This window comes from Cryptomeria japonica, chromosome 9 (assembly GCF_030272615.1).
Source record: "Cryptomeria japonica chromosome 9, Sugi_1.0, whole genome shotgun sequence".
Lineage (NCBI taxonomy): Eukaryota > Viridiplantae > Streptophyta > Pinopsida > Cupressales > Cupressaceae > Cryptomeria > Cryptomeria japonica.
Genome location: NC_081413.1, coordinates 434,386,919 through 434,675,276, shown reverse-complemented (window position 1 = coordinate 434,675,276; position 288,358 = coordinate 434,386,919). Strand labels below are relative to the sequence as shown.

The 288,358-nt window shown below is 37.6% G+C and overlaps 2 protein-coding genes across 5 annotated transcripts; one reads left to right on the top strand and one right to left on the bottom strand.

Moving 5' to 3' along the window:
• Positions 1 to 87,117: 87,117 nt before the first annotated feature.
• Positions 87,118 to 228,439, top strand: LOC131037955 (uncharacterized). Of its 4 annotated transcripts, XM_057970219.2 has the most exons (10): positions 87,118 to 87,284; positions 131,856 to 131,972; positions 132,068 to 132,134; positions 191,648 to 191,709; positions 192,013 to 192,194; positions 192,313 to 192,483; positions 192,693 to 192,742; positions 192,948 to 193,080; positions 213,212 to 213,249; positions 228,024 to 228,439. In XM_057970219.2, exons 1-10 carry the CDS (start codon positions 87,257 to 87,259, stop codon positions 228,118 to 228,120), a joined length of 945 nt encoding a protein of 314 aa, XP_057826202.1. In that variant the 5' UTR covers positions 87,118 to 87,256; the 3' UTR covers positions 228,121 to 228,439. The 4 variants fall into 4 exon arrangements, with proteins under 4 accessions (XP_057826202.1, XP_057826204.1, XP_057826203.1 ...); XM_057970220.2 differs by lacking the exon at positions 132,068 to 132,134 and having other exon boundaries at positions 87,126 to 87,284; positions 191,958 to 192,194; XM_057970221.2 differs by lacking the exons at positions 132,068 to 132,134; positions 191,648 to 191,709 and having other exon boundaries at positions 87,124 to 87,284.
• A 17,254-nt stretch (positions 228,440 to 245,693) lies between these two features.
• On the bottom strand, positions 245,694 to 246,305 carry LOC131037953 (uncharacterized). Its single transcript, XM_057970216.2, has one exon. The coding sequence runs from the start codon at positions 246,303 to 246,305 to the stop codon at positions 245,694 to 245,696; it is 612 nt and encodes a 203-aa protein (XP_057826199.2).
• Positions 246,306 to 288,358: the final 42,053 nt, after the last annotated feature.

Below are 288,358 nucleotides of genomic sequence, written 5' to 3'. Positions count from 1 at the left end.
TATTGTGGTTGTGTTCCCATCAAGGTTTTCTCCTAACAAGGTTTCCACATTAAAAATGTTGGTGTCATGTGTGTTTAAGATGTGTTGTTGATTTATGCTTTGATGTTTATTTATCAGATCTGAGAATAAGTTCAAGTTGTGTAGGTTTTAGGTGACAACTGATTCACCTCCCTTCTCAGTTGTCTATCCTATTTCATCAATTAGTATCAGAGCTATTTCAACAATTGGTATTAGAGAAGGTTCCTCCAAATAATATTGACCACTTGAGGTGATCCAGGATGGCAACCTACAATAAGGATAGTTCAAGATTTGATGGTACTAACTACTCTCTTTGGAAGAATCGCATGAAGTATCACTTGAGATGCATTGGTGAATCTTACTAGACAATTACCAAGGACAAGTATACCATTCCTCAAAATGGTCCTTCAACTCTAGATGAAATAAAGGAAGCAAAATATAGGGCTAAGGAAGCATTGTTGAGTGCTCTGAGTGATTTTGAGATGATAAATGTGTTAGGATAACCAGTGAACAACTGAGGGGGGGGTTGAATCAGTTGTTAATAGATTGTACTTTTAATCCACAATAAAACCTTAAGCAAATTAAGTACCGATACAGACAGATGTCGGTAGGAACAGATACCGGTAAGCAATACAACTTAACAATTAACTAGATAATCAATGTAAAGAAACTATAACACATAACATCATGATTTATACGTGGAAAACCAGGAAAGGGAAAAATCATGTCGGGAAGCCTACCCACAGTCAGATGATACTTCAGCAGAAAGTATGTGTTACAATGAGGAGCCTGCACTTGTAGGAAGGCACATTGCCTAGAGCGTACTGCTCATTACAAAAGGAGTCTCGTTGACTACAAAGAGGCTACAACCTTCTCAAGATAAATGGACAATAATCTAATAGAGTGAGCAGTTGGAAATATCATCAACTATGCCTGATTACAGTCTCAGTTAAGCTCAATGCTAGAGGACTAAATCCTCTTCTCAAACCAATCTAATCACCAATGATGTATCAACTCCTCTGCCTAATGATATTACAATATTCACACATTACATTCCTTTATCATGACCTTTCCAATAGCCATGATACTTTACAAAGAGTTTCTACCTCTTATTTATTCAAACCCTAAGGCCTAAACCAATTAGGTCAGCCACCTAAAGATATTACAATAATATCATTATATAATTCCTTATTACAATGATATGCCATGTCGGCTTAAGATCAAAACAATAATAACAAATCCATAAAACATCTCGAATCATCTAGGTAACGTGTAGAGTACATGCTAGCATGATATCAGTTCATAACCTAGATAGGTACCAGACCTATTTTGGGTCCACCATGCCAAAGCAATGTCTTCAAGCAATTGAATCACGATCAATGAACATCTTCAGCATCATGAAATCCTCAAAGAAGCTACACCAACACCAATTGTGCATCCTATCATGATTCCTCAATGAAAGCTCTATCAGTAAAGCCTTAAACCAGTGCTAGTAAGGGTTTACCAGTGTGTATGATAACATCCAATTATCAAGCCAATACCAACTGACCAAAACATGCTTATGGAGCATATAACACATGAAATCCAATATACTTTTCTGATCCAAACATGTCGGAAGAGCCAACAGATAATACTTTTTACCGGTAACACTAGATCTTATACCAATAACCTGTCTGTCGGTAACATATAGTGTTGACATCAATGACAAAACATCAATACCACACATAATCAATTCACCCATAATGCTAACAATCTCACCATTTGGCATTAATGGCAACATGAGATGTGAAAAACATCTAAGTACCAAGAAATACCAAACAAGTCTCCCCTTGTGGAAGACAACCAACAATCAATAACTTTCCCCTAGTGAATGATATCTCTATAAGGCTCTGAATAAATCTCTCACCCTAATTTATAAATTTTCTTTTATTTTCACATAAACATCTCTCCCCCTTTGACATCAATGCTAGAAACCTGACAAAAATATCAAAGCAATGATATAAACCTCTGAATCTCAAAGCTGACTACTCCCCCTGAGTATTAGCACCATTCATCGGTGCTGAAAAGAATAATGTTTCTGATAATTACATGTTAGACTGATGACAAAATTCATCACTCAAGTCTCCATCGGAGGGGTTGAAACCCCTAACCTATCTCTCAAGTATTCAAATGATTCTTTAGACAACGGTTTAGTGAATATGTCTGCAATATGTTCTTTAGTGTTTACATAAACCAATTTGACTTCCTTTTCCTCTACCATGTCCTTCATAAAGTTTATACTTTATTGAAATATGCTTAGTCTTAGAGTGAAATACTAGATTATTAGACATGTTAATAGCTGCAGAGTTATCAAAGTAGATAACTACTTACTGCTTCACTATAATTTACCCTGATATCCTTCAACATTTTCTTCATCCACAAAAATTCAGTGCAATTAGTTGCTGCTGCAACATACTCAGCTTCTGCAGTAGATAAAGAAATGCATGACTATTTTTTCTTATCCATTACACCAGTTTCTTTCCAAGAAATAAAGCTCCATTAGAAGTGCTCTTCCTATCATTAGTATCACTTGCCCAATCTGAGTCAGTATATGTACATAAAGTGAAATCATCATTTCTAGAATACCATAAGTCATATTCTGTGTTTCCTTGCAAATACCAGAATATCCTCTTTACTACACATTCATGATTTTCTTTAGGATTACTTTGATATCTTGAAACAATACTTACTACATTCATAATATCAGGTCTAGTCTGAGTTAGATATAACATACCACCAATCATAGATTTATACCTTGTTGGATTTACTAGTGAAGAAGTATCCTTGATAGATAATTTCACTTGTAGCCATAGGAGTACTTACTGGTTTGGAATTCTCCATACCAAAAATTTTCAACAATTCCCTCAGATACTTAGTTTGACAAAAAAAAATGCCTTTGTCAATTTGAGTAATCTGCAAACCTAAGAAAATGTCATATCACCAATCATGGACATTTCAAATTTATTTTTCATGTTGTTGGCAAATTCCATTCACAGTTTATCTTCTCCTCCAAAAATGATATCATCAACAAAGACTTCAATAATTAGAATATCATTATTAGTGATCTTATAATATAGATTACTATCAGCATTGCCTTTAGTAAAACCAAGCTTCAAAAGATATTTATCCAACCTTGCATACCAAGCTCTAGGAGCCTGTTTCAAACCATATAAAGATTTCTTCAATCTACAAAACATATCTTTGTCATCTGTCAGTGTAAATCCATCATGTTTCTCAATGTAAACTTCTTCCTCAAGCTCACCATTCAAAAATGCACATTTGACATCCATTTGATAAACCTTATAGTTCTTATAAGCTGCATAGGCAAGAAATAGTCTAACAGCTTCAATTCTAGCTATAGGTGCAAATGTCTCACCATAACCAATTCCTTCCATTTGAGAAAATCCTTTACAAACCAATCTAGCCTTGTTCCTTATAAGTTGACCATCCTCATTCAGTTTATTTCTAAAAACCCATTTAGTTCTAATAACATTCTTATTTTTAGGCCAAGAAACTTAGGACCAAGTTTAATTCTTCTCTATTTGATCTAATTCATCTTCCATAGCCTTTAACCAATGTTTATCCTTACAAGCTTCAATAATAGTTGCCGGTTCAACTTGAGAAATAAGACATACCTCTTGATTTTCCAGTTTTCTTCTTGTCATTACTCCCTTGTTCCTATTTCCTATAATTTGATGTTCAGAATGATTTAATCTTACATACCTTGGAGTCTTTTGAACTTTAGGTTCACCACTCTGATCATCAGTCACAGATGAATTTTTTGATTATGTCGGTGTAACTGCTTTAGCTTCCTATACTGGTTGAGGCATTGCTGGTTCAGTTTGTTGGTGCCCAAAACCACAGATTGGAAAACCAAAAGACTTTCCAAATCCTCAAGTAGTCCAATCAACCTTGGCCAACGAACACGGATGGTCGAAGACCAAATCCTTCTGCACTTTAGGCTCCACTAAACCAAGGTGGGTGTGCCTCTTCCTCTCAAGCACAAAAGAGGCTATTTATAGTGGATTTAAACCTTTTAGAAAGTTTACACAACTGGCAAATTATTGTTCTGCAACTATGCTTTATTATGTGCTTTAACTGAATGCTTTGAAAAGAAATGATTGTGAATGTATATTGAAAATGAGATTGCTTTTAGGACTTAAATAAAATCTGCATAAACCAGTTCATATAGGATTTGGGAAGAACATTTCTCTATCAAGGACCTTAAATGCATACAGATCAAAACCTTAAAAGATCAATAACAGACCAGTGCCTCTATGCGGGGATATATATGACACTCTGTGGACAAAATATCTTATCAACTCAAGAGACAATTTCTCATCAACTATGAAGGTTCAGTATGCATTACACAAACAATAAAAACTCAATATTTTACTTAATGCAACGACATGTGATTCACATCATAGCAAATCTATAAACTGATTTATCAAGAAGACAAAGATAACTCATCAACACAAAAGTGTACACAATATTTAGAAAAAGAAACAGTGAACCTTGTATATTAATCTTCAGGAAATGATTGCATACATAAGCTGCACTTCTAAATACTTCATTACAAATTGCTTGCACAAAATGATACTTCTTCCTATAGACTTCTCTGATACAAAATAATATTCAATCCCTACAGCCTTATGTTGTTCTTCTGACCTCTTTTTTTTTTTACATTAAAAATGACTGCCTATAAGTATGTGAATCAAAAGACATATATGAAAGGACACACCCTCTCATACAAATGGGAGTTACAGATAGTTTCCCTCCAAAGGACACACCCTTTTGATGGGACCGCTGCTGATTTTTTTGATGAAACTGTGGCTTTCGGTGAGTCTGTTTTGAGATCCATCGCGACCTAAGTTTGTTCGATAATCTCAACACCGTCGGACTGTTTCACTTCAACCATTTGTCTTAACTGCCTCATTCTACTACCTTCCACTATGGTTAGTTGCCAAGTCGTGATGAATACACATCGAGCACCTTCTGATCACGGTATAGCGACCACCATTGGATTGATTTGTCTGATCATCCGATCTTCCTCATTTGCTCGGCCTTTAACCCTGCTTGAGAGGCTCTCTCTCTTTTCTTTGTCTATCTGTGTCGCATGTCGCTTTTTGGTTCACCCGTGGATCCACCTTGACTACCACGGGACACCATTTGTCTTGCCATTTCATTTGACACTAGACGTGGGTTCTTCTTCTGTGCTCCACCACGTGGCACATCCTAATTCGCTTGAAGATCAACTCCTCTACCTGATGATATTACAATATTCACACATTACATTGCTTGACAATGACCTTTCCAATAACCATGATACTTTACAAAGAGTTTCTACCTCTTATTTATAAAAACCCTAAGGCCTAAACTAATTAGGTCGACCACCTAAAGATATTACAATAATATCATTACATATTTCCTTATTATAATGATATGCCATGTCGGCTTAAGATCAAAACAATAATAACAAATCCATAAAACATCTCAAATCATCCAGGTAATGTGTAGAGTACATGCTAGCATGATACTAGTCCATAACCTATATAGGTAGCGGACCTATTCTGGGTCCACCATGCCAAAGCAATGTCTTCAAGCAATTTAAGTGTTATCAACGAACATCTTCAACATCTTGAAATCCTTGAAGAAGCTGCACCAACACCAATTGTGCATCCTATCATGATTCCTCAATGAAATCTCTGCTGGTAAAGCCTTAAACCAATGCTGATAAGGGTTTACTAGTGTGTATGATAACATCCAATTATCAAGCCAATACCAACTAAGCAAAACATTCTTATGGAGCATATAACACATGAAATCCAATATACTTTTTTGATCCAAACATGTCGGAAGTGCTAACAGATAATACCTTTTACCAGTAACACTACATCTTATACTAGTAACCTATCTGCCGATAACTATCTATATCAATCAGTGTAAGTTTGTCTGTCGGTAATAGCTAGTGTTGACATCAATGAAAAAACATCAATGCCACACATAATCAATTCACCCATAATGCTAACAAAATGTTATGGAGTTACAGATTGCTCATGAGATCTGGAAGAAGTTGGAAACCTTGTATAAAGGAGATAGATATGTGAAGATTGCTAAGTTGCAAAGCCTTAAGGGTAAATATGGGATGTTGAAGATGAGAGAAGATGATAACAACACTTCTTTCATGCATAAAGTGAATGAAATTGTCTGTAATATCAGATGTGTCGGTGGAACGTTGGAAGAATCAAAGATTGTTGCTAAAGTGCTTAGATCCCTACCTACATCATACAAACACAAAGTTGTTTCTATTGAGGATATCCAAACTATGTCTAGTGTGGCTATGGACATGTTGAATGGTAATATTTAAGTCTTTAAATTGAGTGAGTTTGATGTCTCTCTTCCCAAGACAAAATCTGCATTCAAGGCTACTATTTTTGAAAAGGTAAAGCAAAGATATGATCTGAGAGAAATTTCTTCAAGGAGGATATCCAGATATGAGAAGGATATTAAGAAAATTGAAGAAGAAGAGAAAGAGCTTGAGGAGCTTGAAGCCCTTATTGCCAAGATATTACCCAAAGGAGTTGGTAAGTACGAAGGAAAATTGTCTCTTAAATGTTTTTCTTGCCATAAGATAGGTCATTTTGCCTCAAGGTGTCCGGAAAGAGTTCCTAAGCCAAGACCTAACAAACCTAGATTTCAAAAGAGATGTTATTATGTTTCTGATGAAGGTGTGTCAGATGATGAATTTGATAAAGGAGGTTCAATTGATAATGAATGAGTGTTTATTTCTATCAAGGAAGATGATTTGAAGCCTACTAACTTTGCTAGTTGCATCAATATGGAAAGTGCCTTGGTTGCAAAAGTTGCAGAGAAAGATGAATGGGTGATTGATAGTAGATGCTCTCACCATATGATAGGTGGTAAGAATAAGTTTGTGAGTTTGGAAAAGTATGAAGGTGGTGTTGTAAGGTTTGGTGATGATAAAGCTATTATAATCTATGGTAGAGGATTCATTTCTCTTGATGGTAAGAACATTACTGACGATTTGTTGTATGTATAATGTCTAAAGCATAATCTTTTTAGTGTTAGATAGATGGTTGACAAGGGATATGATCTTTAATTCAAGAATGGCAAGTGTAGAATCTTGGGTAGTTCCAGAATTGAGATTGCATCAGGTACAAAGACAAAAGGTAATATCTTTCACTTAAATATTGTTGGTAAAAGTTGTTTGATTGATCGGGTTGATGAAAATTGGTTGTGGCATAGAAGGATGTGTCATATGAATTTTGATAACATTATCAAGATAATTTCTACTCGAGCAGTGAGAGGTCTTCCTAAGTTGATGAAACCTACTAACCTTATATGCAAGGAATGTTAGTTAGGGAAACAAACTAGAATTACTTTCAAAAGTAAGAAGCATTGTTCAAATGGATTATTGGATCTTGTGCATACCGATTTATGTTGTACTTCTAGAGTTAGAAGCTTGCAAGGAGATAGATATTTCATGTTGTTGATTGATGATTATTCTAGGATGATGTGGGTTACTTTCTTTAGGGAAAAGTCTGAAGCTCTAGATAAGTTCAATATTTTCAAAGCTATGGTTGAGACAAAAATAGGTTTGAAGCTGAAGTGTCCGAGATCTGACGGAGGTGGTAAATTCACTTCTGATGAGTTTAGTTCATTTTGTTAAGAGCATGGGGTAAAGAGACAGTTGTCTGCTCCTAGAACTCCTCAATAGAATGGAGTTGTGGAGAGGAAGAACAAAACCATTCAAGAAGCTGCTAGAACCATTGTGTTGAGGTAAATGTTCTATATATCTACTAGAGAGAAGTTGTGAGTACTATTGTTTCCACTCTTAACCGGGTGCATATCAAAGGTGATGCCAGTAAGACTTCTTATGAACTATGGTTTGGTCATGCTCCTACAGTTAAATATTTTAGAATTTTTGGAAGTAAATTATATATCAAGAGGGATGAAGATCTAGGGAAGTTTGATGCTATATGTGATGAAGGAATATTTATTGGTTATTCTACCAAAAGAAAGGCCTACCAGTGCTATAATAAGAGACTAAGAAAGATAGTTGAGAGTGAAAATGTTAGGGTTGATGAAGGCAAAGAAAAATAACCAAGATCCTCCTGATATTATTCACATGATGAGAATGACAACTCAAATAAGGGGAAGCTAGTTCAAACTCAGAACCAAGTGCAGATCATTCTAGAAGGAACAACTATAGTTGTTGAAGAAAGAACACAAGAAGCTAAAGTTCAAGAAAACCCTAAAACTCCTAGGTATGTAAGGTTGAATCATTCTAAAAATCAAATCATAGGAGATAGAAATAAAGTTGTTCAAACAAGAAGGAGAATTGTTGAAGATCAAGTTGATTATTGTTTGATTTCAAAGATTGAACCTAAAGATGTGAATGAAGCATGTAAAGATGATCATTGCGTAAGAGCAATAGAAGAAGAATTGAATCAGATTGAAAAGAATAATACATGGGATCTTATTCCCAGACCTAAGGACAAAAATATAATTAGAACCAATTGGGTCTTTCGAAACAAATTAAATGAGCAAGGTGAAGTTGTTAGAAACAAAGAAAGACTTGTTTGTAAAGGATATTCACAAATGGGAGGAATTGATTTTGAAAAGACTTTTTCTCCTATGGTAAGGATTGAAGTTGTAAGATTGTTTCTTTCTTATGCTGCTTACAAAAATTTCAAGTCTATCAAATGGATGCCAAGTTAGCATTCCTAAATGATGAATTGGAAGAAGAGATGTACATTGACCAACCAGATGGATTCAGTTGTCTGATCAAGGTGATATGGTTTACTGGCTAAGGAAAGCATTCTATGGACTGAAGCAAGCCCCAAGAGCATGGTATGCCAGATTGGATAAGTATCTGTTGAAGCTAGGATTTAACAAAGGTACCGTTGATAGTAATCTATACTTTAATATTAATAATGATAACATTTTGATTGTTGAAGTTTTTGTTGATGATATTATTTTTGGTGGAAATGAGAGCCTATGTAAAAAGTTTGCTGATGAGATGCAGAATGAATTTGAAATATCTATGATTGCAGACATGAAATTCTTTTTGGGATTGAAAATTACTCAGTTTGATAAAGGCGTCTTTGTATCTCAGTCCAAGTATGTGAAAGAATTGTTGAAAAAGTTTGGTTTGGAAGATTCGAATCCAGTTGGAACTCTTATGGTGACTGGATGTAAGTTGACTAAAAATGATGATTATCCTAAGGCAAATCAGACTAGATAAAGATCTATTGGGAAACAGAACAAAAGACAACATATAACAAGGTTTATACAAAAACCTTCTACACTTAAAGCTTTCACTTAGCTTAGGTGGGTTTACCCTTTGTGATTACTTTTCATAACTATGATTGGAGATTTACATAGAAGACATATACCAACCCCTGCAAACCCTATCACTTTGAACATAAATGAACATAAAAGAAAGGCTTGTAATCATTTTCATTGATCCCCATGAAGCTTATAGAACCTAGAAAACTATACCAATGCCTTATCTAGGGCTTCAGAGTCACCTAAGACTAAATGAGAATTCTAAATTGGAAATCTACATAAATTTCATCATTCTGACTTCACTAAACTTATATATGTCTGACATACATAAATTTTACCTTTATGCTAAACCCAGTTATCAGATTCAAGTAGAATTACTGATTACTATCAGAGAAATTCTAAGTGTATTTAATCCCCCTCCTTGAGAGAAAAACCTAAAACATCTCTATGAATTTGCCTTGCAAATCATTCAATTAAATAACCCTGGATTATCTAACCAAACTAGTAAATCAATCATACATACAAGAAGACAATGGGAATCTAGGATCAGAATGCTTTGATCTATGTATTGATGTCCATCATTAAATTCTACATCACTCAGAATGATCTTTCAAAACCAAAAAGAAAAAACCCCCAAATATATTTTGCCAGAGCTTTTTTACAAAAATCTTGTGATCCTCAAAATGAGAAGAAATTGGGACTAAGAAGAAGAGGGAAAAGATTAGGTTTGCAACCGAAATTGCTAAGTGTCTTCTTTTTTCCTCAACTACAAAAATATATCCTTCCTTCCCATCAAAAATACTCTCAAAATATCCCAAATTGGTTAAAATTAACTCCCTAATTGCATTCCTCATCTTGAGAGCTTTCCGACAATATATAATACTTGCCATTTTGACCAAAAATAGATCTTTGGGTGAATTAATCATTCACGTGGCTCTATCATTTAAATTTTTCAATTTTCTATATAGTTTTCAACTACATATTTAACTTGATTTTAACTTTGATTATTGGCCTGATTTTTCCCTGACGCCCTGCCACGTGGCAGCCTTTGATTGGCTGATGGGGTCCACTGGGCGCCACCTCGGATGACACCTCATCACTCTGCCACGTGTCTGCCTCATCACTGCCACTGGGTTGCTTGCTTATTGCCACATCATCGCCATGTGTCTATCACCTGTGCGCCACCTCAACACCACTCGACGGGACCCGCGAGCTGGACCGCCATGTCATCCTACCACCTTTCTTTCACCATTTCGCAGGGTTTAACTGGCATGCATCTTCGGGCTCTGAAGTCACACAGGTCATTGGATCCTCTACAAGATGCATGCACTTTGACTCTTCGCAATTTCGCAAACCTTAATCGGCGAGCATCTTCCTTTCGCGAAATCGCGTCGACCATTGATCTCCTTGGAACATGCTCAACCTTTACCTTTTTTCACTGTTTCGCAGGGTTTAACTGGCGAGCATCGTTTTCTTGCAAATCAACGCGCTTCGTCAGCTCTACAACTTGCTCACTGGTTAAGCCATCCATTCTCTGCAAAATTTGACTGCCTCAAGATCTGTGCCTATGTGGGGTCCACCTAGTCGCCACCTCTCAGTCAGCCTCCTCGGTCGCCTTGGGATCCATGCCCGCAAGCATGGGGTCCACTTGGGTGCCCATCAGCACCTTGCGTCAAAAGCCTCTAAGCTATGACACTATGTTATGGTGGAGCCTTGGTTTTAAATGTTAAAAATTCCCATTTCCCAGCGAATGTGGGATAAAGCATTTCGCCTAGGACTGCACTTTTGAAGGTTTTCAATGGTGCCAATGGTGTTCGCCTGAGTTTTTGAAAGATTGATCTTTGTATCCTTATACATTATCACTGTATTCTTGTTGAGCATTGTTATCCCATGTTGGCTCTCTAAATCATTGGAATCCATAATTTCTTTCATGAGCAAACAAAATGACTATCAACACCTTCTACATAGGAGGGAGGACTGATTTCATTTTGCATTTGTTTTAATCTCTCTACAACTTTAGACATGCCCACGTAGAGGAGAAAACCTGGCTTTACAACTGCAAATTGCATCGCTTGGAAGGAGAGATTAGCCTTTGATTTTCAACGCAGAGAGGAGAATAGGGAGCCATTTACCAATAGCACTTGCATCCTTGTCTGGCACGCAGGGGAAGGTTATGGCTTTTAGCCTGCCCACAGCATTTTCTGAAACTCTTTTTCAATCTCTCCTCATCCATGCAGGGAGGGGTTGGGCTCATAGCGTGGAGTTTGAAGACCCCCACGCAAGCTACCAATTTCCATTTGGTTTCAACGCTTTTTACACAACCACTTACATAGAATAGATTAAAATCTATCATATTAGAATTTAACTTGGACGATTACAATTTAAGGATAATATGATGACATCCACTCATAAACCAGGAAGGATTCTATCACATAGTTATTGAGGCATCATCCTTTCTCTTGTATTGACTACGGTTATTTATCCTATGTTCACTTAGTCTTCTTCTACAACTTTCTTGATAATACAATGACAAGATCATCCTTGTTTTCTTAATTTGTGTGTTGTAGTGCCCTTTGTGACAGTTTTGTGCATGTTGTCATGCAAGTGCGATAAGTAAGTTCTGTTTACTTATGACTCCAATGCTTTAAAGGTTTCCATGCTGCCCTTGTCACCATGGTGAATGCAATGCATTGTCTTAGTAAGGTGTAAATTGGGTATTTAGCGACACTGTCTTATGAGAGGGTTGCAAACAATGAACTTGCTATTAAGTTGACTCAAAACAAATTAAACCTCCTGCAGATGCTATTAGCTTTGACACATTTTACTAAGCCCACATGGAACTTTAATGTGGTGCCACTTATACACTTTTGTGTCATACACCATCCCTTGTTCAAACTTTGAATCTACCATGTAGATCCATGGAGCTCGGGATGGCACCTTTGAAAAAAAAAACATGCAGAAAACTTAGAGAATCTAATGCGTCTATACCCAACTTGGTTCTGGAAGATACATGTTTTTCTTTAAGACTATTTTGCCATAAAATTGATGCACATGCACGAGCCAGGTCGGGCCCCAAAGTGGGTCCGACTAAAAAAAAATTGTTTTCATGCAACTGACCTCTGAAATACCTTAGGAACCTTAAACTTATCTCTGGAATCGATCGGCACCATTTTCGGATCATCAGACTGAGTTTTGCAACTTTCAGGCGCTTGTGCCACATTTTCACATTTAATCACGAAGACGTAATTTTTAAACCTATCAAAACACTTTTTTGGACCTCACCATCTGACAGGCATGTACTCTGATATACAAGGATGAAATCTACCAAACGGTTTCTCAAAATTAATCCCGAGCGAAGAGATATTAATTGTCGAAAATGACCAACTGGCTTTGTCGACACTGCGGACCTGATGAAGTCAATGTTCTGGCAACACAAGATGCCTTTCTCAAAAATATCAAACGACCTCTGTAGACCCTCAAATTTGAGACATAGATACCTTGAAGTACATATTAAAACTTAGAATTATCAGTTTGACCAAAATTCTGACATGGTGCAAATGGTGCGCTCATGAAAATAGCTACATTAACTGATATAGCAATGAAAGTGCGGAAGACTGAAAACAATGGCTCAATGAACCCTTTTGAAAACCGACTAAACGGATTGGTAGGAGCTTGAAACTGGAAATATAGCTTTTTATTTATACCAATTATAACCTGGATCAAACATTCTGACATGACACTCACTGAGGCAACTTTTACACTATGCAAAACAGGGCTCTGACTAGCAGCTGAAACAAGGACTAGTCACCCCACACAAACTGCAAATGGATTGATCTTCAAAAACTGAGTAAATGGATTGCTAGAGGCTTGAAAATTTTCAAGCTAACTCACATTTATGCATAGAATTGAATCCAATTTGAAATTCTTCATGACGATCAACAGGGCGAAAGATATAAACACCCAAAGTAGGCTACTCAATAAAATCTGCATATGTGCCTAATATGCACTTTCAGCTCACCCCTTGAAATGGGTACCTGATACACTTATCCAAACTAAATTCTGAAAGTTACACATCACTGCATAGGCCAAATGAAAGGTGTAGGACACATTTCCGGATCCTTACCCTTTGAAAATCAACCGGCTCCATTTTGCCCTCTCTCTAACTAGGCCATTCAAACTGACTCATTTGGAAATGCAGAGCAAAATTTTGAAATGGGCCTCTAAACTTGACTCAGAATTAATGAGTACCAATAGTGGCTCTGACTGGGGATGGTTGATTGCAAGGTCAACACAAGAATCTAGAGTCTATGGTTAAGCAGACCAACCAAAAACGGATCATTCTCTCATCTCTTCTCTTCTCTTCTCTTCTAAAAAACTGAGGGCTCCTTATTCTACCCAAACAGCAGGGCACTTTATTGAAAACCACACAACTGAAAAAAAGAAACTATACGAAGATACAACTATTATTTATAAAATGACTCCCAGCCACAAAAGTCTAAACCAACTCTTTCCTTTATAAAAAATCTGATTCTCATCACTTAATAATGTAAACAATCTGAAGCAAACACTGATCATCAGAGAAATGTTTCTATTACGACACACATCTTTTAGCACACTTTTCCAATCAGCATTATATGCATACTCATCATGAACATAATTTTGAACCTTACTTTCATGATCAACTACTGAAACATATCCATTCTTTTCATCATCTACCAAGTGAAATAAATCAGCATCTTTAACATCCCACTCTTGAAAAAATGAACATACCTCTGGCTCAAGCATATACTCTAAAGTAAGATTTGCACATTCACTCATCTTTGGATGAAAAAATTCAAGATGGGGTTCAAACACACTAGCAAGCAAACCATTACAAAAATCTCCATCCTGGCACATGTCACTGTTGCATGGAATGGTATCAGCATCATGGACTGGTTCATCATTTACAACATTTGGCTGATCAATTATTTCTTCATACAAAGGGTTAGAAACCAAATGAAGAATCCCCTTATGAACATTATGACAATGAAGTGGTTGGTCCGTATCTATATCAACATTGAAGAAAACATTAGAAAAATTGCTAAAGATATCATCCACCCTGAGATGAATATCACTGCCATTTACTTCCTCTAATGAATATCCTGCATGTTCACTTAAATTTTATGTCATAAAACCATCTATTAGATCAGCATGTTGTTCATCAATTGTATAAGCATTCAATTCACAGTCTTTTTCTGAAGAATCCTCTTCACCATATTGCAGGTCTTCATTAACAACTCTAAGGCTCTCCAACATTTGAACTTTCTTATCCACAACTTCAAGAGCTTGCCTAAGTTCTGCAATCTTCTGGAATTGCATTGCACTTTGTTGTTCCATATGACATTGTTTAAAAATTTGTTCATCAATGTGTGCTACATTTTCATTGCAATCATACATACCATTACAATTTTCTAAATTAACTTTGTGCATAACTTTCAAATTAGAAAGATCATCAACATGATTAGAAGAAGTGAAATCTGAAAATACCTTTACTTCATCCTCAACACAATTGACATTATCAATATTTAAGTGAGGATCAACCATTGTTTCCACCAAACAACTCTGATTTTCAAAGGGAATTAAATTACCGTGGTTGCCGACACAAGTATGAACACCAAAACTCTGAACATTACTTCTCACTTCACACTTAGTTGCAGCATTACAAACATTATGACAGCAGAAACCAGCAGATACAAGTCTTTTAGGAATGCCATATTTTAATTTTTTCTCTATGTCCATGGCTATCACAAATGCCCGATGCAATGTCTTTGGCTCCTTATCCCTCAACCTGTAACTCATCTTACTTCCAAAGGCATCCAAATAAATCACTAAAGACATTTCGTCATTTAGTTTATACCCTTGTGGGATCTCAGCCAATGCTTTGAAAAATCTGACATTGAAGGTTAGCACTAACTCACCTTCCTCAATTTTGATCTCCATCAATTTCCTCAGTGCATCATTAAAGTTTATTCTCTCAGCAAATTGCCCAAGAAAAGATGCAACTAATTCTTCCCATGAGGGAATAGAAGCTTCCTGCAAAAAAGAGAACCAAATCCTGGCATCCCCTTTCAAGCTCTGCACAAACAACTTCATGCAAACATCCTCATGACAGATTTCATAGTCATTCAATAAGTCAACAAAGTTTTGCACATGCATTCTTGCTGATTGTAACTGGTCCTCATTAAACAATGGTAAATGCTCCCTAATGTCACTTGGAATCTGATTCGAGTAACCAGGTATGCCATCAAAAAAAATGGCACATAACCTTTAACAGATAAATTTCTACAACAATCCATTACTAGCTGCAATCTTGCCTGAATACATTCACTATTTTCAATCAATAAAATTTATTTGCAGCTAGAGTTTATCTTCTCTATTATTCAAAATACTTCACCCATGCTTTAACTAAAACTTTTCACTATAGGAAATATGTGAGGTATGGATTTATTTTCCTTTTTTATGGTGACTTTTCACCTAATAAGGAACAAATAACTACCTCAACAAGGAGGAATACCTGGAGTAAATTTGCTGCTACTGCTGCTCTGATATTTGGTAAGATCTTTCTGAGATCTTCTAACATTATACATTGATCTTCATACAGAGTCGCCACCTCCTTCACGGAGGAAAATATCTTCAATAAATTCTTTGGGATTTACAATCATAAAACCCAAAGCAGCTGCTAAATCTTTGATGCAAGTTCACCAAATCTTTTAAATTTTTTACAATAACGCACACTGGTGCAGAGATCTTTCAGAGTCACCACTCACTGCTGTGAGAATTTATAAAATTATTTGTAGAACATGAACAAATCTGGAGTCACACAAAGATAAACAGATAGCAAATTTTCAACACTTAGCACATAACACTACCGGGCAAATAACTACAGATCTGAAAATGGTTTCAGATTTACAACACTTTTATGACTCTTTCCTCAAATGGATGTGGCTAGACTAACTGGCTTTAATCTGACAAAAAATTTACTTCACTGAGTCCCCAGCAAAGTTGCCATTTTTGTTGTTCTCAAATTCTGATTGCTTTGTTTTCCCTACTCGAATCTTATATCTTTGTCGCTTATGGAGAGAAACAACAGGAAATAGAACAAAAGACAACATATAACAAGGTTTATACAAAAACCTTCTACACTTCAAGCTTTCACTTAGCTTAGGCGGGTTTACCCTTTGTGATTACTTTTCATAACTGTGACTGGAGATTTACAGAGAAGACATATACCAACCCCTGCAAACCCTATCACTTTGAACATAAATGAACATAAAAGAAAGGCTTGTAATCATTTTCATTGATCCCCAAGAAGCTTATAGAACCTAGCAAACTATACTAGTGCCTTATCCAAGGCTTCAGAGTCACCTAAGACTAAATGAGAATTCTAAATTGGAAATCTACATACATTTCATCATTCTGACTTCACTAAACTTATATATTCCAGACATACATAAATTTTACCTTTATGCTAAACCCAGTTATCAGATTCAAGCAGAATTACTGATTACTATCAAAGAAATTCTAAGTGTATTTAATCCCCCTCCTTGAGAGAAAAACCTAAAACATCTCTATGAATTTTTCTTGCAAATCATTCAATTAAATAACCCTGGATTATCTAACCAAACTAGTAAATCAATCATACATACAAGAAGACAACGAGAATCTAGGATCAGAATGCTTTGATCTATGTATTGATGTCCATCATTAAATTCTACATCACTCAGAATGATCTTTTAAAACCAGAAAGAAAGAAACCCCAAATATATTTTGCCAGAGCTTTTTTACAAAAATCTTGTGATCCTCAAAATGAGAAGAAATTGGGACTAAGAAGAAGAGGGAAAAGATTAGGTCTGCAACTGAAATTGCCAAGTGTCTTCTTTTTTCCTCAACTGCAAAAATATCTCCTTCATTCCCATGGAAACTTCTCTCAAAATATCCCAAATTGGTTAAAATTAACTCCATAAATGCATTCCTCATCTCAAGAGCTTTTCGACAATACATAATGCTTGCCATTTTGACCAAAAATAGATCTCTGGGCGAATTAACCATTCATGTGGCTCTGTCATTTAAATTTTTCAATTTTCTATATAGTTTTCAACTATATATTTAACTTGATTTTAACTTTGATTTTTGGCTTGATTTGCCCTGACGCCCTGCCATGTGGCAGCCTCTGATTGGGTGATGGGGTCCACTGGGCGCCACCTCGGATGACACCTCATCACTCTGCCATGTGTCTGCCTGGTCACTACCACTGGGTTGCTTGCCAATTGCCACATCATCGCCATGTGTTTGCCACCTGTGCGCCACCTTAGTGCCACTAGACAGGACCCGCGAGCTGGAGCACCATGTCATCCTGCCACCTGTCTTTCACCATTTTGCAGGGTTTAACCGGCATGCATCTTCGAGCTTCGAAGTCATGCATGTCGTTGGATCCTCTGCAAGATGCATGCACTTTAACTCTTCACGATTTCGTGAACCTTAACCGGCGAGCATCTTCCTTTCGCGAAATTGCGCCGACCGTTGATCTCCTTGGAACATGCTTGACCTTTACCTCTTTTTTTTGTTTTGCAGGGTTTAACTGGCGAGCATCTTTGGCTTGCAAATCAACGTGCTTCGTCGGATCCTCTGCAACCTTCTCACTGGTTAAGCCATCCATTCTCTGCAAAATTCGCCTGCCTCAGGATCCGTAACTGCGTGAGGTCCACCTGGTCGTCGCTGCTCAGTCAGCCTCCTCAGTCACCTTGGGATCCATGCTCGCGCACATGGGGTCCACTTGGGTGCCCATTAGCACCTTGCGTCAAAAACCTCCAAGCTTTGACACTATGTTATGGTGGAGCCTTAGTTTTAAATGTTAAAAATTCCCCTTTCCCTGCGAATGTGGGATAAAGCATTTCACCTGGGACTGCACTTTTGAAGGTTTTCAATGGTGCCAATGGTGTTCGCCTGAGTTTTTGAAAGATTGATCTTTGTATCCTTGTACATTATCACTGTATTCTTGCTAGGTATTGTTATCCCACGTTGGCTCTCTAAATCATTGGAATCCATAATTTCTTTCATGAGCAAACAAAATGACTATCAACACCTTCTACATAGGAGGGAGGACTGATTTCATTTTGCATTTGTTTTAATCTCTCTGCAGCTTTAGACATGCCCACGTAGAGGAGAAAACCTGGCTTTACAACTGCAAATTGCATCGCTTGGAAGGAGAGATTAGCCTTTGATTTTCAACGCAGAGAGGAGAATAGGGAGCCATTTACCAATAGCACTTGCATCCTTGTCTGGCACGCAGGGGAGGGTTATGGCTTTTAACCTGCCCACAGCATTTTCTGAAACTCTTTTTCAATCTCTCCTCATCCACGCAGGGAGGGGCTGGGCTCATAGCGTGGAGTTTGAAGACCCCCACGCAAGCTGCCAATTTCCATTTGGTTTCAATGCTTTCTACACAGCCACCTACATAGAATAGATTAAAATCTATCATATTAGAATTTAACTTGGACAATTACAATTTAAGGATAATATGATGACAACCACTCATAAACCAGGAAGGATTCTATCACATAATTATTGAGGCATCATCCTTTCTCTTATATCAACTACGGTGATCACTTAGTCTTCTTCTACAACTTTCTTGATAATACAATGACAAGATCATCCTTGTTTTCTTAATTTGTGTGTTGTAGTGCCCCTTGTGAGAGTTTTGTGCATGTTGTCATTCAAGTGCGATAAGTAAGTTCTATTTACTTGTGAAATCAGTGGATTTGGAGATATGTTTGGGAAATCAGTGTGTATCATCAATTCAAGTGGTTTGTGGTTTGGATCTCCGCAAGAATTTTTCAAGGTTGATAGTCATTATAGTTAGTGTTCTTGAGGTTCGGTATGAAGATGTTGTTGATTGTATTAATTTATGTTGGTGCAGATGTTGCTATAGTAATTCATGATGCTTGTGGATGTTTCTAGATTATGTGTCTTTTGTTTTGGTGGTCTGTATTTATCATTGAGCTCATAATTGATGAATTTTGGAGGTGTAGCATGTTCGAGGTGATTGATTTGGGTTTGTGCTATGTCTTGATCAACATTGCTTGTTCTGCATATTATGTTGTGTTGAGTGTGATTATATCTTTGTAATTAGGTGATGTGTATTAAGTCGACCTTGTTGATCTTTCCAAGGTTGATGTCATGTATAAATAAATTTAATAATCTTGTTTGAGATATGAAGAGTGGATGAATGTGAGTGAATAATGTATTGATATTTCAAAAGCAGGGAAGGAGTGTGATGAAGAAAATGAAAGTTGTTATGTGCTTATCCGGAACTATAACTAGGCATTAAGGAGATGTTATTTTCTAGTTCAACTTCTGGATGTGATTTGAATCTGTTTGTAAGGTAGTGAGCCTTCCCTTGGTTGTATCTCTTTTTATGTTCATTCCCCATTGTAATACTTCTATACTTCTAATAGAGTATACTCATATTGTGAGTATGTTCCCACCATGGTTTTTCCCCTAATAGGGTTTCCATGTCAAAAATCTTGGTGTTATGTGTGTTTATGATGTGTTGTTGATTTATGTTTCCATGTTTATTTATCAGATCTAAGAATAAGTTCAAGTTGTGTATTTTTTTGTGACAATTGATTCATCTCCGTTGTCTCAGTTGTTTGCCCTATTTCATCAATTGGTATTAGAGCTATTTCATTAGATACATGCCTTTGGTTCCACTTTAGCATGTAGAGTAGATTTGTCTTTTCAATTTCTAGACTATCCATCATTATTTTCTTCTAAATCCAAGAACACGTATTCTTCATTCATGTCCTCCTCTTCTCTAGATGACTAGACCCTTTTTGAATAGAAACTTCTCTTATGCTTGTCTCTATCATCTCTTATCATATCTATGTTAATCCATCTATAGTTTTCCTTTCCTTAGTTATCATCATTAGGTCTTCCAACATAATCTTCCGTACACATACATCTAGAAGTATAATGGCTCATTCTTCTATAATTGAAACATTTTAGGGGTAACTTATCTTTGTACTTTCCAAGTTCCTCTCCTTATTCTTCTTACAAAGTTTGCTTCAATCTCACCCTTGTCTTTTTTTCCTTCTAGTTAATCTTCAAGCTTTATTGTGGGTTTGAATGTTTCTTCCTTCCTTTCCTTCTTGATATCATCTAATTCTACAAACTCAAAGGTAGCAAGTGACCTGAGAAGTTGATGCATAATGCATTTATTCATGTCACGACTTTCCTCAATGGCATACTTCTTTGGTTTTTATATTTTGGGTAATGTTGTCATTATCTTACTTACAACTTCACTTTCTTCTACCAATCCACCAAAACTTATAAGAGAATCTACTATTTCATTCACTTGATGAATGTAGCCTTCAGTATTTTCATCATTAGGCATTCTCATATTCTCGAACTTGTGCTTTAGATTTGTATTCTTTGATTTCCTTTTCTTCTCATCTCCTTCAAATACATTTTTTAGCTTGTCCCAAATTTCTTTAGCCGACTTAGCCCCTATACTTTTGATGGACACTACATCATTCAAGCAAGTAACAATTGCAATAGTGACATTTGTATTAATCTCATATGTTTTGATTTCATTCAAAGTTGTAGAACCATTCTGTGGAGAAGTTTAACCTTTCTTACTATTTCCCAAATCTTAGTTGACATAATAGTCAGATGATAGTCCATCCTTCTCCAATAAACATAATTTGTGCCATAAAACTTTGAACACTTGAATGTATAGTCATGTACCATCCTAGATCTTCCTCAAGTGTTTAAGCTTCAAAAGAGGAACCTTGCTTTGATACCAATTGTTGAACACACCACATGATTGAGAGGGGGGATTAATCAAACCAGACCTCATCATTATTATATATTAATCTTTAAACTTTAAATCACAATCATATAATCTTAGCAATAACGACTTATGAAAATATAAAGCACAAAAACACATCAACACTAGATTTATGTGGATAACCCAATTAGGGAAAAACCATGGTGAGAAACAAACTCTGTGTGTGTGTGTGTGTGTGTGTGTGTGTGTGTGTATATATATTATAATGTTTCCTCCTACTCCTAAGAGGACATGTTGAATTGAGGCACACAAACTTAGAGAAAATTACAAGTGACTTACAAGACTAAAAATCACTATTTTAGGGCAAGATACAAAAAGCTACCAAGACACTCGCTATCTTCTGGTAGAGAAACAAATAACTGAATTGGAATGAGCAAGATATATTGATCATGAAATTTATCTTGAGCCACTGTATCAAGTGATAAATAGCATAACAAACTCTTTTGATTCAAGAACAAAATCTCTAGTCTTTGTCACACTAAGAATAACATCATCAAATCTCTGCACTATAGTATTTCACACATCTCCAATACCAAATATTCTTGTAGGTCTTTCACACCTTTGGAAAATCAATTCACACCCATTCCACACTCTCATTATTACATAAATTCGTCCATTCGGACCTAAAATATCAAATGTGGTCCACTCCAAGAAATAGAGAAGACCCAAAAATATTACAATACAACATTTCCAAATGATTCCAATGAACCACACACACTAGCATATCCTCCAAGGTTGACATGAAATGAAATGAGTAGATGAACAATGAAGCATGCCAACTAGTTGGCCTAAAACATTATCCAATGCATGAAACTCAATGTAGATGTACACAAACCATGGTGAGACCTAAAAAAATAGTCATACACATCCTCCAAAGAAAACCTAGACCAAAATAACATGATCCAAGTAGAATACTATATCACAGTCAACCAAAGACCATAATAGCTAACACCTAGAACTCAGAACATCAAAACTTCACTTGTGAATCAAGTTTCCACTTGATTATTGAATTAAAACACTATATATATCACATGAACAAGTCCTTCAAACTAGAGCACCTAAATCCACATATTTGAAAGCCACAAAAGCTCTTCTAGACTTGACGAACAACCTTAAAATCAGAAATAACAGTAATCAACTTAGCCAACTAAGCCATAGAGCATCTGAAAAATTGATAGTGCAATGTATATGTACATAGAATATAGACATCATGTATAGAGCCATAGGATATAATCTTCACAAACTGGAGGAATGCAAAACATTCTTCCTTTGAGATATTAAATATTATTTCCTACATATAGAGACTTCCACTATACCAATCTTTTGGAAACACCATGTTAGGACTGCCAAAATTTGCAAGTTATTTGGTTATGAAAATGCTTTGGGTCCCCTTGTGCATGTGTTAAGGTTTTGAAATTTTTCCAAAGTTTCAAAGAAGTATATATTATCTCTGGCCTATTTATTTTTTTGTTATAATCTCATTTTTACTAGTTGAACCAGTAGGCAAAGCCTCTAGTTATGACTTTAAGCTTTCTGTGTTATTTGTTAACCGGCCCCATTGCGTTAGGATATCGAGTATCTACTAGCTCTAAATATATTTACCTAAGTCTAACATCAAATGTTTTAATCTTTCCTAGCAGACGACCCCCATTCCCTCTAGAAATTTAAGTTGTTTTGGAACTTGCTAATTATAATCACTTAATTGATTAGCATTTTGTATATCCCACAATTGATTATTAGCTTACTTTTGTGCACCTATAGAGCTGCAGGGTGTAGGTTTTAATAGCTAATGATTTGCAACTCTGCAGATAGAAAATAAGGTTCAAATGTATACCTGAAGAGTTGCAGAGGGATCAAAATGAATCATGCAAGGTGAAACAAGTTACTTTGCAAATCCACAAGTGGTAATAAATGAAGAAAAATGGATTTGTGGAGCTACGGAGGAAAGGGAGTAAGATGACATGATACTCTGCAATTCTGTAGGTGAAAAAATGTAAAGAAAAACAAACATGTGGATCTACTAAGGGGCACAAAGCAATAAAGTCGGTCTGAGGTTATCAAGGTGGCATAGCCATGAAATGGTGTGGACGGACATGGTTGATAAAGACTTCTCAATCAGTAAAGGTCAAGGCAAGGAAGACCAAATCATAACCATCCAATTTGCACAAATGTCAAGATCAATGTCTTAGATTTAAATGTGAGCATAGCTACCAAATTCAAACTTCTCGCATCAAATGGATTAATGTGGACATGAATAAAGTTGGCTATGAATCAGGAGTAATAATTTCATTAATCAAAGCATCATTTTTACCTTGCATTTGAGAATTCAAAGGTGATGCAGCATACCAAAGTCAAAGTGATTTCAGTGTGAGTGCAAAGTTAGGGTTTCAAAATAGTTAATTAAAACAATAAGTAATATTGTACCTATTGTGCATGAATTGTGGTAATTATAGTTGCTTTGGTATCTATTCTTTAAATTTAGAGTATAACGAAATTGTAGTGAAACTTTAACTTGTTCTAGTTGTCAAAATGCCAAAAAAGGGTGAATCGTTGAGGAAAAAAGGGAAGAAGGTGCCAAAGGTGGTAGTAGTCCCATATGAGACAACTAACGAACTAAATTTAGAGTCATATGCTAAACCCATTATAGAACCAGGCATAGGGACAAGCGCAATTCCCACTGTCACTACAACTAAGCCAAAACCTCAAAAACCTAGGGCCTTGAGGAAAAGAAAGGATACAAATTCTGGTTCTAAAAAACCTAAACCCAAAAAGACAAGAGCCCCAAGAAAGAAGAAGGAAGTGGCCCCCACACAAACCAATACCCCTACACAAGACCAAACATAATCATATACTAACATAATCGGAGTGGATCATATGAGTACTACAAAGAAACCTACAGAACAAGAAGAAGAAGAGGGAAGGTTATATGCTCAAGACATTTTGGATATACTACTTGAGTCGAGCATGAATTGGAGAGAGAGTATTTTTATGGATGCATGTGCTCATTGTGGAAGTGCCTATCTCCTTGTCATATGATGGAGCTTGTTTTCATACTTTTATAAAGGAGAAATGATCATGTCCTCTTGTCCCATACCTGGTCTCTTAACATATCTACGTTAATTGCTCCAAATGTTTTTATTGAACCTAAACTAGTTATAATTATGGCTCTAAGATATGACTATGCAAAAAAGATAGTTAGGGGTGTTGAAGGAAGGATTCTTGTAGATGCGAAAAGAGCTGCAATTGTGGAATGTTTTGGATTAAGTGGGTAAGACCTCATTGAAGTATACTACAATAAATTCCTAGTGAAGTACAATTAAAATAAGATTCTACTTAGGACATGTTGCTCACCAAAAGTGATTAACCCAAGTACACTTGCAATCCTTCTTTGAAATGGCCAATTTCAGTCTATGAAACACATCAGGGCTTGGACAACATAACATAGGACCCTAATTGATCCTCCTGCACTTCAGGTTCTACTAAACCTAGTGGGGGACACCCTTTTGATGCATGAAATTAACTCATTTACTCACCATGAGAGCATCAATGAAGCAGATAAACCATTCCACAAGCTCAACAAATTAGATAATACGTATAGATTGGTTGTATCTTGTACAAATAATGGGTGAAATAGAGCTTTGGAAGGATAGAACACAAACCCCTAAACATAAAGGGAAATAGATTTGTCTTTAATTTGAATTAATCTGAAACTATCCCCAAATCTGCAAGACCAGTGCCTTGTTCATTGGGCAACAGAGTCACACACAGAACTACAAATGTGCATCCATAGTTACAAATTGGTTTTCCTTAAACAATATTACTACATTAACACCTTATACTAATGCATTACTTAATTCCATTCATAAAATTTATCAGATCTGGGACACATTCCATTGTTTATGACTGATTATAGAATTTAAACTCTTCACTGAAGAATGCCTACAAACAATCATACGATCTCCTTGAGATGACAAATTATAGCCTCCTTGAGGATTCAATTCATAACAATGAAATATATGCACAGAGACAATATTGTGGGAAATTTACTCATGCCTGACACAAGTAAGACCTACAACTAAGAAACCACATCTACAACATTGCACTGCCACCTCTATACCCTGAAAAGATCCGTATAATTTTACACATTTGGGTCAAGTAATTCAGAAAATGGAAGCCATGAAAACTGGAGCACTTCCTCACAGAATTATGGAACCCTTACAATGAGAAGAAAATTGGAATAAGAAGGAGAGGGAAAAGACTAGGTTTCATCAGAACAAGCCAAGTGTCCCCTCTCTCCAACTGAAATTCATTCTCTTCATCTTTCCCGTGGAACCTTCTCCCAAAATATCCAAAAAAATTTAAAACTAATTGCCTTATTGGATTCCTTATCCTGAGAGCTTTCCGATGATATATGATACTTGGTATTTTGGCCAAAAATGGACCTCTGGGCAAATTAATTCTAAATATGCCTCTATCATTTAAATTTTTCCAATTTTTATATAGTTTGCACTATATATTAAAATTGATTTTAACTTTGATTTTTGGCCTGATTTTACCCTGACGCCCTACCATGTGGCAACCTCTGATTGGCTGATGGGGTCCACTGGGTGCCACCTCGAATGACACCTCATCCATCCGCTACGTGTCTGCCATGTCATTGCCACTTGTGCGCCACTGGATGGCCAACTGTATGCCATGTCATCACCACTTCATCAACACCTCTGAGCTGTCTTTCCACCTAGACCCGCCACCTATCTTTTGCCATTTCGCAATGGCTAACTAGCGATCATCTTTCCTTCATGAAATCACGACAACCGTTGGATCATCTGAACTTGCTCACTCTTTAACCTTCGCCATTTGAGCACGTGCTTTTCGCCATTTCGCGAAGGGTATTCTGTGTGCATCTTTCTTTTGTGAATCCACACGCACCATCTGATCTCCTCAACTTGCTTGCTAGTTAATTTGCTCCTTCTCTGCAAACTTCGCCTACCTCGGGATCCGTGTCTACGTGGGGTCCACTTGTTTGTCGCTTAGTCAGCCTTCTTGGTCACCTCGAGAAGCATGCCCACGCGCGTGGGGTCCTCTTGGGCGCCCAACCGGCACCATTCGTCAAAATCCCAAAGCTTTGACACTATGTTATGGTGGAGCCTTATATTTAAATACTAAAATTTCCCTGTGCACAGCCAATGTGGGATAATTATCTTATGCCTAGTATTGCAAGTTTGAAGGTTTTCCAAAGAATTTTAATGGCTACCAATTTCATGTCAATCTGGAGTTTTCATTACCCATGTGACCTGGCAATTTGTGTTTGCATAAATCTGAAAACCCCCAAATATCTGCCAAAACCATGCTCCACGTGAAAGAGGGGTTTGTGGCTTTACCAGCCCATTGCATTTTCTTTATTTCTAGTAGCCTTCTCAAACACCACGTGAAGCTTGGAGATGGGGAGGCACGTGAGGGAGGAGACTGATGTTACCTTGTTTGCATTTGCTTAAAATCTTCTGTAGCCTTTGCCAAACACCACGTGAAGCTAGTTTCCATTTTCTTTGTTAATTTTCTGCTACATAACATTTGATGTTGGTGTTCAAATGACCCTTTTATCAGCTACGCAGAGGGAGTGAAGGAGGCAACACGTCATTTCCACCCTCCAGCTACATCTTCTTTTACCAGTAATAGTTCACGACAAGGAAAACTAGGGAAAATCATGGAACTCTGGGCTTTGATCTACCATATGAGTAGGACTTCCCTGGGAACATGGTTTCCTTCTTTGATATCATGTTGGTGCAAAGTTTCTGATAAAGTGCTCATCAGTGGGGCTATTCCACTTCCTCCACCAATAAGTATCAATGCATCATGCCTTAGAAATTCCATGGAAGGTGGACCATAAGGACCTTCAACAGATGCATCTACCGCTAGCAAGTGCAAAGGACTCTCCATAGAGCTTAGAGCGTCCATGAAGTTGTCAAGCTTTTTCGTCCAGCCCTGTTGACACTTTTCTTGAAGGTTATGCTTGCTCTGCCATATCACTAGATAGCCCATGCCATGAGCTGCAATGATGCCTAATTTTCTTTGCCACGGTTTGACTCCTGGTTTTAATGTCATATGGTTAACTTCAGCTAGGCCATTGACAATATAGAATGATAAGGTCCATATCACTAAGCCTAGAAAAATAAGAAGAATGAGGATTTCTCCAGCAGTAACAGTTCCAAGAGGCCCCCCTATGAAGATTGGATATGTCCATAGATTAACTATCCTTTTCCTAACTTTTGACTTGGTGATTTGCATCATTATTTGAAGACTCTGAAATTCCCCTAGTAAACAAAAATCGTCAATAAAAACAATGTATGGGCATGAGCCAGGTCAGGCCCCAAAGTGGGTCCCACTAAAAAAAAATTTGTTTTCATCCAAATGACCTTTGAAATACCTCAAGAACCTTAAACTTACCTCTGGAATTGATCGGCACCATTTTTAGATCATCAAACTGAGTTTTGCAACTTTCACGCGCTTGCACCACATTTTCACATTTAATCGCGAAGACATAATTTTCAAACCGGTCAAAACACCTTTTTGGACCTCGTCATCTGACAAGTGTGTACTCTGATATACAAGCATTAACTCTACCAAACAGTTTCTCAAGATGAATTCCGAGTGAAGAGATATTAGTTGTCAAAAATGACCAACTGGCTTTGTCGACACTAGGGACCTGATGAAGTCAATGTCCAGGCAACACATGATGCCTTTCTTAAAAATATCAAACGACCTCTGTAGACCCTCAAATCTAAGACATAGGTACCTTTAAGTACATATTAAAACTTATAATTCTCAGTTCGACCAAAATTCTGACTGGGTGCAAATGGTGCGCTCATGAAAATAGCTACATTAACTGATATAGCACTGAAAGTACGGATAACTGAAACAGAGGGCTCAAGAAACCCTTCTGAAAATCGATCAAACAGATTGGTAGGAGCTTGAAACTTGAAACATAGCTTTTCATTCCTACCAAAAATAGCCCGGAACAAACATTATGTCATGACACTTATTGAGGCAACTTTTACACTTATGCAAAACAGGGCTCCGACTAGCAGCTGAAACAGGAACTTGTCAAAACACACCAACTGCAAACGGATTGAGCTTTGAAAACTGAGCAAATGGATTCATAAGGACTTGAAATTTTTCATGTTGACTCACATTTATGCATACAATTAAATTCATTTTGAAATTATTCATTACGATCAATAGGGAAAAAGATATAAACACCCAAAGTAGGCTACTTAATAAAATCTGCATTTGTGCCTAAAATGCACTTTCAGCTCACCGCTCGAAATGGGTACCTGATAAACTTATCCAAACTGAATTCTGAAAGTTGCACATCACTGCATAGGCCAAATGAAAGGTGTAGGACATGTTTTCTGAGCCTTACCCTTCGAAAATCAACTAGCTCCATTTTGCCCTCTCTCTAACTAGGTCATTCAAACTGACTCATTTGGAAATGCAGAGCAAAATTTTGAAATGGGCCTCTAAACTTGACTCAAATTTAATGAGTCCCAATAGGGCAGAGGAGGTGCCACTCTTCAAGAAGAAGGGTTGGATAACAGGAAGGTCCCCATTACAAATGCAGAAAGAGATCCATTCTCAATGGATAAGTTTGAGAATTTTTTTGTTAACACTTAATCTGCCAAGTTTTGGGAAAGGATCCAAAAGGCTATACCAATTGGAATGATGTTAATGGCAATGAGAATTCAACCTAAGTTTGTGAACAAGTATTATGATTTTGTTGCATTCATTAAGGAGGAGATACATCAGGCACTCATCAAAGTCAAAGAAGGAGAAATAAGTATTGTTTTCAAATACAATGCCTTAGCATGTCATTTAGACCTGCACCAACATAGGTATGACTAGAGTAACAAGTTAGCATTAAGGTTTGTTGTGGAAGGGCACTACCAATTCAAAGGTGTTACTACTCATTAGATAGCTAGTGTCCCACTATTGATTATTTAACCTTTCATGAATTCTTTTTTGTTAAGGTAACATCATGGTGTGGTTACCTCCTCAATAGATTGCCAATAAAGATCAAGGAATTTTTAATGCCAAAGTCAGAAAGGGTGGATTAGGTTGGGGAATTCAACCATGGCGATTAGTTATTTTTCTTAGATTACACCCTTATAATAATTTATGGTTCCCTTGTTGGCATATGTGCAAGAGTATGATGACATGATGATATTGTATGTTGTCATTGATGTCTATATGCTGAGAAATGATCTGGTATATTGAAGTTAAGCAACTGGCAAAGAGAACTGGTATGGTGGTGTAAACCGGTATATGTGCAATAAGTGAAGTAGTATGCTTGTCCAAGTAAACCGGTATGATGTTTGTGAACCGGAACTGGTATGTCGGAACGAGAACCGGTACATGGAATGTGGTAGGACTACCGGTTGCTAGTCTTAGCTTCAGGGTTTTCGGTTGAAGTGTTCAAAGCCCAATGACATTGTGTGATGAGTTAGTATTGTAATGAAGATCAGATCATGTTGCCACATCAGTCTTGTAAACGTGAAGGATCTTGGATGAAGAAGATTGATCTTATCTACCTCAGGAATGTGTGAAGTCTTTGCAAGCGGTGGAAAATGCGTGATGGGTTATCGCCTCCATGAAGCGGTGAAGAATGAACGATGGAGAATGTCTTGAGATCTGTTCAAGACCATTGTATTCAAATGCAAAGTGCTCAATGGTCAGGATTGAACCGATCAATTTCTTAACCTAAGTGTTTAGGGTTTAGGGTTTATGTTTCCGACCTATCTATGTTCTATAAGGTCGATGTTGTGTTTCATGTTGAGGTTTTTGGAAAATGTTGTGTGTGTATCTAAGTGCAGAGATACGTGATTCTTGCCAGACTAGATAAGAGGATTGATACCTGCCTAGTGTGTGTGCATAACGAAGGAACTAAAGCGGATCTGCATTGGCATTGAGTGCTATTACCAGATCATTGTAATACCTATTGATCTTTAACTACTTCAATAGTTGGAAAATCCCTTAACCGGGTAGCTTTAACCAGCTTGTTGTAAATCCTTTAATAGGGTGACTCAAAGCCATTGAGTTCATAAAATACTCTAACAAGGTAACCTCTAACGGGGTTTAACCCTTAACCGGGTATTCTAGCCATCCCTTAACCGGGTGATCCCTAACAGGACCGGTTCCTAACAGAACTTGTTGTAACAGTCTTTAACTAGACTAGGCTTCTAATAGAGCGGACTTCTAAAGAGTTCAAAACATCTTGTGGGTATTCATCCCCACCATAGTTTTTCCCAGTTGGGTTTCCACGTGAAAAATATGTGTGTCATATGTGATGTCTTTTTCATGTGATGCTTTGTTGTTTTCTGTCAAGCGGTGAATCATGTTGATCTAGCAAGTTATTATATTTCTGATGATAGATTATTTGTTTATGCATAAGGACAAAGTGGAAATGAGGGAGTAGGTTGTGTGGAAAGATAAGAAGATTGACCGGTTCATGTATTTCACAGTTGCACTATGTTTAACCGGTAGTAGTCTGGTTTGTACCGGTGTTAGGGATTGCCAGTAGTTTACAGTCTACAATCAAACCGGTTCAGGAGAAGTTTTTGTTTTGTGCCTGTACTGATTCACCCCCCCCCCCTCTCAGTACCAATTTGGTACTCACTTTTCATCATTGAGTTTTCAATTGGTATCAAAGCATCCTCTAGGTCCTCTGTGTTGTAAGCTTAACCACTTGAGGGAAAGATCCTATTGTAATGGTGAAGAGGGAAGGTCCAAAGTTCAACAGAGATAACTTTAAAATATGGAAGGACAGAATGAAGATATACATCAGAAGCATGGGTGCTTGATATTGGAGCTATGTTGAGAACATTTATGTTATCCCTACCGGTACTCTCACCGATGACCAAAAGAGAGAGATTCAGGAGAATGGGCAAGTCATGGAAGTCCTAATCAGTAGCTTATCTGACATTGAGTTTATTGATGTCCAGGATAAAGACAATCCCAAAGAAGTATGGGATACTCTTGAAAATATCTATGGCATGATGAGCATGTAAAACAAGCTAAGGAAGAAAGCCTTAGAGGGAAGTTTGAAGACATGCGGATGGTTGAAGGTGAGACCATTCAACAATATGGAATACGAATCAAAACCGTTGTTGGAGATATCAAGAGTGCAGGTGGTAAAATGGAAGATTCCACTGTTGTTAGCAAAGTTTTGAGATCTCTATTACCGGTCTATGCAATAAGGGTTGCTACTATTCAGGAGTTGAGATCAATAGACAAGACTAAGGTATCCCTAGACTCCATCATTGAAAAGTTAACATCCTATGAGCTAAATAGTTTTGATGGCAGTGTTCAAAAGACTGAATCAGCTTTTAGAGCATCTGTTGCACCATCTAGAAAAGGAAAAGAAGCAAGCACCAGCGGTGAACCAAGACAGAGTAGAGAAATGGATGATGAGGAGATTCTGATGGAATTTGAAGATCTTCTTGCCAAGAGACTTCCTAAGGGAACCGGAAAATACATAGGTAAGCTTCCTTTGAAATGCTTTTCTTGTAACCGGATAGGACACATCACTATAAACTGTCCTAATGGTGATATCAAGGACAAACCGGAAAGGTTCAAGAAATTCAAAGGAGGAAACTGGAGAAACTGTTTTGTAGCAGTTGATGAAGGTGTCACAGATGAGGAATCAAAAGATGAATAAAATGAAGATATTGTGTTTGTTGCAGTCAAGGAGGATGTGTCAGACAAGAAGGCTCTTGTCTCCCACTTTGATAATTTCAATGAGTGGATTATTGACAGTGGTTTCTCTCACCATATGACTGGTGACCGGAGCAAGTTTATATCCCTGGAAGAGTATGATGGTGGTGTGGTTCATTTTGGTAATGATGCACCATGTATGGCCAAAGGCAAAGGGTCCATCTCTCTAAATGGAAAGAGCAGTGCTGACAATGTGTATTGGGTGGAAGGTCTCAGACACAATCTATTGAGTGTTGCCTAGCTGAATGACAGTGGAATCACTCTGGAATTCAAAAATGGAGTCTGCAAAATCAAAGGAAAGAATGGTGAACTGATGGCCACCGGTATGTAGACCAAAGGTTGCTTATTTCAGCTGAATGTAAATATAAGTACATGTCTTATGGCTAAGTTTGATGATAGCTGGATATGGCATAGGAGACTCTACCATGTAAACTTTGATAACATAGTAAAGGCCAGTAAGATCAAGGCAGTTAGAGGACTGCCGATGCTGAGAAAACTGGAAAATCCTTTGTGTAAAGAATGTCAAAAGGGGAAAATGTCTTCCTCAACCTTCAAAGGTAAATCTTTCACTGCTGACAATTTACTTGATCTTGTGCATATTGATTTGTGTGGTCCTATGAAGACTACGAGTGTGCAGGGAGATAGGTATTTTATGATTCTTACAGATGATTGCTCAAGAATGATGTGGGTCGCATTCTTGAAGGACAAATCTGAAGCTTTTGGAAAACTCAAAGCCTTCAGAGCACTGGTAGAAAAGGAAAGTGGTAGAAGAATCAAATGCCTTAGAACTGATCAAGGAGGGGAATTCACTTTCGATGAATTCAACGAATATTGTGAAGAGAATGGTATCAAGAGGCAACTATCTGCCCCCCAGACTCCATAGCAGAATGGCTTAGCAAAGAGGAAAAATTGGACTGTGGTTGAAGCGGCTAGAACTATGTTGATCCAAGGAAAAGTTGCTCACACCTTTTGGAGAGAAGCGGTGAGCACTGCAATCTACATAATGAACCGGGTACTCATCAAGAAAGGTAAGGATAAGACTCCTTATGAGTACTGGACTGGTAAGACACCTATGGTAAGCTACTTTAAAGTGTTTGGTAGTAAATGTTACATCAAGAGGAGTGAACATCAAAGCAAGTTTGATGCTAAATGTGATGAGGGAATATTCCTAGGGTATTCCACTAAGAGAAAAGCTCTCAAATGTTTCAACAATAGGACTCAGAGAATTGTTGAAACCATCAATGTCAGGGTTGATGAAAACTCTGAGAAATCTGAGGAAACCGACAAAGAGCATGTAGGAGATGAACCGGTAGTAACCTTCTGGGAACTGGTTACAAATTTGCCTAGTACTAGCAACTGTGCTCCTACACTAGTAGATGTTGATGAAGATGAGGATGATGAAGAAAAGAAAGAGGAAGTTGTTAAGAATATACCTAGGTATGTCAAACTCAATCATCATCCAAAGCAAATCATAGGAGACAAGGATGCAGGAGTCCTTACAAGAAGAAAAGTTAGAGAAAACTCATGTATGATCTCTGAATTTTAGCCTAAATCATTCAAAGAGGCACATAAAGATGAAGATTGGATAAAGGCAATAGAAGAGGAACTTGATCATATAGAAAAGAATGGTAGATGGTCTTTGGTACCCAGACCAGAGCATAAAATGGTCATTGGTACCAAATGGGTTTTCAGAAATAAGTTGAATGAAGATGGGATAGTGATAAGAAACAAAGCCAGACTAGTGTGTAAGGGGTGTGCTCAAGAAGAAGGAGAAGACTATGGAGAAACCTTTGCTCTAGTAGCCAGATTGGAAGGAGTTCGTATGCTTCTTGCATATGTAGCTTTTAAAGGATTCAAGGTATACCAAATGGATGTAAAATCTGCATTCCTAAATGGAATAATTGAAGAGGAGGTGTATATAGAGCAACCAGATGGGTTTGCCCTATCAGAAGATAGTGACATGGTGTGTAGGCTACATAAAGCCTTGTATGGACTAAAGTAGGCACCTAGAGCATGGTATGAACACTTGCACTCCCATCTTGTGAAGATTGGATTTGAAAGAACAAGTGAAGATAGCAATATCTACTTGAAATCAGAAGGAGATCAAACTATGATCTGTGAAGTATTTGTTGATGAAATCATCTTTAGAGGAGATGACAAGATGAGTCATGATTTTGTTGATGAGGTGAAGAAGGAATTTGAGATGTCACTCATAGGGGAGATTAGGTTCTTCATTGGACTACAGATTCAACAAATGAAAGATGGAATCTTTATTACTCAGTCCAAGTATGTCAAAGAGGTGTTGAAGGCCTTTGGCATGGAAGACAGTAAACCAGTTGGTACACCAATGGTGACTGGTTGTAAACTATCAAAAGAAGATGACTCAGCACTGGTAAATGAGAAGGAATATCAATCAATGATTGGTAAGTTGCATTATGTAGTGCATAGTAGACCGGACATTGCACATGTAGTGGGTATTACCGCTCGGTTTCAGCAAAGCCCAAGAGAATCCCACTTGGTAGCAGTCAAGCGGATTCTTAGATATCTGAAGGGAACTATTGACTATGGGTTATGGTATCCATACAATAATAATTTCAACCTGAAAGTGTTCACAGATGTTGATTGGGCTGGTAATGTAGATGACCGGAAGAGCACAACCGGTGGTGCATTCTTTCTCAGTGGTAGACTAGTCTCATGGATGAGTAAAAAGCAGAGTTGCATCTCTCAGTCTACATCAGAGGCGGAGTATGTTGCAACTTTTATGAACTGCACCCAAACTATTTGGATGAAGCATGTATTGAATGGCTTCAAAGTTCCTGTATCTGAACCGGTAAGTATATTTTGTGACAATACAAGTGCAATTAACATTTTCAAGAATCTGGTTTTACATGCTAGAACCAAGCACTTTGAACTCAAGTATCATTTCTTGAGGGAAAAGGTTCAAAACAAAGAGGTGGTATTGGAACATGTTTCCAGTAAGGAGTAGTTAGCAGACATATTCACCAAGCCTCTACCAAAGGCTACTTTTACCTATCTAAGAGGCGAGTTAGGGGTGTTGCCCCTTCAAGAGGTGAACTAAAAGTATGTGCTCCACATCAGTCAGGTATTGTAGTGTCCAATCTTTTTTAGGATTGATTTGTTGAAGGATGCTACTCCTCAGGGGGAGCAACATAGTGGAACAAAGAAGCTTGTGCCTCCACTTTGGCATTGTTGTCAAAGGGGGAGAAGATTTGAAGCGAGGAAGATATTTGTAGCAATAGGGAGAAGATGTGATGTTGAGTGATATCTTTGTATATTCCCATCAATGCCAAAGGGGGAGATTGTTGGCATATGTGCAAGAGTATGATAACATGATGATATTGTATGTTGTCATTGATGTCAATATGCTGAGAAATGAACCGGTATATTGAAGTTAAGCAACTGGCAAAGAGAACCGGTATGGTGGTGTAAACCGGTATATGTGCAATAAGTGAAGCGGTATGCTTGTCCAAGTGAACCATGATGATGTTGTGAGCCAGAACCTGTATGTCAGAACGAGAACCGATACATGGAATGTGGTAGGACTACCGGTTGGTAGTCTTAGCTTCAGGGTTTCTGGTTGAAGTGTTCCAAGCCCAATGACATTGTGTGATGAGTTAGCATTGTAATGGAGATCAGATCATGTTGCCACGTCAATCTCGTGCATGTGAAGGATCTTGCATGAAGAATATTGATCCTATCTACCTCAAGAATGTGCGAAGTCTTTGCAAATGGTGGAGAACGTGTGATGGGTTATCGCCTCCATGAAGCGGTGAAGAACGAACGATGGAGAATGTCTTGAGATCTGTTCAAGACCGTTGTATTCAAATGCAAAGTGCTCAATGGTTAGGATTGAACCAATCAACTGCTTAAACTAAGTGTTTAGGGTTTAGGGTTTATGTTGCTGACCTATCTGTGTTCTATAAAGTCAATTTTGTGTTTCATGTTGAGGTTGTTGGCAAATGTTGTGTGTGTATCTAAGTGCAGAGATACGCAATTCTTGCCAGACCGGATAAGAGGATTGATACCTGCCTAGTGTGTGTGAAGAAGGAAGGAACTAAAGCAGATCTGCATTGGCATTGAGTGCTATTACCAGATCATTGTAATACCTGTTGATCTTTAACTACTTCAATAGTTGGAAAATCCCTTAACCGGGTAGCTTTAACCAGCTTGTTGTAAATCCTTTAGCAGGGTGACTCAAAGCCATTGAGTTCATAAAATCCTCTGACAAGGTAACCTCTAATAGGGTTTAACCCTTAACCGGGTATTCTAGCCATCCCTTAACCGGGTGATCCCTAATAGGATCGGTTCCTAACAGAACCTGTTGTAATGGTCTTTAACCAGACTAGGCTTCTAATAGAGCAGACTTCTAAAGAGTTCAAAACAGCTTGTGGGTATTCATCCCCACCATGGTTTTTCCCAATTGGGTTTCCACGTGAAAAATATGTGTGTCATATGTGATGTCTTTTTCATGTGATGCTTTGTTGTTTTCTGTCAAGTGGTGAATCATGTTGATCTAGCAAGTTATTATATTTCTGATGATAGATTATCTATTTATGCATAAGGACAAAGTGGAAATGAGGGAGTAGGTTGTGTGGAAAGCTAAGAAGATTGACCGGTTCATGTCTTTCACAATTGCACTATGTTTAACCGGTAGTAGTCTGGTTTGGACCGGTGTTAGGGATTGCCAGTAGTTTACAATCTGCAATCAAACCAATTCAAGAGAAGTTTTTGTTTTGTGCCTGTACTGATTCACCCCCCCCCCTCTCAGTACCGGAAAGAATGAGGTGAGAAGAATAATTTTTGAGAGTATTTACATTGGGAGTGTTGTTCAGAAAGGGAAAAGACCAATAGTTACAGATAAGTCAGAAGTAACAAAAGAGACAATCATTAAAGAAGTGGTAGAGAATGTGCCTCAAGAGGTTGAGAAAGAACTGCCAAAAGTGCCTCCATAAGAGGTAGAGATGTCTAAATATATTCCTCCTAGGCTAGAGGAACTCCTGGAAAAAAGAAAAGTTGTGCTCCTTGATGAGCCAAATATGGGACCAGGGCCTACCCCTATTGTAGCCTGTTAGGATACATAAGATACAAATAAAGAAACGTAATCTTTGCATGACATAGTTGTAGGACAAGAAGTGTCGATCATTTGTATGCGAATGTTATATCATGCAATGATCTATAGATAGCTTGGAAAGAATTCTTGGAGGAGAAGAGATACCCGTAGTAGTGTTCAGGGTTTATGAACCGGTACAAAGCAGAGCTAGAACCAGAACTCTATTTGTCATAGCAGATGCATTTTTTAGTTCAATTTTATTGTTTTAATTCAGTAGAAGCTTGTAGTTAGTGAGACTCTTTAATGATGAGCTATATACTCTAGGCAGTGTGCCTTCATGCATGTGCAGGCCCCCATTATATGTGATATCCTTTCATATGGCCAGTGAACTGATATTGTGGGTCACAAATCCCATTGTGGTTTTTCCTCTTTGAGGTTTTCCACGTATAAATTATTTGTGTTATGGTGTTCATTTATGTGGTTGGTTTATTTGCTTCATCTTATATGTTTATTTGTTTATCGGTTTATATGTGTATGGTATAAAAGGATAAAATCTTGTGTTACCGGCAGAACACTGATTCACACTACCCCCCCCCCACCTCTCAGTGTTCTTGGATCCCAACATAATTAACATGGTGTGAATGCATAGACACAAGAGAAATACATCTAAAATTAAAGGCAAGATGAATTTGCACAAGATATCTAAACTAGAAAAGAGGTTAAAGGCTAGTTTACAGTTGCAAATCAAAGCTCTCTACAAAAGAAATGAGAGAACATTTTTAGATAATATTACAATTTTTTCCTTTATAGGTCAAACATAACTAAGATAAGCATTTTGACTTTAAATTTTGACTCCATTAGGATTATCCACATGGACTATTTGAAAGAAAATCAGATCTTTTAACGTGTGAATTTTATCCTTCTAAAGGGAATGATGGGCTAGATTTGATGAAATTGTTGTTGGGAAGAGATGCCTGCACAATCTGGCAACTCTAAAATCTAATATGACATCTTCTATCAGGGAAGGAGTTGTTTGAAAGTTGTAAGAAGCATAGCATTCTTGATCTTGCTTATGTAGGGTAAGGGGTAGATTAATGGTGTTGTTATGAACATAGGGCATGGGGACAAAGTCAGTATGGTGGTTGCAACATTGAAATCTACATTGAACTCCACTGTGTAGTTATTGTCATTTGAATGTTGGTTTTCAATCCCTAAAGATAGCATGTGATTGGATGAATGAGGTGTCCCAAAATCCTTTTAGAGATAAATTTTTAATTCTTATCAAGAAAGCACAAAAATTGCCACATGTCACAATATTGCATCCTCACAAGGCTTAATAGGCTCTACTAATTCTAGTGTAGTGGGGATGTGTGATAAGCCTTTCTTTATATTGGTGGTTAGTGCATCTAGTTATGTGTTCATCATCATGCAAAGGCATAAGGCTGACTCAACTCTAGCAACCCTAACACTGCACTGATGTGATCCAATAAAAGCAAGCCTAGTTCCTTGACGAGTTGAAGAATGAGTAGGGCCCAAACTTAATTGGACAAATCATGCGATCTTCTAAGGCTAACAACTTTGACATGATAGAGGTTTGTGAGCACATGATGATTGTTCATCTAGTGGATAAAAAACAATGCAGGTAAATATTGTGACACTAGATGGGAAAATAAAGAATGATTAGGGTAGTTGATTTCTAGGAAGGAAGGACCAATGAAACATGACTTTGATTCCCTCACGTTATGACTTAAGCAACTGGCAACCGGGAATACCAATTCATCATTAAAATATAATAGGTAGGGTTTAGGGCTTAAGGAATGAGTAAGGTTTATCACTAAGCAAAGGCCTATACATGGCTTCTCAGATCAAATGTCATCAATGGGCACCTATGGGGTCATGAATGACAACAATTTAGTTGTCTAATTTAAATTATCTCATATCAATTTTATTTATCTTATTATATAGTGAATTTTAAATTAAATCTTGGTTATTTTTTGGGAAAATTAATAAAAAATAAATATATGATTGAAAAAGGGCATTTGTTAAGAAACAATAAGTTGATTTGGTGCTAAGAGTTTGTTCTTAAGTTGTCTTGGTTGTAGTCCTATTTCATAATGTTGGTAATTAATTGTTGGTTTTTATACTTTTTGTTGTTGGTAATCCAATTATTGTATAATGTTATATGGTGAGAGTGAATTTTTTTACTCTCAACATGATGGAATAATTACACGTGCATATTTTTTGCATTTTTATATGTATGTTTAATTCTAATATTATAATTATTATTTATGTGAATAATATTTTGTGTAAATATAAATAATTTAAGAGATGCACATTTATAAATACATACACATACATCTATTAGTCTATATGGATGGAGTTATATAAGTATATGCATGCATATTTAGTAATAAATATAACAAAGTTATATGTCTTTATCTCAAACTATTGAGAAGATGTTGAAACTATAAGTATAGTCAAAATCTTATTATCGCCCCAAGGTATTTGATTTAATGGAAAAGTCCATGTTCTAGGCACCTAGATGGTTTTGAGTTTTAAAAAAAAACCTTATTATCAATCATTAGTTTCTATATTTCTTCTACACTGCATTGCATAAGAGAATATTGGCGGGTGACAGATCAATGACATTAGGTCCATGGTGGGTCCATTTCGAAGTGTGTTGCAATTTGAATGAATCAACTAACTACATTTTTCTAAATTGCTTGTATTCCTTTGCTTGTTGGGATAGGATCCTTGATGTGTTGGGATGGATGACTCTAAGGTATGAAGATCTAATGTTCTTTTTGTTAAGTTGGCCAAACATGGCTCATTATGCCGGAGTAGACATTTGGACTATTGCTCCATCAATGATTGCTTGGCATTTGTGGAAAGAAAGAAATCATCAAATCTTTTGTGAAAAAAATAGGGATGTAAGAGAATTAACTAAAAAATTGGAAGGTGCCATTTGTGAAATGGTTAATACAAAAATGGACAATCAGAAATACTGAAGGTTTACTTGTCACGACTTCAAAATTCAAAAAAGATAGAATAGTTTAAGGCTTATTAATGGAAATATCACTAACAAATCCAAACATAGGAAGTTTGTCAAATGGTGTGCCCAGCAAATAGTAGGCTCAAACCTAAATTCAATGAGGCTACAAAAGGCAACCCAAGGCTAGTTGGGGATAGTTACATCATTAGGAACCACAATGGGCATGTTGTTTGGGCCTTGGCTCAAAATATTGGTACTGCCATTAGCAATGACGCAAAATTTGTGGTCCTAACTAGAGGGATTTGGTTATGTATCAATAAGGGAATTGTTATCACTAAGGTTTGTACCCTACCTAAGCCTAAACTCAGCTAACCTATGACACATGGGACTACCACCAGGTTGTGGGTACCCTATTGTGGAAGAAGACCTCCAGAGAGGGTTGGTTCCCTTTGAAATTTCCTAAAACTAATGACTCTTGCAGACAAAGGGGATGGAGAAATGATTATAAATGAAATCCTACTAATAACCTATGGTGATGCACCAAGATGTTTTGATTTTTGATGTTTTGAAATGACTGATTAAAACTAGATTAACTCAAAAATAGCTATTGTTCACAGCTTATTCGTACTTAAGTGGACCATAAACATTTCATATGAAGGATGCCTTATTTCAGCTCCATATAGATGATGAATTTCATACAATATTGCCTACTGAAACTAAGTTTCTACACAGCATATAACCTGATCAACACTTAAGGCTAATTGCCAACAAACATTGCATAGATGAATGAAATGAAACCAAAGGACTAAAATATTCACAATAGATTTCATAAAATCATACAACACAATAAGATATGACAATAGAATGAGCAGGAATAGTAGTCTTTCTCGTTGATTTTCAGAAGAATCATATTACAATACACAACAAACTTGAAAGAACTCAAAAGATTTGAGTTACAAGGCCTATTTCACTGTTGTTCATACAGAAAAGAAGGCAAGAACTAGAGAAGAAAATGAGGAGAAAATTGACTTATATTCAAAAAGTCTCCAAGATATTTGAATTTTGAACTCTTGGTTGTCTTTAGCTCTTGACTATTGACTGCTCTTCAAAATCAGCTCCAAACTGACTATTAATTTCAAAAACTCAAATGTTGGGCGGATGAATTGAAAATCTCTCAAAAAAGGGCCTTGAACTGAAGGTTACTTGTTGTTTTTACTCAAAAGACTCCCTTTGACTGATAAACAACCCTCTTGGGCCTTCAAACCAGGCAAATAATTGTTGATTTGGGTGACCCCCCTTCACTTAATTTTGAATTTTAAATTAATTGCATTAAAAGAAAATTTGAATTTGAAATTCAAATCCTATTCCTCATGACAGACAACCTTAATGGCAGTCTTAAGATGACATACGGCATTTGACTATTCCTTTGTTATGATGCCTTTCACTGTGTGTTGTTTTGTGTATTGGAGATTATGATATAGAATACTGCATAATCTTTTTGGTTGCTCATTTACTATACCACTGTCACAGGTTTATGCTTGAAGTTTGAAGGTTGCCCATTATGTCCTGTGAATGGATTCTATGAACTTGCTTTAGGACTGCACTGTCTATTGATTGTGACTTCATGATTGCTAAAAGAAGCTATAGATCATAACTTCATCATATAATGCTCTTGGATGCCCTGCTATGACCTACCTTGAGTGACTGTTGTAGGTCTATGTCATGACTTTATTGTGACTGTTCTTTAATGACTGCAACAAAATGCCCTTTGAGATGTTGTATCTTAAAACATTATTTCAAGATCACTTTCATGGCTCTATCAAACATTTGCCAAAACCCTTTGTCCCTCATATGCTTTTGGACGAGTCCTTTGGTAGCAACCATTATCATTGTGATCATTGGATTGCATTTAGACATTAAAACCTTAATATTACATGCACTTTGTAGAGGGTTTGGATTGTGGTTTTCCACTATTTAGACCTCTTCCTTTTCACTACAAACTGCACTTTGCCATTATCCATCATTATAAGGATTGTCCTAATGATTCTTGAACCGGTTCACTTTGTTTTGAGCATTGATGATTGTAATTGCTATTTTGATGTTTGCCATGCATTGGTATCCTGTTCACTGATACATAATCACTGTCCTTCTCGGGCTATGACTATCACCTCTTATCGTTAGACTATTTGAACACTTAATGTGGCACTGTTATAACCTTGTTGTTAAACTTGCTCTCAATCTGAAACTTGGTCACAAATGAGTGTTCTAACCATGAAAAATCCTATATAGTGTTATGACTGCAAAATATTTTGGACTGTTCACTGTGCTTTTCTGAAGATTTATCATTTTGCACTGTTATTTAGGTTCTTTGGACAGTGAGTACACATCACTATAACCTTGCTCATTGATACATAAGGCTTTGTAGTTGATATGAATGTTTCTTTAGCTAGAATGCATACTTTTAATGGAAAACCCCTTGCCTTGGACTGTCAATGTCTTCATGGTCTCTATCTTCCTCATCATAGTCTCACACACTTGAATGTAGATATTATTTTGGTTACTTCATTCTTTGTCTTGACAATAAATTGTATATTGTCATTACTTTATGTTTGACTGTACTTTTCATAACTGACTCAATACTACTTCATAACTGCATTATTCTCTATCTAGCTTGACTAATCAGCTGCTCTGATTCATGCTTGTCAGTCATTAGACTTTTTTATTGCCTTTGTTGCTATAACTACTCATTTTGACTTTGCAATCTCTACAATGAGTGTGTCACTATCATATCAATCCCTTCAATCTCTAGACTATTGCTTTATGCTTCAAGAGTGACATTGTTATCATAATTTGTCACAATATATGTGGTTGATGGCTGATGATTGAAGTCTTGAATAAAAATTTACACACCCATGTCTGCATTAATGTTGTTGTCCATATGCCAAGTTCAATCTCTACAATGGTTGCTATTCAGTGTCACGAGATTATTTTTTCACTATATTCTCCTTTCATTCACTGTTTATGACTGAGAAAATACCCTAAGACTATATCTTGGGGTTCTAGCAGTGATGACTGTCTTAAAACTTCCCTATGGACTGCTATATGGACAATGAGACTGTTCTCGCCTTGACATGAATGAGCCATCTAGAGCTTCCCAAAATCCAATGAATATATGACTACTCTGTGATTGCTGCTACTTTACTAAGACTTTCACAGGGAGCTTGCCTTTATAGTTATGCCTCTTACTTGTTCAAGAGATGCTCTAAAACTTTCTCTAGATTTGGTCTCTTAGAACTGCTAATTTCATGGCTAATGGCAGTGCCTTTGTCTCCATTCATGTCATGGACTACTATGTCTGAGATGATTTAGTGACTGCATTTTGAATGGTCTTGCTCTTTGGCTGATAGTTCTTACTTTGGACTATCTCTTCTATTAAGATCTCTATCAAATTTGTCTTCAACATGACCTGGACTGTCAAACAATGATTGGCTACATCTATGGGTGTTTTGACTACAACCAAGATAGTCATATGCTACAATTTAGTTTCTCTTACTTTCCACTTTTATAAATCATTATCAATGTTCTTCAAAATTTCATACTTGTGTGGGATTATCATTATTTTGACCATTCCCATGACTTACTAAAGAGTTTCATACCATATACTCTCTTTTAACACTTGATCACCTTCAAATAGTCATAAGAAAGGCAACTAGGACTGCATTTTGGACTGTGAAAGGCTACTATATTCACCATATGTCTAAGACCTTTGGCTTCCACTATCTTGTATGTTGCTGCTATGAGGACTGAGACTAATTGAAACCCCTTTCACATCTTCCTATAATTATGTTCTTAAGCACTTCTCATACATTTTGTATATTATTGTCTCAATACTCTCTGCTTTGAGCTTCCTTATGCTGCTAAAACTGTACACTCTAGCTTTTGACTGGTATCTTCCTTTGTGAAAAATCAGAGGGGTTGTTTTATATGTTGATTTCCCTTGTTTTGCTGTAAAATCTTCAATTATTAGCTTCTTGTGCAGTCAAAAGAAAGTCCATATTGTCTATACTCTATCCCTTTTGGTAGGCATATTCTGATAGGAGATTGTCTTATCTCTGTCACTGTCAATCATTTGTCTCTTACACTATGAATACTGTTAATGTATAGATAGCTTCGGTAAGATAAATGATTGAATGAGAGATAAATGAAGTCTCTCATTCAATCATTTATCATATCGATTATTAAAATGAATCAACTCAAGCATTCAATTGATAAACATTCCTTTTATATTAACTGTTCATTATCATAGATTCCAAAATTGATAATCTATTCACATTCACTGATTGACAAGTCGAATTAACCTTTGCTAATTCGACTTAATGGTTATCGAATAGACTATCGATTGGTATCGATATTAGCCTATGTTTGCACTGATTAAATATTAGGTGATATATTAAACTCACACCAATTATTTCGGGTGTTAAGGATAGCAATAATATAACCATGCATCGTTTGACATACACCGATTATATTGGGTGTTAAGATAGTGTTAATATAACCTTGTACCATTTTGCATACACCGATAATTATCGGGTGTTTGAATATGCATTGGTTGGTAAAGTAAAACACCACTATAGTGAGGGGGCACGATCAAGTGATGTCTTGATCGGCCATGTCCAAAAGACATGGTCGGTCAAGGCATCGCTTGACCGTACCCAACCCACTATATATGTCAAATGAAATATGTGAGAATGGACATCAAAATTTATAAATGCTCCTCCTCTCCTGCCACATAAAAGAAGACAATCAGATTTATATAATAATTCAGTAATAGATAAAATAAATATTAAAGTAGAATATAACTTGCATATTGAATGTAAATTGAACATCATTTACATGGTATCAGAGCTATAGTTAAATCGAACTTGAGGCTGTTCAATTTTACGTAAAATTCAAATCAAGTATATATTCAAAATCACAATCCTATCATTGGCTGGTGCTATCAGATTTGAAGACAAGCTCACAGGGGGTGACAACTTCTCCACATGGAAATTCAAAATTCAAGTGATTCTAAAAGATAACAAAGTTGAATCATTTGTAAAGACTGAAACTAAAGAACCTGAGACTGAACCTGACCAAGCAATTTGGAGAGAAGGAAATGATAAGGCTATCAAAATAATAGTTGATGGGGTAAGGAACAATATTATGCCCATTATAAAGAAACACAAAACAGCCTTCAACATGTTCAAAGCACTTGAAGATGCTTTTGAGATATCTAATGCCAGTAGAACCTTGGCTCTAAAAAGAGAAATAAATCATATAACCATGATAAAAGGAGAAGCAGTCAATGCCTACTTCATACGGATATCTACCTTAAGGGATGAACTAGCAACCCTTGGATATGAGATCCAAAGCAAAGAATTAACCCTCATTGCTTTAGATGGGTTGCCTAGTATCTGGGAAATGTTCGTCCAAGGCATTAGTGCAAGGGATAACTTTCCAAAATTTGATAGGCTAAAGGTTGACTGTCTCCAAGAAGAATCAAGGCAAAATAAGAAAGGGATCAAACAAAAGAATATAGATGAAGATCTTCAAGTTCTAAATACAAACTCAGATAGAAAGGGCAAGAAGAAGCAATTTAGGAAGAGAAAAGGTCGTCGCAGCAAGAACTCCTTCAAGAAGGACCTCTCTCAAATTCAGTGTTACAGATGTGACAAATTTGGGCACTATGTTGCCAAATATCCAGAAAGAGCTAAACAAGCCACATTTGCCAAAACAGGAAAATTGAAAAGGGAAGAGGACTCTGAGAAGTATGTACTCTATTTAGCACTCACAAATCAAGCATCAAACAAAGTGAACTCTTGGGTGATCGACAGTGGCTCATCCAGACACATCACAGGATTCAGAGAAGTACTAGACTCCATGAAAGAGGAGAATGATGAAGAGGTAACCATCGAAGATGACTCTACACACCCTGTCAAAGGAGTTGGAAACTGCACCGTCAAACTAAAGTCAGGTGTATCATTACAACTTAGAGGAGTGATATATGTTCTAGGCATTAAGAGGAATCTTGTCTCAATATCAGCACTGGAGGACAATGGATATAGAGTGACCTTCATGGACAACAAAGTGTTAGCTTGGCCAAAGAACTCATCCATCAAGAAAGCTAAAACAATTGGTCAAAGACAAGGCTACTTATATGAGTTATGCACAAAGCCCAACTTAGCCCTAATTCAAGAAACTACATATGCCAATGAAATCTGGCATAGAAGACTAGGCCACCTAAATTTTAGAGCTTTATCATCAATGGGAGACCTTGTCACAGGTCTACCTAAGCTAAAGCAATATCATTCAGGGGCATGCACAGGATGTGCCCTAGGTAAAAATATTAAGGGTGCTTTTCAGAGTAGTACTAGGAAAACAAGTAAAATTTTAGAGTTAGTTCATTCTAATGTATGTGGACCTATGTCTGTAAATTCATTGGGGGGATTTCTGTATTATGTAATATTTGTTGATGACTACTCTAGGAAAACCTAGATCTACTTTCTGAAATGTAAAGAATCAAAAGAGATCCTTAATAGGTTTAAAGAATTCAAATCAATAACAAAGAACTACTCAGGAAACAAAATTAAAACCCTAAGAACTGATAATGGGGGGGAATACACATCAAAATTATTTAAAGAGTTTTGTAAAAATTCAGGGATTAAGAGGGAGTTAACAATACCTTACAACCCTCAACAAAATGGGATAGCAAAAAGGAAAAATAGGACAATCATTGAAGCTGCCAAAGCTATGATTCTTGATCAAAATCTAAATATCAATCTTTGGGCAGAAGCAACTAGCATTGCGGTATATATTCAAAACAGATTTCCTCACTCTCATCTTGAAGACAAGACCCCTGAGGAAGTCTTTACTAAATCAAAACCAGATATAAGCCACCTTAGGATTTTTGGATGCCCTGTCTATATTCATGTACCTAAGGAGAAAAGATTAAAATTAGAGCCTTCTCGGAAAAGGGGAATCTTTGTAGGATACAGTGAAACCTCCAAAGCCTATAGGATATATATACCTAGTCAAAAGAATATTGAACTAAGTAGGGATGTGATCTTTAAAGAAAACTTAGCCTTCAAAAGAGCCCAAAGCTCTCTAGATCTTGAAGTCTATATTCCCAACCCTAGCTTAGATAGAGATCCTACTCCTGAGCTTCAGAGGGAGAATCCTGAGAAAACTATGAGTGAAACTCAAAGTCCACCTAGAGAAAACCTCAAGAAAAGACCACTATGGGCCACCAAAATTGTAGAAGAAGCTCAGAAGTTTGTTGCTCCCTTAGGAACCTTCAGAGAAAGCAAAAGGCCTAATAAATTCACTAGCTATGTTGCTCTTATGAATGACCTCTCTAAAGTTGAACCAAACAATGTATCAGATGCACTTGAACATCAAGTATGGAAGGATGTCATGTCTGAAGAGTATTAGTCCATTATGAAAAATGATGTTTGGGAGATTGTTCCTAGGCCAACCAAGAAATCTGTGGTTTCATCTAAATGGTTGTTCAAAATCAAACTTACTGCAGATGGCAGTATTGAAAAACACAAGGCCAGATTTGTAGCCAGAGGCTCCTCGCAAAGGGAGGGAATAGATTATGAAGAAACCTTTGCACCTGTTGCCAGATATACATCAGTAAGAGTTGTATTAGCCATTACAGCAGCAAAAGGATGGAAGGTACACCAAATGGACGTTAAGACAACTTTTCTAAATGGTGAGATCTCAGAAGAAGTCTACCTAGAGAAACCTGAAGGTTTTGAAATTCATGATGCAGAGTCTCATGTGTGTAGACTCAAGAAAGCTCTCTATGGGCTCAAACAGGCTCCCAGGGCCTGGTATGAAAGAATTGACACCTATCTCTCAGGACTAGGCTTCTCCAAAAATGATGCAGATCCTAATCTCTACTACAAAAGAAATAAAGGTGATATGCTAATATTGATTTTATATGTTGATGACTTATTAATCACGGGAAATGATCACCTCATAGATCAATGCAAGAATGATCTATCCAAATAATTTAATATGAAGGACTTAGGACTCCTTCATTACTTCCTAGGATTGGAAGTATGGCAGAATTCTGACAACATTATACTAAACCAAGGAAAGTACACCTTGGATATTTTGAAGAGATTCGAAACGCTAAATTGTAGACCCATGACCTATCCTATGGAAACCAACTTACATAAACTTAAAGAAGTAGCAGTAGAGTCACAACCCACTGATCCTACTCAATACAGACAGATGATTGGGTCCCTGATGTACCTGGTAAATACAAGACCTGATATTTGTTATGCAGTTAATGCTCTAAGTCAATTTATGTGTGAACCGAAGGAGATACACCTAGTTGCAGTGAAACACATTATGAGGTACCTACAAGGTACTCTAAAACTTTGTCTCAAATACGAGAAGGTTGATATAGACCTACATGGATTTACATATTCAGATTGGGCTGGAAGTGTGACAAACAGGAAAAGCACTTCAGGGTGTTGCTTCAGTCTAGATTCAACCATGATATCTTGGATCAGCAAGAAATAGTCTTTGGTAGCTCAAAGCTCCACTGAGGCAGAATACATTGCAGCTTCTATGGCTGCCCGAGATGTAGTATGGCTAAGGAAGTTGCTTGTGGGGTTGTTTGGAGAACCTATGAAACCCACTGTTATACACTGTGACAACCAGAGCTGCATAAAACTTTCAGTAAACCCAGTGTTTCATGACAGATCCAAGCATATTGAGATTCCATACCACTATGTGCGAGATATGGTAGATAGGAATGCAATCCAACTAGAATATGTTTGTACAGGAGATCAAACTACAAATATTCTGACCAAACCTCTTTCCAGAGTGAAGGTTGATCACTTCAAAAAAGGTTTAGGTATGATAGAAAGGTAATTTGCTTTGTAATCTATGTTTGCATACCTATAAGATGTTTAATGTGTAAACCTCTTTGTCATGATAGGACAATTTTTGGATTCTATCCCCTGGGTTCATATCTAAGAGGTGATGATCTCTCAAGATAGTGAACACTTGTATGTGGATATTATAAGATGACGATTTTATAATGTCCAAACCAGTTATCATGTTGGATCTTTGGTGGATCATGGATGAAGCCATGATTGTGTTATGGTAAAACATTCATATGAAGTGTTAGTGCACTTACCATAACTTGGATAAAGGTGAGAATTGAATATTTTCTCATATGATTATCCTTAAGTATTACGTGCTTAGGTAATACTGGTATCACGTGCTGAGGTGATATTCTGTCATCACAAGACTAATGTGATAGACATTTTGTATCACATGATTAGGTGATACTTCATATCTTGTGAGTAGATGATATGATCCCCTAGAAAATTAAAATATGTAAAAGAATGCTAACTATCAGATGAATTATGATGCTTGATACACTACTCTTATTTATCTTACCTAGCTAAGAGGGAGTATTAATGTATAGATAGCTTCGGTAAGATAAATGATTGAATGAGAGATGAATGAAGTCTCTCATTCAATCATTTATCATATCTATTATTAAATTGAATCAACTCAAGCATTCAATTGATAAACATTCCTTTTATATTAATTGTTCATTATCATAGATTCCAAAATTGATAATCTATTCACATTCACCGATTGACAAGTCGAATTAACCTTTGCTAATTCGACTTAATGATTATCAATTAGACTATCAATTGGTATCAATATTAGCCTATGTTTGCACTGATTAAATATCGAGTGATATATTAAACTCACACCAATTATATCGGGTGTTAAGGATAGTGATAATATAATCATGCATCGTTTGACATACACCGATTATATCTGGTGTTAAGATAGTGTTAATATAACCTTGTACTGTTTGGCATACACCGATAATTATCGGGTGTTTGAATATGCACCGATTGGTAAAGTAAAATGCCATTATAGTGAGGGGGCACGATCAAATGATGTCTTGATCGGCCATGTCCAAAAGACATGGTCGGTCAAGGCATCGCTTGACCGTACCCAGCCCACTATATATGTCAAATGAAATATGTGATAATGGACATCGAAATTTATAAATGCTCCTCCTCTCCTGCCACATAAAAGAAGACAATCAGATTTATATAATAATTCAGTAATAGATAAAATAAATATTAAAGTAGAATATAACTTGCATATTGAATGTAAATTGAACATTATTTACAAATACATATGTGACAAAGTCTTCTAAATGGTGGATGAACAAATCTCATAAGTAATGAACAGCTACATAACTTTTGCAAACCCATGAAATAAATGAAACTTGACCAGTCATACAATGAAAATATGCTCTCTTAAGAAACGAAGGCTTTATATGAAAATGACTAAACTTGAGGATCACAATAGAGACATGGGTGCACTCGCATATGAAAAAGGATCCTACCTTTTCTCAAGAACATGCTATTATGATGGGCAAATAAAGGTTCATTCTTTAAAGCGCTACCATCATCTAATGGTATCACCTGTGACTTTCCTCCTTAAATGCCATCTGCTCTTCATTATACAGCAAACTGTTGTTATATGTTGTTACATATTTTTGGTGACCATATTATAAATTTGATGCTTCCATGATTTTCAAACTACTATTCTCACACCAAAACTTTGGAGTCTTTCAAGAATCTACCTTCCTTGAGCTATTGTTATCACAAAATCTCTGCATTACAGTTCATTTCTTTCCACCTCTATTATCTGTCGCTTGACTGAAAGTTCTCCATTTTGGTGGCCATAAGGGACACAAAGAAAAGTAGGGCTTCAAAATAATACACGGGTTAGGGCAACTTTTCAAGCATTTTATTTTGACACAAATAAATAAGTCAAATGCCTTCCAAATATAAGTGGACTTGGAAATATCTCATAAAAAAATAATATTTTGACAACCTTGGACAATATAAAGCTATAAGACGATATAAAATTTTAATGATCCTTCCAAAACCTAAGACTAAGATGAAAAATTTTAGTACAATTTATACCAAGGGGATTAAATTGGGTTAACATTTCTGGTGACTTCTAGGGAAGGTTTGCCTGCTAAAAACTAAAGACCAATAGCCTGAAGCAATCTATTGGGTACAGAGTCTCAAAAGCTCAGACATCGGACTTGACCAAACCAAGACAATTGCTGCTAGAAACATTAAACTACACTTCAAGATTCAGACCAGACTGAAACCAACTGAAACATGACTAAAAACTACTCAGAAAGAACTAAGAAGCTGCGATTAAAACTTGTGCCAAAGCACTTGGAGGAAAACAAACTAGACTAACCTAATTGAAGCAAGATGTTGCAACACTTTATTGGAAAGAAAAGATAACCTACTCCTAAACTAATAAACAAAAATATGACTCAAACAAAACCATTGACTGGTTTTGAAAAAAAACATGTTTTTTTCCTTAGCTTTGGATGAGTTACATACTTATAGGTAGTTGAGAAGAGATGGAAGCATGAGAGGTATTGAACCAACTATTGCAATATTTCATTGAGAACAAAGACAAGTTCACCTACCTCCTCTAGCTGATTGTACATATAAACTTGTTCTTGTGGGTAGGTGAGTGAAAGTTGCTCATTTTCAGCTGCAATTTTCTCTTCTTGAGTAACTTCTTCATGCTTTGCTTTTATCTTGTATGTTAGTTTCTACTTTGACAATTGTATCTTCAATCACCACCTTTTCTTGCATTACATCCTCAACAACTTGTTGCTCCTGATTCTCTTGATTTTCATTCATTTTAGCCATAATACCATATGTGATGCTAAAAATGTTGTTAGTATAAGAGGCATACACATATAATGAGACAATAAAATGTAATTGAAAAGCTTAATTTCAAAACTAGATTAGAAATGCAAACCACAAGCCTTCCTTGAAATGTCCCATTTTCCTCTATTCTTGAGGACCTTGAAGGTGTTGGATTGATGGGCTCTCAGTAGAGCAATGACCTCCAAAGTGACAACTCAAGAGTTGAGTAGCTATTTGATCATGATTGACTATGGAGATGATATGAAATGCATGATTTAAGAAACTAGATTAATATGCTATGATAAATTCAAAAGCTAATTACTAGGTAATTGAAATGCAAATTGCCTATAGTAATGATGCCTAAATTGATATGAGATGGGATCCATATTGCTCCAAAATGAGGGATATTTTTAGGAATTCCAAGGCCAAAGCTGAGGTGGCAGGAATAGACAGTCCAGATTTGATCTGAAGATATCAAGGGCCAAGATTGAGGAAGTTGGAGAAGAGGTTGGAGGAAGGGACACTTGTCATCTCTATGGTGACAAGTGTCAAGGAGCCTTGCTCATGAGAGGGCAAGTGTCCAAGGGAGGAGACATGTGGAAAAAGTGCCATGTGTCTCAAGGAGAGAAAATCCACACCATGGGAGGTTAGGATAAGGAGGTTAGAATGTGCAAGATAGGATAGGGTTAGTTAGACCCAAGATTAGATTGAATGGGTTAGTTAGGGGATGGTTAGGTTAGTTGGTTAAAAGTTAGGAGCCATGTGCTCATTTGAATTTAGAAATTCAAATAATTGGAAAATGGTAATTAATCTCAACAAACTTGAGTTTGTTAATCTTAATTAGGGATTAGAAGATTTGATTAATATGGGGAGACATTAATTAATTTAGAATTAATTAATCAAAGGGGGATGTGAGATGAACTATATAAATAAATCATTTAGATTTATTTACTAGTAGATGAATAGAGAAATTCATTAAATTGCTTGTGAATTCAATTAATTGGGAAGAGGAATTAATCAAATAATTGCATATTTAATTAACTATCTTCAGACCATTTTTAGGTGTATACACCATATATATTGAAGCAATCACCGATGAGGAGGAACCTCAAAGAGATTAATCCAGACCGATTAGATAGAGTAACACAACGGAAACACAAAGATATGATGGAGGCAATGCAGAACAAATTGTTTTATTTCATGAAAATTGATTACAACCAACTGGTAACAACCGGGTTACAACATAACCAACTCACAAGCCTGGTAAAACATACATAATAGGTCACAACCGGGACCTTGAATCTTAAAATCTATCTTCTATGCATAGTCTCACTACTTGATTCTTCAATTGATTACATTCTAATGTGCAATTACAATTATATTTATGATCCAAAGGATCCGGTTAGGCCAAAAAGGGATCAAAACCTGAAGAACAAGACCTAATGTGTAAAATTAACAAGGTCGGCCTCCACCAAGAGATTCCTTCGAAAAATCCAAAGGATGAAGTGCAAATCATGGGAAAAGGTCGACCACACACCAAGGAATATTGAAATCAACACCTAAGGCTCCGTAAGCTTCAAAAGGGGTTCCGGTAGATCACCAAAATAGGTCCAAGGAACCGGTAACAAGAACTGTCAGCCGGTAACAGGAAACTATCAAGGAAATCGATAGCAATAACTTGTCAGAAAATTATCCAAATGCGATGTGGTCTGGAAATAAGAAAGATGATCAATTCTTCAAGTAGTATCCAACTCCACAAGATCCGGTGAGCCAAAACCAGGACACAGAAAGAAAAGTTGAAACTGCAAACAGAAAGAAAATGTTTTTGGTTGAAGCAAGATGGCTATGAATCAAGGATGCTCCTACATCAGACATTCAGGGTTGTTAAAAAGTGAGCCTCTCACTTTGCTGGGGTTAGAGGAAAACCAAGGCGGTCTACCTCTTCCTGAGAAATCTAAGATGAATCTTTAACTGGTCTAGCCTTCCACTTCACAAGATACTCCTTATACTAACCGCTCCAGGTACTACACCCAATCCTACTGTCCAAAATTTCTACAATCTGAGTCAGTTCCTTCCGGGGTAACTGTTTCTCCAAGTCTGCAATATTGTCCTCACTGAATTCCGGTTCTTGATACTAAAGAAGATCTACAATGTTAAACACAGGTGAAATACTCAAACTATTCAGTAACTCCACTTCATATGCATTTCTAGAACTGAACTTCCTCAAAATCCTGCAAGGTCCAAACTTCTTCATCTGCAATTTGTTATAAGTTCCAACCGAGAATCTCTCTTTTCTCAGATATACCATCACTTCATCGCCAAATTCAAATTCCTTATGTCTCCTCTTCTCATTTGCCTTCTCCTTATACTTGTTGTTCATGTCCTCCAAATGTTGCTTAACCTGAATATGCAAGGCTACCATGTGATCTGCAAAATCTTCTGCTTCTAAACTTCTCTAGTCTTCACTGCTAATGTCTCTCAATTCTGATATACCTCTAGGATGCACTCTGGTAACAATCTCAAAAGGTGTTCTTCCGGTACTCCTATTTACTAAATTGTTGCAGGTAAACTCTGCTTGTGCAAGGATCAAATCCCAACTTTCGGTTTTATCTCCCACTAAATATCTCTACAAATTTCCCAAACTCTGATTAACTACTTCTGTCTGTCCATTAGTCTATGGATGAAAAGTAGAACTAAACTTCAAATTTGTCTTCATATTTTTCCAAAGTGCTCTCCAAAAATAGCCAACAATCTTAGTGTCTCTATCTAAAACTATGCTCTTAGGCAATCCATGCAATCTCACCACTTCCTTCAAAAATAGGTCTGCTACATGTAATGCATTTGATGTCTTCTTACAAGGTATGAAATGAGCCATTTTTGAGAATCTATCCACTACCACAAATATAGAATCATTCTCTCTCGGTGTTTTAGGCAATCCAAGTACAGAATCCATGCTTATATCCTCCCAAGGTATTATCGATACTGTCAAAGGTTTATAAAATCCCACATTCTGACTACTACCCTTTGCAACTTGACAAACTCTACAAATCTACACATATTTCTTAACATCCTTATGAATCTAGGGCCAAAAGTACTACTCACTCACCAATGCTACTATTTTGTCAATACCAAAATTTCCAGCTAATCATCCACTGTGTTTCTCCTTTATCAGATTCTCCCTCATATAACTCTTAGGTATGCACAACTGAACTCCTCTAAATAAAATCCCATCCTGAATGAAGTAATCCAACCACTTTCTTCTATCTACCATAATCGGTTCTCTACATGCTTTCCAAGGTTTTTCAAAATTTGGGTCATCATCATACAAGGTCTTCAAATCTTCATATCCTAATACTGTCACTCTCATCTCTATCAGCAAATTCCTTCTCCTACTCAATGCATCAGCAACTTTGTTAGATTTTTCACTTCTATGCTTCAACACAAAGGTGTAACTCTACAAGAATTCTACCCATCTCATATTTCTCTAATTGAACTTACTCTTACTGATAAAATACTGCAAATCTTGATGGTCTGTATACAACACAAACTCCTTAGGCAACAAGTATTGTCTCCACTTCTTCAAGGCTTGAACTATGGCATAAAACTCATGATCATATATTGAATATCTCCTTCGGGCATCATTCAATTTCTCACCGAAATAAGCTAGTGCTCTCCCTTCTTGACTCAAGACTGCTCCTATTGTTGTTCCACTTGCATCACAATCCACTTTAAATACTTTATTGAAATCCAATAAAGCTAACACAGGATACTCAATCACTTTCTACTTCAACAGTTCAAAACTTTTGTTTGCTCTGGTGGTCCAATTGAATTCCTTCTGATCTCCTCTCATGGTCTCAGTCATAGGGTTATAAACTGAACTGAAATTTCTGATAAACTTCCGGTAAAAACTAGCCAATCCATGAAATGATCTTACCTCTCCAATGCTTTTTGGTGTAGTCCATTCAACAATTGATTTCACTTTCTCAGGGTCCATCTTCAAACCATCCTCAGATATCACAAATCCCAAATAGACTAACTCATCCTTCATGAAACTACACTTCTTAATATTTATCAGCAACTTCTCTTCTCTCAGCCTCTGCAAAACTTGTCTCAACTGCAACAAATGTTCCTCCTTTGTCTTACTGAAAACCGGAATGTCGTCCAAATAAACAATAACAAACTTACCCAATAATTTCTTAAATACCTCATTCATTAGCCTCATGAAATTTCTCGGTGTATTAGTTAACCCAAAAGGCATCACCAACCATTCATATAGTCCTTCATTTGTCTTAAATACTATCTTCCACTCATCTCCTTCTTTGGTCTTGATCTAATGATATGCACTCTTCAAATCTATCTTAATAAGTATTTTTCTCCACTCAAACAGTCCATTATGTCATCCATCCTAGGCAAAGGAAACCGTTATTTCACTATGATCTTATTTATTGCTCTGGAATTAGTACACATTCTCCACTCTCCATTCTTCTTAGGTGCTATTACTTCCAGTACTGCACAAGGGCTCAGACTTTCCCTAATCAAACCTTTCTTCAATAGCTCCTGCACTTGTCTATCTAGCTCTTCATTTTGTGTCGGTGTCAACCGGTGTGTATCTTTGTTAGGCAAACTAGCTCTGGGAACCAAGTCCATGCAATGACTAATACTTCTCATATGTGGCAATCCATCAGGTACATTATCTGAAATGATGTCTTCATATTCTGTCAGCAAATCTTTTATCTCTTCCGGTTTCAGTTTCACATTCTTCTCAGGAATTAAGGTAAAACACACATTCTCATGTCTTAATCCATCCAGGAATTTCCTTCCATCTACCAAACAGATTCTAGCATTCATACAAACTTCATTCTTCGAGGGTTCCTCCAAAGGCAACAAGGTTTGCTTCATCCCATTGGCCACAATAGTGTATGTATTCTTCCTCCCATCATGTATCGTCTGTTTATCAAACCGCAAAGGTCTACCCAACAAAAGATGACAAATATCCATAGGCATAATATCACACAAGACTTCATCATGATAATTCCCAATTTTTAATCACCAAACATTGCTCACTTACTAACAACTTATGTTCATCCTGAATCCATGCTATCTAATAAGGCTTAGGGTGTTTTAGTCTCTCCAAATTCAACTTATTCACCATCTCTTATGAAACAAGATTATTTGAACTACCACTATCAATAACAACTTTACAACACTTACCGGATACCTTACATTTGGTCTTGAACAAATTCTTCCTTTGCAAGGGCACTTTATCTCCTTCGGTGTGACACAAAGCTCTCCTCATCATCAACAGCTCTCCATCTTCTAGTTTGTTGTCTGATCCAGTGGAGTTTTCTTCCACCACTACTGCTCTTCCGGCATTCTCTGTGTTCTTACACTTGAATGCATGATGTCCTTCTCCTCCACACTTATAGAAAGTTCCTCTAAATGCTCTCTTGTCTTGTCTTCCAAAATTCTCATTCTAGTAGCCATCTAGTTCTCTCCTCTAGTAGAAATTTCTATCATCCTTCTAGTATGAATTACCTTCTTTGTTCACTTTCTTGTCCTTGTTCTGATCTATATAGGTTCCTCTACCTCTGGTATATCCTCTTCCTCCTTGAAATCTTCCTCTGGTAAACCTTCCATCTCTGCCTCTCTGCCTCTACTCATGTCTTTTATTTAGCTTCTCTTCTACCTGTAGAGCATACTAGTAAGCCTTTTCAACACTCTCCAATTTGATCAAACTAAGTTCATCTTGTATAGACATCTGCAATCCATTTAAATATATTGCAAGTTGTTCAACTTCATCATCAACATGTTTGGATCTGATATTCAATTTGTAAATTGCTTCGGTGTATTCCTTCACACTAGATTCCTTTTGTCTCAAACTTTGCAACTTCCGGTACAGATTCACTTGATAATCAGCTAGCATAAACTTTGACTTCAACTTAGCAATCATCTGATCCCACATCTTAATCTTCTCTTTACCTCTTATCTATCTATCAACTTGCAAATGCTCCCACCAAAGAGATCCATGACCTTTCAACCGGGTACAGGAATATTTCACCTTCCTCTCTTCTGTAGTGTTTTCAAAATTGAAATACTTCTCCTTCTCTGAGATCCAATCCATCAATTCATCCGAATATAACTTCCCATCATATTCCAGTGGGGTAAAATGTCACCCTACTCAAAACCCTCAAACACCTTTCCTCATCCGAATCAATCGCCGGTGGGTTTTCTTGTTCTGTCAGGGCTTCTTCTCTTTCATCTTCACTTACATCTTCAATATGTCGGCCTCTTCTCTAGGCTGTCTCCACGACTTCCAACCGGGATGCTATACCTCTTAACATCTCCATCACAACAGGGTTTTCATTCCCACGTGCTCCACCATTCCTAGCTCCTCTTTGCACCATCGTTCATGCCGATTCTATACAACTATAGGTCGGATTCACAATCCACCACCCTCCAACAAAAAATTCAGGACACACAACCTTTGGAATGAAACTTTGCTCTGATACCACTTGAAACAGTCATCGGTGAGGAGGGACCTCAAAGAGATCAATTTGGACAGTTAGCAAGAGTAAACACATCAAAAACACAAAGATCTGATGGAGGCAAAGTAGAACAGATTGTTTTATTTCATGAAAATTGATTACAACCAACCGATAACAACCAAGTTACAACATAACTAGCTCACAAGCCTGGTAGAACATACAAAATAGGTCACAATTGAGACCTTGAATCTTAAGATCTATCTTCTACACACAGTCTCGCTACTTGATTCTTTGATTGATTACATTCTAATGAACAATTATAATTATATATATGTTCTAAAGGATCTAGTTGGCCCAAAAAGGGATCAAAACCTGAAGAACAAGACCTAACGGGTAAAATTAACAAGGTCGGCCTCCGCCAAGAGATTCCTCTAGAAAATCCAAAGGATGAAGTGTAGATCATAGGAAAAGGTCAACAACACACCAAGGAACATCAGAATCAACACCCAAGGCTCCACAAGCTTCAGAAGGGGTTCCGGTAGATCACCAAAATAGGTCCAGGCAACTGGTAACAAGAACTATCAACCAGTAACATGAAACTATCAAGAAAACCGATAGCGATAACTTGCCAAAAAATGATCCAAATGCGATGTGGTTTGGAAATAAGAAAGATGATCAAGTCTTCAAGTAGAATCCAACTCCATGGGATCCGGTGAGCCAAAACCGGGACACACAGAAAGAAAAGTCAAAACTGCAAACAAAAAGAAAAATAGAAAGAAAATGTTTTTTGTTGATGCAAGATTGTTATGAACCGGGGATGCTCCTACATCACATATCAAGCTCTCAGACTTTCTCACCCATGCTATTTGACTAATCTTCCTAATGGTTCAATAATTAGACCTTTAAGTCATACCTCAGGGATTGGACATCTGACTAAGTAATTATCTCTCACCATGAAGGTTCATCTCGTTGTCAACCCGGGGTGTATACTTGAAATGGGTCCGCAAAGTATATGCACTAGAAAGACTGAAACAACCACTTTTTCTATTGCTGAAATTGAAATGTTGCTCTAAGACAATGCTGGAAACAAATAATTGAAATGCTTGTAAGGAAAACTAACTATCTTATAAGAAACAACTAAGAAAAATAGAACTTATCCATGATCAGCAAACAAGATTCTACCTAGTTCATAGTGGTTGCAGGAATAGTCACAGGAAGTATTCCAATGACTGCAGGAACAATTCATGATCAAGATAATGCTAAGTACAAAATAAGAAATGACTGATAAAAGAAACTAAAGGAATAATCACTAAGTGGGCCCCCTTAGCAAGCATCCAAATAACTGAATCAAACATCTGGAGCTTAAAGTATCATCTTTATTGATTTAAAAGTACTTGACAACATAACAACAAATTACTGGAAGTCTGCTTCTTTTTACTCAGAACTGTATTACAATAACTGAAACTATCTTCTTCTCAACCACCATACAAGAGAAGGTGGGAGGTTATTTAAAGCATGAAATTCCTAACTAACTAGCATACCACTTCCAAAGTTCAAGGAGGATGCTTTTATTGAACAAGGAGAAAAAGAAGGTGTAATTACAAATGTTGAGAATCAGTCAAAGTCTGTTGGAACAGTAGAGAGAATCTAGCGTAACCTCAATCCTAAATCTACTCCTTCAACAAAGGAAATCTTTAAGTCTTTAGATAAGTCATAATGAACCACTTCCAACCGCCAGTTGACTCCTTCAACAACAATCCTTATTGTCCCTTTCCCGGCCAACAACTCCATAATCTTTATTGCTAAACATCCTAGACCGGTTCAACATTCTTCTCTATTCCTACATGAAATTATTAACATGCACAAATACAGGCCTAATTATTCCTACTAGAGTAACATTCAAAATCTACATGCAACATTACCGTGGATATTCCTCATAACACAATTACCTATTATATTGCATAAAAAGGAACACATATAAAATGAGTTTATGTCATATGACCATATCATCAAGACATATAAAATATTATCACTTAGAAAAGGTTCTAAACTCAAAAGAAATAACTAGACTCTTAATGTCTCAGTAATGACACATACATGGATAAAATAGAGCCATTCTTTTGGCTCATCATTGTCTTCATTTATTTCCTCGTGGATTAGCACCTTGTCAATCTCATTTCCATTATCTTGTTGATCACAACTTGCCAAATTTGTGAGCACACACACATTCTCTTCATCATTAGCAACAAACAAAGGAAGCTCAACAAATAAATCGGTTTGATTATGAGATTCAATAACCATTTCATATACAATACCCCGTTGTTCCTAATTTGCTTCTTCTAAAAATGAATAATTGGCATCTAAATTTGAAAGAAATATCTCAAGGTCATCCCAAAATGAGTCATCTTCATTAATGTTTTCATTTTGTTGAGGAGAAGGATTGTCTTTTACCTTGTAGCAGCTCTCTTAAGTGGTCAAAACATTAATGTTTTGAACTTCTTCTTGTTGTTCTAAAGCTTCATCTTTCTTTTCACCTTGTTGTTCCAACTGATTTATTAATATTGAACACAACAAAACTTCCTCTTCTTCAACAAAAAGTGGGATCTCATTAAATAAATCAAATAAAACTTCATGTTTCTCACCATTTTCTTTCTCTATACTTTGTTGCTCTAGCTTGTTATGCTCAATGTAAAAGCTTTCTTGAGATTCAAGAGGATCCACTAGATCAACTTGTGAAGCTTCTTGGGTTATTGGAAGGGAAATAGGTTCTTCAAGAGGCTTCTCTTCTATTTGAATTATAGGCTATACTTGTTCATGTACAGGGTCTTGGAATGAAGGATAACTCCTAAAACTTGGGATTTTACTTTTAGAAGGCTCAATAGGCTTATTTGGAATGAAGCATAATGTCAATGTCTTGAACATGGGAATACCCATTTCAAAATATGGATTTGGAAAGGTAATAGTTGGGTGAGTTTTTTGCTTAGTTACATGTTCTTGCAGTAAAGTTGACCCTCTAAAAATAGGAATAGTAACTTTAGAGGACTCAAGAGACTCACCTTGCATGAAGCTTGGAAATTTACGTGCATAAACCTCTTTCTCAATAGATTGATTTGGAATGCAATGTGTCGATTGAACTCCAATTTTCTGTATTTGAGAAAGTAAAATCTTTATATGACCATCTCTTGCAATAAGATCTTGTTCATGTATCTTTCTTTGCACCTTCAACTCCTGTTGCTCATGAAGATAGGATTGATAAGCCCACTCATCTTGTTGCATGTCAAGCTCTCTTTCCCTTTTGATTTTATCAAATTGGTTCTGAAAAATATGCAACCATGTCCTTTAGGCTCATTGAATCAGTACTTTGAAGCTGAGTACCCACATATTTAGGTTGTGAAGGAGCTTGAGCAGGGGTGGGTGGGTGATATGCATAATGGGCATGCCTACAGTTGGTTGCTAATGAGCTATTTAGACTTGGGGCAGTAGCTTAGTGAGCTTGACATGGCAAATAAGAAGGCACATGTGGAGCATTTTCATAGTATGGGGGGTGATAAGCATCATTTCCATGAAATGATGACATGTTAAAGCATTTATATATGCTACAAACTCATGGAAATCTCAAAACTAAGGACAAATCAAATTTGACCTTAGCACATACTAGCACAAATCTGCTTGAAACCAGAAAATATGAACTTAGAGTCGCCAGGTGTTCAATAAACCACTGAAGAAAACAACCAAGGTCAAACTAAGTTACACGGAGTTTGATCAAGGGAGGGGAACTACATATTTCCTTAACTTCCATAGGAATAAGTACAACACTAAGCACAATATTCTTAGGCACATGAGTCAGAAGGGGGTGAAGATTCTCCATTCAAAGAACTTACTACCAAGATTAAAGCAAGTTGATTTGTATTTCTATGAAAACTATGTTTATGGAAAAAATGAGAGTAAAATTTCTCGAAGTTGGGAAGGAAAAGAAGAGTAAAAAGTTAGGGGGACTGGAATAGGTATCATATCTTGGTGGCCCTTATTATTATGTTAATTTTATTGATGATGAAACTAGAAAAACTTGGGTTTATTTCATTGCCAAAAAATCTAATGTATTTGATAATTTTAATAAATTGAAAGCTTTGGTTGAGAATGAGACAAAAATTAGTTGAAGTGTCTCAGATTAGATAATATAGGTGAATAATGCAACAAAGAGTTTGATAGTTACTATTCATACCATGGGATTCCTAGACAAAATATGGTTCCAAGAATACCAAAAGAAATGGTGTGTTTGAAAGGATGAATAGAACTATGATGGAGTGTGCAAGGAGTATGAGATTGCATGTAGGATTTCCATTACAATTATGGGAAAGTATTGTGAATATTATTGTTTGATTAATAAATAGAGGGCCTTCAAGTTTCTTAGATGGGGGTATTCTAGAGGAGGAATGGATGGGTAAAGAGGTAAACTACTCATTTCTTAAAACTTTTGGTTGTGAAGCATTTGTCCATTTTGACATAGAAAACAAAACAAGGCTTGGGATAAAATCTAAGAAATGTGCCTTTATTGGATATGTAGTTAATGATTTTAGTTATCCTTTATAAAATTATGAGAATCACAAAATCATAGGACTAGAGATGTCGTATTCAATGAAAAGGTCATGTACAAAGTTAAATTGTAGGGAAAGAAACATGAAAGGGAAAACACATAATATATGATCCGCCTAATTCAATCCTAGAAAATAAAAATATTCAACCACCAAAACAACAATAGATACCTCGAGATGGCATTGGCATGCAGTGATGGTTAAGTTGTGCTGCTCTTGTTCTTTCCATCAAGGTTCAAATCCTATTGGGATGTTATTATTGAATGTTTAAATGGGGTTGAGCTCCCCCATTTGTGGCCTCACTAGTTCATAGCTCTAGATCAAAGTATTTACCCCTTTAAAAAAAATATATATGTGCCTCATACTCTTGCAAGATGATCTACCAAAATTAGTAGATCACTTGAATGATACAATGATTCATTGTATTATGTACCGATAACTGATTCTAGTTAACCAAAATTTATGAAGATGTAATGCATGTAGAAACCAAAAAGAAGTGGGAGAAAGGAATGAAAGAGGAGATGGACTCTTTGGTACAAAACCAAACTTGGGACATTTAAATTTCATAAAGGTAAAAGATAAAAATTCCAAACAAGTGGGTTTATAGGTTGAAGGAAGAACATGGAGGCAAGAAAAAGCATAGGGCTAGATTTGTGGTAAAAGGTTTTGCAGAGAAGAAAGGTATACATTTTAATGAAATATTTTTTAGTATGTTGTTAAAATAGCTTCATTTAGAACTATTTTAAGTCTTGTGGCTACAAAAGACTTGCATCTTGAATAATTAGATGTAAATACAACTTTTCTCCATGGAAATTTTGAGGAAGAAATCTCTATGCAACAACCATAGGGATATGAGGTCAAAGGAAAAAAAGACTTAGTGTGTAGGTTTAACAAGAGCTTATATAGCCTGAAGCAAGCACCCCAACAATGGTATTTAAAATTTGATAGTGTTATGGTTGAAAAAGGTTACAATAGATGTCACTCTGATCATCGTGTCTATTTTTAAGAGATTAGATAATGATGGTTGTTTGATCTTGTTATCATATGTCAATGACATGCTTGTTGTTGGTTATAATATCCAACATATTTATGAGATCAACCAAAAATTAGCAATCATTTTCTATGAAGGATTTGGGTGTAGTGAAACAAATCCTTGGTATGAGAATAATACAAGATAGAAAAAATCGCACATTAACATTGTCTCAAAGTGATAACATAGAGAAGGTGTTGAAAAGATTTCAAATGCAAGATTCAAAACTATTTAGTAAAAATTTGCCCAATCATTTTAAGTTGACTAAGGAGATGTGTCCCAATACACAAGAGGAGATAGACTACATTTCCAATGTTCCATACTCTTTAGTAGTTGGTAGCTTGATGTATGTCATGGTGTGTACAAGGCCAGATATTGTACATGCAGTGGGAGTTATGAGTACGTATATAAATAATATTAGAAAAGAGAATTGAAACGCAATAAAGTGGATTATCAAGTATTTGGAAGGTACTACTACTTAGGCATTATGTTTTGAATGTTCCAACTCTACTAAATAGGGGTATCTTGATTCAAATTTAGCAAGTGATATTGATAGCCAAATGAGCACCACAAAGTATGTGTTTACTATAGGTGGAACGATAATTTGTTGGATTTCATGATTGCAAAAGTTTGTTGCACTTTCCACAATATAAGTAGAGTATGTTATTGTTATAAAGGTTAGTAAAGAGATGATTTAGTTATAGAGGTTTATAGAGGAATTGGGTAGGCAGAAGGAGAATAGAAAGTTGTACAATGATAGTCCAAGTGTCATTCATCTTGGAAAGAACTTAGACTATCACTCTAAGACTAAACATATATAAAACTTTGGTACCATTTCATATGATTAGTTTTAGAGGATGGATAGTTGAATCTAGAAAAAATGTATACTAGCTAGAATCTTGTAGATATGTTAACCAAGACAGTAACTTGAGAGAAACTGATTTCTTGCTTATTTTTTCTTGGCCTTCAAGCATGATAAATGTGGAAATGAGAAACAAGCCAAGTCCACATGCATCAATTTAGTGGGAGATATAGGTCCAGTGGTGTTTCTACAAGACTAGTTTCCAAGTGGGCGATTGTTTGGTGTGGAGCTTGATTAGTCTCTAAGTGGGAGATTGTTGGTATGTGGAAATTGATCATGCTACTAGGCTTAAATTTTAGTGACTTTATTAGCCACTTTTCTCCCCTAGTCAATAATGAGGGAGTATAATGGGCAAATCCCCTCCTATAGGGCTTAGGGGTGGAGACCACAATAAGGATTTTGGGGGCAACACCCCCAACAAAGCTATTGAGGGCAGTGCCCTTGAAGCAAAAATTGAGCATTATTTAATGAAGGAGTCGATCATTATTTTGGTATGTAAATCAACCTTTGTAAACTATCAAAATGGATTGATAAATAAGTGATTGTGTAATGTGAAACATAATTAAATTATAATTTACTCTTCATTGGATAATAAAAAAATTGGACAATTGTTTTCTCTGTGGATATAGCCTACATTGGGTGAACCACGTTAAATCTCTGTGTTATTGTGGATTGTTATTTTTTCCTCTCTTATTTTACATTATATTTAATATTGTTTATTGCCTTGGTCTGCCAAACCTTAACAATTTGGATATTTTTTGGCTCATTCTGTTTCTCATGGATTTGTCTAGGGTATTGCCCAACTCGAGTCATCAAACTACTTGGTTAATGTTGATTTTGTAGGTGACTCTTTTTCTCACTCTCATTGAAGGGGAGGTAAATATCAAGAGTTACTCTAGTGTCTAGATACGTTTTGTTAAGCCTTTGGATTAGCCATTTAATGGAACAAAACTCAATATCATTAATAGTTCATTCTTCCTATGTCTAAGTGGCTTCATTCCCTTGGCCAGAAGTTGATTGATCATACACAGATCTTAAGGTTCTTAGGCATTCCTTTTTATTTTCAAGCTTTGCATGTGACCTTGTGAAATGTGGTCCTTTCTAGAATTGAGAAAAAGCTTGCCTATTGGATCGCAAAGCCTCTTTCTTTAGCAGAAAAGTTTCAAATTTGTTCTAAAATTCTTGTTGCTACTCATGTCTATTACTCTTCATGTTGGGATCCTTTTAAGGCTTCTTACTTGGAGTTAGAAAAGCTTCTTTGATATTTTTATGGGCCTATTATGAAGACCACAATGGTTTTCAATGAGTTTCATGGGACATTTGCTACCCCCCTCACGAATTTGGAGGATTATGGTTGTTATCCACTCAATATCAAAGGTTTTCCCTATGTGTGAATTGGATTATCTATGCTCTTTATGGGTATGAAGCTCAAAAGATTCTTCTTTGGAATTTTATTTCTTCAAGCCACCCATTCAATAGACCTTCCTAGAAGGGGATTGGGTTTCAAAACCTTCTCCTCATGAAGGATTTTATTCACATCAAGGGTACTTTTGTTGCCAAAAGTATTTGGTATGCTTAGGAATTTGTTAAGCCTTAGTTTCTATAGGATGGGTCTAGCTTTTGAGATGACCTCCCCCTTAATCAACAAAATCTCTAGTAGTCTCCTCTTTTGCAAAATCAATGTCTCCCTCTAGCTTGGTTTCTAGGACTTAATGCCTTACAATTTCATAAAAAAAGCATCTAATTTCCTTGAGATTTATTCTCTTGAACATATATGAGTCTCATGTCCTAGGATGAACTTAAGGCTAAGTTCTTCGTTTCTCTTTAGGATGGGGAGATGTTTGATATAGTTATGCGGGCCATGCCTATAATATAATACATATTGGTGTTTATTCTACTAGGCCTTGGTGGAAATATTGGAGATGGAGTCCCAATACGACTTTTTGCAATTACAAGCCATGTCTTATATGTCATTGGATTTCTCCTCATCTCTCTATGGTACTCAGTTTAAACCAAAAATGGCATGTGCAATTATCGATCTCGATCTGGGTACATCGATTCTTTAACAATTGGTTGATTATTGTGGAACCTAAGCTTTTCGATTTTGCTCGATGTATTATTTTCCACGGCTTACCAATGGGGTATGGGCTCTATCATATGGGTGTTTAGGACCCTTGTTGCCCTTTTTGTAGTTAGTTGGAGTCTTCTAGGATTCATGACTTCTTTTGACCTTTTTGGTGGAACCTTTCTCTTGTCATTGGCTCTTTTGGGAGATTGGCCTCACATTCTCAATAAATATATTAAGATTTGTCATGATTTTAGGGTGGAAAATCTCTTCAGCATTTGGGGAAGACAATTTTTTTTCTATTTTTGCTCATTGTACAATTGATCATAATGTTTCACTTTGTTCTTAATCTATTATTTGTTCTAATGTTTTGTTATAGATTGTTCACCCCAACAATAAGAATAATAACTCTAATTGAAGTATCAATCCAAAGTTTGGACATTCATTTGGTAAAGTCACTATTTCCATAGCTAGTGTTCATTTGATTGTCAACCCAAGGACGTAGTACTTGAAATGGGTTTGCACTATATATGCACTAAGTTCTGCAATAGCTATTCTGCATTACTACAGTAACTAACATTATGAGGAAAAAGATAAACAAGAATGGAAACTATGGAAAGGCTTCAAGAAAATTTCTGAATAAATTCATAAAAGCAGTGCTGGATAAATTCAATATGGATAAACAAAAATTACTCAGTTCTGGCTTGGCTGTAGGAACAATTAGTGGATCTGTTTCTAGTGGCTGCAGGAATAGTCAACCCAAGAACTTCTACTGCAACTAAGGAAAAAAAACTAATTTTAATGAACACACAGGATCACTCACCAAAGTGGGCCCCCTTGGATGAGTGATACCAGGCTTCCCGAAAACAACTCTTAACAGATCAGAATAACATAACTTTATTCATTGCTTTCTGAAAGTGATTACATAGTTTTAATATGAAAAGAAACTCAAGAATGATTATAAAAAATCCTCTGCTCTATTCTTCTCCCTTCTGGCTAACTAACCCTGAGAAGAAGAAGAGCTTCTTATTAAAAAGAAATTAACTACAATAGACAACACAAATCACATCCAGAAGAAGAGGTGGATAATTGATCGATAGAAGAGATAAGTGGAGTTATGCTACACGAAACGTGGATCTAAATCGAACCATAGTCATTGCATGTCGTGGCGGTATTTGCAAATTCAATGCCCACTGAAGTTAGACATTGGTAGTGTTGCTTGACTGCTCCACTTATGCTATCCCTTACGCTTGCTCAACTCTTCTACAATTTGATCTTCAGTTATCACTTACGTATCCTTCCCTTCAATAGGCGCGATAGGAGAATATCCACCGCAACATGATTTATTACCTACACTACAACAGAAATAACATACAAGGACATATACACACATTTTATTTAATTAACACATCTATTAATTCACATATAATATTGCCCTAAATAATCTGCATGGCAACAAGAATAAATCACATGGCTGCAGAAATAACTGACATGGCTACAGGAATAGACTGGAAAAGATAAAACATGATTTAATAAGTTCAGGTTTAACATATGGAATACATATAATCAACTTCCAATACATCACTACTACTATGCAAACCAAAAGATAACAAAAAACCAAGAGTTCTGAAGATAAAAATATGACAAAGTCTCAACTCATCATGCCCCCCAACTTTAAGAGCTTGGTGATCCTACAACAAAAGGAAATTTTTTGACTCTTGCACTAACTCTCAGATCACCAATGTTTCCTTGACCTGTTCCTCCTGAAGCTAAATTCTAGTAGAATCCTTTCATCTTTTCCAACCTGGACCATTTGGTTGATTCTTCTGTAACTGCATGATAAGGCTGATCTGTAGGCTGACATCCCAATAGTGGCCACATAAGAATAGGAGGTTGAAAGATCAATGGTAGCCAGTTTTTGATCTTCTCTCTGCCTAACTATATATATCTGGGGGCTCTTTGCATAGCTGTTTGAAAAATTTGCAGTGAACAAGGTTCCCTCTGCTTTAATTTATCTAGTAAGTTATTCCAGTGTTGAGTTAACCCATCTATTGCAGCTGCACTGTCAGTCTGAACTAAATGCTCATATGTCTGGTATATCTCTTCTCTCATTGGAAGCACTAGTTTCCTAACATCATCTCTTACCAGTAATTTCTGCCATTCATAATAAAGAACTCTTGGTTCTTTTGATTCTTTCCTTAATGGTCATGGACAATCAAACTCTAAATCTTTATATGCTCTGGGTTGTGCCCCCATGTCGATCTCATTTTGGATCCAATACATTAAAGCTTTGATATGGATATCACCAATATATAATAGAGGGTTCCACTCACTATCTGAGGGTACAACATAGTTATGTAAATAAAATTCACATAACAAATTCTTCATAGTTGCTGGAGAATTCTGGTAAGCATAATAAAATTCTTCAAGGGTTTCTAAAGAGGAGCTAAGGTCCCTAACAATGTGGTTCAATTTGAAATTCAAATACCGCTCCTTCAAATGCATAGAATAAATCCTTGGAGGTGCCCTACATTGCATCAATTCGGGGACCATACTAGCAATTGTTTCAACCTTAGCCTCTAATTCCTCAATTTTGTTATCCCTCTTTTCTATTTCTTTTTGTTATTTATCAATAATCCCTTGCAATCTAGCCCTCTCTATTTCCCATTGTCTATAAAATGTTAAAGCAATATATAAACTTCTTAGGGATGAAGGAGGTCTAATAGGTGTTACCTTAGGCCGTGGGATCTCTTCAATAAATTCCTCAATCTATGTTGGAATCTCTCCAACATTTTCCTCAAACTGATGTGAAGTGTCTCCAACAGTCTCTTCAAACTGCTCTGGAATCTCTCCAATTATTTCTTCAGACTATTGTGAAATATCTCCAACAGTTTCCTCAAGATGCTGTAGAATATCTCCAACAATTTCCTCAAGATGCTATGGAATATCTCCATCAGTTTCCTCAAGATGTTGTGGAATTTCTTCATTAACCTCCTCAAGCTGTTGTGCCACAAAAGCAAGATTTGACAATCTATCTTCATCAACTTCTACCTGGATTTCAGCATCCGCAAGGCTTCCTTCTTCTTGTATTTCAATATTTGCAAGGCTTCCTTCTTCTGATGTTTCCACTGCAATAACCTCTATCGGATCACCTGCTGGATGAGCCTTCTGGGTCCTACTTCATGTTCTTCTCACATAAACTTTTGGAGTGGCTGCAGGAATGGTTTCAGTTGCTGCAGGAGTTTTTCTTTTTGTCCTACGTCTCTTGGCTGCAGGAGAAATTTGAGTTGCATGCGGATGGGCCATGGGTTCTTTCCCTTTTCTCTTAGCAATTGGCGACTCTCTTTGAAGAGAAGTGGAGGGTTGCTCCACATTTGCTTCACTCATCTCTTCTTCTACAATAATCGCAGCTCCTTCAGCAATGAGAAAATCATCCTCTGCAACAACTACAGGTGAAGAGGATTCTGCCATATTTTCTTCTTCAACTAGCGGATTCTCTGCAACAGGAGCAACCTCATCCCCAAACTGCAATATATCCTCAAATACCCCCCATTCCATCTGTGAAACGTCTCTAAGAGAACGTTCTACAAGCAATTTCAGCAAACCATGATGGCTGACGGAACGATTTCCATTCTTCCATGTTTCTTAAGCACTTGTAGAAATGAGGTGGTATAGAAAATTAGGGACATTCACCCTCTGGCCATGCCGTAAATGAATAAGTAATTTAAAATGTGGTGAATGTAGATTTGAATATCTCCCTTCACAAGTAATGTATTTCATGACATACAAAGCTACCTGAGGCCATTCTGCTGGTAGGGAAACTCTTCTAGTTCCTTTCTTGTCCACAGTTAGAGGTCCATTTGTGGGAATTGTAAATTCTTCCCTGGTGCTCCTTGCATCTTTTGATTCTGGAAACAATTCTCCTTCCTACGACAACCTTGTTACTTCATCTATTCATTGCTCCATAGCAATAACCCTTAAGCCTTTAACCATAGCTTCTCCTTCATTAAAGGAATGCATAAATTTTGCAACTATTTCTTCATTAAAGTCTCTGATTTTCAAAAAGTAATCAATCCAGCCATGGTGTCTAAAATAATGCTCACAAAGAGCATCCCGCAACAACACTTCATGAACTGTTGACTCATGGCGGATTAGATCACCACCCATTTCTTACTCTATTAGTATTGAACACTCTGTAGCTGAGAAATGGAGGAGCAAAATATCCGACAGACTTGCTAAATTGAAAATTCCATACATATCTCAATTTTGGTGGCAGAATTTATTATTTCCTTGCGTGAAATAATAATTTGTTAAACAATGATGGCAAGCAATCAATTCTAAGTACCAAAAAGGACGGATAATCACTAACTTTGGAAACCGAACCATAAAGCACCCCCCCAACTTAACCTAGCACATGTCCACACAAGCTGACGAGATTTCGGGGAGTGTACACAGATTTAGAAAGTCTTAATCATAATGAAATAATAAATGCGTAATTAAAATAAAACACAACATGTACATACCTGCAGTCGTACGAAATTGATGGCAGAATGAAGTGAAATGACTGATAAGAAAGTGGGATGGAATGGTGTGGATGGAATTTTATTTATGGAGAAGAATATTCCCATAAGATATGGAAATATTTATTGTGAAATTATGCGAGAAAAATTATGAAGCGGCAAGCATGTTCACTGCAGTGGCTGCAGGAACCTTGCCTTTATTACTTTGCTCAATTGCAGCAGAAAGTTGAGCAGTTACTGCAGGATCCTTGTCAGTTGCTGTAGGAACCTTGTTAGTTGTTGCAGGAACCTTGTTAGTTGTTGTAGGAACCTTTGTTATATCCTTTTGGTCAAATTGCTGCAGGAACTCCTCTTTAGTGGTCGGCTTATGATACAGACGCAATCGGTGACCATTCACCAAAAGCTTAAACCGAACAGGATCAATTGTGGTCAAACAAACAACTCCATTATTGAAAACTTCTTCTATCTCATATGGACCTAACCACCTGGTTTGTAACTTCCCCATAGCATCTTTATATTTGGAATCATATAGTAGTGCCCAGTCACCTGCTTTTAACTTCTTCTCTTTGATATACTTATCATGCAACTTTACTCTCTGATTTTGAATCAGTTCTATCTGCTGGACAACTATTTTCCTCCATTCATCCAGAGCATTCAATTACTGAATACATTTTTTTTGTGCTTCAGATAATGTCATATTTAATTGCAAAGCTGTCCTCAGAGTTTTATGCTCAAATTCAATAGGCATCATTGCTGCTTTTCCATAAACCATCTCAAAAGGTGTAAAACCAATTGGTGTTTTCCAAGTTGTTCTGTATGCCCAAATTGCTTCTGAAAGCCTACGAGACCAGTCTTTTTTATGAACAGATATTGTTTTAGTAAGAATAGCCTCAAGCTCCCTATTTGTAACTTCTACCTGCCCATTAGCTTGTGGATGATATGGAGTAGACTTCATGTGTCTTATATTGTATTCATTTACCAAAGTTGCAATCAATGTTGAAGTAAATTGAGGTCTCTGGTCTGAGACAATCTCTCTTGGTACTCCATATCTTGTAAATATCTCTTCATAAAGAAACTCAACCACCTTATTATCTCTTGCATGTGTCATGGCATGAGCTTCCACCCATTTTGTTACATAGTTTGTACATACCAAAATGTAGGATTTGCCATTAGAAGGTGGATCAATTGGGCCAACAAAATCTAAACCCCATTTATCAAATGGTGCTACTGATATTTGTGGATATAATGACATCTCATTAGATTTTGTAGGTCTTCCCATACGCTGACATCTGTCACATTTCCTTGTATACTGTGTTGCATCGTTGTGTAATGTGGGCCAATAGTATCCTATATTTAGTACTTTGAGTGATGTTCTTTTGGCAGCAAAATGTCCTCCACATGGCTCATCATGACATGCATGCAAGATATCATATGTTTCATCTTCTCTCACACATTTTCTCATGACTTGGTTAGGCCCAGTATAAAACAAACAATCAGCAATCCATGAGAAGTTAAAACTTTTTTTAACTAACAATCTTCTTTCTTTAGGGGAGAAGTGAATTGGCATTTTAGCAACAACTAAAAAGTTTGCAATATCAGCATACCAGGGAGTGTGAGCTTGGATAAGAAATAAATGTTCGTCTGGAAAAACATCATCTATCATTGTAGAATCCTCTTGCAACTAGAGTCTTGAAAGATAGTTTGCAACCACATTAGACTTCCTTGGTTTATCAACAACTGTGATATCAAATTCCTGCATCAACAATAACCAACGAGCTAATCTACCAGTAATTGAAGGCTTATTCATGAGATATCTAATTGCAGTATGATCTGTATGCACAAATATGGGATATCCTGTGATATAGTGCCTGACTTTGTTGAGTGCATATATAACAGCTAACATTTCCTTTTCGGTGACTGTGTAATTTAACTCAGGTCCCTGTAAGTTCTTGCTAATATAATATATTGCATTTTCCAATTTGTCAATCTTCTATCCTAACACTGCCCCTATTGCATAATTAGATGCATCTATATGAATTTGAAATGGTAAAGACCAATTTGGACCTTTAAGAACTGGTGCTTGAGTCAAGGAATGCTTAAGCTTTAAGAAAGCTTCATTGCATGCAGAGGTCCATTTAAATTCCATATCCTTGGTAAGAAGTAAAATAAGAGACTTGCAATTTTGTTGAAATCTCTGATAAACCCTCTATAGTATCCAGCATGACCAAGGAAACTTCTTGCATCTTTTTGCTTCACAGGGGCATTGATATGCTGAATGACTTCAATCTTTGTTGGATCCACCTATATTCCTTTTACAGAGATATGATGACTGAGGACTATTCCTTCTTGCATCATGATGAAACATTTCTCACTATTTAATGACAAACTATAGTCCTCACATCGCTGTAAAACTTTTTTCAGATTCCCTAATGCTTGTTCAAATTCAGAACCATAAGTTGTAAAGTCATCCATATAGATTTCCATAATGTCTTGAGAAATATTAGAAAAGATGCCAATCACTACTGTTTGAAAAGTGGCTGAAGCATTACACATTCCAAAAGGAAGAACAAAATATGCATATGTGCCCCAAGGACAAGTAAATGTTGTCTTCTCTTGATCTTCTGAGGCTATCTGAATCTGATTGTAACCACTGAATCCATCAAAGAATGAAAAGTATCTTTTACTAGCCAAGGAATCCAATACTTGATCCACAAATGGTAATGGAAAATGATATTTTCTTGTTGCTAAATTCAGGGCTCTATAATCAACACATACCCTCCATTTTCCTCCTTTCTTAGGGAATATGACCAAAGGTGATACCCATTGGCTATCAGAGATAGGATAGATAAATCCGGCCTTTAACAACTTCTGCAATTCTTCTTTAACTATCTCTTTTAAGACAGGACTAATTCTTCTTTGAGGTTGTCTGAGTGGGCAACACTCTTCTTTTATATAGATATGGTGGGTGCAAACTATTGGATCTATCCCATGCATATCCTTGTAATCCCATGCAAAAACATTTTTATGATATTTCAACAAGTCCACAAGGGCCTCTTTTTGAGTATCTGAAAGATCTCTATTGATATTTAAACATTTATTCAAATCAACTTCTATCTTGATAGTAAGATCAATCTGGTTCATATCAGAAAAATGAGAAGAAGATACTTCCTACGGCAACAAAGTATGCAATATATCAGTGGCTGCAGGAAAGTCCAAACCTGCAATATTCGAAACCAACTCCTGCAATTTATGTTCTTCTATTAACTCATTTATCAGAATTTTATAAAGAATTGATTCTTCATCATGTAATTGCATGAATGACCCTTGATTAATCATCATAAGGTGATTAATAGAGTCAACTCCCTCAGATTCGTCTCCCAAAATAGGCCAAACAACTTATTGTTGATCAAGTTGGGGTTGTGCAGGAGAATACAAGGCTAATGTTTTTGTAGAGTTCCCATCTGAAATAGTCATATCCCCTGATCTACATCCAATATATGCATCAACTGTGGCAAGCCAAGGTCTTCCTAAAATCACTGGATATCCTCCCAATGTTGCCTTTGGAGATAGAATCATAAAGTCTGCAGGGTATTCCCAGGAATCCAAAATAACCACTACATCTTCAATCATACCATCAGGTCTCACTGTAGAGCTATCAACAAGTTGTAGAACTGTGGGTGTAGGCCTTAGACTATTGATTTCAAGTTGTTTCATTACTTCTCTTGTCATCACATTAATGGCTGCCCCTAAATCAATTAAAGCATTTCTTATCCGGTTGCCATTAATGACTATACTTACCACAGGACTACCTGGATCAGAATATTTTGGAATTGCAACCTTGCCTAACATAATATCTGCCAGTTGACCCATAACATGCAATGTTTGTGGATCCTTCTTCTTCTTGCCAGGTTTTTTTATACAAACTTCTCTCAGTGCCTTACCATATATGGGAACATCTTTTATCGCTTGCAACAATATAATTTTAACACAAATATGCTTCAGTTGATCTATAATATCAAAGCCTTGCTCTTGTTCTGTGAGAACTTTTTTTTTCTTGCAATCTCTGGGGAAATGGCGGTAATATCTGCTTCTGAGGTATTGTATCTGTTGGATCAGATATTTCTTGTTCTTCTTGTGCCTCAGTGATAACTAGAGGAGATGGATTAGGCAGTTTTATCCCAAATCAGAGGTGAATATCACTTAGAGATAGAGAATAGGTTGGGTATTGATTAAGATCAGCTGAATAAGCTTGTTGCTGTTGTTGAGATTTAATATTAGGATTTGGCAGTGGTTGAGTAGGCAATTGCGTTGGCTTAGGTGGAACTGCAGTGGCTGCAGGAGGAGGCATTATTGCAGGAGGCTGTGGCTACTGAATAGGCTGTTGATAACCAGAAGATTGGGCATTCCATGGCTGACTCCCCCTCCATTGAGAAGTAGGTTGCCAATTACCTTGAAACTGACTTCCTTGGCTTTGAGGTGGATACCAATTCCCTTGTGGTTGCTGCCACTGTGACATTTGATTACCAAAATGCTGCCCTTGGCCTTGAGAACCGTACCAGTTTTGATAATTACCAAGATTTTGAGCATAAGATGGTTGCCATTGATTATTTGGTGCATAAGAATTTCCACTATAACCAGAAAAAGAAAGTGGATCCAGAGGCATACCTTGTCTTTGGAAATTTGGCCTTCTTTGAGAAACATAGAAGACTTGCTCATCCTCACCTTGTATTGGCTTGAAGTCAGGAACTTCCACATTTGCAACCATTTTGCATCGGCAATCCTTCTTTCGTTGTCTATAATGAGGGCAAAATTCTGTAAGAAATGCATTAGATTCTTCATGTTTCTTCTTAGCTGCAAGTGTATCCAACTGGGTAGCCATATTATTTATAATGTCCTTAAAGTCCTTCAATAAATGGCTAAGTTTCAATCTAGAAACTCCAGTACCAGATGTTGATGATGGTGCTCCTGGCTTGAAATGCCTATTCTTCTTAGAAGCAGATCTGGAATACTTCTTACAAATTTGTCCTATTTCAGCCCAAGTGGACTGCCCAAGTGGACTATGTAATGTCACCTCCTCCCATAAGATCCAAAGAATTAGTGCATTCATCACTGATTCCCCTCAAAAATATCAACTTGAAGGAATCTTCATTGAGAGTACTATGTTTGGACTTTTTGACACTAAACAGAAACCTCTCTAGATAATCTTCAAGACTCTCATCTTCTTTCTGTGTCATTCTAAAGATATCATCCCCATGACGATCAGTGCCTCTACAATAATCTTTGTATTTTGCAAGAAACAACCGTTTCATCTCATCCCATGTATTGATTGTGCTACTACCCAAGCTCATAAACCATCTCAAGGATGACTCCTTCAAGGTGGTAGGAAAAAAATTGAGTCTATGAACATCTGTAGTATAGTCAAAACTCCTACAGAGAACATCAAACTCAAACAGAAATGTGTTTGGGTCCTCTGTCACCAATCCATAAAATTTAGGGAGGGAAGAAGCTGGAATGTTCTTGAGATTGACATTATCATGCTGATCAGATATAGGAAACTCAAACGCTGGGTCTAGTTGTGGTGGTGGATTATTTCCACCAGGAGGTGGGTTTTCTTGCATTTGACTTGTGGGGGTTGTTACTATATGGAATTCTTCTTCTTGAGGTCCAAAGAGGAAATGAAGACTACCTTTTGGGAATTCAGATTCAGGGTGATTCAAATTCTCTAGGGTTTGATAAAGTTCAGCAAAAGGATTTATATCTGAGAAATTATTTTCTGCATGATTAGGATGACTGGGCAGAAATCTACCTAGAACATCTCTTCTTCGTCTATGCATGCAGATTCATGAAATTTTTCGAACAATCAGGTATACCAAAAAAAAAACAATTAACTGAAAAACTGAAAAGATAATAACCATAACAGGTTCTTAGTTTGACACCATCCCCGACAACGGTGCCAAAAATGTTCACCCCAACAATACAAATAATAACTCTAATTGAAGTCTCAATCCAAAGTTTGGACATTCATTTTGTAAAGTCACTATTTCCATAGCTAGTGTTCATTTGATTGTCAACCTAGGGACATAGTACTTGAAATGGGTTTGCACTATATATGCACTAAGTTCCTGCAACAGCTATTCTGCATTACTGCAGTAACTAACATTATGCAGAAAAAAGGTAAATAAGAATGGAAACTGTGGAAAGGCTTCAGGAAAATTTCTAAATAAATTCATAAAAGCAATGCTAGATAAATTCAATATGGATAAACATAAATTACTCTGTTCTGGCTTGGCTGCAGGAACAATCACTGGATCTTTTTCCAGTGGCTACAGGAACAGTCAACGCAAGAACTTCTACTGCAGCTAAAGGAAAAAAAACTAATTTTAACGGACACACAAGATCACTCACCAAGTGGGCCCCCTTGGATGAGTGATACCAGGCTTCCCGAAAATAACTCTTAACAGATCAGAATAACATAACTTTATTCATTGCTTTCTGAAAGTGATTACATAGTTTTAATATGAAAAGAAACTCAAGAATGATTATAAAAAATCCTCTGCTCTATTCTTCTCCCTTCTGGCTAACTAACCCTGAGAAGAAGAAGAGCTTCTTATTAAAAAGAAATTAACTACAATAGACAACACAAATCACATCCAGAAGAAGAGGCGGATAATTGATCGATAGAAGATATAAGTGGAGTTATGCTACAGGAAACGTGGATCCTAATCGAACCATAGTCATTGCATGTCGTGGCGGTATTTGCAAATTCAATGCCCACTGAAGTTAGACATTGGTAGTGTCGCTTGACTGCTCCACTTATTCTATCCCTTACGCTTGCTCACCTCTTCTACAGTTTGATCTTCAGTTATCACTTACGTATCCTTCCCTTCAACGGGCGCGATAGGAGAATATCCACCGCAACATGATTTATTACCTGCACTACAACAGAAATAACATACAAGGACATACACACACATTTTATTTAATTAACACATCTATTAATTCACATATAATATTGCCCAAAATAATCCGCATGACAACAAGAATAAATCACATGGCTGCAAGAATAACTGGCATGGTTGCAGGAATAGACTGAAAAAGATAAAACATGATTTAATAAGTTCAGGCTTAACATATGGAATACATATAGTCAACTTCCAATACATCACTACTACTATGCAAACCAAAAGATAACAAAAACCCAAGAGTTCTGAAGATAAAAATATGACAAAGTCTCAACTCATCACAGAGTAATGTGGAAGCCCACAAGGTTGCTCTAGAAGTGACTCATCTTTAGGAGTTGCTCGAGCATTGGGGCAACAACCCTTGCACTGTTACTAGAGTGCCTTTGTTTTTGGTTTCTTCTTGTGACTATTGTCGTGCTAATGATCGCTACAAAGGGAGGAGCCACTTTGCTTCTTACATGTAGTCTCCTCATTCCTAGGCTTTTCTCTGTCAAATTAGCAGTCACAGAAGCACATCACGTTGCGACATGGCTAGCGATGCTCCACTTCTTCTTCCCCTCAAGGTGCCACTTTTGGGTGGCCTTCTAGGTATGTTGGGATGTCAATTGGTGCTACTCCTAGGTAGCCTCCTGTTGATTCCTCAAAATGGTCCCCTTGTCTTGTCCTAACGATTTCTTTGACTCACATTTATGCTCAAGATAAAGACAAAAACATAAATGAAGGTTGGGAAATCCCTAAAGTCACTTTGAACCTTGTTAATATATCGGGTAGGTCAACTGACTAAGAACCTCTACCTCCTCCTAGTGCTACCGCTCTTGCCGTTGAGTGAATTTATTTATTGGATGTCTTACTTCGGGTTTAATCTCATGTGACTTTTGAAATGAGATCTTATATTTACCCATATTTTTATTTGAATATATGTACTTTTATTTCGTAATTAATAGAATGGTAACATATATTCATTAAAAAATTGACAAATTTTTTTTTGTATAAAACGACCAATTTTCAAAATTTTTACAATTTAATCTGCACTACAAAATTTATGGTACCATATTCCAAAAGAATTTAATACCACCCACATAAATTTTTGAGGAAGCCCGTCCATGGGACCCCACCCTTAGCATCGTAATAACAAGGACGCAAAGCGTCAAGTTCCTGCCATTAGTGTGATGAGTTTAGATTAGATAAAAAAGAAATAGATAATGACCATTACAATATAAACTATCAAAATTTGAATTGTTTTTAAGATAATATTTAATTATTTTATTTTTAAAATTTGATTCAAATTTAACATTTATCTTTTTAAAAAACAAGTATATGTATTGTATAATTAAAAGTGTTGTAATTACCTTCTATTGTGAATAGAGGAGGAAAAGAATATGTTAAGAAAGGCTTTTATTTTTTACCTTCAATTTGACAATCATTTAGATATCAAAATGTTAATATTTAATATAAATATAATAATTTCAAGATAAATAAAGAATTTAAAAAATTAAATTTATAACTTAAACTATAATTTTTAGATAAATGTATAAATATAATTTTTTAATTAAACAATTAATCAAAAATTTAAAATAAATAAAGATTAAATTTTAAAAATGAATATGTTATTTCATAATTAAAATTTGTCAACAAACCTCTAAAAAACATATTAATTGACCTTAAAAAAATCCTTTTTTTACATTAAATATTTCTTTATATTTTATAAAATAATAATAAATTAAATTATTTGAAATAAAATAAAATAAATTTTAGTAAATAGAATAGCTCCAAATTGATATCTCTTTACATTTTGATATACATGTTTAAAATATTTATATCAATTTATGTAAAATATATTAACAATAATATAATTAGCAATATATTTTTCTATGTGATATATAATCTTTTATAAATTAAATGAAGAAAATAAAATAATTTTAAAGAGTGCTGCGTTTTCGACGTTTCTCTGCATCAATCGTTATTCGTTCTGTGCGTTACGTGGCGACAAGGTGGCAGGCGACGGTGGGAAGACGACGACGGTTTCCGGCGATGTCAGGCCAGGTGTGTTTACTCCAACTTCGCCTTTAATTAGAATGGCATTAAATAACTGTCCTCCCCTCGATGGCTCACCCGCTCCCGTACCCATTTCACCACTGGGCAACCATGAATGCCCATCGGATGGCATTAATGGCTCTCTGCCCAGCCCTCCAAAACCTGATAATACCTCCATTAACAGACCAAAAACATTCACAGAGGCAGTGTCGAAGGCTGGAGTGGCGGTTGACGCTAGTGCTAAGTTTATATCCTCGACACTTGATGGAGCGCCCAACTCCGGTAAGGGCCCTAGGGTTTCTAATAACCCATTCTCTGTTATGCCTAATCTAGAAATGTTAGTTGAAATATTGAACGAAAAGAATAGGCTTAGAAATTGTGCAATTTTCTTCTCTGCTGTGGAGTTAGATAAATGTCGTCCTCGCAAATTCCTCGATGACTAGCTTCACAATTACTGGAGTTTGAAACTAGGTTTTCACATATCGTTTTGCAGACAAATTCAGCGAGGTCTGTATGTAATCTTTTTTGTTTCACAGGAATCATAGGCCGAGGTTCTAAAAAAACAATATTGGAATGTTGGTTCCACCTCCTTCCGCGCTCTGGCGTGGTCACCCGAAGCCATTCATGAAGAAATCATCGCCTCTCCGCCCCTAGGTGGGTCTTGGTTAAACATATCCCCCCCTTCCTATGGAGATTTATTCCGCAGCTCTTGGAACCCCTGGGTAGAGTCATCCGAATGGATGATACTGTGAGGCTGGTTCCCCATCTTGATGCCCGCATCCTCATAGCTATTAAACCGGGAATTGATATACCAGAAGCCCTAAATGTGAATATAGCTGACGAAAGGATAACATGCCCTATTGAAATACGTGGTGGGTTGAATGCCTGCTTTCTATGCCGAAGAGAAGGTCATAGACGTAAAGACTGTCCAATTATTAAAAAGAAATCGGTTACTACCTCTGATAAAACCACTAGTGATAACACCCCACAAGCTCCTCCTGTCCATACTGCTTCCGATACTCAAACACCTCGGCCAGACACCCAAAATGCTCAAAATAACCTCCATTTCACACCCCTTTTCGCAGCCTCTGCCCCTCCACAGATCCCCAATTGTTCTGATACTCTGTCATTGCATAACACTGAAACAGCTGCGGGTAACTCGAATGGATTCCTAACCATTACCAAGAAAAGGAGAAGAAAAGTTAACAAAAACAAAGATGTTTCATCCCCGCAAGCTCCCCCCTGTTTAAACAGCCCCGTCTCTGTTTTCCCTCAAAAGTGCGATCCTACTGATAAAACTTGCACTAATTCTAAGACATCTGACTCACGTAAAGCTCTTAAAGAAATAGAAGATGGTTGTATTATTGAAGTTATACCTGCATGTAATCCCACTATGGTCTCTTGTAGCACCAAGCAGGCCATGGAAGAAGACAAGCAGACACTGTTTGAGTCGGATTATGAGTATGATGGTATGGATGATCTTCCCATCTTGAAAAGAAGGGGAAGACCTGTGGGGTCAAAAAATAAAAACTCTGGTAATAAAAAGAAAGAGGATTCCTCCCCAAATAATGTGACTCCCATCCAGGGAGCGGCTATATAGGACCTTCCCCTGAACATTGTTTCTCAATGAATTGCGTTTCATGGAATATAAGGGGCCTAGAGTCCCCGGATAGGAAATTTGTTATAAAAAAATACATTGACTCCCAAATTAGCCTGGACTTCTTGATGCTCCAAGAGATCAAAGCAGTGGATTTCACCCTTTATAATAATCTGGCCTATATTTGGAAGGATGTTGTTAAATTTCACACTCTTCACACTAGAGGAAAAGGAGGGGTTGCTCTTCTTGTTCATCCTAAATGGAGTTCTTGCATTATTGATCATGGAGTATCACCATGCAATCGTGCTGTCTGGGTTACTATTAAGTATAATAATAACAGTTTTGGTATATGCTCTGTTTATGCTTCAAATGACTGGAAAGAAAGGATAACCCTTTGGGACTGGATTGATAACCTTCCTGACTTACCTTGGATTGTGGGGGGGGATTTTAATATGATCAAATCACAGGCTGATAAGGAAGGAGGACTCCCTTTTACCTGGAAGGATGGAGAAAAACTTCATTGGGATAGAATGAAAATTAACAAACGTCTATATGATCCCCTTGCTGGAAATAAGGACCTCTCTCCTGGAATTTGGCACACATGGTGCAATTTCCAGCAAGGGGCTAACAGAATCTATTCGAGGTTAGATAGGTTTTATGCCAACAAGAATCTTTTCTCTGTCCTCCCAGATAAATGGGGTAACACTGTTCTTGCCACATCTACCATTCTTTCTGATCACCACCCCATAAAAACTAGATTTATTTTTAACAACTCCCCGGCTCACTGTAGGGCTTCTGATTCTAAATTCATATTAAATACTAGTCTACTGGAAGATGAGGATGTCTTAGCTGTTGTTCATATCATTAGTCTGATTAATAAAAGTCATTTTCCTCACCTTAATAATATTGAAAAATGGGACCTAAATGTTACTACTTGGCAAAATTTCCTTAAAACCATTGGCCAGAAAAGAGCCAAAGACTATAGACGCATTGAGAAGACCCTCTCTGCTAATCTTCAGGTTGCTGAATCTCACATTCAAGCCAACCCCTCTGACTATAATCTTACTGCCCAGGTCATTTATGCTAAGAATGCTCTTAGCCGACATCTTCAGGCCAAAGCCCGTGGTGCAAAAATTAGATCTCGAGCTAATTGGCTGCAGTTCGGTGACAGGGGTTCCAAATTCTTCTTCAATCTTTTGAAGCATAAACAGACTAATGAATCTATTGATAGAATTGTCATTGATAATCAGGACATCACCAACCCTGATTTGATAAAGGAAGCCTTTGCGAAATACTACCAGAATCTCTTTACTTCTGAGGATTCTGTGGAAGCTAATAACATTAGAAACCAATGTCTCTCCATTATTCCTAAAAAGATCACTGATCATGATGCTGTTATCCTTTCTGCCGAGATCACCTTGGGAGAAATCGAGAAGGCAATCCTCTCCCTCCAAAAAGACAAGGCCCCCGGGCCCGATGGCTTGCCTGCTGAATTCTATAAAACCAACATTGGATGGATCTGTCATGAACTTCTTAAAGTTTATTCTGATGCATTAGAAAGAGGTTCCTTAGGAAGAAACATCAATAGGGGTATCATCAAACTTATCCCCAAAGAGGGAGATAAAGCTCTTATTAAAAATTGGAGACCGATTACTCTTCTTAATGTGTCCTATAAAATCTTAGCCAAAATCCTTGCTCTTAGGCTTCAAGATATTCTCCCTAAGATTATTAGTTCAACGCAGACTGGATTCATTAAGGGAAGATACATTTTAGAAAATGTTATAACTAGTTGGGAGGCTATGAATTGGGCAAAGCTCTCCCAGCAAAATTGTGCCATGTTACTGTTAGACTTCGAGAAGGCCTACGATCGTGTAGAATGGAATTTCATCTCCATGACTCTCGAAGCTTTTGGTTTTCCCACCAGATTTTGTAATCTTGTTAAAATGATGATGAATGATGTCTTTGCCCAGATTGATATCAACGGATCCTTGTCTGATGCTTTCCCGCTTGGGAGATCCATCAGACAGGGCTGCCCTTTAGCCCCTGCCCTCTTCGTGATCTCCTCCAAAGCTTTCCACTATATTCTCAAAGATCACTCTATGTCCCCTGCTGTTAGAGGTATCCGGCTCCCTAATAATGAGGAGCTCATCACCAGTCAGTTTGCTGATGACACCACTGTTTTCTTTGAGGCCCGTGACAGTAATTTGGAAGCTCTCCAATGCAAACTTAAAACTTTCTGCAGTATATCCGGAGCAAAGATCTCCTACTCGAAATCTGTTTGCCTTGGGTGGGATGAGACCCCTCCTGACTGGAGCAATAGGTTCCATTATCAATGGGGAGGTCCCCATTTGGTTGTTCGGTATCTTGGTATTCCTTTTTCTGTTGACCCCTCTCTTAAGGCCATGTGGAATTGGATCAAGGACAAAATTAACATCAAACTCAATAAATGGCATAACCGGTCCCTTTCTCTTGCTGGCAGAGTACAGGTTTGCCAAAAGATTCTCTCATCTTATAACATATATTACTCTTCGGCCTGGATGTTTAACAACTACCAGATCTTAGAGATCCAAAAGGCTATTAGGAACTTCTTATGGTCCGATGGCAGAGGATCGAAAAAACTTCATGCTGTTAAGTGGCAATGGTGCCATACGAATAGCTTACTTGGGGGGTTGGGCTTGAAAGATCTTAGAACTTAGGGGGTTGCTCTTGCCGCCAAGTGGATCTTCCACTCTATGGAGGGTGATTCCCCATGGAAAATCCTCATTAGAAACAACATTGAATTGGGTTTCCCTAAACATGCTAAAACTTGGAAAGGCCTGCCCCTCTCTGATCTTATCATGGGGAACTTTCCCATTAAGGTCCATGGCTCTGCTGTCTTTTGCTCCATTTGGAAAGCTTGGGAACAAGTTAGAAAGTTTGTGTACAACAAGGACTTCCATGATAGTCAAACTCTGTATGGTGAAAGATCTATATGGTGGAATTTGGAACTCTCTGGTAAGCCCTTAGCCCTCTCACAAGGTTGCTCTGCTAAAATTTGGAATAAAAAAGGGATTTCCCAATTGGTTGACTTATTTGAGCATAATCAACTTATACCCTGGAATGATCTTAAAATTAAATTCAACATTCCTAACTCGCAAAAAAAAACCTACAATATGATTGTCAAAGCCACCAAAGATCTCCCTGTGACTTGCGATGTGGATTCCAATAGAGTCCTTCAGTGCAAGTGGCCTGGTGGTAGCATCTTTAGCAAACTTAAGGCAAAAAACATATATAATGTTATTAATCACAACGAATCCATTATTGATCATATTAATGCTCTCTGGTATACCTCCCTTGATAGCTGCTCCTGGAAGAAACTCCTCAATCACCTTTGGAAAGGACCCATTGAACCAAAAATCAAATATTTTAGATGGCTGCTGTTGCTGAACAGACTCCCTGTCAGAAACTTGGAAGCTAAAACTGATTACTGCAACATCTGTAAGATGCCTGAAACTAGTAGGCATATTTTTTTCGATTGTACTTTTGCAAGAAGGATCTGGCAAATGTTTGATATATCTTATCCACTTGATTACACTATTATGAATATTGTAACTGGTCATATTTATGGGATTAAAAAGGATACTAATCTTTTTTGGTATATTTTATCTTCTAACATCCTTTGGCAGCTCTGGAAGTGCAGGAACGAGGAAAGGTATCAGGACAACCCCCGGTCCCTTACTGAGTTTTTCTGTAAACTCACATATTTTAAAATCCTTTTGCAGGTCCGTATCATGATGCTGATTGATAAGGACAAGCTTAGGAGTTTCCTGAAGACCAGTCACGCCACTTTTTTCGTATATGAGATGCAGCATGGTTACGAGTGGAGGAGGAACATGGAGGACATTAAAGCTTTTGAGAAGACCCTAAACAAAATGAACCAAGAAGTCAGAAAGAACAAGAATACCAAAAAAGAGGTGATGGCTATGCTGAGACAGATACAGGAAAGGAAGAAGGTTGTCTGGATTGAAGGGGAAAAGGGGTGGACAACTTGGGTTGATGCCATTGATGGCATCCTACTATAAGCTGTATTAATTTTGTTGCTGGCCCCTTTTTTGTCATGTTTATTCTGGTTACTATCTCTTGATTTCTTGCCGGGAGGCCATGTCTCATACTCTCTTTTTGCTGCCTCTATGAGGCCCGGACTCGTTCTTGTATAATTGTGACTTTTTGAAATCCTTATTATTAATACAATTTTTTTTTTTTTAAAAATTAAACTAAAATAATATTATATTTTAGTCATATATTTAAACATTGTTAAAAAAAAAAAATGATTAATTTTAATAACCTACCTTCTCTAGATTTTTAATGAAATTGTTTTAATCTAGCATTAAAAAAATAAATAGTATTAAATATATAATTATCTACATTAATACTTAAACTTAAAATAAATCTCACATTAAACAATATATATAAAAAAATATATTAAAATCAATTCAAAAAATATTGACCATCCATGTGAACCCATGTATTAATTATTAATTTTTTTCACATTAATTATTAAATTAAATATAATACACGTTTAGTAATTATTAAAACATCCAATCATATAGTTTGAAAGTTAAAAGAATATAAATTGATGTGCATGTACCTTGTAGTATTTACCATATCGGATTGATCTAAATGCATTGCACGGTCTAGTGTTTTAATATATATGTGCAATTAAAACCGCCAGTATGAATGCCAACTAAATAGCAATACAGAGAGATTGCATTAAATCTCCACGGTTAGGTTTGAGTTTTCTTTTGGTACGAATGACTAGTTATTTAAATCGAATCAAATATATAGAGATGTAAAAAATAATATTATAATCAATTTCGTACAGTGGTCAGATTAGTATTATTAATGAAAGGATAAATATGTTATTTTTTGCAAAGAAAAATTATTTTTTTACCTACTATTTTTAAGATGAGCCAATAAGAATCAAAATAAATGATATTTAAATAATTCTGTAAAATATCAAATAAATATAAACTATAGAATTTTTGATTAAGTTTTTTAATTCTAGATATTGATTGGTTCAATTAATTGAAAAAGTACATTTAGATGAATGCAATAGTATTCCTGCTGTGGCAGGAACTAATAATTCATAACGGTTTTAATTTGTCATAAACGGATGTTTGTATCACGCTTGTCGCCGGTTCGACAAGTCCCGTCCCCAAGGGAAGCAGCGGGACAGAGATAATATACCTTAAAGTTTATTTACGATGGCGCCTTCTCCTTCTTCTTTAGCAGGTTTGCAGTCTTACTTTGAACAGTTAACAGTTGCATTTGTATATTTATTGTTAATGAAATGATATTTCTGTTACATTATTGCTCTTTTGCTGTTTCATTTAATTATGAAACAAATCATGGATTTCAAATGTTGCACGCTATTTTTGAAATCTGCACATGTTTATTAGATATTTCAGGTACACAGGAACTTCATTTCAAACTAAAGTTAGACTGCCTTAGGGTTTCAGGTCATGTTAATTTTTTAAAATAAACATTGCGTGCCTTTCTACATACTCTCAATATTCATTACTAGAATGCATTCTATTAATAATGCTCACCATAATAATGGAACCATGGTGGGCTCTACACAGGTCTAGCATACTCTCCAGTGAACAACAATCGCATTAGTATAACTTTCTTTGGTTTTTTGTCTTCAAATGGGCCTTTTATTGGTCACTGTTCAAATGAGTGACTTGTTCCAGCCATAATTCAAAAGCTTGGACTTCCAAAAAATTGGGAGGCATAGAATTTTGACTCAAATTTGGTCCTCCAAAAATTCGAGTATATCAAAAAATACATAAATTTGTAAAATAAACTTAAAAGAGTAAATTGCTCATTATAGTGTCTAATATGATATGATGATTGATCAGTTGTCATATCATAAAAAGTTACACATCCATATAAATTCTTTCGAAATGTTTTTTCATTAAAAGCTCCTTATTGCTGGTGGCCTTGAACGGTAAAGACTTATCTTTAAGAGTGATATCTCCTCAAACATATCATGATCATCATCTAACAGAGCCCCTCTTGATGCTTATTCTTTTGCTTGCACTTGTGATTCTATATCCACTGCCTATGCTGCTGCTGTGCTCTCAAAATATGCAATCTTCCTGCACATCCTTGGCAACCCAATCCGAATTTGAATCAATATAATTTAAGTCAATCATATTATGAGTCTCTTTTCCCTTTGCGTTTCTGAGGCAAAGGCAACGGTTTTACTGCACACAAATGAGGTCATTGATGTGTTTTTGGGTCAATTTGTTGTGCTTCTCCACATGAATGGCCCCAAACATGCTTTAAACGCTCGCACATTTAGAAGCACTACATGATTGGCCCAAAATGTGAATGGCAAGGCCTTGAAAATTTGGTTTTTTGCACCATAATTTTTCCACCACATATCTGCAAAGCCATTTATAACTTTGTAAGTAAACCACTTTTGCACTTATTAAATATGTGTACAATCTAGAAGACTATAATTTAATTTTTGAAGGATTTAGTTTTTTACCCTAGCTATTGGGTCATTCTCCTTCAAATACATATAGCTAAAATACTCCATACGCTTGTAAATCTCCGACTTCACAAGAATTGTGTCTCTATGGGCTTCATTTGGCATCATCTTCTCTATTCATGTTTTGAGGCCATCCATAATCTTCTCATTGGTCTTAAATAATTGGAAAAGTAAAACCTAGGATTCAAGTAATAGATAGTTGCATATACGTGTAGGTGGAGTTGCATGTTTCACCTTTGATCAAGTATGTGCGAAATGGGCTCATTTTTTCTTTTGTTGAACCTTCACAATAATGTTGTATGGCCTTCTTGGCCTTGCCCCTGACCTAATACAATAATTCACTGGGTTATTATCTTTATTCACCAACCTTGACCAACAGTTCTCACTTAAAACAAAATAGTATATTTTTTCAAATAAAAAATTTAAATAGTATGTTTTTGGAAAACTCGGACTCGCGAAAGGACTCTGCAAAAAAAAAAACCCGTAGTTTTACAAAAAAAACAAACAAACAAATTATTGCATTTAGAGAACATAATAGCCATAATTGAAACATTACACATGTCTCCAAACACTCAATATTTGAAATTTCATCATTCATATTTCAAACTTTAAAATGTATAACAGTAGCATAAGTTTATAAATGTTTACAAAATTACATATAATGATATGTCCAAATGTGAAAAACAACAATGATCAAACTAAAGAGAAGATTACATCTTCCTCTTCCCAGCTCTAGTGAAAACCAAGGGAGAGATAGAACTAGAGGGTCTTGTTCTAGGAGTCTGTGATGAACCCTTGCTGGTTCAACTCTTCAACCTGCTGTAATTTGTAGATCTTCTTTGTAATTTTTTATTATTAAGATGGTCTTTCAGAAATAGACAGAAGTTGCAGAAGAGGGTTTCTTTAATTTGCAACACATATTGAATAATACATGAATTTAATCAACTGAAGCAATGAATTGGAGAATTTAGAAGCATACCCGTAGGTCCTTAGCCAATTTATTGAAAAGAAAGAATAAATCAGCAGCTTACAAAGTTTTGATTTTTATTCTGGAACAATTCAGATCTGCTCTTATTTAAATACTAAGACACCCAAACAATGGAAGATGGTGCCAATAAATGAGCAAGCCGTGTGTTTGGGAAAAGAAGCCTCCAAACCACAGAAGAATCAACAAAAAACAGTAAATAGGAAAACCCTACAACAAATCTGCCTTGTAAGAAGCCAAATCTGCCCCAATTCAATTCGATTTGACTTCTGAATGAAGCCAACCTAGTTGCAACAATTTGATTGATCTTTCACAATCTCAAAGCTACTGAATTCTGAAGAATGCACATTCTCCAAAACAGGTCCAAACCCTAGCCGCGATAGCCAAGTGCTCAGAAGAAAATGTCAAATGCTCAATAACAAGAATGAGGTCTAATTTCCATCTTGGCTGCCTAAATACCCAAAAAGTACGATTTTTGGCAATTAGGGATTTAAAAATTATAACTTGCTTTTAGGGTTCCCAACTTAACCCTAAAAGCAATGCCTAGCTTAGGAGATATTAATTTTCCACTTAAATAAATTTAAGTGATGCACTTTGTGATTTTATATTAATATTTCATTAAAATATTAATTGCCTGTGGAACCACTTAAAAATTCATATCTCTCTCATTATTGCTCGGAAATTGAATCTGTCAGAAGCTGGGGCCACAATTCGCCACGCCAATGAAAATAGGACCATGTCTATTTTTAGCAGTTTTTCCCTAAAAATTAGGAAATCCTCATATAATGTCAGAAACTGATGAAACGAAGACCAGAACTGAACTCAACCTTGAATAGAACAAATAGACTGATCACTCCTCAAGATACTGCATCACTAACCCCCTTATACACACCCTGTTAGCCTACAAGGGTCCAAAAATAGGCTAACTCCTTGAACTCTGATGCTCCCGAAAACGGGGACATTATAGAGTCCGATGTGGCTTCTCCATCTCGCCAAAATTAGGTTGAGGGTAGCACCACTTGTTGGGGTTTGAGGGTGAGAGAGAGGGGTAGAGAGATAGGTCTAGATCTTGGGGGAGAAGGAGAGAGTGAGATAGAGAGTAGTAGAGAGAGGGGATAGAGGAAGAGTGATAGGGAGATAGATAGGTCTAAAATCTGGGGCAGATAAAATGAGTGAGATAGAGAGAGCGAGAGAATGCTAATAGGAGCTTATTGATTACTGAAATTTGACTTTCTGAAAATTTAAAAGATCTAAAACTTAGAATTTGCATTATAACTCCTAGAGATCTGAAACCACTCTCAAACATCCTGCCAATATATACATGAAATATAACTTAAAGTATAAGAATATTGAAATGTGACTTATACTTAAATGTTATTTTTCATGTATATATATTCTAATGAAGAGAATGAGATTGACTTGAAAAAAAATTTAGATGATTTTTTGATGTGTTCTTATCTCTTTTGTTGGGCGTGTTTTAGTGCATCGCTGTAATGTACCGTACGCTTATCCTGCCGTACGACAACACAACCTCCACCGTACGGCCAACACACCCTCCATCGTACGGCCCTCCACTCCGTACGCTTCTTGCCTTCTGTATGGTCAATTGACTCTCTTGCGTACGGAACTAATAATCTTGGCCTCGGAAAGATGGTTCCATTATATGCAATATGTTGGTGCTATGACTATGTGAGAGATGTAAAGACAAGCAATGATGTTACGAACAATTACTAGAATATTGGAATGCTCGGATTATGAATATTATTCAGACAGCAATATCAGATATTGCTGTCTAATACAAATTTCTCTTCGAATGAAGACTTCACAAATTTGTAGCATAATAAGAAATATCAGAATGATATTTCCAATGGCAGGCTAGGGTGGCTATGAACCACCGAAATTGCGAATGCCAATTAGGGAGGATCTTCCACCTTCGAAATGGCTGACAACTGAACTCCAATCGGAATTCGTACATATAGAGAAAACACCAAATTCGCATACCTACAACAATGACTAACTTGGCCATATATATGGCTTTAGGGAAACTTCCTGAAGGATTACAAAAAGTGCCGACACGGCCAAAATGTTACCGCCAAAAGTAAAAAGGGCCCGAGATATAATAAATTTAACTTTCGGGGCCATACACACACAATTATTAAATAAGGGCCCGAGATATAATAAATTTAACTTTCGGGGCCATACACAATTATTAAATTATTTAATAATATCGGGGACATTACAGTCGTGAGTCTCTAGGTTGGACTTGCGAGTCCTTGTAAAAAAAATTGCGAGTCTTTTGTTAAGACTCGCCAAGACTCAGCTCGCGAGTCCTTGGCGAGTCAACTTGGCTTGCCAATGGACTCGCGAGTCTGTGGCGAGTCCCACGAGTCTTCCATCTATGGAGGTAAGGACACAGGGGAGGCTTGAATTCACTTACATGTAGCCAAGAACCATTAAGGCACACAAACCCCGCACCATCTTGAGTCATTCTCAGGAAGCTATCAAAACCTCCACACCACTCTTCCCGAACACATCCTCGCACAATCCACTCGACTTGCTCCTTGCTTTCCAATTCGAAGCACCTAGCCGCAAACATGGAAGCAACTTTAACATTTGTTCTGTATTTGAATTGTCCTTGTAGATACACATCTCCATAGACAATCTTGACTCTCGTGAGGAATTCTTTCTCCTCAAACTGGAATATGTTTGCCAACCTCTCATCAGAGATTTGGCCCCAGAATGCCATCATCGGTCTTGTGGCCTGGAAGGAGAAGTTGGGCTCCATTCACACTCCCTGCAGTTCGGTTTGACAGAAGTAGAGTTGGGCAGCAAAAATGTGTTATTTTGAGTCGCTTCATCGTCATATATTGTAATGTCCCCTACCTGATCTATTTCAATATACTAAAATTGATTGATATTCTTCAATTAGTTATTAACAAGTTCTTATTTATTTTCCTCATTAGATTTTTAATTTCATTATTCATAGTTCTTAATATAGTTATCAGACCCTGCTACTACTTTAGTTTTAAGGGAGAAGGGTTTATGTATGTTACCAAAGCGCTTAGAGACCAAATACAATAAGTTCCCTCAAAGTTTATAGATCCAAGCCCTTACCTATCTTGGGTCTATACCCTCAAGGCTTATGGTTCGTTGATCCACCACCCTATCTTGGGACTTAACCCATTGCTTGGATTTAGACTGCCCCTCTTTGGAACATCTCATTCCCATCTTCTTAAATACTGACAGTAATAACATGATTTAGACTATAAGTATACTAATTTCTTATGTATTATGAATATATATGAAATTAAGTATGATTGTCATACATATTGCAGTCCATATTAATGTTACTATTAGTTCTGCATAAGAACATTATCAGACTTAATAAATTAAGCATACTTATTAAACACATCCCCATGCATACCACCAAGAACAAGGATGTTACTGCCTATAAATTAATAATAACAGTTCTGATCTGATCTGCTTGATGGTGCTCTTACTGGATGCTTTTATTCCTTTCTTTTATATCTCTCAATGTGAGGGAGAGGTCACACCTCTTCATCATGCATGCCCTTTGGCAAGAGACACACCCTTTCGCCATTAGCACCTTTTGAAATAGTGCAACTCATCATTATTTCTGCCCTTTGAAAGGGACACAACCTTTCATAATCAGATGTGCACTTCTTATTTAAATCAGATGTGCACTTCTGATTTCCAAATTATACCCCTCTCAAATGAGGTTCTCTTCCCCCTTTTATATCTCATTGTTGAGGGAGTCACAACTTTTCATTCCATGTCTTTTGACCATTCATTAACTTAATTAAATTTAATTAATTATCTTTGATTATATTTTTTTTTTATATTTTTATTCTTTTGTATTTTAATTTTTTTATTATTATTAAATTATATTTCAAAGTAGGGACATTACAGTCCGCCCCTCCCAAATTTGCTTGTCCTAAAGCAATATCGATTTTAATTCTCTCAAACTAAGTCATCTACCAATATGAATAAAAAACACAGAACATACACATGAAAAACACGAAGCATACACATGGATATTTGCAAACACAAAGCATACAAGTGAATACACGTATTGTCAGATTTCTTCTTATTGACTAGAATGATTCATTGATTCACCTTTACTCTGCAGGATGGCAGGATCATGGCTCTGATAACATTTGTAATGTCCCCTACCTGATCTATTTCAATATACTTAAATTGATTGATATTCTTCAATCAGTTCTTAACAAGTTCTTATTTATTTTCCTCATTAGATGATCAATTTCATTATTCATAGTTCTTAATATAGTTATCAGACCCTGCTACTACTTCAGTTTTAAGGGAGAAGGGTTTATGTATGTTACCAGAGCGCTCAAATACCAAATACAATAGGTTCCCTTAAAGTTTACAGATCCAAGCCCTTACCTATTTTGGGTCTATACCCTCAAGGCTTATGGGTCGCTGATCCCCACCCTATCTTGGGACTTAACCTATTGCTTGGATTTAGACTGCCCCTCTTTGGAACATCTCATTCCCATCTTCTTAAATATTGGCAGTAATAACATGATTTAGACTATAAGTATACTAATTTCTTATGTATTATGAATATATATGAAATTAAGTATGATTGTCATACATATTGCAGTCCATATTAATGTTACTATTAGTTCTGCATAAGAACATTATCAGGCTTCATATATTAAGCATACTTATTAAACACATCCCCATGCCAACCACCAAGAGCAAGGATGTTACTGCCTATAAATTAATAATAACAGTTCTGATCTGATCTGCTTGATGGTGCTCTTACTGGATGCTTTTATTCCTTTCTTTTATATTTGTCAATGTGAGGGAGAGATCACACCTCTTCATCATGCATTCCCTTTGGCAAGAGACACACCCTTTCGCCATTAGCACCTTTTGAAAGAGTGCAACTCTTCAATATTTCTGCCCTTTTAAAGGGACAGAACCTTTCATAATCAGATGTGCACTTCTGATTTCCAAATTATCCCCCTCTCAAATGAGGTTCTCTTCCCCCTTTTATATCTCATTGTTGAGGGAGTCACAACTTTTCCTTCCATGTCTTTTGACCATTCATTAACTTAATTAAATTTAATTAATTATCTTTAATTATTTTTTTTTTTTATATTTTAATTTATTTTTTTATTTTTATTCTTTTGTATTTTAATTTTTTTATTATTATTAAATTATATTTCAAAGTAAGGACATTACATATATCTAAGGCTTGTTGGTGAGGCCAAGTCAAAACCACTTTGACGTCCTTTACAATGGAGATTAAATGCTCTAATTATTTTAAGCTGGTAGTTTTAAGTGGAAAAGACACTGCATTCATTCGCATGCGTGAGGTACTCAACTTCGCCGCCACCTTTGTTCATTATGAATGCCTCGATTTGAAAATACTAATCCGCTAGAGATCTGGGGAGATTGCATAGCTTTGCATCCAAGATGGAAGATGGTCATACATGAAAGCTGGTTTGCATTAATTTCCTCTGAGTGGCATCCGTTCATCGATCAACTAACCATTCTTACCGTTTCTAACATGGTATTTGAAACATCTCTATGTTCTAGCCATTGGAGAGGAGTGTATCCAACCTAAGATCACCAACTTGCAAGTCAAACGCTTGGTTGGCGCACTCATCAGCATCCGTATTCCCTTCTCTTAAGACATGGGATATCTTGAAATCTTGAAAAACATTGAGGAGGTTTTTGATCCATTTAATTTCTTTGTCAATCTTCCAATTTTGAGTTTCTCTTTTAATTATAGCCTATGTTATTACTTGGGAGTCTCCTTCCAAATGGAGCTTTTCCACACCTAATTTCTTCGCTACTTGAACCGCCAAGAAGGCTGCTTTTGCCTCACCTTCGTTATTAGTGCCTAGGGTCAAACGCTGCTTTCACCTAGCAATGGTCACTCCATTACAATCCTTGGCTACACAACCTGAACTAGAAGGTCCCGGGTTATCGCGAGATGCACCATCGAAATTGATTTTTATCCATCCCGATTCCAGGGGGACCAATTAAAAGGACTCACTGCCTGAGAAGAAGGATTAACCCTTTGAGACCCATTAACTGGTCTATATTTAATAAGGGGCGAGTGAGATTGTATTCTGCTATCCCACATATCATATGGGTGTTTGCATTCATTGATTTTCTTGGATGTAGAGTTAACCAATTCTGATATAGATCTCTCTATCCGATTCCAAAGGCGAGTTTCATTCTCCTCCACGTTTTGAAAGATGCGACGATTGCATTCTTTCCACACTTCCCAAAGAAGAGCTGAAGGAGCAATGCACCATATATTAGAGTAGACTTATTTGTGCTCTTGAATTCCCCACCACGATCTTAAGTCTACATTCAAAGGGGCGAGCCATCCCAATCTTCCTATCAACTTCATCCAACATAGGTGTATGACTGGGCAATGCAGCAACAAGTGATCAATGGTTTCCTCCTCTTGCTTGCACATAACACATCTAAACGATCCCTTGAAGCCCAATTTATTCAAGCATTCCCTCGTCAAGATTATGTCCCTTATTGCTAACCAGGTAAAAGAACCCGCCTTTGGAAGGCAGTTTGCATTCCAACATAGATGAGTTGGCCAATTTTCATCTCTTAATTCTGCATCCACCAGATTATAACCAATTTTGACGGAGTTTTTTTCACTCTTTACTCCACACCAAATCACTTTATCCTCTTCATTTGTTAATTTAATGGATCTGCTCTCCAAACTTCCTTGAATCAATTTTCGATCACTAGATCCAAATTAAGATCGCTTATGTTATGCCAGATCCATTTAACAATGCTCTGATCCTCTCTTTCTATCACATAGTCCGCCACCCTATAACCCCACACTTGCTCCACCATATTCCTGATTGCCTGCAAGCTCTCATCATTTCCTAATGTAGGGAATCCCTCCCAAGAGTCTGTCCAAAAGTTTGCCCGTTGGCCATTTCCAACCTTCCATGAGAGATGATTAGTGATGATCGACCTACATTTAAGAGAAAGTTCCATATGGCCGATCCTTTGCATGGATTTCTAATTGTTAAAATCCTATCTGCATCCTGATTATCTAGATATTTGTGAGACAAAATTTTCACCCATTTGCGATTTGGATGAGTGTACATGCTCCATACCAATTTTGCACCCATGTCAAGATTCACCAAATTCCATTTTCTAATGCTTTCACCACTCGCTTGTTTTTATTTGCAGACTTTGTTCCAAGCTAGTAGAGGGATCTTATCTTTCTCTTGTGTTCCATTCCAGAAGAACCTTCGCATGCCTTTTTCTATAATTCTTAGAATTTTTGTTGGGATTTTCAAACATGACATCGAATATAGCGGAATGGCCAAGATCACAGATTTTAGCATAATTATTCTACCTGCCGATGATAACCACTTCCCTTTCTAGCTCTCCATGTTGCTTATGCAGCTATCCACCAATTTGTTCCAAAATGTAGATTTATATGCTCCCTCAAAAAGGGGAATGCCTAAAAATTTTCCCAGCAAGTTTCCCAATTTGATACCCAACACCTTGGAGATATCCCTTTGCACTTCTTTTGATGTATTGAAACAATATATATCAGATTTGTGCCATTTCATTGCTTGGCCTGATATTTGATAATACTTTTCTAGCACTAATCTGATGGTTCTAGCTTCTCTTATTGATGCCTCACCGATAAGAAGGGTGTCATCCGCCAACTGAGTATGCGTAATAGCCTCTGTCCCTCTTGCAATACTAATGCCCTTCCATCTACCTGCCAATCTGCTCTTGGTGATCATGCGCCCTAGGGCCTCCGCCATGATGATGAAGAGAAAGGGTGACAAGGGATCCCCCTGCCTAATGCCTTTGTCCCTCTTGCAATACTCTTGCAATACTAATGCCCTTCCATCTACCTGTCAATCTGCTCTTGGTGATCATGCGCCCTAGGGCCTCCGCCATGATGATGAAGAGAAAGGGTGACAAGGGATCCCCTTGCCTAATGCCTCTCGTGGATGAAAAAAAGCCTTGCAGAGACCAATTGACCAATATTGAGAAGCGGGGAGTTGAAATACAGCTACAGACACATTTAGTCCAAACCTTTCCGTCACGCTGACGAGAAAGGATCGATTGACATGATCATAGGCTTTTTTAACATCAATTTTGATCAACATTCTGCTAGTTTTGGCTTGCCTGACCGAGTGTATAGCCTCATGAGCTATAATGATTCCCTCAACAATGGATCTGTTGGGCATAAAGCCACTTTGTTCTTTAATAATAATCTTGAGAAGGATGGCCTTCATTATATTGGCCATTACTTTGGCAATGATCTTGTAAGTTGTATTGCATAATGAGATTGGCCTCATGTCATCAAAGGTTTGCACAACCTTTTTTCAGAATGAGTGCTATCATAGTGTTATTCAACTCCTTGGATAGGTATTTACCTTCTCTTGACTCCACCATCTCTCACAGGTCCATCTTCAAAATTTCCCAAAAGTGCTGGAAAAACAATGGAGGGAATCCGTCCGGGCCCGGTGCCTTGTCACCATTCATGGAAAATAAAGCCTTTTTTACCTCCTCTAAAGAAATCTTATTCATTAGGAATTCTTTCAGTTGATCACTAACCAGCTTAGGAATAAAATTCAGTTCTATCCCGCCATCAATTCGATCGTTGATCCTATCTCTTGTTAATAGTTCTGTAAAGAAAGAGACCGCTTCCCTATTAATCTCCTCATTTTCTGCAAGTAGGTGGCCCTCTTTATTCTTGATCTCTATAATTCGATTGATGCTCCTTTTAACCTTCACCGATTTATGGAAGAAACTTGTGTTTCGGTCTCCCTCCCTCAGCTAGCATTCTCTAGATTTCTATCTCTAGTGGATTTCTTCCCTAGCAAAGATCTCTATAAGCTTTTGATGTAGCTCCTTTTCTTGCCGAAAATCCTAAGTAGACATCCCTTGTTTCAAAACCATTTCATTTAGCACCTCAAGCTCATTCTCAATTTCTCGCTTTTTCGCAAATATATTCCCAAAGTGGATCCTATTCAATTCTTTGAATCTATCTTTGACAAACTTCAATTTTCAAACCATTTTGAGAGCTTTTGTCTCTCGGGATACCGGAGCATCTTGCCACCATCTCTCCATTAGATTGTATAAACTTTCATCTCTCAACCACATCTTCTCAAACTTGAAAGGGCACCTTATTGGTATAGAGTCATGCTGTAGGATGAGAGATATAGAGAAATGGTCCGATCTTGTAAAAGGGAGAATGGATGCTTCCCATGAGATTTGCAGGTTTTTCAAATTTTTGATAACAGGAAACGGTCAAGCTTTTGGGAGATACAATGAACTCTGCTTTGACAATTTGACCAAGTGAAGCACCCATTTCTGAAATTGGGGTCCAAAAGGTTGTTTCCTGTGATGAAGTTTTTGAAAGCCAAATGCATCTTGTTGAAACCACCTACTCCCCCAACCTTCTCTATAGGATTTCTAATGACGTTGAAATCCCCACCCAGAATAACCAAATCGTTATTTGATGCATTGAGAAAATTTGAGATTTGTGACCATACCTCTTCTTTTTCTTTACTTGCTATTGGTCCATACACATTAACCAAGAGAAAGGTCCTCTTTTCACTCACTGCATTGATTCTGGCTACCAACCAGTTTTTGCTTTGTGTGATCAACTCACTTTTTACCATTTGCACTCTCCATAGAATATTGAGTCTACCAGACGCACCTTCTGCCTCTGCAAACACTCCATCCCATCCTAGCCATGGCAAACACAAACCTTTGAGTTCACCATCTTTTAGTTTTATTTCTTGTATGATGACTACATCCAGCTTCGCCTAGTCAACACCCCTCTTGACCTTGTGTCTCTTGTCAAGGGCATTGAAGCCCTGACATTCTAGGAGAGTGATGCAAAGGTCTTCAGCAGTAGGGTGGCAAACCCCTCACACACTCACCTTTCACTTTCTCTTAACCTCAAGCCTTTGAAGGCTTCAACTCACACCAACAGCCAAATTTGAACTTTTAACCTTCACAAGGATTGGGATACACCTTTACAATGTCCTTAGGTCCTAACAAGACCTTTCACAACTTTTTTGTTTCACAGGGGTGTGTTGACGTGTATTTTGTACACCATCATACACAGAATAAAATACCTAAAGGCATCTTATCCTCTCTTGAATAAAGTCTCTAACTGCTGAAGATTCGCATGAAGGATCAGTTAGGATGACTCCAATGTTCTGGTTAGTAGGGTCTCTACGTGTGGATAAGCTCCAGCGGTATGATGTGATTTGCTGTGTTCTTAAGGGGCCTTACACTCCGAAAGTCTTACTAAACTAAAGAAGGTTTCAAAAAAATAACAAAAGGATAGGGTTTACAAGAGATCTAATCTATTCTAACCCTAAGAATGACTTCATGTAGACAAGACTTGGCAAGATTCTACCAACTTCAATTTCGCCATAAAATAACAACTTAATTGAAATTGGTGCGATCTTCTAAGGTAACGAAATGATTTTCAATGCATCAAAGATCAAAGACACTACCACGAAGGTACATATCCAAGATACAATAATGATTGAAGGTTAAGTGATTCAAATATCTCCAGTTGACCACGCAAGGCGTTCCTACAATCAGCAAGAAGCTAGTGGTATGGAAAGCGAATCCTACCAAAGATTAAGTCTCACACTATGTCCTTCGAATTAACACACTACTTTGATTGAGCATGATTCAAGTAAATTGAACAACCATGAAGATAACCAAGAAAGTTGCAACAAAACACCATAACTTCAATATTTCATTGATTTCAAAGTCATCATATACAACAATTGTTTGAATTCCTTTCCTCAAACTCAATCTTGCTACAAAAGTAAAATTGCTTCTAACTCTAATCTCTCTAATACATCAAACTTTCTTTCTAATCTCTTAACTATCTCTATTACAAATGAAATGAAAATGAGGGTATAAATAGCATCCTCAATTACAATGAATGGTCCAGATTGAAAGCAGATCAACGGTCAAGATCATGACACCTAAACCCTAATTAGGGTTTGTTACAAAAGTTCCCCTTTTATTGCACAACATTAAATGCATAGCCAATTATAAATTTGGCACAAAAATCTAGGAGACATAGACCAATGACAATTAAGGTGCCATGTCATCTATAACAACCTCTCATCTAGAATCTTATTCCCTTTCCAATGCTCCTTTTTAGCATATGCAATGAATCTTGATACGATTCCCTCGATCTCAGCAATTGGAATCTCGGGAAGATTCTTCATTCTTTCTTCCAAGTGGATGACCTGATCAAATGCATCTAGAAGAGCTGCGTCCCATGTAAGTTCAAGTTCCTTAGTCTTTTCAATCAGGAGCATGGTAGCAAACATCTGGTCCTGTTGCTCATCTGTGATATTGACGTCCTTGCAAAAGATGACCTTGATTCTATCTTCCAACTCTTGCAAATCCACATCTGTCTCAACTTCGATCCTCCTGCCAAGAATGGTACGTAGTACCTCAAATACTCTGTCCTGGATCGGGTTGATCACCTCCTCAACATGACTGCACCTAGTACTGATGTCCTCAAAGAGAACTTCTTTCATCTGGAGTAAGGTTGACCACTGAAGTAAACTGTGAGGTCCTCCATCCATAATCTTTTCCTGCGCTAAGACCTTCCTCGATGTTTGTCTAATTACTTTCAAGACAGGAATGATAACATCCTTGGTATGAGCAAAAGCGGCTACCGTTATCATCAAATTGTGGATGATCTCAAGAACCTGAATAGCCCTATGAATAGTCTTCATCATCCTTGTTGCAAATTCTACGCCAACTGTATGAGATTTATCCATCCAAGTACTCATACGCTGGACCATACTCCTGAATCTCTCTGCTTCACCAATTGATTGAAGGGGAAGTGCCTGTATAGGTGATCTTGCTGGATCCTGACGTCCCAAAGGCTGATTGAGATGGCTGAAATATGTTCTCCATGCACCGACCTCCCTCTCAAGCTTTCTACTCTTCTCCATTTCTTCTCTAAGCTTGTCCTTCAATGCCTCAAAGGAATCGGTGGCATCATCTAGTGTCTGCTCGGCTGTGGATGGACCTAGCTCAAATGTCTCTACATCATATTCCTCTGCTAGGATCTCACCTTCATACTTGTCTACTGCCGGTGTAGCTATCTGCAATTTTCTGGATCCAGTCTCATCTCTAATCATCTTGGACATCTTGGTGGCCTTTCTCTTCTCTGTCACTTCCTGGGAATGTCCAACAAGGCTCTCTAAATCAATCACATTGTCTTCGTCCTCGATCACAATCACCTTTGTTAATCTTTCCTTCAACCAATCTGGAATGGCTGATCTTGTCTCTCTAACCTGAATCTCCTTATGCAATATTTCTTCTTCTCTGTGAGGAGATGTTACTTCGTCATTATTCTTGTCTTCATGTAACTCATAATCTTGGAGAGATCCACTTGGCGACCCTTGAGGTACCTGTCCTTCTTTATCATTCTGAACCATCGACTCCATAGACTCTTCCACTTCAAGTGTCCTTTTCTCTTGTCGAGAAGATGTACCGAATGAACGATCTCGGCTGGCCTCTTGTTTCTTCTTGGAAGATTCTCTCTTTCCTCTTCGAGCCTCTTGGATGGAGATCGCCTTCACTTGCACTTCGAAAGTTGCCTTCATTTGCATTTCTGGGATTAGGATTACCTTCGCTCACACTAGCTCCACCTTCGGCTGGCCTCTCTTCCAAAGTAAAAGTCATAGCTATGCCTTGCTCTCTCAACTTCTGATGCTGCACATCAACCCATCTGCGAGTACAAGACAAGACTGGAGCCATCAAAGCATCTAGATCCACGACCTCGGGTTCATTCCAATCTAACCTTACTGATTTGCTTTCTCGATCATAGGATGACTGGAGATGTCTGCCACTGTCCTGTGCTTGGTCGGCCACTCTGTAAATCTTGCATTTCCTGATGAAATCCAAAGGCAATCTAGAATGCATCTTTCTTTTTACTTCAAGATCATCCAAGAGATTCATCATAAAATCTTCAATCTGAAACTCATGCTTAAACTTCCTACCGTCTCCTCTATATATCCATGTGGATCAAAGCTTTCTCTCAAGGCAAAGGATGAAAAAGAATACAAAGCCAACTCCTTCTCTGCGTCATCCATGGCTAAAGCATTAGGACATACCTCAACTGAATTGCCCAATATGATAGGTACCGGAACTCCATTTCCATGTCTGTGTCTGAATGCCTTCGCATAAGCTGCCAACTGTCTTGTTACCTCAAGTAACACAATTCTGTCTGTCGGATATCTTGGCAACATGTATGGAGGTGAAGGACATCCATGAACTCTGATATAAGTAAACTTCGGAAATTGGATAAACCAAGCACCGTACCTCTTTACTAGTTCCTGTGCATCCTGAGATAATCTGTTGTGAATCCCACCTTGCAACGTCCTTGTGATGTTCATCGTGAAGGTATCATTAACTAACTTGTAGTTGCTTCCTGGCGGATGATGCAAGTGGACATAGGAATCACAAACTCTGACCTCGCCGGGTCCTCTTCCAATCACTCCTCTGTGAGGTAGTCCTGCGTACTCGAAGCTCCTGATCAAGGCATAGATGACGTATGAACTCATGTGGAAGGACTTGGTAGCTTTGAGTCTCCTCAACTGTACGTCCAAGCAATGGCTAATCATCCTAGCCCAATGAATTGTTCCTTTACCCTGAACTATCACCTGGATGAAGTAGAACATCCACTTTTCAAAGTAAAAAGCTTGAGGGGCTCCTGTGACTCGGTTGAGCATTGTAATCAAATCTTTGTACTCCTCCTGGAAATCAATCCTGTGTGGTGTGTTCGGTACCTTGCTCAGGCGAGGACGACTCTTGAGTAACCAGTTCTTGTTAATGATGCTTAGGCAAGCATCTGGATCATCTTCATATATTGACCTGGCTCCTTCTATGCTCTTGTAGACCATATCTCTGTGCTCTGGAAGATGGAAAGCCTCACTTATAGCTTCCTCTGAAAGATAAGCTAAAGTGTTTCCTTCCTTGGACACGATCGTTCTGGATTGAGGATCATAATGACGAGCACACTCGATCATCAACTCATGACACTATACTGCTGGAGGGAAGCCGGCCGCCTTAATGATGCCACTTTCAATTATCCTCCAGGCGACAGGTGATGGCTTGCCAATGGAAGGGACATCTCGAAACTTCTTCGTGCTGAAGTTGCCCAAGTTAGTATCTCCAATGTTGCTCCACTTCGACACGATCTTGGTCTCCACTTCTTCGGTCTTTTGATCTTCCTTCATGAGAGCTGGACGACTGGTGGATGCTCCCGCCTTTGGGGTCGCCATACCTACACAACATTTCATAATAAGTACTAGATCTTGCAATATATATCATAAATTAGAGAGTAAATTTTAGGAAACATCATGATAAGTCTTTGAGTTATCATTTCCTAAAAAACGATTGAGCTAGAGGAATTCAAAATTTCAAAATTCAAAACTTGAAGCAATGACGATCAATAATTCAAAATTAAAACGATAAAAACCATATCGCCATACCTCACTTGAGAGCTAACTCTAGAATGTAAAATAGAGGAATTCGTCTAGGCAAAAATTAACGTTAGAAGCCTTCAACGTGATCTTCAAACAAACGTCCTTCTTATCAACTTCGCCACCCTTGGAGTCTTTGACGTGATCTTCAATGTCCTTGGCATTTTCGCTCAAATGGAAACTAAGGTTCGCACGTACTCTCCTTTGACAATGTTTCGCCCCACCTTGCTTGAAATGAAATTCGCACCACCTTGAATACAATTCGCACTTCTCTTTTGTCTTCCTCAAATCGCATGAAAAAATGATTAAACGATGATGTAAAAATGCAATCTTTCACCTCCCTTTATAGGCGCTCATACCATAATTACCTTGAGGCCGACTTGTATAAAATTAGGCAATTTAAGATGATTTTAAATAAATAACAAAGGCCGACCTTATAATCCAAGCGCTCCATTTGATTTTTTATCAATTAATAATTAATTAATTAATTAATTGCCATCGTTTTTTAATTTAACAAATTCGATTTTTTTACAAGGCAAAAATAATTAATTAATATCTTGCGCAAATTTTAAATGCTAATTTAATTGAATTTTTAAATTTATCGAATTTAGCATTTAAAATAAATTCAAAAAAAATGTTTGCTTTGGCGCCAAAATTTGAAGATGAAAAAATACAAACCTCATCGCCCTGGTCCCTGACTGAGGGACAGGAGCGATCTATCAACTTGGTCTTGATTCTTGCTTTTTGACGTTCAAAGTCTCCATCCTTACGTTGAAACTGGCGTTTTTGCTATGAATTTCGAACTTGGGTGACTTGACTTTGCAAATGAGTACCTCTTGAGGTGATATCGCTCTGGTCCCTTGGAGAGGGACAGGAGCGATCCCTATGTTCTTACTTGAAATTCTTCGTTCTTGATTTTAACTCCTCGTTCATTGCCTTCCAAACGACGTTTTAAACCCTTTGTAACTTTGCTTTGACATGATCTTCGAAGGATAACAAGTGTTTTAGCAAATATCGCCCTGGTCCCTTGGTGAGGGACAGGAGCGATCCTGGTGTTTCTCTCCTTGATCTCGCTTCTTTAATCACCCATCCTCTTTATATGGCAAGCAATGACATTGTTTCTCCATTCCACGCTTGTTTCACTTGTTTTATCAAGGCATTTAGATGTTTGGAGGATTATCGCCCTGGTCCCTTGGTGAGGGACAGGAGCGATCTCCATGTTCTACTCAAAACTCGCCATCTTTCAACCTTTGTTCTTCGTTCATTGCTTCCTAAATGATGTCCTTGATCTTGCCTATCCTTGCCTTGTCTTGATTTTGAAGGAAAATGAAGGATTTAATGAAAATCGCTCTGGTCCTTGCCTGAAGGACAGGAGCGATATAGCTTCCTTGGCTCAATTGATAGTCGTTTGACGTTTGAAACCTTCGTATATCATCTTCTTAAGACGCCTTAGACCCTTTACCACCTCGCATGATCTTGACTTAACGTGATTTTGGAAGGATTTGGCCAATATGATAAATATCGCTCTGGTCCCTGCCTGAGGGACAGGAGCGAACTTCAATGTCTTGGGCTCATGCTTGCTTTTAACAACTTGCCATTACTTTCATCGTGTAAAATGAAGTCCTTTGATCCTTCTTGGTCGCTTAATACTTGTTAAACTTTCAAAATCTAGGCCTTTATGAAAATTTCGCTCTGGTCCCTGCCTGAGGGACAGGAGCGAACTGGGTGTCTTGGTGTAATTCCTTCAACATTGGCGACTTTGGATACTTCGTTCTTCATTGAGATGCCTTAAAACGTCCTCACCACCTTGTACTTCGTCTTGGAGTGTCTTGAACTTGGAGGAAAGGCAATATAACCATCATATCGCCTTGGTCCCTGACTGAGGGACAGGAGCGATCTTGCTCTTGTAGGCTTCATCTCACTTTGCTAACTTCAAAAATTATCTTCAATGGTCTTGTAATGCTCCGTTTCACTCATCCATGCTTTGGAATTTGCTCTTACTTGGCAAGAAATTTGTCTAAGGTAAAAATCGCTCTGGTCCCTGACTGAGGGACAGGAGTGAACTTAGGCATTTGGGTCCCTTGTAGATGTTTTGTAATCTTCAATTTGTCTTCAACGGGTTCAATTCACCTCCTTTCTTGCCATCAAACTTAAAACTTGCTTGATCTTTGTTAAAAACATGCCTTATGAAGAATTTCGCTCTGGTCCCTGGGAGAGGGACGGGAGCTACAATGGATTTCGCCCTGGTCCCTGACTGAGGGACAGGAGCGATTTTTGCAATTTGGTCCACTTTCTTCATGTTTGTACCTTCAAATTATATTCATCTGGTAAAATGCACTCCCTTGGGTCTCTCCAAATCGTCAAGTTGTTAAAATCCTGCAAGGACGAGGTGATGTTTGATTTTAAGCTCCGGTTCTTCACTGAGGGACAGGAGCGATTTTGCTTCCTGAGGCATTTCTGTGTTCGTGAAATTCTTCAATTTATATTCAACGGAAAGATCACGCCTTTCTTTACTACTTCCATTCGAAAAATCATCTTGATCCTGCAGAGATAGTAAGATTTTTGAAAACGAGCTCCGGTCCTTCACTGAGGGACAGGAGCGATTTTGCTCCTACAGGCCAAAATATCATGATTTCACAAGTTTAATCACTTCACAAGGCAAAAACAAATCATTCCCCATGCCCAGGATCAAATATCAAAAAACTCAAAATTTAGGTCAAAATTACTCAATTGAATAAAATTCACATTTTCATCTTCAACACTTAGACAAATTAAGACTCTGCACTCAAAATTCCAATTGAAAATAGACCATTCTGGCGAATACATTCCATTCAAAATTGCATCCTACAAAAGGAAGCTTAAAAAGCTCTCAAGACTGACTGGACTCTGGCCTGAAAAGACAGTAACGGAAACCCTAAGGCTTGACCCTAAATCCAGACAACTGACGAACTACCAAAACCCTAAAAAGCAAAGCGAAAGGCGAGCAAAAACGAGCAAAAAGAGGGGGTCCCCATTTTAAATGGGGCGATGTGTGAAATGGTCACAACAGGGTGACAACTTGGTTCTTTACCCCTATTCACACCTACCCGGCTAGTAGCCCTATTTTCCTACTTTTTCAGTCTTTACTCCAAAAAGTGCCAAACAAGGCCCAAAACAAATTTTAGTTTCAAATACCCTTTTCGAACCTCTTTCAAACTCCAAAGAACCAGGTCTCCAACCTGCTCCAGCACTCCTAGACACCTACTTGGGTCACAGACCTAGTTGATCAAATTAGGCCTGGTTTGCAAAGAAAGTGTATGGGAATGGGATCACAAGGAAGATCCAATGCTTCAGAGGGCTTGTCCAATGTCTCAATGCACCAATTCAATCATCTAACTCATTTCCCCAATGTTATGCATCTTGCAATCAATCAATCTTTGACTGTTCTAATCTAAACCGTCACAAAGTTTAGACTAGGGCTTGGTGGCAAAATGCCAAACCAACTCCTCTGACCTCGCCCCTTTGGAATCTCATAATGCACCCTCCTAATTTGTATTCTACCAATGGCCGTTGAAAACCAATGAATAGATTGCAAGTTAGGGCATCATCTATATGACACCCTAGGAAAATGGAGGGTTTCAGAATTGTAGAGGGCAAATTGTCAATATCTTCCTCCAAACACCACTTCAAGGGGTCAGACCATGTTCATTTGAAAGGTAACTCAATGCTCTACCTTACCAAGCCAAAATCTTACAAAACCATTCAATGCTCTATACGGACAGTACGGAAAAGTAACACAATTCTGGCAAAATCAGATTTGTTTTATTCCACACTCTCCACCAAACTTCTCCAAATCACCAAAAACTATCAACCAACCTTGCACATCGGTTGTACAAGCATATATGGGCTCCTCTCAACGACCGCAACCAACTTTGAAATGGTTGTGACCGTTGGAGAGAAGTTACATTCCAACCGGCAACTTTTGAAAAGTTGCTTTGACAACAATGACAACATTTATGCAACTTTTGCAACTTTTAATCCCTAAACACCTAAACCTTATCAAACACATCTAAGATCATCATTAGCCTTTAAAACACCTAAGACAAACATTCTAGGATCATAAAACACAAACAATTCATAATTCAAGCCCACATGGCCTAATAGACCTCTAGGCTTATATGTGCACCTAAGAGGTTATTGACCACATAGAGGCATTTTATTACATCTAGGGTGATCCTTGAGATCCAACCCATTATTGCAACACAAGTAAGCACAAAACAAACACTAGACACCCCTAAGCCATGAAAACACTGTAAAAAGATACAGGTGTCTTGGATCATACTCCCCGGGCCAAAGAAACTCAAGTCCCTTGAGTGGGTATGTCTCCAATTTTGGTTCCTATCTTCTCAATGGCCTCTAAAGTCATCCATGTAGCATCTTCTAAAGGTTGATTTCTCCATTTGACCAAGTATTCCAAATAAGTTTTCTTCCTTGTTTGCTTGCTGACCCTTTGATCCAAAATAGACTCAATTTCAGGTTTGAGTTGTGTGGGAAGTCCTTCCATCATGTCTGCAGTAGATGAATCAGACTGACTTGCATCACAAACATCATTAACAGTACCCTTATATGCATATACATCAGAAACATTGAATATAGGTGACAACCCTACATCCGGGGGTAGATCTATTTTGTATGCGTTGTTTCCACATCTTTTGAGGACCTTGAAAGGACCTATCTTCTTCATGAGTAGCTTGGTGCATTTCTCCTTAGGGAGTCTTTCTTTGTTGAGATGAATCATCACCATATCTTCCACCTTAAACCGAACATCTCTCCTTTTTAGATCTGCTGCTTGCTTGTATTTTTCAGAGGTGTGAATCAACTTGTCTCTTACCTGCTGGTGTATATCCTTCATGACTTCAGCAAAGTCATCTGCCTGAGCACTTCTTCTATCAATATTCTTCACATCTCTAAGTTCAAGAATACCCTTGGGATGTGTGCCATACACAATTTGGAAAGGACTTAACCCTGTACTTCTGTTCACAGAGTCAGTATAGGAAAATTCTGCCTGTGGAAGAATGGTATCCCAAGTAGTTCCATGATCCTTGGTCAAGCACCTTAACAAGTTTCCAAGGGACTTATTTATTACCTCAGTTTGCCCATCAGATTGAGGATGATAAGCATAAGAGAAAGACAAGTTAGTCCCTAACTTATGCCACAAAGTTCTCCAAAAGTGTCCTAAAAACTTAGGATCCCTGTCCGAGATAATGCTCAAGGGTAACCCATGAAGTCTGACAATTTCCTTGAAGAATAAATCTGCAATATTAGAAGCATCATGTGTAACCTTGCATGGTAAGAAGTGTGCCATCTTTGAAAACCTGTCCACCACAACATATACACTGCCATACCCTGATTTAGTCCTAGGAAGGCCTAAGACAAAATCCATACTGACCGAATCCCAAGGTTTGGTAGGGATTGGTAAAGGAGTATAGAGACCTGCATTTGAACTGGTACCTTTAGCTCTTTGACACACCACACATTTTGAAACAAATTTCCTCACATTTGATTGCATTCTTGGCCAAAAATAGAACCTTATAACCAACTCAAGTGTCTTATCAAGTCCAAAATGTCCTGATAAACTCCCACAATGCTTTTCCTTGACAATATTCTCCCTCATCGAGCAATTAGGGATACAAAGCTGACTTCCCTTGAAAAGTAAACCTTCTTGAAGCATATACTCAGAAAAATCAGTATGATACCTTTCATTCATAGCTTGACAAACCTCATAAGCCTCCTTGAAATCTGCATCTTCTTTGTTGAGACATGGACCAGCTAGGACTCGAACCTAGGACCTTCCATACGCTGCTGGAGTGCTCTACCACTGAGCTACTGGCCCCTCTTGGACCAGTCCATCGTCGGTCCAAGTGTGGCTTATTTCCAACACCAACACCCCCCCTTAAGCCACACCTCTCGTGTGCTTGGGGCTCCTAGCCTGGACCTGGCTCTGATACCATGTTGAGACATGGACCAGCTAGGACTCGAACCTAGGACCTTCCATACGCTGCTGGAGTGCTCTACCACTGAGCTATTGGCTCCTCTTGGACCAGTCCATCGTCGGTCCGGGTGTGGCTTATTTCCAACACCAACATTCTTGGTACATGTCCTTCATAGCAGTGATCCCCATGCTTTCCAATTGAATCTCTTGGATTACCAAGTTCCTCCTACTAAGAGCATCTGCAACTTTATTTGCCACCCCTTTCTTATGCTTGATAGTGAATGTGAAAGCTTGAAGGTACTCCATCCACTTCATGTGCCTGTGATTGAATTTCTCCTGCTGGTTCAAGAAGCTTAAAGCATGGTTATCAGTATATACAACAAATTCCATAGGCAATAGATAATGCCTCCACTTCCTAAGAGATTGCACCAAAGCATACATCTCTAGATCATAGGTTGAATATTTTTGTTTTGCTTCATTTAACTTCTCACTGAAAAAGGCCACATGCCTACCCTCCTGACTCAAGACTCCTCCCATAGCCTTCTTAGATGCATCACATTCAACAGTGAAAACCTTATGAAAATTAGGAAGGATTAAGATGGGCTGCTCTGCAATCTTTGTTTTCAAGAACTCAAAAGACTTATTGGCTTCATCATTCCAAGCAAATTGACACTTTCTTCCACCCTTGATAGTATCTATCATAGGTGCACTAACCCCACTGAAATTTCTTATAAACTTTATATAAAAGCTTGCTAAGCCATGGAAACTTTTTACCTCACTTCCAGACCTAGGTGTTGGCCAATTGAGGATTGCCTCCACCTTAGATGGATCCATTCTCAGGTTACCTTTGGAAACAACAAATCCAAGAAACACTAGTTCTTCCTGCAAGAAAACACATTTGTCCAAGTTGATCTTCAACTGCTCCTCATGCAACCTTTTCAACACCAAATCCAAGTGCATTAGATGTTCATTTTTATCTTTACTGAAAATCAGTATATCATCCAAGTATACTACCACAAAATGATTGATAAAGGGCTTAAGAACCTCATTCATTAACCTCATAAGTGTACTAGGAGCATTGGAAAGCCCAAATGACATTACCATCCACTTAAATAAACCTTCATTGGTTTTAAATGCTGTCTTCCATTGGTCTCCATCTCTGATTCTAATTTGGTGATAACCACTCTTCAAGTCTATCTTGGAATAGTACTTGGCCCCTCCTAGAGAATCCATCAAGTCCTCTATTCTTGGCATTAGGAATCTATATCTTATTGTTATCCTGTTAATAGCTCTAGAATCTGTACACAACCTCCATGTTCCTTCTTTCTTAGGAGCTAGCACTGCCGGGACTGCACATGGACCTATACTCTTTCTAATGAACCCTTTCTCTAGCAATTCTTGGATTTGTCTTGCAACTTCTGCATTTTGTTCAGGGGTCAGTTTATAGGCCGCCTTGTTAGGCAATGTAGCACCTGGTATAAGGTCAATGCAATGACTGGTTTCTCTTTGAGGAGGTAAGGTATCTGCGGTATTGTCTGCAACTATTCCCTTATACTTACCTAGCAGATCTTGAACCTCCTTAGGACCTACTTTCCCTTTTGCCTCTTGGTTCTTAGGCTGCTTCTTAGGTTCATCCTTAGGCTTGACAACTATTGCAAAGCAAGGGGTATCCTTCTCCTTCAAATCTTTCATGAACTCCTTCTCATCTACTAGCATGACACTAGTCACAATGTGCTTATCCTTACTGTCATCCGGGAGAGGGGTCATGGTGAAGTTCTCTCCATCCTTGGTGATGGTATAGACATTCTTCCTACCTTCATGCCTAGCATCTACATCATATTGCCAAGGCCTACCAAGTAACAAATGACAAGCATCCATTTCTACCACATCACTCAACACTCTATCCCTATATCCACCAATTGAAAAGTCTACCCAAACTTGTTCACTAATCAACACTTGTCGTCCTTTGTTTAACCAAGATACTTTATAGGGATAGGGATGAGGTATTCTTTGCAGGTTAAGCTTGGTGACCATTTCAACAGAAGCTATATTATCTGTGGACCCGGAATCTACAATGACTCTACAAACCTTACCTCGCACCTTGCAGGTGGTTCTGAAAAGAGACTTCCTTTGAGGTGGTTCCTTGCTGATAGGCTCCTTCAAGAGTGTCCTCTTGATCATCAAGAGCTCTCCTTGCTCCGGGTTTGCAGGTCTTGAAGTTGATGTGTGGTAGGAGGTCATACTTTGACTATCTTCCTCTCGAATCAAATGTGCTCTTCTTTCACCCCCTTGGCTACCATTTCCTTGCTTCTCTGGACACCTAAAGGATTGATGTCCAACTTGGTTACAAGAGAAACACCTACCGGTGAAAACACTAGGTCCTCTTCCACCAAACCTTCCTCTACCACTTGCTCTTCTTCCTCTAAAACTACCTCTGTTCCCTGATTCTCCCTCATGTTCCTGACTGCTTGTTTCTCCTTGGGGTTTAGGATATGATCCTCTACCTTTGAATCTGCCCTTACCTCTGAAATTTGTACCCCTTCCTCTATTATGGTGTTCTCCTCTCCTCTTTTGCTTCTCCTCAATTCTAAGTGCCATTTGATAACACTTATGAACTGATTCGGGGTTAAACAAACTTAGTTCATCTTGAATGTTGAACTTAAGGCCATTCATGTACCTTGCTAGCTTTTGTGTCTCACTCTCCGGTATCTTTGCTTTAAGTGTCATTTTGTGGAACTCCTCGGTGTAAGCACTAACATCCAAATCCTTTTGCCTCAAGTTTTGTAGTTTCTTATGTAGGATTATCTCATAATCCTTAGGGACAAATTTCTTCTTAACTTCTGTTACCATCTTCTTCCATGAAGTGATGGGGTTCTTACATTCCACCATTCTTTCTCTTTGTAGGACATTCCACCAACTAAGGGCAGGACCCTTCAATTTTGACTTAGCCACCTTTACTCTTTGGTTATCTACCACCTCCTCATATTCAAAATAGTTTTCTAAGGCCTCAATCCAGTCCATGCACTCCTCTGGATTCATCTTCCCTTGAAACATGGGTAATTCTGCCTTAGTATCTTTTCCACCTACTCTTTTAAGGGCCTCAATAAATTGCCTTGATCTGTAGGTACAACTGGATTCTCTCCTTGTTGTGCTCCTCCTCCTTCTTCAGAGTTTGAGACAACTTCCTTCCCAGCCTGATCCTTCTTCAACTTTGCTATTTCCGCTTCCATCTTTCTGTTCTTGGCCATTTGCTCCCTCACTATCCTAGCCAATTCTACATTGGTGACTCTAGACGGTATCTCGTCTTCATTTTGCCCCTCTGTCCTATCTCCCATGGTTTAAACTCTTCCCAAGGTTCTTCTAGGGCTCTGATACCACCTGATGCAGAGGTCTTCAGTAGTAGGGTGGCAAACCCCTGACACACTCACCTTTCACTTTCTCTCAACCTCAAGCCTTTGAAGGCTTCAACTCACACCAACACCCAAATTTGAACTTTTAACCTTCACAAGGGTTGGTATACACCTTTACAATGTCCTTAGGTCCTAACAAGACCTTTCACAACTTTCTTGTTTCACAGGGGTGACAACTTGGTTCTTTACCCCTATTCATACCTACCCGGCTAGTAGCCCTATTTTCCTGCTTTTTCAGTCTTTACTCCAAAAAATGCCAAACAAGGCCCAAAACAAATTTTAGTTTCAAATACCCTTTTCGAACCTCTATCAGACTCCAAAGAACCAGGTCTCCAACCTGCTCCAACACTCCTAGATACCTACTTGGGTCACAGACCTAGTTGATCAAATTAGGCCTGGTTTGCAAAGGAAGTGTATGGGAATGGGATCACAAGGAAGATCCAATGCTTTAGAGGGCTTGTCCAATGTCTCAATGCACCAATTCAATCATCTATCTCATTTCCCCAATGTTATGCATCTTGCAATCAATCAATCTTTGACTATTCTAATCTAAACCCTCACAAAGTTTAGACTAGGGCTTGGTGGCAAAATGCCAAACCAACTCCTCTGACCTCGCCCCTTTGGAATCTCATAATACACCCTCCTAACTTGCATTCTACTAATGGCCGTTGAAAACCAATGAATAGATTGCAAGTTAGGGCATCATCTATACGATATCCTAGGAAAATGGAGGGTTTCAGAGCTGCAGAGGGCAAATTGTCAATATCTTCCTCCAAACACCACTTCAAGGGGTCAGACGAGGTTCATTTGAAAGGTAACTCAATGCTCTACCTTACCAAGCCAAAATCTTACAAAACCATTCAATGCTCTATACGGACAGTACGGAAAAGTAACACAATTCTGGCAAAATCAGATTTGTTTTATTCCACACTCTCCACCAAACTTCTCCAAATCACCAAAAACTATCAACCAACCTTGCACATCGGTTGTACAAGCATATATGGGCTCCTCTCAACGACCACAACCAACTTTGAAATGGTTGTGCCCGTTGGAGAGAAGTTACATTCCAACCGGCAACTTTTGAAAAGTTGCTTTGACAACAATGACAACATTTATGCAACTTTTAATCCCTAAACACCTAAACCTTATCAAACACATCTAAGATCATCATTAGCCTTTAAAACACCTAAGACAACATTCTAGGATCATAAAACACAAAATTCATAATTCAAGCCCTCATGGTCTAATAGACCTCTAGGCTTATATGTGCACCTAAGAGGTTATTGACCACACAAAGGCATTTTATTACATCCAGGGTGATCCCTGAGATCCAACCCATTATTGCAACAGAAGTAAGCACAAAACAAACACTAGACACCCCTAAGCCATGAAAACACTGTAAAAAGATATAGGTGCCCTGCACCAGAGAGGATCTTCATTGCTCTCCAGGAAGGGGGCCACTCTTCCGGGATCTCAATTTCCTTTGTCCTACCGCGTTGCCTGCAATGTTAATGATTTCTCTTTTATTTTTTTTCCCCCTTCTTTTATCTCTCCATTTAGGGGTTTTATTGTCAATGAATCTGTTTGTTCTATTGTTCTTTTTTCAACTATGTCTTCCTCCTTTGCATTGAAAGGGTCCTCTTCCTCTTGTTCGGAATGGCTAGGGCTTTCAAAAGTCTTTTGGGCGATTTACCTCTCAATGTCGTCTTCAATTTTTTCTCCCCAAGAGATATGGTACTTCTTGTGGGTGGTTTCCTTTTATCTTTCATCTCAGACCTACTTCGGTTCAAGGGAGACTTCCTTTGGTGTCACTGCCGGAAGATTATCAACAAATACAGTACTCTCTTTTGGACCCCCCACATGAGTTCGCCTTTCTTCCACGTTTGCAATGATAAGTCCCATATTATTTGTTGTTTCCAAACTTTCCAAAGCATTATCTGGGAGTGCGAAAGCCTTACCAACAGAATCATGATCATTCCCATAGAAAGGGTGTTCGTGTTTGTCCTCTCCTCATTAGCCTTCTTTGAATCTTGACCCTTTTGCCTTGGACTTTCATTTTCCTTCCCCTTTCCATTTTCCATATCTCCATCCCTGATTTGGCCTGTATCTTCCGTGTGCTTTTAGGACTCTAGATTATTTAGAGTTCTTTCGGCTGGTGCTACAGGAATCTCATCTACTGTACATCCCGCTTCGCCAATCTTTTGTTTGGCTTTCTCCCTTCTAGAGAATTCCTCAGTTCTATGCCCATCTCTCCTGCATATTCTACAATGCTCTAGGTTTGTCTTGATTTCAATCTTTTGGACCCAAATATCCTCATTTGTGATCAACTCCATCTCTTGGGGCAGAGGAGGGATAGGTCTCCATAGAATACAAATCCTCGTGTAGACACTTGAATCAAGTGAATCCATTGCTTCATCTGACTTGACATATCTCTCTAACTTGTTCCCTATTTGCTGCAGTGTTTCCTCCTCCCAATATTCTCTGGAAAGATTGTATAGTCGGATCCACGTTGGCACCTCCTCCAGTTTTGCTTTAAGAGGGTCGAAATTTGGCTCCCAGTTTTTTATGAAAGCCCCCATACCTCCCATCATATAGGGCCCTCCATTTAAGATTCCCTCTTTAGTTTTGTTGTCTCTGCAGATGATTAGATAAAAGTTGTTTGGTAGTGATTTAACAATGAATCCCTTACCCGACATCTCCTCACACCATTTGATTACTTTGGGCAACGCCGAACATTTTCCAATCCATTTGATGAAGAAAGCTCTTTCCCTGAAAGAACTAACTGCTAACTTCTAGTCTTTGTCCTCTATGTGCAAAGAGACCTGTTTCCCAGGCTCTATCTGAGCGCTCAGTGGTTTTTGTGTCTCTAATGCTTTGTCATCCTTTGGCCGCCAAAATTTCTTCATAACTCGGACCGCATTTGCTCCTCTTGTTTCTTTCCCCTCAAGGTCACCCCATTTCCACCCCTACTAGCGTCGTCGGCTGATAATTTCCGGGCTGTTCAATCTCTTGTCAGCGATGCTAGAGTGAGGAAACTGATCCTCCCAAACCTTTTGTGGAGGTCTTTATGGTAGATATCTCCCCTTTTGTAAACCCCTACCGCGTCCTTGAAACAATGATCGTTGCAATCTTCGGCCCTCCATTCTTAGACCAATCCTACCGGAAGCTAGATATTCTCTGTTACATAGTCTTGGTCATAACTTTTGAATACATAATCTAAATTTTATTGTTTTCATTGTCTATGTACATATACAATAAAATGCCAAAAGGCCACAAGTACAAAACAAAATATAAAAAATATTAAAAACTATATACCATATAGCAACTAGATCTACCATAGCTAGGTGTCATTTTTGGGTGCACCAAAATTGGAGTTTAAGATTGAGTCACTCCGATCTGAGGGATTGCCTCATTCAATGGAACTCCAAGCAATCCCTCCTATTCCTTTTCGTTATCAAAATATATGGTATCTTTGGGATCAGCATACCAATGTACGACATGAGTCTTTTTTGATTCTATAGTCACAAGACACTATGCCCAATCACCAACTTCTTTGCAATAGAGGAATTGGCAACCTATCCTTTTCCATGCCCACCATTTGACAGAGTTGTTTTGAGCTAATGTGGCTGTATTTGTTTTAGCCTTTGGTTTATTGAAGGTTGGACCTTGAGGATTGACAATAGCAATTCATTGGTATTGTTATTAAGCATTCTGTTAATATAGATGGAAGAATGACTAGAGAACTAAAAATGATTTAAATTATCACATATAAAATAGTGATAAACCACCCCCAAAGCTTTTCAATCATGCAAATAAAGTCTTCACAACATGCTTTTCCAATTATTAACCACATGTACAATTTTGGAAAGTGTTGCTCATAACTTTGTCCACACAAAATATTTTATGGTGAAATAAACACAAATGATACTAAAAAACCTAAAATGGCTGTGGAAAGCCATAATGTAGATGCTACCATGATAGGAAAATGACATTACAAAACTCCTGATGCTACCACAAACTCTAGATGTGACTACAATTTTGTGTTTTCTCAAGAATTAAACAAAATCTAGAAATGTAATTCACACAAGTTTTATGATTTATCTATCTAGACTTCCAAAGTGACAAATTACAATTATGATTACTATACACTACTAGATAAACTCACAAAGGATAAATTGAGATTCACATGGGTAGACAACATCCATGGATGTAATTTTTTATAAGAACTTCACAAAACTTGAACAAGATGCATACATTGATATATAAACATAATGGACCTGCACTATAGCCCAATCCATCACAACGAACTCAACAACACACTATCGTCACAACATTTTAGAAACAAGCATTTTGAGAACAAGTTTGAAACCCTCTTACCATAAATGACTAAAACATTAAAGTATAAAATTCTTCTATTAGATGTATAGATGGAGCTTCACAATCTACTTTCTCAACATCAAAGAGCAAAAATTAAAAGAATTAATTTCAACTACAAGACTTTATTCAACTTTAATAAATGAATGATCTTTAGAAAAACCATGGATGGATCCAAGTGAGAACCCATCGAAAAGGCCAATGGGAAAGAACTACCTCCCAATTGTATGACATCATCAAGATCAATGGATGCCCACACTACTCTAGTCAAACCCTCATGGTTAAGGAGAGGAGTCATAGATCTAAAGAAAACACCAAGTTTCAACTCAAGACACACACAAGGTTGTCACACAAGGCACACAAAGATGCTCGCTCACAACACACAACACGATGGCACACTTATGGTCTCTTTCAAGGCACCTATGGATTTACACAAGGTTTACTCGTTACTTAACCAACCACTCATGGTTCAACACAAAAGGAATAGTTGAGGAAGAAGGTTTTCTAAACTGTGGAGGCATAGCAATCTCCATTAGAGTCCTTTTCTGCCAACCAAGAACACTTATATTGACATAAAGTCATAGAGAAGCCACACAAGGGCTCACACAAAAGCCATAGGCTTCATTCACAAGGCCATCTCAAGTCAACATAATTTAAATCAAATAATCTACACAAGGCCATCTCAAGTCAACAGTATTTAAATCAAATAAATCTACGCAAGGCCATCTCAAGTCAAAAAGAGTCGAATCAAATAAATCGACTCAAGGCCATCTCAGGTCAACAATATTTAAATCAAATAAATCTACACAAAGCCATATTAAGGCAACCAAGAGTTTTAACCAAACCAAAGAGCTTAAAGGTCAAATACGCTACTTTTCTTCACACATAAGCAAGCAAGAATCTCTACAAATATCGATTTCATCTAAATACATAAAACTTAAAATACTCAAGCTTTTAATCATGGCAAAACAAAATTTTAGTCATTTCATAGTTTTCTATGAAGAAAGAATGCAATCAAAATTTTTTAAACAAAGGAAAATATGTTATTTTGCAAGCATTGGCCACAAGATGAAGGAAAGCCAAATTTTGTTTCTCCAAAGGTTTTGAAGAATGTCCATGGGAGTCTACGTGAGCTCCTTCAAGCTACCCAAGAAAAAATAATAAGAAAGGTCTTCTTTAGCACACAAAGCTACAACATGTCCAAAACCCACATCCCCAAGCATATGTGAAGCACCTCCACCATTGTTTTTGTGATTCCACAAGCTTCATGCAAAAATCCACATGGGAAATAAATTTTCAAGTTCTGATGAACTCTCAAACCCTCAAAAACTCTATTGGAGCTCTTTATCAAGCTTTTTTACTTAAAAAATCCATGCCTAAATGGAATATAATGGAATCGTAGAGGAAATAAGCCCTTCCTTAAACTTAAGTTTAGAGTTAAATGACCAAGCTGGAGTTAGATTTACTCCACCTCCAAAATATCTAAAATATATTAAAATTGTACAAATATCACAAATCCACTCAAGTGGATATGAAAGCCACTTGACCCACTAGAAGCTTCCTTGGATCTCTAAGATGCTTCAAGCACCTTTTAATTTAAAAGAATATAAAATTTATATTTAATAATTAATATAATAGGGAAAACCAATAGAATAAACAAAAGGAATTGAATTTCAAAACTCAACTAAATTGAATTTCCCTATGATTTAAAGCAGCTTTTAAAATGTTATGTAATTATTAATTTATTATTTTCCCTAGAAGCTTCTCTTAGAGAGCTTATAAATGAATGCCTTGGGCACATAAAATGTAATGAAAATTTGTGGTCAACCTGTGGTGCAAAAGTTTTCATTTAACCGAAAAATTTTGAATATTATGTTGTAGATGTGAGAGTTTGTCAAATTAGCAATAAAGAAGATCCGTGTGTAACTTTGAATAGCATCTATCTTCTATGCTTTGGAGTAATCTTTTCATGCTTCTGGGTTATTATTCCTTTCCAATATTGTGTTTCGTTCATTGTTGTCATTGATATTGTTCCTATTGGAGGTGTGACAACGGACATTGCTACTCCTATGGATTTACAGATTACTTCAGTTGCCCTTGGCCGTACTACAAGAGAGCAAGAGTTTTAGAAGGTTGGTGATAACCTCAAGGCGATCAACGCAAGGTTAGATAGAGAAATTGAAGAGAAGGAGAAATACAGAGAAGAGAATATTAGACTTAGAGAGTATATTGCAGGGATAAGGCGTGAGAATCCCACCCTTATTTCCCCTTATTGCGGCTGATCATGGACTACATTCACACTATGAGGCAGCGAGAGATACGCTCTCGAAGGTGGAGAGGTGGATTGAGAACGCAAGAAAACAGGCAGATGATTTCCTTACTCAGTTTGTCCAGGCATATGATAGGACAATAGGGCTCATGTTTAGAATCCAGTATTTGGAGGGATTTTGGGAAGAATTCCGGCCTATTCAGGAGAAGACTATTCCATGCCTCAGAGCTTTGAAGAAGATTCCTAAGTCCACGTTGATCAGCGAGAGCATTGTGCATAGTGGAGACGGATACGATTTCCATGGCAGGTATTGTTCATTGGCCGTGAAGAAATCAACTTATGAGAGCGCCCGATTGAGTTGTACAGAGATGGAAGGATTAATTCAAGACATTCAGTTGAAGATCCTTGCCTCAATTGAGGAATTATTGGGTGTTGATATTAGTAATGCTAGTGGTTTACAGTTAGCCGAATTAAGAGACAAGATGAAACTTATGTATTTTTGTCAGTTGGACTCTTTGAAGAAGAGTCAGATAGATGATTTGGTCTCTTTGTTGATTCATGTTCATAGTTCGCAGAAGCTTATGCCAGATTGGGAGAACACTTTGGACGCTTGCTCGGATTCATTGGATGTGATTGATTTGCAGCAGGATAACTTGCCTAGCATTTCCATGGAGGAGTTAGATTCTGTATTGGCTAGATTCTTGGAGTATGCTAGGAGAGAGAGAGATGTAGGGAGGAATCTTCTAGAAGATTCTCTATTTGATGGCTAGGTATCTTTTATTGGACCATATGTTGGTGGCGCCATTTTTGATGTAAACCCTAATTAGGGCAATTCTAGGGTTTTGTTGGCATGATCTTGGCCGTTGATCTTGAATCAATCTCGGCCATCCATTTTTGTAAGAGACTATATATACCTCCTTGTCTCTCATTTGTAAGGGAGAGTTTTTGTAGAATTGTTGGTATATGTTGTAGCTATTTGAATGTAAATCATTGTTCAATTGTTGGTGATTTTGCTCTTCAAATGTTGTCTTTGCATTCATGGTTCTCAATTCCTCCAAGTTAGATTAGAATTTATTTTCATGTTTATTAGATTGAGTGAAAGATTTGTTGAATATATTTGTGTGGAATCCTTATTCCATACCACTAGCCTCTTATTGTTGGTAAGTGCACCTTGTGTGGTCAACTGGAAATTTGAGTAAGCTTAACTTCAATTATTATGCGTCCCTTGACAAGCATCAACATGGATGGTGTCAATGGTTGATGGTAATAGTCTGAAAATCTTTGAGTATACCTTAGACAATTGCACTAAGCTTGTGTCAATACTTGTTTGTGAGACCTTGCCTAGTTTGATTCCATTAAACTTGTTCATCATTTCCTACATTCTTAGGCCTAGAATAGATTTCCTGAAACCTATTCCTTTTGCCCATTTTTTAGTAAGAATTAAGTCCGGAACTACATTGCTAAATCCTAAGTTGTCAGCATACCTATTCCACATATTTCATGATCGAAGAAGATAATCCTAACATTTGTGCAAGTCCCCAAGTGAACACAGCAATTTAGATCGACCATTGAGTTACCCACTCGTCAAGACCTGACATGTAGAAACCTTGGAATCATTTTAGTTGATCTTACCCTTAACATCTGAGGTGATTTTGTTCAAGAGAGGGTAAATTACTTTGGTATTTTATTCTGAAATGTTATGTGCATAAAACACATCAACATTCTTTTGGCGCTAGGAGGGCTAATCATTATCAAGTTGTTCACAGATGATCATATCAATTCATATTCGCAAGGAGTTATCCAAGACTTTTGTCCCTCCTTCGCGCTCAACAGTCTTTTGGCACTAGAAGGAGGGCTGATTTGCGATCATCTTCAAAGATTATGTTCCGGAATGGTGTTGCCTGAAGAAGAACTTATCCAAGGTGAAAAAAGAGATATCATTTCACAATTCAACACTCTTGGTTGGAGAAACCAAAGTAGTCACGTTGAATTCAGACGAGTGAGAGCAGTGATAAACAAAGAAGAACAGTCGGGAAACTTGCCTCCGATTATCATTGTTCTTGGAGCAGTTTGAAATATCCCAGACCAATTTTTTTCAATTTTTCAATTACAAAGAGTAATGCAACACACATCTGTTAGGGTTAGCACTTAAACCAAAACGATGCGAAAAACAACTCTAACCAAGAATGTACACCAGGATCTCGGGTTGGGCAAGGCGTGAGCATATGGTCAGAGGGTCTTAAAGCATTCTGAAAGCAACTCTAACCAAGAATGTGCCCAAGATGGACTAACATATGGTCAGAGGATCTTGGTGCATGCTGAAAGCAACTCTAACCAAGAATGTGCCCAAGATGGACTAACATATGGTCAGAGGATCTTTACAATTACAACTGCTGAAAGGAAAACTCGACACCAAGCATGTGCTTTCAAACCCAGGGTGGGAATGGAGCTACCATATGGCGGAGATGCTACGAACTTAGAAATGGAATTAAATGTAAATAACAAGCGTGAAATGAAAATGAGAAGAAATGCTGCCAGTATTACTGTTCAGCTTACAATATGATAGTAAATGCTTGCCAAGATCATAGGATTAAGACTATACAATGTTGTAACAATATAGAAGGCTCTCCCGGGCTTAACAAAAATGATAAGTCCAAGAAATTCTACTCAAGGATCAATCTTAATATTCTGATTTATGACAGACCTGCACGTGAAATGCTTAATCAGCAACACATGGAATCACTAAAATGCTCATTACTCTCTCAATACTAGTCCGAATGACCCAAAACCAAGAAATCAGACATTAACCCAACCAATACCATGGAGGCGACCCAACCAATACCAAGAAATCAGACATTAACCCAACAGATTATTTATCACGAACCCTAGGGCAATTCCCAGCAGTGACGCCAAGCAAGAATGGCGATTCTTCTCTATAAAATAAAACACTTCATATTAGAATCTGCAAATTTGCACAAAGGAGCGCCTAGCCAAAACAAGAGGAAATATGCAATACCCAGAATGAATATGTTTTTATTTTGAAATATATGAGTGAAACTACAAATCTGCCTTGGTAACCGCGACTCCCGAAAATGAAATGAATTGCAAATAACTGAACTTCAAGTACAAGTCAAGCTACAATGCAATCCCCACTACAAACTCTCACAACTACACTAAATCACCACTAGTTGCTATCTTTCAAGCAAGAAGCAATACCAAGGCTAGGAGGCATTCATTCTTCGAAGCAACCCCAATATCATTCTGGCAGAGTAACATTACAATAGACATAAGATGCCAAATGAAGGGAAGAGGCCTCCATTTATAAGCTTAACAAGGGATCTCTAGAGGCTTCTAGAAAGTGCGCCCTAATTTCACATTTGAATTTTCCTCCAAGAGATGGCGCCACTTTTAAAAGCTTAATTAACCTTTATTTTAATTCACTTCTCTTCATAAAGTTGGCACCCCTTTTCATAAGCAAGATTTTAGACCTTAGGAAATATTAAATCCCTTCCATGATGCGTCCACCCTTGAAGACCACCTTTTAAAACAACTTGAAGTGATGAAGCTAGGCCAAGGGATCAACTTTAAAATATAACATTAAAACATAACATTATTTAAATGAAATGAACTTATCTCTCCAAAAACATCCCAAGGCCAAAAGTGACGAAGCCAACTGAACCAACTGAAGAAGAGAACCAACTGTGTCGAAATAATCAGGACCACTGCCAGAAATAGAATTTACTAAAAATAGTAAATTCCAAAAAGTGCTCGGAATGCAAAGCCGGACATACCACAACGAAGCTCTTTGAAAACCCAGAAAGAATCCGCGATCCAAACTCTAATTCACGAGCAACAATAAACTCCAAAATTGGAAACCCTAATTTCACCCATTGAGTAGCCTACGGGTCTCCGAAATAGGCCATCGGTCAACTGAAACATTACGCCTGAGAAGGGGACATTACACAGTTTATCGTGAAATCCAGTCTACCAATCAGCCTAGAAGAAATCGAACCAGTTGAAGATTTTTAAGTTGATATGAGACACAATGGTGCTGCCTGATCCTGATAGAACAAACGAGCTTGAATTGGACGAACTCGAGTTTAAGCAACCAAACCTGGGAGACGAAAGAAAGATTATATCCAGTTTGAACAACCTTGCCTGGGAAGTTAAACCGAGTGCACCACAATGCATTGGAGTTTCTTTTGTGCTGGATGAAGAAGAAGAGATAGCTGAACGAATTGACGAACAAATTGAGGAGCAGATTGAAAGGGATCTACTTGCTCGAAGATTACAACAAGTCCGGATTGATCCCAGATAGATCACACTGGAGCGCATCAAGTCCTTTTCACCCGAGAGACTTCAGAGAATTTTAAGGTCAACTCCTGGAGAACGAAGACATTGTGAGTTGAGGACTCCTCGCAGATCCAGACTTGGAAGGCAAGAGGCTTCACCGAGTTCAGATATATCAGATAGAGATAGATTATTCAATCAAAGGGACGTGCTTAGAGAAGACAATATTTTTCAAGATCGTCCATTTCAGGATCAAGATCCAAATTAAGAGGAAGCTCAGCAATTTCAACAAGAAGACCGAGAGATGGCCCAGAATCAAGGACCACCTCCAAACGGTGCTACCTGGTTGGTTACCAATCCGTCACTGCTCGCTTTCAATGACATTCATGAGATGTCGAAAAATCCGGAAAATTTCTGTTCGAAATACAATACTAGTGACTCAAGCCGGACGATGGAAGATCATATTAAGATGTTTGAAGACCATTTGAGAAATAGAGCAATTGAGTATGGAGATGTGGCTTGTAGACTCTTTTCCTATTCCTTGGGAGAAGAAGCGTATCATTGGTTCATCCATTTACCTGCAGGATCCATCACCACATGGGAGGAATTGAAGGAAGCATTCATTGGAAAGTTTGGAATCTAGATTTCCCCATCGGAGTTGCATAGACAGTTTGTTAAATGTAAAAGACAAGAGAATGAACCTAGCAATTCATTCAACAACCGATTTTAGAAGGCTTATACAAGGTTGCAGACTCCTTATCTTATTTCAGATGCTCAAGAGATATACTATCATGCTATAGATCCACTTACAGCTATGTTTGTGCGAACTCATCCCTCTCCAACAAATTTGAACGAAGCATATGCAAAGGCAATAGAAGTTAGCAAAATATTGCGTCAGAATCTTAGTGGACCTTTGCTCAATTTGGGGTCGCCTGCGGCTGCAAATCAAATTCAGAATTTAAGTCAAACTTTGGTGCATCATACGCCAATAATGAATCAAGTTCCACAACTGATGTATCCAGTTGCTCAGTCGTTGAATCAGTTGGTACTCCATCCTGGAGCACCCATTTCTCAAGCTCCGTAGACGCATCCAGTGTACTTGCAAAATGCTGTGACATCCACGAGGACACAGGAGGAGAAGGAAGAAATGAAAGAGTTGATATACCAAGTAAAGAAAACATCTACAGAGGTTACCCATTTGAGGAATCAGAACAATTAGCTCTACGATATGCATAGAAATTACCAAGGTGGTAATCAAAATAACAATCAAGGTTACCAAAGTAACAATCAGAATTATCAGAGCAACAATCAAAATAACCAAGGATATCGTGGCAATAATCAGAACTATTAGAAGAGAACGTGGAATACTGCGCCCAACAATGGAAATGTGCCATCACCTCTTGACAATCCACTAGCTTTGGAAAGTCGATTGACTGACAGAGTATTCCTTGTGGAGGCTGCCTTATCAAATTGGTGTAGATTACACAACACTAGTCAGCATTCAAAATTGCATTGTCCCGAATTCAAGGTTGTTGCTTATATTTTCCAACAGGAAGTGCGAAATAATAAAGCATCAGAAAGCACTCCGACAACGGGATATGAAATTGTTCCCGCTACGAGATATGATCAAGCATTAATCATTGAGGATTTCAAGTTTCCTCTAGTTTATGAAGAAAGTTTAGTGTGTGAACAAAGTGGGAGATTTCCTCCAGAATTGGTGAATGGACCTATGGTTCCGCCTAGTTCTGAGTTTCCACCTGCTTCAGCTAATGGGCCTATTGAAGATCCAGAGCACTATTTTCCACCATTGACTAACAACGTTTTGGTTGAAGGAATTAAAGAAGCGTTTCACCAGTCGTCAGGAAACACTGGACCCAGAGTTTATCAGAGAAATCAGAGGAATCAAGAGCCTTTAACTACTTCCATTCCTCCGAATAATTTTGCTACGCCACCAAATCCAAATGCTAGCAATACACCAAGCTATCCACAAGATTCACCTGAGTATAGACAGAAGAACATTCCCCCTCCAAGAGAGGAGTTGAAGCGGCTGAGTTTGTGTGTGTTAGAAGAATTCAAGAAAGTCAAGGTAAGCCTACCATTGTTCGAACTAATGAAGGTACCTGAGATCAGAGATACATTAATGAATGGACTAAATGGGAATATTGTCGGGAGAGCTACAGCTCAAACCAGTTCCAACGTTCAGAGAGGTACAAATGTTCCTCAAGCAAGCATAAATGTGGTTAAGGATGAACCGAATATTCAACAATTATCAGAAGAGGCATGTGTAGTTCAAGATTCATCTAGTATGCCCAACAAAGAAGAGTTACTTAAGACGACAAATGTGCCAAAGAAAGAAGACATGTTAGAAGGCAAATCTTTTCTCACAAGAGATAATGTAAAGAGAGTTAAGGATTCACCAGTAATGACTGAAAATCCTACCAAAGGTGAAATCCTTCCTAAGAGTGAGATTGCTTCCATCGAAAGTGTGGTTAAAAATGATGAAGTTTCCAAAGAAAGTATGAAAAAAGAAGAGAACTTGCAAGTTCATAGGGATAAGCCAGCAGTGAATTATTAAGATGAGCCAACCCCATTCTTGCTTTCGGTAAGAATATTCGGCAAACTTTTGCATAATTGTCTGGTAGATTCCGGAGCTTCAAGTAATGTAATGCCAAAGGCTATATGCGAGAAATTGGGTCTCATTCCCATACAGACTAGTAAAAGAGTTACACAGTTGGATAAGACAGAGTTACCTGTGATTGGAGAGTTAAACAATATTCATATGCAGTTGGCTGCAGATCCGAGAGTCCAACACTTCATAGATATATCAGTTGTAGACATTCTAGATGGATATGGCATGCTCCTAAGTCGATATTGGTCAAGGAGATTGAATGGTTAATTTTCGACTGATTTCTCTCATATGTGGCTGCCATGGAGAGGTGTACCAAACCAGATCAAGATAGATAGTACCCCAAGATTAAGATTGATGATAACTGAATATGGGGAAAACATTGAAATTCTTTTCCTAGAAACCGATGTCGGGAATTACAAACCAAAAGTTGCAGAGGTTTTGATGCTTCAAAACCCAGTTGAAAAGATAGAAGAAAATCATGAGATTGTGAATTCCATAGAAGTTGTAGTAGAAAGTGATCATGATACAGATGAAGAAGTTGATATGTTTGAAAGTTTTAGAGGATTTATGTTCAAGAATATTCAGCAGGGATTTGAGTTAGGCAATCGTGCTCGCATTCAAGATTTATTGTTGCCTAATTGGTGCCGAATTCACAATGTTGCTCATTCTGAATTCTCTTGCGCAATGTGCAAGGTAGCTTTGAATCAAATACACAAGAGAATTCCTGAAATTTTGACACTTGAAGAAATTGAAGAGGCCTCTCCTAGGTCTCTCCTAGGTCAGATGAAGAAATTACAGATAAAATTAAAGAAGAAATACATGATGAAGATCAAGTTTGGAAATTGAGATTTGATGGTTCAAAGTCAAAGAAAGGATTAGGAGTCGGATTTGAATTGATTAGTCCCTCATGGGAAACTTATTTGGCCTCCCATAGATTACAGTTTCCATGTACGAACAATGTTGCTGAGTATGAATCCTTAGTTCATGGTTTGCTGTTAGCCATTTAGAAGAAAGTGAAGATTTTACATGTGTTTGGAGATTCAGAGATTGTAGTTAGACAAGTGCGGAAGCAGTATGTCTGCCACAACAAAAGATTGACAAAATACTACAATAGGATATGGGATCTCATCGAAAGCTTTGATGCTTTCAATATCAAGTCAATATACAGATCACAAAACCAAGTGGCAAATGCACTTGCATAGGTTGCTAATTCCTAGGCATCCATTGCCATGGAAGGATTGAAGAAATTTACAGTGGAACTCGCATCAGTTCCATCCGTACCAAATAATGTCACCAATTTCCAAGTTTTTGAAGACGATAAGCATATATTGGATTTTCTGACAAACACAGATATCTTTATTCGCACATGAAATTATTACAGAGAAGAAGATCAGAGTTGGTCGGCCAAAGATTACAATTTATCTGACTATATCGTACCCCTTTCCTTGGCAGTACACAACATATTTAAAGGACCCAATGGTTGTTGAGAGGAACACAACTGTCAACCAACAGACACATAACTACTTGAGCGACAACACACTTAATACAATTAATTAATACATTGGCAGATAACAAATAATATCAAACATAACAATAGGCATTTTATGTCGACTACATAATCCCCCCCAAAAGAAAAAATCGTCTTCTAGATGACAAGTAAACATCAAGTAATATTTGGAACGACTAATGATAGACAATGACTTGGACTGGATGACCCCAACTTGTAGTGTACCTTCCAAATCAAATGGGGGTTTGGGGGCAATGCCCCCAAAGAGGTCAAGGGGCAGCGCCCCTCACGGGGTCCTGGGGTAGCACCCAGGGCGTGCTCCTTGTTGTGATACAGGGTAGGGTCAAGGGGTAGTACCCTCGTCACCAAGCTCCAATTAAGACCTTCAAAACCACATGGAACTCCATGGCGCACATGATTTTCGTGATTTTTTATGATGCCAAAAATATTGTTGATGAAGCCAAAAATTGGAGATTTCGCTCCTACCACTTGCTTTTTCTGCCCTTCTCGTACGACCTGACCACGTAGGCTCCTCTCACCTCATGTACGACTTGATACACATCACGTACGACCTGAAACAAAACACGTACGGTCTGAAACAAAACATGTACGTTTTGAAACCTTATGTACGGGCTTGATTGCCTTGATTTGTTTTTCATCACGTAGGGTTTAGTGTTTTTGTACAGTGTCTTTGAATTCGAGTACGACTTTTCCTTTGCCCCGTACAAACTTGACTTCTCTACTATCACGTGCGGCCCCGTGTATGACCTCAACCCGTTCATCCTCTTCTCTTGTCCGTACGATGCGTGTAAGTATGTTCTTGCGGTTACATATGGTCTTTCATGTTCGTACTACTTACTATCTCCCCCTTTGTACAGTGTGCTATCGTTCCTTCCATATGGCATACATATTTGCTCTTCGTACGACCTCCTCCCTACTTGCCCATATAGTGTACTCCTCTCCTCTGTACGGTATCTTAGCAAACTTTCCTTCGTGCGTTTCACATATTCCCTTGTGCCTTGTACGGTTTATCTCCATCCTCGTATGGGTCTCTATGTGCATTGTATGGATTCTGGCGTACTTCCTTCAATTGTTATATAGATTTGTCGCCTATGCTTCCTTCGTACGGTGTGCTCAACTTCAACGCGTACGGTTCCTTCAAATTTACTTCCCACCTCCATACTGTTCTTGTACATAGCTCGTGTGCGGTCCTTTCCTCAACCTTGTAGGGCTCCCCAGTGCTGCTTTGGCCCACGTGCGGGCTCACATATGGATTTCCCTTCTCTTGTCCGTAGGGCTCACCTCCACTCCCATATGGATTCCTCCAACTTCTCTTCACCTTCTCATACGGCTTGACCCTCGAGCCTATCCCCGTACATAATGTTTGGACTTGGCTTGTGTACGGACTTTGCAATTCCTCAATTTCGTCGATCTGTAGTTTTTGTAGTCGGGGTGGAAGGCTTCGTAGTCCTCCATTTGCCAGTGAAATAATCCGTTCAGAGAACTTGTTTCATCCTCCCAACAATCTTCTAGTTCCATTACCCCTTCGTCATTTCATTTCATCCTCCCAACAACTTTACATGTTCCGGTGCTTTCCCTGCACTCTCAGCCACACGCATGTCCTCTACATGTCCACCTCCAGCGTCCCCAACACTCCAGGCACTTCCAAGCTTTGACTCGTCCTTGTGCTCCCTTCGGTCGAGGGTTGGCGGTTCGAATCCTCCAAATCTCGTCCATCTAGACTTTCCTCGAATGTTTCTTGGAATCATCTTCTTCATTCTTTTTGTTTTACAATCTTTAAAGCTCACCTAATTGCTTGTTCTTGACCCTATGTGGCCTCTTCTCACCTTTATTGGGGTCTAAGGACATGAATCACTCAAGGCTGACCCAATTTCTTTTAAGGCAATGACACCAAATGTTTACTGCTATATTTGATAAATTAAGTACAGGAAATAATAATACAAATGATAATACATACCATAAACAACAGTAAAATATATCTATTTGCACATGAAATTATTACAGAGAAGAAGACTAGAGATGGTCGGCCAAGGATTACAATTAATCCAACTATACCGTATCCCCTTCCTTGGCAGTACACAACATATTTAAAGGACTCGATGGTCAACTGTCAACCAATGGACACATAACAATCCAAGTGACAACCCACTTAATACATTTAATTAATACATTTGCAGATAACAAATATTATCAAACATAACAATAGGCATTTTATGCCGACTATAAAGAGATCTTGAAATTTTGTTATGAATATGGTATGATCTTAGATTATTCATCAAATTACTATTTGCATGGAAATGGAGAAGTGAAATCTAAGGTTTGAGCAGCATAATGTGTGTGTTGGGTTTCATGCCTAGGGGCCAACATGTAATTCTTTCATTTCTATGATTGAGTATATAGTTTTCTTGTTCAATCTTTATTGTTCTTCCTAGATCTATTTTCTTGTTGCATTGTGCGACCATTTATTGGTTGTTAATTTGAGCCACATTTGATTGCTGCACCAAAAGTTCACTTGCAGTTCAACTCTGTATATAAACATCAGCTCATTGCATTTTTTCATGCCCATGCCTTGTCTTTCTATAAGTAACTGTTTGAGACGCTGATTTACATGCTCCTTTTGCAACTAGAAGCAAGTTAAGGACTATTTAATAGGGACATAAATTCGGATTCACTTCCAATATAGCCTTGAGATAATTCCTTATTGTCTTTGTTTTGGTTTCATTCCTAGGATAGATTGTAACATGCTGTCTTGCTTGAGATTTTTCTTTAAGAGATTGTCTGAATAGATATTAGTTGCAGATTTTAACTCATATATCCCTTTATAGTTAATGGCAGCTAAAAGGACTACAATTTTAGCACAAGCTAATTAAAGTGTAATCAGCTAACTTTCCTCTTTCTATGATTCTATCTTATGAGATTCAATTTGTATCATTCCTAGGATCTTATGTAGGAGTTTCTGATTAACACATCTATAGCACCAATGGGAAGCTTTTCTTTTTCAATTTCTCTAGTGAATTATTTTGTTTAGTGTTTGGCAAACATGTTTTCTAGTCAGAACTTGTGTCTGCTCTCTGAATTTGGGAAATTCTTTCTTAGTATTCACTGTCAATGAAAATCATACCCATTAATAGGGTGTGCCTGTTTTTTTTAACAACAGTTGGGATGTTGTGGAACTTCTTGATATTAACAAAACTTAAATGGGGTTTCCACGCAAGAGTGCTATTAGGATATTTCTTTCTAGAAAATTGCTAGTGTAGGTGGTATTTGAATATTAGATGACTTGTTTATGTCTACAGGGTCTTGCAAGGATGATATTCAGCACATTTCCATTCCCTCTGTCAGCAAAATTATAAGGCAAATTTCTACCAGTGGAATAGCTGTTGCCGTAGCAACTGCAGTCACGCATCCCATAGGTTGGTTCTGAGCAGCAGGCATGTTTGAATGGTTTGTTTTTGATGTAGTTATCTTTCTTTATTGCAAAATAATATATTTTGTAATAAAATCACAGATGTTTACGGTTCATGCAAGGTTGATGGTGGGGGATCTAGCAACTACCTACACAATTCAATCATAGGGTATAACTCTTCAACGAGATACCAGCATTCACAAAACCCCTAGCAGACTGCAATCCTAAAATCAACATTTGACAGGCCTGAACTGAGCTCTAAGATTAATATGCATTCTATTTCACCACTACATCATACTTCCTCCATACTTATAACTAACTTGAGCTCCTATTTGGAAATTGAAAAAAATTGAATATTTTAAATACTGGTATCACTTTATTAACTGTGAATACAAATAAAATTTTGATGATGGACCATGAAGTGTGATCTGATATGTTTGTTGGTGTTGGAGATAAGCCACACCCGGACCGATGATGGACTGGTCCAAGAGGGGCCAGTAGCTCAGTGGTAGAGCACTTCAGCAGCGTATGGAAGGTCCTAGGTTCAAGTCCTAGCTGGTCCATGTCTCAACATGGTATCAGAGCCAGGTCCAGGCTAGGAGCCCCAAGCACACGAGAGGTGTGGCTGAAGGGGGGGTGTTGGTGTTGGAAATAAGCCGCACCCGGACCGATGATGGACTGGTCCAAGAGGGGCCAGTAGCTCAGTGGTAGAGCACTCCAGCAGCGTATGGAAGGTCCTAGGTTCGAGTCCTAGCTGGTCCATGTCTCAACAATGTTGATGTAAAACATAAGCATACACAATTTTAACCAGAAGCTTTGAAATTTATTCTTCCGGACTATGAAAACTTCATGTTTAGTACTAACAAAAATGCGTTTATAGTTATACTACCGTTTGTATGTTTCACAAGCTTTATTTGTACTGGTTGCAAATGTATCAACCTATTATATTATGCTTTGAAACTAACTCCTGGATTGTAGTAGATGTGTGGCATCCTTAACCCTCATGTAATGTCCCCAAATTGAATTGTTTACTGATTTTTCGCTTTCACAATGAACAAGAGTAAAATCTTCACCTTTTGATTGCCAGGATCTTCATGTGGGCAAGGTCAGAGCATATATTGAAAGTGTTAGAATGATATTATAATAAAATGCTTGTTGGTGGCAAGCCACACAACTTAATATTGCAATTGTTACAAAATTGGAAGTAAATATAAACTTAATTTGGCGGCAAGCCTTCTAGATGAATTACAACTGAAAATGAAAGTGAGTGAATTTGGTTATGGTGGCAAGTTTTCTAGAATAATTACAAAAAACAAATCCTAGCAGAGAACTACACATTATCTTTAGAAATAATAAATGCTAGAAAATGATAGCGATTGCTAAATGTTGTGGTGGCATAGCCATCCAGACTTACACTACCAAAATCAATTGCTAAACTTTTATATTATTTCTGGCTGTAAACTGTATAGAAAATTTAACGAGAAATTTCAACCTTTTGATATATTGAATATTAGCTGCAGAAATATCCTAGAAATGATCATTATAACAGTAGAAATATTATGATGAAGCCTGACATTAAAATCATACCCTAAATATTTGCATCGTTTCCTAAATTCGTATAACTGCTTTAGTAGATGTAAGGTTGTTTGAGCGAAATAGATTGGCAGCTTTTAAAGTTTGCGACCTCCCTTAGCATGGTATGACAACAACATTTACCTCCAAGCTTATCAATATTACCTCCCATTTGGATTGCCTCAAAAGGATACGGCAACCCAAAATAAAGTAAATACAAAGTATTCAATATTAATCAGCACCTTAAAATGATTATAATAGCAATAAGAGGTATGTTTGAATAATAAATGGTACAGCCAGCTAAGGAAATGGCCATAAACTAATATTAAAAGATTTTAACACTTAATCTTAATAAAAGAAATATTTTGAAATCATCTTAATTTGGTACTAAAAAAATTTCACAACTAAATCTAGAAACTCTACACACACACACACCTACAAACTTTGGAAAATAACACCAAACTTTTATATATCTGGAAAATTCCACACAACCAAAATAACTAAAACTCGAAACTTATGTAACTGTTAAGTTCAAATGTAATCCTTGGATGAAATTGTTCAAATGGAGTAGAAGGGCTTTTGTCTTCGAATCTGTTCCTTGCCAAAGAGTTTTCATCCTAGGGCAGAAAAGATGAACAATATTCAACCTCAAGAGTCTAAAGTTTGATATATGAATTGTTAACTCACTCTATTGCCCAACTCCTTTTTATATAGGGTTTTTGAGGAAAAATAATATTAATTTCTTCTTTTCCATCCAAAATTTTATTTTGGAAAAGTGTTTACAAAATATTTTTAATTAATACTACTTTTGGGCTCCATTCCTAGCAACACTTCTTGTTCCTCTTTTTACAACAATCTTTTAATAATAAAGCATAAGTTGCCATTTTATGAATAAATCATGAAGTTACTTTTTGGACAACTTAAATTGTTAAATTAATTCCTTTGCACCTGTTGTGACATTTTCACACATCGCCCCATTGCAAATGGGGACCCCTACTTTTTTGCCTTTTAGGGTAGGTGTTTTGCTTAGGTTGCCTTGGTTTAGTGGTAGTTTCCTAGTTTTAGCCTTTGCTTATGAGAGGATGTCGGTCAAAATGTTGAAAGGATGTTAAAATCGTTAATATGATCCTAAGTTTCAAGGTTGCAACAATTTTTAAATTTGAGCGTAAATGTGTCTAAGTGTTGCAAGTCGGTGATATTTTTGTGCTTGAGCGTCAAGAGGTCCTGTAGGGGTTATTTTCTTGCTCCTATGAGGTGATTCAAGTCAAAATTGCACGTTATCCCAATGAAATCCCTATTTGCTTGCTCAAATTTTGATAAATTTGGCCAAGTCTCGACGCGGAACGATGAAATTTGACATGTTTAGGTGTTTTTGAGTGTGGAAATCATCAAATTCCCGATGGAAAGCCATTAAATTGAAGTCTAAGGGTCAAAAATCTTGATGAGGGGCGTTTTTCCCCAAGTTTTGAGCAAATTTCCGATGACCCATGATTTCCCCCACTCAAAATCCTGATGGAGGGCGTTTTTCCCCCAACTCTCCTGACATTTGTCTCGATGGACCATATTTTTCCTCTAGGTGGCCCAAATTTTGTCTAAGTGTTGGAAATTGTTTTGACGGACTGTTGGTGTATGTTTTATCATCTACCAAACATTAGAATAAAATATCCAAAGACACTCTATCCTCTCTTGAAAAATCACCACCTATGCTAATATCATATGGCGATTCCAAGGTCTCTTTTGTTAGGCCTTGACATGTGGATAAGCTCAATGGGCGTTGTGATATGCTGGTAATACACAAAGGGACTTACGCTTGGCGTGTTCAATTCACAATGGAGGTTTAGACAATGAAGCTCTATCATCTGAGACTTGAAGCTCTATCATCTGGGACTTGGATCATGGACTTCAAGAAAACTGAAAAGGAGATAAGGGCTTAGAAATTCTAATCTATTCCTAAGAATTCAGGAGACGGTAAAGACTGGGTGAAGCTAATAACAACACTTTGTTTCGCCACACTTAGGACAACTATGCAAAGCATGTGCAATCTTCTAAGGTTGTGCTCAAGATTTTCACACTTATGAATAATACCAACAATTGAACAATATTACTCAAAGTAAAGTTAAGCATCCACATCAAAAGCTCAGGCTAAGTTTACACATTGAATGAAAATCATCCATCCAACAAAAGTATGAGCAAAAAGTTTCACCAATCTAAACTATCAAATCCTTTATTCATCTAACATACATGAAATAAAATCTAAACTATGATGAGGGATAAGAACCATGCAGACTCCAAAATAAGGGAAATAATCACGATCAATTCAAACTATGTATTACTTATTATTTTGGCAATCCTAAGCAACAATTGCTTATCTCAACATGTTTTGCAACATGCTCCCATGATTTACAAATGAGGGGTGAGCTCAATTTATAGGCTCCCCAATTACAATTCAGTGGCCAGGATTGATTTCCAATCAACGACTGAGATTAAAACAACCTAACCCTAATCAAAGTTTCCCAAAATAGGTCAAATATCCGTCGGATGAGAGACAAGGGGCACAAGATGCTACTTTTTAGGATTGCACCCCCTTATTCTGATGAGAGGTAGTGTGTTCAATGAGCCTGGACGTGTTGACTTGAATTCCCCAATTTGTGCTAAAAAATTGCCCAAGTATGGAAATTTGTCTGGAATACTCTTCTTGCCGCCAATTTATGTTGTGTGTGGGAGCTTGTCTTTGACTCTTCAGAAATGAAATCCTTCAAGAAATCTGGAATTTCTTTCCATACTTTCGCCAAGTCTGAAGACTTTTCTTTCTTGATGCCTGGAGACTCTTTCAGGTGCCTTGAATTTGGAGAAGATTTGATTCATGTGCTTGTCTTGTCAAATTTATTTCTTCCTGGCATGGCAGACTTGGATGAAGTCCAACCAACCTTTGTTTGTGCTTTAATATTTCTTCCATGCCTTGGCATGCTTGATGTCAATTTGTTTGCCCTTGGACTTGGAATGTTCTTGGACAATCATCCTTCAATTTGCCTTAATTTGTTTTATGCCTTGGAAAGAGGCGGGGTGAATCAGTGGTTTACAAACTTTTCCCTTTATCTATCCTATGTGTCTATACCGGTTATCAGATCTAACAGAAAGCAGACTTACCAATTAGATGGGAGACTGTCACAAATGCAATCACACATTAAAGGGACATCACATTATGTGCCACTGAGAGGGGGGGTGAATCAGTGGTTTACAAACTTTTCCCTTTATCTATCCTGTTGTGGCACCAGATGGAAGAGTGTTGGCCAATATCAGTGATGAGGCCGTAAGGGAAGCTTTCAGAATTCCGGAATATCATAATGCTGTATATGTGACCAAGGATGAGGCTGATCAAATGTATCAAGACCATTTGGAAGAGTACGGTGCCATCAATCATTCCTGGTTGGACAAGCCAAGAAAGGGTACCTCCAAACTATAGAGGAAGAGCTTGGTAAGGGCGTATTTTAAAGAGGGTATTGGAGATATGATTGTCCCGTTGAACAGAATAATGGGTAATGCCCAAGGCGCTCCATTTGAGCCTTGGATGTATTATTTCATAAGCGAGATAATGAGTGGTGTCAAGATAATTGACTGGGCTCAGATGATAAGCAATAAGTTGGACAGCCAATTGAGAAATCTGGAGGCAGATAGGACTTTTTACATGAGCTCATACTTGTTTTATTCCCTCGCTAGAACCTATAGATACAGAGGCCTCACCTGTAGAGGGGAAGTGGGAAATAAAGAGAATCAATTTCCTGTCTACGATTGTTACCCTTAGCTGCACATGGAAGAAAAGTTACTTTTCAAGAGGGTAAATGATACATTTTTGATGCATATCACACAAACACTGCAAGGTGGATTACATCAGAGACTCTCAAGAGTCAATGGACTTCATAAGCAGATTCGAGTATTGGTATATTCAATACCCGAAATTCACCGACATCAGAATTTAGGGATTTTCTGGATCTCCCTATAAGCTCCCAGTCTACCCTACCAACTGAGTTGTGCTATTGGAAGTTGTGAGGCAACTAGAGGGCTATATGACAACCCAGAGAGATAAGCAAAAGAAGGCAGAAACATCCTCTCTCACGATTGGAAATGGACTAGAGACATGCCCATCATCACAAGCCGCTGCCACTACAGAGAAAGAGCTGGCTTGGTACCCTTTCTACCACTACAAGCCAAGAGGGAACTTTGATCCATTCCATAAGATGAAGAAAGTAGAAGGACTGGTATTTGAGCATAGAACTGGTGTGGAAGATTATTGGGCTAATGCAGCCGATAGTTTCAAAATCAGGAGAAGATTTTGGTCAAGGATTCCCCTGAGTATGGTGAGAGCAACATAAGTATTCAGAGTTGCTTATCAAATAGAAGACAGTTCTGAGCTTCAACAACCAGACTTTGAGAAGATGAGAAATGAGCCACTGACCTTGGTTGATTGGTCAGAAGGAGAAAAGTCAGATTTGGCAGACCTTATGAGATCAGTGGTCAAATACTCCAAGTGGTGGACATCCGAGAAGACAAAGCAACTGAAGTCCAAAGGTGTTGCCCTGACTTATGATTTAATGGGAATGGATGACTCTATGTCTTCCAATCCTTGTATCTCTACAGGTCATGCTTGGAATCGAAAGAGTGTTGGGTCCCGGAAAAGAAAGGAACTGGTTGGAAGCTCTAGAAAGGCCAAGGGAAAGAAAGTTATTGGGGAAAGACGTGAATCCAACTAAGGTCATTCCATTTTGAGTGCCGCATCTGTTGTACCTGACCAGAATGTAGTTGAAGAACAGGAGATGGACACAGATATGGGGAATAATGAAGTAAGAGTGCCTTCTCCTTCGATTGAAGAAATAATGAGAGAAGCTGTGCAAAACCCGGACAAGGAACAAGTTCTTAACAAAGCCACAAAAGTTGAAGAGCCTGAGCCCCCAGTAGTTTTCCTTGATGGTATAGTCATTGGACCAGGAGCAACAGATGGTGGATTTGATCAAAATATTGTGGAGCAGTCAACCATTCCCGATTGGTTGAGAGAAAGGATAAGGGCTAAGGTTCCTAATGAAACCCACTCTGAAGAGAATACAACAACATTTTTGGCCAAGGTGAACGAACCAGTTGTAATTAAACCACAAAAGACAGCTAGAAAATTCTCTTTGATTCAGAGGGATAGTGCAGGGTTTAGAACAGTTCAGATAGCTGTGCCAAAAGAAGGTAAGACTCGGGACAATATTGGCCCAGAAGATTATAAGATTACTACTGTACAGCTGGGTAAGCCTACTCAGGACCAAGAAGTCCAATACTTTGACGACTCTTGCAACGCCCTCAAGGCAAGGCTAGCCAAGGAGAAGGAAAAAAGAAAGAAGGTTGAGGAAGAGAATCAACAGTGGAGGAAATATGTTCTCCATCTAACCAAGCCACTTAACCATGAGATACCGGTCACCCCTCCGCAGCCTCTTCAGCCAGAGTCGATGAAAGATTACAACGACATGAAGGGCAGGTTCATACAAGCTAAGGAATGGACCTCAGATGCTTCGGCACGTGCTGACATATTTGTGGAAAATTTGGTATCAGCACATGAGTCTACTTCTTCATTTCATTAGTCAGCAGAATTCAGGACTTAGCTACAAACTGGGAAGATATTGAAGAAATCCAAGATGAAATACTTCCACAATTGAGGGTTATCCGAGGTCTGTCAAAGCGAAGCTTGGTAGATGCAGGTGTCATCCAGGTTGGGGCTATGTATGATTTTAACACTTGGTATTATGCTTTGGTCACCAGGATTGAAGTCCTGAAGAAATCTGAAACTAAGTGTTTTGAGATGGAGGAAAGTGTATGAGAGATTTTAAGTAAGGTGTTTCGTGTGGCATCAAAAATTTGGAAGAAAGAGGGTATACGAGAAAAACACTTGCAGGCAGAGAACCTGAGAGCCAGAATTCAGTCGAGCTTTTTCAAAGACTCGAGGATGATTGATAAGAGTGATCTCTCAAGGATCGCAAGTTTTCTCCTCATTGACGAGAACTTTCTTGTCCAGGCAGTTGAGTGGGAAGGCATCCTCGCCACGTGTACTGATGATGTGGACATCGTCGACTTTCAGATTAGTAACTTGCCAATGTCACTATGGAAGAGGTTCGGCTCATCATGTCCAGATACATGGAATCTGCAAAAAGGGAAACTGGACACTCACCTCAGTGACAATAGCAGCTATGCCACATGTCACTCTTTTGTCTGTTTTGACTGATAGAGTTTTGAGAAACCCTAATTAGGGTTTATACTTTCAATCCGGGCCCTTGATCATTGTTTGATCTCGGCCATTCATTATTTTCTGAAAACTATATAAGGCTACCTCCTCTCATTTGGAGAGTGTGAGGTTTTTGATATATTGTTGCGTGAAGGTCATTTTTTCAAATAATATATTGCATGTGCACTTTCTCTTAAGGCTTTGTAATCTTTGTTGTTTGAGTGATTAGCATGGTTTCAATTTCCTCAACACATTATTTAAAGTTAATTTAGATTTGCTTTCATGTTGTTAGAATTGAATGAAGGATTTGATAAGTACTAATTAACGGTGCATCTCTACTCATACTTTTGGTGAATTGATGTTTCCATTTTACTGTGCAAAGTTAGTCTGAGCCTATCCTCTGTGTATGCCGACATTTTGATCATAAGCACAACCAGTTGAAGATTGCACCCGTTTTGTGTAGTTGTCCTCAGTGTGGCAAAGCTAAGTGTGGTTTTTCGAGAGCACCTAATTAATACTGTCTCTAGAATTCGTAGGTTTAGATCAGCTTTCTTTACCCTTTTCCCTTTTTCCCTTTTTTGAAAGTCTAAATCCCGGAAAATCCAAAAAAAAAAAGAGAGAGAGCCTAGAATTGACAAATCCATCTAAGTCCATAAGCTTAAAAGACATTCATAAACGTAAGTCCCCCTTGAGATTTTCAGCATACACTACTGTTGTAACCATTTCACACATCGCCCCATCAGAATGGGGACCCCCTCTCTTTTTTTGGTCTTGCTTTCTCTTAGCTTAGTTTTTTCTCTGCTTGCTAGGTGTTTTGAGTGAGTTAGTGGTCGCCTAGGCTGGGTAAGTTAGGGTTTCTTTCACAGAGCTTGCCTATGGTTCCTTTCAAAACCAAATTTGACCTAAGCTTTGGAAAGTCATTTGTTTTGTGCCTAGAGCCCTGATGTAATTTTAGAGGGATCTTACCTTTGAAAGATGGAAAATGTATATTTTGCAAAGAAGTCGAGAAGTTTGAGGCAAGATGAGTCAAGGTTGTAAGTTTTAGGGCCAGAGTCTTGTCTTCTGTCGAGTCAGAGTCAATTGAATGAAGCCAGTGATCAGAGTATAGGCTCGAAAGGCGAATGCTAGCATGAACAAGCTTGGAGGGATGTAATTATAAGGAGTTGGCTTGAAAATTTGAAGAAAAAGTTAAGGATGTAAGCTAAAGCATGAATTTCGCTCCTGACCCTTCCAAAGGGTCCAAAGCGAAATCCTTGAAAGACCTAATTTGTCATCAAGAAACATTGAATTGATATCACCTTGAAGGCGAATGGACCTGATTAAGATGAAGGAACGATCTAACAACCAAGTCAGAGGGCAAAGTTGAGGGGAAAATGAGAAAATTTAGCCCAATTCATGAATTTTGATCCTGACCCTTCCAAAGGGTCTAGAGCGAAATTCTAGGATAGGTCCTGTCCTTCCGGGGGTACTTGGGCGAAATGGTTAAAATGTCCTTGTAATCCAAGTTTTTGAGCCAGGAACTCCTCAAGGTGGTTTGTTAGAGGTAAGAGCAATGTGATTGAGGCAGAAGCTTGGATGTTTGAGTGGTGTCCAAGGCAAAATCTCAAATTTCGCTCCTGACCCTTCCAAAGGGTCCAGAGCGAAATTTCCCAAAGGACCTAAGATTTCACCTAAGTCATTGGATAGTTGGGTAAATTTGCATGACTATGGAAGGAAATGCATCAAGGATTAAGTCTAAGGCGAAGCCAAGTGGAAAGGAAGATGATTTGAGCCTAGAGGAGAAATTTCGCTCCTGACCCTTCCAAAGGGTCTAGAGCGAAATTTCGCAAAAACCCTTTTTGTTCCTTGTTATGACCAACACTTTGACTTCTAAGGCATGGTTGGGAAATTTTTGATGCGTAATTGCCTTTGAAGGGTAGTTTGAGGCAAAGAAGTGGTGAAAATCAACCTAAAAGAAGAATTTTGCTCCTGACCCTTTGTTGATGTCTATTTTGTACACGACCAAACACAGAATAAAATACCGAAGTATCTTATCCTCTCTTGAACAAAGTTCCCGACTGCTGAAGATCTCGCTGAAGGATCAATCGGAGTAACTCCAAGGTTCTGTTATGTAGGATCTCTACGTGTGGATAAGCTCTTCGCGGTATGATGTGATTTGCTGGAATCACAAGGGGACTTACACTCAATGACCTAAACGTCTGATTTGTTGGAATCACAAGTCCTATTAACTAACTGGAAGACAAACAAATGACAAAAGATGCAGGGTTCAGGAAGTCTACTCTACTACCTAGAATGCGAGAAGATGGATGAACGACTAGGTGGAGTCCTACTGGGCTGGGTCTCACCATCAAGTTGAACAATTCAACACCAACTCAGTGCGATCTTCTGGGGGATGCTTCAAATATATTCAAATCGGACACCATCAGATATTGATCATCATTCAAGTTAATGCATGAACAATAGACGTGTAACGACTTGAGATTAAGCTCATTTTATGCCAGTTGACCACGCAGGGCGCACTTACAATCAGTAAGAGGCTAGTGGTATGGATTAGACGGATTCCACACAGGTGCATTCAACAACTTCTTTCATTCAATTTAATTATCTATCATCTAAAATGAAGATTCAACAAGAGACCATGCATATTGCAACGAAACGACATATTTCACCATATCTTCAATGAAAAAGAAGTCTTTACAATTGAGGCAACAATGTCTTGTCTTCTCTTCCTAGTCTATTCTAATTTCTATTCTATCAGCTGACTATTCACTATTAGCTAACTACTCACCCACTATCAACTATTGACTAACTATCAGCCTTTACAAATGAGGAGCCAGGGCTTATATAGTGCCCTCAATACAATTCGATGGCTCAGATCAACTTGAGATCAATGGCTGAGATTTTACAATGAAAACCCTAATTAGGGTTTGTTACAACAAACTCAATTCTGGCCAATGAAATAATTGCATTATTTGGACACATGTCTTTTCTGGAATATTCAACCAATGGATAACCGGGGTAGGTACATCGAAGTTAGTGTCATCTTTGATGAGTCAGGTACATTGAATCTGGACACGCTGAGGTGGATCAATCCAATTGGAGGAGTGATGATTGGGACGCCACCTTGTTTGACACTTGGTTGATGCTCAATTTGGTGATGCTGAGAAGCTAACTTTAATTAATTCTTCTGAAACTATCTGCTTCTCCAATAGACCCTTGCTTTGACCTCCTTTGTCTTTGATGTGCAGGATGGATGATGTACCTTTTCTTCAAATGCTGGACTGGAAGAGGTCGTCCTTGATGATGCTGGACTGGAGGAGGTCGTCCTTGTCTTGGCTTGGTCTTCTTTTAACTGCAAGACAAACCAAAAGATGATTAAGGACACATAATAAATTCATTTCAACATAGCATTTTCTACCTTAAATCATCAACAAGAAGATGTTAAAATGAAGTTTGTTCAAGATTCATTCCAAGGACAGGCTCTATAAGAATTTCGCCCTGGACCCTCTGGAAGGGTCAGGAGCGAAATTTGCATTCCTGGCTCAAATTGTTCTCACTTTGCAATCGTACTTGCTTAGATACATGCCCAAGGACGCCTTCATTCTCAACCAACACCAATCTTGATGCAAATTTGGGGCAAAAGAGAGGTTTTTAAGAATTTCGCTTTGGACCCTTTGGAAGGGTCAGGAGCGAAATTCACTTTTTAGGACAAAATCTATCATTTTTCCTCTCCAAAATACCTTCAAAGGCGAGCACACACTAGTTTTCCTTCCTCCAGAGCCTAGGGATCCACACCTTGACCTCTATCCGCAATTTGAGTGAAATTGGCAATTCCGCTCTGGACCCTCTGGAAGGGTCAGGAGCGAAATTCACCTTTTAGGTCACAACTCTTCATTTTCTTCACTTCAATTCATCTTGCAGGGCAAAGTAACATCATTTCAACCTCAACTACGCCTTAGGACTCCTAGTCTTGACTTGACACAAGGAGGAAATAGGTAGATGAAGAATTTCGCTCTGGACCCTTTGGAAGGGTCAGGAGCGAAATTCACCTTTTAGCTCAAAATTCACACTTTTGAAGGTCAAACATCTTTCCAAGGCATTCCAAATAGTTTTTCTCACCCTAGTCTAGGCCTGACTTAGCACAAAATCTGGAGGATAAGATGGTTTTTAGGATTTTCGCTCTGGACCCTTTGGAAGGGTCAAGAGCGAAAATCTTATTTTAGGCTTATTTCCTCATCTTTTCAACTCCAATCCACCTCCAAGATCAAGGACACATCGCCTCACTCCTATCTAGGCCATAAAAACCAAAAACTTGACTTGATTTGCAAGGAAAAAAGGGTGATCCTAGGAATTTCGCTCTGGACCCTTTGGAAGGGTTAGGAGCGAAATTCTCGTTTTGGCTTCAAAATTTGCATTCTTGGTGACCAAAATCCACTCTAAGGCAATCCAAATGACTTCTCTCACCCTTGCCCAGGTTTGACTTTGCTCAAATTTTGGAAGAAAAGATGGTTTTTAGGATTTTCGCTCTGGACCCTTTGGAAGGGTCAGGAGCGAAAATCACTTTTTAGGCTCAATTCCTTCACATTTGATAATCATTGATAAGTCAAAGCTATTTCTAAGGACCTCTCCCATCAAAACTCACCTTAGTCAGCACTAGGCTTGGCACAAATTTGAGGGAAAAGATAGTTTTTGCACAATTTCGCTCTGGAACCTTTGGAAGGGTCAGGAGCGATTTTCCTTTTCTAGCCCAAAATCATCATTCTTTCAATCCCAATCTTCTTTGCAAGGTAAAATTTCATCTCTTTTCGCCTAAGGAATAAGGTTTTAAGCCCTAGCAAAGTTGAAAATATAGGTTTGGAAGGAATTTCGCCCTGGACCCTTTGGAAGGGCCAGGAGCGAAATTTCCTTTCCTGGCCAAAACCGTCATTCTCCAACGCTTTCAAACATCCCCAAGGATTTCAATATGCCCATTCTCTCTTTCAACATGCCTTGGACATCAAAATTGGGTCAAACAAGGAAGGAAATGCATCTTAGGTAGATTTTCGCTCTGGACCCTTTGGAAGGGTCAGGAGCAAAAATCTCATTCTAGGCTTGATATTTCATCTTTTATTGCTTTCCTTCATTTCTCAAGGCAAGAATATGTCTATCCCTCCTCCATCATGCCTTGGACACTAAGAACTTGGCCTAACAAGGAAGAGGATGAGGTCCATGAAGATTTTTGCTCTGGACCCTTTGGAAGGGTCAGGAGCGAAAATCATGTTTTGAGCTTGATTTTTTCATTTCTCCAACTCCAAACCACTTCAAGAAGGTAACTAAACATCATTCTCACGCAAGGAACAAAGTCTTAAGCCTAAGCAAGGTCAAAAAGGTAGGCTTGTAAGGAATTTCGCTCTGGACCCTTTGGAAGGGTCAGGAGCGAAATTCACCTTCTTGGCTAGAATCCTTCATTTTTTCAAAGCTTTCAAACATTTCCAAAGTCCAAACATGTCCACTCTTCCCTTCAAGATGCCTTGCAAATCAAAATTTGGTCAAACTAGGGAGGAAATGAGCCTTAGGAGGATTTTCGCTCTGGACCCTTTGGAAGGGTCAGGAGCGAAAATCACAATTTGGGCTTGATTGTTCATTTTTCAAACTTCAATTTTCTCCTGGAGGCAAATATAGATCATTCTTTATCAAAGGAGCAAGGTTTCAAGCTAAAACAAGGGAGCAAATGAAGTATATAATGAATTTCGCTCTGGACCCTTTGGAAGGGTCAGGAGTGAAATTCTCCTTTTGAGCTAAAATCTTGATTCTTCAAAGCTTCTAACTCCCTCTCAAGGCAAAAACATACCCATTCAACCTCAATCAAGTCAACGCCTAGACAAAATAAGGAAAAAAAACAAGGGTTATAAGGATTTTCACTCTGGACCCTTTGGAAGGGTCAGGAGCGAAAATCATGTTTTGACCTTGATTCTTGATTTTTCAAACTCTAATCTTCCTTGGGAGGCAAACATAGATACTTCCTCATGCATCTCCATCTTGATCTTGACTTTGGCTAAGGGAGAAATTAGTGTTTTCAAGAATTTCTCTCTGGACCCTTTGGAAGGGTCAGGAGCGAAATTTGACATTTTGGACTTTCCGTCAGGATCATTTTATGGAATATAACATTTAAGTATATCTTTCTTCTTTCTTATACTTTAAGTTATATTCCATATATACTGTCAGGATGTTTGAGAGTGGTTTCGGACCTCCAGGAGTTATATTGCAAAATCTAGTTTTTGGAGGATTCTTCAGTTTTCCAGACTTAGTCAAATTTCAGGATCAGGACATTCCAGACTTAGCCAAATTTCAGGATCAGGGCATTCCAGACTTAGCCAAATTTCAGGATCAGGGCATTCCAGACTTAGCCAAATTTCCGGGCATTTGAAGATTAGGATGACATTCCAGACTTCATCACTCACTAACTTGACCTAGCTCGGACCTTCAAGAATGACACTCACTCACCAAGCAAGACACAATTAGCAACAAGAGCAAAACCAGGCCCTAAGGAAGACTCTCAAAGAAACCCTAATTCTGGGGCCCCAAAGACTCACCTCAGCTCAAGTAGAGCTTGCCATCCTAGTGATCCCCATGGCGACACTCGGAAAGCAAAGGCTAAAAGACAAAACCCTAAAAGACCTAGAAAACACACCCCAGAAGGCAAAAAGCAGGGGTCCCCATTTGCAATGGGGCGATGTGTGAATACGTCACAACACCCTTCCAAAGGGTCCAGAGCGAAATCCCCAACTTGACTCTCTATTTTGCATAATGCTTTAAAAGACCTTGTTTTGAGTTAGATAGATGGCAAATTGACTTGATTATGGTGAGAAGAGATTGGATAGATCAAGTTTGAAGGTGAGTTGAGAGGACGAAGTGAAGAATGCACAAGCAATTTTGATATTAAAAGGCATATACCTCTTGAATAAACAAGGGCGAATATGTATTGCATTATGGTAAAAACCAAATGGAGAGGAAACTTAACACAAGTCGGCCTAGAAGCAAATAAGGCGGTTTGATACATTAAATAACCTAACCCCATCCTTGGCGCCAAAAATAAATTTGAATATCCAATAAAGAAGTCGGCCAGATTGGGAGAGATGCAATTAAATTTTTTTTTATACTCATAAAGAGGTCGGCCTCTTGGGGAAAGGGTGGAAAATGCCTATAAAGGAAAGTAAATTTCAAAACCATTAATCATTCATTCACATCTTCTTTTCTAAAAGCGAATTCAAGGAGCAGACCTAGGAGGTGAATTTTATCAGCAGACTGCATCAAGTGTCAAGGAAGCCGATTTCAGACCTAAAGATAGAAGGTTAATAATCTTCATGAGCCAAATTAGACAAAGAACAAGCTAGAAAGAAAGCAAGTTCCAGCAGATGGTGGGCAAATTACAAGTTTGAGAAGGCGAAAGACATATCCTATCAAGGCAAATTTAACCTTTCAAAACTCAGATCTGATCCTCTCAAGGACAATTCAGAAGATCAGCAAGGGCGAAGTTGAGGTGCAGATCTGGAGCTTTTAGCAGAATAAACTCCTTTGAACATCACTTGGAAAGAAGGCAAATTCAACATTTTTTTCCCCTTTTACCCATCTTTTTCAGGTTGATAGCTAGAAATCAAAATTAAGGTCTGTGCAATCTAATTTTTTGAAGGTGTGATTCAATTCAATATCAATTCTTTTGGAGTTAAGTCTTCATGATTTGGCTTGATTCATAGGTGATATCAATTTGAAAATTCATAATTTTAAAGGTTTATCATTTTATTTTCAAAATTGAAGGTCAAATTGTTCTTTTAAGGTCTCAAATCAACTATCTAGGTCACTATACCTAAAACTAACTTAAGCCTTTTTGTAGGTAACAAATGGCGGCCCCCAAAGCAAGTGGATCCTCTACCCGGCAAGCTCTCATTAAAGAAGATCAAAAGAATGACGATTTGGAGACAAGGATCTTATCCAAATGGAGCAATATTGGAGACACCAACTTAGGAAACTTCAATGTGAAGAAGTTTCGAGGAGCACCCTACATCGGCTAGCCATCGCCCATAGCCAAGAAGATAATTGAGAGTGGGATCATCAAGGCCGCAGGCTTCCCTCCTGCCGTTAGATGTCATGAGCTAATGATCGAATGTGCCAGGCACTATGATTCACTTTCAAGAACAATTGTAGCCAAAGATGGAACTATCCTCACCTATCTCTCAGAGGGAGCTATAAGTGAAGCTTTTCATCTTCCAGAGTAGAGGGATATGATCTACAAAAGCCTAGAAGGAGCCAAGTCTATCTACGAAGATGATCCTGATACCTGTCTAAACTTCATCAATAAGAATTGGCTACTCAAGAGTAGGCCTCGCCTAAATAAGATACCCAATACGCCTCACAAAATTGATTTCCAAGAGGAATTCAGGGACTTGATAACCATGCTCAATCGAATTGTAGGTGCTTCCCAAGCCTTCTTTTTCGACAGATGGATGTTCTTCTTTATACAAGTGATCGTTCAAGGGAAAGGAATGTTCAACTGGGCTAGGATTATTAGCAACAACCTAGATGTGCAGTTGAGGAGGCTAGTCCCTACTAAGTCATTCCACATGAGTTCATATGTTATATATTCTTTAGCCAGATGCTTTGAATATGCAGGACTACCACACAGAGGAGTTGTTGGGAGAGGACCCGGAGAGATAAAAGTATGTGATTCTTATGCTCAATTGCATCATCCACCTAAGAACTACTACAAGCTAGTCAACGATACTTTCACAATGCATATCACCAGGACATTACAAGGAGGGATTCACCGTCGACTATCTCTAGAAGCACAAGAACTCGTGAAGAAACATGGTGCATGGTTCATTCAATTTCCTAAATTCACCTACATCAGGATCCGTGGATGTCCTTCACCTCCTTATATGTTGCCAAGATATCCTACAGATAGAATAGTTCTACTTGAGGTGACTAGACAACTGGCAGCTTGTGCTAAGGCATCAAGACATAAGCATGGGAATGGTATCCCTATACCTATTTCCCTTGGAAATTTAATTGAAGTATGTCCTAATTCTCAAGCAGCTGAAGATGCAGAAAAGGAACTATCTCTCTACTCATTCACATCTTTTGCCCCGAGAGAAAATTTTGATCCTAATGGTCATATGGAAGAAACAGTTGGGAAGAAGTACAAGCATGTATTTCAAGTAGAGGACTTCTGGATGAATGTTCAGGATGATGTAGAGGTAAAAAGAAAGATGCACTTGCGATTGCCCTTAGATCTTATCAGGAAATGCAAAGTTTATAGAGTAGCAGATCAAGCACAAGACACTAGCAGATATCTTCAATCTTCCTATGAGAAAGAAGACAAAGAAGTGAAGATAGATTGGGATGAACAAGAAGTAGCAGATTTAAGAACATTGATGGATCCAGTCCTGAGTTGTACTCGCAGATGGGTGAATGTCCAGCATCAAAAGTTAAAGGAACAAAATATAGCTATGACATTCAGCTTAGAAACAAGAACGGAAGAAGGAGAGACTAGTGCAAGTGAGAACATTTCTCATTCTAAGGGGTCGAAGAGAAAGGAGGGGCCTGAAAAAAGAGAATCGTCCAAGAAGAGACAGAAGCTGAATCTTGATGATCCCTCGAGTGTTTCTTCTAGACATGAAAAGGAGATAAGTCAAGGAGAGGATCAAAGGCAGAAGGTGTATGAGATAGATGAGTCTATGGAATCCACAGTACAAAATGATAAACAAGACAAAGGAAGGACACCTCAACACTCATCAAGTCAGTCTCTTCCGCTCCAAGTTGATGTTAATGAGCAACAAGAGGAAAGAAATGATGATGAAGCGACATCTCCTTTTAGAGGCGAGAAGCCATTGCCTAAGGAGGTACAAGTAAGAGAAAGAAAGTCTTCCATTCCAGATTGGCTTAGAGAAAGACTTACGAGGGTAGTTGTGGTTGAGGATGAAGAGCAAGTATTTGATTTGGAAAGCCTTTTAGGCAATTCTCAAGAGGAGATTGAAAGGAAAAAAGCTACAAAGATGTCAAAGGTAATCAGAGACGATGCAGGATCCAGAAAGATACACGAGTAGTAGACAAGTACGATGATGAGATTATGGCAGAAGAATATGATTTAGAGACATTTGATCTTGGTCCACTTACCTCTGAGCAAGCCATGGAAGATGCCACTGATTTAGTAAGAGCAGTTAATGATAAACTAAAGGAAGAAATGGAAAAGAATAAAAGGTTGGAAAAGGAGAATAACGCTTGGAGGAATTATTTTAGCCACCTTAACCAGCCGTTAAGGCGACAGGATCCAGTAGTCTCACCCTTGCAGGCACTCCCTCTTGAGTCAATAAATCAGGTAGAAAAGATGAAGAACTTGGTCGAACTCATGAATACATGGATTGATGGTTCCTACAAGGTAGCCAAGGAATTTGTAGCAAGAATGATGAAGACAGTCCATAGAGCTATCCAAGTCCTTGAGATCATTTATAATCTAGTGGTAACTGTTGATGCGTTCACTCACACTAGAGACATTGTCATCCCAGTATTGCAAGTGGTAAGGAGGACATCAAGACAGGTTTTAGCACAAGAGAAGATAATTGATGGAGGAACCCATAATCTTCTACTATGGTCAACTTTGCTCCAATTGAAGGAAGTTCTATTCAAGGACATCAATACTAGATGCAGCCGAGTTGAGGACACTGTCCATCCTATTCAGGATAAGGTGTTTGATGTATTATGTACAATCCTTGACAAAAGGATAGAGATTGAAACAGATGTGGATGTCCAAGAATTTGAGGATAGGATCAAGGTCATTTTTTGCAAAGAGGACATGATCATAGAGGAACAACGAGATCAGATGTATGCTACTATGTTCCTATTCAAGAAAACAAAAGAACTAGAGCATAGGAGGGAGATGACTCTTCTTGCAGCTTTTGATGAGGTCCTTCATTTGGAGGAGCGAATGAAGAACCTGATTGAGATTCCCATTGCAGAGATCGAAGGGATTACGTCTAGATTCATTGAATATGCCAAAAAGGAACATGGAAAAGGGAACAAAATTGTAGATGAGAAGTTGCTATGAAATGATGTGACAATTCAATTCCTATTGGACGATGTTTCCTCGTTATTTGTGCCAATTTCTATTGGCTATGTTATGATAATGCTTATTTGATTAGGGTTATTTTTGTGGCAAACCCTAATTAGGGTTTAGGTGTCAAAATCTCAGCCCTTGATCTTCTTTAAATCTGGGCCATTCATTGTATTTGAGAATGCTATATCAGCTCTCACTCATTTCATTTGTAGGAGAGAGTTAAGAGGAATAAGTTTATTAGCAGCAGAGAAGAAGAGTAGTTATACAAATTTGGTGAAGAGAGAAAGTTGAACAATTGTTGTTCTATTTTGCTATGAGATCAATGAAATATTGAATTGAAGTTAAGGTGTTTTATTGCAATCTTTGTGGCTTCTTACATGGCTGTTCATCTTCTTGAATCGCTCTTATTGAAGATAGTATTTAGATGTTAGAGTTATATTGAGTGATAAATGCTGTGTTTGATCTTTTAGTGAAGCTCAGAATCCAAACCACTAGCCTCTTACTAATTGTAAATGTGCCCTGTGTGGTCAACTGGAGATATTGAAATTGTTTAGAGTTCAATCATTATTTGAATACCGATATGTATCCTATTGATAATATCTATGTTCATTAATGATTTGAAAATCCTTGAATTCCCTTAGAAGATTGCACCGATTCCAGTAGAGTAGTTGTTTTATGGCAATACTGAAATTGGTAGAGTTTCACCAAGATCGCTCTCCATTTAGTCATTCTTAGGCCTAGTTTAGCATAGCCCTCTCGAATCCCCTATCTTTTGCCTTTTTTGAAACATCGGTTAGTATTAGGAAAATCCAGTTCCTCATTGGAAAAGTAGTTACAAGAGCCAGCTTTAATAGAAAGTACGTAAGGCCCCTTGATGAAACAACAAACACAATGAACACTGGTGCTTATCCACAAGTAGATAACCTACATATTAGAACCTTGGAGTTGCTTTGATTGATCGTTAGGTGAAATCTTCAGCATTTGGGGAAGCTTTATTCAAGAGAGGATAAGGTACCTTTGGGTATTTTATTCTTGTTTGATCGTGTACAAAAGACACATCCACAAAATTGGTGCTAGAAGTAGGGCCCGCCTACTTTTCTATACAAAATTTGATCATCAAGAGGAACAATGCTATTCAGAAAATCCTACCTCAAAAGAATTCAGCAAAATTCGAGATGAACATGTATCACTATGGTGTTGCCACATAAAGGATTGGACGAGGTAGTACAACCCAATTTGGAGATAGGCAACATACAAGAAGACATTGTTTCAGGATTGAATGACCTCGTGTGGAGCCTAAGGAGAAGTGACACTGAGTATACTAGAGTTAGAATTGTGTTGGAACAAGAAGCATATAGAGTTGAAGAACGCCAAAGAGTTGCTGCCAAAGAACTTCGTAACCAAAGGAACCTGTAGTAATTCTCAAAAGGTAAGATCTTCACGCTGGATCGTATTGGTTCTTTCTCGCCCGAAAAGCACCAAAGGATATTAAGGTCTACACTAGGCACAAAAGAACTGACTGAACTTCAGTTCACTTCAAGATCAAAACGGGCTAAGAGAGAAAACACTTCAAGAGAACCTGAATTGAGGCCAGAGGATACGTCTGACTCATCACAAGCTCCATCCCTTCGAGAACAAGTACAAGTAGCAATTCAGGCAAGTATCCAGGCAATTACACAGCCAATAAGTCAAGTCAGTTCATCAAGTTCTCAATCAAGTTTCCAACCTTCGGGAAGCACGATGGCTCACAAGCCTCCTCCTCCTCCTCCTCCTCCTCCTGCTCCTCCTGTTGCTTATGTAGTCAACGGTGCTACATGGATGATCGATAATCCATCACCATTAGAATTTGCAGTATATCATGATATGCCTAAGAATCCGGAGAACTTCTGTCCTAAGTTCAACACCAATGATTTCAATTGTACAACAGAAAATCATATCAAAATGTTCGAAGACCTTCGCAACAGGCGAATTGAATACAAAGACATAGCTTGTAGACTTTTTCCATATTCATTAGGAGAAGAAGCATACTTCTGGTTCATTCATCTACCAACAGGGTCAATCAGAACATGGGATGCAATGAAAGATACATTTATCGCAAAGTTTGGCATTCCAACCACGCTTGCTAAGTTATATAGGCAATTTGTTGAAATCAGGAGAGAACATGAGCCTATCACTTCTTTCAATAATAGGTTCCATAGAGCTTACATGATGTTGCGACATCCATATCTCATTGCTGATCCAAGGGAGATTTATCATGGAGCTTTAGATCATCTCACTGCCATGTTTGTAAGGGCCTATCCTACCCCAAATGATCTAAATGCAGCATATGCAAAGGCTATCGAAGTCAGTAAGCACATGGGGCAAAATATCACTGGGCCGCTTCTTCATATGGGACCTACTGCAGCACCGAACCAAATTCAAGTAGTTAGTTTGGCTTTGGCACATCAAACCCCAGTCATGAATCCAATTCCGCAAGCAACGTATCTCAGCATGCAGCCGTCAAATCAGTTGGTGCTTCATCCCGGAGTTGCACTTTCACAAGCCCCACCAGCACAACTTGTGTACCTGCAAAACACAACAACCTCCACAAGAACACAGGAAGAAAAGGAGGAAATGAAAGAGCTGATTGAACAAGTCAAGAAGTTATCAACTGAGGTGACCTACTTGAGGAATCAAAATAATCAATTGCAAAGCATACAAATAAGTAATCAGGGACAACAAGTGAACAATCAAAATTTTCAAGGAAACAACAATCAAGGTTTTAGAAACAATAATCAAGGTTTCCAAAGGAGAACATGGAATATGGCCCCTAATAATGGAAATGTGGTGACGCCACTAGACAACCCATAAAGCCCGCAAAATCAAGAGAATCATCCCACCAGTAAGGTGTTTCTAGCTGAGGTGGCATTATCCAGTTGGTGTAGACTTCACAACACGAACCGACATTCTGAATTGCAGTGTCCTGAATTTAAGATTGCTGCCGACATATTTCAGCAGGAGATGTGTAGCAATGATGCACCTAAAAACCCTCTTATAACAGGATATGAAATGGTCCCTACCACTCGATATGATCAAGCCATGGTCGTAGAAAGTTACAATTATTCGCTGAAATGGGAGAACGACCAAGCTCGAAACGGAAGGTTTCCACCAAAATCAGCTAATGGACCGATGGTACCTCCTGGTTCTCAATTCCCACCTGCTTCAGCAAATAAACCTATTGAGGACTCAGAATATTATTTCCCTCCCTTGAATAACTGTGTCTTGGTTGAAGGAATAAAATTAGTATTTCAGCAATCCTCAGGAGGCGTAGGTTCGAGGGTATACCAAAGAAATCAGAGAAATTAAGAACCTCTGACAACATCCATTCCTCCTAACAATTTCTCTACTCCTCCAAATCCAAAGGCTAGTAATACCCTGAATTATCCGCAAGATGCACAAGAGTATAGACAAAGGAATGCTCCTTCTCCTCCAAGGGATGAAATGAAAAGGCTTGCTATGCTTGTGTTGGAAGAACTCAAAATGGTTAAGATTAGCTTGCCACTCTATGAGTTGTTAAAGGTGCCAGAAATTAAAGACACCATGATCAATAGCCTGAATGATACAAATGCAACGAGGCGAAATAGTCAGAATACTTCCAAAGAGGCAGCCAATAATACTCAGGCCACGGTCAATGTGATTCAAGATGAAGTTGATAACAGGGAGCAGTCGGAAAAGGACGAATGTATGGTCCAGACTTTATCCTTTCCAGCCAAAAAGGAAGATATGTTAGAGGGAAAGATGTTACTTAAAAGAGGTGATGGTAAGAAAATGCAACCCACTATTAAAGAAAGCCTCACTTCAAGCCAGATTCTCCCCAAGAAAGGGACTGCTACTAAAAAGGATGCAATAAAGAAAGAAAAACCCCCAAAGAAAATAGAAAATTCAAAGGGAGAAACTTCAGAAAAGGATAGCAATCCAAAGGTCAATGAAACAAAGAATCAAGAACATGATGAAGACTCGTCAATCCTTTGTGAGGGAAAAGACGAGCCAGCCCCATTCCTGCTATCAGTCAAAATCTTTGGGAAACTATTGCACAACTGTCTATATGACTCAGGAGCTTCTAGTAATGTGATGCCATTAGCCGTTTGTCAGAGATTAGGTATAACTCCTGCACCCACCAGAAGGAAGGTCACTCAGTTGGATAAGACAAAAGTTCCAGAATGGGAGAATTGAACAATATTCACATGCAGTTAGCAACAGACCCAAGAGTCCAAAACTTCATAGACATATCAGTTGTAGATATACTTGACACATATGGTATGCTCTTGAGTAGAGATTGGTCGTGGAAATTGAATGGATATGTATCAACAGACTTTGCACATATGTGGCTACCTTGGAGAGGAGTTCCAAACCAGATCAAAATCGTCAGTACTCCAAGATTGAGACTCATGATAACCGAGTATGGAGAAGACAATGAAGTCCTATTTCTAGAAACTGATCTTGGAACGTATAAACCTAAAATAGAAGAGGTCTTGATGCTACAAAATCTGCAAGAAAGGGGTAGTAAACAAGAGGTGATGGAATCTACATAAGTTATTGTGGAAAGTAATCAAGGATCCGACCAAGATGACGATGGAATGTTTGAGAATTTTAGAAAATTTGTACATAAGAATGTGCAACAAGGGATGCAACTTGGCAACCTAGCATGTATTCGAGATCTACTCCTTCCCAACTGGTGCAGGATACACAATGCTGTCCATTCAGAATTATCTTGTGCTATGTGCAAGACTGCATTAGAGCAAGTATACAAAAGGGTCCCACAAGCATTGACTGTTGAAGAAATTGAAGCTCCGAAGGTTGATAATTCCTCAGAAGAAGAAACTTTATCAAACACGTTAGGAGAAAGCGAAGGGGTCGAAGAGTCAGAAGACCAGGAGAATCAAATTTGGACACTAAGATTTGATGGATCTAAATCCAAACAAGGATCAGGAGCTGACTTTGAGCTAATCAGTCCATCAGGGGAAACCTGCCTTGCCGCTCATAGACTACAATTCCCATGCACCAATAATGTTGCTGAATATGAATCTTTAATTCATGGATTATTGTTAGCCATCAGAAAGAAGGCCAAAATATTACATGTGTATGGAGATTCAGAAATAGTAATAAGGCAAATCAGGAAGCAATATGTGTGGCACGACAAAAGGCTGACAAGGTACCGAAACCGAGTTTGGGATCTCATTGAAAGTTTCGATGCCTTCAATATCAAGTCGGTATATAGACATCAGAATCAAGTAGCCAATTCTTTTGCTCAAGCTGCTAGCTCTTTGGTTCCACTCGCCATGGAAGGATTGAAGAAGTTCACAATAGAATTAACCCCAGTACCATCAGTTCTTGACAATATCGCCAACTTCCAGGTCTTCGAAGATGATGAGCACGTATTGGATTTCTTGACCAACACAGATGTCTTCTTAGCTCAAATCATTGATGAAGAAGAAGTAGAAGGAGCAGAACTGGATGCGGAAGGAGTCCTGAATTTAAAGACAAATACTATGAATCTTTGATCCCGACAAATTGAGGGAGGTAAAAAGCCATAGTATTGAAGGAAATGCATGCAACACCATCAATGTTGGTGATGGCAAAGAAATAAAAAATGTGTTCGTCAGAAAGACCTGTAATTCGCAAGAAAGAGATGGTATAGTGAAAAATGTGAGGGACTTCCCAGATGTCATTACTTGGAGCTATGAAGATCTCAAAACTTATGACACTGCAATCATCACTCATACAATCCCTTTGAAACCAAGAAGTAAACCATTTAGGCAAAGACAAAGACCGGTCAACCCTTTATTGGAACCCTTGATATACCAAGAGGTCAAGAAGCTGCTTTCAACCAAAATCAACTTTCCAGTAAGACATTCAATGTGGGTCGCCAACCTGGTCCCTGTTAGGAAAAAGAATGGAGAGATTAGATTGTGTGTTGACTTCAGAAATCTCAACCGGGCATCGCAGAAGGATAATTATCCACTGCCATCACTAGACGAAGTGTTACAAATTGTTAATGGATCACAAATGATGTCATTTCTGGATGGATATTCGGGCTATAATCAAGTACTAGTGGAACCAGAGGACCGATTGAAGACCGCTTTCACCACGAAGTGGGGAACGTTTGCATATAAAAGAATTCCTTTTTGTTAGAAATTAGGATCTTAGGATACTAATCATTATAAACAAGATTATAAAATAAATGAAATGAGAAACATACATACATAAATGTACACATTACACAAGATATACATGGGGAAAACCCTTCCAGGTAAAAAACCCCATAAAGCATCATTTAATTAAACCACTTACAAATATTATGTTCTAACACTCCTCCTTAATGTTAATAGGGGATCACATGTCAATTTCCATAAAAGAAAAAATGAAGCACCCCAGTAACGTAGGTCTTTTTGATAGTGATAAACAGGGACACAAATATAAGCCAACATGAAGATCATGCATTCCGAACTACATGAAAGTCATCTTGTCATAATTTATAATCCCAATGTTTTAAAAATGATGCTATGAGGTCTTAAAAAATTATATTGGAGCTGCGGTCTCCTCAAATTAGCCTCTCCCCAGGTTCATTACATAGTGCCCGTAGGACTTAATACAATGCTTTTACAAGTGGAAGATTTACAAGGAGAAGAATTTACAAATGCCCGTAGGACTTAAGCATAAATGTGCCTATAGGACTTACTAATGCCTACCTGCGGTAATTAAAACAAAAAAGGACTTACATATGCCTATCTGCAGGCTTAAAGGACTTACTAATGCCTATATAGGTCTTATTTCATACTTATTAGGACATATGCCTACCCGTAGGATTTAAAAAACTATGATTTAGCCACAAGGTGGTGTCATTGACATGCACACTCCCCCTCAATGGCATCACCTAAGGCCAAGCATTATTTGAATTTGGAGCATATAATGCCTAAAGGTCTTATGCCTATTAGGTCTTACATCTAGGATTTAGCCACTAGGTGGTGTCATGTACACTCCCCCTTAATGGTATCACCTAAAACCAATCACTGCACAGAGGATTTCAAAGTGATGGCTAAATTTCCAATATATAGCATGTGCCCATCATCTTCAAAGTGTCTATTATAGAATGATTTCTCTTGAGTGAGGTGTCCATGATCTTAAAGGTGCCTTTATTATAGAATGCTTTCACTTGAGTGAGGTGCCCATGATCTTCAAGGTGCCTTTACTATAGAATGCTTTCACTTGAGTGAGGTGCCCATGATCTTCAATGTTCATTTTTATTTTTAGGAATGATATTTTCTAGGAGTAAAGTAACTTCAAGTAAGATGGTACTATTACATGTATCCAAATGGAACTCTTCCATAAATCTTCAAGGCCATATTGATTCTTCAGGAGCTACTTTCATATTTTGCCCATTTGACTCAAAGACACATAGAAGATAGTCTTCTTCTCAAAGTATTGCATCATCTGGATGTAATAGCACTTGCACCATATGTTTTGAAGGCATAACCTCGCCATAAAAGAAACAATATAGTTAGTATTGTAGTAATCAATTAAAATTGGTTTTTGGTGCAAAGAAAGATCATAATATTATGCATTTGTCATTTGCCAAAGATCATATAATATTCCGCATAAATATAAAATATAGTCCAATGATTGGTAGCAAGGGGATCAACAAATATTTTCATGAGAATAGGCATGGATAATTAATTATCTTGTTTAAAATACAAACTAGACATGCTACTACATATAGTAATGATCCATAAAAAATTAGGCAACGGGTGAGCTATCCTTTCTAGGTTTGCTCCCCAAACAATTTATAAGGGTGATAGCCACCCATTATAAGTAGATGCTTTACACCTAATAAATGTAGAGGATACTTGAAAGATAATTAAAAAATGTTAGCTAAAGTAAAATAATCAGCCCCCTTGTTTTTTGGCTGCTTTTAATATCAAAAACACCCAGGAAAGAAAATAAAATAAAATAATGTATTAGCAAAAGATCCTTTGAAAGGTTTATGTAATCCTCTGTGTATGGATGTGCAAAAGTTTGAAACTTTTTTCCTTAACTTTTATATTCACCTTTTCATCCTTATATCTTAGTGAAAAAAGAATTAATTTGTCAAATTTAATATAACAAGAGTTTTGAGTTCTTTGAGAGAAATAGTGACCTCCTTAGATGGTTGTGTAGACCACCTATGTTCTTTAGGGTCCAATTTGTTCCAAAAGATTATATCAACTTTGGTACATATAAATTATCAATATCTAGTTATAAGTATGAGGACAAAAAGATTACTCTTTTAACATACATTCTCAATAAATGTATTTAAACCTTGTTACTATGAGTCACTTAGTTGTTTACCAATTTCTATATAAACCTCTTTGCATTGGTTCATTAATAATTAATAATTACTCAAATGTGTCACCAAGTGTCTCTTTTCTTTTATGAATTAAGATTGAACTTAGAGGGTTTTGTTAATACAAAATTTTATGATCTATGTACTCAAAGATGATATAATGCTTAATGACATATATAATTGTATATAATGTGGTTAGGATAAAAGATTCACCCCATAACATTTATGAAAAAATATTTTTGTTCTCCAAAAAATATTGATCCACTTTATGTAAATACAGAAAAATAGAAGAAATCTCAAAAAAAAAATGATTCTACTCTAATGTATATTCCCTTTTCCATATTCAATTGTGAAATAAGAATATGAATGCAAATTTTTCTGCTACAAGAAGAATACTGTGCAAACATAAATAAAAGGCTTTAGTAATAGCACAGAGAAAGAAGATGTTGATATGACAATGTTTGATTGGTTGGACTTTCTAAGCCTTATTCCCATACAAAATAGACCTGAGTTATTCCCAACTTTGTTAGAATATTTAACATTCTGACAAGAAACAAAAAGTACGTTGGATCTCCACATAGGCATCTCTAAAAGATTCTAATTTGAGAATGGGGTGTCTGCAACAAAGGTTACAATGACTAATTATACACTCAAGGATTAATTCAATGTTACTGATATTGATGGGGTGGATAAGAGCAATTCCTTGCATTCAACCAAGGGAACGAGTATGCAGCCGAATCCCCTCAAGTCCAAATTATAATTCAAAAGAAAAATATAACGATATGTAGCTCTTGGATCGGTTGTTCAACGTTTACACCTTTTGGTGATGAAATGGGGTGTATTTTCCAATGTTAGAGCACACTATTCTATAAGTGACGTTCATAAGTAATAGGAGGAGCAAGTAACATTTACTTTGCATGGAATCCATTTGAGCATTAAATTTAGGAAATATAATTGTATAATATGTATGGTTTAATTATAAAATATAATATCAAAAATATATATTTTCTTTTAATAATATCAAGATTTTATCATAAATTTTCAAATGTAAAAGATTGCATATATTCTCTAAAATATTAGTAGGATAAATAAATATATTTTCCAATCTTTCAAAAAAATGATGAGGAAGGTAAGAATTTAAAATCTTTTAGAATTTATAACTATTTGTCTATTCTTCTTAAAGAAAAAACTTTCTTTGAAAGAAATTTCAAATATTTACTTCTTGGCGTTCAAGCTCAACTGTTAGCCCTTTTTTTGTTTGGAAAAAGTGTCCTTATAATCATGCTACTCAACTAATGTAATATATGATGCATCTCTTCCTCAATACAATAGCAATGAAACATTATGTCACTTACTCATATTTGCGACATGGATTGTAATAATTTTCATAAAGAGATTTTTTATCAAGTTCACACATTTTTTTTAATATAACCTGTAAAAATGATTAGTATAGCCTAACTAGCTCTGATACCATGTTAGAAATTAGGATCTTAGGATACTAATCATTATAAACAAGATTATAAAATAAATGAAATGAGAAACATACATGCATAAATGTTCACATTACACAAGATATACATGGGGAAAACCCTTTCGGGTAAAAAACCCCATAAAGCATCATTTAATTAAACCACTTACAAATATAGTCTATCATAAAATAGACATGAACTTGGGGATACTCCTCCAATACTTCCACATGGCCAATAATACCTCTTGCATAGTGATGTAACTCACCACAAATCTCCAAATTCGTATATCTCTCAAATGAGAGAGAACCTCCTTAAATATAGGAGGAAGGGTGGCTTCACTAGTCACACCTTTTCAATAACCCCCACTCATAAATAATTAATAATCTAATAGTTATTAGATTATAATTATTTCAAATGGGATATGCTTGTAAAGCATATAATATATAAGATTTTATAACTTTATATTAGAACATTATATATAAATGTTATAAGGATGTGATCCCTAATAACATTATGTTCTAACACTTTTGGACTCATCAATGGCGGTGCCACATTTCAGAGAGCTATGGATATCGCTTTCAGGGACTTGATAGGGAAATGCATCATCATATACATGGATGATATCACAGTTTTCTCCAAAAAAAGGGAAGATCATGTGGATGATTTGAGAAAAGTTTTCCAAAGATGCAGAAGGTATGGTGTTTCTCTCAACCCTAAAAAATGTATATTTGGAGTAACGAAAGGAAAGTTGCTAGGCCATGTCATATCAGAAAGGGGTATTTCCATCGATCCTGACAGAGTAAAAGCTATATCAACCATCAACCTGCCAGCCAGTAAGAAGGAACTTAAATCATTCTTTGGCAAGATCAATTTTGTCAGAAAATTTATCACAGGATTTGCTGAGATAGTAAGACCTTTGAATGATATGTTAAAGAAAGATGCCAAGATAGAATGGACGGCACCAGCAAAAAGGGCATTCGAAGAGATAAAGTCGGCAATCGCAGAGGCTCCGGTACTAATCAGTCCTGACTACATGAAGCCCTTCTACCTGTATTCATTTGCCTCCGAATATACATGTACAACTATCCTTACGCAAAGGAGTGAAGAAAGGGACGAGAACCTGATTGCATTCATGAGCACTCCTCTAAAGGATGCAGAGCTTAGGTATCCTAACATTGAAAAATAGGCCTATGCGTTGGCTAAGGCCATCAAAAAATTCAGACATTACCTTTTGAGGGCCAAAGTGTATGCAATTGTACTCGATGCAGCCGTACAAACCCTCATGCAAAATGGATTGGGAGAGAGAAGAGGTAAGTGGGTCGCCATCATCCAAGAATTTGATATTGAAATCCAACCCATGAAACTTGTTCGAGGACAAGCCCTAGCACAGACATTGACAGTTGATGGGCTCGGGATATTTCAGCAGATATATGAATTGGAGGATGTCACCCCAGATGAATGTTATAAGGGGATTGCGACTTACCTGCTCTATCAGAAGTGCCCCGCTCACATGACACCTTCCCAGAAGAGAGCATTAAGGTTAAAATATCAGCATTTTATGCTTCAAGGCTCGGTCTTATACCGAAGAAATCACGAAGGGGTATATCTAAGGTGTGTTGGCAAGGAAGAAGCAAAATAGGTAATTGAACATTTTCACTCGAAGTTTGGTACGGGACATGGTGCTAACCTGGCCACAGCTCATCAAATTCTAAGAGTAGGATATTATTGGCCAACACTATTCAAGGATACATATGATCATGTCAAGACTTGTCATACTTGCCAAGTCGTTGCTTTAAGAGAAAGAAATCCTGCCATGCCGCTCAATCCAGTGATCGAAACTAGACCATTCACGAAATGGGGAATGGACTTTATTGGTGTCATCAACCCCTCATCCTCGGCGCAACACAGGTATATCATCACTGCGACTGACTATTGTACTAGGTGGTCTGAAGCTCAAGCTCTTAAGGTATGCACTACTGAAGCTGTGATTAAATTTCTTGAAGAAAACATTATTACCAGGTTTGGTTGTCCATACGCTTTGGTTTGCGATAATGGTTCCGCCTTCACATCATTAAAATTTTCAAATTGGGCTTTTGAATATGGTATAACCCTTAAATTTTCATCCAATTATTATCCTTAGGGTAATGGGTTAGCCGAATCCACGAATAAAAATCTGCTTATCGTAATCAAGAAATTGCTGGAAAGAAGCCCGAGAGATTGGCATACCCAACTAAGACTTGCCCTTTGGGCAGATCGGATGAGGACCAAAGCCTCATTAGGGATTTCACCCTATTTTCTAGTTTATGGTCAGGACCTTGTATTCCCAATGCAATTAAGGATCCCAACCTTAAGATTCATCCAAGAATACATGGAAGACACAGATGTTGTGCAAGCTCGATTAATACAACTCCTGAACCTAGAAGAAAAGAGAGATCAAGCTTTAGAGAACTTTGCGAAGCACCAAGGGGTTATCAAAAGGTGGTTTGATAGACAGGCGAGAATCAAGGCATTCAGAATCTCAGATCTTGTCCTATACTGGGATAAAGCCCACGAAAAGAAGGGTGAGCACGATAAATTCGATAAATTATGGAAGGGCCCTTATCAGATCTCTGAGATAATCCTCCTGGGAAAGAGTGCTCATGCTTATTCTGCTAACACACAGGGCACTCCCTCACATATTGTAACACCTCCATCTTGAACCCTTTCCATGTAAAGTGCTCTCTCACCTACCTATAAGTTTTGAAATAACCTGGGTGTTCAGCTAATGGTGAGTCATGGAAAGCTCTCAAGATCTTCTGCTTGATAGCAGATCTTGGCACCAAGAAGACCCTCTCCTTGTAGATGATCATGTCATTTACCACTGTGTACCTGTCATCCTGGATAGTACCATCAATAATCCCAGTGGTCCACTTGTCCTTCACATACTCTTCAGAAATCATCTCCCTCCAATCATCCGCCAACACTCCCAAAGCACACAAGTGAGGTCTTCTAGATAAGGCGTTAGCAACTACATTTTTCCTGCCCTCTCCAACTCACTTAGCTGCTCATCAGTAAGGAATGGATCCAAATCATTATCAACATCATCAGGAGCAGCAACCCATTTTGTTGCGTATGGATCAATGTCATCCAAGTCAAGTCCAAGTATTCCTACCATCCGTCCACCCATCTGAAAGAATGGTGCAGCCATTCTTTTCCCAAATACTCCTTTGCTCTTCCACCAATGCGTGAATGTTTTGGACCTCATCTTGCAATAACGGTCCACTAATCTCATAACGACTTGGGGACTTGATCCCCTTACCTGCCACAGTCAATGTGGTGACCAATTGGTCCCAAGATGGACTCGAAACAACATTGAACGGAATATCGTTGTAGATCCAAAATCTAGCATACGCCACCTTTGCTTGTTGGTGAGCCTCTTTATTCCATGCAGTGCCTAGCAATCTAGGTTCTGCATCAGGAGTGTTACGTGGAACAAAGTAGTTTTCCATATGTCTGCCCACACTTCCCATTCCTCGTATCCGTGGCCCAAGGGAAGAACTAGATGCCCCCACATCTGTATGTGACCCTATAGAACTCAAATCTGCCATTGGGGCTACCATTGCCTCTGCTGTTCTCTTTTTTTGTTGCCTTCCTTTGATCATATGCTTCAAGCGTTGCTATTGCATCCCTTGTAGCCTCTTCAGGACATTTCTTACATCCTTTGGTATCTCGGCATTCAATCTGTGCAAGGTGATATTTGAACCTGTTAATGCCACCTTTTATAATCTTGGTGCAATGGTTACAAATGACGTCTCCTCGTTTTGGACCTGGTGTCCCATGTTTCCAACAAAGGTCTCGCTTTTTGCCACTAGAAGCCATTTTCTTTCAAAAAAATTGGAAGAGAACCTAGCAAAAGAGAGAGACGACATTTAGAAAACAATAACACTGTTATTAACTTATTACATTCCTAATTCTATTTGTATCACAGCTGTACAATTTACAGTGAAATTGTAAATAACAGTGTTATTGTTAATAAGTAATAAAATGCAAAATATTCTTCAAAATATTAATACAATCATAATACATTCACAACTTGGACGACATATTTCAGCTTGGAAGTAATTTTTAATATATATGACTGTAATAAATTAAAAAATCAGACTGTATATTTATCAAACTGTGATACTAAATTACTAATAATTATTGTATAATATGACTGTAATTAGATATTACAATTTGTAATAATTAAAAGAATCTGACTATAATTATTAATAACTAATAGTCTAATATGACTGTAATTATATAAAAAATCAGACCGTGTAACTGTATAACAGTATAACTATATACTATATAATATATATATCGGACTCTAAACAGTAATACACTAATACTAATAGTAATAATTAAAAGTAAAACAAATCGATTTGAAACAGTTTATATAACTGTATAACAAAATTACAAATATTTAAAAATCAGACTATTATAAATATATATAGTTATACAGTTATGAGTTAACTATACAAATTACAAAAACAGTCTGAAAGAAGCTACAAATTACTATATTTATCGGACTGTAATCACTAATCAGTAATAGTGTAATACTGTTAATTAAAAAAAATCGAGATATACATAGTTTGATTTTAAACAAGAAGAAATTTAAAAAGAATCTGAAGGTCCTGAACAATGAAGTTCATCGTTTTTCCTTGGATGACTGATGAAAGTTTGAAACCCTAGTCGCGACGAACTGCCCGTGGAAAAATTGCGGCCTTTTTCTGCTCCCGTCGCCCATCGTCGCGTGAAGGAAATGAAATGCGTTTTATTTTCGCCTTTTCGGACTTAAGGGTCGAGATTTCGTTTTCGCGCCGGGTTTAGCGTCGATTTTCTGCGTTTTTTGGCAATTTTCGGCCATAAAAATCGCGGCGAGTATTATGTAAACTTGTCGCTGAGTATTTCTGCGAGTGACTCGCTCGCCATTAGGGCTCGCAATTACTTGCGAGTTTTCCTAAAACGCGCAGGGTTTTTCAACCTTGATATTAATCAAAGACGGTGTTATATGGATCTATGAATAACAATGCTGATCAGTTGGGTGACTGAGGCATATGCCATAAAAGAGAACTAATGATATTGAATCAGTCACGAATACTAACTAATGGCTCGCAACGGTTAAAAATGAATTGGTTATTTATGCTGTTTGGGAAAGGCCGATCAAGATTAATGTTAGCATTTGGCAAAAATTAGTCAAGCTATGACTAATGATCAACATCTATAGATAATAGATCATGATTATTGCTAGGCACCGATAATGACAAAGTTATAATCAAAACCGATTTGGTTGTGAAGAGGCACAATTAAGATTGATAATGGCAGCAATTAAGGTATGATTGGATAAACCAATTGTCAAGGAGAGATGCAATTGTGAAAAGATGTATCTGTTAGGAGGCAACTCTTTCATTGTGCAAAGTTATATATGGGAGTTCATATTCATTCCAACAGGCATCGAAGAATCTGTATTTTATCCTTTATTTCCAGATTTGGAAGAGCTCGTGGTGAGCAAGCCGAAGGCCCAATTATCGAGTGCATAATCCAATCAGCAATACATCTAAAACAACACCAATAACACAATGTTTATGTGGAAATCCTAATGGGTAAAACCATGGCAAATCAATGCTTTTTATATAATTCTTCTTTTACAATGTTTGTAGGCACCAACCCCTAACTTAGTTTGTGAGCACCTACCCACTAGAAGCACCAACTCCTACTTTTGAATTTGTAGGTACCAACCCCTTGTTTAGTTCGTGAACACCAACTCACTAGAGGCACCAACCCCTCACCAATTATAAAGCACCAACTTCACCAATTTGAGGCACCAATCTCACCAATATGAAGCACCAACTTCACTAGTTTAAATTTACACCTTGAACATTGCTTTTCACAACAGGTGATGGATGTTCTTAATTTTCACAAATTATGCTATAAATTTGCTATTATATTACCTTTGAATGTGCCCCACAACTCACTTCGCAATCTGCTATGAAGCTGTTCTTATATCTTCTCGAAACAAGGCTTCATATATCTGCAATTGTCTTCTATAACATCCTCATAAGTTTGTTCATGCAAGTCTTCATAGATATGCAATGCTCCTTCTCATCAATGCCTTTGGTGCATATGATTGTAATCTTTAATGCTCACACATCACACATAACACTTAATGCACAATCTTCCTTCATATACCTTTCTTCTTCAAGTCTGTATGTACTCTTTGAAATCTGTATGTTAATATTCTTATCATGTCTTCATGTATTCTTCTTTAACCTTGCATGGACCCTCTTCACAAATCTGCTTCAATCTGCTCTCATACTGAGAAATCTGCCTTCAATTCCTCTTTATATCTGCCTTTATGATCTTTTATTACTTTAATGTACAGATCTGAATGTGTAGATCTGATATATTTTTTTTCTTGACACACTCTTACAAATTACCAAACTCTCATCAAAGTTGTGCCTGGTTTTGCTCTGAATTCCAAAGGCTTTTTTTCATAAATCTTCAAAAATCATAGATTGAAATGCCCCCCTTATTTTTCAATTTTTAACACCACAATGCACACGTTAAGGTTAGGAAAGAAAATATAATATTGCTGAAGGCAACCCTTCCACTTTCTAATCACCAAGAGCTCAGCGTGGGAAGGTGAGAGCATACGGTGAATAGGGGATCGTTAGCTCCAAAATAAACTGAAAATACAATGCTGGGTGGCAAGCCAACCCCTTCCGCTTGTCCAGCAGGCAAGAACAACTTAATGTAGAATCACTCTACCACTTTTCCGTGGGAGGATAGTTATTACAATTCTGAAAATAGATCACTCTACCACTTTTCAGCGGGAGGACAGTTATTACAATTCTGAAAATAAGATCACTCAACCACTTATTCAGCGGGAGGACTATGAAACCAACTGGGAGAAACAAATAGGCGGCTATGCCATCCTCTTCCACGTTTTTCAGTGGGAATACAAAATGTAAAATGCAATTAAACAAGGCTGATCAGTACTACTGATTTAAGCGTTACAATGAGAGCATTAACTTGCAGATTACAATGGCAAATGGATATCTAGACACACCAAAATGTTAGGAATTGATCCTCTAACAATTATAAGCTATCTAGCATATGAAAAGAATCCAAACAGGTAAATAACTCAAGTCTGATATAAAGAACAACTAACTAAAATAATAGACCAGCAATGAGAGAAATCGCCTAAATGCTCATAACTTTACCCACACACCTCCGAATGACTTGAAATCAAGTGCAAAAGATCTCTGAAGAGAAGGCACCCAAGCCAAAGCCAACAACTCGCTACAAATATGAACCAATATAACTGCACGCTTCCCAACAAATATGAACAAATATAATTGCATGCTTCCCAAGGCAGCCTCCAACATGGTACGACTAGGCAAGAAGGGCGATTTTGTCTAGAAAATCCAAATCAACACCAAAATGCATGAAACTTAGCAAAATGGATTGCCTAACCAAGAGGAAAACAGAGGAAGAATACCCATGAATTTCATGTTCAGCACCACACAAAACGACAACTCCAAAACTGAAAATAACACTCAAAATCATAAAACAACAAATATCTTCATCTTCGCTAAGCTCAATCTTCTCCTTTGAATTAGAAACAGTCACAATATTCAGCTAGGGGCTATCTTTAAAGCTCAAAACTGAAGGTACTAGGAGGTATGCATCCCTCGAAGCAAGAGTTTGGAATAATTTCGACAACACTTCGTTATATTAGCAATGGATACCAAAAACAAGAGCCCAACACTCTTATTTATAGCCTTTGAAGCTCCAAATTCAAATTCAAATTCAAATTCAACTCCCTCTAAATTGATATGAAATGAAATGAAGTCAAATGCCAACTTGGATGCCCAAAGCAATATAATATTTGCCTTTATTTCAAATCATATATTCCTCCAAAAGGGACGCCAAAATCAACTATTGCTTGGACACTTTAAAGGTTATAATCTTTAAATGAAATATCTCCAAAATGGACACCCACCTTATGTCTTGAAATGATACTTTATAAAAAATATCAATAAAGTGCATTATGGTGTCCAAAGTAAATAAGTGAATTATTTCATAAAATTAACTTTTTCTTCCTATGGTGTCCATCTTGCCTTATTAATAATTCACTTATAAAATATTTTTCCTCAACCATGAATTCGCCCAACATAAGCTCAGACTTGCCAAAATAGCTCCAAAAATGCTGGAAGACCAACTGCTCAAATTGACCTACCAGAAATAGCCATTTGAACAAACATGTTGAAACCCTGCTAAAAATAGCATACTGCTAAAAATAGTAAGTGTGTCCAAATGCATTTTAACCACATTCTGAGCAGCAGTCGCAACTTACTAAAAATAGTAAGTCCGGAAAAGTCTTCAGATTCATTTGCATGTCACACCATCACGAAGCTCTCTCAAAACCTAGAAAAACCCCGAAAAATTAGCTGTCCTTGCCCCCACTTACTAAAAATAGTAAGTTTACCAAACTCCATTTATTGCTACGCATGTACCATCATTGCAAAACTTTCTGAAAACCCAGAAGGAATCTAGAATTAAAATTGTAAAACTCCAACATGCAAGCCGCTAAAAATGCCAAAACATCCTCCTAGAAAAAAGGAAACCCCAATTCTACCTTTGACTGACCAACGGGTCTCGGAATTGGCCAACAGTCCCCAAAACAAAATAGAGCGGAAAAGGGGACATTACATAGATTTTTGTTTTTGTCTAGAAAATGCTGCCTATTTTGGAAGGAATCGCCATTTCTTCCTCGAATCACATTTTGTTTCTGCATTTTGAGGCCACATAACAACTTGGTAAACAATTTCGATTAGATTTTTTGATGTTTTAGACAATTTTAAAGGGTTTTCTACTTGTTTTTGGCTGTGATGAAGGGTCTTTACACTTTTTTTTAACCAATTTTTTTAAAAAATAGAGGGTTTCTAAGGCACAAAAAGTTCTTGTTCGTTTTGATGATTGTTTGAAATAAAATTGAGTGTTTTATTGCACGTGACACCTTGGGCGTTTTGAAACTATCCCAACTTCTTCCATCATGTTTATCTGTCTCGTGGAACATGCAATATGCACAAGATGAAGATTCATTTGCTAATAGCCTTGTTGGAGGAGTAGGAAATTGGGGACCCTTGCTGTTATAATTCATGAAAATTTGAAATAATTATTCTTGTTTGGAGGAGGTGAATACCATTGAAGTGATGGAATACTCAAGGGAAGTTGTTTCTTCATGTTTGCCACAACACTTCTAGTTTTTGCAATAGAAGATCAACTTTTGCAATAGAAGATCAACTGATGCTTGTTTTAATGGCTTGATCGAATCTCTTTGAATCCTTTCAAAGTGATCATTTGATACTCCAACTCAATTGCTTGTGCTTGAGCATCCTTCAATTTAGTGGCATGACCTATTTTTATAAAAAAGACAATATTTGGAGGCAAAGAATTTCTGAAGCAACATAGAAGAATGTTATTGGAAGGATTTAGAGTGTCAAAAATCTTGGTAACTAGATGGTTGAATCTCATACCAAACTCCCTCATAGGCTTGCTATTGTCTTTCTTGGCATTTGAGAGTTGTGCAAACAAGATAGGACTATCATCAGATAGCTTGAAGCATGCAAGAAAATTCTCATGCATAGACCACCAACTAGTGATAGAACTAGCAAAAAGATGAGGAAACCAATGAGCTGCTATTCTTGTAATGTCTCCAAAAACAAGCGACTACAACACAAAATGCCACAAAAATTTAATTGTAAACATTTAAATTAAGCCATAAAAGTCACAAACAATTTCCCATGTCATGGTCTTAGTGCATTCAATGCATAAATTCCATGAAATTCTTAACATTACCTATCTCATTCAAAACTAACCAATAAAAATGTAATGAAATGACTTGCACAATAGAAGAATAAAATATACTTGAAAATATAATAGGAATGCTTGCAAATACTTGATAATAATAAGCCACTACGAGGGGTCAAACCTCAAAAAAGTTTCCAACAAGAATATAATTTATAATATGATGATAACAAACTAACCACTAGCTCCTATATATACGATACTTATGCCTTGGATGCCACCCAAGTTGACCTAAACACCTCTGTAAGATTGTATAAATGATCATCTAACTTTAGTAAGGGTTATGCTATCCACAATTCGCTTATACATTTCTCAATACAATTAATAGGTTAAGGGCATATTATGCCCCCTCTTCAAAGAAGCATTGTCTTCAATGTTGATTAATTATGGGTTCTTTTGCACAAAATCTTCATTTTTTAATGTAGCTTCATCAACTAGAGAATTCTTTCATTTGATCATATACTCTATGATTGCTATTGTCTATTCCCTCTTAGTGCATGTTTGAAGGATTCCCTTAGGTTCCAAAATCAATTCATCAAGATCTGATAATGCAATCTAGGTTGCAACTCTTTGTACAATAACCTTCTTCAAGCGTGAAACATGGAAGATTGGATGTATTTTTGTTGATATAAGTAACTTGAATTTGTATGCTATGTTGCCAATCCTCTACAACACTGTTTAAGGACCATAATACTTGGGTGCAAGATTGCTATCCTTCTTCTAATCTTCTGTTATATTAGTGACATCTTCTTAAATGGTTATAATCACACAAAGACATAGTCTCCCACTTCGAAATTTCTTTCATTGTGGTGACAATTTTTGATTTTGTGCCATTGCCATGTTCTCTTCAAGGCTATCAAGTACCTCTTGCTGATGCTAAATATGTTTTTCAATTGTTTGAAGTTGAACCTTTGGGTGTGCTCATGATGAAGAGGTGATTGATGGTGGATGGTATCCATATGGTGCCAAAAATGGAGAGATTTTGAATGAAGTATGGTAAGAAGTGTTATAATATTATTTTGTTATTGGCAACATTTGCACCCATCTCTCTTATTTATTCGAAGTAAAACATTTGACACAGTCCTCCAAGCACTTGTCAAACACCTCAGTTTGCCCATCTGATTGGGGATGATATTGCGAGCTATGGGCAAGCTGAGTGCCCAAACATGAAAATAAGTCAGTCCAAAAATTACTTGTAAATATAGAATCACTATCAGTTCCTATTCTTTTGGAGTCTTGAGTAGTTTCCAAATAGCATCCATAAAGGTTGTTACTACAGTGCTTGCTACAATGGGTGTGACAAAGTACAATTATGGGCATATTTGGTGAGTTGATCCACAACAACCATGGTGACTTTTTCCCCTTAGACTTGGCCAAACCTATGATAAAATCCATTGTAACCTCCTCCCACCTTTGACTTAAAATCAATAAGGTTTGCAAAAGATCTGGATTCATAATTGTCTTCCCTTTATTTTGCTGGCATACCATGCAGTTTGCAAATACCTGAACGTCCCCCTTAAATCCATCCGAAAATAAATCTGGCTTGATTCTATGTTGAGTATTAAAAAATTCTCAATACCCACCTATTTGAGAAGCATGTAGTTCAGCCAAATTCTTAAAAATAATGGTTGAGTTCTTACATAGATACAAGCTGTCCTTATACCATAAAGCATTTCCTTTTCATGCAAATTTGTCTAAAATACTTGAGTCTTGTTGGAGTTTCTCAATGAGAGTTTGAGTATCCATGTCCTTCTAGCACTCTTCTTGTGCCTCATTTACCCAATTATGGAAATAAAATGCAACAATAATCCCTCTTAAATAAAGCCTCAACCGGCACATTCTCCTTTCCTTTTATTATATATAATCTCAAAGTTGTATCTCAACATTTTAGTGAGCCATTTTTGTTGTTCTTTAGATGTCGACTGCTATTTTAAGAAGTATTTGAGAATATCATGATTTTTCTTTACCTTAAAGTGTCTTCCCATTAGAGAAGAATTCCATTTTTTAATTGCATGCAAGATAGCCAACATTTCCTTCTTGTAAATTGACTTGAACTATTTTTTTCCTGAATTGGTGACTCTCAAATGCTATGGGTCCCTCTTGTTTGAGCATTGCTCCTATGCCATGCCTAGAAGCATTAAATCTCATAATGGATGTTTTAGACATATTTGGGGTAGCTACAATTGGAATTGTACTCATGGCTTCTTTTAGCTTGTCAAATGCCTTGGTGGCTACCTCATTCTATTGGAAGGGATCCTTCTTCAAAAAGCCTATGAGAGATGTTGCTATGTTATCATGATTTTTTTTCATAAATTAGTGATAGTAATCTATAAGCCTTAACAAACCTTATATGTTTTTGATGGCCCTAGGCATTTTCTAATCTACTACAGCCTTGATCTTGTGAGGTTCCATCTTGACCCCTTGAAACGAAAGAATATGACCTAGATACTCCACTTCTATGACTCCAAAAATGCTCTTGGATGGTTTAACATAAAGTTGTTCAAGATGACAAAAACCTAATTCACATGTTGCAAGTGTTCCTCCCAAATTTTTCTGTATATTAAGATATTAAAAAATACCAAATCAAAATTCTTCTGAAATGTTCTAAAGATAGATTTCATCAAACTTTGAAATGTAGATTGTGCATTAGTGAGGCCAAAAGGCATCACCAAAAATTCATATTGATCCTAATGGGTTTGAAATGTTCCCTTATGTACATTCTTATCTCTAATTATGGTTTGAGGATAACCAAAATGAAGATCTAGTTCACTAAAATAAACAACACCATTAAGCTCATCTAGCAAGTCTCTAATTATTGGAATGGAAAACGTATCTTTTATGGTGTATTTGTTGAGGTCTCTATAATCATGTCACATCCACTAAGTGTTGTCTTTCATGTGTAGGTAGCATTACCCTTGGAGAGGAGTAAGCAATTTGATATGCCTATTAATACCTGGCTCTAGCATCTCCTAAACCATCTTGATTTGAATTTTGTGTACATATGGGTACTTGTAGGGCTTGATGTAGGGTTGTTGACTCCTTGGTACTAGTTGAATGTCATAATCATTGTCTTTTTTAGGAGGCGACCTGTTGTGACGTTTTCACACATCGCTCCATTTGAAATGGGGACCCCCACTTTTTTGCTTAGATTAGGTGTCATAGTTTTTTTTTTTTACTTTAGTATGTTAGGTTGAGGTCATGTGCAAAATTGCTTGAGGATAGGGGAAGTCTCTAAGTGTGCCTGCAGATCAACCTCTATCGATGAGAAGTCCCCTTCAGATCAACTTAGGTTGATAGGAAGCTAAAATTGTCTAAGTATGGAACCTGCGGATCAACCTAGGTTGGTAGGATGTCAAATTGCTTAAGTTCAATCTCAACTCTCAATGATGAGAAGGAAATTCAAAATCAAACCTCCAAGGCTGTAAGTTGATAAAATTATCTAACATCATGCAAATCAATTTAAGTTAGTTGGTGATTACAAGCATTATCAAGATGAGAAGGAAGGATGCAACCAAGGTGCTGAAAGATGTAACTTGCATGATATAAAGTTCACTGGAAAAGACAAGTCAAAATTTGAACTTCTAAGGATGGAAGTTAGAATCTCCAAGGATGAGGGTTGGAAGTCTCTAAGTCAAAACCGAACCTCTAAACAAGCAAGTTGAAATCAAATTCTAACTTACACAGCTGGAAGTTGAAATCATTCATGGCAAAATTCGAATTCCCTAAACATTTAAGGCGAATTTTCCAAAAGATGACAGAGCAAACTAACTTGAGGCGAAAATCTTGAGTCTCATGGATAAGGATTGGGAGATGAAAGATGAGACCTCCAACTCGCACAGCTGAAGGTTGAAAAACTCAGATTAATTCGAACTTCCAAACATGAAGACAAGGCAGATTCAAGTCACACGGCTGAAGGTTGAAAGGCACAAGGAAATGAGACGAAGTTCAACTTGGACGGATAGATGTTGAAAATGGTTAATCGAACCTCCAAAGATGGGAAATCTAATCTCCAAGGGTGGAAGTTGGAATAATTAAAGATGAAAATCAAACGTCTAAAGATAGAGGTTGAAAATGACTAAGTATTGAGATAGAACCTCTATGAGTGGAAGTTCAAACCTCTATCGATGGGAGTTGAAAATGACCAAGTATGGAAATCAAACCTCTATGCATGGAAGTTCGAACCTCCAAGGGTGAAGGTTAAAATCATTAAGTATTAAAATCAAACCTCCAAGGATAGAGGTTGGAAATCACTAAGTCAAATTCGAACCTCCAAGGGTGAGGGTTAAGATCAAAATCTAACCTCCAAGGGTGGAAGTTGAAATGATTAAGGATGAAAATTAAACCCCTAAGGATGCAAGTTCGCTGAAAGGAATGAAGGATGAATTCACTAAAATCAAGGAATAAAAATCGACATCTCCCAAGCATAAGACGTCTAAGTTGCAACGGTGAGGGTTAGAACAAATAAAACAAAATTTGAACTTCCAAGCATGACACTTTTAAGTTGCAAAGATGTAAGTTGAAATCATCGAACCTCTAAGGATGAAGCTCAAAGTCATAAAGTAAAAAATTCGAACCCCTAGACATGCAGGTTGGAAGGTCGATGGATGGAGGTTGATGGGCGTTTCAAAACAAGATGACATTACATTAAGTCGGCTAAGAGGAGAAGTAAAATCGAAAGGGGTTTAACTCAATGCAAGGCGATTTAGATTAATTAAATAACAAAGCATTTCTTTATTAACCAAGTCGGCTTTTGAACAGCATAAAGATGTGTGACTTTTAACCCCAAGCCATATAAGTAAAGGGAAGAAGATCTCTTGAATGATACAAACACAAATGCAGATCATAAACTCGCAGAGCAACAAGTTCGCCCAGTAACAGGTTCGCACAGCAGATAAGAGGAAGAAAATCGTCCAAGGTTGGTAATATTGCCTGAAGGAAGAAGCTCGCTGGCCTTGGATACACAGGTTCGCCATCAAACAGCACCACAGATCCATTCATTACAGCTGGAAAAAGAGATCTTCAAACATCAACTCGAGAAAGGAAGAATCGAAGGGGCTGGTCAAAGACCAAAGCCCAAAGGGTTTTAACTCTGATTTTCTGAGTGTAATCAGACTTTTTAGAGTCACAAATCAGATTTTGTAATGCAAATTGAATTAACTATCATGCTATTTTCCAGAATTTAACATAGATAATTCTAAGTTTTGATTTGAAAGCATTTGTATTCACAAGAAGAAATCAGAGCTTAGGAATATTTTTTGAAATTAAGTTTTAAATTGTCCTTCAAATGTTCTAACTTCTAGTTTCATACATGAACATGTCAGGGGAAGATACCACTATGAATCAAGGCAACTTGGAGGAGGTGAATTGGCATCATAAAAGAAGGTTGAAAGCTCAAAAGTGTAGAGATAGAGAGCATCACAACGTCAACGCATTTGATTCAAGTCAACAAGGAGATCCACACATTGAGGTCTAACTCAACGTTCCAAGGGAAGAGCATGCTTCATATTTCAACGTCAAGGTCATCAACATGATAGAGGATACCTCAAAGATGCATGAAGAGGATACACGCCACATGAACTCCAAAGCACCAAAGTCTACATTTCAAGACAACATGTTCCAAGTCCAAGGCAAAGAAGTTCAAGATCAAAGAAGGTTAAAGAAGGAAGTACTTCAAAATTCAAAGGTTGAGATCGTGAATGCATCATAAGGAGGAAAATTTCCAAGTTAGAGTGAAGGAGAATGAATGTGATCAAGGAATGGAGATAATTTCAGAAGAGGCTGATATGGCATCCTATTCACTCTCAAGCCAATCAAATTACTCCCACATCAACAAGCCTAAGTTCAATGAACCTAATTCATCTCATGGTGGAGCAAGTGACACTTGGCGCCTCATCAAATGCTATTTTGTGTACCTAACCTATTCTCTCATTGGTTAGAAATCAAGATGGACATGTGTCCAATCCATTGTAATGATCTTATTGGCCAGAAGGAAGTTTGTTATAACAAACCCTAATTAGGGTTTTAGTGTAAAATCTCGGCCATTGATCTCAGATCGATCTGAGCCATTCATTGTAAAGAGCTATCTATATAAGGCTCAATTTTCTCATTTAAAAAGGTTAATAGTTAATAGGAGGTTAATAATTAATAGCAGGTTAATAGTTAGTAGTTGATCAATAGATAATAGTTAGTTGGCAATTAGAATAGAAGCTAGATTAGGAGAAGGCAAAAGATTGTTGCCAAGATCTTGTTGTAAAGGACAATTGATTTCATTGAAGTTATGGTGAATTTGATTTGTTATTTCAACAACTTGCATGGTCTTTACTTCTCAATTTATTTTCATGTTGTTTAGATGAATGATAGAGTGTTGTGCATGATTCATGGTGAAATTCCTAATCCATACCACTAGCAGTTTGTTGATTGCAAATTCGCCTTGTGTGGTCTATTGGAATATTTGAATGAGCTTAAGTTCAATTGTTATCCGATCATTGATATGCATTCAAATAATGGTGTCTATGCTTGATAATGATTTGAAAATCATCTAATTTCCTTAGAAGATTGCACTAAGCTTTGTGGAGTTGTTGCTTTGCATGGTGAAGCAAAGCTTAGTCGAATTTCACCGAATCATTCACTCTTCTTTTGCATTCTTAGGATTAGAATACTCCCTAAAACCTATGTCTTTTGCTCTTTTTTTTTTTTAATTTCCCAAGCAAGTAGTTAGGATCTGAGTTCCAATAATTCAAGAATTCAACAATTCAATGTAAGTCCCCTTGGATTACCAACAATCACATCAACCAATGAGCTTATCCACAAGTCGTGACCCGATATATAAGAACCTTGGAGTTATCTCAAATGATCCTTAAACCAATCTTCAACATTTGAGTAACTTTGATCAAGAGAGTTAGATTGTGTCTAGAAAACACATCAACACAACCCTTTTCACATCTCTCCAAAAAATGTTCAATGCTTGTCTATAATTGCTTGTAAATCTAGCTATGTAGAGGCTTTTGATTGATTTGCTTCTAAGGAAAACAGTTGGGCCCCAAACCCATGTGCCACCTTATTAAGTGTCTTTTGCATTTGATTGGAGCTTACCATTTGAGAAGACTTTGCATGTAAAATTCTTAGTTTTACTATCCTACCATTTGAGTGAAAACACATGAATAGCTCTTGAAGTTTCATCTCAATTGCTCCCAATGTAGTAAGCCATTGGATTCCCAAAACAATGTTTGCTACATCCATGGAGATAAAAAACATAGCGCAATCTAGTTTTTAATCTCCCATTGGAATCTTATTCCTATAAGTTATAACATTTGCCTAAACAACTAATTGTAACCCCATCTACAATCATGAATTGAAATCTTGGTGCCAAACAGATAAAACAATTCAACTGAGAAGCTAAATTCTTGTTGATAAAATTGCGAGTTCTACTTGAGTCTATCAAGATTGTTACTCTTTTTTATTTTATTTTTTCAGGAAACCAATTATCTTGAGAGTTTGTGGGGTGCTAATTGAAGAGAAAGTGCATGATAAGAGATTTCCCCATTTGGATCATTAACAACCTTTGATACTTCTTCCTTACTAGGCCCTTCATTGTAAATATCTTAATACATTTATGTCTTCGACCATACTAGCTATCGCAAATAAAGCATAGCACTTCATCCCTTTTTTCTTCAATTTGTTGAGTAGTTAGTCTAGTAGATATAGTTCATTCAAATTTTCCTCTATAACATGCTCCACTCTTAAAACTAGGATTTGGAATTGTTAAGTATAGCCGTTGACTATGGTTATTTGCCTTAATTTGGCAATTTGGCTAAAGTAGCTATCCATAAGATGATTACCATAACATGATGTGAGATCTTTATAGAAAACAAACCATTCAATTACACATCCCTTCGTTTTCTTCTCATCACATAGTCAACTATACCAAATGAGCTGATTTGGTTATAAATATAATGATGCCATTGCAACCATTTGTTGACATGGTACATGATGAAGATTAAAGAACTACCCTATTTGGCATAGTCAATCTAGTGGAACCTTGCCATTGAACTTATTCATATTCATGCTCAACTTGAAGTGCCTAGATTTGGTGATAGAATTATTTGTGTAATGGCCTTGCTTCAGATCTGAGTCAAACAAAGAAGCTTCTTGTCCCTTGAGAACAAAATTTCGCCCTGTTTCTTGTTATGTGAAGCTTTAGGTCCCAATAGATTAAGGAAGCTATTTCTTTAGCGATCCTTTTCATTCGCTCCACCATTTTTCACTTGATTTCCTCCTTAACCTTGGTGGTTCCCTCATTTATAATTGTTATGGCATCCATTCCCTCTACTATTGTATCATCTTTGTTAGGAGTCTTTCTAGGAGTAATTGATCTTCTTTTGCATCTTGTCAAAGTCCAATCTTGCAATAAATAACACAAAACAAGTCCAAATAATCTGAAATTTTAGTTGTAACTTACCTCGGCCTCAATCTCACACTTTAGAAAAAGTCTTCAATAAATTCCTTGATTTGCATCTATATGTTCCATGAATTTTCGGGGATGGGGACAGCGGGACGTATTTTCGGTACAGAGTACTTTTGGGCCATTTTCTAGGGGACGACAGCGAATGACTGTAAAAAATATGGGGGGATTTTTAAAAATATAGAGAAATTTCAAATATGCATATCATAACAATGATAAAGCATTCATCATGGACATTAATACATAGCATTAGACTTGAATTGAGATTTCACATGAGAATCGATAAAGTAGTTAGGCAAAGCATTGATACGAGATATTGCTGATGTAAATCTTATTTAAATGTTCTGATTACAAAATTAGTTTGCTGCTATATCCAAAATGAGACCAAATATTATTGATAATTCATATAATCCTTTACCCAACCCAAGATACCTCACATCACGATTAATGTGGCTGAGGATGATCTGTATTCATGCTGAAATTGCTGTAACGACTGTCAAAACAGAACTAAAGCACATTGAAATCTCATTCAAATCATTTTAGGAAGCTGATGTAAGGTTCACCCCTGGTTTTTTTTTAATTTTTGAAAACACTGAAGTTGCTGCCTGTTGTGACCATTTCACACATCGCCCCATTGCAAATGGGGACCCCCTCTTTTGCTCGTTTTTCGCTCGCTTTTCGCTTCGCTTTTAGGATTTTGTTAGTCAGTCAGTTGTCTGGATTTAGGGTTAACCCTTAGGGTTTTAATTAACGTCTTTTCAAGCCAGAATCCAGTCAGTTTTGAGTGCTTTTGAGCTTCCTTTTCTAGGATGCAAACTTTGAATGCAATGATTTCGCCAAATTGGTCTAATTTTCAATTGGAATGTAGATGCAGAGCTTTAATTTGTCTAAGTGTTGATTATGAAATGTGAATTTTTGTCCAATTGACTAATTTTGACCAAATTTTGACTTTTTTGATTTTTGATCCCGGGCATTGAGAATGATTTGTTTTCGCCTTGTGAATTGATAAAATGTGTAAAATCATGATATTTTGGCCTGTAGGAGCAAAATCGCTCCTGTCCCTCAGTGAAGGACGGGAGCTCGTTTTCAAATATCTTACTATTCCTGCAGAGTCAAGATGAGTTACGAATTGTAAGTGATGGCGAAAGGCGAGATCTTTCCATTGAATATAAATTGAAGATTTTCATGAACACAGAAATGCCTCCAGGGGTCAAGTTCGCTCCTGTCCCTCAGTGAAGGACCGGAGCTACAAATCAAATTTTGCTTTGTCCTTGCAGGATTTTAACGTCTTAACGACTTGAAGATGTCTAAGGGAAGGTGTTTTATCAGATGAATATAATTTGAAGTGCAAATATGAAGGAAAATGACCCAGAATGCTAAAATCGCTCCTGTCCCTCTCCAAGGGACCATGGCGAAGTACATTATAGCTCCCGTCCCTCTCCAAGGGACCAGAGCGATTTTCTTCATAGGACAAAATTCAGGCAAAGTTCAAGGCAAGTTTGTGTTTGATGGCAAGGAAGACGATGAAATGAACTTATTGAAGACAAATTGAAGATTTTGAAACGTCAGCAAGGGTCCCAAAATGCCTAGTTCGCTCCTGTCCCTCAGGAAGGGACCAGAGCGATTTTTGTTATAGATGATTTTCTTGCCAAGTTACAATCAATCTCAAGGCATGGATGAATGGAAGGGCGCATTACGAACCCGTTGAATATAACTTTGAAGGTGATAAAGTGAAATGAAGACCACAAGAGCTAGAATCGCTCCTGTCCCTCTCCAAGGGACCAGGGCGATATGATGGTGATATTGCTTCTTATTCAAGTTTAAAACCGTTCCTCCAAGATCAAGACCTTCCAAGATGAGGAACAAGGAGGCAAGGACGTTTCAAGGCATTTCGATCAAGCACAAGGATACAAAGGTCGCCACGTTGAAGGAATTTGCACTCTAAGGCCCAGTTCGCTCCTGTCCCTCAGGAAGGGACCAGAGCGATATTTCCATAAAGGCATGAATTTCAAAAGACAAGCAAGTGTCAAGCTACCAAGAGAATCGAAAAGACGTCATTTCACGCGTTGAAGATAATTGCAAGTTGAAGAAAACAAGAACAAGCTCACAATGTTGAACTTCGCTCCTGTCCCTCAGGAAGGGACCAGAGCGATATTGGGTATATTGATCAATTTATGCAAAAATGACGTTAAGACAAGACTTCACAAGGTCGTAAGGGGTCCAAGGTGTCTTTTGAAGGTGATATATCAAAGTTTGGAACGTCCAAGTGTTGTCAAACATGCTAAAAGGCTCATATCGCTCCTGTCCTTTGGACAAGGACCAAAGCGATTTCATCAAAAACACTCATACTCCTTCAAAGTCAAGGCAAGGCGAGGATGGACAAGGTAAAAGATGCTATTTGGAAGGCAATAAACGATGAACAAAGGTTAGATGTTTACGAATTTGAGCCAGGACATGGAGATCGCTCCTGTCCCTCTCCAAGGGACTAAGGCGATGTTAGCCAAAACACATGATATCCTTTGAAAATCACGTTAAGATAAAGACGCACAAGGTTTTAAATGGCATTTGGAAGATGATACAAGGAAAGTTCATATCAAGATGGAGAATTTCAAGCAAAAACCTTAGGATCGCTCCTGTCCCTCTCCAAGGGACAAGGGCGATGATACATCCAAAGCCACTTATGCGCACATGCAAGACGATCTAACTTGAAGGACCCGACAAAAATGATGATTTGAACGTGGAAATGAAGAAGTTGAACGTGGAAGATTACAAGAAATCATGACAAAAATGGTGAATCGCTCCTGTCCCTCTCCAAGGGACCAGGGCGATAAGGTTAGTATCTTCTATTTTCAAAATTTTGGCGCTAAATGAACATTGTTTGAATTTATTTAAATGCTAGCAAAATCGATATTTAATTAAAAATGGCATTTAAAAAATTGCGTTTGGCATTTATTAATTATTTTGCCTTGTTTAAAATCGAAATTTATTAATTAAAAATCAAAGGCATTTAATAATTAATTAATTAATCAATTAAAAATCGAAGGGAGCGCTTAAATATGGAGGTCGGCCTTCATTATTTAATTAAAAATCGTTTAAAAATTGCTTTATTTCACAAAAGTCGGCCTTAGGGTTAATGGTGAGGTGAGCGCTATAAAGGGAGAGTGAAATCTTCATTTTCACATCATCATTTTACCTATCTCATATGCGATCAAAGGGAGAAGTGCGAATTTGTATCCAAGGAAGTGCGAAATTGTGTTTGAAGAAGTGCGAATATCATCCAAAGGTGGCGCTAATACTTCCAAGGTGGTGCGATATTTGAAGATCTATATTGAGCGAATTTGCCAAGATTTGAAGGTCGCGTTAAAGGCGATATTTGGAGATCACGTCAAGGACAAAGGTGGCGAAATTGATTTCTTGAGGAGATCACGTTGAAGATCATTTATACCTCAATTTTGCCTAGGCGAATTTTGTTCTTTTTGCATTCTAGAGTTAGCTCTCTATTGAGGTATGGCGATTTGTATTTGATTGTTTTATTTATTCATCGTCATATTTTAAAATTTTGAATTATTTTGAATTTTGAATTCCTAGCTCAATCGTTTTATTTTAGGAAATGATAACTCAAAGACTTATCATGAAGTTTCCTAAAATTTATCCTCTAATCTATGTTATTTATTGCAAAATCTAGCTTCTCATTATGAAATGTTGTGTAGGTATGGCGACCCCGAAGGCGGGAGCATCCACCAGTCGCTCAGCTCTCATGAAAGAAGATCAGAAGACCGAAGAAGTGGAGACCAAGATCGTGTCGAAGTGGAACAACATTGGAGATACCAACTTGGGGAACTTCAGCACGAAGAAGTTTCGAGAGGTCCCTTACATTGGCAAGCCATCACCTGTCGCCCGGAGAATAATCGAGAGTGGTATCATTAAGGCGGCCGGCTTTCCTCCAGCTGTTCAGTGCCACGAGTTGATGATCGAGTGTGCCCGTCACTATGATCCACAGTCCAGGACGATCGTGTCCAAAGAGGGAAACACTTTGGCGTATCTTTCAGAGGAAGCTATAAGTGAAGCTTTCCATCTTCCAGAGCACAGGGACATGATATACAAGAGCATAGAGGGAGCTAGATCAATGTACGAAGATGATCCAGATGCTTGTCTAAGCATTATCAATAAGAACTGGCTACTCAAAAGCCGTCCCCGTCTGAGCAAGGTCCCGAACACACCGCACAGGATTGATTTCCAGGAGGAGTACAGAGATTTAATTACCATGCTCAACCGAGTTACAGGAGCCCCTCATGCCTTCTATTTTGAGAAGTGGATGTTTTACTTCATCCAGGTGATTGTTCAAGGGAAAGGTACGATACATTGGGCTAGGATGATTAGCCATTGCTTGGACGTACAGTTGAGGAGACTCAAGGCTACTAAGTCCTTCCACATGAGTTCATACGTCATCTATGCCTTGATCAGGAGTGTTGAATACGCAGGACTACCTCACAGAGGAGTGATTGGAAGAGGACCCGGCGAGGTCAGAGCTTGTGATTCCTACGCTTACTTGCATCATCCGCCAGGGAGCAACTATAAGTTGGTTAACGATACTTTCACGATGAACATCACCAGGACGTTGCAAGGTGGAATTCACAACAGATTATCTCAGGATGCCCAGGAATTCATAAAGAGGTACGGTGCTTGGTTCATTCAGTTTCCCAAGTTCACTTATATTAGAGTGCATGGATGTCCTTTACCTCCATACATGTTGCCGAGATATCCGACAGACAGAATTGTGTTACTTGAAGTAACAAGACAATTAGCAGCATATGTGAAGGCATTCAGACACAGACATCAGAATGGAGTTCCAGTACCTATCATTTTGGGTAATTCAGTTGAGGTATGTCCTAATGCTTTAGCTATGGATGACGCAGAGAAGGAGTTAGCCTTGTATTCTTTTTCATCTTTTGCTTTGAGAGAAAGCTTTGATCCACATGGACATTTAGAGGAGACAGTCGGCAGGAAGTTTAGACATGAGTACCAGATTGAAGATTTTATGATGAATCTCTTAGATGATCTTGAAGTGAAACGGAAAATGCATTCTAGATTGCCTTTGGATTTCATCAGGAAATGCAGGATTTACAGAGTGGCCGACCAAGCTCAGGACAGTGGCAGACATATTCAGTCTTCCTATGATCGAGAAAGCAAATCAATAAGGTTGGATTGGAATGAGCCCGAGGTCGTGGATTTAGATACTTTGATGGCACCAGTCTTGTCTTGTACTCGCAGATGGGTAGACGTTCAGCATCAGAAGTTGAGAGAACAAGGCATAGCTATGTCTTTCACTTTGGAAGAGAAACCAGCCGAAGGTGGAGCTAGTGTGAGTGAAGGCAATCCTAATCCTAGAAATTCAGGTGAAGGAAACCTTCGATGTGCCAGTGAGGGCAATCTCCATCCAAGAGGTTCGAAGAGGAAAGAGAGACCTGGAAAGAGAGAGTCTTCCAAGAAGAAACAAGAGGCTAACAGAGATCGATCATCCGATACTTCTTCTAGACCTGAGAAGAGAACAATTCAAGTTGAAGAATCCATGGAGTCGATGGTACAGAACGATAGGCAGGAGGAAGGACAGGCACAGCATGGTTCACCGGATGGATCTCTCCAGGACTATGAGTTAGATGAAGATAAAGAGGACAATGAAATAACATCTCCTCCCAGACAAGAAGAAATAGTGCATAAAGAGATTCAAGTTCAAGAAACCAGATCGATTATCCCAGATTGGTTGAAGGAAAGATTAACCAAGGTGATCGTAGTAGAGGATGAGGACAATGCAATTGATTTAGAGAGCCTTGTTGGACGCTCACATGAAGTAACAGAAAAGAAGAAGGCTACCAAGATGTCCAAGATGATTCGAGATGAGACTGGATCCAGAAAACTGCAGATAGCTACACCGGCAGTAGACAAATATGAAGGTGAGATCCTAGCAGAGGAATATGATATACAGACTTTTGAGTTAGGACCATCCACAGCAGAGCAGACTTTAGATGATGCTACCGATTCATTTGAAGCATTGAAAGACAAGCTTAGAGAAGAAATGGAGAAGAATAGAAAGCTTGAGAGAGAGGTCGGTGCATGGAGGACATATTTCAGTCACATCAATGAACCTTTGGGACGTCAGGATCCAGTTAGATCACCAGTACAAGCATTGCCGCTTCAATCAATCAATGAAGCAGAAAGATTCAGGAACATGGTCCAACGTACAAGTAATTGGATGGATAGATCTCATACAGTGGCTATTGAATTTGTAACAAGGATGATGAAGATTATTCATCAAGCTATCCAGGTTCTTGAGATGATCCACAATTTGATGATAACAGTAGCTGCATTTGCCCATACCAAGGACGTTATCATTCCTGTCTTGAAAGTTATTAGACACACATCAAGGAATGTCTTAGCACAAGAGAAGATCTTGGATGGAGAACCTCACAGTTTGTTTCATTGGTCAACCTTACTCCATATGAAGAATGTTTTCTTCGAAGACATCAGTACTAGATGTGGCCAAGTTGAGGAGGTGATCAATCCGATCCAGGACAGAGTATTTGAGGTACTTCGTACCATTCTTGGCAGAAGGATCGAGGTCGAGACAGATGTGGATATGCAGGAACTAGAGGATAGAATCAAGATCATCTTTTGCAAGGACGCAAATGTTACAGATGAGCAGTATGATCAAATGTTTGCCACCATGCTCCTGATTGAAAGAACGAAGGAACTTGAACCTTCATGGGACGCAGCTCTTCTAGATGCATTCGATCAGGTCATCCACTTAGAAGAGAGTATGAAGAATCTTCCCGAGATTCCAATCGCAGAAATCGAAGGAATCGTTTCAAGATTCATTGCATATGCTAAGAAAGAGAATTGGAAAGGGAATAAGATTCTAGATGAAAGGTTGTTACAGATGACATGACATCTTATTTCTCATTGGTTTATGTCTCCTAGGTTTTTGTGCCAAATTTAATATTTGGCTATGCATTTAATATTGTTCAGTAAAAAGGAGGCCATTTGTAACAAACCCTAATTAGGGTTTAGGTGTCATGATCTTGACCGTTGATCTACTTTCGATCTGGACCTTTCATTGTAGCTGGGGATGCTATTTATACCCCCATTTTTCATTTCATTTGGTAATAGTTAATAGTGTAATAGTCAATAGTTGATGTAATAGAGAAGAGAGATTAGAGTTAGAAGCAATTTTATTTTGTAGCAAGATTGAGTTTGAAGAGAGAAATTCAAGCAATTGTTGTATATGATGACTTGGAAATCAATAAAATATTGAAGTTATGGTGTTTTGTTGCAACTTTCTTAAGTTATCTTCATGGTTGTTTAACTTACTTGAATCATGCTCAATCAAAGTAGTTTGTTAATTTGAAGGACATTGTGTGAGACTTGATCTTTGGTAGGATTCGTAATCCAAACCACTAGCTTCTTGCTGATTGTAGGAACGCCTTGCGTGGTCGACTGGAAAATACTTTGAATCCCCTAATCTTCAATCATTATTGTGTCTTGGATATGTACCTTCGTGGTAGTGCCCATGACCTTTGATGCATTGAATATCATTTTATTACCTTAGAAGATCGCACTAATTTCAATTGAGTTGTTATCTTATGGCAAAATTGAAGTTGGTTGAATCTTGCCAAATCTTGTCCATACTAAGTCATTCATAGGGTTAGATTAGATTAGACCTCTTTCAAACCCTACTCTTTTGTTATTTTTGAAAAGTTTCTTAAGTTTAGTAAAATCTTGAGCTTTTGGAATACGTAAGGCCCCTTGGAGGAAACAGCAAATCACATCATACCGCTGGAAGCTTGTCCACATGTAGAGACCCTACTAAAAGAACCTTGGAGTCTACCTAACTGATCCATTACGTGAATCTTCAGCAGTTAGAGACTATTTTCTCAAGAGAGGATAAGATGCCTATTGGTATTTTATTCTGTGTATGACGGTGTACAAAATACACGTCAACACTGCCCTGTTGTTCTTTTAATTTAATAAACTATGTTATGATTTTTTCTTTTTGTTCTTTTAGACTAGACAGAAGATGTAGAAAGGGTTTCATGTTTGTTTCTTTCATTATGTTTGAGATACAAGAGATACATTGCATATTCAAGAATTAACTTCTTTTTCATAAGGAAATCATAACATAAATGAAGCAAATCATAAAGTATTCTAAAATTCAGACCTGAGTGTGCAAATCAGACCTGGTACATTCACCCAAAGGCAGATTTTTTCAGGTCTATACGACAGAAGACGTGATTGTGCAATAACCCACAATTGGCATGGCTCCCTAGGAGGGGCAATTTTCTGTAGGAAATCAAATCTTCTCCAAAAGACACAAATGCATACTCAAAAGATGGAGCTCAACTTTGAGGAGTCTTTTGAGAAAAATACCTAGAACTGAACTTCGATCACCAATGGAGCTACAAACAAAATAATACTTGCAGCCACGGTAAAAAGTGAATTTCCAGAATTATAAAACATATCGGACCTCTGAAAATGTGTGCAAACATCTCCAAAACAAATACCCAAATGAAGCAAATCATCAACACACCAAAACCCAAAAACACCACACTGAAATCTGCAGACCCACTTCAAAAAATACTAAGATCTTCATTCCAACTTCACCAAAAGATAGAAATTAGGAACTCTGTGAATACAATTGTGGCCCTTGAAGTATAATCACTCCTTCTGGCTAGGGTGGTTCTCTCACCAATGAAACCAACAAGCAAAGATGAGGGTTTTCGTCCTCAACTAGCAAAAAACAAAACCCTAGAAGCAATCCAATAACATCCTGTTATGTTGCCAAAGTAGAGATGATCGAATGAGAGCCAAAAGTTGAATATATAGAAGAGGAGAGGAGATTAGGGCAACACAAATTTGAAATCACTTTTCCTTCCAAGAAATCCCACGCCCACTTCAAGAGATTTTAATTTAATTTCAATTTCATATGTTTCCCTTCCTAGGCGTCTACTTTTGAAGGCTAAAATTTAGCCTTATAAAAAGACGAATCTCTTAATTCTTGGCATCTCATTAAGACATAAAAAGGCCCCCATTTTAAAAACAAAGTTGTGCAACTAGGTCAAGGGGTACAAATCACTTAAGTTATAAAGCAACAATATTAAAGACTTAGGTGACAAAAATCAAAATATATTTCTTTGAACATAATAAAACTTCACCCAACGTCCAAGTATGAAATATTACATTGCTGGAGAAACATAAGCCAACCCATATGTAAAAAATAGACACTAAAAATAGCAACTGCTAAAAATAGTGTGTTCAAACACCAAATTGGCCCAATCTAAGATATACTAAAACTTACTATAAATAGTAAGTGCCAAAATGACCATTGCTAAAAATAGTAACCCCTACCAGAAAGCACCAAAAACCACGACCAGGCCCTGCATAGGCCCTAAGTTCCCTAACCAACTCCACTTAGCCTACGGGAACTCTATAATAGGCCAATGGACTACCAAATTGATTAGGGGCAAGAAGGGGACATTACAGCTGGAATCAAACTACACAGAAGCATCAAACACAACCAAATCAAACTACAGCTACAAACACACTCCAAACATCCTTTGAAAACACCTGAATTTATTACAACTTAACAATACCAAACTTCTAAAGAAAATCAGACTTGTTCAGGTCTGAAATGAAACTAGAAAAGTAGGTACAAAACTCCCAAAAAATCTACATACTCAACATAGATGCCAAAAACGTCCCCCAACCTTGTAGGAAACGTCCTCTCTGGTTTTCGCGAGTGGGAAATGTACAGGAAACGACAAAAAAAGGTCCCCATGTCCCTGTACCATTTCCAATACGGGGACGGGGGTACCAAGCCCGGGGATGTGTTCCCGTGGAACGTAGATTTGCACCCTTGGGAGCGAAAGCCTTAATTTCACAATAACTTTTTCAAATCAGTTTCAAATGACCTCAAATTTGTATTATAGTAGCTCCAATACGTCCTTGATCAACACTCCAAAAATCAGATTTTTTTTCTGTCAATTTGCAACATTGTGAGTGAATTTGGTGGAAATCCTACTTTTGCAATAACTTCTTCAAATGTTTTCCAATTTGCACTATAGCATCTTCAATATGTTCTTGATCAATCCTTCAATTATTAGAAAAGAAATTGCCAAATTGAGAGAGATATGTGGTTCACAATTTAACTTCCAAAATTTGAGGAAAAAAATACCTTTTTTCTTGTCTTCCTATTGTGAAGATCATGCTTTGATACCACATCTAATGAAATGACTTGCACAATTGAAGAATTCAACAAGGGATACTTGGAATTATAATAGGAATGCTTGCAAATACTTTATAATAATAAGCTACTTTGAAGAGGGGAACCTCCAAAAGTTTCCAACAAGAATAATGTTCAGAATATCATGATAATAAACTAATTCCTAGCTCCTATACATACTGTACTTATGTCTTGGATGCCACCTAGGTTGACCTAACTACCTACGTAAGACTATATAAACGATTATGTAACAATTAAGGGTTATGCTACCCACAAGCTGGCTACACATATCACAATACAACAATCAATGGGCTAAGGGCATAGCAAAGAAAGTTGCGGCTGTAACAAATTACCATCAAAACCATAGTTGAAAAACTCGCCAGATACTTGTGGAAATTGCGAGTAATCGTGAGTGACTTTTGCAAGCAAGTCACTTGTAGAAAAAACTCGGCCATGAGTTTTTGCTATAAATGGCGACAAGTTTTTGTTCTAAAATTGCCAAAAAACATGTGGAATCGGTAAAAAAATCACTAGTTTAAACGGAATACTTGCCCTTTGAAGATGTCTTACACATTAGCTATTTGATTTCCGTCGAAATCCAAAACCCTACGTTAAAAAAACATTGCAAATGAACCCTGCAATTCTTGAATCCACGAATGGCCGTGCCTTTGAATCTGCGAATGGTTGCTTCTTTAGGGTTTTCTCTTCTTATTGAATTGAAGTGCAGATTAAATTAAGGTCATTCTATAGTAAAGATTTGGATATTTTATATTTATATAATGTCATTTTAAAAAATAGCTGTCATATTTGTTATTTCAAAACATTTAAAATCATGTTATAATGGGAAAAAATATAGTTTTTAATATTTATTTCTTTTGAATTTTATGTATGTTTTTGATGTATAGTCATTACAATATAATAATTAGGAAAGGAAATGTCCATATAAATATTTATTATATTAATGACAATTTTATTTACGTTAATATAATTGTAAAAAATGTATTTTATACTTTTTTTTTTCATTTAAAAATTAAATTCTATTTTGAGATGATTATTTTTAATGAATGTATGTTTGTTTTTTAAGAATATTTTAAGAAATTATATATTTTCAGATGTTCAATAAATTTGTTGAGTTATTGACAGTTTTTTCCCAAGTTTTTTAAAAATTTGGGGCCACTGAGTCATTGCAGAGTTCGAGTTTTTCAACTACGATCTATACGAAACTTAAAAATTTGATTGTACTATGTAAACTAAACTTGTGTAAAAGGAGCAGATGTTATTTATCCATATAATGTTCTCAGTAGAAGCAACGGACATTTCTATGGTATCTTTTTGCAATTACATATTTAAAATAATTTACTGTCCAAAAAGTAAAGTGGATCAGCTGGGCTGTGAATAAATTTTAACCTAAAGGTTGAGTGACTAAAGTTCTCCAAATCAAACAAATAGTTTCTAGTGCTGAACTAGTTAAATGAGTTAAATAGCAATCTTCTTATTCATCCATCATGAAGGCAGTCATTCACGTGCTTAACTTTTAGGGCCTTTAGATTGAGGGTCTTTAAATAGGAGGTCGATATGAATCTGGACTCTATTGATTTTTAAAAGGCTCCATATTAATCAGGGCATCTTGAGGGCATAAAGTTGGAAGAATTCAGGCATTCATTCTGATGTCAACACATTTAGGCCCCTCTTTTCAAAAGCAGGAGGGATAACTTAAAGTCAAGTTATATGTGGAAGTTACTTTCCATCCAATATGGAGAAGACATTTAGAAAATAAGACGTCAGTATCATGGGAATTAGCTATTGAGTAGCTTCTAATCCCATACTGTCTAATGTGTCAATTAAAAATGTGGGCAAGTTTGACTTTAGCATGTGTTGTTTTTCATTCAGTTTGAAACAATTGGGGATATCCTCACAATTTAATATCTTGGTCAACAATCTTCTTTCCCGCATATGTCATTCTTATGATCATGGATACCTCCTCTACCAGATAATAAGTATGCATATGTCATTCTTATGAACATGGGTATGTCTTCTATGTACAGAGAGCAATCTCCATTCTAAAGGGACATGGGAGTAGAGAGAAAGGAATAGAAGGGATGGAAAGGAAGGGGTCAGGATTATCCAAACATTTCCTTGTTATGTCAAAAGTGCTTAATGATAAACTCTTGCACTACTTTAGGGCAGATTGCATTTTTTAATTCAGCATGATTGTGAATTCTACTAGTTCATTTATGTGCTAATTTTACAAATTTTGTTTCTTAGTTTGATTCAGTAATTACCATAATTAATTGGAGAATTTCAATGGAATATAGATGTTGTCAAAGTTCGCCTGCAGATGGAATACGTTGGCCAGCGAGGTCCACTGACTGGAATGGTATTTTCACGGTCTCTTTATCAGTCTTATTGTTATTTGCTGACAGTGGTCATTATGGTATGTTTTGAAAATTGTATTTCCTGCTGTTCTGTATTAATGGAAGTTCTCCCTCTGTGCTCTAAAAGGAAGTCATATGTATGCTTTCCTTCTGTGTTGTTTTAGTTCTTTGTTGTCTTCTCATTGGTTATTGTAATGCAGTTATTTTCTGCATCACACTTATTAAGACTGTTACATCATTTTTCATACAGACAAAAACATTTGTTCAATTAATAAAAAACGATGGACTTTGCACATTATACTCAGGCTTGGCACCTGCCCTTTTGAGATCTTTTGTTTACGGCGGTTTGCGGCTGGGTTTGTATGAACCATGCAAGTATGTCAGTGATGCTGCTTTTGGGTATACAGGTATAATGACAAATTTTGCATCAGGGGCATTCTCTGGTGCTCTAGCTACCGCTCTGACAAATCCTACAGAGATTTTGAAGGTTTTTATCACTCAACTTAATTCATGATCTTCTGTTGAATTTTATAATTTTATAACAAAATCATGGGTTTGCGAGGCATTATTTTCATTACTTAATTATTTGAGATGTTTGTGTCCAGATTCGTTTACAAATGAAAAAGGGATCTGGAAGCAAAGGATCAGTTCATGAATTGTCTCACATTGTTGCAACAGAGGGAATCACTGGTCTTTGGAAAGGGGTGGGTCCGGCAATGACAAGAGCTGCTGCATTAACAGCATCACAACTAGCAACATATGATGAATCCAAGCAGGTTGTTTGTTATATGGTGTTTCTTTTCATTTCTCTTACAACAATTTGTTAGTGAGATTTGCCGTGCACATTGCTACTACTTGGACTGGATTTTGCTTAGTTGGCAAATGGTAATATTTATCTCTGATAAGGTTAATTGTTTTCACTCAAATTTTTTGGGAACTTCAATGACTACATGGATATAATGTTTTCCGAAATTTGTCATAGCAGGTTTTAACACGATGGACATCTCTTAAAGAAGGATTCTTTCTACATCTCAGGTAAAGAAAATCTTGTACATGGGGGCAAGTTGGTATATAAAGTTACCATGTTTTTTAGTTGCACACCTATCACAAATTTAAGTCAGTATCAATGGATTTCGTACAATGGTTGTATACACTTATATTTTCTAGATTTGTGGATTTGAAATTAATGGTGATCTATTGTCTGCTAATATGATATGCTTAAATGTAAGATTGTATGCAGTGCAAGTACAATAGCAGGCATCATGGGAACTTTAGCAACCGCACCGATTGATACAATCAAAACTCGACTTATGATGCAGAGAGAGTCTGCCCGAATTGGAATCTATAAGAATGGGTTCCATTGTGCATACAAGGTAGAAAACATTCCTTTGAAACTGACTCATATTTTCAATACAAATTAGTGTCATATCATAAACTTCTGTTTACATTTTTTTATTTTCTTGTGATTAAGGTAGCATGTTAATTAAAATCAAACTCTCAAAATATTAACTGAACATTTCCTTTTTTTTGATCAGTGACACATGGTCTTGGTGACTACTCCCGTTATATTAAATATCTGAATTTTTTTTGGTCAGTGAAATGTGGTCTTGGGGACCACCCCCTTTATATTAAATAACTGAATATTTCTTATTAAAGTTGAAGTAAAATGTTTGTCAAAACATCAACATTGCTTCCAATCATAGCATATAAGATATGATCAAACTTCCAAAATATTAAAACTTTAGGATTCTAATTGTTTAACAGCACATCTGTTTAGTGTCTTGAAATACAATTAGTACAAACCAGAAAAAACCAAACTGAGCATCCCCATTTTTAACCTAAGTATTTCCTGAAAACTTCTAAAATATTATTGTGAGATGCAAATTGTTTTTCTGTAGCATATTTTTTGGAAGTGTGTATGAGTTGTTTAGCAGCGACTTTGTTGATGGAATAATATTGTGGCACTCAACGGGTAGCCCCTTGAGAAATAAGGTTACTTTTGGTTCTTAATCTATTTCACTAGTTGTTTTTCTATCGAGTTCTTGTAGATTTTCCATTTTGATTTTTAAGGTACTGGAGGTGAGAAAGGGGATTGTTATTTGATAAATTGTAGCCTAGTTCTTCTTTTACTGTTCTCTTTTTACTCTAAGATTGCCTTTTATTTTGAAATTTTGTTATTCATCTCATATTTTTCATGAAGAGCATAACATGTGATTTTTTGTCTTCTAGGCCTAGTTTATAGTTAGTGTTTGCCATGGTGTGAGGAATGCCAGGAAGAAAATTAATTTGTTTTGATGCCACTGTTACAGATTGCCTGATTTCTGAGATCTGTACACAACATAAACATATAAACATTATGTTAAAAAAAAACAAACGTATAAACAATACCTTTGAAACATACGTAGACTAAATGTTAATGATGTTTGCCTCTGAAGTGAGAATTAATAAGGAATTAACACTATAGATGATTGTTAGACATTGAGGGATTCTGATCAGAATGAGCTGTGAAAATAGTCAAGGGAATTATCTAGGATATTATAAATAGAGTGCAAGAATATAGTCAAGAATGCCATTTTTTTTTTGATATTAAGTGCAAAAGTGAGTTTTTGAAAGAGCCCAAACCCTTTTACAAGTGGGAGGCAAGAGCACAATGGGTCCTAAATGCAAAGGAAACAAGAAACAGGATCGCATGAGAAATGAAATGCCTCAGTATTAACCAAAAGCAAAACCCAAACTTAACAGCAGAATTACCACTCAGTGATTGTGGAGAGAATTATGCAGAAGAAATTAATTTTAAGCTTTTTATTGCATTCCATTTCTCTTTGAGGAAGCCCAGTTGTTCCTCCATGACCTGACTGTCCACATTGATAATCTCTTTTTCATTGATTTTCTTAGGATAACTTTTCTTCCTCTTCTTTTGCATTTGGGAAATAAGGCCAAGGTTTGACTAAGGTAACTAGAAAGACAGCTAATGTGGGAAGTGAAATCAGAAGATGTTGACTTAATACAAAATAGAGATGACATTAAACAGAACCAAGGTAGAGAACTGCAGGAACTGCTGATGCCAGTCAAGCCCGGAACTTATACACCTGCTGCATCCTCGCCTGAAAACCCTTTTTTGCTACCATCCGATGCTCAAGTGTGGATGTCACCATTATTGCTTCCGCAAAGAGTTCCTTTTTCCTTGACATCACAGTCCGCTTGTGCCTAAACCAAACTTGTCTGCAAAACACATTTTTTAGTCTCAGCCTCCACCAACTGCTACTCAAGTGATATTGTCTCCCTAGCCAATTTGTCCTCGATAGCCACCCGCGCTGCCCTCTCGGCATCCAACTCTTGGGTATGTTGAGCTAAGTCTCACGCTACTACTGCCTCCAACCTGGTGGTCAGCTCCTCCCGAGCCCTCGATGCATCCACCAAGGCAACCTCACGTCCAGTCGAGACATACTCCGAGTTCCTCAAAGCGTACCATTCATGCCTGGAAGTGGCCACAACCTTCTGGCACAAAGGCTAGGAGACGCCTCAAATCCTCCATCACACTCCCCAAAGGCTGATAACTGAACTGAATAACTCCCTGGTGACGTACGACTTTGCGTTCCTGCAATGCCTTCCTTCAAACTCTGTTTGTTCGCAACCTCCAAATCCGTCTTCCTCTACAGCTTATGGCTTCCCCGCCAATGCTTTGCTTCAGGCTTCTTTCTCACAATACGGAACAACCCCAACACTTACCGTGACTTCTTGGATGCCCTTCGCCCAACTCCAAAAAGTGTATTGTAGCTCAAAAATAAACTGGGGGTCGAGGGACAGCGCCCCTCGCGGGGCTAGGGGGCAGCGCCCCAGGTGCGGCCATGGTATTTTCCCTTTCACCCTCTTTTAAACCGCCGTTGCTGTGCTCCTTCAGGCCTACAGACTGTAATGTCCCGAGCCCGTACAGAGGTTATCTGCCAGACGATGGAGTGAACCCGTACGGTGGCTCAGCCGTACGGCGACTGGGGTCACCCGAAGCTTGGTGTCGTACGGTGATTGGTCTCCCGTACAGTGGTTGGGAAGGTCGTATGGTGGATGAATACCCGTCGAGTTCTGCCCTAGACCAATGACCTCTTTCGATGGTGGTGCACTGCACAGGGCCTCACCGCACGGTGGTGCACCGTACGGGGTCCCACCGCACGGTGGTGCACCGTACGGGGTCCCACCGCACGGGACCTCACCGTACGGTGTCCCTCGACCATGGTGGTTCCACCGCACAGTGGTCTCCCGTGGTGGTTCCGCTGTGGCCATCGATTTTTTTTTTTTTTTTGGTACTTTTCAATTTTCTAATCCAATTGTCTAGAGAGTCTTCGGCGCGGGTCCCGTGTCTCTGGGATCGCCCTTCATCCTTCTCGGTTTGCCTCGCCCGAGAGTCTCCCGCTTTGGTCCCGTGCCTCTCGAGTTGCCTGCCTGGCCTCTTGAGTCCCCTTCCATCCTCTCGGGTCCCCCTTCAGACTCTCGGTTGTCCTTTCAGCCGCTCGGGTCCCCTGTGCGCTTCTTGTGGTAGGGTTTCCATTTGGACCCGTTGATGGCAAGTCTATTTTCATGGCCATCCGAAGTCCTGGAACCATAAATTCTATAGGAACCACGGTCTCCTTCCCGTACATAAGAAGAAGAAGAAGAATAAAGATTTTGAAGGTTGCGGCCTTCCACACAAGGTTCCAATCGTTGCTGACACGAATGATCTTGGGATTATCTACGTCACCGAGGTTTGGGGCGTCTCCCTTCCAATATTCTTTGTATTTCGGCAAGTACACCTCCTCTGTTACTTGCTCTGGTTCCTCTACTTCGAGCCTGTAGCTCTGGAACATTTCGTAATCCTCCATCTGCCAGTGGAAGAGCCCGTTCAATGACCCTGTCTCATCCTCGGAGCACTCTCCTAGTTTGAGAATCCCTTCGTCGTTGGGCTCCTTGCAGCCCCGTCCTTCGTCCCTCAGGTCGCCTTCTCCTTCACCCTCCGATTCTGAAGATGATGCCAGTTCCTCACTAACCAACTGCGTCCCAAGGTCTATGATAAACTTCCTTACTCCATTCTCCATAGACAGAGTGTTCTTCTTCCAGTTGTGGGTGGCCTTGGCTGCCACCAGCCACCCTCTCCCTAAGATCGCATCATACCCTTTTTTCTTTAGTGGGATTACCACGAAGTCTAGTATGAAGGGTTGCGTCCCGATGGGTTTGATTCCATGTTGATCTGCTCCCAGCAGATTGAATGTAGATGGCCACAGTGTCGGCTTCCCTAGCTTCCGCCAGGTTTCTTCCGGAAGAACATTCACTCTTGATCCACCATCGACGATGGTATCGGTTAGAATGGTGCCAAGGATACCCATCTCCACAATGGCCGGGTTCTTTCCAGTGTTAACTGCCAGCAGCATGGGGTCTATTGCAGACCCCCCAGGAACATCTGTGCGGTGGTTGGTATTGGTGCGTGGTTGGGAGAGATTATTCAGCAACGCCATTCGTAATTTAGGCATCGTCTGGAGGAGTTCGTGTACCTTCACAGGCACCTCCAGATTTAAAATTTGATTTAGTATAGCCTCCTCCGCCTCCGGTCGGCTGGAAGTACTCGCCGTACCCTTCGCCTTCGCCCCCTCTCGTATCTCTTTCTCGATTTCTTTCCGTGCTTCCTGTACCCTTCGCTTCTCCATCTCCGGGTCTGGGCACATTGCTTGTCTGGCTTGGGCGCGGGTTACGGCCAACACTTCCTCTTCTTTGGTTTCCTTGATATTGAGCAAGTTGACGCCGGACTTCGGGCAGGTGGCGTCTTCGTGGTCTCCTGGTCTGTACCATTTGCACAGATATTGTGTGGCCTCTCCCTTCGGGCAGTCTTGGGCGAAGTGCCCCCACTGGCTTCACGCTCTGCATTGTATCATCGGTCGGCCTTTGGAGTCGTATTGGATCTGGCTCCTTGTATTGTTATTGTTGTTTTGTCCTCCCCACCGGTTATCTCGGTAGCCTCCCGATGTTGCATTGTTGTTCGCCTGGGAGTTGGTACCGCCCAATGTAGTTGGTTGTTCCTACGTAAGCAATACTTGTTGGTTTCGTGCTAAGTTACCGGTTCGAGTATGGATTTGCGGATTTGGAAAAAAAAATAAAAATCTTGGGTACGGGTACGAGTACGGGTTCGTCCGTACATTTATATATATATATTTTAATTATATATATATACCCATATACTATATATATGGTCAATATATACAATCCATACAAAAATAAAATATAGAATGTGACTTTCCATACATAAATGATAAATGATAAATGATAAATCCATAATTATTAATTGCCAATGCTAATAAATATTCATATATCGCAAATGTAATCAGTAAACTAATAACTAAAGTCTAATATCATATTCATAATTTGCAAAAAAGATAATATTCAAGTTTCAAGTCTTTTTTAAAAAGTCATAAAGGGGCGAATTAGAGTTTTATTATTAAAAAACTATTTTAAAAAGTCTTTTTTTATTATTTTTTATTGTTTTTTTGACCCGTGGGCCCCGTTTTTGGGAAACCACGGGCCTGGGTTCACGCGGGTCCTCCTGGGTTCGACCTGGGTTCCACCCGGGTCCTTCCCAGGTGGCCGGGTTCCCTGGGAACCTGGCCACCTGGGAAGGACCTGAGAGGAACCCAAGGAGAAGCCGGGGAGAACCAGGACCGGGCAAGAACCAGAACCGGAACCTAGGCCAAAAGGGGAAGAACTGGTAACTTAGGTTTCGTGTTTTCATGTTGTATGGGCACTCCTTGATGGAGTGTCCCATCACTTGGCAAATCTCACAAAAGGCCTTCTTTGGACAAGTACCCTTGGTATGTCCTTCCTCTTTGCACTCCGTGCACCATACATCCCCTTCGGTCCGACCCGTGCTTCTCATTGCTTTAAATTCTCTCCTCATTCGCTCCATGTCTTTCTGGAGCGCTTGCACCTTTTTGCCAGACTCGCCATCGCTGTTGCTTCCCTTGGAAGAGTCATCATCCTTGGACGAGCTATCCTTCTTTTTCTTCTTGGATGTCTTGGTCTCGCTCTCGAGATCCATCGCTCTATTATATGCCTCTTCGTATAAGGTTGGTGGAACAATTTTCATCTTCTTCCGGATGGAGTGTTTCAGTCCCTCCACGAACCATCTCTTTTTCAACCCATTCGTTGGTTGACTCTCCATTTTCCCCAACAGTTCCTTGAGCCGCTGACTATAGGCTCGGACAGTCTCGTTCTTGTTCTGCTTTGTGCCATAGATTTCGGCTACTATTTCATTGTCGTCTCTGAGGAGGTGAAACTCTATCTTGAACTCCTTCAGGTTGGGCCATGTGCCGACTTTGGTCTTATCCGTATCGGAGTACCAGTTGATGGCCACTCCCCTTAAGGTTGCTAGAAATTGTGTTACCCATTTGTCCTGGTCGGTAACACCGTTCGTTGACCATATGGTTTCGCAAGTGCAGCAATGGCGGACGGGATCTTCCTTCCCGTCACCGTTGAACTTCGGCAGCTTCTGCTTACTTACCATCCCACCGCTGGGTCTCACTCCTCTGGTGCCTTGTGTGCTTGTACCTGGTGATCCTCCGTCTCTGCCTCCTGCACCTAACCCTCCACTTGTGGGTCCTCCGGAGAAGGTTGTTGACCCCGAACTGAACAAATTGCCTCCCGTACGGTCCCTTGTGCTCCCTCAGCACCGTCAGCTGTACTGTCACCTTCGGTCGTCTCCCTCTTGTTGTCCTCCAAAATGGACAAGTTCTTTAGTAGGTCTCTGGTAGTGTCGATCAGGTTTAGACTTCGCCTTGTTTGTTGTACCAACTCTTCGCGACTTCTTACCCTACAGTGGTATTCTGGCGAACTGTAGAGTTCTCCTTCGGCACCCTCCGTGACTCCTAGGTTCTCTTCGGGCAACCCTACGACAGTGTAGAGAGTGTAATTCTCTCTGTCTATCTCTGCCTCCGCAACCTCCGTGACTCCTAGGTTCCCTTCGGGCAACCCTACGACAGTGTAGAGAGTGTAATTCTCTCCATCTATCTTTGCCTTCGCAACCTCCGCGACACCTCCTGGGTTCCCTTCGAGCAACCCCTCGGCCGGTCGTCCCTCGGCAAGCTGCCTTAGCCTACGCCTTCGTTCTATTTGCTGTCTGAGATTCAATGCTCTTTGTGCCACTTCCCATTCGTCACTTTGTATCTTTTTATTTTTGTCCTTATTTAGTATATTGGGCATAAATCACTTCCGTACATAGCAAGCACACGCCATGTACACAAAAAAAAACAAAAAAGCTTTTATTATTTTCCCTTTCGGCCACAATTTATGTCAACATTGTGTCGGGATTATTACAGGGTTCAATTTCCCCTTGGCCTCATGCCATCACGCTCCGCTTCCCAGCGATGATTGTTTTCTTGGTACTGTTGGAGTACTTGTTGGCGTCGCTCCTCATGACAATCTCCTCCAGGCGAGTTTGTTGTGCCAGTGATGCTTGTGCAAGCAACCGGGGGAGGTGGTTCATCAACCGATTCACTATGGGGCTAACTTCCAGTGGGGTCCACACGACACTTGTTGGGACTTCAGCTTCCGTGGCCTCTCTTTGGACGTAGGTCTTGATGGCCACTTGAAGTAGGATTGAGAATTCCCTCGTTGCAGTGTCTTCTCCGTCGTAGAGCTCCGTTTGCGCGTCGTCGGCCTCTAGGTTAATCTCATCGACAGTTAGGCCCATCGTGTTCGTACGCCATCCGCTCCTTCCTTTCCCGAGTATGTCTAGGCAACGACGCCAAATGTTTGCCACATACGGGTAAACGATTAAACACAGGAAGTAAATGCACAGAACATAAGGGAAATATATTAAATAACCAGTCTCTGTATTAATTCAGCAGTCCATGTACATCAAGTGCTTATAACATTACACCCAAATACCACTATCATGATGCCACTAAGAAGGAAAGGTATGCAATATATAATAGCCGAAGGGGTGCGACCAACCGTCGCGTCCAACTGCCCTTCGGGATGACTAACTGACTGCCGTAACTCATAATTATCGACGACAACATAACATAATACGACAACATGACATAATGATTATTCCCGGCAACAATCTGTTTGCCATACCTCTAAGCCTAGACAATAGTGTAGTAGCCCGAGATCTGTCATATCGAATGCCTTCTTGAGATCATTCTTGGTTGCTTCAACCATTGCTTCTGAGCTACATGTGATAACCAAGTCATCAACATAAACATTAATGATTAGAATATCCCCTCCTTGATCTTTGAGGTAGAGATTTGGATCATATGGATTCCTAGTGAACCCATGTTTAAGCAAACGCTCATCAATTTTGATATACCAGGTTCTTGGGGCCTGTTTGAGACCATATAGGGATTTGACAAGTTTGTACACCTTTTCTTCTTTACCAGGTGCAACATATCCCTCTGGTTGGGTCATATAGACCTCTTCCTTAAGGTCTCCATTAAGAAAGACATTTTTTACATCCATTTGGTATAATTTCCATCCAAATTGGGCAGCTAAAGCAAAAATCATTCTAATGGTTTTTATCTTTGCAGTGGGAGCAAATGTTTCCTCATAGTCTATCCTGTTTTTTTGGGCATAACCCTTGGCTACAAGTCTAGCCTTATGCTTATCTATACTACCATCTGCTTTATACTTAGTTTTAAAAATCCATTTACAACCAATTGCTTTCTTACCAGGTGGTAGATCAATAAGCTCCCAAGTGTTGTTTTTCATCAGAGATTGATACTCTGCATCCATAGCCTCTTTCCAAGGCTTTGATTCAAGTGCCTCCTGAACAGTAGATGGCTCAAAATTTTCAATAACTGAAGTCATCAGTGCAAAATTTACCTCATTATGAGCCATGCTGCGAGTCCTCGAACCTGAAGTTGAAGTGTTTGGAACTCCATATAGCTTTGCATCTCGAATGGTACTAGTATACCATTTTGGCAATGGTTTTGTTACATTGATGGGTGGTGATTGACTATCAACATTCCCATCACTTTTACCATCCATATTGAATATAGGAGCACTATCTCCAGTAGGTGAAGATGTAGGAGGATAACTTATATCAGTCTTCTCATCAAAGATTACATCCCTACTAATATATATCTTCTTTGTTTTAGGGTCCATAAGGCGATACGCCTTAGAGTCACTACTATAGCCAAGAAGTATACATTTCATGGATTTTTAATCAGGCTTCTTTGCCGCTTGTTTAGGAATGTGCATGTAGGCAGTGCATCCAAAAACACAAAGATGTGTGATAGAAGGCTTCGCCCCTGTCCATGCTTCTTTTGGAGTGATGCGATCAAGGGCTTGGTTGGAGCACGATTCAGAAGATAAACTGCAGCGTGTACAACTTTAGCCCAATATGCACGCTCTAGTTGTGAATCCTTCAACTTACTGTGGACCATCTCCACGATGATGCGATTTCTCTGTTCTGCAACACCATTTGTTGGGTGTGTATGCTGTAGTCAGTTGACGTCGAATGTCGTTTTCCTTCAGATATGTGGAGAATTCGGTGCCGGTGTATTCCCCCCCTCGATCTAAGCGGAGGACACGAATACAGTGATTCGTATCTTTCTCCACTTGAGTACGAAACTCTTTGAAATAGGAAAGAGCTTCATCTATATTCTGCAAACAAAATGCCCACATTTTCCTTTTATGATCATCAACAAAAAGTTGAAAGTACTTGTATGATTGTATCCATTGTGACTAGGTGGCATGGGACCGCACAGATCGGTATGCACCAACTACAAAGGTTGGCTTGCATGATGCTCTGTGTTGTTTTCCAGCAATACAACTAGAACAAATTGCATTGGATTTTTCAAGGGATGGAAGCCCTTTGACCATGTTATTTTTACAAAGTTTGAGCAAGTAACTAGTGCTCAAGTGACCAAATCTACAATGCCAAAGCATTGAAAGATCATTTTCCTTAGTCACTAAGGCTTGATGATTTGCTACTGTATCAAGCCTAAAGATCAAATTTCTTCTGCTCATCAAAGTCTGTTTTATGTCGTGTTGTGTCCCCACTCACAACATCCCAAACTTCCTCAAACTCAAGCTGAGTTTTGAGTTTGGTCTTCCAGGAGGAATATTATTTCCATGCAAAAGTTGAGAGTTTGGAAGAAGGAATTTTGGAGAATTGCTAGCCATTGTCTTTTTTCTTTTTGGTATTATTTTTCCTCGCTTAGGTTAAAACCATGCCAGAAAAAAACGCCTTAAGGAAAAGCACATTTAGTCATTATTCTAGACAAAAAATTCATCTCCCCTCAAATTTTTGCTGGAAAAGTTTTTTTTCTTTTTCTCTTTTCTCTCAAATTATCATGAAAGAGAGAAAGTCATAGTTTAACATCATTCACTCTAAAAACGAATTTCAATTCCTACTTCTCACAACTCCCTAACAATCATAATAAAAAATGGTGCTCTAAAAATAAAATAAAACTGGGAATGACGGGAAAGATGAAACAAGATCCAACCTCCTATACTAGAACCAGCTCAGGTGCAAAACTATGGTTGTAGCTCCAAATGGCGATATCATTATCAAAATTGTGACTGATGATGATGGCATATAGATTGCGATCTCCCACATGCTGCTCCACATTGCAGATCACGACGTATACAAGTGGTCTCGACCCTTTTCTCCATTTGAAATGCCCGAATCTGCAAATACAATCAAACATAGCCCACCACTGATGCACAGGGCTGATGAACGTTGAATGCCTCGAGGTGCCATACTAGCTTACATGAGAGGGGTACTCCAAATGCCAAAATGAACTGCTTTGGAGTTTTATGTGAATGTCGTCGATTACAAGCAAGCCGATGCAAGGTTGACTATATCAGACTCAACAACAATAATTCTGATAACCACGAATTTCTTTCCTTGCAATCTCCAATACAAAAGGAAAAATCTATCTCACGATCAGAGAGTCTCATCGGCTACTAGTATGTGATGGCGGTGAACTGTGTTGGCCACAAAACTGGCTTTGAAAGGTTCACGAGCTTCCTCTGCAAATGCTCTAGACCCGCACACACCTCATCTCACCATCACCATAGTTCGTGAATTTCAATACACCCTTGTCTAGGCCATGAATTGGAAGGTGTCGATCCAAAAGGACAATGTGACATTTGCCTCTAGAATGAAGCGTGGATAGAACAATATGCTACAAACTAGAAACCTCCAACCACGACATGCTACAAATTGCCAATAACAGCTGATCCAATCACATGAATACAAAATCCTTTCTGTAGAGATGAACTATCAGAAATCCCTTAGCTTTGATACCATATCAGCATTTGCAGAGCAACCCGATAATTAACTTTCTTAAATTCATGGTCCAAATGCCCATCAAGGCTACAAATATATAGGAAAGCATGTAACAACCGTGTGCATTTATTTAGCATTCACAGGTTTAACAAAATAACAAACGCTATCCTAAATAGGCTATCAATTAATAATAACTCTAACTACACAATAACAAACCACATACGGGTGGTCAATGATGGAATATGCCAACATAGAGTGTGGTCAAATTCTACATAATATAAAACCACCTTGATATTTTGTTGCTTAAAGAAGTAAAAGACATTTTTCTTTAGGAAATTTTTGCTTTTGTTAGCTCAGATGGCACTTTTGGTGGGATTAGAACAATGTGGAATCCCTAAATTCTTGATGGAGAAGTTATAAGGAAAGATTAACATTATCATGGAATATTATTTCATAACAAATCCAATAAAGATTATTGGATTCTTTCAAACTTATATGCTCCAAAATTTAGAGGCAATAAAAAATAACTGTGGAATGAGTTGCTTGTTTTCAAGAATGATTTTAAAGACCTTAAATGGATGCTAGTGGGTGATTTCAACACCCCTCTTCTTCCCTTAGACAAAGCTGGTGGTAGTGAGGACTTTATGGATAGTATGACATACCTTGCTGAGTTTATGGTTAATGGTAGATTAATGGGCATTGTACTAATGGGACCTCCTTTCACATAGTCTAATAGTGGTTCTGACCTGTTGATGAGGAAGTTTGCACTTTCGAACTACGTAAAATAAAATACACTGAATGTATCCTATCCTCGCTTGAATAAGGAAATCTCATATGCTATGGATCTGATCAAATGAGATCACCTCAAGATTCCAAATGTCAGGTCTCGACTGTACTTAGGACAACTCAACGATAATGTGATTTTGCTGGTAATCACAAGGGGACTTATGTATTTGTTTCTAGAATAGATTTTCTGGAACGTTTGCCCTTTTAATTTACTCTGAAACCCTGCTGTAACATTCTGGGATAAAAATGCAGCTGATAATATGAATTTGTTTGGAGACCCTAGCCGCCATTATGCTAAAAACATGAATTAAGAACTTGCAATAAACTCCATAGTGATTCTTGAGTGAAACCACCTCACAATGGTGCGTGGGTTTTTGTCCAACACCAAGAAATTCAAAGGTTTTTGTCCTTAGAACAATCCAGTCACTGATTTTCAGCAACAATGGAGAAATAGCTTCAATGAAATAATCTCACAACATGCTCTTGAAGGAAGACAAGGTTTGTTTACAAGTACTCCTCAAACTCCAAATCAATCTCCATGCTCAATGTGGGATAAATCCTCCTTTACTTTTAATTCCTCATGAAGTTGGCCATCTAGAATCTTCTAATAAATCATTAATAATATAATTTTATATTTGCACTTTGTCATTTAATTTCCTCCTTGGCTAGGCGCTCAATAATTAATTAAAACATGGCCCCATTTTAATGATGAGTATGACCCTTTCTTTTCTTTATGAAATAATAATAACTTATAATATAACATTAAATGGCCTCATAATAAAATTTATTAATAAAGTTATCACTTTATTAATAATCAAATAAGTGTAACACCATGATTAATCAATATTTCTTCATTCTGTCTGCACGGAGTTGACTATTTTGTCCTCTGTCCAACACACTTACTTACTAAAAATAGAAAGGGTTCCTCTCAATCGCTTCATGACTTACTATAAATAGTAAGTATATGAAACTGAGCCCAAACGAAGTCCAATTTGAACCAAACGAATAGCAGTCCTGAACACTTCTGACCTCCAGAATGGGAATAAGCCTTCTGCACTGCCAACTGGAACCCTCTAACCGTCAGTCTTAGACTACGAGGGCTAGTAATACATTAATCCAATCATAAACCATATCATCTGAAAAAGGGGACATTACACCATAGTTGGGAGAAAGGCTGTGTATGTGGAGTGAGTTGGAAAAGGTTGCCAGGAACCTGCCACTCTCGGAAGACGAAGTAAGTGGGGATCTCATTGACCAGGCAAGTAACCAAACTGTACACTTTGCTTCAAGCGAAGACTTCGAATTTATTGATACTACCAGTACCAACAGACCATCCATATAGTTAGTACGGAATGAAGGGGAAGAAAGGAACCTCTAGGCCGAAGTAGCTGAACTTTTTGAAACAAACTTGCACTGTATTGAGAACATGTCCTTCACAAAGGAACTGTGAATAGGGGGATTTGAGCTGAAGACTCTAAGGAGGAGAGAGTATAGAAACGAAGAAGGTGACCAAGGTGTAGAAGACACAAAAGGTGGACGTGTAGAGAGCTTGTGCGTGGTCACGAGTGTAAGAGAGGCGCAAGAATGTGGACAAGAGCAAGACGGTGCAATTTAGTCGGATACACACGACACCTTCTGAGTGAAAACAATGGACACCTAGGAGAAGCAAAAACTCCCTAATTCACAAGGGACAGATCAAAGGATCCTGTATGCCATTGCAAGACTTGTATAACAATATGGGAGGTGAATGGTCAGGATGACTACGATTACTGCCTGAAGGCATTTCCCACCACCTTATGGGGAATCGTCATCGACTGGTATACTAACCTAGCAGTTGAGCACAAGGCGGGATGGACTAAACTAAAGAAGGTATTTCAAGAGGAATTTAAATTGTTGAGAGATGACAATGAAATTGTTGCCAAAATTTACAACACTAGACAAGGGAAGAACAAGAATGTATGGGCATACAATCATAGGCTCAAAGAACTGTTAAGCAAGATACAAAATGAATTGGCCAACGGGTTGAAAAAATGGTGGTTCGTCGAAGGGTTGATCCCCTCCCTTAGGAGAAAGATGAAGGTGGTGCCCCCATCCTCGTATTGTGAGGCCTACAATCGAGCCATGGACATTGAGGGGGAAAAAGAAGATAAGTGATAACGATAGTACAAATGAGAGCAACGATGGAGAATCCAAGACAATGTAGGCCCTGCAGAGGGATATGTTGTGGATGATGGAGCTAATGGCGGAGACAGATGACGGTAAGGATGGTAAAGTGTTGTGGTGTGTTGACTGCAAAGTAGGTCATAGAAAGGCTACTTGCCTGAAGAAGTCATTCAACAACATCTATTAGGTATTGGGACATTTCATCAAGGAATGCCTGTACAATATGAAAACGAGAAGTACACATGTGCTCTTTGCCCAAGGGGAACAAACAACCCCTCCGGCCACACCTCCAAAACCACCTGCCAACTTTAATGCATCTCTTGGAGGGTATCAAAATAACAAGGGAATAACAATAATAGCAATAACAACACCCCACGAAGGAGAATATAGTATGATGCGAAGGATAGACCCATGTTCCAGTGCCAGAGTTGCAATGAATGAGGTCACTTCGCGCAGGATTACCAGAGTGGCCAAAGTAACAATGCGGGCTTGCTATGCCAATGGTGTGGACCCAAAAACCATGAAGACACTGACTGCTCAAAACAGAAAGGGGTGAACATGTTGGACGTAAAAGAACTAGATGAAGAAGTACTGATGATCACTAGATTCTCGACTAAGAAGGCAGTATATGTTGACCCTTGTACGGAGAAGAAAAGACTTCGGGAAGCTAAGGCTGATGTTGAACAGGCGATGGTGGAGCGAAGGGTTTTGAATGAGACCGCCAATACTCCATTGTGGTCGGAGTTAGAGAAAACTATCATGAGATAGGTGTTGCAGGTCACTGTACTCGTACGAGTATTCGATCTTTTGCAAACCATGCCACAATTAAAGATGGCCATTACCAATGTAATCAATGATAATGCAGTCGGCCAGGAGCATGACAAGCCAATGGAGAAGCCAATAGGTAGCCCGGTCACTGATCCGATGTTGTTGACGATGGGCATTAGAAGGAAGCCTTCCATTGTCGAGATGGAGATAATGGGATGTCAGTTAACAAACACCATTGCCGATGGAGGCTCTAGCGTGAATGTACTATTGTGGGAGACATGGAAGGGGTATGGCAGGCCAACACTCTGGCCACCAATCTTCCATCTGGTAGGTGCTGACCAACATGACATCAAACCACTTGGGACGCTCATGGCACAAAATGTCACCATTGGCACTCAACATTTCTTTCTATACTTTGTTGTCATCCTGCTAGAGAAGAAGGTGTACGATGCCCTCCTAAGAAGGGGTTGGCTGATTTCAATGAAGGCGAACCACAATTGGAAGAAGAATACACTCTCCATCAAGAGTGACTAGAGGAAGTAGGCCATTGGCTTGCGAAGCCAGTTAGTAAGCCAGGAGTTGGCATTAGACTCAGAGTTTGAAGGCAGAGATTTCGGGATGGAGGAAGGCAATGGAGCCCAACGACGAAGGGGTGCTAGAACTTGAAAGCTGCTCAAAGGACGAGACAAGTTCTCTCAACAAATTGTTTCATTGGTAGATGGATTATGAAGTTTTCCACGACAAGTGCAACATGTTGCAAATCAGAGAGATTGAAGAAGCTGGTACGGAGAATACCACCTTCCCCCGAAATATGAAGAGAACAACGAGGGAGTGGCGAGAGTAGATGATATGCCCGCCCATCGGTTTGAGAGGGATAAAATGATAAAGTATGAGGAACCGAACATAAAGAAGGTCAACCTGTGGGAAGAGGACAACCTGAAGGTGATACTGATAGGGGACGACTGGAATCTCGTACTCAAGACAACAACATTCAGAACCTTCATGGATTAAAAAGATGTCTTCACTTGGTCATACAAGGAAGGGTGTGGTCTGTATGGTACAAGGAAGAGCTATCCATACAAAACAGGGAGTGGTACATAGCAATCGAACAAGGAGGGTTGTATGAAAAATTTTCATCCTCTAAAAGGCAGTGTCGAGAATACCTTGCGGATGGCGGTTTGGGGAATAGGGTGCCAACAAACGAGGTGATTGTGAAGGTTATGCAAGTTGCAGAGGAAGCGCCTGTAGAGGATTTACTTGTGGTAGAGGATGTCCAAGTTGGTGACAATGTATTGTTGGGAGCATTAGGTGCAATTGGAAATTACAATGAGGATGGTGATGACGAGGCAATCCAGATTGGCCATAGTTGGAGTAACAGTGGTCGGGTCAAGTGTGCCCACACCATCGGTGGCAAGTGTGCCCACACCATCGACAGTGAGTGTGCCCACACCATCGACAGTGAGTGTGCCCACACCATCGGTGGCGAATGTGCTAGGACCATCGACACTGGTAGAGGCAGGGTTGAGTGTGCCAACACCCTCAACATTGAGACCCTTGGCAACCTCGATAGCAACACCCTCAACATCCTCGGCTGTAGCACCCTTAGTGACAGTGACCGAGGGTATGCAGAAGGAACCATCGGCCATAGAGGTGATAGTGGCTGAGAGAACCGTACCTTCGTCAAAGGTGACAACTGCTGAAGAGGTTACGAGAGGACAGCGGCCGAGAGAACCGTACCTTCGTCGAAGGTGACAATTGCTGAAGGGGTTACCGAGAGGACAATGGCCGAGAGAACCATACCTTCGTTGAAGGTGACAATTGTCGAAGGGGTCATGGGGAGGACAGTGGTCAAGAGAACCATACCTTGGTCGAAGGTGACAATTGGTGAAGGGGTTATTGAGAGGATAGTGGCTGATAGAACCGTACCTTTGTCGAAGGTGATAACTGTTGAAGGGGTTACCGAGAGGATAGTGGTTGAGAGAATCGTACCCTCGTCGAAGGGGTTACTAAGAGGATAGTCGCTGAGAGAATCGTACTTTCTTCGAAGTTGACAACTTCCAAAGGTGGAATTGGTACGACCAAAAATGGAATTGGTACAACCCAAGGTGGAATTGGTACAACCAAAGGTGAAGTTGGTATGGCCGAAGGTGGAATTGGTACAACCGAAGGTGGAATTGGTACGGCTGAAGGTGGAATTGGTACGGCTGAAGGTGAAATTGGCACATATCATGAGAGTTCCACATGGAAGGAAATGGTCAAAGTTAGTTATGGGAATTCTAGTAGAGGCAGTTATTTGACAAAGGACAAAATTGGAAAAGACAAAAGAAAGATGTCACATCATGCAACCATGGCAACAAGCAGTAGCAAAAAGAAGAAAATAAGGCTGAAGGTGTAGAAGGATGAGAGGGTGACAGTGGACACCCTAACATTTGAGAGTGTCATTGGTAGTGATTGTTGCACATGGTGGGATAGAACTGTAGATGACCACCCAATGAAAACATCGCTCAAAAGGGCAGAGGTAGACAAATTTTTTGATGCCCGTGTTTAACATACGAGATTTTGAGTTGGAACTGCGGATGATGGTGGCAGGATACGACTCATTCCAGCACAAGTCCATTGTGTAGTTCCAGGGAAATTCAGTTCTGATATCGTTGAAGCCAAAAGAGTTCACAAGGGTTCTCGGTATCCCATCCAACAATGCCAAAGTGGCCAAGCCCTCGACTAGGATGCCCACCAAGGAGAAAGACAAGTTGCTCAAACTAGTTTGCCAAAGCGACCTCTCACTGAAACAGTGGGATAGTCTATGTGTAACAACCAACATTTCTAAAATAGAAATATAATAAACTTTTCTAAACTAAGAAAATTAAATTCTTATTTTAATACATGTTTAGCTGAACTTGAAATCATAATAACATAATTGAAAGTAACTAACCATACCAACGAATGGTAACATTAACTAACTTTTTTCATTTTTTGCAACATAAAGTAGATAGAGAGAGAGTTAAGAGATTACAGATTTTTATCTCTCTGATGCCAAACTTTATCCAGAAACATAAGGAAGAAGGAGAGCATCATCAATGACTTTTTCGCCCAACCATGGACCTAAGTCCCCCTTGCCGCTTCCTACTGGAAGGGCCTGACCCTTCATGAGGAAAGAAGATATAAGATGGAACAATAGCAATGAGCCACTGAGCCTGGCATTTAGAATCTACTCTAACTGGTCATACATTGAAGGTACCTCCTAACTTGTATGACTCTCTGGCTAGTAGTGCATCTGACTCTTATGAACTGACAGACGCATGCAAACTGTTACGCTACCTTGGCCAAGGTTTTCATAATTAGCACGTTGAGTGCTGTCCATGTTCACTACCCTTGGCTTACAAAGAAAGGATGCATACTTGCATCAACACATGGGTCCAACTGACCATCAAAAGGCTCTACCAGATAGGTAATGTAAAAACTAGCTCAAGAGATACTTCCCTATACTCTCCTAGGTAACAACTGACTTATGCATTCAAGCATGGATTCTTATCAGGTTATAGTCCAAACAAGATGTTTTACATTGATCACGTTGGCTTACTACCAATCCTTCGAGCTATAGAACAGATTTAACACAGAATCACGAAGTCTGGTCTTATGCAATAAGACCGACGAAACAACATATTTAAAAGAACATGGTCTGATTTGTTCTATAAATGGTTACAGGTAAACAATGCAACTCTGCAAGAATATATTACTCGATCCCAGAACAGAGGATTTGAACTCAACATTAATAATCAATTTAACCACAAGAGGAACACATCCATTCTATTTCATGGTTGGGACGGAGTTGCAGAGTTTCCTCTAGCCATACTATGACTTAGTATGCTGAAGGAAGTCTGCAACTGATCCACCTTTCGATGGATTAACAATACATGTACAAACAAAATACTGATTGCAGATTATACATCAACTATACGTATCCAATTGTATCTTTCAGAATCAAACAATCATGAATGATTAAAACTTGTTACAGAACTGCATTAAAAACAAAGCAGAGTAACAACTCTTGCCTTGAAATGACAGAGAGAAATCTACCTCAAGACTTCCACAATTCAAGACAGCCACCTCGGCTTCTCTCCCCAATTGACAACTATACACGCAATATTATATTCATAGCACACTAAGACCCTAGCCATGATATCTTTAGTGTGGGGGCATGACCTTTAAACTTAATCCTGGCTGATAAAGGATTAATAAACATAAATGCTTTGTAATTTTAGCAAACTCTAGATGGCCATGTCAAAATAATAAACGAAACATACATTGAAAGGGTGTAAGGTGTTTGAAAAATATTAACTAAAATGTACCTGGGGCATAGGAGACGGCTAGCTGTTCACAGATGGAGGATGTTTGGATGCCCCTAATGGACTGAGGCATCCTCTAAACAAAATGTGCATACCAGTGATGTTCCAATTCTTTTTTCAAAATAGGGGTCAGGGTGGGAAGTTTTCTTCCCATCCTTGCATCCTTGAAATGCCCCCTATGAGGTACGGGGTCATATTTGGCAGGGTATGCGTCCGCAGGGAGCACTGATTCAGGTAACTATGCAAAACAGTCAAGGGTGAAGGAATCCAAACTGTGATAGGCTCATTATTAATTCCACTATGATGCCATCACAGACTCAATTATGTTTGATAAGTCCAACATGGAGGAGTATTATGGGGGCAATTTGCACTTGTGTATGACTAGGCAACTTGTCATTGTGTGATTATCAGTGCATAATGTTATGATTCTGTGATCACTAGGAGGTTGCATGGAATCTTTTCTAGTATTGTATTATAATTATTGAAATACCTGATCTTTGGTCATGACAGTTTGCTTGGTTTCCACACCAAGTGTCTATGGTCTGCTTGGAGCCCCTACAATAGCTGTTGATTGAAAAATACCTTCTTCACCTTACTGAATTATTGGTACAGTGTTTATGATAATCTTTGTTGAAGCCATAATCTAGCCAACCTAATGCTAGGGGATTGGTGATAAATGTAAAATGGTGCCTCACCACAAGGGTTGGATTCATACCTTCTTGCCCCTTGAAAATTTCAGTGGGTTTCTTTATCACTTGAATGATATATTCATCTATTTACAAATTATAATTGTGCACATTTTCTTATGTCCAGAGACAGGGAGATCAATCTGTAACATTTCCCAAACCACGGGCACAGTTAGTAGATGTCTTGTCTTAATTTTGATATGCCTGAAACTTAAAACTTCATTAGTTTGTGGTATCCCCATCCTAGGTATGTGTACCTGTGCAGAGTGAAACTCTGATTACTTCTAACAGTCTAGTTCCACTTGAGATAATTTACTAGATAGTTTTCCATCCCTATTTCTGAACAGGACTGTTATGAGGAAATTTCTATGTTCACTATACACCGCAGCATTAGCCATAAGCAGTGGAATAGATAACATGCATCAAATGAAAATATTTCTTTTGCAGCACAATACAACATTAGTTAGCCTATATATTGACGATGCTAAATTGCTAATTGCAGGTGATGCTGAGTGAGGGCCTGCAAGGACTTTACAAAGGGTGAGATTTTTCTTTTTACACAAACATATTAGGTCGTAGTTAACTCTTTCATGTAAGTATTAAGAGGGTGAAATGGATATAGAAGGCATTCTAGATTGTGTAAAACTAGTGTTCTTATGTTTTTTTTTGGTGCAACAGATCATTGTTTTAGTTTATGCCCTTTATGGTGAATTTTTTAATTTTCTGTACATGTTTGTGCAGATCACATTTTTGGAAACTGTGTTGACTTTATTGTTTTGATATTGACATTTCAAGCCATTTTTCTATCCAAATTTTAGGAAACTTGTCAAATGTGTCTATTAAGATAGTAGTGTAGAAGCAAAATGAAGCCCTGGTGGAATTAAGACTTAATTTGATCAAAACGAATAATGGAATTGAAGTAATAAATCAAGGAACTGCAATTTTTTGGTAGAAACAATTTGAGAAAAATAAAACATGAATTTAAATTTGAAATTGCTATTGAGAGTCTCATTCACCCAACTTAATTCCTTTCTCTTCCCTCAGCTATGAAGAATGCAGTTGACAGAGAGAAGCTTGAAAGTAAATACAAAAAACCTAGAGAAAAATAATAAACATAATTGTTGTTGCAATGGCTGGTTATGTAGCTTGGAAGCTGTCAAATAAAAACCTGGAGGTTGTAGAGAGGCTTAGTATGAGAAGCTTGTGCAAAAGTAATGGACTCTAGATGTATTCTTCTTGGACTTGGCAACAAAGCTTGTTGCTATAGCTATGTGTGAGAAAGATGGAGCAAGAATTTTCCCAAAAAAAGCCACCAAAAAAATCTGTGCAAATCCATTCAAAGGGATACAAATTTGGCCAGATCCACAATTAGGGTGGTTGACTAAAATATCTCTTAGTGCTATGTGCAGCTAAGGGTGAGTTCATCTCAAGTTCAAAAGCTAGAACTGGTGTAGAAATGGTGCGATCCAAGAAATTATGCCAGTTGGATTTTAATTACAAATCACCCATTTTATTGGTAAGGAATTGCTAGGGTGATTAAAAAAAAATGCCTGAATGATTGGTGAATGGAAAAGGTGATTTGACATAAAAAGGACAATTTATAACTTAAGGGAAAAAGCACTAATTTTTGGAAAGCGACAAGGCACATGGGCATAGTCAAAGGTTACCAAACATTGAAAGGAGGTAAGGGAGGGTCCTATGAGCTGACTTAGCCACTCCATCACATTTGGATAAGTTGAGAGTTGGTCATTCATGTCACGTGGGTCAGATCATCATTAGATTGCCATGTATGCTTGTATAAGTTTAGGCATTTGCAAAAAAATTCATATTGAAGCATATAGGGAAATAGTACTTTTCTTCATCTAATAGGTCAGATCCCAAAAGTACCATAGGAGTCTTGAAGAAGAAGGGAATTAAACTTGTACATTTTGTTAAAACTAAGGTGTTCTAGTCACTTGTAGATGTTGGTATGAATAAGATGTTTTACCTAAGTATTTTACCTAGTAAGTCCTATTCACATGTTAAGTTTACTTAGGTCCTAAGAATCTTTCTAGAAGTCTTAGTTATCTTGAGGAGATCTCATCTTATCTTGTCATATTTACTTCTTGTGTCCTAGGTCATTTAATATTTGTTTTTGTGAGTTGTCTCATGTCATAGGATTAAGAGTAAGACACATGCTATGATCTCTTGTCTAATCCTATGTCTTATCTTGCCTATATAAGCAAGGTACCTCTTGCATGGTAATCATCTCATCACATAATCATCTTGTAAATATTTCTTGACTGGTGGAATAACATCTTTTGTTGTTGCTTCTGTCTTGTGTGTGTGGAAGGTTATTTGGTGTTGCAGATCGTAGATATTGGTTATAGACTAAGTTACTGATTCGGGTAGGGGTATGGATACGGAATCGGGTACGAAATCAGCAATTTTTTTCCTTGGGTACAGGTACAAGTACATCCGTACACAAAATATAATAATATAATAATATATTATTTTTTTGATCAGTTAATGTTTCTTCTATTACTTCAAAAAGTTGTTACATCTTCATAGTTATTCGAGAATACGACATAAGATTTATAATAACAGCGTCTAACTCATATTACCAAGCCCCCCATCTAGTCCATGCAGAGATTAAAAAGATCAAAAAATATCAAAACAACCCCCACCCATCACCTGAGCAATGCCTATACAAAATTACATCACATATGTACGCTGTGAAAACATTGCAAAAAAACAAAAGTGTATCTGCATTAGATCACAAAGACTATCTCCTTGCCTTTCATGTAGGGTGAATTGGACTGCTCCACCTGCTCTTCGGAATCCTTATTGTCGTCATTGTCTTCAGGGGGGAAATCGGTCTACAATGTGCGATGAACCTTCCCCTTCCTCATTCCTCTCGGGCGACCACGTTTGCATCGTGATGATGAAGGCGCCCCCAGATGGGATGACTTAGCTCCAAAATCACCTCACTTCTCCACCTCCAGCTTGGGTTCTTGTTTCTCCCACATCTCCAAAAACTCCTTGATGCCATGAATTCCTCTTTGCGTCAAGGCCTTATTGCAGTTTGCACTCCAAAGGAGGTAAGGGCGCATAGGAGGTTTGAACTCACTTGCGTTTATCTAGGCACCATTTGGACACACAAATCCTGCCCCGTCCTTGGTCATCCTTAAGAAACTATCCTAGCCACCACACCATTCCTCCCGAACGCAAATTTGCACAATCCACTCCACCTTCTCCTTACTTTCCAACTCAAAACATCAAGCCACAAACATGGAGGCATTCTCAACATTTGTCCGATATTGAACTCTCCACTCAGATACTCATCTCCAAACACAATCTTCACTCTTGTCAAGAAGGTTTTCTCTTCAAACAAGAATATATTTGTCAACTTCTCATCTGAAATGGGTCCCTAGAAAGCCATCATCGGACACGAAGCATGCAGAGAGAAACTCGGTTCCATAACACTCTCTATGAAAATACCCTTCCAGCAAAAGAAAGGCAGAAAAAACAAGTCTCAAGCACACCTTAATACAAGACTTACCAAAGAATCTAAGTCTAGCAACCTTGCTATAGAAACTTGCTAAGGAAATTCCACACAAACTGCAAGGCTGCATATTCGATGGGCTTCAAATGCAATTTCGAAGGGAGGGATAGGGTGGCGGCATGTGTGAAGACTAAGACGACTTTAATTCTCTTGTACGGCCCTACATCGCATGAAGGGGAAACCACCATCTTGGCCAAGTGGAACGTGGCCAAGTTCAACCTACTTGCCCTCCCGAGAAATAGTGGAGGATATCATCGGATATGGAGAGATCCGATCAACTCCCCATACTGACAAGCTTTAAATGTTCTCCCATACTTGCCGATAAGCAAACTGACGGTCAACCCCTCGAGTACACTAACAAAAGGTTAAACAGCCCCACAATTCAAATAGTAGCCATTGGGAGTGTAATATCAATGTTGACTTCTCCAACTTGGAGATCAAAAGCTTTATTAGCAAGATTATCAGCCTCTTTGTTTCCTCTTTGTTTCCTGTAGTCCCTCCTTCCCAGGGTTTCTGGGTCTGACCCTCCTATTTTGGTTTCCTTCGTCAAGGACAAATTCCTGATGCAGGATAATGTCGTTTCAAAAATATCGGCAATCTCTTCGTGCAGATCCCGTACCGCCTCCTCTCCTTGTTCAGAATACTTTGACGGACTGCTCCGCGACTCGGCCCTGGAGTCTTCTTCACTTGACGTCGAGTGTGGGGCCTATTCGGCGAGGTCTTCCTCCACTACGCCTGGAAGTGGCAGGTTCCTGGCGACCTCCTCCAACTCCTTCCACGTACACAGTGTTTGTCTCTCCTGACTACGACTCCGACTCACACTTCGACTTCTGCTATGTTCCTTAGGGCTCCTTGAGTCAACAACTTCCCTTAGTTGTCGTCTCTGCTCGACCTGTTCTTTTATGCGGAGGTATCTCCGTACGGTTCTGTTGTGACGTTTTCACACATCGCCCCGTTGCAAATGGAGACCCCCTACTTTTTAGGCCCTTTCAATCTTTTGGCTTTGTTTTTTGGGTCTTTTTCGCAGCAGTCTCGTCAGTCTCTCTGCTTTGCAAGTGTTTGGGGGTCATATTGATTAAGTTTGCTTTTCGTTTGAGCAAATTTGGTTAAGTCTAGGACTCGTTTTGTCAATTTTAGGGTTTTTGCCTTTAGTCCTAGATTTTAGGGGTTTCAGGGTTTTGGAAAACTAAGCATACAACTGGAATCAGGACCCTTCAAGGAACCTCCTAGTAAAATTTGAGCAAATTCTGAGCACTTTCTATTTTTAGTAAGTTTCACTGCCTCCCGGATTGGTCTAATTTTGCCAAAAATCAAACCTACTATTTTTAGTAATTTCTATTTTTAGTAAGTTTCTATTTTTAATAAGTTTCTATTTTTAGTAAGTGTTTTTTTGACCTATTTTGTCCAAACCCTAACATTTTGATACACTTACTATTTGCGAAAATCTATTTTGGCAGGTTCATCCCTGAAGACGTTGAACACTGAACGTTCCTGAAGATCATTTCTAAATCCAGAAGAGTCGGAAGGCAGACAAGTTGGATAAAAAAAAATGGTTAAGTTTGGAACTCCTATTCCAGAAGAGGAAAGTATGCAAAATCATCCAAGTTTGGAAATTCACATCAGTCCACCAATGTTATCCTGATCCGAAAATGGTCTGAAATTTGACTAAGTCTGAAAATTTGAAAGATCTTCCAAAATCCAGAATTTGCATTATGATTCCTAGGGACCTGAAACCACTCTCAAACATCCTGACAATATATATGAAATATAACTTAAAGTATAAGCTTAAATGTTATATTTCATATATATCCTGATGAAGAGAATGAGGAAAAATCATGAAAATCCTTCCCCAAGTCAATTCAGCGCCCAAGTTTGGCCAAGGGCGCCAAACAAAAGAGTCCATGGAGAACGTGGAGAATGTGAAAATCCTTGCCTAGGTGGTTTTAGCGCCCATACTTCACCAAGGGCACCAAAGTGAAGTTGACATGGAAAGCATGGAAAATTGTGAATTCGACCACTTAGTGAAAAATTCCACCCTAATCCAAGGGAGGGCGCCAAAGTGGAGTGCTCAAGGAGAATGGAGAAAGTTTAGAATTCCACACCTAAAGGAGATTAGCGCCCAAGGCATGAATAAGGCACTGAAATGAGGTCCTCAAGGAATTTATAAAAATGAAGAAATCCATTGCATAGTGATTATAGCAAAGGTATCCATGGAGAGCAGGAAAGAATAAATTTCCTCCATCAAAGTCAAAATTCTATTCCAAGTCAGGAAGTTGAAATTTTTTCTAAGGCTTGGAAATGATGAATTTCACCATGAAGAGTGAATTCCATGCCTAAGTTGGAAAACTGAAAAAATTGTCTAAGGCATGAAAATCCAAGGGTCAAGGAGGAATGAACAAAAGCAGGAAATCTCCTCAGTAAAAATTTTGGAAAATCTATTTTTAGACACCAAATCTTATCAGAATTTGGAAAGTTTTGCAGATTTGGACTCGTGAGATAATTCTCTATCTCTGGGACCCGGGTCCTAAATTTTAGGAAAATTCCTAAAAAATAGAAAATGTGGCATATTGGTCAAAAAGCTCCCTGCAAACATGATGAATTCAAAGACCACAAAAATTCCTTCCTTAGGGAAGAATTGCGCCCAAGAAGAAGAAATTCCAGGAAAGGTGAAAATTTGGCTAAGTGTCGGAAAGGACAAAATTCCAGGAAAGGTGAAAAATTGACTAAGTGTTTGAAATTTCTTCCTTCAGGACATAGTTCTTGGAAATCATGAAAATTGGCTAAGGCATGAAGAATTTCCTTCCTCAGGGTAAGGAACAAATTTCTTTCCAAAGGAGAATTTCCTTCACAACATGAATTCCACGCTGGGATGAATTAAAGGTGGAAAAACAATTTCTTGGCAAGGAGGGAATTAGGGATGAATTGAACAAGAAATTTTCCCCAGGAAAAGTTTTAAAAAATCCATTCTCGAGCATCAAATCACATCCAAATTTCAAAACTTTTTACAGATTTGGATTTGTAGGAGAATTTTCTCTCTCCTGGACCGTGGAACCCTAATTTGGAAATTTTCCTAGAAAATAGGAAATGTGCAAAATTGATGAAAAACCTTCTCCGAGCAAGGAAAATTGAAGAGACTTCAAGAAAATTCTTCCTGAATCGAATTTTCCCTCTCCAACAATTCTAGATGTGTAGGAGCGGATATACGATGACAGGGTCCACTTGCATGGCGAGGATCTATTGAACACGTGGCAGTAGAGTGGCGCATTCATTACCGGAATATTTGACCAAATGGTGACCCGGTCATTTCATGTTAAATTAATGGCAGATTCTTTTCGCATGCAGCCACTGCATGTGGAAATGATGGAGCATTTATGACATAATGGGGTGATTTTTGCATGGATGAATATTCAACGCATGTTGGGCGAAGTTGAAAGTGGTGGTGCATTTAATGCGCAATGGATGCTATTTTGGGTATTTTTGAATTAATTGTATATGGGCATGATGGGTTATCAATTGGAGATTCCCACCTTGTTGCATCTTGAGTGGAGAATCTTTTAGGGAAAACCCTAATTAGGGTTTGCATGTAATCATGGTCTGAGGCCTATATAAAGGGGTGATCCCCCTCTTTTGTAAGGAGGGAGACTTGTATGAAATTGTTGCGATAAGTTTTGAGATAATAACAGTGAAACATTGTTCTCTGATGGTGTCCACTTAAATTATTTTTTCAAAGCTTTCATGGTTTCACTTTCCTCACTTAGATTAGAAATAGTAAAGTGCTTCGATTTCAATGGAGAATGTAATGGTGTCTGATGAATTTCCATGCTTCATACTTTTTGCATCTTGCCGATTGTAAGTTGCAGTGTAAAGTTAGTCTGAGCCCCCTAAATTTGTGCTAAGTTTGATTGTGGATAGTCGTTTGGATTGCGTCGTTTTTGGGTATTCAAATGTACTTTTTCAATTTGAAAATCCTCTAGCATCCCCAGAAGATTGCACTGGTTCTTGCAGAGTTGTAGTTGATCTTGGCGAAGCAGAGCTTGACTTATTTGGAATTTGTCCACCAAAGCACTATTCATTGTTATCACTGCCCTTAGGAGTAGATTTAGATCCTTCTAAACCCTTTCCCTTTTACTTTCAGTTCATTTTAGTCCGTCCGAAGCAACAACATCGCTGAATTGCCATATCCGATGATGGAGTTCCAACCACAACAAAGAAGTGAAAGAATGATGCAAATGTAAGGCCCCTTGGATTACTAGTAATCACATCAGCCAACTGAGTCACGTCCGTAGCATAAAGGAACCTTGGAGTCGATTGTTTGAACTTCTTGCAATCTTAGCGTGCAATCACACTTTGATCAAAAGAGAGTGAAGTGACCGTTAGGCAACTTTATTTTGTGTTCGACGTAGTCATAAAAAACACGTCAACAAGTTCCCTCGTCTACTCCCTCGGTGGTAGTGGTACATTTGTCTTTGTTTGGCCATAGGGGCATTAAGTGCTGGGGGTACGACGTCGACTTGTATCCCTTTCCTCTTCCTCCCTACGGTTCCGCTCTTCGTACCTTTGGAGTACTTGTTGCCAACGGAGTTCCCGTGCAGTTTCCTCTCTTCGGTCTTGGAGTGCAATCAGATTTCTAGCGAGCAACCTTGGAATACTTCTGAGAAGATCAAATACGGGAGTACTGACGGTGAGTTCACCATGTACCATGCCTTCAGAGACGGCTCTCTCCTGAGCCTCCCTTTGCAAGTACTGTGTGACCGACACGTCCCACAACTCTACCAAGTCTGTCGTCAACTGATCCTCTCGTGCCTCTTCCGCGGTACTTTCTTCCTGTGTGTCACTGTCTACGACAGTTAATTGTTGGTTAAATGGCCGACCCATTAATTCCTTCTGCCTGCAGCCATAGTTATCCCCAGGTTCGTTTAGGAACGACGCCAAAATGTTTAGTCCTTATGGTGAGGTTGATAAACTCACGAATAAACAAAGATATTCCACACGTACCAACAATTCATGTAACAAAACATTAACATATATCAAAGCATAAATAACAATTACAAAACAGCTATGGCAGAATAATGATATCTTTATTGGATTCTCAAATATGCCAGTACAATACCAATCTGCCGAGGTTCCATCCATACCATATATAGACTCGACGGTTGGCCAAGTTGCCAACCGTCACTAACTACCAACTACCCCACGGGAACCTCTCGTCAACTCATACATAACAAATCATAAACACCCAAACCAACTATAAACTAACATGTGTTATTGACCCCTAACAGTGACGTGGTTGGTCTTGGGTTTGATTATCAAACTAAGCTTTTGGAGAGAGATACTTATGAAGATATCAGTTTAAGTGAATTGGGAGGTGACTTATTCAATGAGTCAAGACTCCAAGAGTATGATGAGCACTTTCCTTTTGATCAGAACAATCAACCCCTTAGCACTTGGAATCCGGGTGTGATGGCACCTAGTGATGACAAGGAACCTGTGTGGGATGAATTTCCCTTTGATCCGGATGATGAAATGGAACTTGATGGGGATTCTATATCAGTAAACAATGGTGACATTACACTTGATCTTGGGGCTGCCTTCTCGTTTGATCAAAGTGACAATGAGGTGGAAGCAGATTTAAGAGTCTATAAGGCTCCTGATATTGAAGTGTTTGTTGGTGTTCTTGAGCATAAATCAGATTTATTAGTGCACAAAGCTGATCATCATCTTGGTGTAGAGCATTGTCATCACGTGGATGATGTGGGGTGTGAGACTAGGGACAACCAAGGAGTCGTTGAAAACAAGAATGAAAATTTTGATTGTAATCAAAGGCTCAAAGACTTAGTGGAGTCTATCCTATTTATGATATTGATCATTTTCAGCTAGTTGGTGGAGTTAGACAAGAGTCTTGGAGCAGCTATGGGAGCAACGATTGCAAGAAACAAAGTTCTGATTTTTTCTTGCAGCCTATCAGTAGTACACCATCTCTGTATTTTTATGAGTGGGATGGTCAATTCAAGGTGTCTTTTGAAAACGAAATGCAATCTCTATCCCAATTTGATCACACACATAGTTTGATTGAAGAACTCTACTGGAAGACTCAAATTGATGAGAGACAGAAAGGGGTTAAGGATGAAGTTACGCTCCCTAATCTGCAACTTATCAAACTCTTTGGATATATTGAAATCAGATTACATACACTTGATTGAAGATCGAGATTATGCCTTCGAACTTGCAAGGAAGATCGCTAGCGCATTCCAAGGAAAAGAGAGAAAGGTTAATGAGCTTACTCTTGAGCTTGAATCAACAAAGGATATGTTAGAAAACATTCAATTGGCTCTAATGGAGGTAGAAGGTCAGTTTGTTGATTTCAAACTTTTTAGGGAGCAAGAGAATGCACTAAGAGCTGAAGAAATCGAGCAAGTAATTGGTGAGCTTGATAGTCTTCGAGAAGAGTTTGATCTCGAGAACTTCACAAGAAAAACAAAAGTTGCATGTGCAGATTCGGATCAGCAAGATGGAAGTGAGCAAGGGGAAAGGGATGGCTTCCAAGTTCTTGATAACCCTCTCTTTGAAGTGGTTATCGAGAAAGTTATGAAAACCCTCTCTTCGTGATGGATGATAAAACATGTGGTGAAGTGATTGAACATGAGATTGAGCATGGTTTCCAGTGTATGGATGATGTGATGTCAAACCATGAGGATGTGCCACGTTTTGTGAATAGTAATCTTCCGAGGATGCTTGATACTGAATGCATAAGTGGGGTTGAGGATGAAGACTCCACTTGGGAAGTGTTGTATCAAGATGATTTCAACATCTTTTGGCATCAAGGTGTTGTCTAAACATTGTTTAGTAGCCGTCTATGGTTTCATTGCAGCAGCAAGGAGTGAAGATTTCAGACTTGTTACTCATAAAGTAGGGGAGAAAGAAGGGCCAGAACGTGGTGATTGCATGTTTGATAACCTATTCCTTGGGTTGAATAATAATAAGGCTCATACTAGTCCATTTTGGGAGTTGGATTTGAGGACAACATTTGTCCCATACTCCAATGTTGTTGAAGCTTTCATGGTTAGGCTTCAAGGGTTTGCTAGAGGAGACATCAATTTCTTAAGTATGCACTTGGTCCTTACTAGCACTTGTGGATGTGTTGAGTTTTCTTTTCAGTGTGTTGAAGATCACTTTTGGTTGGGTATCCAATCTCGAGATCGTCAACATGGTTTGATGGAGCTTATTACATGTGGAAAGAAGGATCTTTGGAGTAATAAAGAACAAATTTTCAGTCTTGATGTTGTTGTTCCCTTCTTTACCAACCATTTGATGGTTCCTTTTGCTCATCAACTAGTAGATTGGGAAGATATTCTGAGCAAAGGATGGTTCTATGTGGAGTTGGAGTCATGAGAGGAAATTTCCAGCCTTGGATGTGAGCAGATGTGTTGTTTTGGATGACGATTTCCTGTGTTGCAGCAGCTGTTCATCTTCTTGGATGCTGATTTTCCTAAAATCAGATCTCAAGTCAATCATTTCAGACTTGGTGAGCTGCTGGTGTACTTTTTTTCAGACTTAACAGTCTCCTGGTAGGACGGGTTTATGGTCTCAGATGAGAGGTATGGCGAGTTGGGGCAATTAGTATCTGTGTATGGGAAGTGTTCAAGCTCTAACTAGTGGTTATTCTTATGCCCTCTCTTCTACTTATGATTGGGACAACGAACCTTTGCTTTCTATGGTTCATCATTCTGAGGTGCTTGGAGTGAGAACTAAAAGAGATTTCAGAAGTCTCCATGGTTGTATAAGAATAATTCAATTGAGGCCTAGTAGATTCATGTGGAGTTATGAGAATGAGTTTGTTGAGCTCTTGCAAAGGATTGTTTTCCTCCTTGCAGGAAGATTTGGAGAAGTCATATTTACAGTCATGGCTCTCCTTGACACCTTGGGGAGATATGTTGTGGAGTTTGATCGTGAGCTGAGTAGACTTATTTTCCTATTGCGCAGGCTTGTGATAGACAGTGGCATTGTTGATATTGATTACTCAGAGCTTTATGGGCATGAGATGCTGCATGATATTGATTTCAGTCCTTCAAGATTTTTTAGTTTGAGTATCATGGATGGTAACATTTTGGAGTCACAAGGGAGGATATCGCAGTTTTGGCATGATGTTTTCATTGATGTGATCAGAGTGGAGCAACATTGGAAAGGTGGGTTGTTCCTGAGACAGTTATTGGACCTTGGGATTGTACTTGTTTGGGTGTGGATCAATTTAAAATTTTCTAGAGTTGTGGTGGCATTGCTTGAGGACAACCAATTTTGGGAAGGGCAGACTGTAATGTCCCCTTTTCCGCTCTAGTTTGTTTTGGGGTCTGTTTGCCAATTCTGAGACCCGTTGGTCAATCAGAGGCAGAATTAGGGTTTCCTATTTTCTAGGAGGATGCTTTGGCAGTTTTGGTGGCTTGCATGCTGAAGTTTTACAATTCTGATTCTGGATTCCTTCTGGGTTTTCAGAGACCTTCGTGATGGTGTGACATGCAACTGAATATGAGGACTTTTTCGAACTTACTTTTTTTAGTAAGTGGGGGCGAAGACAACTTATTTTTCTGGGTTTTTTTGGATTTTCAGAGAGCCTCGCGATGGTGTGACATGCAAACAAATTTGAAGACTTTTTGGACTTACTATTTTTAGTAAGTTGCGACGGTTGCTCAGAATGTGGTTAAAATCACTTTGGAAACGCTTACTATTTTCAACACTGTGCCATTTTTAGTAAGTGCTATGTTTAGAAGCACTATTTTTAGTAGGGGTTCAACAGGCCAATTCAGATGGCTATTTCCGGCAGGTTAGTTTGAGTAGTTTGTCTTCTAGCATTTTTGGAGCTTATTTTGGGCAATTTATGCTTGAGGAAAAATATTTTACAAGTGAATTATTTTTAAGGCATGATGGACACCTTAGAAATATGTTAATTTTATGAAATAATTCACTTACTTCCTTGGATGCCATATATCACTTTATGAATATTTCATAAAGTATATTGCTACCTAGAGGGGGGGCGAATTGATGTATTAAGAATTATTTTTGGCCTAAGTTAAGTGGTCGACCCCTTTTGGTGAGGATACATGATTTAAAAATTACAGCAAACATTATCCTAGCTTGGATGCCCAAATTGGATGAAATTGCATTTCATTTCATGGCATTTTGGAGGGAGTTGAATTTGAATTTGGAGCTCCAAAAAGTTATAAATAAGAGTGCTTGGCCTTCATTTGAGACTATCCATTATTGCTTGGATAATGAAGTGTTGCCAAAATGCTGTCAGACTCTTACTTCAAGGAACGCCTACGTCCTAGTGCCTCAGTTTCGTGCTTGAGAGATAGCGCCTAGTTGAATGTATGACTGTTTCTCATCCAGAGGAGCAGATTGGACTCAATGTGGTGAAGATTTGTGTGGATTTTTGAGTGTTCTTGTTGCTGGTCGCGGAGTGTGTTGAAGTAGATTCTTGGTTGCAGGTCTCAGTGTGTCATTCTTCTCGTTCTGGGTATTTCTTCTATCTCTTTTTGTGGTTTGGGCGATTCATTTTGTGAGTTTGTAGAGTCTAAAATGGTGTTTGGGATTTTACTTTTGCAAAATCGTACCCTAGTTGGCTGAACCATTTGGTTGAGTGTTTTGGGATGCGTCCATAAATTATTGGGGTCAGTTTGCCATGTTTTGTTGTCTTAGGATTGATCGCCTACCTCCTAGTGATCATATGCTTTTTGTTTCATGTCATTTGGTTAAGAATTGGGTGAGTTGTGAGTGTTTTAATGGGATTTGGTGTTGCTGGTCTGTGTGTTTTGAGCGTGTTGGGAGTATATCAGATTTAGAGATTTTCTGTTGTGGAGTGTCTTCTTGTGTGGAGTTGGTTTTAGGGTGTGGGTTCTTTGGTGTGGAGAGAAAGATCTTGGTAATTGTTTGCAGCTGTTAGTTCTTCATTCTTATCTTCTATGATTCATATTGTAATGCTGGTAGTAGTACTAACAACAATTTCTATTGATCTTTCTTAGATCCACTGCAAAGTGGAAGAGGTTGGCTTTGCCGCCTATCTTTGGAGTAATAATTTCTCTTAATTTGTAATCCATATTGTGCATTGTAAAGCTGGTTAGTAGTACTAACAACTATCTAATTGGATTATTGCTCTTAGTCCCACTACATAAGTGGAAGAGGCTGGCTTTGCCGCCTACTTTGAATATTGTAATACTGTCCTCCTGCTGCATAAGTGGTAGAGTTGATTTGTAATTTCATTTCTAGTCCTCCCGCTGAATAAGCGGTTGAGTGATTTCAATTTCAATTCTTGGCTTGTCCTTGGCTGGTTTACTGCCAAATGATTTTCAGTATTCTCATTATCCTGCTGAAAAGTGGAAGGGGCTGGCTTGCCGCCCAAGTATTGTAATCAATTTGAGTTTCTTGCATCTAATGATCCTCTCAATACTGTATGCTCTCACCCTCCTAGATTGGGCTCTCGATGATCAAAAGGTGGAAAGGGTTATTTTCAACGGTATTGGGATTTCATTTTCTAACTCTAATAGGTGTTTGTGTTGATTGTGAACTGAAATAATCGGAAAAAATTAAAGGGGATATTACATCTATCATGTCTTCATACTGAAATCTTACGATTACTATATCTTTTACACTTAATTAATTGCTTTAAGTCATTGCAATTTCTTAGGAGATTCGTGGCTAGTGAACAATCCTAAATTTTACTTCAGTGCCATTGTAATTTTCAAACCCATTATTAGCTTCCCTGCTTATGGCCAAAATGTAGAATATGGAAAGAAAAGAGAAAAGAAATATCAAAATATTGATTTATCTGCATTGGGAAGCAAATCTTGTACAAAGAGCTAATACTTCAATTTTTTATAACATAGTTGTAACTGGAAGAAGTAAAATCTGGTAAATTCTCAAAAGTCATCTTGTATCAAACACAAATTCAATGTGCGAAGCTTCAGAATAATGTTATTTCCAGATGCAGTAGTGGCTTGTGTATTATCTCCATTTTTCAGAGTAAATGAGTGCTATGTTTGCAGGCTATATGGAAACATATACATATGTAATGTAAAGCTGGATTTTAGTATTATAATTTTGTTTTTAATGGATTGCATATCTAATGTTTCCTTGAAGTTAAGAGTTAGGCTGTTTCTGCTGTACCTTGATATAGCCCCACTGCATCCCAGTCAGCTGTGAACGTTTCAAATTTTTTGTTCCTTATATATGGTCAATAAACAATTGATCGATCATCCTGGCTCAATAGGTCCAAGTGATTGCCTGCTCTCTCAATCTTCTTAAGCATTATGTCAAAGCCCAGTTATGTTTGGAGAATTGTTCTGTAGTGGTTCATCTTATACAGTAACCTGTTTGCAGGTACTTTACCTTTTTTCTCCATTTCATAGACATATATGGCTGTTCAAATTTTCTAATAATTTTCAAAGGACTTTCTGAATCTAGCATTTCTGGTTTTACCTTCTGCTACACCCAACCTTTAGTGGCTTTTGACAAACCCATTTATAATGATTGCCTGCCCTTTACTATTAGTGGAATTTGGATTTCCTATTGAACACCACCTTCTTGGAGGGATATTAGGTAGGAGCTACTAGAAAATTTTGCCTGCTGTTTAGTTTTTGGCTGTTGCCAGATCCCATCTGCATTTATTTTAATGCAATTATAATCATTTGATTACTTCTCCTTTTTTTTGGTTTCCTCATCATGATGCACCTGCTTTTTCATGGTTTATCTATTTTTAATTCTGATAATGGGATGGAAACAGGGGTACTGCATTGTTTGCAAGATTGGGCCCGCAGACTGCAATTACCTTTCTTGTGTATGAGAAGATGCGGGAGTTTACTGGGATGAAAGCTTTGTGACATTCTTCTTAAGTAAAAATTATTGCTGTAGGCTGGAACAAAAGGCTTGTTGCATCAAACATCAACAGTAAGAGTCTAAGTGTCTTTTCTTAAAATTGGATAAAACATAACCTATTCCTTATTTTTTATGTAATATTTATTTCATCAATCACAAAGTTCTGTATTCTTTCCTAGTTCTCCTTCAAGAAGAGACTGAACTAAATTCGAATTTCCTTCTTGCGGTATGGGACAACTTGCCTTTTCTGAATCAAATTGTATCAACTCTTGCCGAGTAGGATTTGTAACATTATAAATGAAGCATCAACCTCCATTATTATCACACTCTGGGAAAATATGATTGCAGGTCTGCACTAATGTTGTGTGCATTGATCATATACTTATTGTGGAAAGTGGTAATCTTGTTTCTGCTTGTGTTTAATGTTGTGGACTGATGATACAAATTTTTCCGCTTTTAAAATTTTTAGAAACTGTAAATTCTAGAATTTCACTCGATAGATTTTATTCACTGCTAGGCTGGTCAAGTAAACTCGTGAAAGGAAAATGGTGCATACGCAAACATATACTTAATAGCCACAGAGAATTGAACCTATAAATTTGTTTTTCACTTGCCAAGATACCATTTGCTGATATGACCAAGTTTATAGGGGTTTAGCTTGTAAGTATACCGGTATAAAAATCTTGATTGTGTCAAGCATTCTGGTGTCTAGCGGCTCCAGCTGGCTGTGATAGGGGCATCTAGAGTGGAACCACAATTTGGAGTTTTATTTTACCTCCCAGTGAATTACAATTATTTGGAAACTTATATCTACTTATTTTGTCAACACAAGTTTCAAATGTCAACAAAGACATGCATAGAAAGCCCTTAAGATCGTTTACTAGAAATCTTAACAATGTTGCAAGTCTCTAATACAAAATAAAAGCTTGTATTTGGTCAATTCATGTTTCAATTCACCCATTATACATTGCTCTGTTGGCTTGTGATTTCAGCAGTTGGTTCCATAGAGTCTTGATGGTTGTTTGTTTGCCATCTCATGTTTGGCATTGGTGTTACCAATCTATATTTGCCTGTTCTTTCTGTTCTTTCTCTTTGATTGACTATAATTATTTGTCAACAAACTCTTATGGTACTAATTCTTCCATCTTTGTGTTTAAACTTTAAAGATACATGTACGTATTGTAAGGAAGAAACTCACCATGGCAGTTTTATACATTAATGTATCTGGGGAGCTATGCTAAACTTTTACTTTTTCAACTTAATAACTAAAACATATTCTTCATATAAACATGCACATAAAATCTAACTACCATATAACACAAGTAGAACATAGGATATATATGTGGAAACCTTTACGGGAGAAAAACATTGTCAAATAGCTTCCTTATGTTAATGTTTTGTAGCTTCGGTCAGATTATTCTAACTGATGAAATCAAATACTTAATTGGCCTATCAGCCTTAAGCATTTGACATCTATCCTCCATAAGACATAATCAGATTATTTGCTTTATGTGCTTATTAAGATTACTTGCTTTAATTGTTAATCTATGAAACATGATTATGAATTAATCATATGTATGTATTTAATAATGTATATATTCATATATTATTAAATACATACACATAATTAAATTGATTATATTAATTATACTTTAATCATGTGTAAATCGATATTGAGTATCGATCAGATTATATATTTAAAGTAAATCATAATTGATAAAGTGTATCAATGATAAAGCAAAACAAAATCGATAATAATTATCGATTAACCAATATATATCGCTATTGTGAATCGGCGTATTTAGTGACAGCCAAAACTATGAGACATGCTCACATAGAGACATGTCTCTACGTGGACGTAGAGGCATGCCTCTATGTAAGCATGTCTACTCTTTATATATATAGAGGTGGTCGATCGGTACTTGTGGATATATAGAAAACATTAAGTGTTGATACAAGAATCTACAACCACTTTCACTACAGCGATATACATACTGGTAATTCGATAAGCATTATATCAATTACTTCGTTGTTCTAAACAACACATACAAAGAGATCGATATTGATATAAATTGATCATTGTGAACAACAGTTCATATTGAAAGTAAATCAATATTCTTAGAGATTGCTAATATAGTAAATAAGAATTGGAGATTATATTCTAAGATTAAAATTTCATTTACCCTATATTCAAATCTGATAAATCTTCAACATGGTATCAGAGCCAGTCTAAGGAAGATCCAATCAGATTTGAATCAAAAGGCTGTCAAATTTATCATTTGAATTTTTAGAAAAACATATTCATTCTCCAAATGGCCAACGGTGTTAGGTTCAAGGATCGTCTTGAAGGAGCCTCTAACTTTGTCTCATGGAAATTCAGAATTATGCTCACATTAAGAAAGCAAGAGTCGGAAGCATTTGTAGAAAAAGAGATAACTATACCAAATGAAGAAGACGAGAAAAGACAATGGATAAAGAACAACAATAAGGCAATGAAGCTATTAGTGGATGCAGTTAAGGATCACATGGTACCTATAATCTCCAAGTTGGATACAGCAATCAAAATGTTCTCAACATTAGAAAGCATGTACAAGATAAACAATACGAGCATGGTTCTATCCCTCAAACAAAAACTTCATCATGCGAGGATGAACAAACGAGAAACAATTTCATCATACTTCATGAGGATCACGGAATTAAGGGACCAACTCTCCACTATTGGTCACTTATTGAAAGTAAGGAGCTAACTATGTTGGCATCGAATGGATTACCAGCTTCACGGGAAGGATTTATACAAGGAATTAGTGCTCTTTCAAAACTCCCTAAATTTGATCGGTTGAAGACAGACTGCATTCAAGAGGAATCCAAGCTAATCACAAGGGGGGATGGTCATCTACAAACAAAGACATTCATGTGCTAAACTCTCATTCTCACAAGAAGGGGAAGAAAGGGAACTTCAAGAGGAAGAAGAACAAAGATGCAAGAGGCAAATACTCATCCAAGAGAAAGAGGGATATGACCAAGGTGCGATGCTTTAGATGTGACCAGTATGGGCATTACGCCATAAAATGCCTTGACAGGTCAAGACCTCAAGCCACTATTGCAGAAGTTGGTAAGACAGGGTTAGAAAATGATTCGGAGAAACTTGTGTTCTACTAAGCCCTGTCAAGCCAAGTATCAACCAGTCCTAATACTTGGGTGATTGATAGTGGAGCATCACATTACATTACAGGATTCAAATAACATCTTGATAGTCTAATAGAAAAATCTGATGAGGAAGTAACTATTGGGGATGACTCCAACTATCCCGTGAAAAGAATTGGGACCTGCACTATAAACCTTAAATCAGGCATTTCTCTCCAACTCACAGGTGTGTTATATGTTCTAGGGATAAAGAGGAACCTAGTTTCCATTTCAGCTCTTGAAGATAAAGGATATAGGATCACCTTTATGGAAGGTAAGGTCTTGGCATGGCCCAAGAACTCAACCATCAAGAAGGCTCACACTATTGGAGTGAGACATGGGTGCCTCTACAAACTTTGCATTTCTTTTTCTCATACCCTAATACATGAGTCAACGAGTACATGTGAAATTTGGCACAGAAGATTAGGACATCTCCATTTTCGAGCTCTCCCTTCAATTGAAAAAATGGTAATAGGTCTACCTAAGATTAAGCAAAATCATGAAGGAACATACAAAGGATGTGCCTTAGGGAAACTCACGAAAGGCACTTTTCACACTAGTGAGAGCAAATCTAAAAATGTACTAGAAATTATTTATTCCGATTTATGTGAACCCATGTCTGTAACCTCTATAGGAGGGTTTTTGTATTATGTTATCTTTGTAGATGATTTCTCTAGGAAGACATGGATATATTTTTTAAAATGTAAAGAGTCAGAAGAAATCCTTATGAGGTTTCAAAGAATTCAAGGCTCTAGTAGAAAATATATCGGGAAAGAGAATTAAAATACTAAGAATAGATAATGGAGGGGAATATACTTCAGATAACTTAAAATTTTTTTGTATCAATGATTAAGAGAGAATACACAATTCCTTATAACCCTCAACAAAATGGGGTGGCAAAGAGGAAGAATATAACTATTGTTGAAGCTGCTAGGGCTATGATGTATGATCAAAACATAGAAACATCATTTTGGGCTGAAGCCTCTAGTATTGTTTTATATATACAAAATAGATGTCCTCACTCCCTCCTAGATGACAAAACCTTTGAAGAAGCATTCATTGGAGTTAAACCTGACATAAGTCACCTAAGAATCTTTGGATGTCTAGTCTATATTCATATACCCAAAGAGAAAAGATCCAAATTAGAACCCTTAGGCAAAAAGGGCATATTTGTAAGATATAGTGAAACATCTAAAGCCTACAAAATCTACATACCTGGACAAAGACTAATTTTGAATTAAGTAGAGATGTCATATTTGAGGAAGACATTGCTTTCAGAAAATCCAAAAGCACTCATGAGATAGAAGACCAAGAATCTCCTCTAATATGGAAGAGGATCATGCTCCTGAGATTCAAAGGGAGACTCATGAAGTAATAGAAAATGAAGGTCAAAAGGAATTCATGGACCCTGCCAATGAACCTAGAGACACTAATGTGAATCGGAAGAGGCCACTTTGGGCAAGAAAAATGATTCAAGAGGCTAAAGACTATGTAGCACCACAAGGGACCTTTAGGGAAAGCAAAAAACCTCACAGGTTCTCCAGCTACGTTGCTCTGATGAGTGAGATCATCAAATCAAAGCCTTCTAGTGTCAAGGAGGCCATTAAAATTCAAGTGTGGAAGGATGCTATGACAAAAGAGTATCAGTCCATCATTAAGAATGATGTTTGGGACATTGTGCCCCGACCAAAAGATAAGTCAGTGGTGTCTTCAAAATGGCTCTTCAAAATCAAGCATGTTGTAGATGGCAGTATTGAGAAATACAAAGCACGATTTGTAGCCAGAGGTTTCTCTCAGAAGGAAGGGATTGACTATGAAGAGACTTTTGCCCCAGTTGCCAAATATACTTCTGTTAGAGCTGTCATTGTCATTGCTGCATCTAAAGGATGGAAGATTCACCAAATGGATGTGAAGACAACCTTCCTGAATGGGGTAATAGAAGAAGAGGTATACTTAGAACAACTTGAAGGGTTTGTCATACATGGAAATGGTTCACATGTATGTAAATTGAAGAAAGCCTTATATGGGCTCAAACAGGCTCCTCGAGCCTGGTATGAAAGGATAGATAAATATCTTTTGGGCTTAAACTTCTCCAAGAATGATGCAGATCCAAATTTGTACTTCAAGGTAATTAATGGTGAAATGTTAATTCTCAGTTTATATGTTGATGACTTACCGATTATAGGAGAAGATCACCTAATTACCAAATGTAAACAAGATCTTGCATCAGAGTTTGATATGGACTTGGGTCCTTTACATTATTTCCTCGGTTTAGAAGTTTGGCAACAGACAGATAGCATTGTCCTAAATCAAAGTAAGTAGACTATTGACATTTTGAAAAGGTTTGGAATGATGGAGTGTAAGCCCATGTCTACCCCTATGGAAACAAACTTGCACAAGCTAAAGGAAGCAGCAGTAGAATCAAAATTTGCAGATCCCACTTTATACAGGCAGATAATTGGGTCCTTGATGTATTTGGTTAACACCAGGCCAAACATTTGTTATCCAGTAAAAGCACTTAGTCAATTCATGTGTGAATCAAAGCAGATACATCTGGTTGCAGCTAAGCATATTCTGAGATACCTGTGTGGTACTATTGGGTATGGTCTCAAATACACTAATGTTGAACTAGATTTTCATGGATACACTAATTAAGATTGGGTTGGAAGTGTGGTAGATAGAAAGAGCACATCAGGGTGCTGCTTCAGCTTAGGATCAGCTATGATTTCCCGGATTAGTAGGAAACAATCCTCAGTAGCATAGAGTTCTACAGAAGCCGAGTACATTGCAGCCTCAATGGGAGCAAGAGAAGCAGTATGGCTAAGAAAACTCCTCGTGGGATTGTTTGATCAATCTTTGGATCCTACTATCATCCATTGTGACAACCAGAAGTGCATAAATCTTTCAGTGAATCCAGTGTTCCATGACAGGTTGAAGCATATTGAGATTCCTTATCACTATGTTAGAAACATGGTTGAAAGGAATGTGATTCAGTTGAAGGTTGTCAGTACAGGCGAACAGACTGCAGACATTCTCACCAAACCTCTATCCAAGACAAAGGTTGAGCACTTTCGGGATAAACTTCGTATGGTTGAAAATGTAAGTTAATTTGAGATTGAATCTAAATTATTTAATTTTGTTGTACTAATATTATGAAAGATGTTTAATGTGTAAACTCTTTTGGTCATGTGTGTGACTCCATGACTGCATGGGCCCTGTGAACATTCTTGAAAGGTGACGACTTTTCAATGATGAACACTTGTATTTGGTTGATATTGTAAAGTGACGGCTTTGCAATAGTTGACATCACTATCATGATGGATATCATGGAACTTGATATCTATGGACATGTCATGATAGTTAGCATCTCTGTAGACATTATGGTGGATATCATGAGACTTGATATCAATGGATAACCATAATAGTTGAGATAATCATGATGGATATTATGTGACGTAATACCCATGGACATGCCATGATTAAATATCCCTATGGTAGGTATCATGTGACGTGATGCCAACACACACATCATAGTTTATGGACATATATGAGAGTCATGGCAAATATCATGTGACTTGATATTCATGGACATGCCATATCTCTCAAATATCACGGTGAGGTGATATCATTTATTAATGGATCTATTGTGTTCTGGGATAGAATTAATCCTCCCTAGCTAAGAGGGAGTGTTAATGTTTTGTAGCTTTGGTCAGATTATTCTAACTGATGAAATCAAATACTTAATTGGCCTATCGGCCTTAAGCATTTGACATCTATCCTCCACAAGACATAATCGGATTATTTGCTTTATGTGCTTATTAAGACTACTTGCTTTAATTGTTAATCTATGAAACATGATTATGAATTAATCGTATGTATGTATTTAATAATGTATATTTATATATTATTAAATACATACACATAATTAAATTGATTATATTAAGTATACTTTAATCATGTGTAAATCAATATTGAGTATCGATCAAATTATATATTTAAAGTAAATCATAATTGATAAAGTGTATCAATGATAAAGCAAATCAAAATCGATAATAATTATCGATTAACCAATATATATCGCTATTGTGAATGGCATATTTAGTGACAGCCGAAACTATGAGACATGCTCACGTAGAGACATGTCTCTACATGGACATGCTCCACGTATAGGCATGCTTCTACATAAACATGCCTCCTCTTTATATATATAGAGGTGGTCGATCGGTACTTGTGGATATATAGAAAACATTAAGTGTTGATACAAGCATCTACAGCCACTTTCACTACAGCGATATACATACTGGTGATTCGATAAGCATTATATCAATTACTTCATTGTTCTAAACAGCACATACAAAGAGATCGATATTGATATAAATTGATCATTGTGAACAGCAGTTCATATTGAAAGCAAATCAATATTCTTAGAGATTGCTAATACAGTAAATAAAAATTGGAGATTATATTCTAAGATTAAAATTTCAAATACCCTATATTCAAATCTGATAAATCTTCAACACCTTATATATAGAAAACTTGTTTTACAAATTCGTAGGTATCAATCCATTGGAGGCACCAATCCCTCATTCAATTTGTGAGAACCTTCCCCACTAGAGGCACCGACCCCACATTCAGTTAGAGGCACCAATCCCTTGTCCAAATTTTTACCTTTTAATAGATCAATGATCATGGATGATCCTATTCTTCAGAACTTATGCTATAATTCTTCCTACTGCTATTACTTGATCATAATTCTACCACAAAATGGTCAAAATCTTATCTTCAAAATATACATATATTCTCATGTTCTTCTCATCAATTCTGGATCTATCTTCTCTTATCAAATCTGCAATCTCTTTTCTCATAAATCTGTTATAAAGTTTGCCTTCAACTTCTCGTTGAAACTCTCACAATTCTTTGACAAGGTCAATAATCAACTCCTCATGATCTGCTCTTAAAACTCTTCATTTCTCATAGTTTCCTTTTACTTCCTTCTTTACTTTATCTTGCTGGTGTATCTCTGATATACTCTTTTCACAGCACACACTTCACAAGTCTGGAATATTCTTTGATAAAATCTGCACTCTTTTCATTAAATCTGTACACTCTTATCTTCTCGGTGCATAAGCTTTTATCTATTAAGACACACTCCACACTCTCCACTACACACCCTTTTCCACTCTTCATACTATCTTGGTTATATACCTTTCCTTATGCTCTTTGATGAAAGGATGTATTACTTAAGACATATCTCTTGGTCATAATCAACCGCACCTTTTGGAATAACAAAAAGAATATATTTTTAATTGAATCAATTATTGATCTTCTTGGATGCAAATCGCATCACTTGCAATAACTCGATTAAATCGCACCTTTTGAAGATTGCCTCCCTAAATCCGTTTCTACCTTACTAATATAATCCCATGCTTTTCAAAGAGAATCTCCTATTAACAAACACACGATTTTTTATTTATTGTCATGGCTGCAAATAAACAAGCTTCCTTTGATCGATGTTCTTTCCAGTAATTGCTGCCATTTGACATATAAATTTTGGCTTTCTAATTGCTGCTTTCTTCATTAATCGAAAGTGCTACCATTAATTCATATATCACTTCTCTAAGAATTGCACATTTGATTCTTTACTAATCGCACCATTTAAGAATAAGTTCTTAATCAAATCACTCGGCACTCACCTTGGCCTTTTATGAATCTTTGTTTACACCTCTTCATTAAAGAGTCCTGTAATCTTCCCTTTTGGCTTAAGATATAATTAGATAATTGAAAGCATGTTTAATTATTTAATAAGCCATTAGTGTAGTTATTTAATATTATTCTTTTTTAAAAAGTACATCATAAGGATAATATTATATAATTACTTAAGTGACTTAATAAAATGGGAAATCAAATTAAGTCACCTTTAATTCAAAAGTGAAATAAAAGAAAAGAAAATGAAAAGGCAAGAGGAATTGGAAGGCTAAGGGACATTCAGAAAGTTATAAAAGAGTATTGAGAGGATTGTTTGAGCATGTTGGATTTATTCATTTCTTAGTTGCAACCCTGCGAGGTTTTGGAGATTTGGGCTTGGTCCATATCAGTCTTCTTGAGGATGAAATCTCTCCCGAAGAGTAGTTACGGTGGTGAAAGATCTACTCTGGCTAGTGTTTGCTGAAAATTTCAGATTGTTGTTGGTATGTGGATTTCCAATCCTTTTGTACATCATGTAACTGTGATTAGGAGGTTTCCTATACATCCAATAGTTTTGTAAGTTCTGTGGCTATGATTGGGAAGATAATTCTGTTGTTATTTTGCTGAAGGTAGTAATGATATATCTATTTTGATGATAATAATCATATTTAATTTTAGATCTCATTTTTAATATGATATTATATGATTTTCAATATGATTTGTTGAATGAATAGAAATCAGTTTTCATGCAAATTGTTTGTTTAGGTTACTTTGGAACATTCGGTAAAATTTGGAGCAAATATTCATAGGGGATATTTCAGTGGTATCAAAATTAGTTTTTCTGCCAACGTGTGAGGTTTCATGAATGAGAAATGTGTGTAGCCTGGGTTGTTGAAAATATAAGCTTCACTCTTGATGTTGGATTTCATATTAATTTTGTGTCTGTTGGAGAGTTTATATTCTGAGTATTGTGTGGTATTGTTGTAATCTGTATTGGTGCTCATTGTTAAATCGTGGCTTGATGAATATCGTGGATGTTATCATAAAGGGACTGATTCACATAATAGTCACTTAATTCTGAGGCGCAATATGTTTTTTATTAGTAAAGCAGTGTTAACTAGGGTGCTGACCCTTAACATAGTAAAAAACTATCAATCGAAAACAAGCAACACCAAAAAAACATAATGTTGGCAACAAAAACAACTGCCCAAAGGCATTAAGAAACAAAACACAGTCAGACAACAAAACCTCTATCAAGGAGGGGTAGAGACACCCAAACCCCGACAAAGGGGGGTTTGGGGAAGGGAAGAAGACTTCCCCTTCCGCTTGTGAGCAACCACTGTCCAAGTGATGTTGTCATTAGGACCATCAAAAGAAAGATCAAATGAAAGGGACCCCATAGAGTTACAGTCAGTGGTGTCAACAGAGTGCTGCAATAGAACAATAGGAGGCTGCTGCACAACAACAACAGGTTGTGAGAAAACAACACCAGAAGCAGGTCCAGTAGGAGTAGATCGTGGCTGCGGAATAGGAGAATTTGTAGTGGGGACCTCAAGAAATTAGGCCACAAAGGGAGGATCAACAGGAACATCAGTAGCCCTGGGGAACGACTTCGTCCTGAGAGGAGACATCATCCTCATGAGAGGAGCCAGGGGAAGCAGAGTCAGGAGCATTGACTGTTAAATGATCATGAGGCGTAATATGTTAAGTGATATCTAATAAGTTTATATTTTGTCAACGTTTTCAATAGTAGCGATAAATATTATTGACCGTGGCTTTATAGCAATCACTAATATATTAATGAGATCCGAGACATTAATTTTCTGATGGTCTGATGTAGTGGTGCGACTATTTATCGAACTGCATTGCGTTGGGCAATTTATAGTATGAAGTCGGATGCTGCATACGTGACAGAAGATATTTGTTGAGCGCTGCATATAGTTGGTATTGAAGCGGAATAATTATATGACCCGTCTATTATTAGGGTAATAAGGTGCTGAGGCCTAACATTGATTTAATTCTCTTTGGGCAATCTTTGTTGAAGGAAAAATATTGACAGTTTGGGTGCGGCTAGTCTCACAAGAGCACAGGTTATCTAGAGTTCACAAGAGGATACATATTCTTAGCCAAATACCATACAGAGCTTGGGCTATGTAATATAACAATAACCTTCAAATTGCTAAATATCAATGTCAAATCGTGGAATGGTGTCCTTGTGGTGTGCCATGGCTAGTGTTCAATCGTTTCTGCAGAGCTAGAGCCATGGAGGATTGTGAGCTTATATCTGTTTTGGGCGTTGATAATTTTGTCTGTACTTGCAGATTGATTGTAGAATGCTGGCAATTGTTTATTTTGGTAGTTTTTACTGGAGCTTGCAAACTGAAATTGTAAGTGTTACTTCTAATTTTCATGGCAGAATTTTATCGATTAATGTCTCTATAACCTGCATCAACTACAGTTGGCATTTTGGTAATAAATTTATGTTTTTTATGGTTTGATGCAATGCAAACTAATGTGTTTCAACACTATGTTGTTCTCTTCACTTTTTGAGTACTCTCTGTTATAGATGTGATGAAACGAGTATCGCTATTTGTTTTAGCTAGGGCTTATTTACAAGTTGTCATTGGAACAAACATGGAAGTTAACATTCAAGTGAACCTCAGATTTATTGCACAAGACCGAACAATCTTCTAAGGTTATACAACTGTTTGTTATAATGTTATGGTTATGAGTGCTAAACATAGAGAGAAAATCAGAAGGTTTATAACTGTTTGCCTTAATGCTTATGTACTAAATTAAGGAGAAACGTGTGAAAAATATCTATTCGAATAGGGCAGCCTATTACAAATTTAAGAAGGGACAAATTTCAGAAATGAATCATAGCTAATGATTGAAAAAGACAAACAAAAACATAGATGAATCACAACACAAAAGAGGACTTCAATTTGATTAATGATTTAGAAGACAAAGATAGAGGACACGATCTATTGTAGATGTTGAATAATTCGAATATGAAGAATGGTGAAACTGAAATGTTTTTGCTATCCTGATCAATCTCAAAGTGGAGGGAGGGATTGAATAGATATACGTAGCATGATATCTAATTCAACCAACACGACTTCCTTAGCCATCACGTCTCTCCCTAACCATCACGATTCTCCAAGATCGATTAGACAAAAGCATGTCTAACATCAAGTTTAGATAAAATAATTAAACATCAAATCGGTTTATATATTAATCGATTCATAAGCTAATCATAACATAGAATCGATTCTTAAATTAATCGATTCATAAACATATTAATCATAGTATAAATCGAATCATATATAAGTCGATATGTATATAATTATTATTTTGACATAACGATATATAATTAATTGGTCAACTAAGTTGTCTAAGGCCGATTAGGCCAATTAGACAACTTAGACGACTCAGTCTTATCAGATTCTGACTGACGCTATTCTTCAACACTCCCTCTTAGCTAGGGAGGAATCCCACTCAAGCTCTGAGTCACATTGTGATCTTCACCATGGCTATTCAAAGAGTGAATCTATCATGGCTACATCCATGAGAGAGAATGCAAAAGAGCACAACTACCATGGTTACTCCCATGGACAGTGAACAATTGGTTATCACCTCAAACATCATGGCATATCCATAGACATCACCTCATGTGATGTCCACCTTTATGGCTTATCCATGGATATGACCTCACGTGATGTCGACCATAAATATCTCCTCAAGTAATATCCACCATTATGGCTTATCCATAGATATCACCTCACATGATATCCACCATTATGGCATATCCATAGATATCACCTCATGAGATATCAATCATTATGGCATATCCATAGATATCACTTCATGTGATATCCACCATTATGATTTGTCCATAGATCACCCCATGTGATATCAACCATTATGGCATATCCATAGATATCACCTCATGTGACATCCACTAGTATGGTTTATTCATAGACATCACCTCGCGTCATATCAACCATTATGGCATATCCATAGATATCACCTCATGTGACATCCACCATTATGGTTTAATCATAGATATCACCTCACGTGATATCAACCATTATTATGAGATCGTCACCTCACAATAATGGTGAGATGTACAAGTGTTCATCATTGTGAGATCGTCACCTCACAATGATATTCACCATGGCTCATCAAGAGGGTAAACACACAAGTACAAGAAAATCATCCACCATGAATCATATCAGGGGGTGGAGATAAGGTCTTTCACCTCAAGTCTCTCTTAAGGAGAAATGCATTAACAAGTGTTTATACATTAAACATCAATTCTCAATTAGAAGAATACATTAGTATAACATATAACTAAATCAATGATGCTGAGACTCAATTTCAACTATGGCTTCATTCTCCACCATACCAAGTTTACTTCAAAAGTACACAAACTTTATTCTGAAGAGAGGCTTGGTGAGAATGTCTATCGTTTTCTCATTTGCATTAATGTATCTTAATTAGATAGCATACCTTTTCACCATGTCTCTAACTTGATCTCCACATGCTTTGACCTTTCATGAAAAAAAAACAAGGTTGGAGTCTGCATCACACTTGGTGTATTCCAAGCTCACCAAGTATTTATCTGTCTAGGGATATTATGACCTAAGAGCTAGCATAAAGGCCTTCCACCCTACATACTTAGGTCTCCATCCCATGAATCATAGTCCTTCGACTGATCACTAGAGAAACCATCTTGACATGGTCCACTCCCTCTGAACCAATATGACCAAGATCCTCAGATATCAATCGAAGCACGTCCTCTTAGTTGCTCCCTCTGTCACAGAAGCGTCCCTTGCTCACATGGTCCCAATTATGGAAGATATCTTGTTTTAGGAGACTCTCATCATCTGGTATGATCCTCATACGGTTGGAAGTGCTAGATCCAAAACCACCATGGATCTACTATCATAAGATCGAGCCCTAGGTAGGAATATGATCATCTTGAGATTTAGAACAAAATCCCCTTTCAGTATGCTCCCTCTCACATAGAGAGCCCTCTTGTCTCAATCTTGGCTTTGTAACCCTAGATGCTATCATTACCAGCACAAGTGCCTCTAAGGCTTTCACAAGTGAACTGTTGCACCTCTGCAGATAGATATTTGTTTTATATAAAAAAATGGAAATGCAAAATTTCAGAATCTCCACTAAAGTCCTCTGCATATTCCTCTTGAGTTTCAATCTCTTTATCACAAATAGAACTTCAAAACTCTATAGCCTGAAAAACAACAGACTGTGATTCTAAAGATGTCCTAAATGTAAGGGACAAATTTCTCATAGTACATTGAAAAAATTTAAAACACAATATATCCAAATGCAACCCCTATTATACATGAGAGTGATGTTATATCTCAGCCCCTATTATACATGCTAATGGTTGTTTAAAAGAATGAGTGGGGTATCTCTTCCACTGCAAGTACTGCAAGTGAATTAGTCAAAGGTGTGTTCAGTTCTTGTGAGGGAAAATTGAAGCCTATTTTGAAGAGAGAAGAGCAGAAAATAGAAGATGAGAGATTCAATTCAGAGAACAAAGATAATACCTTGCGTAAAGATGAAAGTGTGTCAATTCTCCTAGATGTTTCTTCTGATGTTCATGCATCAACACAAATTGAAAATTAAAACGATTAAGTGGTCAAACCAATAGCCTTGATTGCCCAAGAAGTTGATACAAATTTAGAAATAGTGAATGCACTATCTGGGGATAGAAATGAAGATGTTGGTGAATCATCCTTTCATTTTAATGACACAAGAGGTTTCTAGTTTGATTTCTAGAACAGGCCTTTAGCTAGACAAAATGAAATTTCTTTTAATATTGTTTATACTTCCCCTCATGATTCATGTAGTAGGACTAATATTGGAACTGTTGATTCTATTGAGTGCAAATTGGATTTTCCCTTGCTTGCATCTAATTTAAAGCAAAGTCCTAGTGTCTCTAATGTTTCAGATTCTCAGCTTCTTGTTGCAAAGATAAAGAGGCACACCAGATTGGGAACATGTCTATGATTGAGAAGTATTATGATTTCCTTGTGCAACATGATAGCAGATCATCATCTTTGAGTGATCAAGATTGGGGAAGACACCTCTTGGCATCAGCTGAAAATGAAGTTCAAATTTTATCTATAGTGGATGGCACACATAGGTATGTGGAAAATTTAATTCATAAGATACCAAGAGATCAAAATAAGGTTAACGTCTCCCTTGCTGATTTACAATCAATTAAGAATAATATGGAAGAAATCAAGACATCCTTTTTGCATGTAATTCATGATAGAGATATGGCTACTAAGGTTGCAAAAGAGGCTACAGATTTATACAAGGAAACTCATAAGAAGTTGAAGATTGCTCAAAGGACCCTACAAGAAACAAAAAATCTGTTTATTGCTACTTAACAATTTTGGAAGCAAAAGAATAAGGGAGTGGTTGAGGACATCTAGGAGACGATTGAAGAGCTTGACATCATACATGAAGCTTTTTGTTCAAATCGACATTGCCCAAAGTCAGAAATTAGAAATTTGGATCAACAAGAACAATGGTTTGAAATTATTGATAATCCTTTGTTTGAATTTGATGATGTTGTGATTCATGACAATCCACTTTTTGAGTTGGATGATGGAGTTCCATCCAATTCTAGTGATGAAGACAAAGTCGAGCACAACAATATAGTGTTGAAATAGGATGAGAGTTGTGAGCTTTATAGTAGTAATGTTGTTGTTCCCATAGTTCTTCGCAGAATTACAATCTATGGTTTGCAAATGAGTACATTTCCCTTTGATCAACAATCAAGTTTGGTTTGGTTTGATTATGGGTAGATTAATGGTGAGTTCTCACAAGTTTTAATGCAGATGGTGGTGAGAATTATTACTAAATACCATTCCTACGTAGGTTGATTTCAATTTTTAATGATGACATAAACTCCTTTGAGATGTTGGTGCACTATATGTTTCCTAATATTGAATTTAGTTTCTTCCAATATTTCAAACTAGCATCCATTGTTACCATGCTTACATTGTTCCAGGAGTCCTCGACAAGCTATATTGGGAGAGAATGGTTAATATCATAAGGGGAAGAAAGGTTTGGAAACTCATGCTTCAAACGACGATCATTCTAGACAATAGTGAGATTCCTACTGTCACTCAAGCCTATAAGGACCTAAAAGCTAAGAGTTCTGTTGCGACACCCATTGAAGATGCATTTGCAAATCCATCGTCTTGATTCATTGCAATTTGGACACAAGACTTGTCCTATAGTTCCTAGACCATGCTATCTTTTCATTTAGTGGACACCATGGTTAATGAGTCTTTTAAGACTTATTTTAACTTTTAATTATGTTTTAAAGACTTATTTCAATTAACTGGTTATTTTTTAAATTGATTACTCAAGTGACAGTTGTAGAGCTTTCTTTCAAATTATGGGAAAAGGACTTTAGAAGGGTCAGAGAATTTTATATGTTTTTGGCACTATGTTGCAAGATTCATCAAAAAATTGAAAGAACAAAATAGAAATATGGTTGTTTCTTTTAGAAACCTCATTTTCTCTATGCATTGAGTTGCTATCTCATTTTCATGTGTCATGAAATCAGTGTGCTTATACATATGAAATGGATGCAAGACAGGGAGGGAGAATTGGTCTAATTGCCGTTAAAACCCTAGTTACCCTAACTAACCAGGTCACCATGTGAAAAAATGCTATAACTTCTTCCTCACAATGAATTAGAAACTCAAATCACCGACAAATGGGAGGTAATTTAATGCTCTATCCATACATATGACTGTCCAATCAATTTAAATCCGTACAACACCATACAGGTGCAGAAAACAGAGTAATTGCAGAAAAATGAGCTCCCAATTAGTTGCTAATGATTTCAAATTTGAAAATTATGTTGCAGAATCAAATTTCAGAAATTCAAAATTTTAGAATTCACATAGTAGAATCTGTTTCCAACCGTTGGCTTGTACACTTTATACCAAAATTTGCACTTTCCCGTGGTCACAACAGACCTTTGGGCTGCATGACTGTTCGACTCCCAAATCTTGAAAAATCAAATTTAGACACTGATATCAGAATAACAATCTCGAATTGACAAATTAATGTTGGACACCGATGTCGGAATAACAATCCTGAACCGAGGTCTTGATCACCCATCAGAATAACTAATACAAGTAGAGTAACCATTTTATGCAATTCCGATAGAGTAAACTTACCTCGATGTCCCTATTTCGGTATAGCTATATCGAACAAGGCATTTGGATGTCTATCGGCATAGCCATCAAAAGTCAGCTAAACAATATTTTCCAATCCCAATAGAGTAAACTATCCCGATGACAACATTGACAACTTTTTACAATGACACTTTATCGGGTTAACTATCCCGTTGACAACAATGACAACCTTATAACACCTTTACAAACTTGCAAATTATGACTCCAGATTTGACATACCCACCTAAAAACATAAAATAACATTACAAATGGTCTCAATAGACCTTATTGAATCAAAATGACATGGCCCCTGACTCGTAAGACTCAAACACCTAATTGACATGGTAACTAGACTCTAGGTGCTCCTGCACTGTACACCTGGAGAGGAAAGATTTCATGCTCTTGATGAAATGAGATCTGCAACTGAGACCCCATGATGTGCTATATCCTCCTCTGACATCCAGGTGGCATCTTCATTTGGTACTCCCAACCACTTGGTGCTCCTTATAAACTTTCCTCGTCCTCTTCACTTCTCTTGAGTCCAAAATGGCTTCAAGTTGTGTAGGCTGAGCAAGTGAAAGGTCGTTGACCCATTCCATATCAGCATCTTCAACTCCTCCTTCTCCTTGACCTGCAAAATCAGATTCCTTATAGGGATACAAATCTGTTACATTGAATATAGGTGAGATAGCAACCCCCGGTGGGAGTTCAATCTCATAAGCATTATTGTCATACTTGTGAACCACTTTACATGGCCCTATCTTCTTCATCATCAACTTTGTATACTTGCTCTTTGGCAATCCCTCCTTGCTCAAATGTAGATCACCCACCTTGAATTGTACATCTCTCTTCTTCAAGTCTGCCTTCCTCTTATACTTGTCCACATTCTTCTCAAGTGTCTCCTCGACTTGTTTGTGGATGTCATGCATGGCTGCTACAAAGTCTTCACCTTGGGCATTCCTATCCATTCCGCTCAAATCTCTCAATTCATAGATACCTCTAGGATGCACTTCGTAAACAACTTCAAATGGACTCTTCCCTATACTCCGTGTAGTGTCCCTCAGTTTATCTTTTGATCTATGCATCGATAACACTTATTTAGACATATTGATGATACTCTGATGATTGCTTATGACTCTATTCATATCGTAGATGTTATTTTATGATGTTTTAGATTATGATCGTGACTCTATTTACATTGCAGATACTCATTATGATGTTAGGCATTATAGGAAAATCTGATACTTTGATGACTTATGTGGATATATGCAATTTTGATGGTTTATATGGATGATGGTACTATCATTTTTTATCATGTGATCTGATGAGTATAAGTGTTGATGGATCTTATATGTGTTCATATGCTTGATGAATTTTACATGCCTTACTATATTGATGAATTATACTAACCATGCACTTGATAATGTTTTGATGTACTGACCATATTTAATGATTATCCATGATGAGTTGATCTTATGGTGTGTTTGATTGTTGTATGACTGTCTTCGGGATAAAGACGATGTCACATCACTCATTGGTTGCGATTCTCTAACCCTTGTCTGTTATATATATATATATATATATATATATATATATATATATATATATATATATATATATATATATATTTGCAGGTATCAGAGACAGGTCTGAGCATGTCTTTAAATCCCAATAGCATGTGGTTTAGAGTTGACACAAGTTCCCCTCACATACTCTACGTCTAAGTTGTTCACTGTGAGTCGTCAGCGTCTTGGTGTAAGTCGCTATGACAGTTAGTAAGCTTGGTTTCTTCTGTGTTGTGAGTATGCTAGTATTGGTTGGTTTATTCTATTATGTGAGATGATGTGTTTATTAAGGTTGAGACTAATTATTTGATTATCAATGCGAGATTAAATAGTTAATAATATTTATTTTAATTATTTTGATAAATAGCGATTCGATTATTTGATTATCTAATGTTTAATTTAATTTATTGGATTATTGGCCTTTTGGGTATTTAATTACTCGATACTTAATGTTTATTTATTTTAATGATGATTTAATATTTATTGTTTAGCTTATGTTGTGATTTTATATTTATTTGATATTTGTGATTTGACCTTTATTGGTATTTAATTGTTTATTTATTTAATCATCTATGGTTTAATATTTATTTGGTATTTAATATTTATCTGGCTCTTTAATTCATTTATGAGCCTTTGGTTTATTTAATTTAATTCCCCTATTTGATTTATTTAATTGTGGCTCATGTTTTATTTATTAAGCTTGACTTTCATTTCCTAAGTGGGGTGTACGATTACATTAAATTAAAATAATAATAAAACATTCCCACTTTGCTTGATAAATATATTTTATAGTTACTATACCTGCCCTTTACACTCGTTGGCTAAATTCAAAATGGGAGAATAAATTATAATATATGGTGGGTTGGTAAAATATATTTTAAAATAGAATATTTTGATTGGCCGAGATTGAGGCTAGGGTTTTGATTATTGTTTGTTTTTTATTTTCATTCTCGTGATGTTTTTCGGGTTGACTATTCTTTGAAATTTTTTCCTGCAAGCATTTTTTCCTTTGGCTTTGGATTTACACTCGGATTTTGGTTAGAGCTTGGTTGGAGTTTGACTTGTCTTTGTGGGGAGCTCTTCTTCAGCTACATTCCATCACTTCTGGTTGCAAGTTGGAGCTTTGAGCCTTTGTATTATTTTTATTTTATCGGCTTCCCTATATGCTTCGTGTTTGCACATTGTTTTCGGGAGATGGGTTGAAATAATATATATTCAATGGTTTTAATATAGTTTTGGAAATAAATATTTGGAGAGAAACTTTATATTATATGAGTTTTTATATAGTCTGTTGGAAAATATATTTTGGCTTCCTGTACATGCAGTCTCATAGCTCTGTGGAATTTTTGTATGAATCTATGGTTGTTGAGCCATTTGATTGTTTGGGAGTGTGAATAGTTTTTCCTTTGTGAGTCTTTTAGTCTGAAGGTGTTTTGATTCGATTGTATTAGAGTTTCTGTGTGTTTTAGGTGGTTCTGTAAGCATTTTGCCGTGAAGGAAATCTTATTAGAACTTGGCTTATAGTTTCTATCTATCTATTTCATTTATGTCATTTTATTCTTTATTTCTAGGCAACCTTGTTGGTCTTTGTTTCGTAAAATTTGGTTAAGCGTAAGATTTTATTTTTCTACCATAAGTTTTTTGAGTTTTTTTGTTTAATTTATGCATTTGCACTGTTTTAACAAAAGTGCTAACCTAGAATATCGCTCAAGGCATGGAAGGCGGGCGGTTTCAGGATTCAAATTCGAGCGGGAATTCTGGATCGACATCGGGATAGCATGCGGCAGATGATTCAGAGATTCCTGCGGAAGGAGAAGGTTCAGATGGTAAGGGCCCCGATGATCTCGTGAACTTGGGGGACCCAGGGGGAGGATCAAAACCACGTGAAGAGCAGTTAGCACTAGAGAGCGGGAAAGGGTAGGTTCAAACTTAAAAAACAGAAGACGACAACTCGGAAGGAGCCCAAGGACAGCAAACGACTTGCGTTTCAGAGAACACGGTGGAAGGTAAAGATCATCCGGAAAAGGTTCTTTTGTCAACGGACCCTAAAGGGGGACCCAATGGATAGACACGTAAGTGGTCCTCGTTGTTTGGGGTCAAGCCCAAAGGTAAGTCCTCATCGCTTCCTGTTAAAAACTCATCGAATGTGTCTCAGGGCAAGTTTGCTATCGTTGTTCCTGACCAAATCATTGATCAAAACATCACTAGAATGGAAAACACTTTGATTGGTTATTTCTTTGGATCTAGACCTGACATAGAAATAGTTCGTGGATTTGTAAAAAGAAAGTGGAACTTGAAAGGTCAGGTAGATGTGGTAGCAATGAACAAAGGCTGTCTATCCTTCTCCTTTTCTTGTGATGAGGATAGAAGAAACATTCCTTGTAGTGGGTCTTGGGCAATAGGCAAATACATCATGTACATCCACAAGTGGTACCCTAATGTAGCGAAAGAAAAGAATTTTTTGGCCCAAGTCCCGATGTGGGTCAAACTCCCTGGGCTCCCAATGGAATTCTAGGAGGAAGACGTTTTTGCAGGAATTGCCAATACCTTTGGGGAGCTAATTGCCATTGATCAGATCACGGCTTCTAGAAGAAGGCTGATCTATGCAAGGATCTGTGTTGGAGTTGGACCTGACACGAACTTGCCAGAGGAAATAGAGATAGAATCAAAACTGGGGAAGTGGAAGCAAAACATTGTTTATGAAACAATCCCCTTCACCTGTTATCATTGTAAAAAAGTCGAACACTGGGCAAAAAATGTCCATCTAAAGAGGATAAACCCCATACCCAAACTAAGGTTTGGAAAAAAGTGGACAAGCCACTAAAAGTTCGGGATTCCAATGACCCTAATCAGGAGAAGCACTCCCAGATAGTAAGGGTGGAGGAAGAAATCACTAGTGAAGTGGGTAATGAACCAAAGATTCCGATGTTGGAACAGGGTGTTGAACACAAAGAAAAAGACAACACTCAGCAAGAGGATCAGAAAGGGGACAAGACAGAGGTAGAGAAAACAGATAAACATCCCACAAATAATAAAGAGGAAGGAGATAACTTCAACCTTGTCTCAAAATCTCAAGATCAAGATAAAGAAATAGACTGGTTCCAAGAAGCCCAACTTGATACCATTTTGGGCCAAGGGCTATCGGAAATCTCATTAACCACCCCAGTAAAGGGAAAGCTGGCTACTTTGGTGGAACAAGATCCAAAATGGGGAGATGAAGAGGACATAAAAAAGGCACTGGGGAAGAATGAATCAAAGCAGGGGGACGAAGAAGTTGCAGAGGATAAAAGAAAGAACAAGCAAAAGAAAAAGAGTAACAATAACCCATTAAATAGCGCACTGACTAGAAACACCAGAAGCAGGCTTGGTGATGTGGGAGCGCAACACACTTCTCCAGGAAGACACTCAAATGCCAAAAAAAGAACATTGGAAACAAGTAGGAATTTAGCAGATGGTACCCAAAGAACCATCTTTGAGGCAGGTATTTCTAAAAATCCATGAAAATCATTTCCTGGAATATTAGGGGACTTAATAGTCCTCATAAACATAATTTAGTTAGAAATATGATTAGAGACAAAAACCCTAACATTTTTTTGATTCAAGAAACTAAGACGGTGAAAGATAAATTTGAAAGTTTGAATATTTTCAAAAATGGAGGAGTCAGCGGAGGTAGTTCAGAAGGTGCCTCGGGAGGAATTGTTACATTCTGGAACAAAAACAATATAGAAGGAGAGGTGTTAATTCAGGACAACAACCTGGCCTATATTAGATTTAAGCACATTAAGAATTGCACTACGTGGGTCCTAACAAATGTTTATGCTCCTAACACTAAGACTGACTGTAGCGAGATGTGGAGATATCTCACTGGGCTGAGAAGAAGATTTGCTGAGGATAGCTGGATAATTATGGGAGATTTCAACACTCCCCTGAAGGAAAATGAGAAAAAGGGAGGGAGTCATGCTAATTTGGATAGCAGATTGGACCTAATGGACTTTATAAACAATAATGCCATTCATGATTTGGAGTTGCAAGGAGTCAAATACACCTGGACTAATCAAAGAAGTGGTGAGAATTTGATTCAGGTCAGACTAGATAAAGCTCTACTTTTCTTAGACTGGTTTAATCTTCATGAATGTTCTTTATCATCTCACATAAGGGTAGGATCAGATCATTACCCTATAACCCTAACGGCTGAAGTAAAAAATAGAAGGAGACACTTCCCTTATAGATTTGAAAAAATGTGGACTAGACACCCGAATCTGGAAAGTAAGATTAAGGACTGGTGGCAGGTCAGTATTGAAGGCAATGCCATGCATAAAGTGGTCAAAAAGCTGAATAATGTTAAAGATAATGTCAAGAAGTGGAATAAGGACTGCTTTGGGAACATCTTTACCTCAAAAGCATCGACCCTCTTAGAACTCAAGGAGATCCAGGATGAGATACAACACAATGGTTATACCTATATGTCTAGAAATACTGAAGATGCTATTCTGATGAGATATCATGAAATAATAGCTAAAGAGGAAACCTACTGGAAACAAAGATCGAGAAATGTCTGGTTAAAGGAGGGGGATAGGAATACTAAATACTTCCATATGTCCACACTTAGACATAAGGCTATAAATAGAATTGTACATATTAAAGTGAATGACAGATGTGTTGAAGATGATGATTCCATGAGCAAGACTGCAATGGAATTTTTCTCTAATCTACTTGCTAAGGATCAGAATCTGAATAAACAGGCCCAAAGGGAACTTCTTGACAGTATACCTACCACTCTGGGGGAAGAGCACAATGACCGTTTAACTGACATTCCCTCCCATGATGAAATTCTGACAACTGTTAAGTCCTTTGAGGGCAGCAAAGCCCCAGGTCCAGATGACTTTCCCATGTTCTTCTTCCAAATGTACTGGCATATTATTGGAGATGATGTTACAAGAGCTGTGAAGGAGTTTTTTGGTGCTAGAAAACTTTTGAAAGAAGTTAATGGTACTTTTATAGCTCTTATACCCAAAAAGATGGGGGCTGATTCAATGGATCTTTTCAGACCTATAAGCTTATGCAACTCTTTCTACAAGATTATCTCTAAGGTCCTTACCTCTAGAATTCTCAAATTGCTTCCTTCCATTATCTCACCTCAACAAAGTGGTTTTGTCCCGGGAAGGCAAATTTTGGACTCTATTATCTCTGTTCATGAAAATATCCATTCGCTGGCCTTTTCTAAAAATGAAGGTTTTTTTTTGAAGCTTGACCTCTCTAAAGCCTATGCTAGAGTGGATTGGGAATTTATGATGGATGTCCTTTCAGCTTTTGGTTTTATTCCTAGGAGTGTTGGACTTATCAGGCAACTTGTTTCTTCGGCCACTTTCTCTGTGCTAATGAATGGCTCCCCCTCTCCTTTCTTTAAAGCCTCAAGAGATCTCAGGCAAGGGGACCCCCTATCTCCAGTGATCTTTATCATCATGGTGGAATGTTTGGGGAGATGTATTGGAAAGCTGGTTGAGAAAAGGGAGTTTTGTGGTTTGAAACCTTCTTCAGCAGATCAAATATGCTCTCATCAGCAGTTTGTTGATGATTCTATAATAATGGGAAAAGCCACTGTGAAGGATGCTAGAAGACTAAAAAAAGCTTTGGATATCTATGGAGAGGCTACTGGTCAGCTTATAAACTGGTCTAAAAGCTTTGTTTATTTTATCAACACCCCGAAGAGAGGGAGGATTAAAATTAGTAACATTCTGGGTGGCCAAATTGGTAGCTTGCCTGCCTCCTATTTGGGGCTCCATTTAGGCCAGGATCCTCCAGATACCTTTTGGGGAGCCTTGGTGGATAAATTCCATAAAAAGCCATCTAGATGGAAGGGAGCTCTACTTAGTCAAGCAGGTAAGGTTCAAATGCTAAAAACCACTCTTCAAAGTATCTCTCTCTATGCCATTAGTCTGTTCAGGATTCCTACTAAGTATGCTGAGGCCATTGAAAAAATACAGAGATCCTTTTTATGGACAGGGGTTGAGGAGAAGAAGAGAATGAACTTAATTGCTTGGGAGAAGGTCTGTAAGCCTATTAATAAAGGCAGTCTGGGCCTTAGAAGAATAAGAGACATAAATGAATACCTTATGGCTAAGTAAATTTGGAGAGGATATAGAAATCAAGGAGAGTGGAAAAAAATATGGGACAACAAATATAAAAGCCAATGTCCAAATCTTCAAAGTTTCCTCAAAGCGGAGATTATCCCAATTGGATCCAATATTTGGAAAAATATCTCTAGGACTAAAGACTTCATTATCAAAGGTACAAAATGGAAGTTGGGGAAAGGGAATCTTATTCAGTTCTGGGAGGATCCTTGGCTTATGGAGACCCCTTTAAATGAAAACTTTGAGTGGAACAGATATCAAAACCAATGCAAGGAAAGATTTGGAACCAAGGTGGAGGATTATTGGAAAGATGGACAGTGGAAAGACTTATCTCAAGTGGATCAGTCTTTGGGTAGTTTGAACAAAGTCATGAACTCAATGGTGAGGATTGAAGAAGAAGACCAGTTAATTTGGAAACTCACTGCTAGTGGTACTTTTACAGTGGCATCTCTTTATCATCAACAATACAATAACATGGAAAGTCCTTGTTGGGCTAAAACATGGGTGAAAGGCCTTACCCCCAAGATCAACATTTTCTTTTGGATAGCCCTCCAAGACAAAATTCTAACAATAGAGAATATAAGAAAAAGAGGTATCAACATACCAAGTTTCTGTACACTCTGTAAGCAAAATGAGGAGACAATAAATCATATGCTCTTTCATTGCCCCTTCTCAACTGATGTTTGGGGAAGTTGTTTAGATCAATTCAATATCAGTTGGAGCTTCCCCAACTCGATTCAGGAGATTTTCAAGTCATGGCATCATCCTTCAAAAAATAGAACTACTACCTTGCTATGGAGAATTGCTTTACCACACATGTGCTGGGGTATATGGAAAGAGAGAAATGATAGGATTTTCAGAGAAAAGTACACTAAGGCTAACATTGTGTTTGAAAAAATAAGAAGCATAGTGGAAATTATGAATATTATAGGTGGTATTGATAATCCTAACACTAAGGAGGATCAACTTGTCTATAAAAAATGGAGATTAAAAGCTCAAGAGACTATCCAGAATAACCCTAGAGAGGGAGTGATATGGACCAGCCCACCTAGGGGATGGATGAAAATCAATTTTGATGGGGCCTCTAAGGGAAACTCGGGGGTTGCAGGATGTGGAGTGGTCCTAAGGGATGAATGGGGAATATGTAAAATCATAAAATGTATTCCTATAGGAAAACAGACCAACCATGTTGCCGAAGCCATGACGGCTTATCATGGGATTATCCTTGCCAAAGAAGCCAAATGCACTAAAGTTTGGTGTGAAGGAGACTCCTTAAACATTATCAACTGTTTAAATATGAAATTCCCGCCGTCATGGTCGATTAGTAATGCTATTAAAGCAACAAGGAAAATCAGCGAAGAGTTTGAAATGTGTGTTTTTACACATGTTTATAGGGAGGCCAACGCTTGTGCTGATTGGGTAGCCAACTTGGCTTGCCAATCGGAAAACATCATCACTAGTTATGGTGAAAAGGAGATTGCAAGTGAAATGAAATGCTTACTCAATCAGGACCGAAGCTATACAAGGCAACATGGTACTTTTAATCATTATTTCTAATGACCTTTCCGCCTTTTTCGATGTAGGGCTTGCTTGAAGATAATGAGCTATTAAATAGGTGTCATATCATCATTATTTGGCACGGATTATGGGTGCTCTTACAGAATAACCACAGAAACCAAAGGAAAAGTTATCAAAACGAGAGAAGGCATTGCAAAGAAGGTGCTGGAAAAATGGGAGGAAACAAGAAGAGATTTGAACCTGCTTCATGCACTGAATGGAGAAAGAACAAAGAAGTCTGGAGTATCCTTCAGCAGGGGGGGCTCAATGTTTTCATGGAACGACTGAATGGGAAGGACCCCACAATTACCAGCTACTTCATAAAGAACTGGAAAAATGGAAAAGTTCTGATTGGATCACATATGATGAATGTAGACGAAGAGGTTATCGCTGAGGCCACGGGGATGACTACCGAGGGTATGAAATTTTACAGGGACAGAGGGATATCAGATAAGGTTGCAGACAAGTTTCCTGTTACGGATGGTGAGAGAAGAAAGATGATCAAAATTGACAACTCCTACCACTCCCCGAAGAGAATTTGCAGGCCATGGAGGTTTGTCTTATTTGCTTCTATTGAATATATTACCATAGACGGTAGGTTTACTAGGGCTTATGGGCATCACTTCATCCTTCTTAACCATTTCCATCATGGTGAAAGGGTTAGCCTTTCCTATGACCTGGCCTATTGAATGGATCATACTATAAAGGAGATCCAGAAGGACCCTAAAGGCGATCATGCCCTCCACTAGGGGCTCATGGTCCTGGTTTACAAAATGCTAAAGGGGAAGTGCATTGAAAAGCCTATTAAAGGCAAAAATGCCAGAGATGAGACTACGGAAAGTAAGGATAGTGGTTTCAACTTTGATTCTAAGACTGAGGGAGAGTCGGAAGAAACTAGCAAAAAAGGGAGGATTAGGGCTAAGAAGAGGAGGATTATTGTGGAATCTAAAATGTCGGACTCTGAAACTGATTCCCTTGAGGAAAAACCTGTTAAAAAGAGGAAAGGGAAAGCCTCTGGAAAGAAGGCTCAGAAAAAGAACACTAAAAAGGGTAGCGATTCTGATCTCAATTATGTTCTGGTTGAGTTTGAGGAGGAGGATGATGATAATAAGAGGATTGATAGTCAGGACAAAGAAGGGGAGGGTAACCTGGTTAAGGATAATTTGGATAACATGGAGACCGTGAATACCACTAGACTGCATAACGAGGAAAAAAGGGGGTCAAAGTGATAGTGGTGACAAAGATACCATTAAGGCCTTCTGTGAGACCATCACTACTCTGGTGAAGGATATTAATAGCTTGAAAACAGATAAACAGGCCATGGCAAGAATTACAGTTGGTGACAAGCCCTTGGCGGAGCATGTTAAAGAGTTAGTGGCCGTTTTGCATAATGCGCAAGCTATTGAATGTATGGCTGGAAAAATCTTAGCCACAGAGAAAAAGGTCAATGAGATGGGAGATAGAAAGGAAATGGACAACAAACTGAAAGATTTTGGCAGCAAAATTCACAAGCTAGAGCACAATGTCAAGCAGATTGTTGATCAAAATTTTCAAATTCTTAAATCTTCGGTGGACAATATGAACATCTTTATCAACAGGTACGAGAACAATGCAGAGAAGGAAGGTGATAAAGAGCAGGTGAACAAGAAGGGTCATGAAAGGAGGACCAGAGCCAACACAAAGAATAAGGTCGACATCGAAGGTCGTGAGCTGGAGGATATGAAGACCTCGACAAACAACATGAAACAAATGGTTGTTCACGCTGAGGAGATCTTGAATAGTATTTAGTTCCAGTTGCTGTCCTTGGTTCTGTCTCTTTGCTGTCTTTTGCTTTCCTGTTGCTGTCTGTTCCGAGTTTTATGTAATTATGTAATGATGTTTTAAGCTGAGCCCATCCGGTGGGTTCATTTTGACTTTTTGAAGTGATCAGGCACTTTTTTATGCTTTTCTGTTCTCCTGCTTTGTAAAAGGTTCGGGTACCTTTCAAATACCTGTTTTTACTTAATCAAAACAAAATCGCTAACCTATTGAACAAAAGCGTTAACCTGTTGAACAAAAATGCTAACCTATTGAACAAAAGAGTTAACCTATCGAATGAAAGCGCTAACATGTTGGGTAAATGCATGAACCTGTTTGATTTATGTGTTTTTCAAAGTTTTTCTTATTTTGATTAATTTTTTCGATTGAATTTTTGTACCAGAGGCTTTATTGAGGTCTGCTGATATTTTCCAGATTTGGCTTTGATCAGTTTTGATGTATTTTGATGGTTTTACATATATTTACCTCTCCATGTCATTGTAGATGTTTTGGACTCTCTCCATGTTGATAAGCCATGGTTGATGAGTAAGTTATATTGTTGTTTTGGACCAGCAAGTGGATTGGCCTTGCTGTGATGTTGTCTTCTTATTTGATGGAAAATTTAATGGCTTTGTTATGCCTTTTAGTTTTTTGGCCAAGAGGCTCATTTTGTTATATTTGATGTTGTTGTAGCCTTGCATATGTTGTGAGAGTATGTGTGGAAGTTCTTGGCTATATATGAGTGCTATTTTCATGTTTTATTATGGTTTAGAGCTTCTTGTGATTTATTGTTGGGCCATGTTAGGGGGAGTGGGCTTCCATGTGATGACCGAGATCATGAGAGATAGGTGAAGAGTTGATAAGCCTCCCGTCTAGATCGCTACGACACATTGGAAGTTTTCCTATTGTTAAACAAGTGATAACTTTAATATTAAATTAGATGGGTTGGGTAACTAGGACTCACCTAACAAGATAATAAATTGATTTGGGCCTCATGACTTGATCCTAGGGAGGATGTTTTAGGATAAGCATGAGAAGGCTGTGAAGACGGTAAGTCAAATCTCCTTTGATTCTCTCATGGGTGGAAATGGCTCTACATGTCTATTGGGATTATGTTATGCCTAGAAGAGTTGTGTTGGCAATGTTATGGGAATGATAGCATGTGATGACACTCCACTCCTACATGTGCCCTTACTTGAGATATATTGATGCCTTGTTGATTTGTGTGCCTCTGGGAGTTTCTATTTGTGCTTTCTTGTGATTGGTTCTTGCTTGAGTGTCCTTGTATTCTTTAGTCTCTTTCGTTTTAAGTGTCAGCCTAGATGTAGAGTGTGTGTTGGGACCTTGTGTCATCCCCTAGCACGAGGGGTGGTTCCTTTAATTCCACATGGTCGGGTGGTTGGTGCTTTTAACATTGGGATATTCTTATCTTTGGATTCTTCTTGTGTGGATGAGGATGCTTCTTCAAATGGTTCATGGATTATTATTGCAACAAGAGTGTATACGATGTCATGACTTATGTAACAAAATTATCATGTAATGGTTGTAAAAGAAATCATGCTCATGAGAAATGACTATGTTGTTCTAGTTAGTGATAATTTTGGTTATAGTATATGATTGTAAAGATGAACTTGGTTGTATTGAAATACATATATAGATTAAATGAAATGGATGCATGAGATGTGATTATGTATTATGGTATGGAATAAAATGATGCAATTCTGTATTCACGATGAGTCTTGTTAAAAGGAAAATTGTGCAAACTTTATGATAATGGTAATAGCTTAGGAATGTTGTCTTTAGCTAATGCTTAAGTAGGAGAAATGCTAAGCCTTGGTAGGATGCATAAGTATGAGTAATGATAGAAGATATCTTAGGACATGTTCATGATTTGTGAATGAAAGATTTGGATTTATTGTATCATACCTCGTAGTTTGTGATCTAATGGTAGGATTGAAATCTTATAATGCTTGGGTTGTAATTGAATGTTTCTTATGAAAACATTGTATGAATGATCTTAATGAAATAATTACTAATCTTATTAATGAAAATTACTAGTAAGTTTATGGGTAGGCAGTAAAATGAATGCTTGTCTTTCAAGAAAGGATTAGATTGTATTATATGTTATGTATTAAGATTATAAGTCCAATTAGTGGATGCTATTAGTTGTTATGGATTTAGGATATTGTATCTTAAGTGGTGTTGAGTTGAATTCATGAAGTTACTATATTTGTAATAAGATGTTATTGGAATGGAATAAATTAGGTTGTAGGTTAATTGATATAGTGTAAGAGATTTTATGAGTATTAAATGAGCCATGGATTAAATGTTTAGGAAGACTTTGTGATTGTTGCATTATGTACTTTAGGAATCATGATTAAGAGATGGACATGCTAGGTGCATAGAATCATAAATAGTTATGTGAAAGTTAATTGTAAATGGAAATTATGTTAATGCAATGTAAGGGTTAATCTTGGTATGGGAATGATAATCATAATAGTCGAAGGATGGTTAAGAGTAATAGGAACATTAGGAATTGGTGCATAAAACGAACAAAAAAAAGGGGAAATAGTTATGCATTGAAAGGTAGAATCTCATATTAAATGAAAGTTTAAGTAAGTTGCATATCATGAGTGTTAGGTATTGCTATGTTGCACCTTTGCTTGATTAATGATTAATATTATTAGGTATTAATCTGAAAGAAGGTAAATGTTTATTGCTTATGTAGGAAGAATAAGTAATGGCGTTGAGATACCCTAGGGAGTTAGTTGAAATGGTTTATTATATTCTGTTTGCATAACCGTTTAATAGTTAAGTGAATTATTCTATGTTCATATCTTTTAAATGTTGATGTGTGCTCACTGAATTTCTTAAGTGATGTTATGTGTGGTATTGATATATAAACCAAAAAAAAAAATAGTGTAGTTAGCTATATTTCTCTAGAGTATTTTGGCGGGCATTACACTCCGGTTGATTGAATCATTGTATGCATACTCTGCTTGTGGTAGGATTAGTTCCCATGACTGATTGTGCTCCTTAGTCAGACATATCAGTAGGTTTCCTAATCACTTATTGACAACCTCAGTTTGCCCATCCATTTGGGGATGATAGGCAAAACTAAAAGTCATATTGGTTCCTAGTTTTCTCCATAATGTTCTCCAAAAATGTCCAATGAAATTTGAATCTCTGTCAAACATAATGGATAATGTCAATCCATGGATCCTCACAATATCCTTAAAGAACAAACTTGCAATGTGAGAGGCATCATGAGTTGTCTTACATGCAATGAAGTGAGCCATCTTGCTGAACCTGTCCACAACCACATACACACTATCATTTCTTATTGCAGTCCTTGGTAGACCCAAAACAAAGTCCATATTGATGGCTTCCCATGGTCTATTAGGTATGGGCAGAGGCTGATACAACCCTGCATTAGAACTTGACCCCTTTGCTCTCTGACATATACCACAACCTTCCACAAACCTCTTCACATCTAGGTGCATCTTAGGCCAGTAGTAAAACATTTTGACCTGATCCAATGTCTTATCACATCCAAAATATCCTCGTAGACTGCTACTATGCTTCTCCTTGATCAAATTCTCCGTCGTAGAACACTTTGGGACACACAAATGAGCTCCCTTAAACAAAAGACCACCTTGTAATACATAATTTGCATACTCATTTTGAAAAGAACCATGTGACTGCTCACAAACAAAAAACACTTCATGAAAGTCTGCATCATTATGATACATACCTCTTAAGGAATCAATTCCCACGCTTTGAAGTTGCACCTCTTGTATCATCATTGTCCTCCTACTCAACGCATTAGCTACCTTGTTAGCCTGCCCTTTCTTGTGCTTTATGGTGAAGGTATAGGACTGTAATTGCTCCACCCACTTCATGTGTCGATGACTCAACTTCTCTTGACTGTTTAGGAAACTCAAAGCATGGTTATCTATGTATACCACAAACTTCTTGGTCAGTAGGTAGTGTCTCCATTTTTTAAGTGCTTGCACCATGACATATAGCTCCAAATCATAGGATGAATACTTCTTTTTGGCTTCGTTCAATTTCTCACTAAAGAAAGCTATTGGCTTCCCCTCTTGACTCAACACTGCCCCTATGGCATAGCCACTGACATCACACTCTATTGTAAATACCTTATTAAAATCAGGTAAAGTAAGGATAGGTTGATGTGCTACCCTTGTCTTGAGGTACTCAAAGCTTTGATCAGCCTGCTTGGTTCATTGGAATTTGCTCCTCTTCTCTCCTTTGATGGTGTCTACCATGGGTGCCACAATATGACAGAAATTCTTGATGAAATTGCAGTAGAAGCTTTCTAAACCACGAAAACTTATGACTTCCCCAACTGATTTAGGTGTTAGCTAGCTTAGTATGGCCTCTACTTTTTGTGGATCCATTTTCAAGGCCCCTTGTGCAATCACAAACCTCAAATATACCAACTCTTCCTTCATCCATTCACACTTTTTGAGATTGATCATTCTTTAACACCTTGTCCAAGTGTTCCAAATCCTTTGTCTCACTGAATACCAAAATGTCATCTAAGTATACTACCACAAACTTGTTGATGAAGTCTCTTAGGACTTCATTCACTAGTCTCATGAATGTACTAGGGGCATTAGATAGCCCAAAAGGCATGACAAGCCATTCATAAAGGCCTTCATTAGTCTTGAAAGCCATCTTCCACTCATCCACCTCTCTAATTCTTATTTGGTGATTGCCACTCTTTAAATCAATTTTAGAAAAATACCTTGCTCCGGCCAGACTGTCCATAAGATCTTCCATCTGGGGAATGGAGAATCTATATCTAATGGTTATCTTGTTGATATCCCTAGAATATGTACAAAGCCTCCAATCTCCATCTTTTTTGGGTGCCAAAACAATTGGCACAACACTTGGGCTCAAACTCTTTCTCACCAAGCCCTTATCAAGCAATTCTTGGACCTGCTTCTTGATCTCCTCATTTTGTTGAGGTGTCATCTTGTATGCTACCTTGTTTGGGAGACTTGCACTAGGAATGAGATTGATATGATGACTCACATCACAGATGGGAGACAAGGAATTAGGCAACTCCTTCACTACCATACCCTCATACTTGTCAAGTAGGGTCTGCACCTCCTTAGGGACTTCCTTGTTGTCATTATCTGCTGCTTTTTATATTGGTTTCTCCACAATGGCATATCCACACTCCTCTTCCTCGAGACCCTTCATGAACTCCTTCTCCTTCACCACCATTACACTAGGTCCTTCATGGACTGCACTCTCATTTTCCTTCAATGGGGTAAGGGTATAGGATACTCCCCCCTTATTGATGACATAGACATTTTTCTCTCCATCATGTTGGGCCTCCCTATCATATTGCCAAGGGCTGCCAAGTAGAATGTGGCACACATCCATGGGAATGATATCACATAAAATTTTATCCTCATAAGAACCAATTTTGAACTCTACCCAAGACTTCTCATTGACAAGTACTTGCTGACCTTTATTTAGCCAAGAAACCTTATATGGTGTGGTGTGAGGGATCTTCTTTAATCTTAACTTTTCTACCATCTCTAAGGAAACAAGATTATCAGTGGAACCATAATCAATTACCACCTTACATACCTTTCCTTGTGCCTTACATGTGGTTCTAAACAAATATTTTATTTGTGGTGGTTCCTTGATGGTTGGGACTTTGATCAGTGTCCTCCTCATAAGCAAAGCTTCTCCAGTCTCAAGTGTTGCCTGCAATGAAGGTGAATTCACACTTTCTTCCTCTTCCTCGTGAACAATTTGTGTCCTCCTTTCTCCTCCATATGAGCTTGTACTCACTTTGTCTGGACATATCCAAGGAAGGTGACCAACTTGGCCACATTGAAAGCACTTCACTGAGAACGTGTTTGATCCCCTTCCTTGGTTCCCAAATCTACCTCTTGTGTTACATCTACTACCCCTGAAACTGCCTCTTTCCTCATTGGTTTGTTCTTGCTGACCACTGGTCTCCCCTTGATGCTTTTGGAATTGTGTGTTGCCTCCCCCAAAGCTTCCTCTTCCTCTATTATCTTACCTTTACCTCTGGTTTGCTTCTCTTGCCTCCTTTTAACCTTCTCTTTTGCTCTTGTGGCTAACTGAAAACATTCCTCTACACTCCTAGGGCTAGTTAGGCTCAACTCATCTTGTATGCTATGTCTCAACCCATTTACATACCTTTCTATTTTCTCCACTTCATCTTCATGGTGCTCTGCCCTTAGGCTCAATTTATGGAACTCCTCTGTATATATCATCACATCCATTTCTTTTTGCTTTAAGTTCTACAACCTCTTAAAAATTTGGACCTCATAATCACCCGATAGAAATTGACCCTTCACCTTTGCTACCATTTTGTCCCAAGTGTTATCTTGGGCTTTCCTCTTTGCATCCTATCTGATTGAGTGTAATTCCACCAAGTTAGTGTTGACCCCTTCAACTTAGTCTTGGCCAACTTCACCTTCTGGTCCTCTGGAACATGCCTGAAGTCAAAATAGTTATCAAAGGAATCTATCCAATCTAGTACCTCCTCATTATCCATCTTGATGCCATACACTAGCAAGTCCAATTTCATGTTAGAATGGTTTCCTTTGATAGCCTTGAGCACCTTCATAAATTTTCTCTTTTCTGGCCCCAACTCTTCCTCTTGGGGTACATTTTGGGGAGCTTCATTCCCCTCCTCACCCACTTCTTCTTCCTCCGGGTCACTATTCACATTAGCAACCCCAACTCTCCTCAAATATGCTTCTAGTGTTGCTATCCTGACCAACATACCATTTTGGTTCTCATTGATTGACCTCACCTCTTTTGTGAGGACTGCACTTCCCTTGGGAGGCATCTTGCCCTTCTCCTTCTATACAATCACTATTTCCACTCAAACTTCACACACACAAAACTCCCAATCAGAACCTAAGCTTTGATACCACTTGATGCAAGACAGGGAGGGAGAATTGGTCTAATTGTTGTTAAAACCCTAGTTACCCTAACTAACCAGGTCACTGTGTGAAAAACTGCTATAACTTCTTCCTCACAACGAATTAGAAACTCAAATCATCGACAAATGGGAGGTAATTCAATGCTCTATCCATACATATGACTGCCCAATCAATTTAAATCCGTACAACACCATACAGGTGCAGAAAATAGAGTAATTGCAGAAAAATGAGCTCCCAATTAGTTGCCAATAATTTCAAATTTGAAAATTATGTTGTAGAATCAGATTTCAGAAATTCAAATATTTAGAATTCACATAGAAAAATCTATTTCTAACTGTTGGCTTATACAATTTATACCAAAATTTGCACTTTCCCATGGTCACAACAAACTTTTGGGCTGCATGACTGTTCAACTCCCAAATCTTGAAAAATCAAATTTAGACACTGATATCGGAATAACAATCCCGAACTAACAAATCAATGTAGGAAACTGACGTCGGAATAACAATCTCGAACCAAGGTCTTGATCACCCATCAGAATAACTAATACAGGTAGAGTAACCATTTTATGCAATTCCAATAGAGTAAACTTACCCCAATGTCCCTATTTTGGTATAGCTATATTGAACAAGGCATTTGGATATTGTCTATTGGCATAGCCATCAAAATTCGGCTAAATAGTATTTTCCAATCCCGATAGACTAAACTATCCCGATGACAACATTAACAACTTTTTACAACAATTACACTTTATTGGGTTAACTATCCCGATGACAACAATAACAACCTTAGAACAACTTTACAAACTTGCAAATTATGACTCTAGATTTGACATACCCACCTAAAAACATGAAATAACATTACAAATGGTCTCAATAGACCTTATTGAATCAAAATGACATGACCCCTAACTCCTAAAACTCAAACACCTAGTTGACATGATAACTAGACTCTAGGTGCTCGTGCACCATAACCATTTTTCTTGATTTCTGAAAAGTTATAGCTTTGATTCTATTCAAATGATCATCAGAATTGATATCCATATTTGTGAATGTGAATGCCAATGATAATTATTTCAAATCATCTGATCTCAAATTTAATTTCGTACTATATGTATTTCAATCTATGTTGGCATTTAGAGTAGTTATTATTTTCAAGTTGCATAACTTTTAAAGTCACAATCATAGATCATTCACATTTATATTGATGTGCAAGTGTTAGTACCTTCTTTCTAGTTAAAAGCATACCTCCCATTATATTTATTTCTTAATCTTGAAAGTAAGAGATTAAATCTGTTAATCTTCATATGGCAGCAATACCATTAAAATTTAGAGGGAGATTAATCAATAATATACCCAATTGTTAGTTGCAAATTAGTCCTTAATGTTGAGGGTTTAGAGTCAAGAAGCAAAATCTTTAAAGGGACAAATCTTTAAACTAACATGTTTTTATTGACTAGTTGGAAATTTAAAAGGAGATTATTTTATAGTTGCTTCGATTACATTATGCTCTAAGATGGTACTGCCACATGAAAATATGTTTCTATTACTTCAACCATACCTAGGCTAGAAGGATGAAGAAGGAGACATTATTTCACAATTAAATATTCTTGCTTAGAGACAACAAAGAAATGTTGCAAACTATACACGAGTAAACCTTGTGTTGGAAGAAGAAATCACTCAATAACTAGTAGCAGCATTTGAAAGAATAATTGAGAGATTTCCTATGGTGTTTATTGAAACTAACCCTATACCCCAGCTTAACCAAAGAAGAAATCAAGATCAAAATAACCCTAGGAGGAATTAGCGACCAAATCTAGATCAACTAAGCACATCCTTGGAAGCAATCTAGATACAAATAGATTTACAAGAGGTGACTGAAAGAGAGGATATATTGACTCTACTTTCGAAGATTTGTTTAAAGACAACTTATCCTATTCTTTGCCTCATAGAAGAAAGGCTAGGAGTAGACCTCCTTCACCTACTAGAAATACAACTCAGTCTCTAGTTTGTCAAGCTTTGATCTTGCATGACACTGTCTTACCTATTTAAATCAATTTCAATACCACAATGGCTCAACCATTACTAATTCCTTGGGGGGCAATAATTAGTCCCTTAAATTTAGGACAAAATCTACATGATTTGCCAAAGGGTTCTCGTAAAAATCTACCCAAGTTTAGAGGAGACGGTAAATTTTTGACTGATTAACATATTCATGCATTCTTTGTTGCTTGCTAGGTATTGGGTTTACAACATGAAGATGTTGCTATCAGATCTTTTTTAGACTCCCTCATAGACGTCACAACTGAGTGGTTTCATTTTCCTAATGGAACTATCAATTCTTGGGCTATTATAACAGTGTTGAAGATGAACATTCCCCGTTGGCACAATTAACACAATTGAAGAAAGAAATCCAAGAGTTTATGAGAGAGTTTGTTGCTGAATTTTATAAGATTGTCAATAGAATTCTAGTTGCAAAAAGACCAACTGTGGAGAACTTGAAGTGCTTCTTCATTAATTCCATGGCTTCAGATATCAGATTCCATTTCAGAAGAGCAAGAGTAGCTAATTTGGCTAATGCCCAAGTGGAGGATGATTTCATTACTGCTGGCAAATGAAAGAAAGAGTTGCAGTCACATAATACTCAACCCTCTACCTTTTCTGACCCAATGATCCAGAGATTAACAAATGACATGATTTCCCTAAAGAGACAAATGCCTAAAGCTAACCTATCTATTTAACAAATATATCATGATGGAGTCAGGAATAATTTCACTCAGCAGAATGGAATTGGCAACAGACAAGCTCGCCTTCCTCCTGCACACCAGAGTTTAGCAATTGAGGCCCCACTTATTGCTAGAAAAAGTAGTATGTGCACCTTTCATTTGATGACAAATCATGAGATGACAAGATTTATGCAAATGGCCACCATGAAAGAAATAGTAGAAGTGACTAACGAAGAAACCATATGTAGGGCTTTGGCGATTCTAAATTTTTTTTTTTGGAATATGAATCAAATTTAGATAGAGGAGGCGACATATACTAACCTAGACGATCCTTTCATGTGATCCTTACAAGGGCACGACATAAATCAAGTCTAAAAGGTACACGTAATTTTTCTCCCTCGGCTTAGATTGTCACTATTCCTACTATATTCAAATCTCTGGAATTTGTAAATAAGGTTTCTAAACCACAAAACATTGAAAGAAGCAAAAAAAAATCCTTTGTTATTGTTGATTTTTGTGAATTCTCAGATCTCTTTGTGGAATACCTTAAAGCTAATCCTCAAGGATTAGAAATGTTGGTTAAACACATCAAATTAGATCAATTTGAAAATCTTGTTGCTAGTGATTCACTCACAAATTAGGAAACTTCAACATCTAGTTTGTTCTCAAATAATAGGAATCATACCTTATTTTTTTAATTTCAAACCCAATCCCTTCTATTTATCCTTGTATATCAATGGTCATAGATTGAGTAATTGCATCATAGATTCAAGTGCTTCGACCATGTTATGTCATCTTCAGTAGCAAAGACCCTAAGCTTATCCCTTACCAAAACCTTTGAAAAATGTTACTCCATGGATTCCAAACAAGTCCCTTTGATAGGACAAATAAAGGATGCACAAGTTTCCCTTGCATCATATCCAAGAAAAAGGTTGAAAGTAACCATATTAGTAGTTGATATCCCAACAAGTTATGGTATGATGTTTAGTAGGAGAAATACAAATGGATTGGTCTCACACAGTGATCCCTCTTCGAAACAAGAAAGTTTGCGGAACCTAAACCCAAAGCTAAATTCACTGTCCTTAAATCTAATGATCTTAGGTCTCAAATGTTATATGAAAAAACTAATTTTGGCAATTACATGATATTCTCTTATAATGAAGGGGAAAGAAAGATGCTAGAGGACCAGAAATCTATTTAGAATTATGGGTGTTGGAGTTTGATGGTAGTTGTTTTAATTTAAGTTCAAGAGCATGTGTTGTATTGGTTTTTCTTGAAGATAACAAATTTCCCTTTTCTTACAAGTTGGAATTCAAGAACACTAATAATACAACTAAATACGAGGTTCTATTACTTGAGATAGCAATACGTAAACTAAAGGAGATTGAAGAGCTTGGGATAGTTAGAGATGTTGAGTTAATTTTAAAACAAGTTAAAAAAAAAACTACAATCAAAAACAAAAAGCTCAAACATTACAAAAATCGAGTATGGGATGAAATTAAATATTTTGATGCCTTTCCAATAAAAGGAGTTCCTAGAGAACGAAACACGAGGGCAGATTCTCTTGTAGTGTCAACTTCTATGTTATTACCAAACCCTGATTTCAAGGATAGTTAATACAAAATCAAAGTGGTATACAAGCCCAATGTACCCGATAATTCTGAATCATGGCAAGTATTCAAAACTGACAAATAGATTCAAGCCTACATGGAAGATTCAGGTATTTTTGCACAAACTTTTTTTGAAGTAATTTTGAATGCAAAGAGTTTTGTTTAGAGGACAAGAATGAGTCAAAGGATGGGATCATCCATTTAAAAGATAATAAAATTCCCAGAGGTTTGATCTCTTTAGAGGCATTGTTCAATAGACATGATAGATTTATGAAAAAATAATGATAATGTCCAAATCCGCCAACAGTTCTGAAGAATACGAATATGTGAATATTGGCGATGAAAATCATCCAAATATGGTATGTATTGGAAAATGATGTACTCCTGAAGAGAAAAATGACCTAATCAAGTTGCTCAGGGAATTTAACAATGTTTTTGCTTGGAGTTATGATGACCTTAAAAGCTTTATGGATGGTAAGCTACAACATCGTATTCCTCTACAGTTAGAGGCAACTCCATTTAGGAAAAAGCAAAGAACTTACAACCCCAAAATAGAAAATGCTATTTTTAGTGTGAGATAAAATGTTAAAGGCAAGAATTCTATATCTGATTCATCATTCTACCTAGGTTGCAAACATAGTACCTGCACATAAGAAAAGTGGAGAGAAACAAATCTATGTGGATTTCAAGAATTTGAATCAAGCCAATTTGAAAGATAATTAACCTTTACCAATTATGGATCACGTTCTACAAACAATTGCAGATGCCAAAATGATATCTATGTTAGATGGGTTTTCAGGATATAACCAAATTAGTGTTGAAGAATCAGATGAACACAAAATAACATTCATTGCCTATGCCTTTTGGTTGTATAACTGTTGGTGCAATTTTTCAAAGAGCTATGGACCTGCCCTTTGGAAAATTGAGAGATAAAATAATTGTCATATACCTAGATGATTTGACTATTTTCTCAAAAAAGAGAAAGGGCCATTTGAAAGCTATTGACACTGTTTTGCAAAGATGTAGAAATAATGGGATATCTCTTAATCCAAAAAAATCTATTTTCTGTGTGATGGAAGGGAAGTTGCTAGGGCACATGGTTTCCAAAAAAGGTATCAGGATTGATCTTAAAAGAGTAAGAACCATCCAACAATGGGACAAGTAAATTTCTTGAGAAAATTTGTTCCCAACTTTTTATAAAACTAAATATATCATCGACATGATGAAGGAGAAATAAGTTTTTAAATGGAGTGAAGTTGGGAAGAAGGATTTTGAGGAGATAAACAAGCAATCATACAAGCACCAATCTTGGTTCACTTTGATATTCAAGGTCATTTCATTATCCATTGATATGCATCTAATAAAAAATTTCAAGTCTCTACAGAACTCCCACTGCAGAAATAGCACAAAAAACCCACCTTACCCACAAGGATAACACAACTGGCCAAGCTCTAATACAACTTGTTAGGAAAGCAAGAGTGCGGAAATGCTTTCCAAATACTAATTTCAAAAGAGAGAATGCTGATATTGATTCAATTTGCAATTACAGTTCTTTGGACATTAACATTCACAAGAGAATAGCACAGTAAATTATCAAGCATAACACACAAAAGAGAACAATAGATTTTATGTGGGAAAACCCTCTCGGGAAAAACCCACAACACCAAAGCGAGATCACTTGTATTACAATAACAATTTAATTACATAAAAGTTCAGATATCACTCTCATCAATCCCTGTCCAATAGCATACAGAACACCACTTTTCAGGTATTCAACTTGCTTACAATCTATCCAATAGAAACATCAACATGATCATACACTACACCTGTTCATCGAACATTACTACTCAATCGACTGATTGCTCTCTATTTTGTTCACAGACAAGAAACTATTCAAATTCAGTTCAATTTATTTTCCAAATGATCAACCGTCAATCTGCCTGGTCGTTGAACAATCATTGCAAACTCGTAACAAAGATCCAATGGCTATCGAACACATCAGACAGTCAAGACGGTCAACAAGCATTAGACTCACGTTATCGGCATGAGTCAAAGATCTCAAACCGATATATTAAACCACTGCTCAGATTTCATTCTACCCCCTTTTCGGTGTGAGTCCCTCCGACGATCATCAGGATGGATCCATCGGCATGACTACAACTATCGGACAAAGATCCAAGAAATCACATCGAAGAAGAAAGTCTCTTTGATGCCTTCAGTCAACCGGCAATAGCTTATCGACAACAGTCTCATTGATGAGAAACATGACCAAGTCCATCAGTAAGAACTATACAGTCAAAAAGACATTCTTCAAGTCATTCCGTAGACCAAAGTCACCCCAACGCTGTTTCGTATCGACAAGACTCACCCCGATAATAATCCATTGGTTTGACTTCCCAAATCAGTATGAGTCTTGTCAAGATCCAGTTTCACCCTGATAACACTCTCTAGCCAGTCATTGGCCAGAGTTGCCCCAATGACGGTTCACAACTACTCATTGGTCGAGTTGGACCGAAATGATCACGAATAGAACTTCCAAGAGCATTTCCCAGATCGGCCAGAGTCTCACCAATCCAATTGCTTGGAACATTTTGAAGATAATACTGCTCATCGGTAAGACTTTTCAGGGGTCTCACTGATTTGTTTCTTCAGGAGGTTCTGGCCAGTAAGATTTGAGGCACATTTTCCAACAAAAAAATCTTTTACATTCTAGGTATTGAGGTTTGCATAGGAAGTTATGATGGAAAAATCAGTTAGGGAGTACTACCCCACCATTTGAATGTTTAGAGATTGAAAGTTTGCTTGTTTGAGGATTGTTTGGAGTTGTCCATCCCCGCTCTGCATCACAAACTAGAGCAATTACCTTGAAACACTAATACTAGACACAATGCAACAATCAATAGATCCTCTAGAATCATGCAAAGCATTTAAGGATATCCTTTGAACATTCCCAAATATCTCTTTCTCACTGTCGTATCAAAAACAATTTATTCTAGAAGGCTAGAAGACCTAGTTGTGAACAAAACATCATTATGAACTCTTGCAAACTACATCAACACTTGAAACTTGAATTGAGATAAAGCACAAACAATACAAACTTGTCCTCTGAGACGCAACATGTGAAACATCAGTGTGAAGAAATGCAAAGCATTTTTTGGACCAATTGTGATAGCCAACCAAACTGTCAATAAACTACAATTACCAACCACATCAACTGCAACACCAAAGATCTACATCTACCCCCAAGAGGAGTTGTCTTAGACAAATATAACATCTTCTAGAACAAAGTGCATAAGAGAACAAGAAGTCAATCCTTCCTCCTACTGCTAGGTGAAAGGGATTCTTGATGAAGGATGACTCACTTTTATCCCAATGGGGATGGGTGAATTTATTATAGATGTACCTTACAAAGTTTAAAAGAGGTTATAGTCAAGGACTTACACCTCTTGTATAAGAGAGAACCCTTGAGAAAGCAACAACAATCTCACACAAGGAATGACATCAAGTAATAAAAATCACACTATCCGCAACATAGGAAAGAATGGATTCTTAGAGAAAGATATATATATATATATATATCATTTCCCCCAAGTGTAGGGATAATGAGAAGAGCTTACTCAATCTTCTAGAGAGAGATTAAACATAAGAAAATGCACAATGTACTTACACATGCAATAAAAGACATTAGTATATGTAAAATACATGTCTCAAGAAGTGGTAATCTTCTTAAGAGAAGAGAGAAATAGCATCACATATTCCCCAAGAGGGATTAGTCATAAGAACATACCATTGTAAGAAATGATAATCACATATGAAAAATGTAGCCTCTAAAGGAAATAATGATAAATGAGATAGAAAGAAAGAGAAAGGAGCATAGTGCTTGCCCCCCAAGTGAGAATAATAAGGAGAAGCGTTATACATCTTCTAATGATTATTATTTTCAAGCGACATGCCTTCCTAATGGAACAAATCCTCTCAAGGAAGGGACATGTACTTCACAAGAGATCATTCCATGCTAGGGGGAAAAACATACTTTTGAATAACCGAGAGCATAGAAGAGGTAAGTTTTCCAATAGAATGAAGGAAAGAGAAGAAGTGGATTACTCATTCAAGATACTCCTCTTCAAGCAAAGAGGAAAACCAAAGAAAAATTATATGCTGACATAAGAATAACCCTATGCAAGAAAGGAGATCTAATAATGAACAATGCACAAAGATAGAGATAAATCCATGGAAATAAGAAGGAAAGTGAACTTCATGTTGCTACCCCAAGGTATTTAAAAGTGAAACAATACCACCACAAATGATAAAGAGCCCCTAATTAAGTTGGCTACTTATGTCATAAGGTGAAGAGCAACATGAAGAGAAAAGAAGTTCTAAGGCACTATGTTTTTTCCAAGAAATATAACTAGATCTATTGTAAGACAAATTCGTACAAGATCATATTGCTTTTGAACAAATTTATTAAATGCATTACATTGTCCAAGACAATGTGAATATGAACCATGAAAAATGCAATATTCATCGCCTTTCGCTTTCTCAAGATTGTTGTTCTGTTTTTAGGAGGAAAGGAAATGTTCTTATCATATTTCAATCTCCAATAGATTCTTGTAGCTAGTCATTCGAGATGATAAATATATTTTAATTCATCTTCTTGACATGGAGGAGAAAAATTGTTAAAAGAAGAAGGATCATTATCCATGATTCTAATTTTTCATTTTCTATGCCTTCTTGAATAGATTTTTGAAAATCAGGGCAATCATTGACATTGTGATCGTGGTTTGATGAAACGAGCAAAAAGGACGTTTTGAAGAAGAAGCATTCTTGCAGGATCTTATGATTTGTTGTCTTTTGAGATGATTTTGAAAGTTTTGGAGCCTAAGGAGTTCATCCATAAGGAGTGGAGTCTTGTTTCCTAGGCCTTCTGTAGTAGCTTGTGTGGGAGGGTTTATAGGGACACGAATTCCTTGCTCAAATTTCCCCAGTCCTTGTCCTCTAAAACCTTGTTTTGTTATTATATGAAAGCCACAACTATAAGAATATTGCAAATGACTAGGTGGGGAAAGAGGAACATGGATTTCTTGTAAATCTGATGTGTAAGGGGGAATAAAAGGATTTGTAAATGAAGACGGAATATCATGTGAAAGAATACTCTTCTTTCTCTCATCATGCTTATCCTCTTTGGGAGATTGGGGATGAACATCTTCATCATCTAAAGGCTCATTTTTACTTATTTATATGTGAGTAGAAAGATAATGAATAAAATGCATAACAACATCCTCTCTACATATATTTCGATGTTGAAGATAGGCCTAGGTGAATAAGGAGGGTCTAAAGGTGTAAGAATGTTAATAGTTTGATGTTTCCCCCCTTGCTCAAGGGTATGTGTATGAGAAGAAGATGGGCCCATGTTGGTTTCCAATGCTTGCTCTCTTTTAAAAAGATCATTGGTGTAAGCATTAGCTCTCATCTCATTCACATAAGATACCCTAGGAGAGGTACAAGGATTAAGATCTCTAAGATTGGGATCTACAAAAGCCTTGAGGTGATTAACATATGAAATGCATTTTGTCCATAATATCAACATAATGCAACATAAATGATACATGAAAGCTTTGAGATTAAAATGATATGACCTTGAAATCCTAACAACACAATATGACCAAGTGCTATGAATGAAAAGAAGCAACATGAAATGAAAGAAACCATTATTGAACACATGATTGTAATAAATATATGTTAAAAACAATGTAATCATATGTGAAATGGTAAATAAATCTAGCCCATTGATTTCCATTGAAAGTCTCTTAATTAAAATCTTAATTTTATGAAAAAGAAGATAAAAAATTAGGACCCTTTATGAAAGTTAATTTTTTGGTGAGAGTGTTGAATTTTGAATTTGTGTTCGACATTAAGAAGTGTAAAAATTGATAAATTACACCAATTTCCTAGATTTAAGAAAAAAAATACAGTCAATTCCAACTCCCAAAATTTTGAGAAAAAAAGCTAGGGACCGGGTGCAAGTTGTACCCAGTTTGACCAACTTTATCCAAATTTTTCAGTAAAGATTCAGTCTTATCCTTCAAGAATGTGACCCACATCATCCTTGAGCAATCAGAAGTGAAGATCATAAAATATCTGTCACCTTGAATACTTTTTGTTCTTATTGGTCTGCAAAGATCGATATGAACCAAATCTAACAAGTGTTCCGCTGAAAAAGATTTGCTCTTGAAAGTTGAGGATGTCATCTTTCCCAACTAACATTCTTTGCACAGAACATTAACCAGTTTGTCTAACTGAGGTAAACTTATCACTGTCTTGGACTTACTCACTTTAACAATATTATCAAAGTTTATATGACAAAATCTCCCATGTCAAAGCCAGCTATCATCTATCTTTGCAATTAAATAGTTGCTGACTTTAGGATTGTTAGGATTAATGACAGCCCCAGAGATACTGAGGGGGGGGGGGGTGAATCAGTATCTAACCGGTTAACAAAACATTTGACCTTATTAGGTATTTTGCATTCCAAAACAGTGTACCGGTAAATAAGAATTAATGCAGTGAATAGGAACAAAAAAGACAACGTAGAAAACAAACCATAACGCAAGATGTTTAATGAGGAAACCCAGTGTGGGAAAAACCTCGGTGGGATTTGTGACCCACAATATTCACTCATTGGCCAATGAATGGATATTACTTACAATGTGGTGCCTGCACATGCAGGAAGGCCAACTGCCTAGAGCTCACTTCTCAATCTACAGAACAAAAGTCTCACTGACTTACAAAATGGATTATGAGAATCCAATATAATGTACTGCTACAATCCAGCATCTACTATGCCAGGTTCAGTACTGGTTTAAGCTCATACTATAACCATAAACCTTATACAAGATCTGCCTTAATATTCACTCATCGCTTCTACAATATCCATATCTTACATCATTACAAAATGATTTACACGATCTCATACATATATGAGTTTAATACAATAAACAAAAGTTTGTTCCTGTCGGTTGGGGTGCCAGTATACATTGTTGTTGCTGCCGGTGAAGTGTTTGCCGGTGTCGGTGCCTCCCATTGTTTGTGCTTGTTGGTGGTTTACCAGATGAATGCCACAAGGTTGCCTGAAGGTATCCACAAGGTTGCAAGGTTGCCATCAATGACAACACCTTCAATTCTCATTAGAGTGTATAGTGCCAACAATCTCCCCCTTTGGCATTGATGGCAACACTCATGAGAAAAATCCAAAAATCTATTCCAAAAATGAAGTCCAAGATTTTACCAAAAATGTGTGCTCCCCTTGAGCAGATGATCTCCTTTGATTAGCCATTTTTATTTGTCCACTACTCCCCCTTTGACATCAATGACAAACGTTGTAAAAAATATGTCAAATGAGTGCAGAATTTCACCTTAAGTTTTGTAACCGGTTGGTTGCAATCTGAAATATATCAGCCAAAACAAAGTTTAAACTTTGCATGAATTTGTTGTTGTCCTTCATGGTTTCCTTAGTTCTTTGGATTGTAGCAGTGAGATGATGCATATGTTCCTTCGGTGAATTTTTCCCTTGAATTAATGCCTTAGATATCTCATTCCTCATAGAGATAAGGTTATCTAGTTTAGGACTAAGTTTATACTTTAGCTCTCTAGCATTTGCCTTGATCCTTGCTTTTTCTTTCTCCAATTTCTCCAACTTTTCTTCAAATCCTGCTATCACTTTCTCAATGAATGACATAGGTTCAGATGAACCAATGATATTATCAGCTATATCATCAATTTCCTTTTGTACTTTGCTTATTTCTTTTTCAATGTCCTGGGTCAATAGATGTGGCTTGCATGTTTCTCTATACAATTCCTTGTACTCCAAGATTGTTTTATTTAGTGCCGGTAAAAGTGTGTTAATGTGTTCTGTGCACTTCTTTATTGTTTCCTCAAAGAGTTTTTCTTTTTCCTTTTCCATTTTCTCTTTGAATTTTTCCTCATTTATTTGATCAACTGTTAAAATATTTCCAACAATGAATTTAGACAATGTGTCTAACTGACTTAAACAAACTTTTACTTGATCTAAATTGAATTTTGGTACAATCATCTTAAGAATAGGAATAGTGTCATCAATTGCCTTATAGGCCAATGCATTACAATCTGTTATCTTCTTTATTGAGTTTAGAAGTACCTCTGTCATATTTGTAGGTTTGAATTCGCTCAGTGAAGTACCAGATGTCTGACCAACTACCTTTACTATCTCAGTGCTTGCAGTATTAGTAACCAATTTGCTTGAATTAACCTCCGGTGGATCAGTCTGAGTTTGCATTTCTACTAGCAATGGTTTGGTTTTCTCAGTGATTACCGGTTTTGCTATCTCAACATGTACCTATGCCTCTGCCCATTTCTCTGTTGGTTTCTCTATGTTATCCACTTCTGGTATCTCTATCTCTATTGGTTTCTTCGTGCTAGCATCTACACTACCAGTATTTGTTTCATTGTCCAAAGGTTGCTCTGTATGCACTGTTTGCTCTGCTTTCTCTATTTGTATTCCAACCTCAATATTTTCTACCGGTTTCTCTGCAATGTTTTCAGTGTTAGCAATATTATTTTTCACCTCAATGCTATTCTTGTCCACTACAATGTTCACTTCTTGAGTATCAATGTTCATGGTAAATAAAATTTTTGATTCAGGGTTAGTGTCCTCGTCTGTTGTGTCTATATTTTCAGTAGCCGATATGTCATCAATCTATACCGGTGGAGTAACCAAAGGTGGTGGTAGGTTATCAATTATTTTTATGTTTGTTAATCCACCAACTTTACCTTTTCCTTTGTCTCTGTCCTTCTGATAAACCTTGAAAGTTTTCTTAGGTCTGTTTAATTCTTCTTGTTTTTCCTTTTCTACAAAAAAGATGTCCCATTTGTTTGTTGTTTCCTCTGCAATTTCATTGACTCTACCAGCCATTAGGCTCACATGCCAGTGACCGCTTGGAAAAACTGATCTGTTAGCTTCACTGATTAGTTCATCAATCTCTTCTTTAGAGTTAACCGGATGTATATCTAGAAGTTTTTCAATCTTGAGTTTCTTATCTAGCTCCATAACTGCAATCCTCTTAGAATCTAACCTTCTATACAATTCATTAGGCAAATCATCTACAACTTCAGTTAATACTTTTTTGTAAATGTCTAGATGTAGAATTATGTTGTTCTCAATACTTTCCTTCTCAGAATCAGAGAATGTATTATACAGTTTGCTTACATTTGATACATTGCCGTCATCAGTGATTTCATTCAATAAGCTATCCAAAGGTGGTATAACATGTTTTTGTTTCTTCTTTGGTGTCAACTTCTTTGTCGGTGGTCTTACTGCCTATTGCTTCTGCCTTGTTTTCTTGGGTGAAGGAGAAGATACCGGTGAGGGTTTTCTCTTCCTATCAACTCTCTTGAACTCTGTAGGAATTTCACTTTTAGATGATGTACCAAGTAGTGAGATATGTGCCTCCGGTTGTAATCCTTCAAGTTCACTTTCCTTTATTCCAGTTATGTTCATGATGTTTTCTTTTATTTCCTTAACTTGTTTTGTTGCACTTCTTATGTACATTTCTCTTTTCTTTCTTTGTTTCAATGTCTGTACACCACTTTCAATTATTTCTGCATTTCCAAAAACCTTTTATGTGGGTTCTCTAGGTCTTCTAATAGGGCTTTAGCAAAAGTTTCAATAATATTTACATCTGCTTCATACCCCATTTCAGTTACCCATATAGTTCTAGGAAGAACTGCCTCCATCCATATTTTATCCTTCTTAATCACAAAACATATTTCTTTGTTGTACTTGTCTACTACACTTTGTGGTAGTCTTTCTTTGGTTTTCATTTTTGCTTGGAAGGTTTTGAAATGCCCATTTATGTTGTTCTCCTTATTAGTACCCATGTCGGTAAAGGTTTCTAGCAATTGTTTGCCTACCAGTATATCATATCCAAAATATTTCTTTCCAATACCAGGACCTTCTTTTATGAAATATAGCATAAGACATACCAAAAGATTTCCAAAATGAAATGTTCCTTTCTTATCTCCTTTTATCTTTTTCAGGTCGTCTATTAATTCATCCTTTAGCCACTCACATACATCTATTTTTGTATCATTATTCACCATATCATAAGCACTTTTAATGCAAAGTCTGGAAACTGAATTGAGTCAGTTTGCATGTGTGGTCTTGTAGCCTAAGATCATGCTTATGAATTTGACATTTAAATCCTTGATGTCATTTACTCTCAGGGATCTGCTATCATATATTTCTTCTGTTAAGGTCATGACAGTGTTGTTAGGTACCTTTTTAGTCTTATCGGGCCTGCTACCGGTGGAGGGTAAACCTGTCACTGCCCTAATTGCTTCCTTAGTGATTTTACAAACTGAATCTAGCCAACAAAATTATCCATGTACCCTGCTAAGGACAATTCTCACTACCTCCTTAGGAAATTCAGGGATGTCTGAGATTTCCACAAAACCTAAAGTTTCAATTAGCTTTTTTTCGGGTTTGACATTTCCATTTTCATCATAGATAACAGTTTTAAACATCTTCAACACTTCCTCAGAACCTAATTCCTCAATATTGCAGTGAATATAAATTCTAGGGTCTCCAACATAAGCAACACCTTTTGGAATTTTAGAAAAAGCACCTATGGAATCATCTTGCTTTGCTATTTCGAGAATAATCTTGAAAATGGGCCTAGGGCGTTTCACAACTTCCACAACAATAGAGTTTGCAATAAGTTCTGGAGCAGAGGAGGAAGCCATTGAAAAATACCTTAAGCTGCTTGATAATGGTTTGAGTGCTTGAAATAAATCGCTTCACTTCTTCGCTTTGGATGCCTTTGCTTGGATTTCACGAACTCTGAAAGTTTGAATGCTCAGTGAATTGAAAAAGAAGGAAAAACAATGATTTATAATATATTTTCTTCCAACAACCGCATTAAATGCTCGTCGGTTAAGTGAAACTTAACACATCTGTCGGTAGAGAAGAAATCCATCTTCTCACCATCAACCGAGGGTAAACTGCATGATATTCAACTTGTTGCAATACCCCCAAAGGGTTAGTTTTCAGTTGGATGAAGAATCTCATGCCGGTGGAGTAATACTCTGTTCTACCGGTGAAGGAATAGTCTCATCAACATTCTGGTCTCTCTTTCTAATCCACTGTTTTGAAATTTTTTGCTTTACCTCATCTACCTTCTCTTTGCCTTTCAAATTGAGTCCTTTATTATTTGTCGGTGAAGTCTTACTTCTACAAAAAATTTCAATGTGTCCAATCTTGTTGAAAGCATACCAAATCACATTATTCTTCTGAATAGCCTTTTCATATCCTATGCCGGTTTGTGTTTTTTATTGATTAGATAAGTGCCCAAATCTTCCACAAACATAACATCTTACATTCATTCTACATTTTTCTGAATTGTGACCAATTTTGTTGCATTTAGAATATTGACCGGTGGGTGCATTAATGTTCTGATTGTTTCTAGATCCACATTGATTTTCTCTATGACCATACTTGTTACAGTTAAAGCGTTTCCCATTAAATTTGTAAGCATTAGGTTGTCTTGATCATGATTGTTTGCAGTACTGGAACTTTCTCCAACTTCAAATCCAATTCCATTAGTATATCCATTAGGTTTCTGACTTTTCAACATATTATCAAGTTCTTTTGAACTTCTCTTGAATTTCTCTTTATGTTGATCTATAGTAGCCAACTCATTTTCCTGAATTTCTTTTTGTCTCATAAGTTCAGTTTTATCATGTTGCATGTGAATCAAATCTGTCTTCAACATATCATTTTCATGACTGAGTCTTAGATTTTCATTTCTAGCATCATTGAGTCTCCTAGTCAAGTCATCTTCATTCTTCTTTTTGTCTTCAATGTCTTTACAAAATCTCATAGTCATGTCTTGCATTTCATTCCTCATAGTACTATTTTCTTGCCTCAATTTGTTCACAAGATCATTAAGAGTTTCCTTTTCATCATCATCACTCTGCATATTCTCATGAAGTTCTTTTCTCTTATTTCTAGCAATAGTAAGATTCTCCTGAAGTCCTTGAATAAATTCATGTGCAGTTCTCAGATCATCTTCAAGTTTGATATTCTTCAACTTCTCTGCATCATAGTCCACAAGAGCTCCTTCTAATTGTTTTCTTAAGTTCTCCATCTATACTAGTGTCAGAATCTTCCTCAAGCCGTTAGGCTTTTTAAAATAGAGGACCAGGCTCTGCTACCAATTGTTAGGATTAATGACATTCCAAAAAATACTGAGAGGGGGGGGGGGTGAATCAGTATCTAACTGGTTTACAAAATATTTGACCTTATTAGATATTTTGCATTCCAAAATAGTGTATCGGTAAATAAGAATTAATGCAGTGAATAGGAACAATAAAGATAACATAGAAAACACACCATAACACAAGATGTTTAACGAGGAAACCCAGTGTGGGAAAAACCTCAGTGGGATTTGTGACCCACAATATTCACTCACTGGCCAATGAATGGATATTACTTATAATGTGGTGCTTGCACATGCACGAAGGCCAACTTCCTAGAGCTCACTGCTCAATCTACAAAATGGAAGTCTCTCTGACTTACAAAATGGATTATTAGAATCCAATATAATGTACTACTACAATTCAGCATCTGCTATGCCAGGTCTAGTACCGGTTTAAGCTCATACTATAACCATAATCCTTATACAAGATCTGCCTTAATATTTGCTCATCACTTCTACCATATCCATATCTTACATCATTACAAAATCATTTACAAGATCTCATACATATATGAGTTTAATACAATAAACAAAAGTTTGTTCCTGTCGGTTGGGGTGCCGGTATACAATGTTGTCACTGTCGGTGAAGTGTCTGTCGGTGCCGGTGCTTGCCAGTGGTTGTGCCTGTCGGTGGTTTTCTAGATGCATGCCACAAGGTTTCCTAAAGGTATCCACAAGGTTGCAAGGTTGCCATCAATGACAAAACCTTCAATTCTCATTAGAGTGTATAATGCCAACAAGGATTAAGATGAAATAAATTACCTCTAGTTTGCTTTCCAGTTGCAATTAGTTCACCTTTGTTGTCATAGATTTTGCACATACCATTTTTAAATTCCAATGGGTATCCTTTGTCATTGAGTTATGCCACACTCAAAAGATTATTCTTTAAACCTTCAACCTAGTAGACATCATATGCACTACTCTTTCCATTAAGAGAAATACTTCCCTTACCTTTAACCATGCAGGGTGAGTCATTACTAGATCTTACAATTCCACCATCAAATTCCTTCAGAGAAAAAAATTTGCTCCGATTACTGGTCATGTGATGTGAACAACCACTATCAATGATCCAATCATCAGAGTTATCCATCCTAGATACTAATGCCTTCTAATCTGACATCTCTTCTTTAATGGCTACAAATATAATGTCTTCATTAGCATCACCATCAGATTCCTCATTAGTGATACCACCATCAACAACAATAAGACAATCTCTTTTGCCTTTACCCTTATACTTCTTGAATTTCTCTCGCTTGTACTCATTATCACCATGAGGACAATTAGCAAAAATGTGTCCAATCTTGTTGCATGCAAAACATTTCAAAGGTAATTTGCCTCTATATTTACTTGTACCTCTAGGCCACCGCTTGGCCAAGAATGATTCAAGCTCAACTAAACTGTCTTCATCATCAACTTCTCTGCTAGATCTGGATTCATAATTTTGACTGGCATCTCTACTTTTTCTCACATATGGGTTAGAAACATAAGCTCTAAATGTAGACTCAGATTTCTGTACACTACCATCATAACCATTTAATTCAAAAGTAGTAAGCTTGCCAATGATGGAGTCAAGAGTTACCTTAGTTTTGTCAATGGACTTCATCTCCTGAATAGTTGCAACTCGAATAACATAGACTAGTAGTAGGGTTCTCAGTACCTTACTGATCACTATGGAACCTTCCACTTTACCTCCTGCACTCTTAATTTCACCGACTATCTCTTTTATCCTTTAACCATACTGCTAGATATTCTCACCTTTAGCCATCCGCATGTCATCAAATTTCTCTCTTAGACTCTCCTCTTTAGAAATCTTAACATGTTCATCACAGTTATAAATCTCTTCAAGTTTTTTCCATACCTCATATGCAGTTTCAAGACCATGAACATCTACATATTCTGCATGAGACAAAGAACTGATAATAGCCTCCAAAGCTTGATGATTTTCTTGTTTCCCTTTCTTCTGATGATCAGTCAACATCCCAGTAGGTGCAATATACTTAGTATCTACATGATCCCAATACTGGCATCCCAAAATCTTGGTATAAATTTTCATTTTGTCATTCCACATCCTATAGTTCTCTCTATTAAACTTCAGACCTTCCTTCTTCATCATGATCTATAGATCTTTACCTCAAGCTGTTAGGCTTAGACCTTAGAGGACCTATAATGCTTTGATACTGATTGATGGTATGATGAAAGAATAAGTATCTGGTCAACTACTAAGAGGGGGGGTGAATCGGTAGATAGAAAAACTGATAAAAACTTCACCAACCAATCTCTCAAAATAAACTTAGAACTAACAATGAAATAATCTCTATCAAGATAAAAACTCATAAGATAAACCGGTTGTCTGTTACAACAATTTAACAATAAAAAGCTTCTTCATTTCTCAATGCTCCTGGTTATCATGACTTATCAAGAATAGTTAAGTAGTTAAGTAAATCAACCATGAAAAAATAACCACAAAATCATTCACCACTTGACACAAATATTTTTCACGTGGAAACCCAAATAGGTAAAAACTACGGTGAGATGAGACTCACAAGATAATATCTGAACTCTTCTGAAGTTCGCCCTGTTAGGAGCCTAGCTTGTTAAATCTTTACAAAAATTCATGTCAAGAACTGATTCTATTAGGAATCACCCGGTTAAGGGATTGACTAGAAATGCCTTGTTAGAAGCAATACCCTATAAGGAGTAACTTTGATAGAGGATTTGAAAATCCAATCTAATGGACTACCTTGTTAGAGGATTTGAATAACACCAAGCTTGTTAGAGCTTACCCAGTTAGGGGATTTCAATTCTGCTATAATTGTTAGAAAACAACAAGAGTTTGCTGATTTGTCTGAATAACACTACACTTGATCAGATCCATTTCATGCTCCTATCTGCCTTTACTCAAACCGCAGATACATCACCCGGTTAGGAAACCACACACTCAACTGAACCATGTCTATCTCTTTGCCAACTCTTCTCTCCTGTAAAACTAAACAACTTCATCGACCTTAACTACAAATCAATCAGGCCGGTAACACAATAAAAACCTAATTCTTATCAAGATTACAAACAAATTTGGTTCAAGTATGACCACTGGATTGCATAGCAATCTCTACACATCAATCAAGAAAACCTTGATCGCTCCTTGATCACCGCTTCATCAAACTTTGAAACTCATCACACCCTTTGCATTAGATGCAATACATTTGCTCATTCCCTAGACAAAAACCATTACAACAACCCGCCAAAATCTCTTGGAATTGTCTTCATACAATAATGATGCATGCCATCATCATTACCGCTCATCATCAGATCATAAACCAATATAACCAATAAACTTGATTGGTTAGGGTTTATAAAAAACAACAGGTAGGGTTTACCAGTTACATAAATAGATAAGGTTTATACCATTACACCAGTTACCGGTTCTCCTCACAAATGCTTCCTACCAGTTATACTAACAATATTACAACAATATCAACAATATCATTACCAGTTCAATTGACATCAATGCCAACACAACATATCATTAATTCAATCTTCATGCAAATGCCAACAAAAGCCACCAACCTGCAATTCGCAAAACCAAAATTGAAGTTGAAATATGAAATTGTCAAGCCTTCCCAAATCCAAAATGCAATCCAGTCTCCCAAATCAAATTCGAAATCCTCTTGCAATGATTCGTCGGATGATTAACTCGTGCACAGACCAGCAAGCCAAAATAAATAGGAAAAATTAAACTGAAGACTATAGTTTTCTCAACCTATAGAAAAATTCCAAAAAACCATATATCTTACTTACCTTTACAAAGTTTGAAAAATGCATAATATAAATATATATTTCTCACCAACCCAATCAATCCAACCAATCAAAAATAAAGGTAGGTAAAATAAATCAAACTCAATTACTTTAGTATAGATATGACAATTAATTGGAAAATAAATATATTTCCTCAAAATTAGATGGTACGTAAAAATAATATTATTTACCCATACTTTATTAAATAATTCCTATATAATAATTTATAATTCGTTATCATTATTAATATCAACACCAATAAATAAATAAAATAAAATAAAATAAGTAGAACTCAAATAAATAATTAAATTAAAAACAATAAATAAATAAAAGTCATCTCAACAATAAATCAAACAAATTAAATAATTAAACAATAAATAAAGGTCAATTAAATATCAATAAATTAAATTAAATAGATTATTTGCTTAATTATATTCTTAATTAAAATGAATAATCCAATCATGCAATAAAGTCAATAATCAAGCCACAACTAATCAAAATAAGAAGCTAGAGAGATTTGACCTCATGCCCTATGAAATGAGGCGGAAGAGACTTAACCAATACACCACATCTCTTAGTTGATCCTAAAGGAAGATCAACCAAGAAAAAGACAACAAGATAAACTAGCAAGGTATACATCTTAGACCAAGAGTCTGTGAGGTAAACTATGCCATCTCTAACAACTAGCCATTCGGATAAAGACATGCTCAAACCTGTGGAGCCAGGTGGAGTTGATGTCTGGTACCTACAAACCTGCATCAAAATCCAACATGACATATACAATACATATACCTCAAAATAAACAGACAAATGATAGAGAGTCGTGATGACATATCTCGCTCGCAATGAGTGATATGGCATCATCTCTACTCACGAAGATAGTCACGTAATATAATACAAAAAAAATTCATAGAATCATCACCATGAAGTAGGGTTAGTATCATCATCAATCTCATAATCCATATAAATAATAATTATATGTAAATCCATGAGTCATATAAATCCATCTAGGAGATACCACATGTCAGCATCCATAGAATCAAATATCATATATAACAAGTCTCGCATCATCAATCATAAAAGTATCCAATAATAAAGAGTCATAACAAATACCATGAATCCACATAAAGTCCTAGTATCATAGATACCATCCCAAAATAGCAAAAGAGTCATAAAAAATCATCCAAGTAACCATCATAAGTCTACATAAGTCTATCAATGCGCAAATCAAAATGCAAGTCTAGGAGGGACACTACAAAGTGGGAATGTCTCCCACATGAACATTAATGCCCTAACATCCCAAGGATGGCCAAGGGGCCATCTTAGCATATTCGAATCCACAATGTAATGTCCATTTATTGGACTTTCAAGAATTCTCAGGGAACTTTTTGGGAAAGCGAAACCCTTGTTATATTGGAGTTCAATTATTGACATTGAGTTATAGGAATCATAAATAATTCTATTGATGCTTTTTGGGAGTGGTTTAGCCAATTCTAGTGCACTTCAAATTTCTTGAAGAAAAATTCTATTTTAGTAAGTTGGATCTCCAATGAGTTCTAGAGTATGTGCCTCAAATTTCACTTTCGAGCTTTATCTATATTTTTTATATCCTCATCTCTTATCCACTATGTGATGATGTGTATTTTGTGACACTCTCCAACATAGAATAAAATACTAAGTATTCTATCCTCTCTTGAATAAGGAAACCTCAAATACTAAACATTGTGATCAATATAGGTAACCTCAAGGTTCTCTAATGTCAAGTCTTGACGTGCAATAGATAGACTCAGTGAAATGATGTGATTTTGCCAGTATCACAAAGGGACTTACTCTTTTGACTTTTACAAAGCAATTGGAATTTGAACATCCGATATATAAATTTAATGATGTTTTTCTTCCTAAACTAAATTATTAAACCTTTACCAAACATATATCAAAAGGATAAGTATTTAGGGAATCTCATCTAAGACCTAGGGACAATGATGATAATGGATAGTACTTTAGATAAATGGATTCCTTAAATCAAGTTTTTCTTCACTTTAATAACAACAACTACATAAAACTAATGCAATCTCGAAAGGTAGTGAAATATTTTCATATTGTAAAAATCCATGCAAATACCCAATGCTAGCACAATCCAAATGAATATTCACAATCGAACTATTTCCAAAATGAGGTTTATACTAACCATACATTGCAATTTTCAATGAACAAAGTAAAAATGATATGAACCATACCTTGAATTGTCATTGGTGGAGGTGAGTAGGTGCCACCTCAGCTTTCATATCTAATAAAATGTTTTCTCCTTAGGTGCCACCTCAGCTTTCATATCTAATAAAATGTTTTCTCCTTACTCTTTGTTTCAATTCCACTTCTATTCATCATAAAGAATTCTCTGCATCTCTAACTTTGATTAACTCTTCTAAAACTATAGGCTTTCCTTGATCATTTATTTTGTCATCCTCCTTCATCTTTGGAATTCTCCATCATCTTCCTCTTGGATATCTTTGGCCTTGATCTTATTGTCATAATTGTATCCTCTATCTTCTTGAAGTGTTGATCTTATCTTGCATTCTTGTCTTTCATCCAATTCCCTCCATTTTCTTGAATCAATCTTGAAAAAGTAAGAGAATTCCTAGAATTATAGTCATGGATAAACAATTTTATCAGTTCCAAATTTTGGAATTCCTTAAGTGAAATGCAATAATTTTATGATAAGAAATGATAATTCAAAACTTGCACTCCTAATTTGATTGAAGAACTTAAAATTTCCTTGGAAATAAATCTTCAAAAAAATTGTGAAACAAATTGTATCCTAATGAGATAAACTTATTTAGAGTTGTAATATATTATCAAAATTGCTTCACAAAGGACTTATAAACCCTTTCTTTTACTTTTTTATCCATAAAATTGATCTTTATCAAAAATTTTTTTACCCTTAATAATATGCAAATATCACTTTCAGACTTGGAAATTCTGGAAATGGGATTTAGATTTTCAAAATGCTAAAGTTAGTGAGGAAGTCACTTTAGATTTGCTTATAAATAACTAATTTTCCTTCATAAATCACCTCCTTCGGTTTCTTTTGATGGTAACTCCTTTATTTCTCATTCAAAACTTTAGCATTTCTTCTACTTTTGATTAATTTGAATACCTTGCCATTGGTGTGAAATTGGTTATTTTATATAATCTCTAAAGTGATTGTTTATCTTTTACCAAGTCAGCCAAGTTATGTATTCCTTTTGGATTTTTTCTTCGAAATTTAACATCAATTCCTCATTCAATTTAAAGTCTTCCCTCCCTTTGTATTTCAATTTTAATTTGGTTTCATTTTTATGTTGAGTCAACCTCCCTTTATTTCACATGTTTTGGGAATAGAAAACCTAAGCTCTTTATTTTCCAAGTGGGAATTTAAGGTAATCATATTTTTCAAGCAAGGTTGAGCATGGACAAGGATTTTATCCTTGTAGAATTGAGAGGTATGCATGGATTTTTAGAGCAACTCTTCTCCAAGTCACCGATTTTTTCACTCACTCTCTTCAAAGTCATGGATTTTTTCACTCACCCTCTTCAAATCATGGATTTTTTCAGTCACCCCCTTCAAAGTCACGCACTTTGAGAGAACATGAATTTCTTCATTTTCTCCAAAAAAAAATTCTTGGATTTTAGGAGGTTGTGGATTTTGCAAGGAAACTCCAAGCGAATTTTGCACTTGTTCATGGATTTTAAATTTTTTTACAAGGAAATTTGAGAGTTGTTCATGTATTTCAATTTTTTTATCAAGCTTTTGTCACTCAAACGTGGGAATCTTCCTTCATTTTTCTATGATTTTCATGATTTTTCCATTGAAAATAAATCCTTATTCCTTTGTTAAGTATTGGATAAATTTCTTTTTGAAATTTCATTCCAAGGATAAATGCTTATTTCAATTCTATAATTTTTGTTGATATAAATCTAAACCTTGGAATTTTCCATGTCTAAACTTTGGATTTTTCTTGTTTTCTACTTGGGAATTTCTCCATAATCACCATTTCAACTTAGGAATTTTTCTCTCCACTTTTTCATTTTCAACTTTTCCTTGACAACTTTCAAATCTGTGTTTTATCAAGAAAAATTCCTCATGAATTTGGCTCTCCATTCCTAATTTAAAGATCACTCATTCATGTGCTTTCAAGTTTATTTTGCATTCTTGTCAAGGTTGGAAATCTAACCTCAACAAGGAATTTTCCTTGCTTTAGAATTGAATTCTTGGATCAATTTCACATCCCTTCTTCAAATATTTAATAATCCTAGTTTCTTTAAGGAGTGATTATTCATTCCTCATCCTAGAGTTGGAATTCCTAACTCAACCTACTCATTCCCAAGACTTGAACATACCCCCTCCAATGAAAAATCTTTGCACTCTAAGATGATTCAATCACAAGGATTAATCAATGCTTTCCTCTGTATTGATAAGAATTTGTCACCTTCCCCCAAAGGATAAGAGACAAAACTACCACCAAGCTAAGCAAAACTAGCTAGCAAAAAAGAGGGGTCCCCATTTGCAATGGGGTGTGTTTTTACAACATGACACTATGGTTGATCATGAAAACCTCCTTTCAATAGTATCTATTGAAATTATTTTTTTATATTTTTTCGTATCCTCATCTCTAATCCACTATGGTTGATTATTAACTCCTCCTTTCAATATTATTTGTTGAAAT

Coding starts and splice junctions, on each gene's coding strand:
- LOC131037955 (XM_057970219.2), top strand. CDS start 87,257: ATGGCGCCTTCTCCTTCTTCTTTAGCAG. Junction 132,135..191,647: donor CTACACAATTCAATCATAGG/GTATAACTCTTC, acceptor AATGGAATATAG/ATGTTGTCAAAGTTCGCCTG. Junction 192,743..192,947: donor GGATTCTTTCTACATCTCAG/GTAAAGAAAATC, acceptor GATTGTATGCAG/TGCAAGTACAATAGCAGGCA.
- LOC131037953 (XM_057970216.2), bottom strand. CDS start 246,305: ATGCATAGATCAAAAGATAAACTGAGGGACACTACACGGAGTATAGGG.